This window comes from Bombina bombina, chromosome 3 (assembly GCF_027579735.1).
Source record: "Bombina bombina isolate aBomBom1 chromosome 3, aBomBom1.pri, whole genome shotgun sequence".
In the NCBI taxonomy this organism is placed as follows: domain Eukaryota; kingdom Metazoa; phylum Chordata; class Amphibia; order Anura; family Bombinatoridae; genus Bombina; species Bombina bombina.
In genome coordinates, this window is record NC_069501.1 from 198,708,651 (window position 1) to 198,997,008 (window position 288,358).

The window sequence follows — 288,358 nt, forward strand, 5'->3', positions numbered from 1 at the left end:
AATGCAAACAAAATTTGCGTTCACCAGATTAGCGTGCATGAAACCCCTTGTGAAAAGTGTAACATTGCACCGAACACAACATAAATACATTAAAATAAAGTATTTAACTCATACATACATATATATATATATATATATATATATATATATATATATATATATATATATATATATACTGTCAGATAAAAAATATTTTATATAAATATTAATACAAATGTTTTATATGGGTTAGAAGGGATATGATATATGACAAGGTATTTGACATGGAAGAGCTATTATGTAAACAAAATAAAAAAAATTATATATATATATATATATATATATATATATATACACAAACACACACTTACATATATACAGTCATGGCCAAAAATAGTGGCACCCCTGCATTTATGACAGATAATGCACCACTTCGCCCAGAAAATTGTTGCAATTACAAATGTTTAGGCATTCTCATGTTTATTTATTTTGTTTGTATTGGTATGACGGAAAAAAGTGGAGAAAAAAAAAAGACAAATCTGACACATTCCACGCAAAACTCCAAATATGGACTGGACAAAATTATTGGCACTTTCAATTTAATATTTGGTAGCACACACCTTGGAAAAAATAACTGAAATCAATCACTTCCTGTAACCATCAATGAGTTTCTTACACCTTTCTACTGGAATTTTGGACCACTCTTCTTTTGCCAACTACTCCAGGTCTCTCAGATTGGAAGGGTTCCTTTTCCCAACTGCTGTTTTGAGATCTCTCCACAGGTGCTCTATGGGATTGAGATCTGGACTCATTGCTGACCAGTCCAGTACTCTCCAGTGCTTTGTTTTAAACCATTTCTGGGTACTTTTTGAAGTGTGCTTTGGATCATTGTCCTGCTGTAAGACCCGTGACCTCTGACAGAGACCCAACTTTCTGACACTGGGCCCTACATTGCACCACAGAATTCTTTGGTAGTCTTCAGATTTCATAAAGCCATGCACACAGTCAAGACATCCAGTGCCTGAAGCAGCAAAGCAACCCCAAAACATCAGTGAGCCTCCACCATGTTTGACTGTAGGGACTGTATTCTTTTCTTTAAAAGCCTAAAAAAGGCTTTAATAAAAAGCTGTAATTTTGCTTCATATGTCCACAACACATTCTCCCAAAAAGATTTTGGCTTCCTCAGGTAAATTTTGGCAAACTCCAATCTGGCTTTTTATGCTTCTGTGTCAGCAATGGGGTCCTCTTGTGTCTCCTACCATAGAGTCCCTTTTTATTCAGATGTCGACGTATAGTGCAAGCTGACACATTTGTACCCTGTGCCTGAAGGTCAGCTTGAATTTGTCTGGAAGTTGATTGAGGTTCTTTATCCACTATTCGAACAATCCTTCGTTGCAATCTTTGATACATTTTTCTCTTTCGTCCACGTACAGGGAGATTAGCTACAGTGCTATGGGCTGTAAACTTCTTGACAATGTTGCGCACAGTGGACACAGGAACATAAGGATCTCTGGATATGGACTTGTAACCTTGAGATTGTCCATGCTTTTCCACAATTTTTGTTCTCAAATCCTCAGACAATTCTTTGCTGCTCTTTCTCTTCTCCATGCTCAGTGTGACACACAGAGACACACAACAGAAAGGTTGAGTAAATTTTTCACCATTTTAACGGATTGCCGGTGTGATTTATATATTGTCAGCACCTGTTAAAGGGACATAATACTCATATGCTAAATCACTTGAAACTGATGCAGTATAACTGTAAAAAGCTGACAGGAAAATATCACCTGAGCATCTCTATGAAAAAAGGAAAATATTTTACCTCACAATTTCCTCAGCTCAGCAGAGTAAAAAAACATAAAAAATGAAGAAATGAACAGCAGCCAATCAACATCAACAGTGCTGAGGTCATGGACTCTTTTACTGCGATCTCATGAGATTTGACTTAACTCTCATGAGATTTCATTGTAAACTTCCTTAAGCGGAATAGGGAAATAAGATGAGTGCACGTAAGCATGCTCCTTCCGCTGTCCCGGGACAGACATACTGATTTGTTGCTTAGAAGTCCTTTACAATGGGATGTGGCTACTGAGAAACTTTTGAGGTAAAATATCTTTCTTTTTTACATAGAGATGTTCAGGTGATATTTTCTAGTCAGCTTTTTACAGCTATACTGCATCACTTTCAAGTGTTTAAACATATGGGTATTATGGCCCTTTAATTAATACAGGTAAGTTTAATTACAAATTACAGGAACATCACAAACTTGGGCCTAGATTTGGAGTTTGGCGGTAGCCGTGAAAACCAGCGTTAGAGGCTCCTAACGCTGGTTTTAGGCTACCGCCGGTATTTGGAGTCAGTCAGGAAAGGGTCTAACGCTCACTTTTCAGCCGCGACTTTTCCATACCGCAGATCCCCTTACGTCAATTGCGTATCCTATCTTTTCAATGGGATCTTTCTAACTCCGGTATTTAGAGTCGTGGCTGAAGTGAGCGTTAGAATTCTAACGACAAAACTCCAGCCGCAGAAAAAAGTCAGTAGTTAAGAGCTTTCTGGGCTAACGCCGGTTTATAAAGCTCTTAACTACTGTGCTCTAAAGTACACTAACACCCATAAACTACCTATGCACCCCTAAACCGAGGTCCCCCCACATCGCCGCCACTCGATTAATTTTTTTTAACCCCTAATCTGCCGACCGCCACCTACGTTATACTTATGTACCCCTAATCTGCTGCGCCTAACACCGCCGACCCCTATATTATATTTATTAACCCCTAATCTGCCCCCCACAACGTCGCCGCCAGCTACCTACAATAATTAACCCCTAATCTGCTGTCCGCACGCCGCCGCCAGCTACATTATAGCTATGTACCCCTAATCTGCTGCCCCTAACACCGCCGACCCTTATATTATATTTATTAACCCCTAACCTACCTCCCTCAACGTTGCCTCCACCTGCCTACACTTATTAACCCCTAATCTGCCGAGCGGATCTCACCGCTACTATAATAAAGTTATTAACCCCTAATCCGCCTCACTCCCGCCTCAATAACCCTATAATAAATAGTATTAACCCCTAACATCGCCGACACCTAACTTAAATTATTAACCCCTAATCTGCCGACCGAATCTCGACGCTATTCTAATAAATGTATTAACCCCTAAAGCTAAGTCTAACCCTAACACTAACACCCCCCTAAGTTAAATATAATTTAAATCTAACTAAATAAATTACCTCTTATTAAATAAATTATTCCTATTTAAAATTAAATACTTACCTGTAAAATAAACCCTAATATAGCTACAATATAAATTATAATTATATTATAGCTATTTTAGGATTTATATTTATTTTACAGGTAACTTTGTATTTATTTTAACCAGGTACAATAGCTATTAAATAGTTAAGAACTATTTAATATCTACCTAGTTAAAATAATTACAAAATTACCTGTAAAATAAATCCTAACCTAAGTTACAATTAAACCTAACACTACACTATCAATAAATAAATTAAATAAAATACCTACAATTAAACCTAACACTACACTATCAATAAATTAATTAAATACAATACCTACAAATAACTACAATGAAATAAACTAACTAAAGTACAAAAAATAAAAAAGAACTAAGTTACAAAAAATAAAAAAATATTTACAAACATAAGAAAAATATTACAACAATTTTAAACTAATTACACCTACTCTAAGCCCCCTAATAAAATAACAAAGCCCCCCAAAATAAAAAATGCCCTACCCTATTCTAAATTACAAAAGTTCAAAGCTCTTTTACCTTACCAGCCCTGAACAGGGCCCTTTGCGGGGCATGCCCCAAGAAATTCAGCTCTTTTTCCTGTAAAAAAACACATACAATACCCCCCCCCAACATTACAACCCACCACCCACATACCCCTAATCTAACCCAAACCCCCCTTAAATAAACCTAACACTAAGCCCCTGAAGATCTTCCTACCTTGTCTTCACCTCACCGGGTATCACACCGATCCGTCCTGGCTCCGATATCTTCATCTAAGCCCAAGCGGGGGCTAGACATCCATCATCCGACGGCTGAAGAAGTCCAGAAGAGGCTCCAAACTCTTCATCCTATCCGGGAAGAAGAGTAGATCCGGACCGGCAACCATCTTCTTCCAAGCGGCATCTTCTATCTTCATCCGATGAGGACCGGCTCCATCTTGAAGACCTCCACCGCGGACCCATTTTCTTCCGACGACGACTTCCCAACGAATGAGAGCTCAATCTGATTGGCTGATTGAATCAGCCAATCGGATTGAACTTGATTCTGATTGGCTGATTCCATCAGCCAATCAGAATTTTCCTACCTTAATTCCGATTGGCTGATAGAATCCTATCAGCCAATCGGAATTCGAGGGACGCCATCTTGGATGACGTCCCTTAAAGGAACCGTCATTCGTCGGGAAGTCGTCGTCGGAAGAAAATGGGTCCGCGGTGGAGGTCTTCAAGATGGAGCCGGTCCTCATCGGATGAAGATAGAAGATGCCGCTTGGAAGAAGATGGTTGCCGGTCCGGATCTACTCTTCTTCCCGGATAGGATGAAGAGTTTGGAGCCTCTTCTGGACTTCTTCAGCCGTCGGATGATGGATGTCTAGCCCCCGCTTGGGCTTAGATGAAGATATCGGAGCCAGGACGGATCGGTGTGATACCCGGTGAGGTGAAGACAAGGTAGGAAGATCTTCAGGGGCTTAGTGTTAGGTTTAGTTAAGGGGGGTTTGGGTTAGATTAGGGGTATGTGGGTGGTGGGTTGTAATGTTGGCGGGGGGTATTGTATGTGTTTTTTTTACAGGAAAAAGAGCTGAATTTCTTGGGGCATGCCCCGCAAAGGGCCCTGTTCAGGGCTGGTAAGGTAAAAGAGCTTTGAACTTTTGTAATTTAGAATAGGGTAGGGCATTTTTTATTTTGGGGGGCTTTGTTATTTTATTAGGGGGCTTAGAGTAGGTGTAATTAGTTTAAAATTGTTGTAATATTTTTCTTATGTTTGTAAATATTTTTTTATTTTTTGTAACTTAGTTCTTTTTTATTTTTTGTACTTTAGTTAGTTTATGTAATTGTAGTTATTTGTAGCAATTGTATTTAATTTATTTATTGATAGTGTAGTGTTAGGTTAATTGTAGGTAATTGTAGGTAGTTTATTTAATTAATTTATTGATAGGGTAGTGTTAGGTTTAATTATAACTTAGGTTAGGATTTATTTTACAGGTAAATTTGTTATTATTTTAACTAGGTAACTATTAAATAGTTCTTAACTATTTAATAGCTATTGTACCTGGTTAAAATAAATACAAAGTTACCTGTAAAATAAATATTAATCCTAAAATAGCTATAATATAATTATAATTTATATTGTAACTATATTAGGATTTATTTTACAGGTAAGTATTTAGCTTTAAATAGGAATAATTTATTTAATAAGAGTTAATTAATTTTGTTAGATTTAAATTATATTTAAGTTAGGGGGGTGTTAGTGTTAGGGTTAGACTTAGCTTTAGGGGTTAATACATTTATTAGAATAGCGGTGAGCTCCAGTCGGCAGATTAGGGGTTAATGTTTGAAGTTAGGTGTCGGCGATGTTAGGGAGGGCAGATTAGGGGTTAATACTATTTATTATAGGGTTAGTGAGGCGGATTAGGGGTTAATAACTTTATTATAATAGCAGTGCGGTCTGGTCGGCAGATTAGGGGTTAATAAGTGTAGGCAGGTGGAGGCGACGTTGTGGGCGGCAGATTAGGGGTTAATAAATATAATATAGGGGTCGGCGGTGTTAGGGACAGCAGATTAGGGGTACATAGGGATAATGTAAGTAGCGGCGGTTTACGGAGCGGCAGATTAGGGGTTAATAATAATATGCAGGGGGCAGCGATAGTGGGGGCGGCAGAATAGGGGTTAATAAGTGTAAGGTTAGGGGTGTTTAGACTCGGGGTACATGTTAGAGTGTTAGGTGCAGACGTAGGAAGTATTTCCCCATAGCAAACAATGGGGCTGTGTTAGGAGCTGAACGCGGCTTTTTTGCAGGTGTTAGGTTTTTATTCAGCTCAAACAGCCCCATTGTTTCCTATGGGGGAATCGTGCACGAGCACGTTTTTGAAGCTGGCCGCGTCCGTAAGCAACTCTGGTATTGAGAGTTGCAGTGGCGTTAAATATGCTCTACGCTCCTTTTTTGGAGCCTAACGCAGCCATTCTGTAGACTCTCAATACCAGAATTATTTAAAAGGTGCGGCCAGAAAAAAGCCAGCGTTAGCTACGCGGGTCGTTACCGACAAAACTCTAAATCTAGCCGTTGGAATGCAATTATTTCATACACTTTTGAGAAGGTGCCAATAATTTTGTCCAGACCATTTTTGGAGTTTTGCGTGGAATGTGTCAGATTTGGCTTTTTTTCTCTACTTTTTTTTGTTATACCAATGCAAACAAAAGAAATAAACACGAGAATGCCTAAACATTTGTAATTGCAACAATTTTCTGGGCAAAGTGGTGCATTAGCTAACAGAAATGCAGGGGTGCCAATATTTTTGGCCATGAGTATATATATATATATATATATATATATATATATATATATACACACACACACACATGTCACAATTTTCTCTGTCTGAAGAAGGGGGTGAACCCCTGAAATGTCACATGGAATAAAGGTGACCTGTTTGAAAATCCTGGCGAGAGCATCCTTTGATGAATTATTGCTACTTATTTTAGGAAGCACCCTGGGTGGCTGATTTTGAATCGTGAGTGCTGGCCTCCATCTATTTGTGTGTATATATAAATATATATATATATATATATATATATATATATACACACACACACACACACATATACACATATATACATACACACACATTTTGGAGCCCTTTCCACTCAAATACCTTTAAAGGAACAGTCACGTTAAAATTAAACTTTCATGATTCAGAAAGGACATGCAACCTTAACCAACTTTACAATTTACTTTTATTATCAAATTAGCTTTTTTTCTTTTGGTATTCTTTGTTGAAAGCTAAACCTAGGTAGACTCATATGCTAATTTCTAAGCCCTTGAAGGCCGCCTTTTATCTCAGAGCATTTTGTCAGTTTTTTTTACCAAAAGACAACGCTAGTTCATGAGTGCCATATAGATAACATTGTGCTCACTTCCAATGGAGTTACCTAGGAGTCAGCACTGATTGGCTAAATTGCAAGCTTGCAAAAAGAACTTAAATAAGGGGGCAGTCTTCAGAGGCTTATATATAAGGTAATAACAGAGGTAAAAAGTATATTAATATAAAAACGTGTTGGTTATTCAAAACTGGGGAATAGGTAATAACAGGATTATCTATCTTTTTAAACAATACAAATTCTGGAGTAGACTGTCCCTTTAAACATGAAAAAATATTTTTATATATTCTTACTGTGTTTTTAATAAAAAAAATTAAGATTCCAATGTTCTTCACTTAGAAGAAAATGTTTTTTTTTTAAAGCTATACCTCTATATATTGATATAGATATATATTTTAAAAAAAATATATATATTTATATCTATATAACAGCTTTAGTGTAGTTGGTATAACGCAGTGATAAGTGTTTTTTGAACAGTGCACTCCATTGAACTCTATCAGGAGAACGTGGCCAGGATATCCAAAGCCCTGAAGTTAGTGTGCATCGGGTTTTACGTTCAACTTGTAATAAGTGCTCTAACCCAGTCATATTAAAAGTTTACTTTGAGCGCAGTTAGAGCGTGAGTGAATAAATCTTTTAGCGCTCCACTTGTAATCTGGCCATATGTGTTTAATTCCCATGCAGGGATTAAACACACAGGTAAAGACAGGCATTAGTGTAATAAGAAAGTGATGTAATGCATCATAAATTTTGTCTTTTTGCAGATTTAAGTCCCTTTAAAAGTATACAAAAATATATAGTCTATTGCAAACTCATTATTGTATTATTTAGTTTATTCCATTTATACATTAGCTTTCTAACAAGGCATGCATCAGCGTCACTGCTAAATTAAAGCATTATATTGCCCTTATATTTGTAACTATTAGCTCTTTATCTTTTGAATTCTGGAGTTTTAGACACAGTGCAAACTAAAAAAAGCAGTAAAAACACCAGAGGAAGTTTAATGACTTTTGTGCAGTTTATAATTATTTGTTCCCAATCTTGGACTTCCAAGTGTGAGCTCCTTCAAATCCATTTCTTCCAAAATTGTAATCTGCAATAGTTTGGTTAATTTCCTCTTTTGTGTTCATCACAAAAGGTCCTGAAAAATAAAGAGAAGCTAATTACTGAAATTTTAAATTGCAGTCGGTACAACTTAAAATCAACCATAAATAAAGAGACTGTGTTTTTATTCCCAACATTTGCCACAGCCAGCCCCATGTTAGTCACCACATAGTTAAAAGGGCATTGTACGCTAAAATGTTCTCTCATTTACTGTGTTCCCAATGGTCCATTTTACTTGCTGAAATTTAATTGTTTGCAAACAAATCCTCTACTTTTATTTTGTTATTTGAAATAGCTACCTTTACCCGTAGAAACCACTGCCTATACTGAAAATAGCACAGGTGATGGCTATAATGAGCAAAACCAGCTGAATGCTAATTCATGTGTGATATATATATATATATATATATATAAATAAAAAACATTGTACTCACTCCCGTAGAGTTATTTATGAGTCAGTACTGATTGGCTAAAATGCAAGTCTTTCAAAAGATTTGAAAAAAGGGGGGAAGTCTGCAGAGGCTTAGATACAAGGTAATCACAGGTTAAAAGTATATTAATATAACAGTGTTGGTTATGCAAAACTGGAAATGGGTAATAAAGGGATTATCTATCTTTTTTTTTAAACATTCTGGAGTAGACTGTCCCTTTAAACTGTCACACCTAATAACATAATAACATGATTGTTTATAAATACAATTTGGTACCTATATTTATTCCATAGAAATAGATAATTAGTATGTTGAAATACTGTTAAGTATTAAACAATAAGATAAACACTATTCAGAATAACTATGTGATTGTCTTCTTCACTTTTAGACAATTAAATATAAACCATAATACAGGGTTTAAAGGGACATTAAGCACTAAATACATTTTATCAGTATAGTATTGATGTTATTCTCCACCTCTATCTAGTCATGGTGCCGCCATGTTGAAATCTGTCTTTTACTACATTCCAGTGCTGACCTGTTTGCACATGTGCAGTAAATCTCCTTCAGATACCTGCACTGTAACCTAGGTTCTATAATGGCAGCAGCCATGATTAGAGGGAAGTGCATGAAATGTATTTAGTGTTTAACGTCCCTTTAATACATCCCAGATACCTATTACCACAAGTGTCTGTAGAAAAAATATCATAATAATAAAAATAATAATGTTAATACAGACAAATACAAATATATATGTAAATGTCTATAAAAAAGCAAAGTTTTACCTTAAGTTCCTAATTTCTTTTGATAATTCTGCATATATGCCTGGCTCCTTAAACACTATCTCACTGGCTCATTAATAGACTTGCTGGCTCCTAAATTCAAATCAATTAGGCAACCACCTGCCATACGGTAACAACATTAAAATGAAACTACACCATTAAGGTTAAAACCCCTTCCTGCTGGTGATATAATGTTTCATAAAAATGAAATCACACTATTGTTGATGCGATTGCATGATTTCAAGGCCAGGATGGGATCATGGGGGACTGCCTAGGCTGCTCGGCACGCCCCCCCCCCCCCCCCCCACGTCCAATTCCTATGTTCGTCAAAGGGAGAGGCTGCAGGATAACGTATAAGGTAAGACGTTCAGTGCCGTTATAATGGCGTAGTGCTGTTAGGACTGAATGGAACATCCTAATGACGTGGTTAAAATGAAACTATTTGCAACCAAAAAAAAAGTATTTTTACGTAAATTATGGTATGAATTATTTGTGTTCAGGATATATAAAATGCAGAAATGTATTAAATCATAAACATAATTTTGTAAAGGATTCACCTTCCCTTTATTATATTTAAATAAAGTATAAACTTTAGATCAGGATTTTGTTGTGTCCTTAAGCATAACAGCGTCAGACAGCTGCACAGACTGCTGTTAACCTTGTGCCCTAGATAACAAATAATAAGCCAATAATCACATCTCATGGGAAATGCTTTAGCAAATGCCAGCACTATGACCTTTTAATTGCCTTGTACAGACTTAAGTGTCTTCACATAAAGGAACAGTAAAAGATATTTGTAGGATTTTAATTCAGAGAGCAGAAAAAAATGGAGACAAATGTTTGCTGGAATGAAATATGAAGTAACATTAGTAAACAATGGAGCGAGTAATTTAATTAATCAGTAATTGTCCATTTTTCCATCACATGGACCAAATCCATAGCTACGTCTATGAATGCTGCATCTATGAATTCAGAAATAGGCTGCTTTATGGCACTGATTTGATATAAAGAATATTCCAGGAAATGAGTTTACCCAAATATCAGTTGGCTGCTCTATTCAGTTAGTTGTAAATGTTCTAAGAATATTTAGAATTTGTTTAGTTTAAATTTGTTTTCGTTAAACCAATATAAATGTTCCAAATCTACAGGTAAAAAAAGTTCTCCTGTATCTTTATACTTACATTTAGCGTGTTGGAGAGCCGCGCTATCACGACCCTCTTCCTCACAGCGCCGCGGCCATGCTAATAAGAGGCTTAGAGCGGACGGCTCATAGAGCCTGCACTAAAGGACCTTCTCATTGGGTTAGTGTGGCTCTCCAGTGCAAAAGTATTTTAAACATTTAAAGGAAACTAATACTGACAAATTTCACAAATGCACATGCGTCTAAAAATACTATTTACTGTTTATTTTGTGTGTATAAAAAAAAAATCAGTAACTCATTTTGTTAGCAAATTCTGCAGGTGTTTGCACATCTAAAGCAGTAAAGAATATATTTCTTGAAGGATATGAAGAATTCTAGATGGGATGAAGGGATGTACAAATGAAAAAAGAAAATACTGTAATGAGTTAAAGCATGACGTTATTATTGCACTACTGTTCCTGAGCCTACCTATGTATGCTTTTCAACATAGAATACCAAGAAAACAAAGTATATTTGATAACAATATATAATTTAATTTAATTGTATGCTCGATCTTAACTATGAAAGTCTAATTTTGTCATGAAACACTTAGTTAAAATGTTTAATCTAGGGATGTGTATTTCGGTATCAAACGAATGCTTTATATCAGCTATTTTCGGAGTCAGATTTCTTCTTGTAAAAGTGCAACACACTAAGAGCTGTGCAAATCCAGGTTGTAGTATGTTGTACTTTCAGAAATCCGTCTCTGAAAATAGCCAAATGCTGTTGACGGCCGGCATATTTGGCATTCGTTTGCTACCAAAATAGACAAATGCACACCCCTAGTTTAGTCATAGGCAGTTAAAAACAAGTTTGCAGCATACATTATTTATTTTTATTGCATTTGTTGTAAACTACCTTGTATAAATTTATTTTTTTATAACAGTTGTGATAGCTCCATACTACCTAGAGAGGTCAAAAGCAAATTGTAAAATGTAGGTTTCCTTCAAAATGCTGCTTAAAGGGATGAAATGGCTATGAAACCTCCCCCTCAAACAAATTTGTAATTCAGACAGAATACGCAACTTTTAAAATCTTTCCAAATTACTTCTATTATCAAATTTGCTTTGTTCGCATGGTTTTCTTTGTTGAAGAGATACCCTGGGTAGGCATCTGGAGCACTACCTGCCAGGAAATAGTGCTGCCGTCTAGTGCGCTTGCGAATGGTTAACATTCTTGCAAAACTGTTGCTATATAGTGCTCCAGACATGTGCAAACTCCTGAGCTTACTTCCCTACTTTTGAAAAAAAGATACCAAGAGAATGAAGAAAATTTGATATTACAAAGTTGTTTAAAATTGCATGCTCTGGGGCCGATTTATCAAGCTCAGTGTGGAGCTTGATGCCCCTGTTTCCACGCGAGCCTTCAGCCTCGCCGGAAACAGAAGTTATGAAGCAGCAGTCTAAAGAGACCGCAGACAGAAATCAACCCGATCGAATACAATCGGGATGATTGACACCCCCTGCTAGTGGCCGATTGGGCGCGAATCTGCAGGGGCGGCATTGCACCAGCAGTTCACAAGAACTGCTGGTGCAATGATAAATGCAGACAGTGTATGCTGTCGGCATTTAGCTATGTGCAGCGGACATGATATGCTACATCGTATCATGTCCGCTTGCACTATGATAAATCTACCCCTCTATCTTAACCATGAAAGAAATATTTTGGGTGTCATATTCCTTAAAACCAACTAAATATTAGGCAACAATTGCTTAGAGTAAAACCAATTTACAACAAGCACACAATTTTGGAAGCAAATATAAACCTGCTCACCAGAGTTTTCAAGTAGTTTTTGGAAATCATTAAAAGGACAGTAAGCTCAAAATCTCATCCCTCTTCCAATGTTTAAGCAGGAATAATTTAAAAATCCGGACTTCCGGTGGGCGGCTCCCTAAGATGGCTGCAAGTTTTTATGGCGCAGTGGAAAATCTCCTTGAATAATTATTTTGCAGCTACCATCCTAAGCCATCTACATCTCCCTTGACACAATTGTCCAGCAATCACAGCAGATAGAAGACAAGTTACCACTTCTACCCCGGAAGGCACATTTACGGATTAAACAGGGATTCCCCCTGTAATGGAAAGAGAACAACTACTCCTTGAATTTTAATAGTAGAACGGACCTCACTACAGAACTTTCTAACTCCTAAGAACCACGTATGAGAAAGTTTTGATACTTGCCAGTATAAAACTCTTTTTAATAAAGCTAAGAATGACCTCAATTGTGTCCGAGTTGACAAGAATCTTGATGCCAACGTTTGACTGCCTCCTCCAGCAACTTCAATGCCTGCAGTCAGAGGTGAGGAAGTCAAATCAGCTGCAAAATATAAACTCCCCCGCCGCGTGGGTGGCCGCATATTTATCTTAGACACTGCAGTGTGTCTGCTCTGGGACACAGGAACACAGCGATACTTCACCGCTTCTATACAACCTACAGAGCGAGACAGGAACTCCTGGAAACATCAAGCCACCATATGCGCTTGATTCTGATTATGCTACCCCGGATGCCAAAATTACTTTCTCTAACAAACCGGCAATAGATCTACAGAGGGACTTTGAGATGGCCGTTGTGAATCGCTACTCTCAAAAATGGTATGAATGGCGGGATCCTCAGCTTCTGTGATTCCTAGCACACACATCTCAGATGCAGGGTCTACCCCTGAGAGACAGTACTTGCGTCAGCCAGAGACAATATGCGCGTGTCATTTGGGACCCTGGGTTACAGACCTGGGACCCTTTGTTGAGCAAAGTGGGAATCGAATAAGTCATGGACCTCTTTTGTTTCAGATTTTCAAATCTTGCAGAGTGCAAGATTCCTATATCTGACTATCGTTTAGCTAGTTGTTAGTTATGTTTGTAGTCAGTGTTTATTGCTCTTTACTTAGTTATTATTTTTATTATTATTTTTTGGCACTGGACACCATACCTATTCAGATATGATGTACAAATATTATTCCTCTACCTCTGAAATCCACATTATCTTATGCACTAGGAGACAAGCCTGATACCTCATGCAAGTAATTGTATTATGCTGCAAACTGTACAGGGAGTGCAGAATTATTAGGCAAATGAGTATTTTGACCACATCATCCTCTTTATACATGTTGTCTTACTCCAAGCTGTATAGGCTCGAAAGCCTACTACCAATTAAGCATATTAGGTGATGTGCATCTCTGTAATGAGAAGGGGTGTGGTCTAATGACATCAACACCCTATATCAGGTGTGCATAATTATTAGGCAACTTCCTTTCCTTTGGCAAAATGGGTCAAAAGAAGGACTTGACAGGCTCAGAAAAGTCAAAAATAGTGAGATATCTTGCAGAGGGATGCAGCACTCTTAAAATTGCAAAGCTTCTGAAGCGTGATCATTGAACAATCAAGCGTTTCATTCAAAATAGTCAACAGGGTCGCAAGAAGCGTGTGGAAAAACCAAGGCGCAAAATAACTGCCCATGAACTGAGAAAAGTCAAGCGTGCAGCTGCCAAGATGCCACTTGCCACCAGTTTGGCCATATTTCAGAGCTGCAACATCACTGGAGTGCCCAAAAGCACAAGGTGTGCAATACTCAGAGACATGGCCAAGGTAAGAAAGGCTGAAAGACGACCACCACTGAACAAGACACACAAGCTGAAACGTCAAGACTGGGCCAAGAAATATCTCAAGACTGATTTTTCTAAGGTTTTATGGACTGATGAAATGAGAGTGAGTCTTGATGGGCCAGATGGATGGGCCCGTGGCTGGATTGGTAAAGGGCAGAGAGCTCCAGTCCGACTCAGACGCCAGCAAGGTGGAGGTGGAGTACTGGTTTGGGCTGGTATCATCAAAGATGAGCTTGTGGGGCCTTTTCGGGTTGAGGATGGAGTCAAGCTCAACTCCCAGTCCTACTGCCAGTTTCTGGAAGACACCTTCTTCAAGCAGTGGTACAGGAAGAAGTCTGCATCCTTCAAGAAAAACATGATTTTCATGCAGGACAATGCTCCATCACATGCGTCCAAGTACTCCACAGCGTGGCTGGCAAGAAAGGGTATAAAAGAAGAAAATCTAATGACATGGCCTCCTTGTTCACCTGATCTGAACCCCATTGAGAACCTGTGGTCCATCATCAAATGTGAGATTTACAAGGAGGGAAAACAGTACACCTCTCTGAACAGTGTCTGGGAGGCTGTGGTTGCTGCTGCACGCAATGTTGATGGTGAACAGATCAAAACACTGACAGAATCCATGGATGGCAGGCTTTTGAGTGTCCTTGCAAAGAAAGGTGGCTATATTGGTCACTGATTTGTTTTTGTTTTGTTTTTGAATGTCAGAAATGTATATTTGTGAATGTTGAGATGTTATATTGGTTTCACTGGTAAAAATAAATAATTGAAATGGGTATATATTTGTTTTTTGTTAAGTTGCCTAATAATTATGCACAGTAATAGTCACCTGCACACACAGATATCCCCCTAAAATAGCTAAAACTAAAAACAAACTAAAAACTACTTCCAAAAATATTCAGCTTTTATATTAATGAGTTTTTTGGGTTCATTGAGAACATGGTTGTTGTTCAATAATAAAATTAATCCTCAAAAATACAACTTGCCTAATAATTCTGCACTCCCTGTATATTTCTTTTATGTGTCCCCAATCTTATCAAAGAACAGCTAATGAATTTGAACACCATGTGACTTAGGGTAACTCTCTAATAGGACCCCTGGTTTTATTTTTCGATTTAGGCTATACCTAGCCAGCTATCAGTTTATTCACAAATCTGAACCTAGTACTTATCTTTTATCGTGTATCAGGAGACAGGCGTGATATTTACTGTTTGTATAATTACCACACTGTTATATTTATCTCACATAAGCTGTCCAGAGAATCTTTAATGGGATCCAAGGCCTTACGGCCTCATCCAGACAACGTTAAATCATTCTGTATTCTATATAAACACATCTAGATCATCGACTGGAGTATGGTCATGGGGTTAATGTGAATACACAGCTCTCCTCAGGATTTTACCACTTACATAACAAATAGAAGTATTTGCTCAAGTGCAACTATTTAGATTAGTTTGATTAGTTTAGTAGGAATATTTAATATCTATGTCAGATGAATAGGTATACATATACATATCTAATGTACACAAACCAGTGGAGGCTCCTCCATTTCAGCACTCCCGCACGTGAACACCCAAAAGAAAAAGGGAAAAAAAGAAAGAAAATATTTTTTTGGATGAATAAATATAATTTCTCCTATTGGAAATATTATATTTATTCAGCCAAAAATTTTCTAGTCTAAACTGTCAAGTTGTCAATTTTTATTAAAAAAACCCAACCTCTTTTATATACCTCTATTTCACTTCTCTACCGCACGTGCGGTAGAGCAGTATAGCCTGCCATATAAATTTGCATAATTTTCCTATGTGACTACAGCACAGCCCATAACTGAGCCTATACCTCTCTTAATCGCACAATATTTAGTGTGCGACTAGTGTTTTTTTTATGGGCGGCCAGCAGATGGAGCACTTTTTTTTTGCTGGCTGTTAACAGGCAAATACAGTCTACAATGATATCTGTGTCATACAAGTAATGAGGTGATAGCGTATGCAGAAGGCAAACTACTAGTTTATCAAGTAAGCTTTATAATTAATTGTCTTAATGATTAAGTGTATGAGGTGGATTAGGGAACTGAATATGACTTTTTATTTTTTAATAGCAAAAAAATAATAAGATTTTAGACTGTCTAAAAGTCTCGTTGATTGGGGTTGGGGCCGGGCCGGGCCAGGTCAGGATGCAGCACTGAGCGCGCTCAAGTGAAATTGAGTAGCAAGCGAGTGGAGTCTGGCCCAATGTTCCCTCTAATGTGTGTGGCCGCGCACTTCTTAATTATTCCCAAGCGCCATTGATGTTGTTTAGCCTGGATCCACTCATGTCACGTGGAGTCTGCTGTGGAAACTGAGGTGAAACTGGAACATCCAAATTGTAAGTTTGGGGCATGTTTGGGGTCTGCCTGGCACAGTACTGCATTACAGATATTACTGAATCTGATTACTTATCAGCGGGCTTAATATTTTATAAGTTCTGCTCTGGCGAATAGAGAACTTATAAAAAATATTGAGTCCGCTGATAAGTAATCAGATTCAGTACTGTCTGTAATGCAATTACAGTACTGAATCTGCACAATTTATATTTTCCTCTACTTTTTGCCCTGCTGTGGGCTAGCAGTACACCGGACCATGGGCTAGCAGTACACCGGACCAGCAAGCGAGTGTAACAGACTGAGTTAACAAGGTGCTGAAACGTATTTGTCTTGGGCTGCAGCCTCATTTTATTATTAGTTTAATAATAAAATGAGACTGCAGCCCAAGACATATACGTTTCAACACCTTGTTAACTCTGTAACTTACAGACACCAACGTAATGGCTGCGCTCCACTAAATAAAGCAGAGGGGGCACTGGGCGAGTATATGCATTGCTGAGTCTGACTGACTTCTACGCCGCACGCTGGGAGACTAAAAAAATGTATGTGCAAAATCCACAATTTCTGAAAAATAAGGCAAACAATATAAGTGTCTGTTTATTAGTATGCAATCTTGTTTTCATGAACTGCAGCAATTTTGTTGACTGCTTAATAAAAGATGTGCTTGTAAAACTGTGTTAGTGTTAGGGTCATGTTTTTACAGCCACAAAAAAAAGATATGCAAGGGTTAAACTGCACTTGTGTCTCATACATTTTATGGCCATATACACTCATTACCTGCACACCTTCTACATATCTTTATGTATACTGTGCTGTTGTGTGTGTGCTTCTAGTGCTGTCAGCAACGCTTTGTCTCAGCAGCAGCCATTAAACTTAGTAAAGATTCAACAGAAAAGCTAAGACCGTTTTTTGTGACACGTTGCTTTTCTCTGTGCAGTTTAACCCTTGCATATATTTCTTGTGGCTGTAAAAACATAAACCTATCACTGAGTTTTACAGACATGTTGTGTGCAGCACTCTGACAGCAGACAGCAGTGTGGAGTGTGTGTGTGGGTGAGGGAGAGTGTGTCTGTCTCTGTGTGTGTGTGGGTGAGGGACAGTGTGTCTGTCTCTGTGTGTGTGTGTGAGGGAGAGTGTGTCTGTCTCTGTGTGTGTGTGTGTGTGTGGGTGAGGGAGAGTGTGTCTGTCTCTGTGTGAGGGAGAGTGTGTCTGTCTCTGTGTGTGTGTGTGTGTGTGTGTGTGTGGGTGAGGGAGAGTGTGTCTGTCTCTCTGTGTGTGTGTGGGTGAAGGAGAGTGTGTCTGTGTGTGTGTGGGTGAGGGAGAGTGTGTCTGTCTCTGTGTGTGTGTGTGGGTGAGGGAGAGTGTGTCTGTCTCTGTGTGTGTGTGTGGGTGAGGGAGAGTGTGTCTGTCTCTGTGTGTGTGTGTGGGTGAGGGAGAGTGTGTCTGTCTCTGTGTGTGGGTGAGGGAGAGTGTGTCTGTGTGTGTGGGGGTGAGGGTGAGGGAGAGTGTGTCTGTCTCTGTGTGTGTGTGTGGGTGAGGGAGAGTGTGTCTGTGTGTGTGTGGGTGAGGGAGAGTGTGTCTGTCTGTGTGTGTGGGGGTGAGGGAAAGTGTGTCTGTCTGTGTGTTGGGGCATACTCTGTAAGTACAAGTGATATCACAGTATATGCCAAGGAAAAAGTGTGTCAACGCCACTTACCCTGGTATGCCTACTTCAATAGTTATAGAACACCATATATCACTTCACATTTTTTTTTCTTGCTTTAAAGGGACAAGCTACCCTTGTGGGGCCTATATATATATATATATATATATATATATATGTGTGTGTGTGTATATATATATATATATATATATATATATATATATATATATATATGAGAGAGCAATCTGAGGGGCGTGGCTTTATTTCAAGGGGTGTGGTCAGGGGAGGGGCCAAGTGCACCTCCATCTTCATAATTCACCAGCCGCCACTGACACAAACTGAGGTTGGCTCAGTTTCTTTCATTACAAACAATTCTCACTTTCTTGAGGTTGGTTGGTTTAATCTGTTAAATCTCTATACTGAAAAAGACGAAAAATCAACTACTATTATATGTTTTATGTTAGGTGTAGTGTAGTTTTTGTTGTTGTTGTTGTTTATGTTTGTTTTAAATAGCTAAAAATATGAGAAAATCAATCTAACACTTTACTCACATCTTTACTGAGGATCCAGCAATGTTTTACTGTGTTTACTACATAATTTAATTGGGCCACCCTTAAGCCTTGTCAGGAATGGGAGCTGCTAAGCTACATATTTCTAATACTAGACTCTGGAGTTTATTTGATGATACTACAATAATACAGGTCAATACAATACTGTTTCATTGAAACTATATTCTGTACTTTTCTCCCTGGATTATATAGACAGTACTCACTTGATGTATATAAGCACTCATTCTGTATATTATGCTTTTCTCAATAAAAAAGAATTTATAAAAATAAATCCAAGGCACTATTTTTTTTAATTGACCTGCATTTAATTGTGAAAATTATAGTGTTCCCCCTTCCCCTAGAGCAGGGTTCTTCAAACTTCTTTTTTTTCCAAGACCCAGACCCTAATTTTTAAAGTAACAAGACAGCTGCAATTTTTGGCAAAATGACTAAAATGTGTGCATACTTTATTTCTGATTGTAGTCAAACTTAACCCCTTAATGACCACAGCACTTTTCCATTTTCTGTCTATTTGGGACCAAGGCTATTTTTAAATTTTTGCGGTGTTTGTGTTTAGCTGTAATTTTCCTCTTGCTCATTTACTGTACCCACACATATTATATACCGTTTTTCTCGCCATTAAATGGACTTTCTAAGGATACCATTATTTTCATCATATCTTATAATTTACTATAAAAAAATTATAAAATATGAGGAAAAAATGGAAAAAAACACACTTTTTCTAACTTTGACCCCCAAAATCTGTTACATATCTACAACCACCAAAAAACACCCATGCTAAATAGTTTCTAAATTTTGTCCTGAGTTTAGAAATACCCAATGTTTACATGTTCTTTGTTTTTTTTTCAAGTTATAGGGCCATAAATACAAGTAGCACTTCGCTATTTCCAAACCATTTTATTTCAAAATTAGCGCTAGTTACATTAAAACACTGATATCTTTCAGGAATCCCTGAATATCCCTTGACATGTATATATTTTTTTTAGTAGACATCCCAAAGAATTGATCTAGGCCAATTTTGGTATATTTCATACCACCATTTCACCGCCAAATGCGATCAAATACAAAAAATCGTTCACTTTTTCACAAATTTTTTCACAAATTTTCAGTTTCTCACTGAAATTATTTACAAATAGCTTGTGCAATTATGGCATAAATGGTTGTAAATTCTTCTCTGGGATCCCCTTTGTTCAGAAATAGCAGACATATATGGCTTTGGCGTTGCTTTTTGGTAATTAGAAGGCTGCTAAATGCCACTTCGCACCACACGTGTATTATGCCCAGCAGTTAAGGGGTTAATTAGGGAGCTTGTAGGGTTAATTTTAGCTTTAGTGTAGTGTAGTAGACGACCCCAAGTATTGATCTAGGCCCATTTTGGTATATTTCATGCCACCATTTCACCGCCAAATGCGATCAAATTAAAAAAAAACGTTAAATTTTTCACAATTTTAGGTTTCTCACTGAAATAATTTACAAACAGCTTGTGCAATTATGGCACAAATGGTTGTAAATATATGGCTTTGGCGTTGCTTTCTGGTAATTAGAAGGCCGCTAAATGCTGCTGCGCCTCACACGTGTAATATGGCTAGCAATAAAGGGGTTAATTAGGGAGTTTGTAGGGAGCTTGCAGGGTTAATTTTAGCTTTAGTGTAGAGATCAGCCTCCCACCTGACACATCCCACCCCCTGATCCCTCCCAAAGAGCTCCCTTCCCTCCCCCACCCCACAATTGTCCCCGCCATCTTAAGTACTGGCAGAAAGTCTGCTAGTACTAAAATAAAAGGGTATTTAAAAATAAAAAATTTTTTTAGCATATTTACATATGCTACTGTGTAGGATCCCCCCCTTAGCCCCCAACCTCCCTGATCCCCCCCAAAAGTGCTCTCTAACCCTCCACTCTGCCTTATTGGGGGCCATCTTGGGTACTGGCAGCTGTCTGCCAGTACCCAGTTTGCAAAAAAATATGTTTTTTTTTATTTTTTGCCCAGTTTTTCTGTAGTGTAGCTTCCCCCTCCCCACAGACCAACCCCACCACCTAACTGATTTTTTTTTTTTTTTTTTTATCCGATTTGTTTATTTTTACTATTTTTTTTCCATTTTTCTACACTTTTTTTTCTGTATGTAGCGGTTCCCACCCGCTCTCTCCCCGTGCACGCGCCCACCCCCACGTGCAGGCGCGCGCGTCAGTGCGTGCCCCCTGGCATCCCCGCCCACGATCCCGCCCCCCTCCACATCACGAGGGCCATCAATGGCCGCCACCCGCCTCCCGGTCCGGCTCCCACCCACCAATGCAGTAAGCCACCGATCTCCGGTGCAGAGAGGGCCACAGAGTGGCTCTCTCTGCACCGGATGGCTTAAAAAGGTTATTGCAGGATGCCTCCATATCGAGGCATCACTGCAATAACCGGAAAGCAGCTGGAAGCGAGCAGGATCGCTTCCAGCTGCTTTCCACACCGAGGACGTGCAGGGTACGTCCTCAGGCGTTAACTGCATTTTTTTTGAGGACGTACCCTGCACTTCCTCGGTCGTTAAGGGGTTAAAAGTGTTGTATGAGAGTGTGTGTGGTGTGTGTGTTATATGAGAGTGTGTGTATTGTATAAAAGTGTGTGTGTTATTACCTTTTACAACACACCCACACCACACAGTCTCTCATACAACACTCAGACACACACTTCCATACAAACCACACACAAAATCTCATACAACATACACACTACATACTCTTATGCAATGCACACACACTCATACAATACACACTCTCATACAACACACACAGACACACACACACACCACACAAGCTCTCATACAACCCACACACACCACACACTCTCATACAACACACACACACCACACACAATCTCATACAACACACACTCTTATGCAATGCACACACACTAATACAATACACACTCTCATACACTCTCATGCAACACACACACACTCTAATACAACACACACAGACACACACACACACCACAAACTCTCATACAACCCACACACACCACACACTCTCATACAACACACACACCACACACAAAATCTCATACAACACACACACACACACTACATACTCTTATGCAATGCACACACACTCATGCAACACACACACATTCATACAACACACACACACTCATACAATACACACTCTCATGCAACACACACACACACACACACACTCTAATACAACACACACAGACACACACACACACCACAAAAACTCTCATACAACCCACACACACCACACACTCTCATACAACACACACACCACACACAAAATCTCATACAACACACACACACTACATACTCTTATGCAATGCACACACACTCATACAATACACACTCTCATACAACACACACACATACAGTCATAAACCACACCCACACACTCTCCACCAACACACGCTCACAAGTTGCGACCCAGTAAACGTGGTATTGCGACCCAATAAATGGGTCCCGACCCGTGGTTTGAAGAACCATGCCCTAGAGGGGCTGGAGTACATTCTGCGTAATGCAGAACCCTGACACTCTAAGAAGCTGCACAGTGATTGCTTGATTAGTGCAGGATCTTGTTTATATTGGTCTCTAACTGGCTGCAGCAAAATAAGGAAGATTAACCCCTTCCCGCATTAGGACACTTCATGCCTTCCTAACTGCACTGGGCTTTAGCATGGAACATCCTAGCCGTTTGGCTGTCCTGAGGCCATAGCAGCTTGCTAAATGCGATCGCGGGCTAGAGGGCATGCCTAGCATTAAAGGCACTCCACCCTAACCCAATCTTATTATTTAAATCACGCGATCGCATGAAGGTGAAATTTAAAATTTTTACTTATTTGTTTACATCGGAACTTTGTAGACAAATAAGTCCGGGTGGGAACAAACAATGCATATTTTTCTAACAAAGTGACAGTTCTAAATGCTTTTATTTATTTTGCATTATTCAATGCAGCGAATAATTTATGATGGATGAAAAAACATTCACTTTATTGTTCCTTTAATAAATAAAAACCATATTAGCAAATACCTTTATTAGACACTTTAAGTCAAAATTAAACTTAAATGAATTGGATAGAGCATAGAATTTTAAACAACTTTCCAATTTACTTCAGTTTTGCTTAGTTCTCTCGTATCCTTTGTTAAAAAGTAATCCTAGGTGAGCTCATGAGCATGCACGTGTCTTTAGCCATCTGGCAGCCTTGTTTGCAACAATGTTTATATCAATGTTATACAAATTTACATTCTCTTCTGCCACAGAATGCTACAGACAATCTATGGCAGCAGAGTTTGCAACTATGTATATCATTGCTATAAAGATTGGGCTCAATTACATATGCAGTTTGGTATCCTATATACAGCGCTGCATATAAATGTGGCACGTATATTTCACCCGTCGCCCGCAATTTTTACTCCCATAAGCTAACATGGCACCGCGTCGCAAATCGGAATCCAATATTCAGCCAAGGACTTACGTGGCGAAAATGGAGAAATCTTACTCCATTTTCACCTCGCCATAAAAGGCAGCCGTAGCAAGCCTTGCGCCGAGTATGGGAGCACCGTAACTCCCGAAACTGCCTGCAAAAATAAACTAACACCTAACGCATGCGCAATATCTACCTGTCAACCGCAATCCCCCACCGCAATAACTAATAAAGTATATTAACCCCTATATCCGCCATTAAACCCACACCGCAACTAATAAAAGTATTAACCCCTAAACCGACAACTCCCCCATAACGCAATACGCCTAATTAAACTATTAACCCCTATATCCGCCATCAAATAGTGATGTCCCGAATAGTTTGCCGGCAAATAGTTCCCGGCGAACATAGCTTGTTCGCGTTCGCCGTGGCAGGCGAACATATGCGATGTTCGGTCCGCCCCCTATTCGTCATCATTGAGTAAACTTTGACCCTGTACCTCACAGTCAGCAGACACATTCCAGCCAATCAGCAGCAGACCCTCCCTCCCAGACCCTCCCACCTCCTGGACAGCATCCATTTTAGATTAATTCGGAAGCTGCATTCTTAGTGAAAGGAGGGACAGTGTAGCTGCTGCTGATTTAATAGGGAAATCGATAGCTAGGCTAGTGTATTCAGTGTCCACTACAGTCCTGTAGGACTCATCTGATCTCTGCTGTAAGGACAGCACCCCAAAAAGCCCTTTTTAGGGCTAGAACATCAGTCTGCTTTTTTTTTTTTTTCCTGTGTAATCTAATTGCAGTTGCCTGCCTGCCAGCGTGTGTGTCAGGCTCACAGTGTATACTGTGCCCACTTGCCCAGTGCCACCACTCATATCTGGTGTAACAGTAGTGTACATTTAAAAAAAAAAAACACTTTTTTGACTGTGAAATAATAGCAGTCAGTTTCCTTCACACGTGTGCGTTTCAGGGCCTGCCAGGGCACAGTGTCACACCAGTGCAACTCATATCTGGTGTAACAGTAGTATACATTAAAAAAAAAAAACTAGAAATTTGACTGTGAAATAATAGCAGTCAGTTTCCTTCACGCGTGTGCGTTTCAGGGCCTGCCAGGGCACAGTGTCACACCAGTGCAACTCATATCTGGTGTAACAGTAGTGTACATTTAAAAAAAAAAAAACACTTTTTTGACTGTTAAATAATAGCAGTCAATTTCCTTCACACGTGTGCGTTTCAGGGCCTGCCAGGGCACAGTGTCACACCAGTGCAACTAATATCTGGTGTAACAGTAGTGTACATTTAATCCCTTAACGACCGAGGACGTGCAGGGTACGTCCTCTAAAAAAAGTCCCTTAATGACCAAGGACGTACCCTGCACGTCCTCGGTCTGGAAAGCTGATGGAAGCGATCCTGATCACTTCCAGCTGCTTTCCGGTTATTGCAGGATGCCTCTATATCGAGGCATCCTGCAATAACAAATTGTACCCCTCCGGTGCAGAGAGAGCCACTCTGTGGCCCTCTCTGCACCGGACATCGATGGCAGCATTCATTGGTGGGTGGGAGCTGAAGTGGGAGGCGGGTGGGCGGCCATTGATGAGGTCTAAGTGAGAGAGAGTGCACGGGAGGAGGCGGGCGGGCGCGTGCACGGGGAGGGATCGGGTGGGAACCGTTGCACTACAGAAAAATTGTTTTTGAAAGTGGGAGAAGGGGGGGGGGGGGTAAATATATATATAAAAAATAAATCTAAGGGATCTGGGAGCGGGTGGGAGATTGGTCTTGAGGGGGGGGGGAAGCTACACTACAGAAAAAAGGGAAAAAAATAAATAAAAATAAACATTTTATTTGCAAACTGGGTACTGGCAGACAGCTGCCAGTACCCAAGATGGCCCCCAATAAGGCAGAGGGGGAGGGTTAGAGAGCTGTTTTGGGGGGGATCAGGGAGGTTGGGGGCTAAGGGGGGATCCTAAACAACAGCATATGTAAATATGCTAAAAAAAGATAATAAAAAAAAAAAGATACCTTTTTTTTTTTAGTACTGGCAGACTTTCTGCCAGTACTTAAGATGGCGGGGACAATTGTGGGGTGGGGGAGGGAAGAGAGCTCTTTGGGAGGGATCAGGGGTCTAATGTGTGAGGTGGGAAGCTGATCTCTACACTAAAGCTAAAATTAACCCTGCAAGCTCCCTACAAGCTACCTAATTAACCCCTTCACTGCTGGGCATAATTCACGTGTTGTGCGCAGTGGCATTTAGCAGCCTTCTAATTACCAAAAAGCAACACCAAAGCCATATATGTCTGCTATTTCTGAACAAAGGGGATCCCAGAGAAGCATTTGCAACCATTTGTGCCATAATTGCACAAGCTGTTTGTAAATAATTTCAGTGAGAAACCTAAAGTTTGTGAAAAAGTTGACTATTTTTTTAAATTTGATTGCATTTGGCGGTGAAATGGTGGCATGAAATATACCAAAAAGGGCCAAGATCAATACTTGGGGTTGTCTACTACACTACACTAAAGCTAAAATTAACCCTACAAGCTCCCTACAAGCTCCCTAATTAACCTCTGCACTGCTGAGCATAATACACTTGTGGTGCGCAGCGGCATTTAGCGGCCTTCTAATTACCAAAAAGCAACGCCAAAGCCATATAAGTCTGCTATTTCTGAACAAAGGGGATCCCAGAGAAACATTTACAACCATTTGTGTCATAATTGCACAAGCTGCTTGTAAAAAATTTCAGTGAGAAACCTAAAGTTTGTGAAAAAACTTGTGAAAAAGTGAACAATTTTTTTTATTTGATCGCATTTGGTGGTGAAATGGTGGCATGAAATATACCAAAATGGGCCTAAATCAATACTTTGGGATGTCTTCTAAAAAAATATATATACATGTCAATGGATATTCAGGGATTCCTGACAGATATCAGTGTTCCAATGTAACTAGCGCTAATTTTGAAAAAAAGTGGTTTGGAATTAGCAAAGTGCTATTTGTATTTATGGCCCTATAACTTGCAAAAAAGAGCAAAGAAGATGTAAACATTGGGTATTTCTAAACTCAGGACAAAATTTAGAAACTATTTAGCATGGGTGTTTTTTGGTGGTTGTAGATATGTAACAGATTTTGGGGGTCAAAGTTAGAAAAAGTGTGGTTTTTTTCCACTTTTTCCTCATATTTTATAATTTTTTTTTATAGTAAATTATAAGATATGATGAAAATAATGGTATCTTTAGAAAGTCCATTTAATGGCAAGAAAAACGGTATATAATATGTGTGGGTACAGTAAATGAGTAAGAGGAAAATTACAGCTAAATACAAACACCGCAGAAATGTAAAAATAGCCTTGGTCCCAAACGGACAGAAAATGGAAAAGTGCTGTGGTCATTAAGGGGTTAAAAAAAACAACACTTTTTTGACTGTGAAATAATAGCAGTCAGTTTCCTTCACACGTGTGCGTTTCAGGGCCTGCCAGGGCACAGTGTCACACCAGTGCAACTCATATCTGGTGTAACAGTAGTGTACATTAAAAAAACAACTAGAAATTTGACTGTGAAATAATAGCAGTCAGTTTCCTTCACGCGTGTGCGTTTCAGGGCCTGCCAGGGCACAGTGTCACACCAGTGCAACTCATATCTGGTGTAACAGTAGTGTACATTAAAAAAAAAAATTGAAATTTGACAGTGAAATAATAGCAGTCAGTTTCCTTCACACGTGTGCATTTCAGGGCCTGCCAGGGCACAGTGTCACCCCAGTGCAACTCATATCTGGTGTAACAGTAGTGTACATTAAAAAAACAACTAGAAATTTGACTGTGAAATAATAGCAGTCAGTTTCCTTCACACGTGTGCATTTCAGGGCCTGCCAGGGCACAGTGTCACACCAGTGCAACTCATATCTGGTGTAACAGTAGTGTACATTAAAAAAAAAAATTGAAATTTGACTGTGAAATAATAGCAGTCAGTTTCCTTCACACGTGTGCGTTTCAGGGCCTGCCAGGGCACAGTGTCACACCAGTGCAACTCATATCTGGTGTAACAGTAGTGTACATTAAAAAAAAAGTAGAAACTTGGCTGTGAAATAATAGCAGTCAGTTTCCTTCACACGTGTGCGTTTCAGGGCCTGCCAGGGCACAGTGTCACACCAGTGCAACTCATATCTGGTGTAACAGTAGTGTACATTTAAAAAAAAATACAATTTTGACTGTAATAGATTGAATAGCAGTTAGTTGTCTGCAAGCATGTGTGTCAGGCCTACAGCGTCTACTCTGCCAACTTCTGCCAGTGCACAGTGCCACTCATATCTGTTGTCACAGTAGCTTGCACGCATAGTACCACTAATCGAAAAAAAAATGACAGGGAGAGGCAGGCCACCCCGCAGGGGCCGTCGTGGTCATGGTGCTGTGATTCCCTTTGGCCCTAGAATAATGCCCAGTGTTCAGAGGCCACGTACCCTGAACTCGAAAAGTTCTGAGGACATAGTTGACTGGCTAACACAGGACCCCCAATCTTCTACAGCTTCCGCTTGGAACCTTGACGCACCATTCTCCTCCAGCTTAGCTTCGGGCACCTCTCAAGTTACCACTTGCCCGCCTGCCGCCACCACCAACACTAGCACCACAGCCGCTTCACTTGATCTGTCAGAGGAGTTATTTACACATCAGTTGGAAGAAATGAGTGATGCACAACCATTATTGCCAGAGGATGTAGATAACAGGGATATGTCTCAGTCAGGCAGCATTACACACATGGACGTACGGTGTGAAGATGATGATGTTGTACCCGCTGCTGCTTCCTTTGCTGAGTTGTCAGATACAAGTGAAGCGGTTGATGATGACGATGCGTCCGTGGATGTCACGTGGGTGCCTGCTAGAAGAGAAGAAGAACAGGGAAAGTTCAGATGAGGAGACAGAGAGGAGGAGGAGACGAGTTGGAAGCAGGGGGAGGTCGTCGCAAGGAGCTAGTGGCACAGTCAGACAGCATGCATCGGCACCCGGGGTCAGCCATACAGCACGCCAATCAACGCATGCTGTTGCCACCACCAGAATGCCGTCATTGCAGAGGTCAGCAGTGTGGCATTCTTTTGGTGTGTCTGCCTCTGACAACAGCGATGCCATTTGCAACCTGTACCAAAAGAAACTGAGTCATGGGAAGTCCAACACCCACCTAGGTACAACTGCTTTGCGAAGGCACATGATCGCACATCACAAACGCCTATGGGATCAACACATGAGTACAAGCAGCACACAAACTCAAAGCCGCCATCCTCCTCCTGGTCCAACATCTTCAGCCATGTCAACCACTGCTGTCCTCCTTGCCCCCTCTCAACCATCCACCACTCCGTCTCTCGCCTTGAGCAGTTGCTGCTCATCTGCCCACAGTCAGGTGTCTGTCAAGGACATGTTTGAGTGTAAGAAGCCAATGTCACAAAGTCACCCCCCTTGCCCGGCATCTGACAGCTGGCTTGTCTGAACTCTTAGCCCGCCAGCTTTTACCATACAAGCTGGTGGAGTCTGAGGCATTCCAAAAATTTGTAGCTATTGGGACACCGCAGTGGAAGGTACCCGGCCGAAATTTCTTTGCACAAAAGGCAATCCCCAACCTGTACTCGACTGTGCAAAAGGAAGTAATGGCATGTCTGGCACACAGTGTTGGGGCAAGGGTCCATCTGACCACTGATACCTGGTCTGCAAAGCATGGTCAGGGCAGGTATATCACCTACACTGCGCATTGGGTAAACCTGCTGATGGCTGCTAAGCATGGAATCCGTGGCTCTGCAGAGGAGTTGGTGACACCGCCACGACTTGCAGGCAGGCCTGCTGCCACCTCCTCTACTCCTCCTACTCCATCCTCTTCCATAACCTCCTTGGCTGAGTCCTCTTCTGCTGCTGCGACTTGCTCCACATCAACGGCACCCCCCAGCTCCCCAGGTACTATTCCACATCCCGGATACGGCAGTGTCACGTCGTCTTGGGGTTGACTTGCCTGAAAGCAGAGAGTCACACCGGACCAGCATTCCTGTCCGCCCTGAACGCACAGGTGGATTAGTGGCTGACTCCGCACCAACTGGAGATCGGCAAAGTGGTTTGTGACAACGGAAGAAATTTGTTGGCGGCATAGAATTTTTTGGCGGCATTGGGAGTTTGCAGCTGTGCAAATGGACTGTTTGCGGTTGTTTGCGGTGCGTTAAACGGGGAGTTTGGTCTGTCACTGTGAAGCGGGCGTAACCCTTACACTACCAGATCGATACAACTTCATACCTGATGTTTTAAAGCACGTTATTCCAAACAATTTAGGAATGTTAGGTGATTTATGCCCTTTATGGATTAAAACCAGACTCTGCATCAACTATGTAATTTTCCATGGGAGTTTTGCCTGGATCCCCCTCCGGCATGCCACAGTCCAGGTGTTAGTCCCCTTGAAACAACTTTTCCATCACTATTGTGGCCAGAAAGAGTTCCTGTGGGTTTTAAAATTCGCCTGCCTATTGAAGTCTATGGCGGTTCGCCCGTTCGCGAACATTTGCGGAAATTCGCGTTCGCCGTTCGTGAACGGAAAATTTTATGTTCGCGGCATCACTACCGTCAAACCATTACCGCAAGTAATAACTAAATTATTAACCCCTAAATCCGCCAACCCCAACATCGCAAACTACCTATTAAAACTATTAACCCCTAAACCGCCAAAGACCACAATGCAAGAAACCTATTAAAGTATTAACCCCTAAACCGCCAAAGCCCACAACGCAATAAACCTAACCCCTAACCTAACACCCCCTAAATGAACCCAAATTATCTAATTTACAAAATACTAAAGTTACTATTAAATTAAAAAACCTAACACTACTTTAAATATAAAAATAAACTAAGTATAAATTAATGGGACAGTCTAATCGAAATTCTGGTGTAGATTGTCCCTTTAAGCTACAATTACATAAAATAAAAAAGAAAATTACCAAATTTTAAAAAATTATACCTAATCCCTATGAAAATAAAAAAGCCCCCCCCCCCAAATAAAAACACCCCCTACTCTAATAAACTACCAGTACCCGTTAAAAGGGCTTTTTGCATGGCATTGCCCCAAAATAATCAGCTCTTTTACAACAAAATACACAAAGCCCCCCCTAACAGTAAACCCCCCCACCCACCAAACCCCCACAAATAAAAGAACCTAACACTAAAAACCCTAAACTACCCATTGCCCTTAGAAGGGCATTTAGCTCTTTTACTGCCCACCCTATGTAAATAAAAAAAAACTAAAAAAAATAAATAAAAAAAAAAACATTAAAAAACCCTAAGTCTAACCCCCAGGTTGATACTCACCGTTCCTGAAGTCCGGCGGAGAAGGTCCTGTTCCACGTGGTGAAGTCTTCTTCCAAGCGGCGACCTCTTCTTTTTTCTTCCTGGAACATCCTGTGCAGAGCGGAGCTGAAGACCGGCGACCGTGGAACTGAAGACCGGCGACCGCGGAGCCATGGAGCGTGGAGGATCCTCTCTGTACGATCTTCGCCGCACACTGGATAGAGAATTCAAGGTATGCGATTAAAAATAGCGTCCCTTTAATTCCTATTGGCTGATTTTATTCTTCAAATTCAAATCAGCCAATAGGATGAAAGCTACTCAAATCCTATTGGCTGTTCAAATCAGCCAATAGGATGAGAGCTACTGAAATTCTATCGGCTGATTTGAATAGCCAATAGAATTTCAGTATAAGTAATAATATAATTCAATAATATATGACTCAGAAAGAGAATGCAATTTTAAATTATGACTTTACTCTCCCTTTAATTAATATTAAAGGTATAGTATAGTCAAAATTAAACTTTCATGATTCAGATAGAGCAGGCTATATACTTCAGGAACGGTGAGTATCAACCTGGGGGTTAGACTTAGGGTTTTTAAAGGTTTTTTTGTTTTTTATTTAGATAGGGTGGGCAGTAAAATAGCTAAATGCCCTTTTAAGGGCAATGCCCAACAAATGCTCTTTCAGGGCAATGGGTAGTTTAGGGTTTTTAGTGTTAGGTTCTTTTATTTGGGGGGGGGGTTGGTGGGTTGGGGGTTTTACTGTTAGGGGGGGCTTTGTGTATTTTGTTGTAAAAGAGCTGATTATCTTGGGGCAATGCCCTGCAAAAAGCCCTTTTAAGGGCTGCTGGTAGTTTATTAGAGTAGGGGGTGTTTTTATTTTGGGGGGCTTTTTTATTTGTATAGGGATTAGGTATAATTTTTTAAAATTTGGTAATTTTCTTTTTTATTTTATGTAATCTTAGATATTTTTATTTTCTGTAATTGTAGCTTAAAGGGACAGTCTACGCTGGAATTTTGATTAGACTGTACCTTTAATTTATACTTAGTTTATTTTTATTTTTTAAAGTAATATTAGTTTTTTTTAAATTTAATAGTAACTTTAGTATTTTGTAAATTAGGTAATTTGGGTTCATTTAGGGGGTGTTAGGTTAGTGGTTAGGTTTATTGCATTGTGGGCTTTGGCGGTTTAGGGGTTAATACTTTAATAGGTTTATTGCATTGTGGGCTTTGGCGGATTAGGGGTTAATAGTTTTAATAGGTCGTTTGCGATGTTAGAGTTGGCGGATTTAGGGGTTAATCATTTAGTTATTACTTGAGGTGTGGGTTTAATGACGGATATAGGGGTTAATAGTTTAATTAGGCTTATTGCGTTGTGGGGGGTTGTCGGTTTAGGGGTTAATACATTTATTATTAGTAGTGAGAGGGGGGGGGATTGCAGATATAAGGGTTTTTATGTGTCAGGCTTATTTTTGGGAGGCGTGTTAGACATTTACGGGAGATTTTTTATTTTTTTATTTTCTTAGGCGCCGGCAGTTTCTAAAGTGCCGTAAGTCACTGGTGACTCCAGAAATGTGAATTTACGCTTATTTCTGGACATCGCTAGTTTATCAGACTTATGGCACTTTATGAGCTGCCGGCGTGGTTTATGTAATACCCCGATGTGCGAGGTGAAATTATGGGCGGCGCGGGTTGCAGCACTTGCGCTGAAGCCTGCGCCGTATATGTAATATCGCCCATTATTACTAAAACTGCTGCCAGATGGCTACGGGACACGTGCCTGCGCCGTATATGTAATCTCGCCCATTGTTGCTAAAACTGCTGCCAGATGGCTACGGGACACGTGCACGCTTCTGAACTCACCTAGGATTGTACTTTAACAAAGGATACACCAAGAGAACTAAGCAAAATTTATAATATAAGTAAATTGGAAAGTTGTTAAACATTCCTGACTCAGAAAGAGAATGCAATTTTAAATTATGACTTTACTGACCCTTTAATTAATATTAAAGGTATAGTATAGTCAAAATTAAACTTTCATGATTCAGATAGAGCAGGCTATTTTAAGCAACTTTCTAATTTACTCCTATTATCAATTTTTCTTCATTCTCTTGGTATCTTTATTTTAAAAAGCAGGAATGTAAGCTTAGAAGCTGGCCCATTTTTGGTTCAGCACCTGGGTAGCGCTTGCTCATTGGTGTCTAAATGTAGCCATCCAATCAGCAAGCGCTACCCAGGTGCTGAACCAAAAATGGGCCGGCTTCTAAGCTTACATTCTTGCTTTTTAAAACAAAAATACCAAGAGAATGAAGAAAAATTGATAATAGGAGTAAATTAGAAAGTTGCTTAAATTTGCATGCTCTATCTGAATCATGAAAGTTTATATTTGACTAGACTATCCCTTTAAATAAGGCATTTTCTTTGGATGAAATATAACAAAGAATACTATAGGAACAGAGCACATTTGACAATAGAAGTTAATTGGTCTGTCTGAATCACAAAAGAACATTTTTGGGTTTCAAATCCTTTTAACCATGTTAGAAGCTTTATAATAACCTAACACAAAAAATGCATTGGTTCTGTATTTGGGTTTGATGCCAACGCTTTATACACAGAAGCTCCCCTGAAAATTGTGTATTTCCACTGCTGAAGTAGATCCTACAGACTTCTGACCTCTGACCTCACTACATGCTACACAGTGATTGCATGATTAGTGCAGGAGCTAATTTATATATGTCCCTAAGAGGCTACAACAAAAGAGATAAGATGAAAATACTTGAGACCATACAAGGAGTAGGTTCTTCGATTACAAAACAATGCAAATTTTGCTAACAAAAGTACTGTTTAAAACATCTATTTGTAGGGAGATATTTTGCAATGCAACGGTCCCATTCCAGTCCATAAGAGTTATGCCATTTTAAGCAACTTTCCAATTTACTTCTATTATCTTATTTAATTTTTCTCTTGGTTTTCTTTGTTGAAAGCATACTTAGGTATGCTCATTACTGCATTGCATTACTGGGAGCTAGCTGCTGGTTGGAGGCTGCGCATATATGCCTCTTGTCATTGATTCACCTGACCTGTTCAGCAAGCTCTCAGTATTGCATTGCTTCTCCTTCAACAAAGAATTAAGCAAATTTGATAACAGAAGCAAATAGAAAAACATAATTTATGCTTACCTGATAAATTCCTTTCTTCTGTTGTGTGATCAGTCCACGGGTCATCATTACTTCTGGGATATAACTCCTCCCCAACAGGAAATGCAAGAGGATTCACCCAGCAGAGCTGCATATAGCTCCTCCCCTCTACGTCACTCCCAGTCATTCGACCAAGAATCAACGAGAAAGGAGAAACCAAGGGTGAAGTGGTGACTGGAGTATAATTTAAAAGATATTTACCTGCCTTAAAAAACAGGGCGGGCCGTGGACTGATCACACAACAGAAGAAAGGAATTTATCAGGTAAGCATAAATTATGTTTTCTTCTGTTATGTGTGATCAGTCCACGGGTCATCATTACTTCTGGGATACCAATACCAAAGCAAAAGTACACGGATGACGGGAGGGATAGGCAGGCTCATTATACAGAAGGAACCACTGCCTGAAGAACCTTTCTCCCAAAAATAGCCTCCGAAGAAGCAAAAGTGTCAAATTTGTAAAATTTGGAAAAAGTATGAAGCGAAGACCAAGTTGCAGCCTTGCAAATCTGTTCAACAGAGGCCTCATTCTTAAAGGCCCAAGTGGAAGCCACAGCTCTAGTAGAATGGGCTGTAATTCTTTCAGGAGGCTGCTGTCCAGCAGTCTCATAGGCTAAACGAATTATGCTACGAAGCCAGAAGGAGAGAGAGGTAGCCGAAGCCTTATGACCTCTCCTCTGACCAGAGTACACGACAAACAGGGAAGACGTTTGTCGAAAATCCTTAGTTGCCTGCAAGTAGAACTTGAGGGCACGAACTACATCCAGATTGTGTAGAAGACGTTCCTTCTTTGAAGAAGGATTTGGGCATAAAGAAGGAACAACAATCTCTTGATTGATGTTCCTGTTAGTGACTACCTTAGGTAAGAACCCAGGTTTAGTACGCAGAACTACCTTATCTGAATGAAAAATCAAATAAGGAGAATCACAATGTAAAGCTGATAACTCAGAGACTCTCCGAGCCGAAGAAATAGCCATTAAAAATAACACTTTCCAAGATAACAACTTTATATCAATGGAATGAAGGGGTTCAAACGGAACTCCTTGTAGAACGTTAAGAACAAGGTTTAAACTCCATGGCGGAGCAACAGTTTTAAACACAGGCTTGATTCTAGCTAAAGCCTGACAAAAGGCCTGGACGTCTGGATTTTCTGACAGACGCCTGTGCAACAAGATGGACAGAGCTGAGATCTGTCCCTTTAATGAACTAGCCGATAAACCCTTTTCTAAACCTTCTTGTAGAAAGGACAATATCCTAGGAATCCTAACCTTACTCCAGGAGTAACCTTTGGATTCGCACCAGTATAGGTATTTACGCCATATCTTATGGTAAATCCTTCTGGTAACAGGCTTCCTAGCCTGTATCAGGGTATCAATAACCGACTCAGAAAAACCACGTTTTGATAAAATCAAGCGTTCAATTTCCAAGCAGTCAGCTTCAGAGAAGTTAGATTTTGATGTTTGAATGGACCCTGTATCAGAAGGTCCTGTCTTAGAGGTAGAGACCAAGGCGGACAGGATGACATGTCCACTAGATCTGCATACCAAGTCCTGCGTGGCCATGCAGGCGCTATTAGAATCACTGATGCTCTCTCCTGTTTGATTTTGGCAATCAATCGAGGAAGCAGCGGGAAGGGTGGAAACACATAAGCCATCCCGAAGTTCCAAGGTGCTGTCAAAGCATCTATCAGAACCGCTCCCGGATCCCTGGATCTGGACCCGTAGCGAGGAAGTTTGGCGTTCTGGCGAGACGCCATGAGATCTATCTCTGGTTTGCCCCAACGTCGAAGTATTTGGGCAAAGACCTCCGGATGAAGTTCCCACTCCCCCGGATGAAAAGTCTGGCGACTCAAGAAATCCGCCTCCCAGTTCTCCACTCCCGGGATGTGGATTGCTGACAGGTGGCAAGAGTGAGACTCTGCCCAGCGAATTATCTTTGATACTTCCATCATTGCTAGGGAGCTTCTTGTCCCTCCTTGATGGTTGATGTAAGCTACAGTCGTGATGTTGTCCGACTGAAACCTGATGAACCCCCGAGTTTTTAACTGGGGCCAAGCCAGAAGGGCATTGAGAACTGCTCTCAATTCCAGAATGTTTATTGGCAGGAGACTTTCCTCCTGATTCCATTGTCCCTGAGCCTTCAGAGAATTCCAGACAGCGCCCCAACCTAGTAGGCTGGCGTCTGTTGTTACAATTGTCCAGTCCGGCCTGCTGAATGGCATCCCCCTGGACAGATGTGGCCGAGAAAGCCACCATAGAAGAGAGTTTCTGGTCTCTTGATCCAGATTCAGAGTAGGGGACAAGTCTGAGTAATCCCCATTCCACTGACTCAGCATGCACAATTGCAGCGGTCTGAGATGTAGACGTGCAAAGGGTACTATGTCCATTGCTGCTACCATTAAGCCGATCACCTCCATGCATTGAGCTACTGACGGGAGTTGAATGGAATGAAGGACACGGCATGCATTTAGAAGCTTTGTTAATCTGTCTTCTGTCAGATAAATCTTCATTTCTACAGAATCTATAAGAGTCCCCAAGAATGGAACTCTTGTGAGAGGAAAGAGAGAACTCTTCTTTTCGTTCACTTTCCATCCATGCGACCTTAGAAATGCCAGAACTAACTCTGTATGAGACTTGGCAGTTTGAAAGCTTGAAGCTTGTATCAGAATGTCGTCTAGGTACGGAGCTACCGAAATTCCTCGCGGTCTTAGTACCGCCAGAAGGGCACCCAGAACCTTTGTGAAGATTCTTGGAGCCGTAGCCAATCCGAATGGAAGAGCTACAAACTGGTAATGCCTGTCTAAGAAGGCAAACCTTAGATACCGGTAATGATCTTTGTGAATCGGTATGTGAAGGTAAGCATCCTTTAAATCCACTGTGGTCATGTACTGACCCTTTTGGATCATGGGTAAGATTGTCCGAATAGTTTCCATTTTGAACGATGGAACTCTTAGGAATTTGTTTAGGATCTTTAAATCCAAGATTGGCCTGAAAGTTCCCTCTTTTTTGGGAACCACAAACAGGTTTGAGTAAAACCCTTGTCCTTGTTCCGACCGCGGAACCGGATGGATCACTCCCATTAATAACAGATCTTGTACACAGCGTAGAAACGCTTCTTTCTTTATTTGGTTTGTTGACAACCTTGACAGATGAAATCTCCCTCTTGGGGGAGAGAATTTGAAGTCTAAAAGGTATCCCTGAGATATGATCTCTAGCGCCCAGGGATCCTGAACATCTCTTGCCCAAGCCTGGGCGAAGAGAGAGAGTCTGCCCCCCACTAGATCCGGTCCTGGATCGGGGGCCCTCGATTCATGCTGTCTTAGGGGCAGCAGCAGGTTTCCTGGCCTGCTTGCCCTTGTTCCAGGACTGGTTAGGTTTCCAGCCTTGTCTGTAACGAGCAACAGCTCCTTCCTGTTTTGGTGCAGTGGAAGTTGGTGCTGCTCCTGCTTTGAAATTCCGAAAGGGACGAAAATTAGACTGTCTAGCCTTAGCTTTGGCTTTGTCTTGAGGCAGGGCGTGGCCCTTACCTCCTGTAATGTCAGCGATAATTTCTTTCAAACCGGGCCCAAATAAAGTTTGCCCCTTGAAAGGTATATTAAGTAATTTGGACTTAGAAGTTACATCAGCTGACCAGGATTTTAGCCACAGCGCCCTACGTGCCTGAATGGCGAATCCTGAGTTCTTAGCCGTAAGTTTGGTTAAATGTACTACGGCCTCCGAAATGAATGAATTAGCTAGTTTAAGGACTCTAAGCCTGTCCGTAATGTCGTCCAGCGTAGCTGAACTAAGGTTCTCTTCCAGAGACTCAATCCAAAATGCTGCCGCAGCCGTAATCGGCGCGATGCATGCAAGGGGTTGCAATATAAAACCTTGTTGAACAAACATTTTCTTAAGGTAACCCTCTAATTTTTTATCCATCGGATCTGAAAAAGCACAGCTATCCTCCACCGGGATAGTGGTACGCTTAGCTAAAGTAGAAACTGCTCCCTCCACCTTAGGGACCGTTTGCCATAAGTCCCGTGTGGTGGCGTCTATTGGAAACATCTTTCTAAATATTGGAGGGGGTGAGAACGGCACACCGGGTCTATCCCACTCCTTAGTAACAATTTCAGTTAGTCTCTTAGGTATAGGAAAAACGTCAGTACTCGCCGGTACCGCAAAGTATTTATCCAACCTACACAATTTCTCTGGTATTGCAACAGTGTTACAATCATTAAGAGCCGCTAAAACCTCCCCTAGTAATACACGGAGGTTCTCCAATTTAAATTTAAAATTTGAAATATCTGAATCCAATCTGTTTGGATCAGAACCGTCACCCACAGAATGAAGCTCTCCGTCCTCATGCTCTGCAAGCTGTGACGCAGTATCAGACATGGCTCTAGTATTATCAGCGCACTCTGTTCTCACCCCAGAGTGATCACGCTTGCCTCTTAGTTCTGGTAATTTAGCCAAAACTTCAGTCATAACAGTAGCCATATCTTGTAATGTTATCTGTAATGGCCACCCAGATGTACTAGGCGCCACAATATCACGCACCTCCCGGGCGGGAGATGCAGGTACTGACACGTGAGGCGAGTTAGTCGGCATAACTCTCCCCTCGCTGTTTGGTGAAATTTGTTCAATTTGTACAGATTGGCTTTTATTTAAAGTAGCATCAATACAGTTAGTACATAAATTTCTATTGGGCTCCACCTTGGCATTGGAACAAATGACACAGGTATCTTCCTCTGAATCAGACATGTTTAACACACTAGCAAATAAACTTGCAACTTGGTTACAATCTTATTTAACAAAAACGTACTGTGCCTCAAAGAAGCACTAAACGATTAAATGACAGTTGAAATAATGAACTGAAAAACAGTTATAGCATCAATCCTTGAAAACAACACAACTTTTAGCAAAGGTTTGTTCCCATTAGTAAAGTAACAATAATTAAATTTGAAACGTAAAAATTACAGAGCAACGTTTTTAATCACAGTCAATATATAAGTCTCACAGCTCTGCTGAGAGAATCTACCTCCCTCCAAAGAAGTTTGAAGACCCCTGAGTTCTGTTAGAGATGAACCGGATCATGCAGGAAATACAAGAGTAACTGACTGGAAATTTTTGATGCGTAGCAAAGAGCGCCAAAAACGGCCCCTCCCCCTCACACACAGCAGTGAGAGAGAAACGAAACTGTCACAATTAAAACAAGCAACTGCCAAGTTGAAAAATAATGCCCAAACATTTATTCACTCAGTACCTCAGAAAATGCAAACGATTCTACATTCCAGCAAAAACGTTTAACATAATAAATACCTATTAAAAGGTTTAATGTACTTTTTACAGAGTAATTCCAGTGAAGTACCATCCCCAGAATACTGAAGTGTAGAGTATACATACATGTCATTATAACGGTATGGCAGGATTTTCTCATCAATTCCATTCAGAAAATAAAAACTGCTACATACCTCAATGCAGATTCATCTGCCCGCTGTCCCCTGATCTGAAGCTTTTACCTCCCTCAGATGGCCGAGAAACAGCAATATGATCTTAACTACTCCGGTTAAAATCATAGTAAAAACTCTGGTAGATTCTTCTTCAAACTCTGCCAGAGAGGCAATAACACGCTCCGGTGCTATTGTAAAATAACAAACTTTTGATTGAAGTTATAAAAACTAAGTATAATCACCATAGTCCTCTCACACATCCTATCTAGTCGTTGGGTGCAAGAGAATGACTGGGAGTGACGTAGAGGGGAGGAGCTATATGCAGCTCTGCTGGGTGAATCCTCTTGCATTTCCTGTTGGGGAGGAGTTATATCCCAGAAGTAATGATGACCCGTGGACTGATCACACATAACAGAAGAAATGTGTTTAAAATTGTACACTTTATCATGAAAGAAATGTTTTGGGTTTTATGTCTTTTACTATGCCACTGATGGCTTTTGTGTAAATTATGCATTTTTCGTCCCTTTAGAGGTATATGAAACCTACATTTTTTCTTGTATGGTTCAGATAGAGCATGCATTTTTTAAACAACTTTCTAATTTACTCCAATTATAATTTTTTCTTTGTTCTCTTGGTATGCTTTGTTGAATGAGCAGCAATGCACTACTGGTTGCTGACTGAACACATGGGTGAGCCAATGACAATCAGTATATATATATGCAGCCACCAATCAGCAGCTAGAACCTAGGTTCTTTGCTGCTCCTGAGCTTTCCAATATAAACCTTTCAGCAAAGGATAACAAGAGAAGGAAGCAACAAATAACAGAAGTAAATTGGAAAGTTGTTTAAAATTGTATTCTCTATCTGAATAATGACAGAACATTTCTGGGTTTCATGTAAGTATGACAAACATACTCCAGCCTCTCTAGGTTAGTAGGAAAGCACACTTTAGAAAGGTACATTAAGATAATAGACAAAATAAGTAAATGATCTACATTGCATATTATTTACTGGGGATTTGAGTTTCATGTCACAAGTGTGCAAAATACCTTCTTTGATGCCATAAATTAACAAACAGTGCTACAGATTTGTAAATAGTGACAGATAGACAAAAGGGAACATTTATCAAGAAAGTATAGCTACAATGGGCTACAAATATGAAGTATATGTAAATTAAACATCACTTTAAGCAAAGAGAATAATGTATTAAAGGATGTAAAAGCTCTTACCATGTTGAACAACTGGCTCCTTAATTGGCTCTCCAGCAACCAGAACAAAATGACTTAATTCTTCATCCTGTTTAAGAACAAGTAATTGTTTAATAATTAATACCTGTTCTATTTACTTTACATAGCTGCATTTTGAAATCTTAACATATTAACATTAAAGGGGTATAGTGCACAAAGAGCATGCTTTAAAGGAACAATAATGTCAAAATTACATTTTCATAAATCAGATAGAGCATGCAATTTAAAACATTTTTATTATCTAATTTGTTTAGTTCTCTTGGCATCCACTACTGGGCGCTAGCTTCTGGTAGGCGGCTGCACATACAGCATATTCCTCTTGTCACTGGCTCACTCAATGTGTTAAGTTAGCTCCCAGAAGTGCATTGCTGCTCCTTCAACAAGGGATAACAAAGCACATTTGTTAAAAGATGGAAACTAGAAGATGTTCAAAGCTGTTATACAAGAAAAAAAAAATTGGGTTACATGTCCCTTTAAAGGGACATTAAACACTTTGAGATGGTAATATAAAATGATAAATTGTATATATAAAACAACTCTGCAATATACTTTCATTATTAATTTTGTCCTCTTTGCCTGTAATTCCATTCTGAAATTGTGAGCTTTTCAGTTCCTGTTAGAAATGGAAGTGCAGCACACTGTTAAATCCAGCACAACCATTGGCTGCACACTCTAGTGACCTATTTATAACTGTCCCTTATTGGCCACAGCAGAGAAGGTAACACAAGTTACAACATGGCAGCTCCCAGTGTTTTATAGACACTAACACTTTACACTTATTTTGTCACTTTTTAAACAACTAATGAAACTTTAAAAAATACATCTACATGTTAGTCATGGACTAATCTTTTCTTTGAATGCATCATTCTATCTAGCGTGTATTTAGTGTTTAATGTCCCTTTAATGTGTTAGTATATGAAAGCGATAGTCCAATAATAAAATGATCTATGTGTTTAACTTGTAAAAAGGGGTTAAAGGGACACTGTACAGTAGATTTTTCTTTGAATAAATGTTTTGAAGATGATCCACTTATACAGCCCAGCTGGGAGTGTTTTTGTAACAATGTATAGTTTTGTTTATTTTTTAATAACATTGTGCTGTTTTTTTTAAACTCCTAACCAAGCCCCACAGTATCAGGTGTATACTGATGTCTACAGATTCCTTCTTGCTCTTGTTTGTGTAATAGATCTTTTCATATGCAGGGGAGGGGAAAGGTTCTGCTCTTCCTTCTATCTCAGCCCCTTTCATTGGGTGTCCCAGTCTAACCTCATCAACAGTGCTAAACTGGGAGCTTCTAAGTAAGTTTTAAAAAGGTTTTATACTGGATAGTTAGATCAGTTTTTGTGCGTATTCTTCTTTATAGTTGCAGTTATATGAAAATTGGTGTATAATGTCCCTTTAAAAAACATAGGGCCAGAGTACAAGTGGAGCGGTATTTTGAGTTTCTGCTATAGCGATAACTCCGCTAGAATGAAGCTTTTTGCGCTAGTTTTATTGCGCTGATATTACAAGTTGAAAGTAATACATTGAGTATGCGTTCAAGTATTCCCCCATAGAAGTCAATGGAGAAAAAAAAGTTGAAAAAACCCCCACTCTACTCTCACGCAAACTCTCACATATTCTCATTTATGCTAACCCAATCTGAAAATATGAATAATGTCATAAATAAATAGAACACATTCCGTTACGTAAAGAACATTGGAATATAATTAAATATTTCTATAGAGATATATATATATATACACACACACACACACACACACAGGGGTGGAAAAATATCACTATGGTTTTCTAGTTAGGGGTTAAAAACTACTAGCCCAAGGAAAAAAGTTAATAGCCCTTTCAATGTTAAAGAGGAAAAGTCGTGAAAGTCATACGCTGCAATTTCTAAGTCGTCCAGGACTAGTGGACCACTGGACTTCAAGCTCTGTGTGTGTTTGTATATATATATATATATATATATATATATATATATATATATATATATATATATAAAAAACACACATACAGATACTGTATATATATATATATATATATATATATATATATATATATAGGAATATTATTTATAAATACAAAGACCATATTCCCCTATGTACAGAACATTGGAATGTGAAATATTTAAAGTAAATACATAGTTAAAACCTTTATTAAATATGAATATTGTATAAATGTTTTTACATGTTTTCGTCTACTTTATGGCAAAAGGCTCAATCGCACACACACACACACACATATATATATATATATATATATGGACAAAAACATAATTTATGCTTACCTGATAAATTCCTTTCTTCTGTTGTGTGATCAGTCCACGGGTCATCATTACTTCTGGGATATAACTCCTCCCCAACAGGAAATGCAAGAGGATTCACCCAGCAGAGCTGCATATAGCTCCTCCCCTCTACGTCAGTCCCAGTCATTCGACCAAGAATCAACGAGAAAGGAGTAACCAAGGGTGAAGTGGTGACTGGAGTATAATTTAAAAGATATCTACCTGCCTTAAAACAGGGCGGGCCGTGGACTGATCACACAACAGAAGAAAGGAATTTATCAGGTAAGCATAAATTATGTTTTCTTCTGTTATGTGTGATCAGTCCACGGGTCATCATTACTTCTGGGATACCAATACCAAAGCAAAAGTACACGGATGACGGGAGGGATAGGCAGGCTCATTATATAGAAGGAACCACTGCCTGAAGAACCTTTCTCCCAAAAATAGCCTCCGAAGAAGCAAAAGTGTCAAATTTGTAAAATTTGGAAAAAGTATGAAGCGAAGACCAAGTTGCAGCCTTGCAAATCTGTTCAACAGAGGCCTCATTCTTAAAGGCCCAAGTGGAAGCCACAGCTCTAGTGGAGTGAGCTGTAATTCTTTCAGGAGGCTGCTGTCCAGCAGTCTCATAGGCTAAACGTATTATGCTACGAAGCCAAAAAGAGAGAGAGGTAGCAGAAGCTTTTTGACCTCTCCTCTGTCCAGAGTAAACGACAAACAAGGAAGAAGTTTGGCGAAAATCTTTAGTTGCCTGCAAGTAGAACTTGAGGGCACGAACTACATCCAGATTGTGTAGAAGACGTTCCTTCTTTGAAGAAGGATTTGGACACAAGGATGGTACAACAATCTCTTGATTGATGTTCCTGTTAGTGACTACCTTAGGTAAGAACCCAGGTTTAGTACGCAGAACTACCTTGTCTGAGTGAAAAATCAGATAAGGGGAATCACAATGTAAGGCTGATAACTCAGAGACTCTTCGAGCCGAGGAAATAGCCATTAAAAACAGAACTTTCCAAGATAACATTTTTATATCAATGGAATGAAGGGGTTCAAACGGAACACCCTGTAAAACGTTAAGAACTAAGTTTAAACTCCATGGTGGAGCAACAGCTTTAAATACAGGCTTGATCCTAGCTAAAGCCTGACAAAAGGACTGGACGTCTGGATTTTCTGACAGACGTCTGTGTAACAAGATGGACAGAGCTGAAATCTGTCCCTTTAATGAACTAGCTGATAAACCCTTTTCTAAACCTTCTTGTAGAAAGGACAATATCCTAGCGATCCTAACCTTACTCCAGGAGTAACCTTTGGATTCGCACCAGTATAGGTATTTCCGCCATATTTTATGGTAAATCCTTCTGGTAACAGGCTTCCTAGCCTGAATCAGGGTATCAATAACCGACTCAGAAAAACCACGTTTTGATAAAATCAAGCGTTCAATTTCCAAGCAGTCAGCTTCAGAGAAGTTAGATTTTGATGTTTGAATGGACCCTGTATCAGAAGGTCCTGTCTTAGAGGTAGAGACCAAGGCGGACAGGATGACATGTCCACCAGATCTGCATACCAAGTCCTGCGTGGCCATGCAGGTGCTATTAGAATTACTGATGCTCTCTCCTGTTTGATTTTGGCAATCAATCGAGGAAGCAGCGGGAAGGGTGGAAAAACATAAGCCATCCTGAAGTTCCAAGGTGCTGTCAAAGCATCTATCAGAACTGCTCCCGGATCCCTGGATCTGGACCCGTAGCGAGGAAGTTTGGCGTTCTGGCGAGACGCCATGAGATCTATCTCTGGTTTGCCCCAACGTCGAAGTATTTGGGCAAAGATCTCCGGATGAAGTTCCCACTCCCCCGGATGAAAAGTCTGGCGACTCAAGAAATCCGCCTCCCAGTTCTCCACTCCCGGGATGTGGATTGCTGACAGGTGGCAAGAGTGAGACTCTGCCCAGCGAATTATCTTTGATACTTCCATCATTGCTAGGGAGCTTCTTGTCCCTCCCTGATGGTTGATGTAAGCTACAGTCGTGATGTTGTCCGACTGAAACCTGATGAACCCCCGAGTTGTTAACTGGGGCCAAGCCAGAAGGGCATTGAGAACTGCTCTCAATTCCAGAATGTTTATTGGAAGGAGACTCTCCTCCTGATTCCATAGTCCCTGAGCCTTCAGAGAATTCCAGACAGCGCCCCAACCTAGTAGGCTGGCGTCTGTTGTTACAATTGTCCAGTCTGGCCTGCTGAATGGCATCCCCCTGGACAGGTGTGGCCGATGAAGCCACCATAGAAGAGAATTTCTGGTCTCTTGATTCAGATTCAGAGTAGGGGACAAATCTGAGTAATCCCCATTCCACTGACTTAGCATGCATAATTGCAGCGGTCTGAGGTGTAGACGTGCAAAAGGTACTATGTCCATTGCCGCTACCATTAAGCCGATCACCTCCATGCATTGAGCTACTGACGGGTGTTGAATGGAATGAAGGACGCGGCATGCATTTTGAAGCTTTGTTAACCTGTCTTCTGTCAGGTAAATCTTCATTTCTACAGAATCTATAAGAGTCCCCAAGAATGGAACTCTTGTGAGAGGAAAAAGAGAACTCTTCTTTTCGTTCACCTTCCATCCATGCGATCTTAGAAATGCCAGAACTAACTCTGTATGAGACTTGGCAGTTTGAAAGCTTGAAGCTTGTATTAGAATGTCGTCTAGGTACGGAGCTACCGAAATCCCTCGCGGTCTTAGTACCGCTAGAAGGGCACCCAGAACCTTTGTGAAGATTCTTGGAGCCGTAGCCAGTCCGAATGGAAGAGCTACAAACTGGTAGTGCCTGTCTAAGAAGGCAAACCTTAGGTACCGGTGATGATCTTTGTGGATCGGTATGTGAAGGTAAGCATCCTTTAAATCCACTGTGGTCATGTACTGACCCTCTTGGATCATGGGTAAGATTGTCCGAATAGTTTCCATTTTGAACGATGGAACTCTTAGGAATTTGTTTAGAATCTTTAAATCTAAGATTGGCCTGAAAGTTCCCTCTTTTTTGGGAACCACAAACAGGTTTGAGTAGAACCCTTGTCCTTGTTCCGACCGTGGAACCGGATGGATCACTCCCATTAATAACAGATCTTGTACGCAGCGTAGAAACGCTTCTTTCTTTATCTGGTTTGTTGACAACCTTGACAGATGAAATCTCCCTCTTGGGGGAGATAATTTGAAGTCTAGAAGGTATCCCTGAGATATGATCTCTAGAGCCCAGGGATCCTGAACATCTCTTGCCCAGGCCTGGGCAAAGAGAGAGAGTCTGCCCCCCACTAGATCCGGTCCCGGATCGGGGGCTCTCGGTTCATGCTGTCTTTGGGGCAGCAGCAGGTTTCCTGGCCTGCTTGCTCTTGTTCCAGGACTGGTTAGGCTTCCAGCCTTGCCTGTAACGAGCAACAGCTCCTTCCTGTTTTGGTGCAGTGGAGGTTGATGCTGCTCCTGTTTTGAAATTCCGAAAGGGACGAAAATTAGACTGTCTAGCCTTAGCTTTGGCTTTGTCTTGAGGTAGGGCGTGGCCCTTACCACCTGTAATGTCAGCGATAATTTCTTTCAAACCGGGCCCAAATAAAGACTGCCCCTTGAAAGGTATATTAAGTAATTTGGACTTAGAAGTCACATCAGCTGACCAGGATTTTAGCCACAGCGCCCTACGTGCCTGTATGGCGAATCCTGAGTTCTTAGCCGTGAGTTTAGTTAAATGTACTACGGCCTCCGAAATGAAAGAATTAGCTAGTTTAAGGACTCTAAGCCTGTCCGTAATGTCGTCTAGCGTAGATGAACTAAGGTTCTCTTCCAGCGACTCAATCCAAAATGCTGCCGCAGCCGTAATCGGCGCGATACATGCAAGGGGTTGTAATATAAAACCTTGTTGAACAAACATTTTCTTAAGGTAACCCTCTAACTTTTTATCCATTGGATCTGAAAAAGCACAGCTATCCTCCACCGGGATAGTGGTACGCTTAGCTAAAGTAGAAACTGCTCCCTCCACCTTGGGGACCGTCTGCCATAAGTCCCTAGTGGTGGCGTCTATTGGGAACATCTTTCTAAATATTGGAGGGGGTGAGAACGGCACACCGGGTCTATCCCACTCCTTAGTAACAATTTCAGTTAGTCTCTTAGGTATAGGAAAAACGTCAGTACTCGCCGGTACCGCAAAGTATTTATCCAACCTACACAGTTTCTCTGGTATTGCAACGGTGTTACAATCGTTAAGAGCTGCTAAGACCTCCCCTAGTAATACACGGAGGTTCTCCAATTTAAATTTAAAATTTGAAATATCTGAGTCCAATTTGTTTGGATCAGAACCGTCACCCACAGAATGAAGCTCTCCGTCCTCATGCTCTGCGAGCTGTGACGCAGTATCAGACATGGCCCTAGCATTGTCAGCGCACTCTGTTCTCACCCCAGAGTGATCACGCTTGCCTCTTAGTTCTGGTAATTTAGACAAAACTTCAGTCATAACAGTAGCCATATCTTGTAATGTTATCTGAAATGGCCGCCCAGATGTACTAGGCGCCATAATATCACGCACCTCCCGGGCGGGAGATGCAGGTACTGCCGCGTGAGGCGAGTTAGTCGGCATAACTCTCCCCTCGCTGTTTGGTGAAATTTGTTCACATTGTACAGATTGACTTTTATTTAAAGTAGCATCAATACAGTTAGTACATAAATTTCTATTGGGCTCCACCTTGGCATTGGAACAAATGACACAGATATCTTCCTCTGAGTCAGACATGTTTAACACACTAGCAAAAAACTTACAACTTGGTTATAATCTTTTTTAGCAAAAAAATACTGTGCCTCAAAGAGGTACTAAACGATTAAATAACAGTTGAAATAATGAACTGAAAAACAGTTATAGCATCAAACTTTAAAACAACACAACTCTTAGCAAAGGTTTGTTCCCATTAGTAAAATAACAATAATTAAATTTGACATAAAAAGTACAAAGCAACGTTTTTATGCACAGTCACTATAAGAATTCTCACAGCTCTGCTGAGAGAAGTTACCTCCCTTCAAAGAAGTTTGAAGACCCCTGAGATCTGTCAGAGATGAACCGGATCATGCAGGAAAAATAAAAGTGACTGACTGGAATTTTTTGATGCGTAGTAAAGAGCGCCAAAAACGGCCCCTCCCTCTCCCACACAGCAGTGAAGAGAAACGAAACTGTCACAATTACAAGCAAAAAACTGCCAAGTGGAAAATAATGCCCAAATATCTATTCACACAGTACCTCAGCAATGTAAACGATTTTACATTCCAGCAAAAAACGTTTAACATGATAAATAGTTATTAAAAGTATTAGTGACCTTTAGCAGAGTAGTTCCGGTGAAATACCATCCCCAGAATACTGAAGTGTATACATACATGTCATTTTAACGGTATGGCAGGATTTTCTCATCAATTCCATTCAGAAAATAAAAACTGCTACATACCTCAATGCAGATTCATCTGCCCGCTGTCCCCTGATCTGAAGCCTTTACCTCCCTCAGATGGCCGAGAACAGCAATATGATCTTAACTACTCCGGTTAAAATCATAGTAAAAAACTCTGGCAGATTCTTCCTCAAACTCTGCCAGAGAAGTAATAACACGCTCCGGTGCTATTGTAAAATAACAAACTTTTGATTGAAGTCATAAAAACTAAGTATAATCACCATAGTCCTCTCACACATCCTATCTAGTCGTTGGGTGCAAGAGAATGACTGGGACTGACGTAGAGGGGAGGAGCTATATGCAGCTCTGCTGGGTGAATCCTCTTGCATTTCCTGTTGGGGAGGAGTTATATCCCAGAAGTAATGATGACCCGTGGACTGATCACACATAACAGAAGAAAAGTAGAATACACCAACTCGAGATGAAGGTGTAAGCTATTTAGATATGAAAGCGCAAAACTATATCTGTGTAAGCAAATAATGTAAATAAATAATATAACCAAATAATAAAACTAAATAAGAATAATATTGATATTTCAGGACCTTAAAAATAAAATATGATGCAAATCAAATGATGAAACAAAAAGAATTAGTAATATTACAAACTAATGGAAATCATAAATTATAGAGTATAATGAGTATCAAAGAATAGCTGCCAGGAGGTGATAAGACAGAAATGGTGTTACCTTTTCCAAGTAACTCGAGTGATAAATGAAAAGAAAGGGTTAACTGTCTAAATACCTCAGCGCTATAAAATGACACTACATATAACTAACTTATTTTGAGATAAAAAATAATTAAATATATATGTACTAGTCCTAAAGCCCGTTCACACGGGCCATTTTTTGCAGTACAGCGGTCCCACCCCTTGCTCTCTCCCTCCCCCTCTCTTTTGCTCTCTCCCCCTCTCTTTTGAGCTCTCTCTCTCCCCCCTCTCTTTTGAGCTCTCTCTCTCCCCCCTCTCTTTTGCGCTCTCTCTCTCCCCTCTCTCTTTTGCTCTCTCTCTCTCCCCTCTCTCTTTTGCGCTCTCTCTCTCCCCCTCTCTTTTGCGCTCTCTCTCCCCCTCTCTTTTGCGCTCTCTCTCTCCCCCTCTCTTTTGCGCTCTCTCTCTCCCCCTCTCTTTTGCGCTCTCTCTCCCCCTCTCTTTTGCGCTCTCTCTCTCCCCTCTCTTTTGCGTTCTCTCTCTCCCCTCTCTTTTGCGCTCTCTCTCTCCCCTCTCTTTTGTGCTCTCTCCCCCCATCTCTTTTGCGCTCTCTCCCCCCTCTCTTTTGCGCTCTCCCCCCCCCCTCTCTTTTGCGCTCTCTCCCCCCCTCTCTTTTGCGCTCTTCCCCCTCTCTTTTGTGCTCTCTCCCCCCTCTTTTGCGCTCTCCCCCCTCTTTGCGCTCTCTCTCCCCCTCTCTTTTGCGCTCTCTCTCCCCCTCTCTCTTTTTTTTTTTTTTTAAATATTTTTATTGAGGTATATTTAAAGGCATACATTAACCATAAAAAATAAGGTTTTGCATCATATGTCACATACAGTAAAGCTTCAATGTTACAGGAATGGTGAAATAAACATAAAAGGAACGTAAAGACAACAATTTACATACCACGTAACCATTGTGTATATAGGATGCCAATCATTTAGAAACCTTTTACATGATGCCTTAGGCCACTCTCGGACCATCATAAGTAATAGTAAACACTAAAGTGAAAGAAGATAATTATAAACAAAGGAGACCACTTTCGGATCTCATTAATAAACCTCGATTTTTTGTTATCCAAAGCATAGAATGTAATATAGAATATATGATATAATGTAGTATATAATGTGAGTGTCGTTTAGCAGATGGTATTGTAAATAATAACAAGAGTGAAAATATCATTTTGCTGCATATATAGTTTTTTAAGATATGTAGGCATAGATAGGTAGATGAGATATACTATAATATTTAAGGGAGTGATGGAAAGTGCGGTATAGGTAAGAGAAACCGCTTATTTAGTTCTCCTAAAACTAGGAGACATATTATAGAGGGGGGGGGGAGGTGGTAAAATGAATGCAATGGGTAGAATCTAAATAGCTTTTATAAGAGAAAGATAGCTAGTGCTCTGCCAGTTGTGTGACCCAAGTAGGAGATTTACGACAATCATAATTTCAAAAGGAGGGGGGGGGGGGAGCTGCGTCTGGGTCCCAAAACTGTAGTTGGGGTTACGTATATAAGATAAGGGGTAACCTTGCTAATGAAGAAAGAGAAGGGTATAATTGGTGTCTACTAGGAAACTTTTAGGAATAATGTAGTAGGATATTATTAGTGGCAAGTTAAAGGGACATGAAACCCACATTTTTTCTTTCATGATTTAGAAAGAGAATGCAATTTAAAACATCTTTCTAATTTACTTCTATTATCTCATTTGTTTTATTCTCTTGATATTCTTTGCTGAAAAGCATATCTAGATATGATCAGTAGCTGCTGATTGGTTGCTGCACATAGAAGCCTTGTGTGATTGGCTCACCCATGTGCATTGCTTTTTTTTCAACTAAGGATATCTAAAAAATGAAGCAAAATAAATAATATAAGTAAATTGTAATGTTGTTTAAATTTGTATTCTCTATCTGAATCACGAAAGAAAGATTTTGGGTTTAGTGGCCCTTTAAGCAGGTATTATAGATTAAATCATGACCAGCTATGAAGACAAATAAACGCAAACATGCGCCTTTAAATATTGCCTTGTCTAGGTCAAAATGTTAGCATTAGCAGTTGCATATATGCTAGTGCATTAGTGTGGCCTGATAAAAATGGTTACTTAGATTAAGAGGGAGATGCCCCACCGTCTCGGCCGCGGACAGCAGGACACCATCCCAAATTGATGAGCTGGACCACTAGAAAGATAAATAAATAAATGATATATAGCTAAATAGTTTTGAAATATTTCAGATTTTAGTTGGAGAGACAAATTTATCTACCTACAATTAACATAAATGGGTGGAAAATGGACATAGAAATAGGGAACTATATGGAGCAATGGTTTGACTATACGACAGGGAGCAATAATAGGGTTCCATGCAATAAAGAGGCCTGTAAAACTTAGACCAAACAGTGTATCATAGAGAGTTTAGTTCTAAATAACTACCTAATCTCATAAGGAACATGTAAAAATTGCTATTGGACATTGTGCTAACCCAAGGCAATAAGATAAGTGTTCTACCATTAGCGAGCCTCAGAAATGGGCACTATAATTAATTAAAAGCTGCTAAACTGGAAAAGGTAAGCTTAATTGGGTCAATTGCGGGCTAACAGGTTACATGTACCCCTAAAACCAACACCCCAACATACCCCCTATCATCGGGGCATCAGCACACAGTACCCATCAATAACTCTAACACAGCATATGCACTCTCAAAAAACCTTATATAAAGAATTAGAGCCCTAGTTGAAATGACAAATGCCCAGATGGTGATAGGCTAAAAATACATAGCTGGTGATCAGGTGCTAAATCTAATATAGGCCACGAAACATTAACCTTAGTAGAGAATTAACCATTTGTAAACAGTGTAAAACACTAAATTCCTAAATATCTATAACAGTTACTAGGAGTGGTTACAGTATATTCAGAGTCAGCAAACACACATGCCTGCAATTAAATATGAAAGATTAAGTACAGCAATCACAAAAGTTGGCAGCTAAACATTTTGCCAATGTCATGTTTGGGAGAAAATTAACCATTTGGAAACAGTGTGGAACACTAAAGTCCTATGTATCTATAACGGTTGTGGGGAGTAATTAGAGTATACTCAGGATCGGCAAACACCCGTGCCCGAGAATAAATGCAAAAGACTAAATAAAGCAACCATAAAAGTTAGTGGCTAAATATTAAACTAATGTCATGATCCAGAGTAGACAGTTTATCTCCCAGCCGTATTTTAAGCGGAAATCTTCAAGTTGTCCCCCAAGCTTAACCTCCAGGATCCCATACCAGATACAGCAAACCTGTATAGAAATGAATGACGGGGCACTTGTCGGGACCGGCCACAATCCTATCCTCAAGGATCCCTCTTAGATGTAGCGAGGTTGCATAGGGAAAAATGTCAGACATTGTCACAGATCGCGGGACTGAGCAAGCTCCTTGGGCTGACTGTAAGCTATGTCCATCTCCTCTCGCTGGATGAGGTGCCGTGGACAGTTCTAGGTAAGTGGTCTGAAAAAAGATCATGTCGCTGCTACAGATGTTCCGGGATTCGCACAGAAGCTTCTCTGGAATGCGCAGGTATTGCAGCTGGATGTCGCTCCACAAGTTTAGATCCCAAGACGTTCCCGGACTACAGCATGCGTTTGGTAGGCAAGAATTCTCATAAGCAAGTGAGAGGCAGAGAATCTGTTGATCTGTATCCCTCCAGAATTGGGCCTTACTTCGCCGGCACGGCTCTGTGTCATGGAGCAGGGTCTCCGCCCTGTCATAGCACCTGTCAGTAGTTGTGTTCAACGTATCCTCACCAGCCTTATTTGCCCCTTGCTCTGGTACCTTCAGGGTAGGTGGGATACTATTATAAGTTGTTTCGGCAAAGAGCTTGGTCAGCTGCGCCTCTAGAAATTGATAGGCAGTCTCAATAAGGCCCAAGGCTATTAACTCCCAGTCTTCAGCAGCCGCCATTTTCCTTTGTAGAAAAGTTAGTAGTGCTGCTGATGTCGCTTCTAAAGCTACTCCAATATCTCAGATCAGTATGCTAAGTGCATATATCGAAGGGCCATGCGGGTACTGTGAACTTCCATCCCCGTTACTGCTGATTCTGACTTTCCAGCTACTACGCTCACAGACTGTATCCTCGTGGCTGCGTTGTTAGGTTTAGATTAAGAGTAGATGAAGTAAGCAGATGCCCAAACTCAATTATCAGGGTGTTGTACGAAGGGGTCTCATGAGGGGCTTCAATGATACCGTGTATTTGTACCTGATGCTATGATTTTGCCCCAAATTTTAGGTATTAGATCCGGAGCTCCTGCATTGCACGTCCTGCTGCTTAAATAGTCGGTTCCGCCCCCCCCTCCCCCTCTCTTTTGCGCTCTCACCCCCCTCTTTTGCGCTCTCTCCCCCTCTCTTTTGCGCTCTCTCTATCCTCCCTTTTGCGCTCTCTCCCCCTCTCTTTTGCGCTCTCTCCCCTCTCTTCTGCTCTCTCTCTCTCCTCCTCTCTTTTGCGCTCTCTCTCTCTCCCCCATCTCTTTTGTGCGCTTTCCCCCCCTCTCTTTTGCTCTCTCTCCCCCCTCTTTTGCGCTCTCTCTCTCCTCCTCTCCCCCCCCCTCCTCTCTCCCCCCCTCCTCTCTCCCCCCCTCCTCTCTCCCCCCCTCCTCTCTCCCCCCTCCTCTCTCCCCCCTCCTCTCTCCCCCCCTCCTCTCTCCCCCCTGTCTATCTCTCTCCCCTCTCTATCTCTCTCTCCTCAGTCTCTATTGCGCGACCACATATGACCACGCCCCTTTACGGGCGGCCGCGCCCCATTTATGGCTGGTCACGCCCCCTTCATGGCAATTCACGCACGACCACGCCCCCTTCACGTTGGTCACACACCCCCCGCTCATGCCCGGTCACTGCCCACTTCTGCCGCAGATCAGCTGCTGCTATGGACTCAAAGGCCAGGTGTGTTTGTCCTCGTGCTGTGTCTACTGCACATGACAGCTACAGACAAACACACTTGGCCTTTTATATTATAGGATACTCTGTATTCAAAAATGATAGCGATACAAGGTAACAAAAGTTGTAGATATACACTCTGGATCTGAAGAGGATAGAAATAGCAAAGAAAAAAGCGTGAATACTAAAACCCGAATGGATATGGGTTTCAACTGGAATCGGGAGCAATTTTCTAAGCATTTTAAACAAGCAGGTCTCACTAATTTACACAAGGTAGGATGTATATGTGCGCTACAAAGCTAAGGGGTTATAGAATATCTTTCAGACTAATAAGTATTTATCAGACTAATGAGTATTTTGAATAATACCAATAAATAACCACATTCAAGGACTCCTATATATCAGATTATTAGTACCCAAGGGCTCAGGGGTTATATGCTTATATAATAATCGAATGATCAGAGGGTATATACTAAAAAAATCAATATTTATTTATGTATGCTATGCAAATAGCTAAAAGAAGATAAAAAGTTGGCGACATCTACAAATCTAAATAAAATACAACATACAATTAATATCTAAAACTCCATGTATGACAGGTCATGTATGTATATTTTTTTATCAATATCCACCTTTTATAAGGAAGCAAGATTATCTGTGCATTCCCAGTATTTGCAATTCCTTGTGTATCACAGATATTGCAATTTACAGCGCTTTGGTGTTTATTAAAAAGTCTCTTTCATATAAGGGATATGTAAACAGTCTTTGATGTAACTAAACTATTGATTATCTTTATTGTGTATATATTAGATATACAATAGTCCAAACACTGTCGTGGACAAAAGTCTCAATAGGTTCCTGCTGACTCGTTCCTGCTGGTTCGTTATTCAAAGAATCATTTATACAATTTTCCAGTTACTTCAGTTGTTGTATATAACAGATTTTGTGCAAAAGATAATGGGCGACTTTATGCAAAGTGTAATCCTTAGATTAATACCACACTACAACGGGCTGTACAACTCTGTGTGCCTACCTTAATTTGTGTTGTCATTAGCAGAGCACAGGTGTCTGTGCAGCTCCGTATAGTTTTGAAGGCCAAAGGAATCTGATAGTGATGAGACGTGAATATGGGGGTTGTTATATCCAATCACGATTGTTTAGAGTATTTTTAAAGCCTGGCTTTTGGCTATACCTGTAATATGCCTGATGAAACGGCCAGAGAGCTTAACGGCCGAGAAACGCGTTGTTTGCTCTTAAAATAAATGTTTTATTTTTTATTCCAATACATCTGACTTTGCTGTGAGTGCTTTTAAGCTATCACCCCTCTTTTCACAAACATTGGTGTTTTTTCTAAGTCATACGGACTGTCTGTTGTTAAAACACTGTACCGCGAGGGGGGCGGAGCTAGCCTGGTAGCCGAGCGGTCGCACTTTTCTTCAGCTCCTACAACTCCTATACCTAAAGTATTTTATTCGACTGCTCGGCATACCAGACTACCAACCACTGACACATTTGAGTAACTGGGGCGCACACCGAGTCGGATGAGCTTTTTTGGAACCCCAGGAGAGACCATAAACCTTAAGATTTGCAGGAGGCTTTGGCTAGCAGTAACTTTATAGCGGCCATCTTGGGCATCACATACTACCTGCGCAGTATGAAGATGACGGCGATTATAAGTGCCTTAGAAGCCTTTTCAATTAACATGGATAGACACTTTTGGGATCTCAAGCGAGAATTCACAACCTTACAGTCCCAAAATCTAGTAGCTCTCAGACAACCCGCAGAGGTAAACTTCTACCTAGAGATCCGGACCGGCAATCAGGAGACTCCGGCGGAGGCCCATAGCTCCTTGAGTGCGGTGACTTCTGCGGAGCTTGAGACCTACATGGGAGTTCCCGTGGATTCAGAGGGGAGCCTCTCAGACTCTGTCACACTCAAGCAACAGCCCAGTAACAGGACGGTGCTAATGAAACAAGTAAGCGCACGCTCACAGGGCAACACATGCTGCGACACAGGGAAATCCCAACCCATAGCCGAACCTCTCTCCACTACTCACATAGAGCTACAGCTTAAATCCCAAGTAAAGCCCTTCAGGTCAGAGCCGCACTCTGCTACTAGAATTGCTCCTATCATGGACCGATGCAGCACATCCCCCTCACTAAAAATAGCTCCCGGGCTGGGGATCATATATAGCGTAAAAGACCTCTCCAGTCACGAACGGAATGCCCTCCATCTCTCCCTTTTGCAGTTGTCTCACTTTACTAATGGAATCCACCTAGAGACAGTACTGACGTGGAGGACCTATCTAGATCTACCGCATGTCCCCAGAGTGAATCTACTACTGACCACACTAAAATTGTGTAACGATCTGAGAAGTTCCAAGCTTGAGGCCCCATATGAGATTAGGTGGTTCAGAAAGCTAGGAGTAGGTTAAATTCATCAACTATGTCGGACAGACACTCAGGTGCAGAAGTCCTTTCAGTTACCACAAACTCTGTTCTCACTTCTGGAACTTACTGCTTGACACAATGCCATGCGGAGTCCCCTTCTTTTTTTTTTTTTTTTTGGTTCCAGCCAGCTTGAGTTTATATAACATGTCACCCAGCTAATAACTCTCTAGGATTTGCGGTATCAACCTACATGCTGCTTCCATGACTGGTGTGTGGTTCACAGGTCGCTGATGGTATAGTTTGCTTTACTGGACTCCCTATGGGACTTTTATTGCCTACTCTGTTTTTTTTGTGTGTCCCTTATGTTTGTTCCGTACCAAAGTCCCTACGAGACATTCCCCTGGCCATCTGTTTCAGTTTAGATGAGCTTGCTAATTGTTAGTCATGTCACACCAGGTCACCCTTAATTGGTATAGATAGACAAGAGGACCCATAATTGCGGTCACCCCATAATCCCCAAATTGCATAGAACCAATTCTAGATAACCCTAGAGTATATAAAGGAGCTTGGAGTAGGCGCTCTTTCACTCCTTAAGGAACTGTTAACTCTGTGGCTTGCTATTCTGATATATCCCACTCTATATTAGCCGGTTGGAGTCTACTTGACAGTATAATCCTTAATACCCACTGATGTCTTAGATATCCCACCCCCATTACTAATTAAACTGCCCTACCACATAACTCTAATCCTCCCAGCATAAGAATGTTCTAGTTTGAATATGGTGTCCAACCTTCAAAGCCTGTTATCTACCTATTCCACACACATCTACTTTAGTATCTATTGTATTTCCCACCACTATTATTTTTATTCAGTAAAATGAATCCACTTGTAGCCAGGGTGTTTAAGAAGATGGCTCTCTGTCTATATCCATACAGTAAGCCGTATGATAGAGCCGTATATTGTTATTGACAATACCCCTCTGTGCATACTTTCAGTTTGGTTTTATGCAATGTTATTATATGTACAACCCCTTGACTTCAACTGACATTGAGTTTAGCGTAGGCGTTATATGTTTCTGTTGATATTTCTTGCAAACCTTAAGTTAAGGCCTGTAACATGACACTCGTTCCCACATGTTCTATATGTTGCCCTCAGACAGGTTACATTTGAATGTATATACTCTCAAAAATACTTATGCATACCTAGAAAGTTTACAGATAGCAAACATAACTTATGTTTACTCATTCAAGACCAGTCCTGATGCTGGAGTCAATCCTTCTATAAAATATACGCCGGACTTCTATGGTGTTGTGCTAGTGGGCCAAAGATCATGTCCTTAGAGTATAATTCTTTAATTCCTAGAGCGGTACACTAGATTGTATTAACAGTGAAATAGCCCGGCTGCTGCATATCATATAGAGCCCTACACACGAGTTTTGACTGGACCCTATCACTATAACTCTGACATAAGTAGGATTATATGAGACTATTATACGCTATAGATATACTTTGTATCATACATTAAAGTACCCTGTGTGAACTATGTCCCTATCTATTGACTGAACATACAACAGGCTTTTCTTTTGAAGTATGCCCCTTTGTTTGAGTATGGAATATAACTATTGTATACTCCCCTCACTACATCAGCCCGACAATTAATAAGACTCCGCTCCCCCATTACATCCCCCCTCCCCACTCCACTTCGAGCGGCTCTTGCCCGCTGCACTCCCTTTACCCCCCTGCTAACTTGGTCCAAACGTGGCCAAACAAAATCCAACCCCCAATTGCCCTAACCGTTTTTTCTTTTTCAACCTAAATAACCATATGAACAGCAATTTGGGGACCATGCCTATTATATATAAAAACGAGGTTCCAATACCCTCTATAACTATACAGGTCACATATCTCTCATAATTGTACCCTTGCTCGCTGGATATAGGCTGTAAACATCATTACTTATAACATCTGTAATGTGAAAAACCTAACACAGGTTTATATTATATCATTATAGTTTTGATGTTAATCCAGTGGTTTACTAACTCCATTCTCAGAAAGGTTTTGTATTTACTTTGTTGCTATGTTTTTAGATATATAATTCATGTCTTGCTGTTAAAAAAAAAAAAAAAAAAAAAAAATCAAGGCAAGCATAGGCAAACTTTTAAAAAATATTCAATAAACCATTGAATATAATGACAAAGAACGAATATACTGTATAACAGTTAAAAAGCAAATGTAAAATAATATAATATAAAAGTCCTTATTATACTGCAGTCTTACATAAAACTACTATCTGGCACAATATGGAATGTGATCAGTCAGTGGTCCTTTGAATACAACTGCTAACAATCTATATATATATTTACTCGCTGTGACTCCATTGCCCCAATCACAGCTCTCCATATTCAGTAACTTCATTGACATTGTCACCATGCTGCAGGCTCTGCTGGATTCCAAATCCACCCCTAGTATTCAGCTGGCTACATTAAATTGTGAACTGGCCACATGGTAAGATATTTTCTAATATCATTTCATATTCAAAGTAAGACTGACTAGAATGTACAGATTGTATCTTTGTTAATAAGAATGATTACGCCTTTCTGTAGTTATTTTTGCAATTTTTTAATTTTGTATATTCTTCCAGATTAAAATGAAGTATTCACAAAAAAAAAACAAAAAAAAAAAAAAACACTGTACCGCTTCACACGCGCTGTGTGTTTGGAGATTCCCAACACCTGCTAAGCTAACTAATTGGGACTGCAGACGTATCTACAACACACACATTCTGTGTGCAGAGGAATTCCCTTTACCGCAGCTTTCGATTGGGACCGCTGACGTACCTACAATACACACATCCTGTGTACAAAGAAATCTTTTTTTACTTCAGCATTCACGATACCTATCCGAGGTGGATCTTGTACAGGATAGATCCCCCAGCATACTGACTGCTGCAAAAGGTCAGCCTGCCCATATGCACTACTTGTGAGTGCCAACTCTTTTGTGAGTACTATTCCAATGTTATTGTCATTGTTCTTGTTCCTGATTCGCTAGTACAATATTGCACTATTAGGCGCTCTCTCTTTCCTGTCTCCACAATCAGGAAAAAAGACTAAAACCCCAGGTAAGAAAAAATATTTATTAATATGTTTATTTTCCCCAAATATGAAACTGACAGTCTGCACAAGGAAATACATGAACCTGACTCATGGCAAATATAAGTACAATACATATATTTAGAACTTTATATAAAAGCGTAAAGTGCCAAACCATATCTGAGGTGTCTTAAGTAATAAAAAACATACTTACCAAAAGACACCCATCCACATATAGCAGATAGCTAAACCAGTACTGAAACAGTTATCAGTAGAGGTAATGGTATATGAGAGTATATCGTCAATCTGAAAAGGGAGGTAGGAGATGAATCTCTACGACCGATAACAGAGAACCTATGAAATAGACCCCCGTTAGGGAAATCATTGCATTCAATAGGTGATACTCCCTTCACGTCCCTCTGACATTCGCTGTACTCTGAGAGGGCTTCAACAATGCTGAGAAGCGCATATCAACGTAGAAATCTTAGTTCAAACTTACTTCACCACCATAGGAGGCAAAGTTTGTAAAACTGAATTGTGGGTGTGGTGAGGGGTGTATTTATAGGCATTTTGAGGTTTGGGAAACTTTGCCCCCCCTGGTAGGATTGTATATCCCATACGTCACTAGCTCATGGACTCTTGCCAATTACATGAAAGAAATAAAAGTACACCTTGAATTTTGTACTTTTTTGTATGCTTCATAGTTTTTAAATTACATTTAACATGAAATACAATTGTTATTATGTATACTAAATATATTTTCCCTGCTTACTTTAAATAAATAATTTTACAACATAATATGAATTGTAATATAAATTTTAATTTGTATTTTACATGTGATTGTTTAATGCATATTTTGATACAGTTTCACACTGTATTTTCAATACAGCTAATTTTATTGAGCACTATATTGTTATTTATAAAATGTATTTGTCTTTCCTATACACCCAGAAATGTAGGGAACACCCCTTAGCAAGAAACATAGGGCCCGAAGATCTAAAGGTCGCTGGGCTGGCAAGATTATTAAATAATGCTCACCAGTACTTCTATTTTTCTGGTGGAATGATCTAAAGCCACTTTTACCCTGAAAACAGGGTGTCTCGCTAAGGGGCGTATATTGCATTTTTGTATGGAAAGGAGATGCATATATTACAAAAGTGCACAATAAAATTTGTAGTTTACATGAAGAATTGAGCCATTTACACAAAAATATGCAGGACAAATTGTATTGTTAAGGTGCATCAAAAATTGTAACACAATTCTTCACCAAAAATCGTATTTTATTAAAAACATAAAATTTGTATGTAAACTAAATAGGAATCAATTGTATTAAATATGCACAGTAATTTAAGTACACTGGATGTGCAAAAGTCACTTAATTCATAAAATGGGCTGAACATGGGCGTTCCATGTGCCTATATGAAATTTTCTCTCTAATTCCAGTGTAATTCTGTAAACATTTTCACACTGCAAACCCCAGTTTTTTCTCGCCAACTAAAGGGTGGTGAGCTTTTCTCAAAACACTCAAAATACTTCTTAATAGACAAACACATGCATACAAAAATATAGGCGATTGTAAAATGCTATACGCATAAAGCAGTGTATTGTGATTTTCATTGGCTGCAGGATTTCATTTTTAATGTTTGCCCCACCGCTAACTTCGCTCCATGGCGAGAAGTGTCCTTTTTCAGCAATCTACATTACTTTCAATAAGAGACATCCCACTACTCGCTGGAGCTGCCATTTTCTTATGATAATTCACTAGGGCAGCCCTTGCGAGAGTTGGCAAGAAAACCACATTTGATCTGGCAATTTTAGATTATCAGGCACATAGTTATTTAGTTACATTTTGTCTTTAGAGAATCCAATGAAGGATCTTTTTAGCACTGATTGATCTTTTTTTGAGATAATCTCTCCAGAGTGAAAAGCTTTACACAGCCAGGCCTTAAATGGCAATGTTTTTTTTATTTAAAATGATCTTTTATTAAACTGTAATTGTGCAGGCTATGAAGCTCTAATATATGCAACTCTAAAACACATTGCAGATCCTTGACTCTCAAACTGACAACAGCAATTTGGAATCTAAAATGTGTGTTGAAGATATAATCAAGAGTAACGTGACTGACTGTTTTTCTTTCACTTAACTTATAAAAATAACTGACTTTTTAGAAGCTAATAAAGACATTTCAAGGAAGTTATTGGATGAGCCACACCAAAGAACTGCGAGCAACATGCTCATCTGGAGCTAATAAAAATACTGATGCTCTAAACAGCTGTAATGTTATTAAGCAGTTTGTTTACACCTGGCCTTGTGCCTAAATATTAGCAGTCTGTTGAGGTTTAGCTGAATATCATCAATATAATTCTAAATAAAAAGGAAAATAAAAGCACAAAATCTCTCATGATTAAGTTGAATATACTCAATGAAAACGACAGTTGTACCAGTCATTATCTATATAGTCGTCCCAGATTCCAACTAATGTATCCCCAACCTGCAAGCCCTTATCTCTAATTACTCAAACCAAACTATGTACTTATCTAAAAATAAGGGTGGACTGGTTGTCCCCCACATCATTCAATATAGGCGTAGTGTTACCTTACAAAAAAACTCCTACTGGTGTCAACACAATGATGACAAAGAGTGGATCTAGACACAAGTCAAGTCAAAATTAAACTTTTGTTATTCAGAAATGCACTGCTGGGAGCAAGCTGGTGACTGTTGGCTGATGTCATTGGCTCACCAGACATATTGCACTTACTCCCAGCAGTGTACTGCTGCTCAAGAGCATACACTTCAAAAAAGAAGGCCAAGAGCACAAAGCAAATTTGATAAGAGAACTGCAAAGTTGTTTAAAATTGCATGCTTTATCTGAATGATGAAAAACATAATTTATGCTTACCTGATAAATTCCTTTCTTCTGTAGTGTGATCAGTCCACGGGTCATCATTACTTCTGGGATATTACTCCTCCCCAACAGGAAGTGCAAGAGGATTCACCCAGCAGAGCTGCATATAGCTCCTCCCCTCTACGTCACTCCCAGTCATTCGACCAAGGACCAACGAGAAAGGAGAAACCAAGGGTGTAGTGGTGACTGGAGTATAATTTAAAAAATATTTACCTGCCTTAAAAAACAGGGCGGGCCGTGGACTGATCACACTACAGAAGAAAGGAATTTATCAGGTAAGCATAAATTATGTTTTCTTCTGTTAAGTGTGATCAGTCCACGGGTCATCATTACTTCTGGGATACCAATACCAAAGCAAAAGTACACGGATGACGGGAGGGATAGGCAGGCTCTTTATACAGAAGGAACCACTGCCTGAAGAACCTTTCTCCCAAAAATAGCCTACGAGGAAGCAAAAGTGTCAAATTTGTAAAATTTGGAAAAAGTATGAAGCGAAGACCAAGTTGCAGCCTTGCAAATCTGTTCAACAGAGGCCTCATTCTTGAAGGCCCAAGTGGAAGCCACAGCTCTAGTAGAATGAGCTGTAATTCTTTCAGGAGGCTGCTGTCCAGCAGTCTCATAAGCTAAACGTATTATGCTACGAAGCCAAAAGGAAAGAGAGGTAGCAGAAGCCTTTTGACCTCTCCTCTGACCAGAGTAAACGACAAACAGAGAAGACGTTTGTCGAAATTCCTTAGTTGCCTGTAAGTAAAATTTTAGGGCACGAACTACGTCCAGATTGTGCAGTAGACGTTCCTTCTTCGAAGAAGGATTTGGACACAAAGAAGGAACAACAATCTCTTGATTGATATTCCTGTTAGTGACTACCTTAGGTAAGAACCCAGGTTTAGTACGCAGAACTACCTTATCCGAATGAAAAATCAAATAAGGAGAATCACAATGTAAGGCTGATAACTCAGAGACTCTTCGAGCTGAGGAAATAGCCATTAAAAATAGAACTTTCCAAGATAACAACTTTATATCAATGGAATGGAGGGGTTCAAACGGAACGCCCTGTAAAACGTTAAGAACAAGGTTTAAACTCCATGGCGGAGCCACAGTTTTAAACACAGGCTTAATCCTAGCCAAAGCCTGACAAAAAGCCTGAACGTCTGGGACTTCTGACAGACGTTTGTGTAACAGAATGGACAGAGCTGAGATCTGTCCCTTTAATGAACTAGCAGATAAACCCTTTTCTAAACCTTCTTGTAGAAAAGACAATATCCTAGGAATCCTAACCTTACTCCAAGAGTAACCTTTGGATTCACACCAATATAGGTATTTACGCCATATCTTATGGTAAATCCTTCTGGTAACAGGCTTCCTAGCCTGTATTAAGGTGTCAATAACTGACTCAGAAAACCCACGTCTTGATAAAATCAAACGTTCAATTTCCAAGCAGTCAGCTTCAGAGAAGTTAGATTTTGATGTTTGAAAGGACCCTGTATCAGGAGGTCCTGTTTCAGAGGTAGAGACCAAGGTGGACGGGATGACATGTCCACCAGGTCTGCATACCAAGTCCTGCGTGGCCATGCAGGTGCTATTAGAATCACTGATGCTCTCTCCTGTTTGATTCTGGCAATCAATCGAGGAAGCATCGGGAAGGGTGGAAACACATAAGCCATCCTGAAGTCCCAAGGTGCTGTCAGGGCATCTATCAGGACTGCTCCTGGATCCCTGGATCTGGACCCGTAACGAGGAAGTTTGGCATTCTGCCGAGACGCCATGAGATCTATCTCCGGTTTGCCCCAACGTCGAAGTATTTGGGCAAAGACCTCCGGATGAAGTTCCCACTCCCCCGGATGAAAAGTCTGACGACTTAAGAAATCCGCCTCCCAGTTCTCCACTCCCGGAATGTGGATTGCTGACAGGTGGCAAGAGTGAGACTCTGCCCAGCGAATTATCTTTGATACTTCCATCATTGCTAGGGAGCTTCTTGTCCCTCCCTGATGGTTGATGTAAGCTACCGTCGTGATGTTGTCCGACTGAAACCTGATGAACCCCCGAGTTGTCAACTGGGACCAAGCCAGGAGGGCATTGAGAACTGCTCTCAATTCCAGAATGTTTATTGGCAGGAGACTCTCCTCCTGACTCCATTGTCCCTGAGCTTTCAGAGAATTCCAGACGGCACCCCAACCTAGAAGGCTGGCGTCTGTTGTTACAATTGTCCAGTCTGGTCTGCTGAATGGCATCCCCCTGGACAGATGTGGCCGAGAAAGCCACCATAGAAGAGAATTTCTGGTCTCTTGATCCAGATTCAGAGAAGGGGACAAGTCTGAGTAATCCCCATTCCACTGACTTAGCATGCACAGTTGCAGTGGTCTGAGGTGTAAGCGAGCAAAGGGTACTATGTCCATTGCCGCTACCATTAAGCCGATTACCTCCATGCATTGAGCCACTGACGGGTGTTGAATGGAATGAAGGGTGCGGCAAGCACTTTGAAGTCTTGTTAACCTGTCCTCTGTCAGGTAAATCTTCATTTCTACAGAATCTATAAGAGTCCCCAGGAAGGGAACTCTTGTGAGTGGAACGAGTGAACTTTTCTTTTCGTTCACCTTCCATCCATGTGACCTTAGAAAAGCCAGTACTAACTCTGTATGAGACTTGGCAGTTTGAAAGTTTGAAGCTTGTATCAGAATGTCGTCTAGGTACGGAGCTACCGAGATTCCCCGCGGTCTTAGTACCGCCAGAAGAGCACCCAGAACCTTTGTGAAGATTCTTGGAGCTGTAGCCAATCCGAATGGAAGAGCTACAAACTGGTAATGCTTGTCTAGAAAGGCAAACCTTAGATACCGGTAATGATCTTTGTGAATCGGTATGTGAAGGTAAGCATCCTTTAAATCCACTGTGGTCATGTACTGACCTTCTTGGATCATGGGTAAAATTGTCCGAATAGTCTCCATTTTGAACGATGGAACTCTTAGGAATTTGTTTAGGATCTTTAAATCCAGGATTGGTCTGAAAGTTCCCTCTTTTTTGGGAACCACAAACAGATTTGAGTAAAACCCTTGTCCCTGTTCCGACCGTGGAACTGGATGGATTACTCCCATTAACAAAAGTTCTTGTACGCAGCGTAGAAACGCTTCTTTCTTTGTTTGGTTTGTTGACAACCTTGACAGATGAAATCTCTCTCTTGGAGGAGAGTATTTGAAGTCCAGAAGGTATCCCTGAGATATTATCTCTAGCGCCCAGGGATCCTGGACATCTCTTGCCCAAGCCTGGGCGAAGAGAGAAAGTCTGCCCCCCACTAGATCCGATCCCGGATCGGGGGCCCTCAATTCATGCTGTTTTAGGGGCAGCAGCAGGTTTCCTGGCCTGCTTGCCCTTGTTCCAGGACTGGTTAGGTCTCCAGCCTTGTCTGTAGCGAGCAACAGATCCTTCTTGTTTTGAAGCAGTGGAAGTTGATGCTGCTCCTGCTTTGAAATTCCGAAAGGAACGAAAATTAGACTGTCTAGCCTTAGGTTTGGCTCTGTCTTGAGGCAGGGCGTGGCCCTTACCTCCTGTAATGTCAGCGATAATTTCTTTCAAACCGGGCCCAAATAAGGTCTGCCCTTTGAAAGGTATATTAAGTAATTTGGACTTAGAAGTTACATCAGCTGACCAGGGTTTTAGCCACAGTGCTCTGCGCGCCTGAATGGCGAATCCGGAATTCTTAGCCGTAAGTTTAGTTAAATGTACTACGGCTTCCGAAATGAATGAATTAGCTAGCTTAAGGATTCTAAGCCTGTCCGAAATGTCGTCCAGAGTAGCTGAACTAAGGTTCTCTTCCAGAGACTCAATCCAGAATGCCGCTGCAGCCGTGACCGGCGCAATGCATGCAAGGGGTTGCAATATAAAACCTTGTTGAACAAACATTTTCTTAAGGTAACCCTCTAACTTTTTATCCATTGGATCTGAAAAGGCACAGCTATCCTCTACCGGGATAGTGGTACGCTTAGCTAAAGTAGAAACTGCTCCCTCCACCTTAGGGACCGTTTGCCATAAGTCCCGTGTGGTGGTGTCTATTGGAAACATCTTTCTAAATATCGGAGGGGGTGAGAACGGCACACCGGGTCTATCCCACTCCTTAGTAATAATTTCAGTTAGTCTCTTAGGTATAGGAAAAACGTCAGTACTTGTTGGTACAGCAAAATATTTATCCAACCTACACATTTTCTCTGGTATTGCAACTGTGTTACAATCATTCAGAGCCGCTAACACCTCCCCTAATAATACACGGAGGTTTTCCAGCTTAAATTTAAAATTTGAAATATCTGAATCCAATCTGTTTGGATCAGAACCGTCAGCCGCAGAATGAAGCTCTCCGTCCTCATGTTCTGCAAGTTGTGACGCAGTATCTGACATGGCCCTAGCATTATCAGCGCACTCTGTTCTCACCCCAGAGTGATCACGCTTGCCTCTTAGCTCTGGTAATTTAGCCAAAACCTCAGTCATAACAGTAGCCATATCTTGTAATGTTATTTGAAATGGCCGCCCAGATGTACTGGGCGCCACAATATCGCGCACCTCCTGAGCGGGAGATGTAGGTACTGTCACGTGAGGCGAGTTAGTCGGCATAACTCTCCCCTCGTTGTTTGGTGAAATTTGTTCAATTTGTACAGATTGACTTTTATTTAAAGTAGCATCAATACAGTTAGTACATAAATTTCTATTGGGCTCCACTTTGGCGTTAGTACAAATAGTACAGGTCTCATCCTCTGAATCAGACATGTTTAACACACTAGCAACTAAACTTGCAACTTGGAAATATTATACAAGTAAAATACAATGCAAAACGTACTGTGCCTAAGAAGCACAGAAAGATATATGACAGTTGAAATCAATAAACTGAAAAAGGTTACAGCATCAAACTTTGTAAAACAAAACACAATTTTAGCAAAGGCTTGTTCCCATTAGCAAAGAATAACTAACCCTGATGGCCTAAAAAAATTTAAGAATAAACGTTTTTTATCACAGTCAACTACAATCTCACAGCTCTGTTGTGAAGTTTACTTCCCTCAAACAAGCTTTGAAGACCCCTGAGTTCTGTAGAGATGAACCGGAACATGCAGGAAAACAACAATGACTTTCTGACTGAAATTTTTGATGCGTAGCAAAAGCGCCAAAAAAGGCCCCTCCCCCTCACACACAACAGTGAGAGAGATCAGTAAACTGTCAGAATTAGATCAAGCAACTGCCAAGTGGAAAAATAGTGCCCAAACATTTTATTCACCCAGTACCTCAGAAAATGAAAACGATTTTACATTCCAGCAAAAACGTTTAACATAAATTAGTAAAAAGCCTGTTGCTTGCCAATAGGCTAAAGCTTATATACACAGTGTAATTCCAGTGAAGTACCATTCCCCAGAATACTCAAATGTAAAATATACATACATGATATTGTATCGGTATGGCAGGATTTTCTCATCAATTCCATTGTCAGAAAATAAAAACTGCTACATACCTCTTTGCAGATTAACCTGCCCGCTGTCCCCTGATCTGAAGTTTACCTCTCCTCAGATGGCCGAGAAACAGCAATATGATCTTAACTACTCCGGCTAAAATCATAGTAAAAACTCTGGTAGATTCTTCTTCAAATTCTACCAGAGAAGGAATAACACACTCCGGTGCTATTAAAAAATAACAAACTATTGATTGAAGAAATAAAACTAAATAAAATCACCATAGTCCTCTCACACATCCTATCTAGTCGTTGGGTGCAAGAGAATGACTGGGAGTGACGTAGAGGGGAGGAGTTATATGCAGCTCTGCTGGGTGAATCCTCTTGCACTTCCTGTTGGGGAGGAGTAATATCCCAGAAGTAATGATGACCCGTGGACTGATCACACTTAACAGAAGAAATTAACTTTTGACATTACTGTTCCTTTTAACAATATTTGTTGGCTTCTACTTCAAGGCCAGCTAATATTACACCATTACATTGTTACTTTCAGAATATGCTCAATGCCCCTCATAGAGGATTGTCATCTATCCCTTCCCCTCTAATCCTGCTCTAGAAACCCAATTCCCTGCAGGTTTAAAATTGCAGCTCTCCCAGTTCACTACCATTCATAAGTTAGCCTTGGTTTTACCATATATTAGCTTCAGGTAAACATGGGTAATGGTCTATCCTGCTAGTTACTCTATTATTTACAACTTGCAACAGATTTCAATAAATTTAGTACTCTTTAACTACTCCCCGAATGGTCTACTCTCACACAAAAATACTGATCTAATAAAACCCAGCCAGCTCATAAACATATAAATCTTCTTTATCAGCCAGAATTCTAAAAACTACCTATATTCTCCTCACAAGATGATATCTTACTCCCAACCAAATAAAGAGTATATTGTCATGAGCTTTAAAATAGAAATTGGCATAACATGTGTTCAAACACAGGCTTCCATTTATTATTGTGCAGACAGACAGGTTCACAAGTAGGCAATGCATCTGCCCATGATCACAGGGCTAGCGTGCAGTTATGTGCTGCTTGTATTTATCATTGCACAATGCTGCCCCCTGCTTTCACATGGCCAATCACGTGAGAACATGGGTTGTCAATCACCCTGTTTAAACTAATCTGGTTTTAAACCGCCAGCTCTAAACCTGCACCGAAAGGAGCTCCAAAGCTGCATCCGCAGCTTGATTACTGAAGCCCATAGTGTTCTTGTCCAGTCATAACCCCCTACTGGTCAAATATAATAGGCAATATAAACTATTCTCAACCATACGCTCTACAAATGTTCTTCAATAAACCAGTGTAAAGTAGTGAACAACAAACTGATACAAATATTACTTAATAATACCAGATAATTAATGCCACACTTCTGAGTAACAATCCTTACGATACAGGAAAGGCTCTCGTAACTTTCCTTATAGAGTTACTAATAAAATGGCACTATTTCATGGCATGACATAATTACTAACAATTCAGTAAAACCGTGTATTGCACCTATTCTCTTTCAGAGATTGGACACATAACCTGCTGTGCAAACAAAAGAGTACAATGTCCAGATGATGCTCCTTGTTCCATGTCATGAAATACTCTTGATGATGTCATTCAATGCTTATGTGTTTAAGTTAATATTGTCCTCCATAGAGGTAGATTTTAGAATTTACTACTGTTTTTCATGCTTACATTTTCCTAATTATCTAAAATGCAATATCCTTCAGATTTTAAGATGTGGCTCTTATTTAGTACAATAGCCACAAAAATTGTTTTTGGAAAAATATATATTTTTTAATTATTAATCCTCATCATCAGTAATCTCTACAAGAGAGATGGAAAAGAACCTCTGCAAACCTACCTTGTTCTCAAAGCGTGCATGTTCTCCATCATCCAACACTGCTGTATGATGAGCCTCAATCTTTTGTTGAGCCTCTGGTGGCCCTATTAAGAAATTAATAGATTGTAGTAAAGTCATACTGGCTATTCCTTGAAAAGAACAGAGCAAAAAAAAAAAAAAGAATCTAAAAAGTGCCCTGAATAGAGTATTTAGCTGGGCATTGCCCTTAAAAGGAAATTTAGCTCTTTTGCTGACCATAAAAAAAATATTAAAATAGGGGTCTTATGGCGATTCAGGTTAGCAAACGTGTATGAGTGTTAGTTTTTTCCCCACTTGAAGTCAATGGGAGAGTACGTTAACGCGATCGCAATACTCTAAGTTCTGCTCTTTGCGCAAGTTGGGCTAGTGCTCAAACGATAAACATTTACTTTCAACTTGTAATATAATCGCTACCCGACTCGCACAAAGAGCAGAAGTCGAGCAGTGTTAGTGTGCGAGCCCACTCGTAATCTTGCCCAGTTGCTGGCAAATTTGACAGTGGTCTAAGCATTGCTGTGATTGTTGAATTAGAGATAATAATGTAATTTAGAAAGCTTATGTTAGTATATCTAAATAATAGGATACTTCTAATATATGTTTTAAATAGTCCCATGGAGTTGGTAGTACAAGTATTTAACCTATAAAAGATGATGTTTAAAGAGCTTGGCAAATAGCTGATCTAACTTACCTACATAGACAAAACCAGACAACGTGTAGATGAAAGCAGTCCAACCTTCACAAAGACAAAAATAAATAATAAGACAATGAACTGACATTTCAAAGACAAAAATCTATGCACTTGGAGTGTCCGCTGTAATAAGAGATTCTTTTTTTAAAGAGATATGTCAACAAATATCTTTGCTTAACAGAGGTCATTATAAAAATGTACATTTTTTTAATGCAAGTTCCTGTCTTGTTTAATCCAAAATGTTCTTCTAAGACATTCAAAGAGCACGTCCCTCTTTAACAATAGAGCTGAGAGTTTTCCTAATCAGCCTATAACCATTAATATGAAGTATACAACTAATATAGCTCTAATAGGTTCAAATTAAATGTAAACAACTTTTGGTCAGCATGTTTAAGTGCATGTCTTGCTATAGCATTTTCTAGTATAACGTCCCTTTATATTAAAGGACCAGTAAATACAGTAGAGTTGCATAATCAATGCATGATAACGAGACAATACAATAAAACTTAGTCTGAACTTCAAATAAGTAGTAGATCTTTTTCTGACAAATGTCAAAGTTATGTCTATTTCCACACCTCCTGTATCATGTGACAGCCATCAGCCAATCACAAATGCATGTGCGTGTATTCTATGAATTCTTACATGCTCAGTGGGAGCTGGTAACTTAAAAAGTGTAAATATAAAAATACTGTGCACATTTTGTTAATGGAAGTAAAATTGGAAAGTTGTTTAAAATTGCATGCTCTAGCTAAATCATGAAAGTTTAATTTTACTTGAGTGTCCCTTTAAATCGAATGCACTGATCAATGGCAACTTAAAAGGCAAGAATGTAAGGCCAGTCCCACCTAGGTACAGGCATACCACTAAAACATAATATAAACATGTAATTCACCTATTTGCTCTACCAGAGTTCATCTTATAACATGTCCTATTACTGAGGCATTTAGCCGCCAAACTGCTATTTTTGTCAGTTCAAATCAGTAACTTGTGTTTGAAGGTTTATAATCCATTAACAAAATATGGTAAGAACAATTCCCAACAGTGAACACTTACATTACGTCAACAACAACAAAATATGAGACTAATTTGTATACAAAAGTAGTAGTATTGAAAATTCTTCCCTAAAAAACCATCAAATAACCAAGATGGTCCACTGCAAATTCCACAAAGCCCTGCAAATAATTTTAGGAGCCAAAAATCCTTTTGTGAAAAAATTAAGTTACATTTTCTAGTCTTCAGACTCTTTACTTTCTCTGCCCGCTAGACTGTTGTGTTACTAATACTGGTTTTCTCTTAGCTACTCCTCTTAATAGTCATTTTCATTCATTAATGATTTTGTTGTCTTTATTAGAGAACTAAGTAAAAAATGACAATATCCTTGTTTTAACAAGAAAATTGGCTTAGTTTTATTTAATGATTTACTCTACTCCGTCCCACATTGCATTATATAGTTTATACAAGGGGTATGACTGGATCTAGTTGAACACAGCCAGCCCCCATAGGCACACATTAGTTGAGTGGTCTATAACCTTTACACCCACCAGTGCATGATATACACTGCAAATTTAAGGGACTTTCTAGTGAAATGATCAAATGATACGTTCATTCTTTTACTATGTGTTTAACATTATCAAAAGGCTTAAACATAGTCAAAGCTGCACTTGTGGAACATGCCCATTCTGTTCCAGAGGAGGATATAGCAAATGATTAAACGATACACATGCATGTTTGTTTCTTCACTATATGGTTACTTTAACTACTACCTACCCAGAAACATATCTAGTTATAGAGCGATATTGCTATTTTCAACACAGCTTGGCTCTCATACAGCTAGATTTAGAGTTTGGCGGTAGCCGTGAAAACCAGCGTTAGAGGCTCCTAACGCTGGTTTTAGGCTACCGCCGGTATTTGGAGTCAGTGATTAAAGGGTTTAACGCTCACTTTTCAGCCGCGACTTTTCAATACCGCAGATCCCCTTACGTCAATTGCGTATCCTATCTTTTCAATGGGATCTTTCTAACGCCGGTATTTAGAGTCGTTTCTGAAGTGAGCGTTAGAGCTCTAACGACAAAACTCCAGCCGCCGTAAAAAAGCAGGAGTTAAGAGCTTTCTGGGCTAATGCCGGTTCATAAAGCTCTTAACTACTGTACCCTAAAGTACACTAACACCCATAAACTACCTATGTACCCCTAAACCGAGGTCCCCCCACATTGCCGCCACTCGATTAAAATTTTTTAACCCCTAATCTGCCGACCGCCACCTACGTTATACTTATGTACCCCTAATCTGCTGCCCCTAACCCCGCCGACCCCTGTATTACATTTATTAACCCCTAACCTGCCCCCCACAACGTCGCCGCCAGCTACTTACAATAATTAACCCCTAATCTGCCGACCGCAAAGCGCCGCCACCTACGTTATCCTTATGTACCCCTAATCTGCTGCCCCTAACACTGCCGACCCCTATATTATATTTATTAACCCCTAATCTGCCCCCCTCAACGTCGCCGACACCTGCCTACACTTATTAACCCCTAATCTGCCGAGCGGACCTGAGCGCTACTATAATAAAGTTATTAACCCCTAATCCGCCTCACTAACCCTATCATAAATAGTATTAACCCCTAATCTGCCCTCCCTAACATCGCCGACACCTAACTTCAATTATTAACCCCTAATCTGACGACCGGAGCTCACCGCTACTATAATAAATGGATTAACCCCTAAAGCTAAGTCTAACCCTAACACTAACACCCCCCTAACTTAAATATAATTTAAATCTAACGAAATTAATTAACTCTTATTAAATAAATTATTCCTATTTAAAGCTAAATACTTACCTGTAAAATACATCCTAATATAGCTACAATATAAATTATAATTATATTGTAGCTATTTTAGGATTAATATTTATTTTACAGGCAACTTGGTAATTATTTTAACCAGGTACAATAGCTATTAAATAGTTAAGAACTATTTAATAGTTACCTAGTTAAAATAATTACAAAATTACCTGTAAAATAAGTCCTAACCTAAGTTATAATTAAACCTAACACTACCCTATCAATAAATTAATTAAATAAAATACCTACAATTACCTACAATTAACCTAACACTACACTATCAATAAATAAATTAAATACAATTGCTACAAATAACTACAATTACATAAACTAACTAAAGTACAAAAAATAAAAAAGAACTAAGTTACAAAAAATAAAAAAATATTTACAAACATAAGAAAAATATTACAACAATTTTAAACTAATTACACCTACTCTAAGCCCCCTAATAAAATAACAAAGACCCCCTAAATAAAAAATTCCCTACCCTATTCTAAATTAATAAATGTAAAAGCTCTTTTACCTTACCAGCCCTGAACAGGGCCCTTTGCGGAGCATGCCCCTGGAAAATCAGCTCTTTTGCCTGTAAAAAAAAACATACAATACCCCCCCCAACATTACAACCCACCACCCACATACCCCTAATCTAACCCAAACCCCCCTTAAATAAACCTAACACTAAGCCCCTGAAGATCTTCCTACCTTGTCTTCACCTCAACAGGTATCACCGATCCGTCCTGGCACCCGGTGCTGAAGAGGTCCAGAAGAGGGTCCAAAGTCTTCCTCCTATCCGGCAAGAAGAGGACATCCGGACCGGCAAACATCTTCTCCAAGCGGCATCTTCGATCTTCTTCCATCCGGTGCGGAGCGGGTCCATCTTGAAGCAGCCGACGCGGATCCATCCTCTTCTTCCGGCGTCTCCCGACGAATGACGGTTCCTTTAAGGGACGTCATCCAAGATGGCGTCCCTCGAATTCCGATTGGCTGATAGGATTCTATCAGCCAATCGGAATTAAGGTAGGAATATTCTGATTGGCTGATGGAATCAGCCAATCAGAATCAAGTTCAATCCTATTGGCTGATCCAATCAGCCAATCAGATTGAGCTTGCATTCTATTGGCTGATCGGAGGATGTATCCGCGTCGGCTGCTTCAAGATAGACCCGCTCCGCACCGGATGGAAGAAGATCGAAGATGCCGCTTGGAGAAGATGTTTGCCGGTCCGGATGTCCTCTTCTTGCCGGATAGGAGGAAGACTTTGGACCCTCTTCTGGACCTCTTCAGCACCGGATGCCAGGACGGATCGGTGATACCTGTTGAGGTGAAGACAAGGTAGGAAGATCTTCAGGGGCTTAGTGTAAGGTTTATTTAAGGGGGGTTTGGGTTAGATTAGGGGTATGTGGGTGGTGGGTTGTAATGCTGGGGGGGGTATTGTATGTTTTTTTTTACAGGCAAAAGAGCTGATTTTCTTGGGGCATGCCCCGCAAAGGGCCCTGTTCAGGGCTGGTAAGGTAAAAGAGCTTTTACATTTATTAATTTAGAATAGGGTAGGGAATTTTTTATTTTGGGGGTCTTTGTTATTTTATTAGGGGGCTTAGAGTAGGTGTAATTAGTTTAAAATTGTTGTAATATTTTTCTTATGTTTGTAAATATTTTTTTATTTTTTGTAACTTAGTTCTTTTTTATTTTTTGTACTTTAGTTAGTTTATGTAATTGTAGTTATTTGTAGCAATTGTATTTAATTTATTTATTGATAGTGTAGTGTTAGGTTAATTGTAGGTAATTGTAGGTATTTTATTTAATTAATTTATTGATAGGGTAGTGTTAGGTTTAATTATAACTTAGGTTAGGACTTATTTTACAGGTAATTTTGTAATTATTTTAACTAGGTAACTATTAAATAGTTCTTAACTATTTAATAGCTATTGTACCTGGTTAAAATAATTACCAAGTTGCCTGTAAAATAAATATTAATCCTAAAATAGCTACAATATAATTATAATTTATATTGTAGCTATATTAGGATGTATTTTACAGGTAAGTATTTAGCTTTAAATAGGAATAATTTATTTAATAAGAGTTAATTAATTTCGTTAGATGTAAATTATATTTAACTTAGGGGGGTGTTAGTGTTAGGGTTAGACTTAGCTTTAGGGGTTAATACATTTATTAGAATAGCGATGAGCTCCGGTCGTCAGATTAGGGGTTAATAATTGAAGTTAGGTGTCGGCGATGTTAGGGAGGGCAGATTAGGGGTTAATACTATTTATGATAGGGTTAGTGAGGCGGATTAGGGGTTAATAACTTTATTATAGTAGCGCTCAGGTCCGCTCGGCAGATTAGGGGTTAATTATTGTAAGTAGCTGGCGGCGACGTTGTGGGGGGCAGGTTAGGGGTTAATAAATATAATATAGGGGTCGGCGGTGTTAGGGGCAGCAGATTAGGGGTACATAGGGATAATGTAAGTTGCGGCGGTTTACGGAGCGGAAGATTAGGGGTTAATAATATAATGCAGGGGTCAGCGATAGCGGGGGCGGCAGATTAGGGGTTAATAAGTGTAAGGGTAGGGGTGTTTAGACTCGGGGTACATGTTAGAGTGTTAGGTGCAGACGTAGGAAGTGTTTCCCCATAGGAAACAATGGGGCTGCGTTAGGAGCTGAACGCTGCTTTTTTGCAGGTGTTAGGTTTTTTTTCAGCTCAAACAGCCCCATTGTTTCCTATGGGAGAATCGTGCACGAGCACGTTTTTGAGGCTGGCCGCGTCCGTAAGCAACTCTGGTATCGAGAGTTGCATTTGCGGTAAAAATGCTCTACGCTCCTTTTTTGGAGCCTAACGCAGCATTTTTTTGAACTCTCGATACCAGAGTTAATTTTATGGTGCGGCCAGAAAAAAGCCTGCGGAGCGTTAACAGCCCATCTACCACCAAACTCCAAATCTAGGCCATAGTCAGCTAAGCTACCAGTTAGTTAAAACCCCTAAACAATTGCCTACATTGCTTACTGAAAAATCTACCTTGTGCTTCTAACCCTTTCCTTTCAAAAGTTTTAACCTGTTGCTTTAAATATAATAATAATAATTGCAATGAACTTGCTGAAGTCATTTTATTTGTAACCAATGCATATATTCAAAAATGTGTTATGTGTTGCTAGTTCTGAAATCATTTTCCTCATATTGTACTAATTATGTTAATGTTAGCAAGAATGGCTGCAGCCAATAGAGAAATCCACTGATGAATAAACATCCTTTTAGAGATTTTACAAACGGATATATTATTCTCTGGATAAGATCTGTCATAATGATATTAACCGATTCTCTGGGGGAAATTTGAGAGCATCTGTGTCAAACTGAGCTGGTTGAACAAAAAGACCATACAGCTGTTTGGCACGTCAGCACTTCTGATACTCACTAATGCACATTCCAAATCACATGTAAAACAGTACTGATTAAGGAGCCTAGCAGAAAATGTATGTTAGTGTAGTAGCTGTGGCGGGAACAGGTTTTAGGAGCAACTGCTGAAGCCTGTAAGGCCACTAAATCATAGTTTACATTTATATAATGAATATATATAACTTTGAAGCAAAATTGACAGAAAGATTAGCTGTGGCAGAAGCAGTAGTTAAAGGGACACTGAACCCAATTTTTTTCTTTTGTGATTCAAACAGAGCATGAAATTTTAAGTAACTTCCTAATTTACTCCTATTATCAAATTTTCTTCATTCTCTTGATATCTTTATTTGAAATGCAAGAATGTAAGTTAAGATGCCAGCCCATTTTTGGTGAACAACCTGGGTTGTTCTTGCTGATTGGTGGATACATTCATCCACCAATAAAAAAGTGTTGTCCAGAGTTCTGAATAAAAAAAAAGAAGCTTAGATACATTCTTTTTCAAATAAAGATAGCAAGAGAACAAATAAAAATTTATAATAGTAGTAAAATTAGAAAGTTGCTTAAAATTGCATGCTCTATCTGAATCACAAAAGAAACAAATTTGGGTTCAGTGTCCCTTTAAAGGGACATGAAACCCATTTTTTTTTCTTTTGTGATTCAGATAGAACATGCAATTTAAAGCAACTTTCTAATTTATTATCTTCATTTGAAAAGCAGGAATGCAAGCTTAGGAGCCGTCCCATTTTTGGTTAAGCACCTGGGTCGCGCATGCTGGTAGCCACAAATCAGCAGGCACTATCTAGGGTGCTGAACCAAAAATGGGCTTGCTCCTAAGCTTACATTCTCGCTTTTTCAAATAAAGATACCAAGAGAACAAAGAACAATTGATAATAGGAGTAAATTAGAAAGTTTCTTAAAATTGCATGCTCTATCTGAATCCTGAAAGAAAAAAAATTGGGTTTCATATCCCTTTAACTAATGTTTTGAATGTGAGAGCAAAATACTGCCAGCCATCCGGGCCTTAATTGGACAAACCAGTGCTTACCTTTGGGTATTTCTTGGGTGTGCTTTGCGCCTTTCTTTAGCTTGAAATCAAGGTATAAAGTTGGTGTGCGAGTGTAGACCTTAGACTACAAATTAAAAAAAGAAGTAATTAATAAAATCACACACTAAATCAAACTGGCAAAATAATGTGTAAAAATATGCAGAGTGATCTTTATCGAAATTTAAGACTAATGGCAGATGGAAACACAGTGCATTTGCCAATAAACACATTTATATAAAAAGTCATAGGTCTCAGGATTTTATCATATCGAAGTGTAAACATTTTATTTATTATCAGTTGAACTGTACTGGTGTACAGGCACATCATTTGTGCATGTTTATAGTGCTATATAGTTTAGCTATTAGGTTAATCAATAAAGGTAGTTATTCCAAATGAAACGGAAAATGCTTTACTGATTTTCTTAATGAATACATTTATTTCAATGTAATGTTTTATTATGATATACATTAATATAAAATAATAAATTAAATTAAAATAAAATAAAATGAGTAAGAAATGAAGTAAAATGATAAGCTATTGTGAAAGGAACTTCCTGTATTTCACCCAAGGTTACCCCTTCCCTTACTTTATAAAGGGGGAAGAAAAGATTATCTGACTCAAAATGCTGTCAGACTGTCTGGTATAGTATAATATTTATTTATAAGCAAACATGATAAATAAACAGCGAAAAAAGAACCGGAGAGTCTCCAGGTGCTTGAATCAAAAAGGTCTTTTTTTTTTTTTTTTTAATTTATCTTTATTGACCAATTCGGTATACAATTCATATAACATAGAAAGCACAGGAAAACAAATTAAAGAAAGTCCAGAGGATGCAAGATTCTTATATATACAATACTATAAAACAGATAGAGATAATATCACCACATCTTTATATAGTCAAAATTTTGTACATGTCTTGTAACCAATTATAATCAGCGCAGCGTCTATGTAAATGCACCTCCTAACATTAAACCTTCAGAGAGAGGAAAAAAAGAAAGAAAGACGGAAAAGAAAAAGGAAAAATTTGTAACAGAATTCTATGTTTGAAATTTTCCAAGTAAACTTTTACAGTATCCCTGTATAGTTCCAGTAGCTATATTTCATACCGAATTGGGAGTTTTCTAATAGACATAGTAAACAAAAAAATAAATAAACACACAATAAGGACAGACAATGAGACATAATAAAAAGAAAAAAAAAAAAAAAAAAAAAAAAAGAAAAGGGTCTCCCCTCTCACCCCTCCTTCACCTCAAATTAGATTCTTAAATTTATTTCTACTCATTATAAACCTAGAACTGGCTATTCACTTTCCCCTTCCTTTTCTTTCTAGATTTGAGATATATTCAGTACCATTCGTTTGGGAAGACATTTGAAAGAATCAATGTCTCAAAAAATTCCGATCTACGAAAGTTGCGAACGAGTAGAAACTGAATAGCCAGTGGATAGGACAAAATAACTCTTAGCCATTTCATAAAGAAAGCTTTGACCCTTTTCTCTTCTGAAGGAGCTATATTCAATTGTTCAAAAATTATCTGGGCATGTATCATATTTATAAAACAGCCCATTGTGGGAGCTTTTCTATTCTTCCAGTCTTTTAATATGAGATTACGACCAAGCATAATTGCCGTGTTAATAAGATTAGTGTTAGCTCTATTATGGTCCATATTGTAGAGAAAAAATATATGATTAGCTTGGATTTTTAACCTGACATCTAGTGCCTTGTTAAGCCAAAATTCCACTTTTCTCCAAAACTGGACTATTTTGGGACAGTTCCAGAAACAATGAATGATATCTGCACGAAGATTATTACATCTTGGACATTTTTCTGCCGTGTTCAAATACCACTTAGATAATTTCCAGGGTGTCAAGTAAGAATTATTAAGTAATTTTATATGTGAATCTTTCCAAGTTGACGGAATATTCGCACCTTGTACCCATTTGTAGCTTGCGATTAAAGATTCTGCAGAAAAATCCGTAAAGGAAACATTCCACTTCTGGACTAAGTTATCCCTAAACATTTGGGCCTGCTTATCCAGCATAATTTTATATAAAAGAGCTATGCTATGTTTGCCTAACTTGTAACTTACTATATATTTTTCAACTTCCCCCCAGCCATTCGCGTCTGGATTTGTTTTGTTAATTCCTGTTATATAATGTCTAATCTGAAGATAAGCAAAGAAATTCTTGTTGGATAAAGAAAATTCTCTGGCAATATCCTCAAAAGTTCTTATCTGGGACATATTATTTAGACATTGGTTTACATAGAGCAGACCTTTATGCATCCAAGTCTTATAGACTTCATAGGATAGTCCAGGTATAAATTGTGGGTTACCTTGTATCGGAAGAAATGGGGAAATCTCAAAATTGACTTTGAGCATTATATTAAGTTTTTGCCATGCTTCAATAGTATTAGATAGTGTCTTTAAATGTTTGATATGGTCTGGTAGTTGTTTCATCGGGCAATGTAATAGGGCTTTAAGGGAAAATGGTGCGCTCAGATTTTCCTCTATAGAAAACAGTGAGAGATAGTTAGCTTCTGATAGCCAATCAATTGCAAAACGGGCTAGTATAGCCATGTTATACTTTTTGATATCAGGGAAAGATAGGCCTCCTTCTTCCAGTCTTGGTGTGAGTTTGGCTATAGATAGCATATGTCTTTTGTTATTCCATAGAAATTTGGCGCATTCTGCGTTGAACCTTTTATTGTCGTGAGACAGGATAAACAGCGGAATGTTTTGCATAATATACATCAGTTTAGGGAGTTAGATAGACTTAATAATCATTATTTTGGCTGATAAAGAAATAGGAAAGGCGCTCCATTGTAAAAGTTTCTCTGACGCTTTTTAAAAAAAAAGGATCATAGTTTAATCTGTACCATTGTTTGGGGTCGGCGTGAAAATATATTCCTAAATATTTAATACTAAGGGGTTCTCGAAAGGGATGTTCTTGAAGACTATCTTTGTTTTTATTGATCCATAGAATTTCAGACTTATTAGCATTAATTTTATAGCCCGAGATAGAGCCAAACAGATCGATAATCTTTAAAGCCTGTGGTATATTTTTCTTTGTGTTTTTAATATATAAGAGCAGATTGTCCGCATATAAGGATAGTACAAGTTTTTGTTCCCCGAGCCTAATTCCTTGGAGCTCTTGGCGCATCATTATAGCCAGTGGTTCTATGGCCACATTAAATAATAACGGGGAGAGTGGACAACCTTGCCTCGTCCCCCTACATAGTGTGAGTTTTGCAGTATAGCTACCGTTTATTAATATGTTCGATCTTGGATGGTCATATATAGTTTTAACAAATTTAAGAAATTGACCTGTAAAGCCAAATTGCGCTAACGTGGCGAACAGATGGTCCCATATTATAGCATCAAATGCCTTTTCGGCATCTATTGTTATTAACGCAAAATCCTGATTAATTATTCTTTTTTCCGAGAGTTTATTCCATAGATATTCTAATACTAGTGCTACCTTCAGTGTATTTTTGGTTGGGGATCTTTGGTGCATGAAACCCACCTGATCGGGATGTATAATAGGATCTAAACATATTTTCAGTCTGTTGCCCATAATGTGGGTTAATAACTTATAGTCTAGATTAAGCAGTGAAATAGGTCTATATGACTTAGGATCTAATGCCGATTTGCCCTTTTTCAATATCAGTGAAATTGTAGACTCAGAGAAATATTTTGACATATTTTGGCCCTCAATAAAATAACCGTTGAATAATTGTACTAAGACATCTGTTATCTCCATTTTGAGAATTTTGTACATTTCTGCCGGAATTTGGTCTAGGCCCGGGGCTTTATTAAGTTTAGCATTTTTAATAGCTTCCGCTACTTCTTCTCGAGTTATTGGATTATTTAAATCTTTGGCCATTTCTTGTGCTAATTTAGGAAGGCAGATTTTATGCCAAAAATTAACTTTATTGTTGGCATTTATTTCTTTGGCAGCATATAGGTTTTGGTAAAATTGAAAGAATACATTTTGAATTTTAGTTTGATCTGTTACTCTTTCTATCCCATCATAGATAGCCTCTATTACATTAGATTTTTTCTTTGTTTTATCTAATCTAGATAAAAACTTAGCTGACTTCCCGTATTGGCCTTTATATTTGGCACTTATCTTTAGTTCTTCCCAAGCAACTTTCTGCTTAATGAAAATATCCCTTTCTGTCCTGGCCCCATTATATTTATCTCTTAGTCTCCTAGAAGGATTATTTATGTATTTACGATATGCGTTCTGAACCTGCTTAGAGAGCTGATTTTCCCTCAACTGCAACTTTTTTTTTTTTGAATCATATATGCTTTGATCTCACCTCTTAGATAAGCCTTTGCGGTTTCCCAAAATATTTCAATTTTTTCCCTATATGATCTATTTAGGAAAGCAAATTCTTTCCATTTATGTATTAACCAATTATTGAATTCCAAATTATTTACTAGATATTTTGGAAAGAAAAAAATATTTCTATCATTTCTCTGGGGAAAGTGTAAATGTATATCTAAGAAAATAATTGCATGATCAGATATCAAATATCTTAGTTTGAGTCTCTAATTTAATCATGGAGCTAGATATAAAAAAGAAATCTATTCGAGATAAGGAACCATAGGTCTTCGAGTCACAGGTAAAAGACTTCGTATCAGGAAATTGTAGGCGCCAGATATCATGTAATTTCAAGTTTTTGCATATTTGCTTAAATATTTTAGCCTTCTGGCCAGAGAAAGTAGAGTTCCTAGAACTAAATTTGTCTAAGGATTCTGATGGTATTAAGTTAAAATCACCCGCTAGAACAATATTCTGATCCATAAAATTAGTTAGCATAAAGACTAAACTATTCCAAAAGGTAGGGTCTGCTTTATTAGGTCCATAGACGTTGCAAATCACCATTTTAAAATCCTCGACCTGTAACTCAAGAAGGACCCATCTCTCCTCGGGATCTAGTGATACTTTTATAATGTTATATGTCAGTTTTTTATTTAATAGGATAGCTACTCCTTTTTTCCTTCTAGAACAGGGGGTGGCAATCACCTCCCCAACCCATTTACATTTGAGCTTAATAACTTCCTCTTGTTTTAAATGTGTTTCTTGTATTAAGGCTATATCAGGGTTGTGCTTACCCAATTGTCTGATTATTATTTTTCTCTTGATTGGGGAGGTGATGCCACCCACGTTCCATGATAACAATCTAATATTGCCCTTCATCTAATCAATATATTGTACCAGAATTAAGAAAGATTTAGGGGGAAAACTAGAGCAAACGGGGGGGGGGGGGGGGAAGAGGGGAGGAGGATAAAACAAAATTAACCCAAACAAGACAGAGCAAAAACAAAACACAACAGAACAAGACAAGACAAGACAAGACAAAACAGAAAGAAAAAAAAAAAAAAAAAAAAAAAACACACAGAAGATTCCAAACAAAGATTATTTACAACAGAAACCTTGTCAGGCGAAGCCTGGTACACTTTTGGCCGCAGAAGCAGCCTATGAGTTGACTTAGTAATTAACATTCTTAACTCTAAATATTTAGACACCACTTCCATTTTAAGCAACCGCAGTAGTACCCTAACTAAAAGACACAGATAAACTCTATTTTATAGCTATCCCAGTCCTCATTTAAGTGTTAGCTTGTGGTCTTTAAGATAGCCTTTAGCTTCTTCTATATTGTCTAATCTGACTATGCCTTCCTTTTCTTCTATAATAATTCTTGCAGGGTACACTAATTTTGCTAGGAAACCCTCTTTGATTAACTTGGTACAGAAAGGGGCCTTTTCTTTCCTCCTGAAAGCAGTATCAGCAGAGTAGTCTTGGAACATTAAAATTCTATTATCTTCTATATGAAAATTATCTATTTTCCTATATAGACGAAGCATGCTTATTTTGTCTTGAAAATTTAAGAACTTTATCAGGATTGGTCTATGTATGTTTTTACCATTTGCTCTGCTTCTAGGAGGACCCAATCTGTGGGCCCGTTCTATCGCTATTGGTAATTGGGAGTATTCTACCCCTAGAGCTTGGGGCAGTATTGTCGCAGAAAAATTTAATAGGTCTTTTGAGTGATCTGACTCAGGAACGCCTATGATTTTTAAGTTATTCCGCCTTGAGCGGTCCTCAAGGTCATCTAACCTGGCAGTCAAGCTTATGTTTTTCTTTTCTAATTCTGAGATTTTTTGGGACTGATTATTAGTTATATCTTCCACTTCTGAAATTCTGTCTTCTGCTTCTGAAAGTCTGTTAGCGAATACTTTTAATTCTGATGACAGACCAGAGATATGAATTTTGATGTGTTCAAATTGTGGGAGAAAAATGTCACTGAGTTGGGTAATTAAGGGTTGTAGGTCTGTCTTTGGGCTTAAACCTTCGCTAATATTTTCAGTCATAATGTCAGATGTACGTGGCCTTCTGTCCTTACTTTGGGGGCATGGTCTGAGGTGGTGTGCTGTGCAGGAGGAGAAATCTTTCCATAAATTTCTTGTGTTAGTGAGGGCGGGGCAAAGGAAGGTCAGACAAAAAATTAAAAAAAGTGATAGGGGGCAGTGAGAACAAGGAAAAAACAAATCTTAGTTTTTTTTTTTTTTTTTTTTTTTTTTTTTTTAGGTTTTAGTGTTTGGGGAATGCGTCCCCAGGTGAGAAAATATATAAAATTTTAATGTAGATTAAAAGTAAGAAAAAAGTGAACAATAATCTATGTGAGTTACGTGACCAGGCCCTGAAATAAATGTGTAGTAAAATAGTAACAGGAACAGAAGATCTGAATTTTTCTTATTTAACAAATGCCTTCAAATTCCCGCTTAGATATAATTATGGTTGGATTCTTACAAAAAATAGGAGCAGCTCTTTTACCACCTTATTACATATCCTTATTGTCTAATCTAATCAGAACATACAGCACATAATTACGTTAAGTCAGCATACATTCCCCTTCTTGACTGGCAATATTCTGCTACATATGTAACATTAGCAGTACATTATACTTAACATTGTATACTCAGAGCGCTCACTGTTGCAAAATTCAAAAAGAAACTTATAACAGGAAACTTTGAGACTTAAGTTGCAACACTTAGTAGCAACTGATAATATTCCTACACAGCAGTATAAATTTTGCTTGCTTGCTTTTAAACTCTAGGAAATAGCAGGATATAAATTAGAGCAGTATTTTTCTAGTTTTATATTCTTTGTTCCTGCAAAGAAAAAGAGGTTATAGGCCTTTTGACACAATTGCTTAACACTAAAAGGAGACCTAACAGTGTAATCCTGCAATATTAATATGCGTATAGACATACATACAAAAAGGTCTTTATTATGGAGAATAAAACAAGTTTAAAACCAAGTGTAATAAGGTCTTGGCATAAAACTATGTCTTACGCGTTTCGGCAGCTCACTTGCTTAACCCCTTAGTGACCAGACCACTTTTCAATTTGTTGACCATCTGGGACCAAGGCTATTTTTGCATTTCTGCGATGTTTGTGTTTAACTGTAATTTTCCTCTTACTCATTTACTGTACCCACACATATTATATACTGTTTTTCTCGCCATTAAATGGACTTTCTAAAGATATGATTATTTTCATCATATCTTATAATTTACTATAAAAAAAAATATAAAATATGAGGAAAAAATGAAAAAAAATGCACTTTTTCTAACTTTGAGCCCCAAAATCTCTTACACATCTACAACCACCATAAAATACCAATGCTAAACAGTTTCTAAATTTTGTCCTGAGTTTATAAATACCCAATGTTTACATGTTCTTTGCTTTTTTTGCAAGTTATAGGGCAATAAGTACAAGTAGCACTTTGCTATTTCAAAACCATGTTTTTTCAAAATTGGCGATAGTTACATTGTAACACCAATATCTGTCATGAATCCCTGAATAACCCTTCAAATGTATATATTTTTTAAAAGAAGACAACCTAAGGTATTAAACTTGGGGTATTTTGACTTTTTTCATGCAACCATTTTACCACCAATCTATGGCAAAGTTTGGGGGGGAAAAAAAAATAATTTGATTTTTTGACAAAATAGCAATTTAAGAATACATTTACTGATAATATTAAGGGTTACTGCCAAATAACACCCTCATATGTCTTCAGCAGCATCTCCTGGGTACAGTGATACCACCCATGTATAGGTGTGTCGGGTTCTCAGGGGGCTAAAAGCTCTTATTTTTAGGGAGCGCATTCCAGTTTTTCAACTTGGAATTTTCACATCGGTCATCATGCACCCATGTCCTATTTGGGACATTTCTGAAGCTGGTCAATGGAATTTACCCCCATCAAACCATATATTTTTGAAAAGTAGACACCCTAGGGTATTTCAAATGCTTGTATTTTAACACTTTCCATGCACTAATTCAACCACCAGTTTTTGTCAAACTTTTGGGTAGTCATTATTTTGTGTTATTTTTCACACACATTGTACTTTAGGCATGGATTCTCAGTTCCTGTTATGTGTTACTGCCAAAAAAAACCTCAATATGTGTTTAACAACATCTCCTGAGTACAGTGATACCACCCATGTATAGGTGTGTCGGGTTCTCTGGGGGCTAAAAGGCCTTAATTTTAGGAAGCGCATTCCAGTTTTTCAACTTGGAATTTTCACATCGGTCATCATGCACCCATGTCCTATTTGGGACATTTCTGAAGCTGGCCAATGGAATTTACCCCCATCAAACCATATATTTTTGAAAAGTAGACACCCTAGGGTATTTCAAATGCTGGTATTTTAACACTTTCCATGCACTAATTCAACCACCAGTCTTTGTCAAACTTTTGGGTAGTCATTTTTTTGTGTTATTTTTCACACACATTGTATTTTAGGCATGGATTCTCAGTTCCTGTTATGTGTTACTGCCAAAAAGCACCTCAATATGTGTTCAACAACATCTCCTGAGTACAGTGATACCACCTATGTATAGGTGTGTTGGGTTCTCTGGGGGCTAGAAGGCCTTATTTTTAGGAAGCGCATTCCAGTTTTTCAACTTGGAATTTTCACATCGGTCATCATGCACCCATGTCCTATTTGGGACATTTCTGAAGCTGGTCAATGGAATTTACCCCCATCAAACCATATATTTTTGAAAAGTAGACACCCTAGGGTATTTCAAATGCTTGTATTTTAACACTTTCCATGCACTAATTCAACCACCAGTCTTTGTCAAACTTTTGGGTTGTCATTATTTTGTGTTATTTTTCACACACATTGTACTTTAGGCATGGATTCTCAGTTCCTGTTATGTGTTACTACCAAAAAAAACCTCAATATGTGTTCAACAACATCTCCTGAGTACAGTGATACCACCCATGTATAGGTGTGTCGGGTTCTCTGGGGGCTAAAAGGCCTTAATTTTAGGAAGCGCATTCCAGTTTTTCAACTTGGAATTTTCACATCGGTCATCATGCACCCATGTCCTATTTGGGACATTTCTGAAGCTGGTCAATGGAATTTACCCCCATCAAACCATATATTTTTGAAAAGTAGACACCCTAGGGTATTTCAAATGCTTGTATTTTAACACTTTCCATGCACTAATTCAACCACCAGTCTTTGTCAAACTTTTGGGTAGTCATTATTTTGTGTTATTTTTCACACACATTGTACTTTAGGCATGGATTCTCAGTTCCTGTTATGTGTTACTACCAAAAAAAACCTCAATATGTGTTCAACAACGTCTCCTGAGTACAGTGATACCACCCATGTATAGGTGTGTTGGGTTCTCTGGGGGCTAAAAGGCCTTAATTTTAGGAAGCGCATTCCAGTTTTTCAACTTGGAATTTTCACATCGGTCATCATGCACCCATGTCCTATTTGGGACATTTCTGAAGCTGGTCAATGGAATTTACCCCCATCAAACCATATATTTTTGAAAAGTAGACACCCTAGGGTATTTCAAATGCTTGTATTTTAACACTTTCCATGCACTAATTCAACCACCAGTCTTTGTCAAACTTTTGGGTAGTCATTATTTTGTGTTATTTTTCACACACATTGTACTTTAGGCATGGATTCTCAGTTCCTGTTATGTGTTACTACCAAAAAAAACCTCAATATGTGTTCAACAACATCTCCTGAGTACAGTGATACCACCCATGTATAGGTGTGTCGGGTTCTCTGGGGGCTAAAAGGCCTTAATTTTAGGAAGCGCATTCCAGTTTTTCAACTTGGAATTTTCACATCGGTCATCATGCACCCATGTCCTATTTGGGACATTTCTGAAGCTGGTCAATGGAATTTACCCCCATCAAACCATATATTTTTGAAAAGTAGACACCCTAGGGTATTTCAAATGCTTGTATTTTAACACTTTCCATGCACTAATTCAACCACCAGTCTTTGTCAAACTTTTGGGTAGTCATTATTTTGTGTTATTTTTCACACACATTGTACTTTAGGCATGGATTCTCAGTTCCTGTTATGTGTTACTACCAAAAAAAACCTCAATATGTGTTCAACAACGTCTCCTGAGTACAGTGATACCACCCATGTATAGGTGTGTCGGGTTCTCTGGGGGCTAAAAGGCCTTAATTTTAGGAAGCGCATTCCAGTTTTTCAACTTGGAATTTTCACATCGGTCATCATGCACCCATGTCCTATTTGGGACATTTCTGAAGCTGGTCAATGGAATTTACCCCCATCAAACCATATATTTTTGAAAAGTAGACACCCTAGGGTATTTCAAATGCTTGTATTTTAACACTTTCCATGCACTAATTCAACCACCAGTCTTTGTCAAACTTTTGGGTAGTCATTATTTTGTGTTATTTTTCACACACATTGTACTTTAGGCATGGATTCTCAGTTCCTGTTATGTGTTACTACCAAAAAAAACCTCAATATGTGTTCAACAACATCTCCTGAGTACAGTGATACCACCCATGTATAGGTGTGTCGGGTTCTCTGGGGGCTAAAAGGCCTTAATTTTAGGAAGCGCATTCCAGTTTTTCAACTTGGAATTTTCACATCGGTCATCATGCACCCATGTCCTATTTGGGACATTTCTGAAGCTGGTCAATGGAATTTACCCCCATCAAACCATATATTTTTGAAAAGTAGACACCCTAGGGTATTTCAAATGCTTGTATTTTAACACTTTCCATGCACTAATTCAACCACCAGTCTTTGTCAAACTTTTGGGTAGTCATTATTTTGTGTTATTTTTCACACACATTGTACTTTAGGCATGGATTCTCAGTTCCTGTTATGTGTTACTGCCAAAAAACCCTCAATATGTGTTCAACAACATCTCCTGAGTACAGTGATACCACCCATGTATAGGTGTGTCGGGTTCTCTGGGGGCTAAAAGGCCTTAATTTTAGGAAGCGCATTCCAGTTTTTCAACTTGGAATTTTCACATCGGTCATCATGCACCCATGTCCTATTTGGGACATTTCTGAAGCTGGTCAATGGAATTTACCCCCATCAAACCATATATTTTTGAAAAGTAGACACCCTAGGGTATTTCAAATGCTTGTATTTTAACACTTTCCATGCACTAATTCAACCACCAGTCTTTGTCAAACTTTTGGGTAGTCATTATTTTGTGTTATTTTTCACACACATTGTACTTTAGGCATGGATTCTCAGTTCCTGTTATGTGTTACTACCAAAAAAAACCTCAATATGTGTTCAACAACATCTCCTGAGTACAGTGATACCACCCATGTATAGGTGTGTCGGGTTCTCTGGGGGCTAAAAGGCCTTAATTTTAGGAAGCGCATTCCAGTTTTTCAACTTGGAATTTTCACATCGGTCATCATGCACCCATGTCCTATTTGGGACATTTCTGAAGCTGGTCAATGGAATTTACCCCCATCAAACCATATATTTTTGAAAAGTAGACACCCTAGGGTATTTCAAATGCTTGTATTTTAACACTTTCCATGCACTAATTCAACCACCAGTCTTTGTCAAACTTTTGGGTAGTCATTATTTTGTGTTATTTTTCACACACATTGTACTTTAGGCATGGATTCTCAGTTCCTGTTATGTGTTACTACCAAAAAAAAACTCAATATGTGTTCAACAACATCTCCTGAGTACAGTGATACCACCCATGTATAGGTGTGTCGGGTTCTCTGGGGGCTAAAAGGCCTTAATTTTAGGAAGCGCATTCCAGTTTTTCAACTTGGAATTTTCACATCGGTCATCATGCACCCATGTCCTATTTGGGACATTTCTGAAGCTGGTCAATGGAATTTACCCCCATCAAACCATATATTTTTGAAAAGTAGACACCCTAGGGTATTTCAAATGCTTGTATTTTAACACTTTCCATGCACTAATTCAACCACCAGTCTTTGTCAAACTTTTGGGTAGTCATTATTTTGTGTTATTTTTCACACACATTGTACTTTAGGCATGGATTCTCAGTTCCTGTTATGTGTTACTACCAAAAAAAACCTCAATATGTGTTCAACAACATCTCCTGAGTACAGTGATACCACCCATGTATAGGTGTGTCGGGTTCTCTGGGGGCTAAAAGGCCTTAATTTTAGGAAGCGCATTCCAGTTTTTCAACTTGGAATTTTCACATCGGTCATCATGCACCCATGTCCTATTTGGGACATTTCTGAAGCTGGTCAATGGAATTTACCCCCATCAAACCATATATTTTTGAAAAGTAGACACCCTAGGGTATTTCAAATGCTTGTATTTTAACACTTTCCATGCACTAATTCAACCACCAGTCTTTGTCAAACTTTTGGGTAGTCATTATTTTGTGTTATTTTTCACACACATTGTACTTTAGGCATGGATTCTCAGTTCCTGTTATGTGTTACTGCCAAAAAACCCTCAATATGTGTTCAACAACATCTCCTGAGTACAGTGATACCACCCATGTATAGGTGTGTCGGGTTCTCTGGGGGCTAAAAGGCCTTAATTTTAGGAAGCGCATTCCAGTTTTTCAACTTGGAATTTTCACATCGGTCATCATGCACCCATGTCCTATTTGGGACATTTCTGAAGCTGGTCAATGGAATTTACCCCCATCAAACCATATATTTTTGAAAAGTAGGCACCCTAGGGTATTTCAAATGCTTGTATTTTAACACTTTCCATGCACTAATTCAACCACCAGTCTTTGTCAAACTTTTGGGTAGTCATTATTTTGTGTTATTTTTCACACACATTGTACTTTAGGCATGGATTCTCAGTTCCTGTTATGTGTTACTACCAAAAAAAACCTCAATATGTGTTCAACAACATCTCCTGAGTACAGTGATACCACCCATGTATAGGTGTGTCGGGTTCTCTGGGGGCTAAAAGGCCTTAATTTTAGGAAGCGCATTCCAGTTTTTCAACTTGGAATTTTCACATCGGTCATCATGCACCCATGTCCTATTTGGGACATTTCTGAAGCTGGTCAATGGAATTTACCCCCATCAAACCATATATTTTTGAAAAGTAGACACCCTAGGGTATTTCAAATGCTTGTATTTTAACACTTTCCATGCACTAATTCAACCACCAGTCTTTGTCAAACTTTTGGGTAGTCATTATTTTGTGTTATTTTTCACACACATTGTACTTTAGGCATGGATTCTCAGTTCCTGTTATGTGTTACTGCCAAAAAACCCTCAATATGTGTTCAACAACATCTCCTGAGTACAGTGATACCACCCATGTATAGGTGTGTCGGGTTCTCTGGGGGCTAAAAGGCCTTAATTTTAGGAAGCGCATTCCAGTTTTTCAACTTGGAATTTTCACATCGGTCATCATGCACCCATGTCCTATTTGGGACATTTCTGAAGCTGGCCAATGGAATTTACCCCCATCAAACCATATATTTTTGAAAAGTAGACACCCTAGGGTATTTCAAATGCTGGTATTTTAACACTTTCCATGCACTAATTCAACCACCAGTCTTTGTCAAACTTTTGGGTAGTCATTTTTTTGTGTTATTTTTCACACACATTGTACTTTAGGCATGGATTCTCAGTTCCTGTTATGTGTTACTGCCAAAAAACACCTCAATATGTGTTCAACAACATCTCCTGAGTACAGTGATACCACCCATGTATAGGTGTGTTGGGTTCTCTGGGGGCTAGAAGGCCTTATTTTTAGGAAGCGCATTCCAGTTTTTCAACTTGGAATTTTCACATCGGTCATCATGCACCCATGTCCTATTTGGGACATTTCTGAAGCCGGTCAATGAAATTTACCCCCATAAAACCATATATTTTTGAGAAGTAGACCCCCTAGGGTATTTGAAATGCTGGTATTTTCACACTTTCCATGAACTTATTTAACCACCAGTCTTTGTCAAACTTTTGGGTAGTCATTTTTTTGTGTTATTTTTCACACACATTGTACTTTAGGCATGGATTCTCAGTTCCTGTTATGTGTTTACTGCCAAAAAACACCTCAATATGTGTTCAACAACATCTCCTGAGTACAGTGATGCCACCCATGTATAGGTGTGTTGGGTTCTCTGGGGGCTAGAAGGCCTTATTTTTAGGAAGCGCATTCCATTTTTTACACTTCCCATTTTCACATCCCATGCACCCATGTTCTATTTAAGACATTTCTGAAGCCGGCCAATGTAATTTACCCCCATAAAACCATATATTTTTGAAAAGTAGACATCCTAGGGTATTTCAAATGCAGGTGTTTTAACATTTTCCATACACTAATTCAACCACTAGTCTTTGTCAAACTATTGGGCATTCATTTCTTTGTGTTATTTTTCACATACATTGTACTTTAGACATGGATTCACAGCTCCTGTTATGTGTTACTACCAAAGAAGACACCAATATGTGGTCACCAACATCTCCTGAGTTCAGTGATACCACCTATGCATAGGTTTGGTGGCTTGTTTGGGCGGTGCAATGCCAAATGTCTGACATGTGTTTGTGATTTTTTTTCACATTTAACATATTTTCTTTGCCTATCGTCTTTTTTTGGGGGTCTTTTAACATACCCCAATTTATTTGTTTTCCATAAATGTGATTATATTTAAAAAGTTGACCCCCCAAGGTATTATACATGGAGTGGTTTGATGACTTTGATGCAACCGTTTTAGCCAAAAAAATTGGAGAAAGTATATGGTGGTAATTTTTCAATTTTCATTGTTACAGACACATTGCTTTTTTACTATGATTTAGGAGAGACTGTTGTAAGTTATTGCAAAAGAATACTTCAGGTTGTTTTCTGCAAGGCACCCTGAGTACACCTATGCCCCCCATGCATAGGTTTGCCAGGATTTTGGGAAGGTTATGTTACATGATTTTAGTTATTAAAAATGAGAGTATTTCTTCTGATAGGCCTATCTTTAGTTTGGGGCCTATCACATACCCCACTTTTATTTATTGCATTCAAAGTGTATATTTTTTAAATGTTGACACCCCAAGGTATTGTATATGGTGTGCTTTGATGCCTTTGAAGCAACCGTTTTAGCCCAAAAAATTGGAGAAAGTATATGGTGGTAATTTTTCAATTTTCATTTTTACAGACACATTGCTTTTTGACTATGATTTAGGAGAGATTGTTGTAAGTTATTGCAAAAGAATACTTCAGGTTGTTTTCTGCAAGGCACCCTGAGTACACCTATGCCCCCCATGCATAGGTTTGCCAGGATTTTGGGAAGGTTATGTTACAATTTTATGACTTGTGATTTTAGTTATTAAAAATGAGAGTATTTCTTCTGATAGACCTATCTTTAGTTTGGGGCCTATCACATACCCCACTTTTATTTATTGCATTCAAAGTGTATATTTTTTAAATGTTGACACCCCAAGGTATTGTATATGGTGTGCTTTGATGCCTTTGAAGCAACCGTTTTAGCCCAAAAAATTGGAGAAAGTATATGGTGGTAATTTTTCAATTTTCATTGTTACAGACACATTGCTTTTTTACTATGATTTAGGAGAGACTGTTGTAAGTTATTGCAAAAGAATACTTCAGGTTGTTTTCTGCAAGGCACCCTGAGTACACCTATGCCCCCCATGCATAGGTTTGCCAGGATTTTGGGAAGGTTATGTTACATGATTTTAGTTATTAAAAATGAGAGTATTTCTTCTGATAGGCCTATCTTTAGTTTGGGGCCTATCACATACCCCACTTTTATTTATTGCATTCAAAGTGTATATTTTTTAAATGTTGACACCCCAAGGTATTGTATATGGTGTGCTTTGATGCCTTTGAAGCAACCGTTTTAGCCCAAAAAATTGGAGAAAGTATATGGTGGTAATTTTTCAATTTTCATTTTTACAGACACATTGCTTTTTGACTATGATTTAGGAGAGATTGTTGTAAGTTATTGCAAAAGAATACTTCAGGTTGTTTTCTGCAAGGCACCCTGAGTACACCTATGCCCCCCATGCATAGGTTTGCCAGGATTTTGGGAAGGTTATGTTACAATTTTATGACTTGTGATTTTAGTTATTAAAAATGAGAGTATTTCTTCTGATAGGCCTATCTTTAGTTTGGGGCCTATCGCATACCCCACTTTTATTTATTGCATTCAAAGTGTATATTTTTTAAATGTTGACACCCCAAGGTATTGTATATGGTGTGCTTTGATGCCTTTGAAGCAACCGTTTTAGCCCAAAAAATTGGAGAAAGTGTATGGTGGTAATTTTTCAATTTTCATTTTTACAGACACATTGCTTTTTTACTATAATTTAGGAGAGACTGTTGTAAGTTATTACAAAAACATACTTCAGGTTGTTTTCTGCAAGGCACCCTGAGAACACCTATGTCCCCCATGCATAGGTTTGACAGGGGTTTTGGTTAAAAAAAAAAACAGGCCCAATTTTAGAAAAAAATAGAGTAGTGAAATGTAAAAATCTGGCACAGTAAAAGTAAAAAAAACAAAAAAACATCTAACTGTAAACATAACCAAAAAAAATATATATATATGTAACAGCAAATGTATTTATTTTTTTAAAAATTGACCATTGTATGGTACCGCTTGAAGCAGTCCCCAATGCAGAGTGCAGGCTGTCCAGGGCAATCAGGACAGTAATATATGGTGTCCCTTCTCTTCCCCCTCTTGGTACAGACTCTGCATTTTTTTTGTGGTTTCTGCTTTGTGGCAGTAGGGGGGATTTTAAAAATAAAATGGGTAGCCCCAACTCTGCTCTCTCCCATCACCGCCCGGGGAGCAGGTGCATCATGGTACAAAATCCCCGTAATAATCTGGAGCTGAAACTGTAAAAAAGTCTTTTTAACTCTGGGGTTTGCTTTTTTGAACAACAAAAAAGCGTTGTGGGTTGCAATCTGCATTAGGTAAATTGCAACCTTTTTGTACCAGGCCCTTGTCTTCCGCATAATTAGGTAGGGCTGCAGCAGCTGATCAGCCAGATCAACCCCACCCATATGCCGGTTATAAGACTTGATGCACACTGGCTTCCTTATGATCTCAGCTCTGCCACGTACAGAAACCGCCACCGTCCTCTCTGTGTGGATGGTGGTAAGAAGGTATACATCCTTCTTGTCTCCGTACTTCAGTGCCAACAGCTCCTCTTGGCGCAGAGCTGAGGTCTCCCCCCTTCATAGCCGGGTGCGTACAAGCTGTCCTGGGAAACCTGCGCGGTTCTTTTTAATTGTACCGCAAGCTACTGTATCAAAGCAATACAGTAGCTTGAACAAAAGGACACTTGTATAAAAATTGTCTAAGTACAAGTGATACCCTTTGTTCATTAGGGGTAATATCAGGTCCCAGACAATCTTGCCAGTGGTTCCCATATGTTCTGGGCAACCTGGAGGGTCAAGGTGGCTATCCTTTCCCTCATACACCCGGAAGGCCTGAGTATACCCAGTCTCGCTGTCACAGAGCTTATACACCTTTACCCCATATCTGGAGCGTTTGGAAGGAATATACTGCTTGAATCCCAGCCTTCCCTTATACTTCATTAGGGATTCATCAACGCATATATTCCTTCCAGGTGTATAAGCCTCTGCAAACCTGGCAGAAAAGTGGGTTATCAGGGGGCGGATTTTATACAGCCTGTCAAATTGGGGATGCTCCCTAGGGGGGCACAGGCTGTTGTCGCTAAAGTGCATGAAATGCAGAATCATTTCATACCTCTTCCTCGACATAGTCTGGGAGAAAATGGGGGTAGAGCAGATGGGGCTAGTACTCCAGTAGGAGCGAATGGAGGGATTCTTTATGATGCCCATCAGCATAGTCAATGCCCAGAATTTTTTGAATTCTGGCACATTGATGGGGGCCCATTGCTGCTTTTCCAAATATGTTCCAGGCTTTGCAGCACGGAACTGATGGGCATATAAATTAGTTTGGGCGACAATGTTCCCCAATATATCATCGCCCAGAAACACTTCCAGAAACTGCTGGGGGCTAAAACCTGCCACATCTATATTTATGCCAGCATTTGCTGTGAAGGGTGGGATATCTGGCCTCTGGAGATGAGGCGTTACCCACTCTTCAGCAGCAATGGCAGCAACACGCCTCCTTCTGGCAGGGGGGCTAGCAGGGGGGCTGGCAGGGGGGGTAGCAGGGGGGCTGGCAGGGGGGCTAGCAGCCACAGATACATCACTATCAGTTGAGACTGCATCTAGTGATGTATCTGAGCACATGGCAGGGTCAAAATTGGGGTCTGAGTCAGAAATAGAGGCATCTGACTCTGACGCAAGGATGGCATACGCCTCCTCAGCACTATATCTTTTCTGTGACATTTTTGTATCTGTCACAGAAAACAATTACTAAAAAAAATTAAATTAACTAAATTTATTAACTAAATTAACTAGCAAAAAAGTACAGCTATGCTACTGCCAGTGATTTATAGCGATCACTGGCAAGCTAGGGGTTAATGGCTCTGAAAATTAAATTAAATTAACTAAATGTTTCTGAAAAGAGCCTTTGGGTTTTTAAAAAATTACAACAACAAAATTAACCCTTAAAAAAATGCACAGACAGCAAAAAAGTACAGCTATGTAACTGCCAGTGATTTATAGCGATCACTGGCAAGCTAGGGGTTAATGGCTCTGAAAATTAAATTAAATTAACTAAATTAATTAACTAAATTAACTAGCAAAAAAGTACAGCTATGCTACTGCCAGTGATTTATAGCGATCACTGGCAAGCTAGGGGTTAATGGCTCTGAAAATTAAATTAAATTAACTAAATGTTTCTGAAAAGAGCCTTTGGGTTTTTAAAAAATTACAACAACAAAATTAACCCCTAAAAAAATGCGCAGACAGCAAAAAAGTACAGCTATGCAACTGCCAGTGATTTATAGCGATCACTGGCAAGCTAGGGGTTAATGGCTCTGAAAATTAAATTAAATTAACTAAATGTTTCTGAAAAGAGCCTTTGGGTTTTTAAAAAATTACAACAACAAAATTAACCCCTAAAAAAATGCGCAGACAGCAAAAAAGTACAGCTATGCAACTGCCAGTGATTTATAGCGATCACTGGCAAGCTAGGGGTTAATGGCTCTGAAAATTAAATTAAATGAACTAAATGTTTCTGAAAAGAGCCTTTGGGTTTTTAAAAAATTACAACAACAAAATTAACCCCTAAAAAAATGCGCAGACAGCAAAAAAGTACAGCTATGCAACTGCCAGTGATTTATAGCGATCACTGGCAAGCTAGGGGTTAATGGCTCTGAAAATTAAATTAACTAAATGTTTCTGAAAAGAGCCTTTGGGTTTTTAAAAAATTACAACAACAAAATTAACCCCTAAAAAAATGCACAGACAGCAAAATGCAGCAAAAAAAAAAGTGTACCTATGCTACTGCCAGTGATATATAGTGATCACTGGCAAGCTAGGGGTTAATGGCTCTGAAAATTAAATTAAATTAACTAAATGTTTCTGAAAAGAGCCTTTGGGTTTTTAAAAAATTACAACAACAAAATTAACCCCTAAAAAAATGCACAGACAGCAAAATGCAACAAAAAAAAAGTGCACCTATGTTACTGCCAGTGATATATAGTGATCACTGGCAAGCTAGGGGTTAATGGCTCTGAAAAGAGCCTTTGGTTCTATATTTTTTAACAAATAAAAGAAATAAATCTCTCTCTCTGCTAAATACAGGTCTCTCTCTCTCTCCAACAAAATGGCAAGTGAGGAGAGGGAGGGAGATCCACACTGATCATAGTCAATATTTACAAATATTGACATGATCAGACAAATGGGGTATTTTATTATTATTTTTTTTTTTAGGGTGGGAGGCTCAGATTGGGTGACCCTAGCTTGCCCCTATGATGATGCAGGCTAGGGACACCCCCAGAGGCCCCATGATGCACTGGGCATCGCCATCTTGGATGCCTAGTGAAGGGGGAGGGGGGGGCTATTTAGGGCTTTTTTTATTTAATTCGTTTTTTTTTTTTTATTATTTTTACTTTTATTTTACAACTAACTAAGTGCCTCGACCCACCGAGGCACTTAGCACACAAGCAGAGCATCGGAAGCGTGTCCGATCGCTTCCGATGCTCTGAAACACTGCCGGGCTCCACGTGGAGCGAAACCGGAAGTGATCACTCGTGGGGGAGTGATCAATCCGGTCCCGGCACTCGGGAACAGTATTGCAGGATGCCTAGACCTCAAGGCAAGCCTGCAATACTGTTAGAGCAGCTGGAAGCGATTTCGATCGCTTCCAGTGCTCTGTTAAACCGACGACGTATGCCATACGTCCTCGGTCGTTAAGTGCTTTTTTTTTGAGGACGTATGGCATACGTCGTCGGTCGTTAAGGGGTTAAAGGGACACTGAACCCAAAAATTTTCGTTTGTGATTCAGATGGAGCATGCGATTTTAAGCAACTTTCTAATTTACTCCTATTAGCAAATGTTCTTTATTCTCTTGGTATCTTTATTTGAAAAACAGGAATTTAAGTTTAAATGCTGGCCAATTTTGGTGAACAACCTGGGTTGTTCTTGCTGATTGGTGGATAAATTCATCCACCAATAAACAAGTGCTGTCCAAGGTTCTGGACTTTCTTTTTCAAATAAAGATAGCAAGAGAACGAAGAAAAAATGATAATAGGAGTAAATTAGAAAGTTGCTTAAAATTGAATGCTCTATCTGAATCACAAAAGAAAAAAATTGGGTTCAGTGTCCCTTTAATCATAGACATAATGTGAATAAGAATTACTAGACTTATATACACTTGTGAAAATCAATGTAATTAGAAACTGCTGAGACCTTAAAGGGATATCACCCCTCCTAACTAAGGCACTGAAACCTGTTACAATATGAAAGAGCAACCGAAGTTTTATGTGTAGGTTCATCTATATACACGCTTAGCCTTATCATTAGTACATTTAGCAGCTCATTAGGGATAACACATAAAAAAACATATGGGGATATCTTAAAAAATATGTTCTAAAGACTTATATAAAGGCTAATAGGTAAATAAAGCGTTTGCATATTTTAACAGCCTTGATATATTATACGCAGGCTAATAGCTAAGCCCCAAAGAAAAGGGATGTGATATTTGGACTGTCTTATTATATGGACAGATAATAATGGTAATGACTCAGTATAGTGGCATAATACTAAGTTTTGTAATAAATACTTTGACGTATGTGATCCAGAAGGCAAACATGAATAAACATGTTAAATGGTACGTATTTAAAAACCAAACATCATAACAATTCCTGGAAGGCCAAATTGAAACCATGTTTTCCAAATCAAAAAAGAAAGGTGGGCATATTTATAATCAAGTACAAATTAGAGCTCCTAATAGCGTATACACTAATTGCTCATAGTGTCCCAACAATATATACACAAATAAGATTACTAGAGAGGATAGAAGATTAAATCAGTTGACCTGAGATGATCATCACTGGCGGGACCAATAATTGATGATGTCCCCGTCAATATTGAACCCTACTGACCTTCTGGTCTTTAGCTGTAGGCTTTTCCAGAAAAGAGTTTTGTAGCTCTGTCACCTCCTCTGATAGACATTTTCACATGCTTAATGACTTGCGATTTAAAGGTAGCATCATTCTTCCCGTGGACATAGATGAAGTGTCTCACCAAATCTAAGAATTCAATCCCATTTTAAATTTTTTTGAGGTGAATCTGCTACGTGCCTCCCTGCTGGTGCACCCTATATACTGTTTCTCACATTGGGTGCATTCCACCAGGTAAATAACAAATGAAGTATGGCAATTAGTGTAGATATTAAGATCATAGACCCTCTGAGTTGCTCTGGATTGAAAATGTCTTGACACTTCAGAATGTCCACAGGCTATGCAGTTACCAAAATGGCACTTGATATTCAGCCAACCACTCATGTTTACAGCCAGAGGGAACAACATGCTAGGAGATAAAACATTCTCAAGCGTACAGCCTCTCCTGGATACAAAATTACAACCTGATGAAACAAAATCCTTCAAGCTGTCCTCAGCTGTGAGTATAGGGAGATGTTTTTTTTACTATACCGCATATTTGTGCGAACTGGGCGCTGTATGTGGTTATAAACATGGGTTTCTGGACATCATAATTAGTATTCCGTCCATGGCCCTTTTGATCCAACAACATCAAATCCCTATCAATATGAGAAACTTCCAAAAAAGCTCTATTAACCACCTTTTTAGAGTAGCCTCTAGCCAGAAGTTGTGCCACCAGTATCTTACTTTCCCTTTCGCAGTCACTAGCATTGGTATAATTTCGCTTGCTGCAAATAAATTGTCCCTTCGCCACCCCAAAAAACATAATTTATGCTTACCTGATAAATTTATTTCTCTTGTAGTGTGTTCAGTCCACGGGTCATCCATTACTTATGGGATATATTCTCCTTCCCAACAGGAAGTTGCAAGAGGATCACCCAAGCAGAGCTGCTATATAGCTCCTCCCCTCACATGTCATATCCAGTCATTCGACCGAAACAAGACGAGAAAGGAGAAACTATAGGGTGCAGTGGTGACTGGAGTTATAATTTTAAAATTTAGAACCTGCCTCAAAAAGACAGGGCGGGCCGTGGACTGAACACACTACAAGAGAAATAAATTTATCAGGTAAGCATAAATTATGTTTTCTCTTGTTAAGTGTGTTCAGTCCACGGGTCATCCATTACTTATGGGATACCAATACCAAAACTAAGTACACGGATGATGGGAGGGACAAGGCAGGAACATTAAACAGAAGGAACCACTGCCTGAAGAACCTTTCTCCCAAAACCAGCCTCCGAAGAAGCAAAAGTGTCAAATTTGTAAAATTTTGAAAAAGTATGAAGTGAAGACCAAGTTGCAGCCTTGCAAATCTGTTCAACAGAGGCCTCATTCTTAAAGGCCCAGGTGGAAGCCACAGCTCTAGTGGAATGAGCTGTAATTCTTTCAGGAGGCTGCTGTCCAGCAGTCTCATAGGCTAAACGTATTATGCTACGAAGCCAAAAAGAGAGAGAGGTAGCCGAAGCCTTTTGACCTCTCCTCTGTCCAGAGTAAACGACAAACAGGGAAGAAGTTTGTCGAAAATCTTTAGTTGCCTGTAAGTAGAACTTCAGGGCACGGACCACGTCTAGATTATGCAAAAGACGTTCCTTCTTTGAAGAAGGATTAGGACATAATGATGGAACAACAATCTCTTGATTGATATTCCTGTTAGAAACAACCTTAGGCAAAAACCCAGGTTTAGTACGCAGGACTACCTTGTCTGAATGAAAGATCAGATAAGGAGAATCACAATGTAAGGCAGATAACTCAGAGACTCTTCGAGCCGAGGAAATAGCCATCAAAAACAAAACTTTCCAAGATAAAAGCTTAATATCAATGGAATGAAGGGGTTCAAACGGAACACCCTGAAGAACTTTAAGAACCAAGTTTAAGCTCCACGGAGGAGCAACAGCTTTAAACACAGGCTTAATCCTAGCCAAAGCCTGACAAAAAGCCTGGACGTCTGGATTCTCTGCCAGACGTTTGTGTAAAAGAATAGACAGAGCAGAAATCTGTCCCTTTAGCGAACTAGCGGATAAACCCTTTTCTAAACCCTCTTGTAGAAAAGCCAATATCCTAGGAATCCTAACCTTACTCCATGAGTAACTCTTGGATTCACACCAATATAAATATTTACACCATATCTTATGGTAAATTTTTCTGGTCACAGGTTTCCGAGCCTGTATTAATGTATCAATAACCGAATCCGAAAACCCACGCGTTCAATTTCCAAGCAGTCAGCCTCAGAGAAATTAGGTTTGGATGGTTGAAACGACCCTGAATTAGAAGGTCCTGCCTCAGAGGTAGAGACCATGGTGGACAGGACGACATGTCCACTAGGTCTGCATACCAGGTCCTGCGTGGCCACGCAGGCGCTATCAGAATTACCGATGCCCTCTCCTGTTTGATCCTGGCAATCAGTCGAGGTAGCAACGGAAATGGTGGAAACACATAAGCTATGTTGAAAACCCAAGGGGCTGCTAATGCATCTACCAGCACCGCTCCCGGGTCCCTGGACCTGGATCCGTAACAAGGAAGCTTGGCATTCTGGCGAGATGCCATGAGATCCAGATCCGGTTTGCCCCAACGATGAATCAGTTGAGCAAATACCTCCGGGTGAAGTTCCCACTCTCCCGGATGAAAAGTCTGGCGACTTAGGAAATCCGCCTCCCAGTTCTCCACGCCTGGGATGTAGATCGCTGACAGGTGGCAAGAGTGAGACTCTGCCCAGCGAATTATCTTCGAGACTTCCAACATCGCTAGAGAACTCCTGGTTCCCCCTTGATGATTGATGTAAGCCACAGTCGTGATGTTGTCCGACTGAAATCTGATGAACCTCAGTGCTGCTAACTGAGGCCAAGCTAGAAGAGCATTGAATATTGCTCTTAATTCTAGAATGTTTATTGGGAGGAGTTTCTCCTCCTGAGTCCACGATCCCTGAGCCTTCAGGGAATTCCAGACTGCTCCCCAGCCTAGAAGGCTGGCATCCGTTGTTACAATCGTCCAATCTGGTCTGCGAAAGGTCATTCCTTTGGACAGATGAACCGGTGACAACCACCAGAGAAGAGAATCTCTGGTCTCCTGGTCCAGATTTAGCAAAGGGGACAGATCTGAGTAATCCCCGTTCCATTGACTTAGCATGCATAGTTGCAGCGGTCTGAGATGCAGGCGCGCAAATGGCACTATTACCTCCATGCACTGAGCTACTGATGGGCTTGGAATGTAATGAAGGACATGGCAAGCATTGAGAATCTTTGATAACCTGGACTCCGTCAGGTAAATCTTCATCTCTACAGAATCTATAAGAGTCCCTAGAAAAGGAACCCTTGTGAGTGGTAACAGAGAACTCTTTTCCACATTCACTTTCCACCCATGCGACCTCAGAAATGCTAGAACTATCTCTGTATGAGACTTTGCATTTTGAAAACTTGACGCTTGTATCAGAATGTTGTCTAGGTACGGAGCCACCGCTATGCCTCGTGGTCTTAGTCCTGCCAGAAGTGAGCCCAGAACCTTCGTAAAAATTCTCGGGGCCGTAGCTAACCCGAAGGGAAGAGCTACAAACTGGTAATGCCTGTCTAGAAAGGCAAACCTTAGGTACCGATAATGATCTTTGTGAATCGGTATGTGAAGGTAAGCATCCTTTAAGTCCACTGTGGTCATATATTGTCCCTCTTGGATCATGGGTAGGATGGTTCGAATGGTTTCCATCTTGAACGATGGAACCCTTAGGAATTTGTTTAAGATCTTTAAGTCCAAGATTGGTCTGAAGGTTCCCTCTTTTTTGGGAACCACAAATAGATTTGAGTAAAACCCTTGTCCCTGTTCCGTTCGCGGAACTGAGTGGATCACTCCCATGACTAAGAGGTCTTGTACACATTGTAGAAATGCCTCTTTCTTTACTAGGTTTGTTGATAACCTCGACAGATGGAACCTCCCTTGTGGAGGAGAGGTTTTGAAATCCAGAAGGTATCCCTGCGATATAATCTTCAACGTCCAGGGATCCTGCACATCTCTTGCCCAAGCCTGGGCGAAGAGAGAAAGTCTGCCCCCCACTAGATCCGTCTCCGGATAGGGGGCCCTGTCTTCATGCTGTCTTAGGGGCGGAAGTAGGCTTTCTGGCCTGCTTGCCCTTGTTCCCTGACTGGTTGCCTTTCCAACCCTGTCTGTAACGAGCAGTAGTTCCTTCCTGTTTTGGAGCGGAGGAAGTTGATGCTGCTCCTGCCTTGAAGTTACGAAAGGCACGAAAATTAGACTGTTTGGCCTTTGGTTTGGCCCTGTCCTGAGGAAGGGCGTGGCCCTTACCTCCCGTAATGTCAGCAATAATTTCCTTCAAGCCGGGCCCGAATAAGGTCTGCCCTTTGAAAGGAATGTTAAGTAGTTTAGATTTGGAAGTTACATCCGCTGACCAGGATTTTAGCCAGAGCGCCCTGCGCGCCTGTATGGCGAATCCGGAATTTTTAGCTGTAAGTTTGGTTAAATGCACTACGGCATCTGAAACAAACGCATTAGCCTGTTTAAGGGTTCTAACTTTGCTCAAAGCCTCATCCAATGGTGCTGTGCGAATCGCCTCTTCCAGAGACTCAAACCAGAATGCCGCTGCAGCCGTGACAGGCGCAATGCATGCAAGAGGCTGCAATATAAAACCTTGTTGAACAAACATTTTCTTAAGATAACCCTCTAATTTTTTATCCATTGGATCTGAGAAAGCACAGCTATCCTCCACCGGGATAGTGGTACGCTTGGCTAAAGTAGAAACTGCTCCCTCCACCTTAGGGACCGTCTGCCATAAGTCTCGTGTGGTGGCGTCTATAGGAAACATTTTTCTAAATATCGGAGGAGGGGAAAAAGGCACACCGGGTCTATCCCACTCCTTACTAATAATTTCTGTAAGTCTTTTTGGTATAGGAAAGACGTCAGTACACACCGGTACCGCATAGTATCTATCCAACCTACACATTTTCTCTGGAATTGCCACCGTGTCGCAATCATTCAGAGCCGCTAACACCTCCCCTAGTAACACACGGAGGTTCTCAAGCTTAAATTTAAAATTTGAAATTTCTGAATCCGGTCTCCCCGGATCAGAACCGTCACCGACAGAATGAAGCTCACCGTCCTCATGTTCTGCAAATTGTGACGCAGTATCAGACATGGCTCTCGTGTCATCAGCGCGCTCTGTCCTTAACCCAGAGCTATCGCGCTTGCCTCTTAATTCGGGCATATTATGTAAAGTGATTTGTAAGGGCCTAGATGTACTTGGCGTCTCAATCTTACGCATCTCCCGAGCGGGAGACGCAGGTACTGACATGTGAGGAGAGTTAGACGGCATAACTTCCCCCTCGTTGTCTGGTGATAATTTCTCTATCGGTACAGATTGACTTTTATTCAAAGCAATATCAATACAATTGGTACACATCGTTCTATTGGGCTCCACATTGGCTTTTGAACATGATGAACAAACAGTTTCCTCTGTATCAGACATGTTTAAACAGACTTAGCAATGAAACTAGCAAGCTTGGAAATCACTTTCAATAAGTTTACAAGCAATAGAAAAAACGCTGCAGCGCTTTAAGAAATACAGATATAGTTAAACAATTCTTAACAAGAAGTGTATTAATTAGCAGAGGATTGCACCCATTAGCAAAAGGATGATTAACCCCTCAATACCCAAAACGGATAAAACGGATATCAATTAAGATTTAACGCTTTTAATCACAGTCAAACACACTGTCACAGATCTGCTGTGACTGATTACCTCCCTCAAAAATGAATTTTGCAGACCCCTGAGCTCTCTAGAGACGTCCTGGATCAAGGAGGAAGAAGCTGGAAGACTGTGCTAGAATTTTAACTGTGCAACAAGGCGCTAAAACAAGGTCCCTCCCACTCCTATTACAACAGTGGGAGCCCCGATATAACGGTTTCTATGCAGAAAAAATATGTTAGCCATGTGGAAAAAAATCATGCCCAAAGGGATTTATCACCAAAGTACCTCGCAAAACGAATAACATGCCAGTAAACGTTTTAAAAACAACATTTTCCAATGTCATGCAAAGTTATCACTAAGCCTGCTACCAGTCGCTTCCACTGCAGATAAGGCTTAAGCATTATTTCAGTTTTAACAGAAAATAACTCGACTGCGCATACATTTATCAGCCTGATACCAGTCGCTACTACTGCATTTAAGGCTGTACTTACATCATACGGGTAACAGCAGTGTTTTCTTAGTCAATTCCATTCCCAGAAAATAATGTACTGCACATACCTCATTTGCGGAGGACCCCGCATGCTATTCCCATTTTCTGAAGTTACCCCACTCCTCAGAATGTCGAGAACAGCCAGTGGATCTTAGTTACGCCTGCTAAGATCATAGAAAAAACGCAGGCAGTTTCTTCTTCCAAATACTGCCTGAGATAGAAAAACAGCACACTCCGGTGCCATTTAAAATAACAAACTTTTGATTGAAGAATAGTTAAGTAAAAACTCCAACTCCTCTCGCGACCTCCTTCTTTGTTGAGGGTTGCAAGAGAATGACTGGATATGACATGTGAGGGGAGGAGCTATATAGCAGCTCTGCTTGGGTGATCCTCTTGCAACTTCCTGTTGGGAAGGAGAATATATCCCATAAGTAATGGATGACCCGTGGACTGAACACACTTAACAAGAGAAACAGTATGTTTGGGGTGGTTACTACGAGCATGGAGAATGGCATTGGAGGCTAATAGTTTCCGATACAAGGTTGTCCTCACTGTTTGGGACTCAGTATCTCCAATGAGCAAAATATCTATATAGGTATTAAGACCAAATCATGTGCATAAGTAAACTGTAAATTCACATTATTCTCATTTAAATAGTCAATAAAGCTAGACAGCTCTTGGTGACCTCCTGTCCAAATGAATACCTCTTATACATCCTGATGTTATCCCCATAGGGATTTCTATCTCCAAAGGCGTGGGCCACCTCCCACCAACCCATAAAGAGGTTGGCATAGGCTGGGGCAAATGTAGCCCCCATAGTCGTACCAGGTCTCTGAAGATAGAAATTCCCATCTGTGACGGACCACCTGGTACCCCGAATGAGTACCTCAGTCAGAACACTTCCCTTGTCCTGGACATCCCTTTATCTAGAGCAATAGCTCCTGGTATCTCCCTTTGACCGCAGTCTAAAGTTATGTAGGGGAACAGAACTGAGACAACACTCAGTTTTCTGAATACAAAAATGAACACTTTATTTGAAAGCAGCATACAGATTTATACACCCTGGCATTCCAGATTACAGAGCTTCAGGTTACATAGGGAATTGGTTCAACAGTAAAGCAAACGTGAACAATACATCAAACCTCTAACAATTGTCTATTCACAGGTAAAACAGATTAACATATTAAGTAAATTAACTCGGGAAGAAAGTTTACTCAGACAGACAATCTGATGTTGGGCAGTCTAGTTAACATAATCACACAGGAACACAATCAGTTTACCCAGACAGACTCCTGAGACACAATCAGATTAGAAACATAAATAAAATACATCTTATTACAGAATATAAGAACAGCTCTTATTAACTATTAAGTCCTTTATGCCCACTTGGTTTATAGAGTCACAATTGCTCCTACAAGGGGCACTCACACCCTGTACCCATCCTGTATTTATGGATACAGGGTGACATGGACATAAGACAGATTTATGGGGGGAGTACATGGGGTGTACATGGGATGTCCAGCATATAAAATTCCACATTTCCATGCAGTCTCTGGGTATCCTTAACCCCATGTACCTCCAGCCCAAAGAATGTTCCATAACAGGTCCTCAGATCTTGGTGACTCACATCACATATCTCCAACTTCGGAAGGAGACTAACACAGGAGGAGACCCCAGACGGGTTGACTTCGAAGTTAGTCCGTAGATTCATTCCCCCAAAGCCCGTATCCACACAGTACCCCAAACAAATTGTCCCAAACAGAGCATCACTCACCCGGCCGACCTCTGCCTCTCTCATAGAACATACCCGCTGCTGGGGAGAAGTGCTGACTGTCCCTTCTCCCTGCAGTCCTTTCAGTCGCTGGAGAAGAGACAGGGTGGCTGGGCTCACTCCAACATGCTGTTGCGGATCTGGGCCATATGCCCAGCATCCCTGGAGAATACAGGTGTAGACTGTAGTCCCATCCACTTGTACTGGATAGGAATCTGTCATTGCTTGCAGAGAGAGACCGACATCTCTCGGTCCCAATGCCAGCTCCTCCGCTGGGATTGCTGCATGCTCCTCCGGTCCCTCTGCCAGCGTGAGGCTGTCATTCCTGTTTTCTGGGGTGTCGGTTAGGGGTGGGCAGAGGCCAACAACACTCTGCCCTGTTGCCTGCTCTTCTGTTGGGTAATCTGCATCTGACACCTCAGAGGAAAAGTCAATTAGATCCACAATCTCTGGGTCCAGCTGGGGAGATAACAGGGTTACTAGGGTCCCCATTCCAGGGGGTTGGGGGTCTGGGCCGACTTCCCCGTATCCCTGCACTCAACGTGGGGAGACCACTGTCTCATCCACACCTTCCGGACCAACATCCGTGGATATGAAGTCCACTAGATCCGCTGCCTCTGGAGTAAGTAAAGGACCACTTTCCAGCAGTTCTAGGTAATCCACCTCAAGGTACCATTACTGATAGATAAGCCAGGCTCTAAGGCAAGTGCTTCCGATGGCTGTTAAAGCTCCTGCCTCTTGCTTTGAATGTCCCAGAATTGATATCCCTCGCGATTGCCAAAGTCATCTTTCTCCTCAAATGCTTCCCATAATAAGCCGGGGCCACCAAAGTCATCACCTTCCGGGGAGTAGTGCGTTTCTGCCCTCGACTGCCACCTGTCTGCAAACCAATATAATGCTCTGTACCGATCCTCGAGCTCGACCTCCCTTTGCGCCAGACACTTCAGTTCGGCTATCCCCTCACCTGTAGGTTGTCCTCTCAGTAAGCAGAGCCACAAGTTTACATGGTCCCCGAAGAGTTGTTCTGGGGAGGGCAGGACTTTGCCTCTGCAGCCATACCAATTCTCCAGTGCATCTTCCCACATCTCTAGCTGAATCAGGGCTCTCCATTCCAGGCACAACTCCTCTGGAACTGGCCCTCCTAAAACAGCAAGGGCGACTTTGACTTGCCGCTCAAAGTCCCATATTGGAACTTCCCATTTAGAGGTATCTGATCCCAGCATCTCAGCTGTCCGAATATTCCGATACCTGGTGATCTGCTTCACCACCTCAGCATTCGTTACCCGGACTGCTGCTTCGGATGGGTTGGCTCCGTAGATTGACAACCTTCTCCGCACTCTGATGTGGAATTTTTCCTCTGCATCATCTATAATCATCTGGCTGCGATCCTTCACTGGCTGCTATTGGCGCATCTTTGGAGTGCTGCTTAGGGACTGATAGCTAGATGGCACATCCCTCCAACCCAGCTTGTCCTGTGCAGAAACAGGTTCATCAAGGTGGGTCAGCACTTGCTGCATTTGCCATAGGAGCTCCGTTTCCATAGCTGACAGTGCCGCTCCTCCTCGGTCAGCAGGACAAGAAATCAATCCCAGCGCTTGCCACCAGATGTGACGGACCACCTGGGAACCCCGAATGAGTACCTCCGTCAGAACACTTCCCTTGTCCTGGACATCCCTTTATCCAGAGCAATAGCTCCTGGTATCTCCATTTGACCGCAGTCTAAAGTTATGTAGGGGAACAGAACTGAGACAACACTCAGTTTTCTGAACACAAAAATGAACACTTTATTTGAAAGCAGCACACAGTTTTATACACCTGGCATTCCAGATTACAGAGCTTCAGGTTACATAGGGAATTGGTTAAACAGTAAATCAAACATGTGAACAATACATCAAACCTCTAACAATTGTCTATTCACAGGTAAAACAGATTAACATATCAAGTTAATTAACTGGAAAATAAAGTTTACTCAGACAATCTGATGTTGGGCAGTCTAGTTAACATAATCACACAGGAACACAATCAGTTTACCCAGAATTGGTTAAACAGTAAAGCAAACATGTGAACAATACATCAAACCTCTAACAATTGTCTATTCACAGGTAAAACAGATTAACATATCAAGTTAATTAACTGGGGAAGAAAGTTTACTCAGACAATCTGATGTTGGGCAGTCTAGTTAACATAATCACACAGGAACACAATCAGTTTACCCAGAATTGGTTAAACAGTAAAGCAAACATGTGAACAATACATCAAACCTCTAACAATTGTCTATTCACAGGTAAAACAGATTAACATATCAAGTTAATTAACTGGAAAATAAAGTTTACTCAGACAATCTGATGTTGGGCAGTCTAGTTAACATAATCACACAGGAACACAATCAGTTTACCCAGACAGACTCCTGAGACACAATCAGATTAGAAACGTAAATAAAATACATCTTATTACAGAATATAAGAACAGCTCTTATTAACTATTAAGTCCTTTATGCCCACTTGGTTTATAGAGTCACAATTGCTCCTACAAGGGGCACTCACACCCTGTACCCATCCTGTATTTATGGATACAGGGTGACATGGACATAAGACAGAGTTATGAAAGTACATGGGGTGTCCAGCATATAAAATTCCACATTTCCATGCAGTCTCTGGGTATCCTTAACCCCATGTACCTCCAGCCCAAAGAATATTCCATAACAGGCCCTCAGATCTTGGTGACTCACGTCACACCATCAAATTGAAAAAAATTGTGTGCGAGTAAGAAATTGAGAGATCTAATCAAAAACCTCTTAAGCATGATTGAAGTATTTTAACTCTGCAACATTGGGTTCATATTTTAAAATTATCATTGTATTTATTAAGCAAATACATATATATATATATATATATATATATATATATATATATATATATATATATATATATATATATATATATATATATATATATATATATATATACACACAGTATATACACATACATACATGCATACACACACACACTTTCATGCCTTTTTATATATATATATATATATATGTATATGGCACTTTGTAGTGCTGCTCGGTGCACTACAATATTTATGCTGCTACAATATTCACACCTCAAGGTGAGAAAAATGTAAACATTTTAAATGGAATGTCATCACATCAGAAATTCTTCACAAAAATAACAGCTTCAAGTGCTCCCTAAAGACTACTATTCAGGGATGCATACAACTAACACTAACCTTTCCTAACTCCATCGCTTTTCCCTTGAACCCCTTAGAATGTAAGACTATGAGCCCAGCTGTTTGTAGATCACCTTCATAAGAGCCGACTACAAAAGTGCAACTCTCGGCAGGGCCCTCTATCCATTTGATCCCTATAAATGTTATCCTGTATACCAACTATGTTTATAGCGCTGCGGAATCTGTTGGTGCTCTACAAATACCTATTAATAATAATAATAATAAAATGGAATGTCATCACATCAGAAATTCTTCACAAAAATAAATTAAAATGAGTAGGGCGGAGCCGGCAAACGACCAGCATGGCCGCTTAAACAAAGCGCTCCATACATCGGTAATGTTCCAGGGCAGTTCCTAGCTGTATTAGCAGCGACATTATCAGATAATGTAAAGGGACCAAAGCCTAAACCCACCTACCATTACCCGATGCACTTGAACTGACTAAACTGTATACACAGGGGCCTGGGCGGTGATCACTTACCCCGTGTCACGTTGTGAAGCTGTGGGGAACAAGTGGGGAAAAAAAAAAGCCTTGCTGCACTTTTCTCTCAGCATCCCAGCACCTGTAGTTGGTGCAAAACATGGTGATCGCTGACTCAGGCAAAGCTTGCAGCGAGACTTACAGAGAAGCCACAGATCCGGGTCCTTAAGGCGCCATTTGCAATGCGTCAGAGCCAACAGTTAAATGGCTAACGAATGCTGAACAGAGAGACATAAGCAATCGAGATCACACAGAGGGCGTGAGGCTCTAATGGCAGCACTGGTAAAAGGAGGGCACTTTCTACCACAAACCACTATTCAATAGCCCCATATTCAATAGCTCCATAAAAGTGTTAGGGGTGATCACTGGAATATAAACTTTCAATAAGAAAGTCAGGCCCTTAAAAGGTGTAGTCCCCACTTGTTGAACCCTCATACTGATTGTATCAGAGGCTTATACACGCACATATAGGTTACATTTCTATAAAGGCCGTTTCTAGACGCTGGCTCCCACAGGCCTGGGCCTATATTCATAAAATCTGCAGCAGCCCCCCCTGATAGGCACGTGATTAAGATCCGCCACTGGCGGTTTTGGAATCCCTCAAGTGCATTTATTAAAGTCAAGAACCCACCTGACATTACCTATCCTCTAGAGGCAAGTCTCACCTATAGGACCATTTGTCCGGGCCTTTTCGGAGCCACCTGGATACCCTATTACAATATACTCCTTACAAAATTACCTCAAGAAGACCTCCCAGACAGGAGAAACAGTTCAAAAATACCCAAAACCCTGCTAGAAAGCTAAACAATTTCTTCAAAATAATAGAAACCTCTTCAACGGAGGCAATGGAAGCATCAGATCAGGACCCCGAGACTCTGGATACAAGCCCCCGGTCTCCCACACAGCAAGATAAAGTCCCGCTTACCAAAGCAGACCTTGTAAATCTACCTACCAAAGATGACTTTGCTACATTTCTCACGCAAGTGGGAAAAATGATAAAAAATGGCCTTACAGAGGTAAAAAAAAGATATCTCTGACCTGGGAGGCAGAGTGCTATACCATGAAGATGTCGGACAAGTCAACACAGAAATGGAGTCCCAACAACGCACCATTGAAACGCAAGATAAGATAATACACCAGATGCAGACTCATCTTGAGGATCTAGACAATCGAGGTAGGCGTAGCAACTCTAGAATCAGAGGAGTCCCACAAACAATAACAACTAACCAAATAATTCAAAATCTGCAGAGACTCTTTCACTTTCTCCTACAAACAGAGGACCTCCCAAACCTGCTCCTAGAAAGGGCACACAGAGTATTAAGGCCCAAGCCTCCTTAGGGTAGACCTCCCAGAGACATTCTAAAATTTCAGATCTTAAATGACAAAGAAAAGATAATGGAATTCTCAAGGACAGCAAAACATATCCTATTTGAGAACAATAACATCCAGGTTTGCACGGATCTCAGCCCTATCACTCTGCAAAAACGTAGAGAAGCAAAATTTTTGGCCAACCACCTGCAAAACATAAAAATACAATACAGATGGGGATTCCCTTTCTGTAGAAAAGTTCTTAGGGGCACACAAGTATTCCTTTACAGCTCACCAGAAGATCTTGAAATGTTTTGTAAGCAACTTGGCATTGAGCAACCACAATTACCTCTGCTTCACTCCCCGCCAGGGTCAAGAGACCATTCACCCGTCAACGCACCACAGCCTCAATGATCAAAATGATCCACCATCGCCAGGAAGAGGTCCAAGACAACTTTGACCCCTCCTTCTGCAGACAAAGATCCCCCCTGACTCCCTGGGACTCAGCCCTCTCCTTATAGGGAGGGTGACACATGCAACTAGCAGATTCCCTGCTAGGGGTAGGATACATCCAAAAGTTATTTTGCTTGATCTTTCTTAGTTGTAAGAGGGTCTTGTCCTATTATTGCGAAGAAAATAGTCTGCTAGGGCAACCAATTCATAGCCTAGTTTGTTGGATATGCCGTCTAGTGTGGTATAAGTTCCTCCCACCCACTAGATACCACCCCCCTCATAGGGTAGTTACTAATTGTAGCTATTAATTTTGTTGTTCTTTTTAATGTTATGTATATAACATGTTATTTGCCATTTTGTTATTGTTATTTACAGGTTCATACTTCCGAAGGTTTACGTTCTCAACTCTATATCACCTTACAGGTAATTTGTTGCACCTTTCCGGTGCAACTCATTAGGGGGTATATAATACCCACACAAAACCTCACTACCCTCGACACTCATTCGCTTAACAACCTCTCGGTACTGACAGCACTCTATAGGTACATCCCTACACCTTTGCAACCTTACGAACCATTATGGCCACTCGGACAATTAAAGTAACAACCCAAAATGCAAAGGGTTTGAATTCCCCAGCAAAGAGGTCCATAGCGTTGAATTGGTTCCATAGACAAAAAAGTGAGATTATCTTTTTGCAAAAGACACACTTTCTCCGTAGCTCAGAACCCAAATTTGCCTCAGCCCACTATCCGGTAGGCTTTTTTAGTTCACATAACTCTAAGAAGAAAAGTGGGGTGGGTATTTTATTGCATAGGTCGATTCCCTTTCATTTACTCCAGAATCACTCTGACCCAGAAGGTCGTTATATCATTTTGGTTGGTCTTTTACACAACCAACCAATCACACTAGCGAATATTTATGCACCAAATACAGGCCAGGTGAGATTTTTTAAACGTCTTATTGGGGAACTGTTGGGCGTAGCAAAAGGCATTACTCTATTGGCGGGTGATTTTAACATTGCCTTAAACCCCCTACTTGACTGCTCACAAGCAAGTTCCCTACAAAAACTATCCCAGTTCCTACAATCCGCTACTCTCTTTGATATTTGGAGGCTTCAACACCCTTCACAAAAAACATATACTTTTTTCTCCAACCCTAGACACACATACTCAAGATTAGACTATATATGCGTTAACCAACTGTGACTTACTGTGTCCCGTGACTCCTTTATAGAGTCAACACCATGGTCTGACCATTCTATGGTGTCTCTGTTGTTGGAGTGGCCAGATAGACCGATAACAGATTTTACGTGGAGACTGGATAATACTCTCTTACTTCAGCCTACTACAGTGAACAAAATACAATTAGCTTTAAAAGATTATTTTGCTCATATTATAATGCCACAATCCTCATCTACAATGATATGGGAAGCACATAAAGTCGTCATCAGATGGGAATTTATTAAACAAAAATCTATTTTAAATAAATCCTACAAACTAGAATACACTTGCCTACTAAAAAGACATTACAAACCGCTGAATCCGCACATATGAGCAACCCTGCAGATCCTGACTACGACAAAACGCTTAGAGTAGCTAGACAAGAGTTAAATAATCTATTAAATAAAGAAGCCCATAGAAGAGTATTTTATCTTAAAAAAAACTTTATTTCACTGAAGGAAACAAGTCTGGTACCCTCCTAGCTAGATCTCTCAAAAAGAAAAACCTTGATAATTTAATTCAAACCATTAGAACTCAGGAAGGGGAGACAACCTCAGATTGCACTAACATTAAGATAGATAGATAGATAACACATTCAGCTCTTATTATAACACACTTTATAACATCCCACCCACGGAGCACTCTTCCAACGTGGCCCGGATCGATGGATACTTGGAAAGCTTGCAACTCCCCACATGATCTAAAGAATCTGCAGAAGCTTTAGATGACCCCATAACTACCCAGGAAATTTTGCTAGCAATAAAAGAGATTCCCTCACAAAAAAGCCTAGGGCCAGATTGCTTAATAAACATGTATTATAAACAATTTAAGCAGACCTTGACTCCGCATCTAATAAACCTCTTAAATTACTTTGACAATGAGGGACAACTATCCACATATTTACTCGAAGCTCACATTTCAGTAATCCCTAAACCAGGGAAGCCTCTAACAGAACCAAGCAGTTATCGCCCAATTTCACTGCTTAACAGTGACATAAAAATGTATGCGAAAATACTAGCCAGAAGTATTAATTCAGTGTTCTCCTCTCTTATCCATGTTGACCAGGCAAATTTTGTGCCCCTTAGAGAAGCAAGGGACAACACTATTAGGGTTGCATCTAATGGAATACGCAACAACATATAAAGTCCCATCTGTCTTGGTATCCATTGATGCAGAAAAGGCCTTTGATCGGCTAAATTGGACATTTCTCAAACAAACACTATGTCATTTTGGATTTGGAGAAGCCATGATAAAAATATATATATTTTTTTAATATTTCTTTGTCTCATGGAGAGTTTATGTCACTCAGGGCAATCTGCCCATATAGACCACAAGCAAAAAGTCTTAGATACCTAGGAACATTCTTGTCGCCCTTTATCTCACAGTTATTCAACTTAAATTATAAACCACTACTACACACAACTCAACAAACTCTCCTCACGTGGCGAGATAAACCCCTCTCATGGTGGGGTAGAATTCAGGCTATTAAAATGACAATCTTGCCTAGAATCCTATACATCATTCAGACTATCCCAATTGCCCTTCCTAAGACGTATATCCAACAACTCCAACGCTGTCTTAACTCATTCATTTGGGGCTGTATTCGCCCTAGAATTAATATGGCCACCATATATAGACCTACTAGAGCGGGAGGCCTGGGAGTACCTCAGGTTGAAGCCTATTACAAATCAATAGTAGTTCAGAGAATAATTGACTGGCACACTAAGACAGAAGTAAAAACCTGGGTCTCCTTGGATTCTCAGTTTCTAAGATCCCACTCGCCAGGCTCCCTTTGTTGGACCCCAAAAAAGCACAGGCCAGTAATGTGCCTCAGATCACCCTTGTATAGACACATTTTTAACACTTGGGACCATCTGATAGACAAAACAGAAGGAATTTCTACCAAAACTTCCCATTTGACCCCTATCTCCCCCAGCATGGAATTTATAGGGGGATATGATTCCACATGCAAATTGGGCAACATTCTAGAAACCCCTGACCCAGTTCCCTTCCTCTCTCTCCTAGATCAGGGGAGACTGAAACCCTGAAATAAACTACAGTTGGTTTTGAATGGGGCTTTTACCTCATGGCTTAAATACTCACAGATCCATAACTTCTTAAACAATACTAATCTTAAACCCGACCTAACCAGACCACTTATCCCTTTTGAACAATACTGTACATCAAGTGACCCACAGAGGGGCTCTCTTTCTATTTCGAAGAGAATTATAGATTCGGCATCCTCAACCCCCATCCCTACACATGTTTCACTGTGGCATAAAGAACTTCCTAACACATTAACTAATGAAGATTGGAAACAAATCTACATGAACACTCGCAGATCGTCTACCTCCCTGCGAATACTCAAACTAAATTTTAAACTCCTTCTCCGGTGGTACCTCACCCCAGCTAGATTACATAAACTTTACCCTGCATCATCCGAGATTTGCTGGAGGGGTTGCACTATAATAAAGGTACCAGGTGGACATGTCCTAGATTAACTCCTTTTTTGGACTAAAATAGAAAGTATATTTAAAGAAGTGCTAGGCCCGGATTTCACACTTACACCAGAGATTGCTCTGCTGAACATGAGTCCTAACAGCATATGCAAAATCCGAAATACATTACTCCAGATGGGCCTTAACTGCGCTAGGCTATTTATTGCCCTAAAATGGAAGTCTCAACAGCCACCTACTCTAGCAATGTGGGCCCAAAAAATGAATGAGATTCTACCCCTAGAGAGATACGGTTATTTCAGAACGAATAGACTCTCTTTCTTTGCTGATCTTACTTTTTACTGGGAGTCCCTAATGAATAGTACTACCTTTGCTGTGACCGGAGGTGCTCCCGTTAGTATATATCAAGTATATGACGTTAGTCCTACAAGATGTGAACCTTCCCCAAGTGGTTGTCAACCACAGGTTGACATATTATTATTATTATTATCTCTGTTAAGATAACTGAATCTGTGACTGTCTAACTTGTTTGTTTATTTTCTGTTTTTGTTATGAAAATTTCTTGTTAATCCTCTGATTATCACGACTGTTTTCAACGTTGAATTAAATCTTCAAAGCCAATACTATAGAATGTATGGTGAAGGTACAACAACCAAAGGATATTAATATATATTTCGGTATATATGTATGCAATGTTTCACCATGACACAAGGTCAGCCAATTGCATACTCACATTCTTTCTAAGTACACATATGTACTAGTAGGAGCAAGCTACTAACTTGGGGTGTACCAGCTAACCCACTCCAGATAAGAGCTGATGTAGGAGGCACCTGCTCTGAACCAGGTGTTGTAGATAGTCAGTTGTAGCAAGTAAAGTGCTATAGATGAAGGTCAACTAATGCTAGTATTGAATAAAATTGATTTATTTAAAAACAGATGATAACACAGATTAAAAACAAACACAAGCAAAGGTAAGGATACAACGCGTTTCTCAGCCTCCACATCAGGCATCAAACAGCCCATGTGGAGGCTGAGAAACGCGTTGCATCCTTACCTTTACTTGTGTTTGTTTTTAATCTGTGTTATCATCTGTTTTTAAATAAATCAATTTTATTCAATACAAGCATTGGTTGACCTTCATCTATAGCACTTTACTTGCTACAACTGACTATCTACAACACCTGGTTCAGAGCAGGTGCCTCCTACATCAGCTCATATCTGGAGTGGGTTAGCTGGTACACCCCAAGTTACTAGCTTGCTCCTACTAGTACATATGTGTACTTAGAAGAATGTGAGTATGCAATTGGCTGACCTTGTGCTATTATCCGGTCTTAACATATTGATACACACATTAGGAGCCCCTCTGGTCTTTCATTCTTTATCTAGTTCTGGATTTGTCTGTGAGGAGAAGAGCAGCCGAGTGTTTAAAGTGGAAAAAGGTTAGCCGGTACAGCTTGAGTTACCAGCCTGCATCGATTAGTACATATGTGTACTATACCCGAATGCGAGTACCCATTTGGCTTTTGGCCCTGTTTTTTTGTTTGGGTGACATACTGATACACACATGAGGCGCCCCTCTTGTCTCTTTTTGTTTTTCACCATGACACGCCTTTTACCATGTATTTGAAAAATTTCAAGAGGATGCAACCAAAAAATGTTTAATTTATTTTTCATATTTTTTCAATTCCGTCAATAAACATTGGTAGAAATTTGATTTCTCTCTTGTTATAAAGGTACCTATATAACAATATTGATTTTTCCTCTAAAAAATCTAAAATATTTATTATCTCTCCCTTTACAGAAAAAGTTTTCCATTGTGGGACCACTTGCAGAAAAAGCGGAAAATTGATTAACATGAAAAATATTTATTTGTATAAAAACAAACTTCAAAAGGAGCAAGTTATAATCTTTATTTAACAAAATGTATTGTGTAGCTATATCACCTAGTTGTTTTTTTTACCTAGATTTTTTTAAATGATTTGTAATTTTAACTTTAACCTAGCCCAACTGCTTATACAGCAGCATTTAAGCGGTGTGTGGTGTGACCTCTGACACTGAAAGGGGTAAGCTGATTTTATTTATTTATTATTGTAACCTTATCCAGGCAGTAAGTGGACTGCTTGTCTTGGGGGTGGTTTGTGAAAACATAACATTAACAAAATTCTAAGTGAGTGTGATTAAACCCTTGGTTAACAATATCTATCTATCTATCTACACTATCTATACACTATTTGGTGGATGCTGACCTGTTTGGACTCACATGGTTTGGGAGTGTATAGGTATGTAAAGATCCTTAAAAAAAAAAAAAAAAAAAAAAAAAAAAGATTAAAAAGTAGAAAAGCAGAAAGTATTTGTAGATGAAAATAAAAATATGCAGTATAAGTAGTTGAGTAGGAAAAGCTGGAATAGGAAATATAATGCCAGGAAATAGGTCATTTTTGTGCACAGAAAGCATACACCTAAGAAATAGGGCTGCAACTAACGATTATTTTCATAATCGATTCATCAAACGATAATTTTTTTCGATTAATCGACTAATCGGATAACAAATAAATAAATATTTTTTTTCCTATATTTAAAATTAAAATCCATATACTGAGTGTTATAAATATATACTTTACATTAACACAACTGTTGGTCTAATTTTTTAAGCAGCAGAACAAATTTTTATAATTAAGCAAAACAAAACCACAAACTGTTTGAAAAGAGGTAGAACTAGAAATATGTAAACTATCACTGTTTAGAACATTCTGTTATTCATACTTCCAGAAACTTTGCATTGAAATGCAAAAATGTCAACATGTTCACATGCTCCTGGCTAAGACTAGCTCTCTTCTTTGCAAGCTATTTTGCCTGCAGCAGAGAAGAGGCGCTCAGATGGTGTTGAGGTGCCTGAGATGCATAAGTAGGGTTTTGCCAATTTCACCAAGGTGGGTTATTTATCTTTGTTAGCTCTCCACCAATGCAAGGGGCCTCTTAAAGTAAGCCTGGTCTTCATTCTGACATAAAAATATCTTGAATATCTATATGCAATGGTAAACAACCAGCTATAAGGTTCGGGGAAAAAAGATCTAGTCCACTCTTAAAATAACAGATATATACTTAGAGGGCGAATTTGGTACATATTCCAATTAATTAAAAATATAAAAAAACAAGAAAGGCAAAAGGGCTAAAGACTATATATCAGTAACAGGACAAAGACTTACACATTTATCTTTAGAGTACATATAATCAGCAATAGCAAGCGATCCGCTAAAAATTGTGCAAACAGTTAATAGTGACATAAATTCATAAAACAAATGCCATCAATCTAGGCTAGGTGTAAATAACAAGCTGGGCACTATATCATGCAAAGCACAGTCCCAAATCACCTGATTTAATATAAACACTACAAATTATGACTTCTATTTTATTGGGTTGCACATAAGACAGGAGTAGTTGTAAACTTAAAAAGAAACTTATAGTGTCCTGAAAAAGTGAAAAGTAAAATTTCTGTAGACGTCCTTTAGGCTAAGGGAAAACCATAAAACACAATACCATGTGCAGGAGCTCATCGGAGTGAAGCAGCTGGTGCTGTGCACAGACCAACTAATCGATTATGAGATTCGTTGACAACTATTTTCATAATCAATTATTATCGATTATGCCGATTAGTTGTTGGAGCTCTAAATTAGACATATCAGTGTTAAATGATCTATACTTTGGGCCTATGACTTTGGGTTTGAGAAACTGGTTAGATATGAACTTCAACAGTGAGGGGAAACACACAGAAGAACCAAGATTTTAAATGAACAAGACGACATTTTGACACATTTTGGCTTTAGAAGACCATGTTTAAAAGGGAATGGGCTTTTGCCGCTAGAAAAGTACAATATTTTTATTGATGCCATTTAAGAAGCTGCAACTGTATTTGGTATCTGGATAAATAAATTTACAATTCACTAATTGCCCTTGATGAAGAAAGTTCTCACCTTGATACCCATGGACTCCCCAGAAATCACTGCAACAGTTACTCCGTCTTTGGAGGGTTTAGGAATCTCTGAGCTTTTCAGTTCTTGGTACTGAGGTGGAATCATTTTGTCTGTACTTCTTAAATTAACCCAGAGTTGCAATCCGTGTGCTGGCTCATCTGTACACGGCATTTCTGCATGAACTATGCCTCGTCCAGCTGTCATCCACTATACACAAACAAGATACAAACATCAACACTTAATAATTTTGACTAGATGTTATATATTTGTTATAATGTAACTGAAGATGTGTTATGAGCTTGTATAAACTGTGTTAAAACCATGGCTCCTGATATTGCAAAGAAATGTGTTTTGCTGAAAGTGAGTGATAACTCAGAAAAACAGATCATTATTAAAGTGACGTGATGTGTCCAAATTTTCTGCTATGAATTTTCATCAGATATTTTTAGTTTATTGCAGTGGTTGTCAACATTTTTATGTGACAGTTTCATAGATAACAATATCACCCCAAGGACTGTTCCTGTAAAAAATAAAAAAAATTTAAGAAAGAGATTTAAGTTATATTGCACAATGCATGTCACTTAAAATATTTGGGAGTTTACACTTAAAAAAAGTTTCCAGGAAAGCGGTTGTTCCAAAAAAAACCCTTTTTTGATGACCATAGCTATACCATAGATATCCAAGCAACCTTGGTAAAAGAAACTGGTTAATTTGATCCTGATGTACAGAGATGATACATTTGAAAAGTTATTTTCTTGAACAGACAATCCACCCCTTTCTCAGTTACACAAATAACAATTTATCTGCAGTAACTAATAAAAACAGATACCAAGGTATTCTGTGAATGGCTTTATTGGTATGTACAAGCTGAAAACCCCATTAAAGGATAGAAAACATGATTTCACACACAAATAACTAACACAAGCAGCTGAATTATAAATGCAAATAAAAAAAAACCATAGAGTTTGTTTTCTTGATTTCTATTATTACTGGAGACTAACTCTGCACAACTTGTCTACTGATATAATTTCACAGCATGAGTGTCATCCTCCCTTTTTCAATGCTAATAGGTATAACTTGTGCTCCCCCTTGTGCAAACTCTGAGGACTGAGAAATGCACGGGCGTGCTTGTGCTTTAATCCAACGACTATTTAGTAAACTCAGCAGGCTGCAGATGCCTATAAATATATCAGCTAGGGGACAGCATTTGCTGGGAACTCCATCTTCTAAACTCCCTTTCTAAGTGAAAATCTTTTGAGTGATATCAATAAGAATTATACAAGAACTGAACAAGATTTGAAGACGATTTGAGCGACCACTGAAGCAAGCAAACATATTTCTTGTTATCACAGTTTTCTGCATTCACTGTTTTTATGTTTTCTGGCCTACTTTTCCTTTTTACAACCTCATGGCTACTTTACAGACAAGCTCACTCATCCATACCTTACCCTTCTCCACATACAGTTTTACAGGCCCTTCTCGCCTTTCTTGTCCCAATCTTAGCTCTCATGAACTACTTTTTTATTATAAAATATTTGTCACTAATCTGCACCAGCGCCACCCTCACATAAATACTCGCACTACTACAAATCTCTCTCCATCTTGCTGCTTTTAACATCAGGGGACATCTCTCATTCCTATCCTTACCCAGTCACGCACACCATACACAAAATGTAATAAAATAAATACACCTAACCTCATTCCTATCCCATGCCTCCCAAAGGCACACATTTACTTGTGCACTACAGAACTCTCACTCTATATGCAACAAACTTCTCTATCCATGACCTGTTTATCTCTCACTCCATTAACCTCTTGACCCTCACCGAAACCTGGCTCTCTCCTTCAGGCACAGCCTCCCCTGCTCCTTTTTCTTATGGAGCAATGAGGTGGTGTTGGTATCCTTCCCTCTTAACACCCTTTTCATTGACCACTTCACCTTATGGCTACTTTACTTCCCCTGTGACTCACCTGCCCTCATTCATGGGGACTTTAATATTCCCATTGATAACCTTAGCACCTCTGGAGTTCACTTCATCATTTGGCCTCACAGTGGACTAATTCCACCAATTCACGAAGAAGGCCATTCAATTTACCTAATCTTCTGCCATTATTCTGCCTCTTCGTATACTACCCATTCCCACTCTCTGACCACCATCTCTTAAATTGCAGCATCACTACACTGTACACCCACCACCTAACCTTTCAAATAGACTCCATAGAAATTTACACATCATAAACAGAGAACTACTCACTCACACTCTAAACCCCCTTCTCCCTACAATCTCCTTGCTTTGCGGAGGAATCTATCTCTCTGTATAATTCTATTCTGGTCTCGCTTTTAACAAACTAGCCACTCCTTCCATAGATCGCACCCGATAGAAACACCCCCAACCTTTACACTCACATAAAACGCTACACTGCAGAAATGCACTAGATGTAATCTTGTTCCTTTGCCGATAGGATAGTAATCAAAATATTTATTAAAACTTTAAAGGCTCATATAGAAAAAAAACATATTAAGTGTTGATATTGCTACATGTTTCTTGGCCCTCTGGCCATTTCATCGCGCCTGATACTATCCTATGAGTTTAAGGACTTTTCTTTTAGGGATTGTTGCAATTTACCCCACAGTTAAAATGTCAACAGACTGTGTTCCAAGGAAGATTACCAGGTTTCCAGTTGCCTTGAATCAGTGAGCAGGGGCACTGCAAGATCTCTGCCTGCTTCTATCAGTGCAACGTAGTGCTGCAAACTTTGTGAGCATTCTGTACACACTGGGAATCAAATTGGCTCTTATCACTATCTTTATATCATTGATCTGCATAAGGATGCGCCTTATCCTTATGTTTTAGGCTTTTTGATCCAACTTTGACTGTAAAGGGGGATAAAAGAAGGGTGCAGCTACTTGGTCATATTGAAGGATTCAAGTATTCTCTACTGCTGGGACTGTAATATATTGTTTTTGAAAATTAATTTATGTATGCTATACAGATACATTGATATTTATACTTTATGTAGTATATAGATACATTTTACACTTTCAGAATGGTATATTTGGTTCATATATTATATAATCATTGGTGCTACTTGTGTTACCCCCTAGGCTTGGAAAAAGGTTTTGTTTTTCCCCATTGTGTATACATTGTAAATCCTCTCCTGACTTCTTGAATTACAAATTTATGCTGCGTTCCTACTCCTCCAAATTCTCAAAGCAAAACTACTTTTAACACCCTCCTGTGCCCTTCCTCTCCTCTCATTACCACTTCTCTCACAGCACATGACTTTTCAATACATTTCAAAACTAAAAATGACTCCATCCAACATTTAATAACCTCCTACCACAACAACAATATCCCCTCCTCGCAACTACTCATATCAATCCTCACACACATATTCAACCTCTCCCTTACATCTGGTGTATTTTGATCATCCCTTAGATATGTTCTAATAACACCTATGCTTAACAAAAACACTCTCTCCACTATCCCCTTGCAACTATTGCCCAATCTCTCTTCTTCCCCTTGTCTCTAAACTTCTGAGCTGATTGTTAATAAATGCCTAATCACACTTTCTCTCTTCTAACCATCTTCTCAATCCTTTGCAATCTAGATTTTGCCCCCAACGCTCTATCAAAACTGCCATTACCAAGGTGACAAATTACCTGCTTACTGCCAAGTCTAAAGGTCACTAGTCACTATTAATGCTAATCATTTTAGACCTCCCTGCAGCCTTGACATTGTTGACCATCCACTGTTGCTCCAGACTCTTTAATCCTTGAATATTTGTGACACAGCTCTATCGTTGCTCTCTTCCTATCTTTCTAACCATAGCTTCATTGTATCCTTCCTCTTCCCCTCTACCCCTCTCTGTTGGGGTACCTAAAGGCTCAGTCATAGGTCTCTTTCTTTTCTCAGTATAAACATCATCTCTAGCCTCTTTAATCAAGTCCTGTGGGTTTCAGTATCATCTTCGTCCTGATAACACCCAAATTTACCTTTCTGCTTCAGACATTTCCTCTGCCCTGCTAACTCGTCTCAACAGCTGCCTAGGTAATATCTCATCCTGTATGGTTTCTCACTGCTTAAAGCTGAACCTCACTAAAACTGAACTCTTCCTATTTCCTCCCTCTAACAATCTCTCCATTCCCCAAATGTCACTTACTGTGGATAGATCTGTCATCACCTATACTCCTCAGGACCTTTCCTTTAAGTTCTTAGCTAACGCCTGCCATTTCCACTGTAAAAATATCTCTAAAATGTTTCACTTGCTTACTCAAGAAACATTTTTAAGATTCTTATCCACTCCCTTATCATTTCCTGCCTTGACTACTGTAATTCTGTCTTCTCTGGTCTCCCAAGCTTCTGCCTGTCCCCACTGCAATCCATCATGAATGCCTCTGCCAGGCTCATTTTCCTTAAGCATTGCTGCACATATGCTGCAACTCTTTGCCAACACCTCCACTGGCTTTTCCTAGCTTCATGAATAAAAATAAAAATGTTGACCCTAACAAAGCCCTCGCCAACACTGCATCCTCCTAAATTACTGCCTTTGTCTGAAAATACCCCACAACCCACCCCCTCTGCTCTACCCAATACCTACTTCTCTCCTCATCTCTCATTGCGTCCTCACACTCTTGTCTGCAAGATTTTTCTAGAACTGCACCATAATATGGAACCCCTTGCCTCACTCAGTCTTTTCTCTAGTCTCAAAAACTTCAAGTGTTTTTTTAAAAACATATCTGTTCAAGGATGTGTACAACTTACTTTAAGATGTCTCTACTACTTATGCTTCGCTTAGCAATTTGCTTAGTAAGGGCTTTTTTACATGTCCATTGCTCTATGCAAATAAAGAGGTTGAAGGCAAAAAATTAAAAAGCAAAAATAGGTAGAAGATAAGGTGCACCACTAATAATCCTTGCATCTTGATTTTTAGCTTTGTGGTCAGTTATTTGGACCCATTGTATGGTTTAAAGGAGCAGGTGTGGTAAACATATGGCACGAGTAACCAAGGTTACACTCATAACATATTTGCTCACACTTCATCTCTTGGCTACCATCATACTGATTGGTTTAATTGGCTGCAAATATAGTGCTTAATACATTATTTTTCTTATAACCCAATGCTATATATAATAATATAAGCAATTAAACTTGATACATTTTATGGATTTATGTTTATTTAAATAAATTTAAACATAAAAGTTCCACTTGAGATTTTTTTTTTTTTAGAAATTTTTTTAATTAATATAAAAACAAGACAATATGTAGACAGAATGACAGAGTATGCAGCTATGTGGCTATTTAAGTAGTGTATGGCTGTAATTTACACCAATGCATTAGGGACTATGTCTCCTTTAATGTTTCAGATGCATGGTTCATATGTGGCATGCCATTTATCTATTTACTTCTGCTGTTAAATGTACTTTATTTTCTTTGTATCCTTTGTTGAAAAAGCATACCTAGGTAGCCTCAGACACAGCAATGCACTGCTGGGAGCTAGCTGCTGGTTGGTGATTACACACACACACACACACACACACATATGCCTCGCCAGGTAGTTCAGATAGTTAGAATTGCATATTCTATCTAAACCATGAGTTTTGTTTTAACTTTGTCTCTTTAATAGACAAATTGTGTATGTTATAGTCTTCAAAGCATCTGCACTACAAATCCTAGTTAAACGGAGATGAGAGATTTATTAGGTATAAAAAACAACTTGAATAATAGAAAAAGCATTTGCTATGCAAATAAAAATTGAAACACAAGTTAGTTATTAGCATTTGACAAACAGATAAAGAAAAGATGATTATTTTCTTCTGCACTGCATAGTTTTTCGGAAAATTATTTATAAAGAGCATAAAAGCACGTTATTGCATAACAACAGCCTTCTAATTGTCTATGGGAGACACAAAAACCTATTTGGCACATTTATCTGTCATAAATTGACATCTGTAGGTTATTTGTTATGTGCACAGTAACCGATTCCAAAAGCCATCACAAACATATTTCCTATGAGGAATGAGACCCATGCTAATTAACAATGTGTGTTTGCAGGGGGTCTATGTGTAACAGTCTACATTCCTGACATGGAAATGGTTGGCATATTTGGAATCACTGAAATTCTCTATCTAAATTATCTTGTTTTAGAATGAGACGGCTAGATTTGGAGTTTTGCTGCCAAAGGGGTGCGTTAGCTACACATGTTTTTTTCCCCCCGCACCTTATAAATAACGCTGGTATTTAGAGTTTTCTGAAGGGCTGCGTTAGGCTCCAAAAAGGGAGCGCAGAGCATAATTTACCGCCACTTCAACTCTCAATACCAGCGTTGCTTACGGTAGCGGCTAGCTTGAAAAACGTGCTCGTGCACGATTCCCCCATAGGAAACAATGGGGCAGTTTGAGCTGCAAAAAAACCTAACACCTGCAAAAATGCAGCGTTAAGCTCCTAATGCAGCCCTATTGTTTCCTATGGGGAAACACTTCCTAAGTCTGCACCTAACACTCTAACATGAAACCCGAGTCTAAACACCCCTAACCTTACACTTATTAACCCCTAATCTGCTGCCCCCGCTATCGCTGACACCTGCATTATATTATTAACCCCTAATCTGCCGCTCCGGACACCGCCGCCACCTATGTTATCCCTATGAACCCCTAATCTGCTGCCCCCAACGTCGCCGACACCTACATTATAATTATTAACCCATAATCTGCCCCCCCAACGTCGCCGCTACCTACCTACACTTATTAACCCCTAATCTGCCGACCGGACCTCGCCGCCACTATAATAAATGTATTAACCCCTAAACCGCCGCACTCCCGCCTCGTAAACCCTATAATAAATGGTATTAACCCCTAATCTGCCCTCCCTAACATCGCCGACACCTAACTTCAAGTATTAACCCCTAATCTGCTGACCGGACCTCGCCGCTACTCTAATAAATGTATTAACCCCTAAAGATAATTCTAACCCTAACCCTAACACCCCCCTAAATTAAATATAATTTTAATCTAACGAAATAAATTAAATATTATTAACTGGGGGGGCGTGTCCGGGCTATGGTCCAAGATGGCCGCTAAATTAGGAGCTCTCTAAACCAGGATTGCAATCCACCTGTAATCTGGACTTCAAAAAGTTATCCAGCAAGAATTTGCATCTTAAAACATAGGGGACACTTTGCTGACTGGAACTATATAAAAAATTTTGTCTGAAACCCAAGAGGACTTCCTAAACTGGACCGCTGAGACTCACTGGTGGCCTCTACGGAGAGAGAGCTCAGCACCTCCCCCCGGGAAACCGGGGTAACAGAGAATACAGACATTCTCTGACCAACTTCAATATTGAACATGGGGGATTTTTATGTGTCCTTACAAAAGCTGATGCTCGCCTTTGAAAACACAATGTGCGACAAATTAGACCGGCTTTTGGCCCGTATTGGAGTCCACCCGCCTCGGGGAAATGGCACCCTTTCGGGAAGAAGGATCTATTGCAGAGCCGGATGCTGCGGGTATGGCCATACAGGGGAGTATATCTGCACCGCTTAAGAGGGAAGACCAGGACGACACGCAAGCAGGCAAGTGCGAGAAATCTCTGCCTTCTAATGTGTCCCAGGAGGGAGCGGCTGGCCCACTGGGGTGTGGCGGGGAGAGTGGAGCACACGAGCTGGGCGATAAGGCTGGATGGTCCCCTGCCCCTTTACAGGGGATAATAATCTAGTTGGTGTCCCCCACAACCTCGCCGCATCTGTTGGGTATGATAGAGGCAAGCGGAGTCTACTTTGCCAGAAATGGATCCACGCCGCAGTGCCATGGGTCTGGGGAGCGCTGGGTTACATACGGCATACAGGCCACAGTACTGCTCAGTCTCCTGGTCGGTCTCTCTCATCTGGAGCGAACACAGTGCAGAGTTTGTGAAGAAAATGTGTGCTCTACTGGGATTACCTTTCCAGGGGGTCTGGGCCTCTGCAGATCTTTCAGAGACGGTATTGGTTAGCGAAGGAGGCTTGCCATTCTTGTTGGCGGGCTCCGTGACAGACACACACCTAAGCATACTGTCGCCATTGACTAAGTACTCATTCCCAGCCCATGGCTTGGTCTGTTTTCTTTTTGTGAGCACCTATTTGTATGTATACCTCTGTTGGCACGCATGCCTTATCACTTTTTGTTTTTGCAGTTAAGCTTCGTTCTCTTAGATGTGCTAATAACATATGTCCAAACTATAAGATGCGCTCCTGCCTATGACAAGGACTAGACTCTGCCACAGTTATTAATTTAGTTTGGTGTTATGCAATTAGATAAGCACTCAGTTAACGGCTCAGATAGGTGTTACAACCCTAAAAATGTCTAATGATCTCTGTTATGGATACACCTTAATAATGTGCATATATATCTAATAATTGAGTGCATATGGCCGCATTACTCTTTATTTGTTGGTTTTTTAGGGGACAAGAATGTTTTATCCTAAACTGGTCAGATGCATTTGCCTTGGCATATCAATGTAAGGCAATCCATATCAATTATATAGGTCTGCTCCCTTTATGTATATTCTGGCACACTTGATACCATTATATTGCACCTTAAATATTCCAGAGTCAAGCAGATGGAGTGTTAGACCTACAGCCATATCCCCCCTCCAATATCCAGTGATCCCCTTTTATAAAGAGATTGTTAGTAATAAAATAGGTTGTTTTCCTATCCTTATACCCTACGCTACCTATGTATGTTAATCTGGCGTTTGTACTGTGGATACCTAAAGACCTACCTCTTTCTTCTAAATTTCCTACAAAAAAAGATGGGTCTCATATTTTATTATTATTTAGAAATTTCTAGAAAGTATGTTAGTTATAAAATAGGTTGTTTTCTTATCCTTACACCCTACGCTATCTATGTATGCTAATCTGACGTTTGTACTGTGGATATCTAAAGACCTACCTCTTTCTTCTAAACTTCCTACAAAAAAGATGGGTCTCATATTCTATTATTATTTAGAAATTTCTAGAAAGTATGTTAGTTATAAAATAGGTTGTTTTCTTATCCTTATACCCTGCGCTACCTATGTATGCTAATCTGACGTATGTAATGTGGATACCTAAAGACCTACCTCTTTCTTCCAAATTTACTACAAAAAAGATTGGTCTCATATTTTATTACTAGTTAGAAATTTTTAGAAAGTATGTTAGTTATAAAATAGGTTGTTCTCTTATTCTTATACTCTATGCTACCTATGTATGCTAATCTGACGCTAACTTATCTTCTGGTGTCCAAACCAAATTGTATGTATTACAAGTTCTGTTGAATATACCACGGACAAGTACAAGCCTGCATATGTTACAAATTGGTAATTGAAAATAGGCTTATATTGGGTTGATTGTTTAATCTGTGTTAGTTGTTCTCTTGAAAATGCACCTAGGTAAAATGAGGTCATGTACACGGCTGGAAAGTGTACCTTTGGGTACAGATATACCTAGAATATACAGATGCGAAGACATGCTTGTTTAATCTACCATGTAAACTCTGATGTATGTCAAATGGGCATGTTGCTGTGATGTTTTTCTTTGAAATTGTATATTTGTTTGCTATAGTACCTCAATAAAAAACTATTAAAAAAAAAAAAAAAAATATATATATATATATATATATATATATATTATTAACTAAAGTCTTCCTATTTAAAGCTAAATACTTACCTGTAAAATAAACCCTAATATAGCTACAATATAACGAATAATTATATTGTAGTTATTTTAGCATTTATATTTATTTTACAGGCAACTTTGTATTTATTTTAACTAGGTACAATAGCTATTAAATAGTTATTTACTATTTAATAGCTACCTAGTTAAAATAATTACAAAATTACCTGTAAAATAAATCCTAACCTAAGTTACAATTAAACCTAACACTACACTATCAATAAATTAATTAACTAAACTACCTGCAATTTCCTACAATTAAATCAACTAAACTAAATTACAAAAAAATAAAAAAAAGATTACAAGAATTTTAAACTAATTACACCTACTCTAAGCCCCCTAGAAAAATAACAAAGCCCCCAAAATAGAAAAATGCCCTGCCCTATTCTAAAATAAAAAGTTAACAGCTTTATTACCTTACCATCCCTTAAAATGGCTTTTTGTGGGGCATGCCCCAAAGAAATCAGCTCTTTTTCCTGTAAAAAAAACATACAATACCCCCCCAACATTACAACCCACCACCCACATACCCCTAATCTAACCCAAACCCCCCTTTTTAAAAAACCTAACACTAAGCCCCTGAAGATCTCCCTACCTTGTATTCACCCAGCCGGGTATCACCGATCCGTCCAGAAGAGGGTCCGAAGTCTTCATCCTATCCGGCCAGAAGAGGTCCTCCAGAGGGTCCGAAGTCTTCATCCAGGCGGCATCTTCTATCTTCTTCCATCCGGAGCGGGTCCATCTTGAAGCAGCCGACGCGGAGCCATCCTTTCTCACCGCTGGACTAACGACGAATGAAGGTTCCTTTGAATGACGTAATCCAAGATGGCGTCCCTCGAATTCCGATTGGCTTATAGGATTCTATCAGCCAATCGGAATTAAGGTAGAAAAATCTGATTGGCTGATTGAATCAGGCAATCAGATTCAAGTTCAATCGGATTGGCTGATCCAATCAGTCAATAAGATTGAGCTCACATTCTATTGGCTGATTGGAACAGCCAATAGAATGCGAGATCAATCTGATTGGATGATCCAATCAGCCAATCCGATTGAACTTGAATCTGATTGGCTGATTCAATCAGCCAATCAAATTTTTCCTACCTTAATTCCGATTGGCTGATAGAATTCTATCAGCCAATCGGAATTTGAGGGATTCCATCTTGGATGACGTCATTTAAAGGAACCTTCATTCGTCGTTAGTCCGTCGGTGAGGAAGGATGGCTCTGCGTCGGCTGCTTCAAGATGGACCCGCTCTGCTCCGGATGGAAGAAGATAGAAGATGCCGCCTTGATGAAGACTTCGGACCCTCTGGAGGACCTCTTCTGGCCGGATAGGATGAAGACTTCGGACCCTCTGGAGGACCTCTTCTGGCCGGATAGGATGAAGACTTCGGACCCTCTTCTGGATGGATCGGTGATACCCGGCTGGGTGAATACAAGGTAGGGAGATCTTCAGGGGCTTAGTGTTAGGTTTTTTAAGGGGGGTTTGGGTGGGTTAGAGTAGGGGTATGTGGGTGGTGGGTTGTAATGTTGGGGGGGTATTTATGTTTTTTTTACAGGCAAAAGAGATGATTTCTTTGGGGCATGCCCCGCAAAAAGCCCTTTTAAGGGCTGGTAAGGTAATAGAGCTGTAAACTTTTTATTTTAGAATAGGGAAAGGCATTTTTTTTATTTTGGGGGCTTTTTTATTTTATTAGGGGGCTTAGAGTAGGTGTAATTAGTTTAAAATTCTTGTAATCTTTTTTTATTTTTTGTAATTTAGTGTTTGTTTTTTTTCAATTTAGTTTAGTTGATTTAATTGTATCTAATTGTAGTTAACTTATTTAATTTATTTATTGATAGTGTAGTGTTAGGTTTAATTGTAACTTAGGTTAGGATTTATTTTACAGGTAATTTTGTAATTATTTTAACTAGGTAGCTATTAAATAGTAATAAACTATTTAATAGCTATTGTACCTAGTTAAAATAAATACAAAGTTGCCTGTAAAATACATATAAATCCTAAAATAGCTACAATATAATTATTATTTATATTGTAGCTATATTAGGGTTTATTTTCCAGGTAAGTATTTAGCTTTAAATAGGAATACTTTAGTTAATAAGATTTAATTTATTTCGTTAGAATAAAATTATATTTAACTTAGGGGGGTGTTAGACTTAGCTTTAGGGGTTAATACATTTATTAGAGTAGCGGTGAGGTCCGGTCGGCAGATTAGGGGTTAATACTTGAAGTTAGGTGTTGGCGATGTTAGGGAGGGCAGATTAGGGGTTAATAAGTGTAGGTAAGGTAGCAGCGACGTTGGGGGGGCCGATTAGGGGTTAATAAATATTATGTAGGTGTCGGCGATGTTAGGGGCAGCAGATTAGGGGTACATAGGGATAATTTAGGTGGCGGTGGTGTGCGGTCGGCAGATTAGGGGTTAAAAAATTTTATTAGAGTGGCGGCGATGTGGGGGGCCTCGGTTTAGGGGTACATAGGTAGTTTATGGGTGTTAGTGTACTTTAGAGCACAGTAGCTAAGAGCTATATGAACCGGCGTTAGCCCATAAAGCTCTTAACTCCTGACTTTTTTCTGCGGCTGGAGTCTTGTCGGTAGAGGGTCTACCGCTCACTTCAGCCAAGACTCTAAATACCGGCGTTAGAAAGATCCCATTGAAAAGATAGTATACGCAATTGGCGTAAGGGGATCTGCGGTATGGAAAAGTCGTGGCTGGAAAGTGAGCGGTAGACCCTTTCCTGACTGACTCTAAATACCAGCGGGTGGTAAAAAGCAGCGTTAGGACCCCTTAACGCTGCTTTTGACGGCTAATGCAGAACTTTGAAGTTTGTGTTTTTAATGTAGATTAAAAAATTCTCGCCTAGATTTAAAGGGATACTAAACCCAAATCACATTTTTAAATTATCGATTGTATTGGACATTTAAAGGGATACTAAACTCAATTTTTTTTTTCATGATTCAGATAGAGCATACAATTTAAACAACTTTCTAATTTACTCCTATTATCAATGTTTCTTCTTTCTCTTGGTATCTTTCTTTGAAAAGCAGGAATGTATAAGTTTAGGAGCCAGACCATTTTTGGTTCAGAACCCTGGATAGTGCTTGCTGATTGGTGGCTACATTTAGCCACCAATTAGCAAGCACTAACCAGGTTCTGAACCTAAAATGGGCTGGCTCCCAAGCTTTCATTCCTGCTTTTCAAAAAAAAAATTCCAAGAGAACGAAGAAAAATTGATAAATAGGAGTAAATTATAAAGTTGTTTAAAATTGTATGCTCTATCTGAATCATGAAAAAAAAATTGAGTTTAGTATCCCTTTAAATGTCCAATACAATCGATAATTTAAAAATGTGATGAAAATGAATTGTTAATTTTTCTTACTTTTCTGTAACTTTACTTTTTGCTTTATTCAACCCCACCAGAAAGGCTGGAATATATCCCTGCATACTTGTGCATGCTGTAGCTTGCCTAACCCTGCTACATGCTTTGCAGTGATTGTTTAGAACAACACACAAGATAATTTGCAGATGGCCATTCACTGGCACAGCAAAAAAGAATAGGTAAATACACAAAAGAGTTTTTTTTTTTTTTTACAAGCTGTACCCCTGCAAATGGTGCTATCAAAACAGCAGTTTAAACCTTTTACAATAGTAATGTACCACTCAATTGCTAGAATAAAACAAAAAACAAAATTTATGCTTACCTGATAAATTTCTTTCTTTTGTGATGTACCGAGTCCACGGTTTCATCCTTACTTGTGGGATATTATCCTTCCTAACAGGAAGTGGCAAAGAGAGCACCACAGCAGAGCTGTCTATATATCTCCCCCCTTAACTCCACTCCCCAGTCATTCGACCGAAGGTCAAGGAAGAAAAAGGAGAAACTATAAGGTGCAGAGGTGACTGAAGTTTTCAATAAAAAATACTAACTGTCTTGAATAGACAGGGCGGGCCGTGGTACATCGCAAAAGAAAGAAATTTATCAGGTAACCATAAATTTTGTTTTCTTTTGCAAGATGTACAGAGTCCACGGTTTCTTCCTTACTTGTGGGATGCCAATACCAAAGCTTTAGGACACGGATGAAGGGAGGGACAAGACAGGAGCCTAAACGGAAGGCAAAACCTTTCTCCCAAAAATAGCCTCCGAAGAAGCAAAAGTATAAAATTTGGAAAATTTGGAAAAGGTATGAAGCGAAGACCAAGTCGCAGCCTTACAAATCTGTTCAACAGAAGCATCATTTTTAAAAGCCCATGTGGAAGCCACCGCTCTAGTAGAATGAGCAGTAATTCTTTCAGGAGGCTGCTGTCCAGCAGTCTCATAAGCCAAACGGATGATGCTTTTCAGCCAAAAGGAAAGAGAGGTAGCCGTAGCCTTTGGACCCCTAAATCTTCCAGAATAGACAACAAACAAAGAAGATGTTTGACGAAAATCTTTAGTTGCCTGCAAATAGAACTTCAAAGCACAAACCCCGTCCAAGTTGTGCAATAAACGTTCCTTCTTAGAAGAAGGATTAGGACACAGAGAAGGAACAACAATCTCCTGATTGATATTCCTGTTAGTAACAACCTTAGGGAGGAACCCAGGTTTGGTACGCAAAACCACCTTATCAGCATGGAAAACAAGATAAGGCAAGTCACTTTGTAATGTAGATAGTTCAGAAACTCTTCGAGCTGAAGAGATAGCAACTAGAAACAGAACTTTCCAAGATAGAAGCTTAATATCTATGGAATGCATGGGTTCAAACGGAACCCCCTGAAGAACTTTAAGAACTAAATTTAGACTCCATGGCAGAACAACAGGTTTAAACACAGGCTTGATTCTAACTGAAGCCTGACAAAAAGCCTGAACGTCTGGGACATCTGCCAGACGCTTGTGCAATAGAATAGACAAAGCAGATATGTCCTTTTAAGGAACTAGCTGACAATCCTTTCTCCAATCCCTCTTGAAGAAAGGACAAAATCTAGGAATCCTGATCTTACTCCATGAGTAGCCTTTGGATTCGCCCCAAAAAAGATAGTTACGCAATATCTTATGATAGATTTTCCTGGTGACAGGCTTTCGAGCCTGAATCAAGGTATTAATGACCGACTCAGAGAAACCCCACTTTGATAAAATAAAGCGTTCAATCTCCAAGCAGTCAGTTGCAGAGAAATTAGATTTGGATGCTTGAACGGACCTTGAATCAGAAGGTCCTGTCTCAGTGGCAGGGTCCATGGTGGCAGAGATGACATGTCCACCAGGTCTGCATACCAAATCCTGCGTGGCAACGCAGGTGCTATCAAAATCACTGAAGCTCTCTCCTGTTTGATTCTGGCAATCAGACGGGGAAGGAGAGGGAAAGGTGGAAACACATAAGCTAGGTTGAATGACCAGGGTACTGCTAGAGCATCTATCAGTACTGCCTGAGGATCCCTTGACCTGGATCCGTAACGAGGAAGTTTGACGTTCTGACGAGATGCCATCAGATCCAATTCTGGTGTGCCCCATAGCTGAACCAGTTGAGCAAACACCTCCGGATGGAGCTCCCACTCCCCCAGATGAAAAGTCTGACGACTTTGAAAATCTGCCTCACAGTTCTCTACCCCTGGGATATAGATTGCTGACAGATGGCAAGAGTGAGTCTCTGCCGATCGGATTATCCTGGAAACTTCTATCATCGCTAAGGAACTCCTTGTTCCCCCCCCCCCCGATGATTGATATAAGCTACAGTCGTGATGTTGTCCGACTGAAATCTGATGAATCCGGCCGAAGCCAGCTGAGGCCACGCCTGAAGAGCATTGAATATCGCTCTTAATTCCAGAATATTTATCGGTAGGAGGGCCTCCTCCTGAGTCCACAAACCCTGTGCTTTCAGGGAATTCCAAACTGCACCCCAGCCCAGTAGGCTGGCGTCCGTCGTCACTATAACCCACGCTGGCCTGCGGAAACACATTCCCTGGGACAGGTGATCTTGTCTCTGGTCTCTAGATCCAGATTTATCTGAGGAGATAAATCTGCATAATCCCCATTCCACTGTCTGAGCATGCATAGTTGCAGTGGTCTGAGATGTAAGCGAGCATATGGAACTACGTCCATCGCTGCTACCATTAAACCGATTACCTCCATACACTGAGCCACTGACGGCCAAGGAATGGAATGAAGAGCTCAGCAGGTGGACAAAATATTGTGAAACTCTTGTGAGAGGGGAAAGAGAACTCTTTTTTACGTTCACCTTCCACCCATGAGATCTTAGAAAGGCCAACACTAAGTCCGTGTGAAACTTGGCTAGTTGGAAAGTCGACACTTGAATTAGGATGTCGTCTAGATAAGGCGCCACTGCTATGCCCCGCGGCCTTAGAACCGCCAGAAGGGACCCTAGCACCTTTGTGAAGATTCTTGGCACCGTGGCCAACCAGAAGAGAAGAGCCACAAACTGGTAATGCTTGTCCAGAAAGGCAAACCTGAGGAACTGGTGATGATCTTTGTGGATAGGAATGTGTAGATACGCAATGTGTAGATACGCATCCTTTAAGTCCACGGTGGTCATATATTGACCCTCCTGGATCATTGGTAAAATAGTCCGAATGGTCTCCATCTTGAAGGATGGAACTTTTAGGAATTGGTTTAGAATTTTGAGATCTAGAATAGGTCTGAAGGTTCCCTCTTTTTTGGGAACCACAAACAGATTGGAGTAGAACCCTTGCCCCTGTTCTGCTTTCGGAACTGGGCAGATCACTCCCATGGTAAAAAGGTCTTCTATACAGCGTAAGAACGCCTCTCTTTTTGTCTGGTTTACAGACAATTGAGAAAGATGGAATATCCCCTTTGGAGGAGAATCTTTGAAATCTAGAAGATACCCCTGGGTTACAATCTCTACGGCCCAGGAGTCCTGAACATCTCTTGCCCAGGCCTGATGAAAGAGAGAGAGTCTGCCCCCTACTAGATCCGGTCCCGGATCGGGGGCTACCACTTCATGCTGTCTTAGTGGCAGCAGCAGGCTTCTTGGCCTGTTTACCCTTGTTCCAAGCCTGGTTAGGTCTCCAGACTGGCTTGGATTGAGCAAAGTTTCCCTCTTGCTTTGCAGCAGGGGAAGAGGAAGCGGGACCACCCTTGAAGTTTCGAAAGGAACGAAAATTATTTTGTTTGGTCCTCGTCTTGTTTGACTTATCCTGAGGGAGGGCTTGACCCTTCCCTCCAGTGATGTCTGAAATGATTTCTTTCAGTGCAGGCCCGATAGGGTCTTACCTTAGAAAAGGGATGGTCAAAAGCTTCGATTTTGTTGACACATCAGCCGACCAGGACTTAAGCCATAACGCTCTACGTAATTCTTTCATTACAAACGCCAGATGAAAAGCGGCGTTTGTAATGAAAGAATTAGCTAGCTTAAGAGCCCTAATTCTATCCAGAATATCATCTAGTGGGGTCTCCACCTGAAGTCAGAGCCTCAAACCAAAAGGCAGCTGCAGTGGTTACAGGAACAATGCACGCTATAGGCTGGAGAAGAAAACCCTGATGAACAAAAATTTTCTTTAGGAGACCCTCTAATTTTTTATCCATAGGATCTTTGAAAGCACAACTGTTCTCAATAGGTATAGTTGTATGCTTAGCCAGAGTAGAAATAGCTCCCTCCACCTTAGGGACCGTCTGCCATGAGTCCCACATGGTGTCAGATATGGGAAACATCTTCTTAAAAACAGGAGGGGGAGCGAACGGAATACCTGGTCTATCCCACACCTTAGTAACAATGTCCGAAATCCTCTTAGGGACTGGAAAAACATCAGTGTAAACAGGAAACTCTAAATATTTGTCCATTTTACACAATTTCTCTGGAACTACAATAGGGTCACAATCATCCAGAGTCGCTAAAACCTCCCTGAGCAATAAACGGAGGTGTTCTAGCTTAAATTTAAATGCCGTCATATCTGAATCTGTCTGAGGGAACATTTATCCTGAATCAGAAATCTCTCCCTCAGAGAGCAAATCTCTCATCCCTACCTCTGAACATTGTGAGGGAATATCGGATACGGCTACTAAAGCGTCAGAAGCCTCAGCATTCATTCTTAACCGAGAGCTACTGCGCTTCCCTTGCAACCCAGGCAGTTTAGATAAAACCTCTGTGAGGTTAGTATTCATAACTGAGGCCATATCTTGCAAGGTAAAAGAATTAGACGCACTAGAGGTACTTGGCGTCACTTGTGCGAGCGTTATAGGTTGTGACACTTGGGGAGAACTAGATGGCAAAACCTGATTTCCTTCTATCTGAGAATCATCCAGTGCCAAACTTTTATAAATCAAAATATGCTGTTTGCAATTTATAGACATATCAGTACAAGTGGGACACATTCTAAGAGGGGGTTCCACAATGGCTTCTAAACAAATTGAGCAATGAGTTTCCTCAGTGTCAGACATGTTGAACAGGCTAGCTTGGAAAACACCTTATTTAATGAAAAAACTAAATTTATGCTTACCTGATAAATTTATTTCTCTTGAGGTGTATCCAGTCCACGGATCATCCATTACTTGTGGGATATTCTCCTTCCCAACAGGAAGCTGCAAGAGGATCACCCACAGCAGAGCTGTCTATATAGCTCCTCCCCTAACTGCCACCTCCCAGTCATTCGACCGAAGACAAGCAAGAGAAAGGAGAAACTATAGGGTGCAGTGGTGACTGTAGTTTAAAATTTTAAAAAACACCTGCCTTAAAAAGACAGGGCGGGCCGTGGACTGGATACACCACAAGAGAAATAAATTTATCAGGTAAGCATAAATTTCGTTTTCTCTTGTAAGGTGTATCAAGTCCACGGATCATCCATTACTTGTGGGATACCAATACCAAAGCTTTAGGACACGGATGAAGGGAGGGACAAGGCAGGTGCTTAAATGGAAGGCACCATTGCCTGTAAGACCTTTCTCCCAAAAATAGCCTCCGAAGAAGCAAAAGTATCAAATTTGTAGAATTTTGAAAAAGTATGGAGCGAAGACCAAGTCGCCGCCTTACAAATCTGTTCAACAGAAGCCTCATTTTTAAAAGCCCATGTGGAAGCCACAGCTCTAGTAGAATGAGCTGTAATTCTTACAGGAGGCTGCTGGCCAGCAGTCTCATAAAATAAGCAGATTATACTTCTTAACCAAAAGGAAAGAGAAGTTGCTGAAGCCTTTTGGCCTCTCCTCTGTCCAGAGTAAACAACAAACAATGCCGATGTTTGACGAAAATCCTTATTAGCTTGTAAATAAAACTTTAAAGCACAGTAAAAAAGTTTTTTTTACCTACAAGAGGTAAAATTTAAGAGGGGTGCTTAATGCATAAGCTAATGTCAATAATATATGTGAGGCAACACTTAGGGGTATATTTCCAATATTTAATTTGCAAAATTCAACAGAACATAAAAAATAAATAATCAATATTTAAAAATAAATACAAAAAACACAATATAAACGGATTTGAGTGTACAAATATGGTCACAATTTGATACACAATACTGAATTGCAATTCATAAAAACCTATACACTGATAGAAAAAAATTATTTAAAAATATAGCAATCAATTTCATAAATGATTTCAGTAAAATATGTGCTAATAAGCTTGGTTCTCAATATAGCTGCAGTATGTGACTGAAAAATGTTTTTTGTCCAGTCCACTTTTCTTCTTAAAAATATTTGCACATTATTCACGGTAATAGTAACCATTCAAAAGAAATTCTGCCATAAAGATTTGTATCAATGGGTATATAGTAGATTTATGTATTATTCCCAGGATTGGCAAATTTATACAATGTTGCAATGTTATCCTTGACTGTATTGCAATCTACCTCTAGGGATAGATATTTGTATTCCTTTGTGTTAGTTTAATCTATGAAGCAAAATTGTTGTGATAAAAATGACAAAGTTACCTTTAGTTCTTGTAGATCAAGTATGTCGTTATTGTATATCACATCCTTCAGTAGTGAAACAAAGAAGGAACTTCCGATCTTTACAAATATCCTTTGTCTTTGAAGTACACCCCCTTGGTGTTTGGCTGGCGGTCTTTTGCGGATTGCTCAATAGACAGCTGTTCCGGTCGTTGCAAGAGCCTATCAGGAGGGTTTGTTTTTGTACCACCTGAATACTGGGCTTGCGGGGTTATTTGAAAATAAAACAGCTGATGTCTTTGAAAAAGCAGTTTGTCCGCTGGTTTTAGTTACGATCCTCACTGTAGCCTGTACGGGGTATTTATTTCTTGGCCGATATATGAAAAAAACGGCTTTTAATCCTTGGGATCTATCTCAAGATGACTCCTTTGTTAGATACCTGAATTTTTATATCCTGTCCTCTTTGTTTTTCCGGTTCATTTAACCTCTTAGGGTATTTTGTTGCAAGTGAAATTACTTATTGATTCCGGGTTACATATGTTACTTAAATTTAATTCATTCATATGTTGCTATAATCATTAGTTTGAAAACAAATAGAAAAATAAATCATTCGTTTGAAAACAAATAGAAAAATAAATAGAAATAAAAACATTGTTTTAGTAAACTTTCTTTTTGATATCCTTAGATTGAATATATTGTTCAATTCAATTTTGATTATATTGGAAAATACCCAAATCACTGCCTGTACATATATCTACTAACAAATATATATAATCCTATCAAAAAAGTATATGTATAATCTTATAATTTATAAAATTTCTTTTAATATATATATGGATTTAAAATATATAGTTGGGAGTAAATTAATTATATATAAAAGAGTCAAAATATATACTATAATTCTGTTAAAAGGACTTATAAATTAATATAATTTAAAAGTTCTTTTATATATATATGGATTAAAAATATAGTATGGGAGTATATAAAAATTTAAAAATGCACTATAATTCAGATAAAAGGATTTAGATCCAATTCTGCATTTAACCCATATGGGGTTAAGGAATTAAAATTGACTATTAATTCTGCTTCATTGTATAGAAGATCTGTAGTAATTGTTAATTTGTTGGTACCAAAATTACTTGTTTTCACTTATTTTATACCCCAATATAAAAAGCCCTCTGTTTTCTGATCATGATGATCTTTAAAATGTTTGGACAATAGATGATCTTCATATCCCCATGCTATGTTTAGAAGATGTTGTCTAATTCTATCACGTAGGGGTTGTCCCGTTTGTCCCAAATACTGTTTCTTACACGGACATTGAATTAAATAAATAACATTTCTATCAGTACATTTGATAATATCTTTAATTTTATGTTTAAACTCTGTCTGGCTAGAACTCACTATTTTACATTTATTGCTGAATCTACAAGCTTTACAGGATCTACATGGAAAAAAGCCTTCTAGCTTATTTCCTTCTAGGTCTGTGAAATAGCCTACTTTTTTCTTATTTCTAAATTCGCTTGGTGCAAGTACATTTTTTAGGGTTTTGCTTTTCTATAAATAACTTTCGGTGTATTTTCTACTAATTCTCCTAGAATTTTTTATAAAGTGCCAGTGCTTTTTTACAAATTTTTCCACTAATCTATCTATCAGAATTTTTTGGAGAAGCTTTTCTGGATAATAATTCTGGTCTCTCTTTCACCTCAGCTTCTTTTTTAGCTTCCATTATCAGTTCTTGGTTATATCCTCTCTCAATAAATTTATTCTCAAGAATACTGGCCTGTTCTTGATAATCTTCTATAGAAGAACAATTCTTTCTTAATCTATAAAATTGGCCCTTTGGTATATTTAGCTTCCATTGTTCTAAATGACAACTCGTAGAGTGAATATAATTATTCGAATGCACTTTTTTAAAAAATGTTTTTGTTTTAAGATTCTTTTCTCACTTTTCAAATGTTAAGTCTAAGAAATTTATACTTGTACTATTTGTTTCGTGGGTGAAAGAGATATCCCACGCATTTTTATTTAGGTCTTCCATAAATACTTCAAATAATTCTTGTCCACCCCTCCAAATGATAAAAATATCATCGATAAAACGTTTAAAAAGCACGAGGTTTGCACCCCAGCATGAGTCTATTATATGTTTTTGTTCAAAGAGACCCATAAATAAATTGGCATAGCTGAGTGCAAACCTTGTGCCCATTGCTGTTCCTTTTATTTGCAAGAAAAAGTCTGCATTAAAGCTAAAATAGTTATTCTCTAAAATAAATAAAATACATTCTAATATAAAATCTGCTTGTACTATAGGTAGGTCTTTATCATTATGTAGATAGAATTTTATAGCTTCAATGCCCAATTTATGTTTAATGTTAGAGTACAAAGAATTAACATCGCAGGTTGCAAATATATAATTGTACTTCCACTCAATATTTTGAAGAATATTAATCAGATCTGTTGAGTCTTTTAGAAAGGTGGGTAATATAACTACATATTTTTGAAGAAATGTATCTACATATCTTGACAAGTTGGACGTTAAAGAGTTAATGCCAGATATAATAGGCCTTCCCGGGGTTTTTTCAAGGGATTTGTGAATTTTTGGGAGGTAGTAGAAAATTGGAGTTTTAGGTTCATTGTTGTTTAAAAAGGGATATTCCTTGTCATTAATTATGTGTTAATTTTTAGCAAAACATAATATTTTCTCTAACTTCTTTTTTTGTTCTATAATCAGATTCTTTTTTAATCTTATGTAAGTTGTTTCATCATTTAAAAGTCTATATGCTTCCTCTATATAATCTTCAGTATTTAAAATAACCAATCCTCCGCCCTTATCCGCAGATTTTATGATTATATCTCCATTATTTTTTAAATCTTTCAAAATTTCATTTTCCTTTTTGTGAGATTTTGTGTGTACCTTTTACCTTTTTTCTTTAGATTAAACTGATGTATCTAATTTTTAACTGATTTTTCAAAGATTTCTAAAAATTTTCCTTTTTCCTGAGTTGGAAAGAATTTTGATTTGTTTCTTAGTTCTGTCTGGGAATACTGATTATTTTTAGGATTTGATTGTACTATGGTTCTTTCTAATGGTTTTTTTTGGAAATATCTTTTTAAGGTCAATTTCCTGACAAATTAGTTTACATTAATCATTGTTTGAAATTTATTAATTCTGCAATTTGGAGCAAAGGATAAACCTTTGCTAAGGACATTAATCTGATCTTTATTAAGATCAATTTTACTTAGATTAAAAATTCCCTTTGTTTTGTCTACTTCTGTCTTTTGTTTCCTAATTGTTTTTCCTCTCCCTCTTCCTCCTCTAACCTTCTTTTTCCTTTTCCTAACCAATCTCTGTTTTCATTTGTTTGGTTTGTTTTTCTTACTCCCCAAGATGTGCCTTCCCCTGGGGAGCTCATCTCTAAAAAAGATTGCTCAGTTTTATCTTCTCTAATTCCATCTAGAACTTCAAATCTATTATAATGTGCAATGCCTTCTTGAGTTTTTTTATTTTCACTATGCGAATAATTACTTTTAATTCCTTTATTTCGTGTTTGTTCATAGTGATTATCTGTATACCTATCTCGATGGTCACTGTGATATCTCTCTCTATTTGTGTTATAATGATTTGTTGTGTATCCTTTATTATAGTATCTCTCTCTATTTGTATTTTGATGGTTCGTTATGTATCCCTTAGTTTCATAATTTTGAAAAGGTCTATGATTTTCTTCTCTATAGTAACCGTTCCCTCTATTATAATCTCTATTTTTGGTATTCCATGTGGATTCAGTATAGGAATAATTATCTTTAGGGTCATTATAAGAGTAATCTCTTCCTCTGGTTTGATTGTTCCTATAGCTATATCTAAACGTTTCTATATTTTTATTATTTTTATTCCTCCATTCAGGGGGTTTATTATATATCTGCAAATTCTTTTTTTCTTTTTTGAAAATTTTATTAGCCATATTATTTTTGTTTGTATTTAAAGATACACTTTCTTCATTTTGACTTGGTGGATTTTCTATGTATTTAAGTTCTCTGACTTCCTCCTCATTATATTCTTGTTCATCTCTGTGATATTTTTTCCATTTCATGTCAATAATTTCTTTTTTATTCTTTGTAATACTATCTATCATTTCTTTTTGTCTGTTTTTAAACACAGAATCTTCTGTGTAACTGGATAGTTTATTTTTATAAATATCAATATTTTTCCCCAAATTAATTTACTCCCAACTATATATTTTAAATCCATATATATATTAAAAGAAATTTTATAAATTATAAGATTATACATATACTTTTTTTGATAGGATTATATATATTTTTTAGTAGATATATGTACAGGCAGTGATTTGGGTATTTTACAATATAATCAAAATTGAATTCTAAGGATATCAAAAAGAAAGTTTACTAAAACAATGTTTTTATTTCTATTTATTTTTCTATTTGTTTTCAAACGAATGATTTATTTTTCTATTTGTTTTCAAACTAATGATTATAGCAACATATAAATGAATTAAATTTAAGTAACATATGTAACCCGGAATCAATAAGTAATTTCACTTGCAACAAAATACCCTAAGAGGTTAAATGAACCGGAAAAACAAAGAGGACAAGATATAAAAATTCAGGTATCTAACAAAGGAGTCATCTTGATAAAGGCTCACTACCGAGCCGAAACGCGTAGATTTGGCTCCATAACTGAAGGACACTACTACATCTATCACTGGAGACAGATCCCAAGGCTTAAAAGACGTTTTTTTCATATATCGGCCAAGAAATAAATACCCCGGACAGGCTACAGTGAGGATCGTAACTAAAACCAGCGGACAAACTGCTTTTTCAAAGACATCAGCTGTTTTATTTTCAAATAACCCCGCAAGCCCAGTATTCAGGTGGTACAAAAACAAACCCTCCTGATAGGCTCTTGCAATGACCGGAACAGCTGTCTATTGAGCAATCCGCAAAAGACCGCTAGCCAAACACCAAGGGGATGTACTACAAAGACAAAGGATATTTGTAAAGATCGGAAGTTCCTTCTTTGTTTCACTACTGAAGGATGTGATATACAATAATGACATACTTGATCTACAAGAACTAAAGGTAACTTTGTCATTTTTATCACAACAATTTTGCTTCATAGATTAAACTAACACAAAGGAATACAAATATCTATCCCTAGAGGTAGATTGCAATACAGTCAAGGATAACATTGCAACATTGTATAAATTTGCCAATCCTGGGAATAATACATAAATCTACTATATACCCATTGATACAAATCTTTATGGCAGAATTTCTTTTGAATGGTTACTATTACCGTGAATAATGTGCAAATATTTTTAAGAAGAAAAGTGGACTGGACAAAAAACATTTTTCAGTCACATACTGCAGCTATATTGAGAACCAAGCTTATTAGCACATATTTTACTGAAATCATTTATGAAATTGATTGCTATATTTTTAAATAATTTTAAATAATACATCTTTTTCTATCAGTGTATAGGTTTTTATGAATTGCAATTCAGTATTGTGTATCAAATTGTGGCCACATTTGTACACTCAAATCCGTTTATATTGTGTTTTTTGTATTTATTTTTTATATTGATTTTTTATTTTTTATGTTCTGTTGAATTTTGCAAATTAAATATTGGAAATATACCCCTAAGTGTTGCCTCACATATATTATTGACCTTAGCTTATGCATTAAGCGCCCCTCTTAAATTGTACCTCTTGTAGGTAAAATACCTTTTTTACTGTTCTTTTATAACCGTTTGTTGGGAGAATAACGGGATAAAAAGAGGAGGCTTTTGGAGGTCTTTTTCTTTAGCTCTAGGGTGAGAGTCTTTGTTATATGTAAAACTTTAAAGCACGAACCACGTCAAGATTATGTAATAGACGTTCCTTCTTTGAAGAAGGATTAGGACACTGTGACGGAACAACAATTTCCTGATTGATATTCTTATTAGATACCACCTTAGAAAGAAACCCAGGTTTGGTACGCAAAACTACCTTATCTGCATGGAAGATCAGATAAGGGGAATCACACTGTAAGGCAGATAACTCTGAAACTCTTCAAGCCGAAGAAATAGCTACCAAAAACAGAACTTTCCTAGATAAAAGCTTTATATCTATGGAATGCAGAGGTTCAAACGGAACCCCTTGAAGAACCTTAAGAACTAAATTTAAACTCCATGGCGGAGCAACAGGTTTAAACACAGGCTTGATTCTAACTGAAGCCTGACAAAACGTTAAATATCGCTCTTAATTCCAGAATGTTTATCGGAAGGAGTGTCTCCTCCTGAGTCCACGAGCCCTGAGCCTTCAGGAAGTTCCAGACTGCACCCCAGCCCAGAAAGCTGGCATCTGTCGTTACTATAGTCCAGTCTGGCCTGCGGAAGCTCATCCCCTTGGACAGATGGACCTGAGATAGCCACCAGAAAAGAGAATCCCTGGTTTCTTGATCCAGATTTAGTAGAGGGGACAAATCTGTGTAATCCCCATTCCACTGACTGAGCATGCAAAGTTGCAGCGGTCTGAGATGTAGGCGGGCAAACGGTTCTATGTCCATTGCCGCTACTATTAAACCAATTACTTCCATACACTGAGCCACTGAAGGACGAGAAGTGGAATAAAGAACACGGCAAGAGTCTAGAAGTTTTGACAATCTGGCCTTCGCTAGGTAAATCTTAATTTCTACCGAATCTATCAGAGTCCCTAGGAATGAAACTTTTGTTAGAGGTGATAGAGAGCTCTTTTCTTTGTTCACCTTCCACCCATGGGACCTCAGAAATGCCAGAACAATGTCCGTGTGGGACCTGGCAACTTGAAAAGTCGACGCCTGTATCAGAATGTCGTCTAAGTAAGGGGCTACTGCTATACCCCGCGGCCTTAGGACCGCTAGAAGGGACCCTAGAACCTTTGTAAAGATTCTTGGTGCCGTGGCCAACCCGAAGGGAAGAGCCACAAACTGGTAGTGCCTGTCTAGAAAGGCAAACCTGAGAAAACTATGATGATCTTTGTGTATCGGGATGTGAAGATAAGAATCCTTTAGGTCTACGGTAGTCATATAGTGACCCTCCTGGATCATAGGAAGGATGGTTCAAATAGTCTCCATCTTTAAGGATGGAACTCTGAGAAATTTGTTTAAGATTTTGAGATCTAAGATTGGTCTGAATGTTCCCTCTTTCTTGGGAACTACAAACAGATTTGAATAGAAGCCCTGACCCTGCTCCTCCTGAGGAACTGGGTGGATCACTCCCATAATTAGAAGGTCTTGAACACAATGTAAGAATTCCTCTCTTTTTATCTGGTTTGCAGATAAAAGTGAGAGATGAAATCTCCCTTTTGGGGGAGAGGTTTTGAATTCCAGAAGATAACCCTTGGACACAATTTCCAATGCCCGGGGATCCTGGACATCTCTTGCCCAAGCCTGGGTGAAGAGAGAGAGAGTCTGCCCCCTACTAGATCCTTTTGCGGATCGGGGCTGCTCCTTCATGCTCTCTTAGAGGCAGCAGCAGGCTTTTAGGCCTGTTTCCCCTTGTTCCAAGCCTGGTTAGGTCTCCAGACCGGCTTAGACTGGGCAAAAGTTCCCTCTTGTTTTGTGTTAGAGGAAGTTGAAGCTGCGCCACTCTTGAAGTTTCGAAAGGGCCGAAAACTAGACTGTTTGGTCCTTAATTTGTTGGACCTGTCTTGAGGAAGGGCGTGATGTCAGAAATGATCTCCTTCAGTCCAGGCCCGAATAGGGTCTGTCCTTTGAAGGGAATGTTGAGAAGTTTAGACTTTGAAGTCACGTCAGCTAACCAGGATTTAAGCCATAGCGCCATGCGCGCCTGAATAGCAAAACCTGAATTTTTAGCCGTTAGCTTGGTTAAATGAACAAAGGTATCAGAAACAAATGAATTGGCTAGCTTAAGGGCCCTAAGCTTGTCAATAATATCTTCCAACAGGGTTTCAACCTGTAGAGCCTCCTCTATGGACTCAAACCAGAAAGCCGCAGCAGCAGTGACTGGGGAAATGCATGCAAGAGGCTGAAGAATAAAACCTTGTTGAATAAAAATTTTCTTAAGGTAACCCTCCAATTTTTTATCCATTGGATCTAGAAAAGCACAACTGTCCTTGACAGGGATAGTGGTATGCTTAGCTAGAGTAGAAACTGCTCCCTCCACCTTAGGGACCGTCTGCCATAAGTCCTGTGTAGCGGCGTCTATAGGAAACATCTTTTAAAAACAGAAGGGGGAGAGAACGGTACACCTGGTCTATCCCATTCCTTAGTAATAATTTCAGAAAACCCTTTAGGGATTGAAAAAACATCAGTTTAAGTAGGTACTGCATAGTATTAATCCAATCTACATAATTTCTCTGGGACTACAATAGTGTCACAGTCGTCCAGAGTTGCTAAAACCTCCCTGAGCAATACGCGGAGGTGTTCAAGCTTAAATTTAAATGTAGACATATCAGAATCAGATTGAAGTATCTTCCCTGAATCAGAAAAATCACCCACAGATTGAAGCTCCCCTGCTTCAGCTTCAGTATAATGTGAGGGTGTATCAGACATAGCTACTAAAGCGTCAGAGAGCTCTGTATTTATTCTAGTCCCAGAGCTGTCTCGTTTTCCTTGCAATCCTGGCAGTTTAGATAATACCTCTGTAAGGGTATGATTCATAACTGCCGCCATGTCTTGCAAGGTATACGCAATGGGCGCGCTAGATGTACTTGGCGTCCCCTGAGCGGGATTTATAGGATCTGACACGTGGGGAGAGTTAGACGGCATAACTTCCTCCTTGTCAACTTCTTCTGGTGATAGATTTTTTAAAGCCAGAATATGGTCTTCGTAATCTATAGTAAAATCAGTGCATTTGGTACACATTCTAAGAGGGGGTTCCACAATGGCTTCTAAACATAATAAACAATGAGTTTCCTCTATGTCAGACATGTTTAAACAGACTAGTAATGAGACCAGCAAGCTTGGAAAACACTTTAATAACTGTGAACAAGCATAAAATAAAAACGGTACTGTGCCTTTAAGAGAAAAAAACAATCACAGACACTGCAAAACAGTGAAAAAAATCAGTAAATCTTACGAAATTTTTACAGTGTGTATAATAGGCTAAAAGAGCATTGCACCCACTTGCAAATGGAGGATTAACCCCTTAGTTTCAAAACCGGATCAAAAAAACTATATAAACGTTTTTAAACAGTCACACAAAACTGCCACAGCTCTATTGTGGCCCTACCTGCCCATATAACGACTTTGGAAGGCAAAAAAAAACCTTTAGAGAGGTCCTAAATGTTCAGGGGACTCCTTCAGGGAAGCTGGATGTCTCAAACTGCAAAAACTAATGCACAATTTAGGCCCCTCCCAGCCTGTACTCACAGTGAGAGGGCCTAAAAAAAAAAAATATCCCTAGGCAAAATCTAGTCAGCCATGTGGAAAAACTGGGCCCCAGAATAAAGTTTTATCACCAATATGTAATAAACGTTCATACACCTTCAGCAAACGTTATATCTATTCAGTAATGTGAGTAAATAAAAAAAATATTACCCTTTACAGCAAGCATGATACCAGTCGTTATTAAATCACTGTAATCAGGCTTACCTTAAATAAATCCGGTATTGTCAGCATTTTCTAGCATATCATTTCTCTAGAAAAATGTAAAAACTGCACATACCTCATAGCAGGAGACCCTGCACGCTATTCCCCCAGCTGAAGTTACCTCATCTCTTCAGTTATGTGTGAGAACAGCAATGGATCTTAGTTACAACCTGCTAAGATCATCAAAGACCACAGGCAGACTCTTCTTCAACTTTCTGCCTGAGGCTAAAATAGTACAACTCCGGTACCATTTGAAAATAACAAACTTTTGATTGAAGATAAACTACATTAATGCACCACATCTCTCTAGCTACTTCCTATCTTGTCGAGAGCTGCAAGAGAATGACTGGGAGGTGGCAGTTAGGGGAGGAGCTATATAGACAGCTCTGCTGTGGGTGATCCTCTTGCAGCTTCTTGTTGGGAAGGAGAATATCCCACAAGTAATGGATGATCCGTGGACTGGATACACCTTACAAGAGAAAGCAACAACTTTCAAAAATGGTACTGTGCCTTTAAGTGAAAAAAATGCATACACAAACTGCAAAACTGCTTAAAATTACTTCAAATTTTCAGAAATTTTTGCAGTAGACACACTAAGCTATGGTAAGATTACACCACAAGCAATTTAACATTTAACCCCCAAATAAGCAAACCGGATTTGACAAACTGCCAAAAACTGGTAAAAACCCCTGTCAGCACCTTGCCACAGCTCTGCTGTGGCGCCTACCTGCCTTAGGGATAGACAATGTGGGGATAAAGCTTCGACTAGGCCCAAGAACTCCTCCAGGACCCTCCGGTGTTGTAGCTTGCTGCCTGACTATATAAAACAACTGTGCAACTGAGGCGCGAAATTAGGCCCCGCCCACCGCACTCGATGTTGCTAAGGCCCTTAGAAAAATATACTAAGAGTTTTTCCAATATAGATGTCCCTTCAAATAATAAAAAACGTTACTCCCAGAACACATAAACGTTTGGTTATCTATCATTCAAACTGAGTGCCCATAAGTTAAGCCCTTTATGCAAGCAAGTAAAGCCCCTTCAAAAACTAGGATTACTGCTTACCCTTCCCCTTATGGGGATACTGTCAGCCTTTCTGAGTTATCACAGTCTCTACAGAAAAAATGACTGAACATACCTCATTGCTGTATAGCAAGAAACCGTTCCTCACACTGAAGTTTTCCTGTACTCCTCAGTTTCTGTGGGAACAGCAGTGGACCTTAGTTACAAATGCTAAGATCATCATCCTCTAGGCAGAAATCTTCATCCATCTCCTGCCTGACAGTAAATAGTACACACCGGTACCATTTAAAAATAACAAACTCTTGCTTGAAGATAAAATAAAAACTAACAGTTTATCACCTCTTTCACTTTACCCTTCCTGCTTAGAGCCGGCAAAGAGAATGACTGGGGGGTGGCGTTAAGGGGGGAGCTATATAGACAACTCTGCTGTGGTGTTCTCTTTGCCACTTCTTGTTAGGTAGGATAATATCCAACAAGTAAGGATGAAACCGTGGACTTGGTACATCTTGCAAAAGAAATTACATTTGTGTCCCTTTAATTTCCTTTTAAAAAGTCCTAGATCTGTGACCTATCAGAGTTTATCATGCAGTACTCACAGTCTGTATGGAGTCAACAGGCACAGAATGTAGCTAGTCTTTCTGTTGGGTGATAGACACTACTTTGAAGAGAATCTCACTGCTATATATTTTATTACGGCGCTACATTCATAAGTGTATAGAAGGATCTAATCAACAGTCTTAATGCATTCGGAATCAGAGAGAAGTTTGTATTAAAACAAGATAAAATTGTAAAAGTGAAATGGAAATAAAGGAAAAAAATTAAATGTGCATGGGTAAAAGCATTTTTGTAATATACTTCCAATAGCAAAAATGCTTCTATTAAAAAGGTATTACGGTTTTCCTGCGGCATACACACATATCCTGTGAGGGCCGTGCACCAGTATTCAAACACCTCACCTACTCAAAGAGTCAACAGTAGCTTGTATGACACAAATGATGAATTCAGAAGCAATACACACCACCGCTCGCTCTCAGAGCTATAATTGTGCACGGGCCTTTACAGGATACGTGCATACGTATGTTACAGAAAATTAGTAATAACTTTTAAATTGAAATTCACCCATGTATTTTGTTTATTTTGTGTAAATGATAAAGTAACATATCACCATAGTTACAATAAGTTAACATTAAGTAGAGTGTATTGTGTGCAAATTATACAATGATATTTATTACCATAGTTACAATAGTTTACACTTGTGAAAGATGTTATAGTGATATTCATCATCTTGAGTTTCCATATTTTCCCCCCATTAATTTACCTGCAAATCCCCAGGGTTTAATCTACCAACATGTCCACAAAAGTCCTCATGTGCCATGGATCCTCCCTCCAGTAGATAGGAAACCTGAAATACAACATGGTATTACTTATTGTGAGAAATTTATCAATGCCATTTTGCTGGGACTCCCCATATGTTAATCAATTACATATTTTAAAAAGTATCTCTTGCTGCTCAGGAAATTACATTAATTATCACTGCTAAATGCATATGTACTATTTGGTGTATCATAAAGTGTATTTATATCACATTTAAAGAACATTAAATACAGTATAATTGCATCATCAAGTGCATAATAAAAACACAATGCAAACAGTCTGAATTTCAAATGAGTAGTTCAATTTTCCTTCCCCTTGCATAATGTGATAGACATCAGTCAATCACAAAATTCATATACCTAAATATTATGAATTCTTGCACATCCTCAGTAGGAGCTGGTGACTCGGAAAGTGTGCATATAACAACATCGTACACAAGTTGAAAATGGAAGTAAATTGTAAAGTAAGTAGTGTAAGTTATGGTAAGAAAAGAAAAGATTTTGTGTATTTGTAGAAAGCCTTCATTTGCTCTGAAATATATTGGGATATGCACTCTAAAGCAGAAGGCTGTTTTTAATCTCTAAAGGTTCTGAAAACTCTGTACAAGATGCATTCCAACTAAAAAGGCAAGTTTATAAAAATAAGTGTTCCAAGCAAAGAACAGTGTTCCAAGCTAAATGTGTAAAACGTTTAGTAACAAAACTAAACTACATTTTTTTTTATAAAATAATCTGATTATAAAATATTACGCAGACTTTGAGTAACTATCTAGACATTCCTCAAGACATGCTGTCTCCCTTTGTACATAAAACAAATAAGTTATAACATTACATTTTTCTAATAAGCAAGCAGATGTAAAGAGCTCTCAATTGCCATGATATTTAGTTTGGCTGCACTGGTCTCATTGTTTTGCAGACATATGTTTGTAAATGTTAATATTTGCCATAAATAGGGGGAGGTTACATTTATTAAATAAATCAGCAATTGATATCAAAGATGGTCAACTGGAGGCCTGGGGGCCGTGTGGCCCTCTGCACTAGATGTTGTGACCCCCAGGAAAAAAGTATGAATCTGTGCTCTAGTTTTAGTGACACAGGGAAAATTGGAACTAAAAATATTTGCTTTGAGTGATTACAATTCAAAAGAACACTCTGGAGGGGACTGGATAGTGTTAAGTAAATATATTAAATATATTATATATAAAAAATATAATTATTTGTTTGGATAATTGCCGAAAATATACATGTGGCCCTTAAGGCTTCTAAAATATTAAATCTGCAGCCCCATGTGCTAGGAGGTTAGCTATTACTTACAGGATGCAGTCACAAGACCTGAAATTAAACCATATTGTTTTAAAAAAAGTTAAGCATAGTATGGTTGTATATGGTAAGTCTGTTGCAATTTAAAAGCAATTTCACTCCATATTAAAAACGTATAGAACTGTAACAACAGTACAGGTAGCCCTCAGTTTACGCCGGGGTTAGGTTCCAGAAGGAATGGTTGTAAATCAAAACCATTGTAAATTGAAACCCAGTTTATAATGTAAGTCAATGGGAAGTGAGGGAGTTAGGTTCCAGGCCCCTCTCAAAATTGGCGTAACACCTAATACATTATTTTTAAAGCTTTGAAATGAAGATTTGAAATGCTAAACAGCATTATAAACCTAATAAAATAATCACACAACACAGACTTTACTGCATTTTTCTGCAAACAGTTCTTTCTATGCATTCCAATCTGGACTGATTTATAGACAGGAAGATCTTGTTTATTCTAGGCATGCTCCAAAGTCCAAGTTCCCATTCTGAAAGTGCAGGAGACTGCAGGATGCCAGATTGGTTAGGATGTTCTATGCCGTCCCAATGGCATTAAAGCCCTGCGCTGTTAGCACGGCATGGAACGTCCTAACAACGATAAACATAGCACATACCATTTTAAAACAAAATGCCAATTTACTTCAACCATCAAATTTACTTTGTTCTCTTCCATTTTTTTGGGAAGCGAATACCTGGAAAGGTTTAGGGGAGTGCATGTGTCCTAAGCTCTATATAACTGTAGTTTTTGTAAGTTTTTTTAACAATGTAATACATTGTTGATCACTAGAGGGCAGCAGTGTTTCAAATGCCAAAAAAGTGCTCATGATACGTGCACCCCCTGAGGTATGCTCTCCAATAAACAATATAAATAGAGAGAAGGTAAATTTGATAACAGAAGTAAAGATGTTTAAAACAACATGCTCTATCTGAATCCAATTGGATTTTAAATTTAAAGGGACAGTAAACACCAAAAATGTTATTGTTTAGAAAGATAGATAATCCCTTTATTTACCATTCCCCAGTTCTTCATAACCAACACTGTTATATTAATATACCTTTTACCTCTATGACTACCTTGTATCTAACACTCTGTAGACTGCCTCCTTATCTCAGATCTTTTGACAGACTTTCAATTCAAGCAATTAGCACTGACACTTAAAGGGACATAATTACTCATATGCTAAATCACTTGAAATTGATGCAGCATATCTGTAAAAAGCTGACAAGAAAATATCACCTGACCATCTCTATGTATAAAAGGAAAATATTTTACCTCAAAATTTATTTAGTAAGTGCTCTGGTAACAGGTATTCTTCAGCTACTGTCCAGCTTCAAGTTGGAAAAAAAACACACAAAAGAAAACCCAATACCCAATCAGCATCAGCAGTGATGAGGTAATGCTTTGCCTTTGCTGTAATCTCATGAGATTTCATTGAATTTAGTTAAACTGAATTGGAAAATAACATGACTGTGCCTGCACATACCAGATGCACACTCGCTTGCAAGTTTTGGGACAAGCATCCTGATTGGCTGCTTAACATCTCTTTAGAGTGCGGTGTGAATACTTAGGAAATTTAAGGTAAAATGTCTACCTTTTTTACATACAGATTTTCAGGTGATATTTTCTAGTCAGCTTTTTACAGTTTCAATATTTCAACATTTGGTTATCATGTCCCTTTAAATAACTTCCTGGGAGAGAGAACAATGTTATCTTTATCTTTATGTTATCTTTATGGCACACATGAACAACAGTACATATTGTTAGCTCTTCACAGCAGACAGTGAGATAAGAGGTGGACTGCAATCTTAGAAATCAGCCTGTAAGCCTACCTAGGTTTAGCCTTTAAAGTACCACTAAACACAGTAGAAAAGCATAATCAGTGAATGCATAATGACAAGACAATGCAAAAACAGTTTGAATTTCAAATGAGTAGTAGATTTCTTTCTAGCAAATGCTAAAGTTAGTTCCATTTTTGCTCCCACTGCATCATGTGATAGCTATCAGCCAATCACAAAATGCATATACATATAATCTTGCACATGCTCAGTAGGATCTGGTGCCTCAGAAAGTGTATATATATATATATATATATATATATATATATATATATATATATATATATATATATATATATATATAAAGATTGTGCATATTTAGATAATGGAAGTGAATTGGAAAGTTTTCTTTTTAAATTATGTGTTTTATCTGAATTATAAAAGTTTAATTTTGACTTGAGTATTCCTTTAACAAAAAATACCAAGAGAAAAAAAAGCTAAATTTGATTAACAAAAAATTAAATTGGAAAGTTGTTTAAAATTACATGCCCTATCTGAATCATAAAAGTTTAATTTGGACTTTACTGTCCCTTTAAGAAAACATTGGATTGTTTTCCCACTTTTAAATTGTATTCACCTGCATAGATTCCCATACATTCATTGTATCATTATACAAGGCTACTATAGAAAATTCAAATATTTAGACCAGTGGCAATGCAGCCGTCCAATACCTTTTATCTTCCCGAAACCAAGAAAATACTGTATGTAATTGTACCAGAGCTGTATTTTTATTGCTTGCCTTTACCTATGTGTTTAACACTCACAGAGTTATGAAGTTCATTTATACCAGAGAAAGAAGCTTTCAGTTCCAGCACCAGTTGTCAAGAATATTTATGACAATGTCATAATTAACAGTGGATGCATTCATTTTCAGCTTTGCCATTTTAATACAGACACTAACATAAGTTTATTCATATCTGTTGAAAAAGCTCTTTTAACAGGTTTTTGCCGGGACTACAAATTTCAGTCATTCCAGTCCAGAAGTAAACCTAGTTTGTCATGGTTTATGAATGGTTTAAGACTATGTACTGCAGAAACTCATTGTATATTACAGACGTGCTCACGGAAGGTGGCCCCTCGTCCCGCTCGGCTATTTTCGTTGCAAAATGTATTCTTGTGCAACAGCAAGACACTAAAATCTGTGCAAATCCAGATTTCACAGTGTTGCTTTTGCCCAAGAATGAATTTGCCAATGAAAATAGCTGAGTGACACGAAGGGTCTTCTTCTTCTGCATTCGGAGGTTCATGAATCCTACAAATGCACATCTCTATTGAATATATTACCCTCACTACCAATTAATCAGACAGAACTTTTCACAGGCATTTCTACATGATTTTTGGATTTATATAATTATTACTTTAAAAAGTTAGTAAAAAAAATGAACACAAAATCATATGTGCTACTTCATGTCATTAAATAATATAATTAGTGAAAACCTTCAGTAAAAAGACAGCCATCATCAATAAAGAATAAGGACTAGATTATGAGTGTTGCGCACGAGCGATAAGGGGTATTTAGCAGCTCTTTGCAGGCAATAGAAATAGTGCGCATATTATGAGTTGAAAGGAAACTCGCTCGCTTGAACGCAATCAAATTTAACGCATGTTGGGTTAGCGTGACTTTCCGAGCTCTGGTTAACTGCAACTCAAGAAAAAAAAAGATCAAAAATACCTTTAAAAGTTCAGTTAGTGATACACTGATAAAAATGTTAAAAAAAAAATTGCATTAAAAAGTTATAAGGTCTCAAAGATCTGAGGTCTCAGGTGTAAGAAAAAAGGCTGCAAAGGGCTTTAGCACATATATATGTGTATAAGTATATATACACATACAAATACATGTCTAAATATGCATGTATATATGTGTGTGTGTGTGTGTGTGTGTGTGTGTGTATGTGTATGTGTATGTGTGTGTATATATATATACATACATATTTAAATGTGTGTTTTACTTTAAAATTTACTGTACATATTTTAGATTCCAGTGTTCTTCACTTACAGAAAAATATCCTTTTTATTGTAAATACATATTTCTATATATATCTGTATTTACCTGTACCTTTATATCTCTTCCTATAGATATATAGGTATTGATATGTATTGTACATGACCATTATATATATAAAATAATAAAAAGGTAAACAAATTTTATGTAAAGAACATAGTAAATATGCGTTTTGCGCATCGGGTTTTGTGATTTAGATTTATTGCGGACAGATTGGCGCACAAAAAAACTTAGTAATCTAAAGGAGCGTTATTGAAATATTACATTTAATATATTAAATAAAAAATATTAAACATACAGTAAAACATATAGATATATTATATGGATTATGTAGAATATTTTACAGTATGTTTAAATCAGTATTAATATATATATATTTTTATATTTTATAGTTCAATAAGATTTCTACATTTTCATGTGCGCTAACCCAACTGCGTTTAATCTAAATCGCGAAACCCAATGCACAAAACACATATTTTACATAGAATTTTTTTTTTTTTTTTATTATTATTATTTAGCCACCAAGCGCTACCCAGGTGCCGATTCAAAAATGGGCCGGCTCCTAAGCTTTACATTCCTGCTTTTCAAATAAAGATAGCAAGAGAACAAAGAAAAAGTGATAATAGGAGTAAATTAGAAAGTTGCAAAAAAAATAGTGTTTAGTATCTCTTTAAGTGACACAGATAGAAATACAATTTGAAGGAAAATGTTCCTTTTCACTTCTATTGCCAAACTTGTTTCTGAGGTAGGCCCAGAACTGTTTACATCTCATGAACACTATATGCAGTGTTTGTAACAGCATTATACACAGTGTGCTCAAGAAACATGCACGCTCATGAGCCTACCTAAGTATGCTCTCATGGAAAGAAGCTTTTGTTTTTGAATTATACACAGTATCTGAATCATGTTTAATTTTGACCTCCATTTATGTTTAATATCTTTAGTTTAGTTATAACAGTAATCCTACTTTCACTTACATCAGACAATGTTATATGAATACACTTTTTACCTCTGTAATTACCTTATATCTAAGCCTCTGCAGACTGCCTCCTTATTTCAGTTATTTTGACAGACTTGCATTTTAGCCAATCAGTGCTGACTCAAAAATAACTCCACGGGAGTGAGCACAGTTACCTATATGGCACACATGGACTAGATGTGCCTAACTGTGAAAAACTGAGATAAGAGGTGGTCTTCAACGGCTTAGAAATCAGTATGAGCCTATCTAGGGTTACCTTTCAACAAAGAATACCAAGAGAAGAAAGCAAATTTGATGATTAAAAAGAAATTGGAAATTGTTTTAAAATTGCATACCCTATCTGAATAATGAAAGTTTAATATTGACCGGACTGTCCCTTTAATAACTGACAAATAGATTGTGTAAAAAAAATAAATTGCATCCTTCCGGAGTCTAAGGCTATTGTTAGGACTTGTTTTGACTGAAACACTATCACAACAAGCTGTTTAGCAGGGATACCAGATGTGGGTGGCCTATTCTACCAAGAGGTAAACATAAGAGTGATTAGACATTCCTTGGCTTCGTTATGAATTTTGTTTTGTTTAACTGAACATAACAGTTTCATGTCTTAATTTTCCACAAATTAACATATGTTTCACTCCTCTGCAGAATCATTAACTGTTTTGGGTTTTTTAAACTTAATTAAAATAAATGCATTAACCGTATAGTTTTTATAATACAGCGTAACATGCCATAATGTTTAAAAAAAAAAAAAAAAAAAAAAGGCAGACGATAAAGCAAACTTTTAGCTGGGAAATCTGTCACTTGTGTTTTTAAATAAACAGAGTTTTTATTTGGCCTTTATAGAAGCTGTCTGGCATTTAAAGGTTATGAACAAGCTGCGGAGGGTCATGACTGAGAGAATCTAGCACACTGATACTGTGCCACTGTGGAGCCTTTATGTGTATGGCTATAAACAATTCTTGGTTGTGTATCCTCAACTGCTTGGGTGCAATGCATTGTTGCTAAGACATAATAGACATTTTATGTATCACATATAGTTTCAAAATAAAAAAATAAATAAAAAAGAACTGGAAATTAAAATAGCAAAAAGAAAATGTATCTACTGTCAGAGTTTAAGGTGCTTAAAATATATATTAGCCCTTCAAGTACATTCCATTAGATATTTTTTTGTTTTACATAGCTGCACTATGGGCTTCAATTAAAAAGCTATGAATGTACCTTCAAAAGTTCCTTCAGCTGCAGACTCGCTGTCCTTAACTTGCTTCGCCAACTGTAAAGTGACGTTTCTCCGACCGGGAGACTGGCCATGCGCAAGGAGGGGGGGGGCATTGCACACATGCAGAATTGTGCAAGAGGACAGGGATGATTGCTGTCCGCCACCTCAGAAGTGGTGGACGAGTTAAGGAGCAGCGGTCTTACGAACGCTGCTTCTTAACTTATGTTTCAGGGGAACCTGAAACTACGGGGGGTAAATTGCAGAATCCACTGCTTGATCTACCCCTATATGTGTGCATGAGATAATTGTATTTGCAAAGATAAGCGAAATAACTACTGGGAATACATACGTGTACCCTATTGTGTAACCCATTGTTGTATAAAAAATATTCTTCAATGCATAGTATAAATATTTTTATACTTACACACACACACATATATATATATATATTTGCTGCAATGTTTTTTAATGTTCAAATAATTAGTTGAACAGCGACCTCTGGTGGACTCTATGAATAGTTTGTTTGTGCACTGAGAATATAGTCTTATAGACAGTTTCATGCCACCTTAAAGGGATATTCCAGCCAAAATTTGAAACCCCATGGATGCATTTCAGTATTGAACAGAAGCAATTTTGTAATATACATGCATTAGCAAAAATGCTTCTAAAAAAAGCTATAGCTGTTTCAAAACTGTATTTAAGTATGCACCGTGCACCAGCATTTTAAGCACAGCACTTGCTCAGAGAGTCTAAGGTGCTTGTACCATCTGGTAATGACTCAATTTGTTAATTGCTGACATGATACAAGTATCACTGGTGATCTGAGCAGCTACAGTATTTAAAATGTGGGTGCAGTGACAATATCTAGCTACGCTTCACATGCACAGAAACATGTTAACACTAAAACAGTGATAACTTTACTAGAAGCATTTTTGCTAATATATGTATATTGCAAATATATTTCTATTCAAATATGTAATTCAGCTATGTGTTTTTAAATTTTGACTGGAATTTCCCTTTAATAGAAGTTATTACTTGAAATCTATCCCCAAACCTATGCTACAAAATTAGAGATTTTTTTATTCACCAAAAGAGGTTTGCCCGCAAGTGGCAGGGGAGCTTTCATGTTTTGGATAAACTAAACTAAAAAAACCTTTTTACTTAAAGGGACATTGTAGTGCATTTTTTTTTTTTTTCTAATTCCTTTCATTTTTGTTTAACCTCTGTAAAAGTCAAACTAGTTTTGTTTCACTCCAGGAGAAGATACAATTAAATTGGTGAGCAAATGAGATGTAGTCAGACACGTGTATGCTCCACACAGTCACTGACCAGAGCCTCATTTGCAGCATCTAAAACCTGGTACTTAAAGTGAAGGTAAACTTTGATGAATGAAAGCCCGGTTTTTAAAAATACTATTAAAAACAGGGGAACTTTCATTCATCATAGTTTAGAAAGCAGCCGTTTTGTTTAAAACTTACCTTTCTTTTTCACAGCTTCCCCCACCCGGAGATCCTCTATTCACACATCAACAAGGATGAATCCAGCTTCCTCCAATCACTGGTTTTCCCCCAGAGGAATCATTGCCTGGGGCCATGCCGTGATTGGAGGAAGCTGGATTAGTCATTGCTGACGTGTGAAGAAAGGATCTGCATGCGGGGGAAGCTGCTCCGGCTGTGAAAAGAAGAGAGGTAAGTTTTTAAACAAAACGGCTGCTTTGTAAACTTTGATAAATGAAAGTGCCCCTGTTTTTAATAGTATTTTTAAAAACTGGGCTTTCATTCATCAAAGTTTACCTTCACTTTAAAGGGACAGTCTACCCAATAATTGTATTGTTTAAATAGATATATAATCCCTGTTACAGAAGCATTAGTTATTTTGTTGTGAAGAGCTTATTTCCCAGCAGCAATGCCTGAACCAGCAAGCCAGCGCCTAAGAAGGGCTCCAAGAAAACCGTAACAAGTATCATTTCATAAAGAGTTAACTCTTTTTTTTCAGCTTTTAGAAACTATTGTCTAATCACCTCTGGAGCCAGACTGCTAATTGATAAGATGAACTTGTAAACTTGTTATCTTAAGTACTGTAATCCTATTGTGGCCTGTCAAAGGACAGTGCTCTCTATCTAAATGTGTGATGGGGGATTTTGTGCTTCCCCCCCTCTCCCCCTGGGAGTGCCCTGTGTGCATGTAACCTTAATAAAAAGCAGGCTGGGCATCCCAGTCCTGAGTTCTTGTTTGACCCTCAATCGCAGCGTTGACTCGTTTTTGTGGGCAGAAGGGTATCCTAGCGGTACTGCAGCTAAGGGAGATTATTCTATATTTGCGAGACTCATATAGAATACTATGGAAAGCAGCTTCTCCCCTCTTTAGCAATAGGGATCCAGGCTACTAAGCGGTCCATCTCTCAGCGAGACTAAGGGTAACCGTAACATTTGGCGGCAGCGGCGGGATTTTCCTGGATTTCCTAGGAGAGGTACAGAACGGATGGAGAGCGCTTACGAAAAATTGAAGCGTACAACCCAAAAGGATTTACTTGAAAGCAGAGGGGGGTACGCCAGCAACCGGCCGAGGAGAGAGCTGATCGCAGAATTGACCGAACTGGATCAGAGCTTCACAATGGCGGAAACACCGACCACGATTAGTGACGAAAAAACCAGGATTGTTCGGGAAAGGCTCTCATTATACGGGCCGAACCCCTCCATGGAATTGGTACAGCAGTTGATGGCAGAGGCGGACGAGGATATACGAGAGACTCGAGCCCACGAACTCAACCTAGCGAATGCACACCGCAATGCTGAAGCCCCGCAGGTAATCATCCCTGTCGAAAATGCTGGGAGGCCCAAGATACCCTATGCGGCATTTCGACCCTTCCTAGAGAGCGAGACAGGGATTGATGAATATTTGGCGGACTTCGAAAGGCAATGTGCCCTGCACCAGATTCCCAACAGAGAGTGGCCCACGATATTGTCTGGGAAACTATCCGGGCGAGCCCTGGAAGCCTTTCGTACTCTGGGTGCTGAGGAAGTGACACAGTATGAGCTAGTTAAGGAGACACTGTTGCGACGGTACGCTGTAACTCCGGACACGTATCGCCGACAGTTTCGGGGCACGGAAAAGAAGCCTAACGATACCCATATGGAATGGGCGCACCGAATGCGGAGAGCGGCAAATCACTGGCTGAGCGGAAGTAAAGCGGTGACTGGGGAGGAAATTTTACAATTGTTTCTCTTAGAACATTTTTATAATGGCATGGAACAGCAAGGGAAGGAATGGCTGCGAGACAGGCGGCCTTCTACCTTAGAAGAAGCAGCCAAATTGGCCGATGAACATTATGACTCCCGTCTTCACGAACCCATGAACTACCGAGCTCCAGCACGGGTCGAACCCAGAGAGGTTTACCGTGCACCCCCTCGTACTGAATTCCGAGCCCCGGTGCCCACAAGGCCCGTCCGACACTCAGGACCACCCAATAACAGCTCTGAGCGTCCCAGACCGACTTGCCACCGATGCAAGCAACCAGGGCATTTCATGGCTAGCTGCCCCCTTAATACGCACCAGACACCCAGGAATTACAATTACCCCTCTGGGTCCTATCGTCCGGCCCGGGCCCTCTGTGTTAACCAAGAGGCCCCTATGGAGGGATATGTGGGGCCGCTTCACGAGGCAGACCCTGTATATGCTGCCTCAGATAACCGCCAGCACCATCGGCAGAGGGTATGGCTCGAGGGGCGATCTACCGAGGGATTGCGAGACACAGGGGCTACTATCACGCTGGTACAGAGTCATTTGGTGCCAGAGCACAAGCGATCCGGACAGACTGTGGCCGTTAGAGTGGCGGGGGGGGATGTGTACAAAATTCCAACAGCTAAAGTGCATCTTGATTGGGGAGCGGGAAAGGGGGCTGTGAACGTGGGCCTAATGGATAATTTACCTGCCGAAGTACTACTGGGCAACGATTTGGGCCCCATGACTTCTGCCTATGCTCCAGTATGCAACAACGAGGCGGACCCAGTGACTACACGGGCCCAAGCCCGGACGGAGCGAGAGCTCTCACCAGTGCGGGAGACACAGGTAAGACCTACCCCGACCTTGCCTGACAGGTTAGGCCCCATACCCTGGGACACCCCAGATGCTTTCGAGGCAGAGTCTAAGACTGACCCGACCTTACAAAAGTACCGGGAACGAGCAGAGACCGGAGGGGGCGGGGCAGATAACGAAACATTCTTATGGGAAAAAGGGAAACTATACCGCTGGACAGAGAAAAGGGGACAGCGTAGGCGACAGCTGGTAGTGCCCCACAAATACCGTCAAGAAATCCTCAAAATAGGCCACGACATCCCCTTAGCAGGCCACCTAGCCGTTACCCGTACCCTACACCGCATTACTCACACGTTCTTTTGGCCAGGGGTGCACGCTGACGTTAGAACTTACTGTAACACCTGCGATGTGTGTCAACGAGTAGGAAGGCGAGGCGATCACCCTAAAGCCCAGCTAGTAAATATGCCCATTGTAGAGGAACCCTTCAGCCGGGTTGCTATTGACCTAGTGGGACCACTGGCTACCCCTAGTCCCTCCGGTAAGCGATACATTCTTACCGTAGTGGACTACGCTACCAGGTACCCAGAGGCTGTCGCCCTATCCAACATACAAGCGGATACGGTAGCGAATGCACTAGTACAGGTGTTCTCCCGGGTAGGATTTCCAAAAGAAATCCTATCCGACCGAGGCACCCAATTTACGGCTGAATTGACCCAACAACTCTGGCAGGTTTGCAAAATTAAGTCCCTCCTGAGCTCCCCATACCACCCCCAGACGAACGGGCTGTGTGAGAGGTTCAATGGGACCCTCAAGCAAATGCTCAAGACGTTCACTCAGGAATACCGAGACTGGGAACGCTTCCTGCCGCACCTCCTATTTGCTTATCGGGAGGTGCCCCAGGAAACGACAGGGTTCTCTCCCTTCGAGTTGCTCTACGGAAGAAAGGTACGGGGACCCCTAAACCTGATCCGGGAGCACTGGGAGGGAGAGATGGAGGCTGACGGTGTCCCCATTGTGCCATACGTGCTGGAACTCAGGGACCGAATGGAGCAATTAGCCAAATCCGTGCGGGCTAATCTCCAGTTGGCCCAGAGAAGACAGAAAGTATGGTACGATCGGGGGGCCCGAAAGAGAATCTTCACCATAGGACAAAAGGTGTTAGTACTTAAGCCGGTGAAGACAGACAAATTGCAGGCGTCCTGGCAGGGTCCCTACCAGATCGTAGAGAAAAGGGGAGACACCACTTATGTGATAGCTAGCTGCCACGACAACAATCTTAGAAAGACATTCCATGTAAACATGCTCAAGGAATATTTTGAGCGGCCAGAGAACGTGACGGCCGTATGTTGTTCCCCTCAGGAAGACCCCGACAGTTTACCCATTCCAGACCTATTAGAAAAGAGCCTCCCCACAGGTATAGTGGCGCAGGTTCAGATAGGGGACCGACTTAGCCCCACTGAAAGGGAGCAGCTCAACCAACTCCTCCAGTCTAAACACCTCACCTTCTCCCCGAAGCCAGGGTACACTACTTTAACCACCCACCAGGTAGATACTCCGGGACAAGCTCCCTTGCGCCAGGCTCCGTACCGAATCCCCGAAGCAGTTAGGACAGGAATGAAGAAGGAGATCGATGAGATGCTCCAGCTCAGGGTAATTGAGCCCTCCGATAGTCCCTGGGCCTCCCCAGTTGTCTTGGTGCCCAAGAAAGATGGGACCACCCGGTTCTGCGTAGACTATCGGAGGCTCAATGAAAATACCGTGACGGACGCTTACCCTATGCCCAGGGTAGACGAGCTACTCGATCGTATAGCCAGGGGAAATTACCTGACCACTATTGACCTCTGCAAAGGTTACTGGCAGATTCCCCTGGCCCCGGAGGCTATCCCCAAGTCGGCATTCGTCACCCCATTCGGCTTATATCAGTTTAGGGTAATGCCGTTTGGGATGAAGAATGCCCCAGCTACATTCCAGCGCTTGGTGGATAGGCTCCTGGATGGCTTCCAGAGTTTTGCTTGCGCCTACCTGGACGACATAGCGATCCACAGTGAGTCCTGGGAGGACCACTTAGCTCATGTGGGAATGGTTCTGGATCAGATCCGGGCTGCTGGCCTGACTCTGAAGCCAGAAAAATGCCACTTTGGGATGGCCGAGGTACAGTACCTGGGTCACCGGGTGGGGTGTGGAAAGCAGCGACCAGAGCCGGCCAAAATAGAAGCTGTCGCCAATTGGCCCACCCCCATCACTAAGACTCAGGTCCTAGCCTTCCTGGGCACGGCAGGGTACTATAGACGGTTCGTACCAGACTACAGCACACTTGCCAAACCCCTGACTGACTTGACCAAGAAGAACTTACCTCGACAGGTCCTGTGGTCTCCCCACTGTGAAACGGCTTTCCAGGCTCTCAAAAATGCTCTAATTAACGCTCCTGTCTTGGCGGCCCCAGCCCTTAACAAACGTTTTATCGTCCATACAGATGCTTCCATGTTCGGGCTGGGAGCCGTCCTCAGCCAAGTAGGCGAAGATGGAGGGGAGCATCCAGTTGCCTACATCAGCCGGAAGCTCCTGCCCCGCGAAGTCAGCTATGCAGCGGTCGAAAAGGAGTGTTTGGCTTTGGTGTGGGCATTAAAGAAATTGACTCCCTATTTATATGGTCAGGAGTTCACTCTGGTCACCGACCATAACCCGTTGGTGTGGCTGAACCGGGTCTCTGGAGATAACGGCAGGCTATTACGTTGGAGCTTATCGTTGCAACCCTTCAATTTCACCATTACTTACAGACCTGGGAAACAGAATGGCAACGCCGACGGGTTGTCCAGACAAACCGACCTCAGCCCCGCATAATCAGCGGTCTGGACAGCCTTAGTCTGCCCCGAAAAGGGGTCAGACCGTGTCTGCCAGAGTGTTCCACAGAAAGGGAGCACTGTTACAGAAGCATTAGTTATTTTGTTGTGAAGAGCTTATTTCCCAGCAGCAATGCCTGAACCAGCAAGCCAGCGCCTAAGAAGGGCTCCAAGAAAACCGTAACAAGTATCATTTCATAAAGAGTTAACTCTTTTTTTTCAGCTTTTAGAAACTATTGTCTAATCACCTCTGGAGCCAGACTGCTAATTGATAAGATGAACTTGTAAACTTGTTATCTTAAGTACTGTAATCCTATTGTGGCCTGTCAAAGGACAGTGCTCTCTATCTAAATGTGTGATGGGGGATTTTGTGCTTCCCCCCCTCTCCCCCTGGGAGTGCCCTGTGTGCATGTAACCTTAATAAAAAGCAGGCTGGGCATCCCAGTCCTGAGTTCTTGTTTGACCCTCAATCGCAGCGTTGACTCGTTTTTGTGGGCAGAAGGGTATCCTAGCGGTACTGCAGCTAAGGGAGATTATTCTATATTTGCGAGACTCATATAGAATACTATGGAAAGCAGCTTCTCCCCTCTTTAGCAATAGGGATCCAGGCTACTAAGCGGTCCATCTCTCAGCGAGACTAAGGGTAACCGTAACAATCCCTTTATTACCCATTCCCCAGTTTTACATAACCAACATGTTTATATTAATATACTTTTTACCTCTGTGATTACCTTGTATCTAAACCTCTGCAGACTGCCCTCTTATTTCAGTGCTATTTACAGACTTGCATTTTAGCCAATTAGTGATGACTCATAACTAACTCCACAGGAGTGAGCACAATGTTAAAAATGCACTGAGATTAGAGGCAGCCTTCAAGGGCTTAGAAATAAGCATATGAGCCTACCTAGGTTTAGCTTTCAACAAAGAATACCAAGAGAACAAAGCAAATTTTATTATTAAAGTAAATTGGAAAGTGGTTTCAAATTGCATGCCCTATCTGTATCATGAAAGTTTAATTTTGCCAAGGTAAGTCTTATTTAAAGGTACATGGTATCTAAGCACTATAAATATGCCCGGAAAGAAGTGACATTTATATCATGTATACTATAAAAAGCAAAATAATAGTGATTCAAAGTCTTTGCTGCAGATTTTGTTTCCTTTGCAAGCAAAAACAAGGATTTGTTTATATGCATTTAGGGTTGCCAAGTATCTAGTTTTTAACTGGACAGTACAGTATTTCAGCAGGCTGTCCAATACAAACAATACAAAAATACTGGGCACTTAAATGTCTAGAGCTGCAACAAATAATCGATAAAATTTGATTATGAAAATAGTTGTCAGGGAATCTCATTATCAATTATTTGGTCTGCGATTAGTTGATTTGCACACAACACCAGCTGCTTCACTCCGATTAATTCCTGCACATGGTATTGTGTTTTATGGTTATGCCCTTAGCCTAAAGGACGTCTACAGATGTTTACTTTTCCCTTTTTCAAGACAGTATAAGTTTCTTTTTAAGTTTACAACTACTCCTGGCTTATGTACGAATCATCATTTTTATTGTTTATATTAAATCCGGTGGTTTGGGACTATGCTTTAATAAAGTACCGGGCTTATTATTTACACTTAGCCTTAGATTGATGGGAGTTATTTGAAATGATGTGCACTATTATCTGCACAATTATTAGCTGATTGCTTACTATTGCTGATTATGTGTACTTTATAAATAACTGTGTAAGGCTTTGTTGTGTTAATGATATATAGTCCTTAGCACTTTTTTTCTTCTTTTTTGTTTAATAAATTGTGATTTGTACAAGATTCAACCTCTATAAGTATATATTTGTTATTTTAAGAGGAGACTAGATATTGTTTCCTTAACCTTATAGCTGGTTATTTACCATTGCATATAGATATTCAAGATATTTTTATGTTAGAATGAAGTCCAGGCTTACTTTGTTGAGAGGCTCCTTGCAAAGGAGGAAAACACTTTGCATTGGTGGAACTAACAAAGATAAATACTCCGCCTTGGAAAAATTGGCAAAACCCTACTGCATCTCAGGCACCTCAACACCATCTGAGCGCCTCTTTTCTGCTGCTGGCAAAATAGCTGCAAAAAGAGAGCCAGCCTCAGCCAGGAGCATGTGAACATGTTGACATTTTTTCATTTCAACGCAAAATTTCTGAAAGAGTGAATAACAGAATGTTATAAACAGTGATAGTTTACCTATTACTAGTTCTACCTCTTTTCAAACAGTTTGTGGTTTTGTTTTGCTGAATTATTAAAATGTGCTCTGCTGCTTAAAAATTGGACAAAGAGTTGTGTTAATGTAAAGTTTTATATTTGTAACACTCAGCATGTGGATATTATTTTAAATACAGGGAAAAGAAAATATTGATTTTTTTTTTCCGATTAGTCGATTGATCAATAAAATCTTCCAACTAATCGAATATTAAAATAATATTTAGTTGCAGCCCTATAAATGTCCATTGGAGTCCTCTTAGTAGCAATTCAATTTTAAAGTATATATGCACTATAAATATACTCTACAAAGGGAGGGGATTTAGATGTATCACTCATGTTAACATTTTTTAAAAAAAGCAATATGATCCGTTGTTGGCTCTGAAACCTTATTAATATATTGCTGTCTGCAAGAATAAGGGATAAGCGGGCAATGATGATTTAATAGTGAATCCTTATATTGTGTCTGCAACAATCTGTGGGCTATATACCTGAGATATTTATAAAATGCATTTAGACGCATACCACTGAATCATAGCGGGGAAAGCAATAACAATATGTGAAGCAGCACTGGGGTATATGTAATATTCAAATAATTTATAAGATTGTTATTATAATTCTTTTCATTTCTTACCCCAATGATACAATATAATCATCGCAAACACACTCAGCTTTCGTACTTTAACCCCTTAATGCCTTTAGGACATTCCATGCCGTTGTCAGGGTATTGGTGAGTGATATTTGATACATATATATATATGTATATAAACGTATAATATATGTAAAACTTTAATATTATATGAAATGCTTAGACCATTCCTAAATGCAAATCCATTGTTGTCAAGATTCTGAAGCTAGACTCAGAAATCAAACCACCCCTCTTTCTGACCAAATACACATCTCAGAGTACAAAGGAGCAGACATTTGATTAGATGAAAAGGCAGGCTGTGAGAAGAGCCTGTGTGGATCCTATACACACTGGGACACCTGTGTTTGATGAGAATCGGGCGCGGCGCTGATCTTTCAGTACCTATGTGTAAGTACTGATATTTGTTTGTTGTATAAACTATATACACCAATTTCAAGTGGACGCTTCTGTCTCCCACCTAGACGCTGCTCAGGACCAGCTGGGAGGAATCAGAAGATTTTTCTTGCTTATCATCGTGCATTGTGCTTTTGTGGAAAGCTTGGGAAGGACATCGTTTGGGACTTTCCTTTTGGGACTAATTACAAAGTTTCCATCTGAGTCCTTAAAACTTACACTTTATTTTGTGATCATATTTGTCCTTTTATCAATTTATGTGGTATTAATTTAGATGTGTTATTAATTTAGATGTGTTTTATAAGTTAGGGCCGGTCACTATCAATTGTATTAAATAAATAAATGTTAGATTCATAATTTTGGAAAGAGTATTTTGAAATTGTTCATTTCATGTTTTTAAGCATTATAAAATACAATATATATTTTAATCATATGTGGTTTGTTTCATGTTTGTATTCACCACTAATTTAATTTAATCGAAGTATATGGGAATTAATTTTAACCCTTTGGTGTGAGGACCTATAAAAAACCTCTCTGCATTTGAATATATTAGATTTAAATTTTTGCACATGGTCAAACATTCAGAATTCTGAGTTTATTTTAAAACCCCTTTTTAATTGTTTACTTTAGCATCCACTTTGCGCACTTATATTTTGTATTATATTTAAATTTTTGTCCTTTTGGAAGTAATATTGGGAATCTTCCTTATATATAGGTGTTTGTTTTCAATTCATTTTGCGCTGGTCTCTAATTGTTTTATTTTCTACAATATAATCATCGCAAACACACTCAGCTTTCGTACTTTAACCCCTTAATGCCTTTAGGACATTCCATGCCGTTGTCAGGGTATTGGTGAGTGATATTTGATACATATATATATATGTATATAAACGTATAATATATGTAAAACTTTAATATTATATGAAATGCTTAGACCATTCCTAAATGCAAATCCATTGTTGTCAAGATTCTGAAGCTAGACTCAGAAATCAAACCACCCCTCTTTCTGACCAAATACACATCTCAGAGTACAAAGGAGCAGACATTTGATTAGATGAAAAGGCAGGTCACTTCAAAGGGATCTTTATCACATGGCGCACTCAGGTTTGTACGCCCATATATGGAGTTCCCTGTGTAAAGAGTCAGTTCATCATAGACCTCCTGTAGTTAGAGAGACTGGAAGTCTGCAGTTTGAGATACATTTCCAGGATAGCCAGGAAATGTAAATGTCTATCTAAGTGTTAATTATTCCATACTGAGTTAAATATACAAAACCCTAGACTCTTCGTCTGAGTTATAGGTATCTAAGAAAGTCTATTAAAACCTGTGTATTTTGAAAGCATACAATAATACTCAGATTATATAAATAATATATATATTGGTCTGGGAGATATATCTTTATATATACTATATTATATATGTGTCTGCTGTATTGAGTGGGTAGCTGTATTGATGGATGTAAAATATTTGACTGTATTTCAAATAAAACTAAATTTATTTTTCTTTGTTTCAGGAATCAGGTGTGAAAATGAGGTTCCAACTATGACTAGTAGATACTGGTATATAAATGCCTATGTAATGTGTGCCATGAATTGTATCATATAGTTTTATGCACTAAATATTAAGGGGTGTCCACAGATGTACAATGTATTCCTATTAAATGAAATAATGCGTGTGCATGCACGAAACGCGTCAGATGTTAAGTTTGCCTACTCACCTGTGCATTTGCAACTATGCTGAATAAACTTTCCTTTTGAACCAGGCCTCTGGTTTCGGATTTGCCTCCTTTCCTTTTCCCCTTAGGGATTCACATCAATATATATATATATATATATATATATATATATATATATATATATATAAATAAATAAATAAATAAATAAATAATGGTGTCTAAAGTAACCGCACCACATTGTTAGTTAATGGAGAGATTTAACAAATAGTTGCTACCTTACCGTTTCCTGTAGCAATTACTGGTGCTAGGGGACTATAATGAATAATTATGTATTAATACAAGTTAGAAAAAGAAGAAAGGCAATGCGATTTAGTAAGAATGAGGATAAGGAAGGGAATGGGAAAAGATAGCCCTATCCAGCACTAAATCATTTACCCTTTAATAAACTATAAGGTTCATGAATTGTATCGCAAATGATAGTACACAGAGGATTACTACAAGCTAAACATCAGTTTAATGCTGAATGCAATAATGTTACAACAACCAGCAGCAATAATTGTGTTTAAAAAAGAAACAACAAATTTAGTTATTTTGTTGCAAGGGGCCCATTGTATTGATACCCTCTGAGAATTGAAGCAAATAGTCCCAGAAAAATTAAAGTCCAAAATTAATTGGAATCCAAAATAGAACGGTAATTTTATTGGGGATCCCCTTTCTGTAGCAGTGAACATCGATTTAAATACAGTCCTCTTTAATATGAAATTTATTTGTATATCCTTTTGAAGATGCAAGTTTAATATTGCTTAAAAACCCAGTCACACTAATAATTGTAACATTAGAATTGCTGTGTTTCCTCCATACAGCCACTTTGAAACGGAGCTCAAATATAGTACTCAGGTTGTACATCAAGCAGCTTGATGTAGGGATCAGTGGAGCGCATACAATACGTCCCTTGCTGACTTGGAGCATGCTTCCAATCCACACCTCCTTGAAATACAGCTTCCTTGCTTGTCAATCGCACCTTGCGAGAGTTGCTCCTGTGGCTGCAGAGTTCCTGGGTGCTTGTCTTTTTCTTCTCTGTTCACTGTTGCTTGGTAAGTGCTTAGCGGTTTTAGGATATTGGAATTACTGCTGCACTGAACGCCTAGCTACACGTGTTTCACCCTTTAGGCTTAGGGCTTATATCTCTCATGATATCGGTTCTAACAAAATTCTATTGCAGGTATGTATAGAGTATAGAGATATGCTCAAAATGCAATATAATATCAGGATATTAAATGCTACGATTCTATGAAGAGCAAATAATTAAGAATATAATGACTTATTAATATGGCTATATGATTAATCACATCAGACTGCTAGTTACAGGATATATATATATATATATATATATATACACACACACATATACACACACACACATACATACATACATATATACACACACACACACAGTATCTCACAAAAGTGAGTACACCCCTTACATTTTTGTAAATATTTTATTATAGCTTTTCATGTGACAACACTGAAGACATGACACTTTGCTAAAATGTAAAGTAGTGACTGTACAGCCTGTATAACAGTGTACATTTGCTGTCCCCTCAAAATAGCTCAACACACAGCCATTAATGTCTAAACCGTTCGCAGCAAAGTGAGTACACCTCTAAGAGCAAATGTCCAAATTGGGCCCATTTGCCATTTTCCCTCCCCGGTGTCATGTGACTCGTAAGTGTTACAAGGTCTCAGGTGTGAATGGGGAGCAGGTGTGTTAAATTTGGCGTTATCGCTTTCACACTCTCTTATACTGGTCACGAGAAGTTCAACATGGCACCTCATGGCAAAGAACTCTGAGGATCTGAAAAAAAGAATGGTTACTCTACATAAAGATGGCCTAGGCTATAAGAAGATTGCCAAGACCCTGAAACTGAGCTGCAGCACGTGGGCAAGACCATACAGCGGTTTCACAGGACAGGTTCCACTCAGAACAGGCCTCGCCCTGGTCGACCAAAGAGGTTGAGTGCACGTGCTCAGCGTCATATCCAGAGGTTGTCTTTGGGAAATAGACATAAGTGCTGCCAGCATTGCTGCAGAGGTTTAAGGGGTGTGGGGTCAGCCCGTCAGCGCTCAGACCATACGCCACACACTGCATCAAATTGGTCTGCATGGCTGTCGTCCCAGAAAGAAGCCTCTTCTAAAGATGATGCACAAGAAAGCCCGCAAACAGTTTGCTGATGACAAGCAGACTAAGGACATGGATTACTGGAACCATGTCCTGTGGTCCGATGAGACCAAGATAAACTGATTTGGTTCAAATGGTGTCAAGCGTGTGTGGCGGCAACCAGGTGAGGAGTACAAAGGCAAGTGTGTCTTGCCTACAGTCAAGCATGGTGGTGGGAGTGTCATGGTCTGGGCCTGCATGAGTGCTGTAGGCACTGGGAAACTACAGTTCATTGAGGGAACCATGAATGCCAACATGTACTGTGACATACTGAAGCAGAGCATGATCCCCTCCCTTCAGAGACTGGGCCGCAGGGCAGTATTCAAACATAACGACCCCAAACACACCTCCAAGACGACCACTGCCTTGCTAAAGAAGCTGAGGGTAAAGGTGATGGACTGGCCAAGCATGTCTCCAGACCTAAACCCTATTGAGCATCTGTGGGCATCCTCAAATGGAAGGTGGGGGAGCGCAAGGTCTCTAACATCCACCAGCTCCATGATGTCATCATGTAGGAGTGGAAGATGACTTCAATGGCAACCTGTGAAGCTCTGGTGTACTCCATGCCCATGATGGTTAAGGCAGTGCTGGAAAATAATGGTTGCCACACAAAATATTGACACTTTGGGCCCAATTTGGACATTTCCACTTAGGGGTGTACACAATTTTGTTGCCAACGGTTTAGACATTAATTTCTGCGTGTTGCGTTATTTTGAGGGGACAGCAAATTTACACTGTTATACAGGCTGTACCCTCACAACTTTACATTGTAGCAAAGTGTAATTTCTTCAGTGTTGTCACATGAAAAGATCTAATAAAATATTTACAAACATGTGAGGGGTGTACTCACTTTTGTGAGATACTGTATATATGAAATAGTAGAAGATATATAACATATATATATATATATATATATATATATATGCGAATATCTAAAAAAAACAAGCGCACAGAGACACCTCTCATGGTGCAGATCAATTTAATTTAATACAAACATATAAAAAACAAACATCTTTTAGGGTAATCCCTACTCCCAAGTAAAACCTCAATCAAATGAGGTAAGTTGAAGCAGATGGATATTCAAAGTGTCCCCACTTATAACCGGTATATCACCAAGCTGTGATCCCAGGCTCGAGTATCCAAATCCGTTCGTTGTCCCCGGTTGAATACACAGACTGTCCTGTTCTCCTTATCAGTGCTGTAATACCACTTCAAAATTGAATGAATATCGCTCTATTTGGAGCTGTAAAGAAATGCTGTGGATCTCCGTGAATTACACAGAACTCTACTCCAGCGTGTGTATCGAGATTGACGTAAGGTGGGCGTGGCCTTACGTGTTTCACGGTAAATCAACCGCTTCGTCAGAGGCTTGATGTCTGCCCACCTTACCAGCTGTACTTTTGAAGACAGCGTTTAGGTACACTCCCACCTTACGTCATAGATAAAATTTGTCAGCGCTGGTTCAGCGCCTGTTGCCGTGCCATATATCTGCTCCATTAAAGAAAACATTAAATGCAATGCTTAGTGCGATATCTTCTAATTCCTATTTGACAACACACACCATCAACTGTAATACTAATAGACACATCTTATATGGCCATAATGTTTGTTATTTGTGCGTAACCTGATTAAATATAGTAATGGTGACACTACAAAATGCCCAATGCACTGTTGATAACTGGCTTGTAGGAATCCTATACTGAAAATATTTGTAATTATCCTATATTCTACTAGTGGTCTATTTTTTACAGTTTTGCAAATATAACCTATTTTTAAAATAGGTTTAAAGGGATCCCCAAGTGTTTCTGATCCATTGGGGTCTCTGAAATAATTGCTGAGTGCTCTCCCTATAGGTTGCTTCTGTATCTTTTTAAAAAAAAAATGTATATATATATATATATATATATATATATATATATATATATATATAGAGAGAGAGAGAGAGAGAGAGAGAGAGAGAGAGAGAGAGAGAGAGAGAGAGAATATTTTATTGACTTTAAAATATGACCTAATAGCTGTACTTATTTTCTATCTTAAAATTTTAAAAATAAATATTAAAACGTAAATATTAATAATTTATCCTAACTCATCTTTACCTTTACTCAATAATAATTAATTAATGATTAAAAATATATATTTCTTTAATTAAATGAACTGCTAACCACTTGTTATCTCTCACCTAAATAAGGGTCTTTCTTGATTCTAAAAATAAAAGACTAACTGTAAAAACGTTGCTTGTCTGCATTGAGGTTATTCTAATTTTGTCTTTAATATATATATTATATATTATAAAAAGGACGCTTGTGCAAACTAATCCCAGACTATTTTAACTGTATGAAATTTAAATATCAGTTTATATATACACACTATTACTTAAATTGATTTATTCATTTCTCAATTCCATCAAATTATATTTCATATTATATATAATTTAATATCTAATATTAAAAATTTGATGGACATAAACCTAATTAATTTGAGTCCATTTTAGTTAAGTTGGATCAAATTAAAAAAGCCTGAATGTCAAACTCCCTATTCATTCCATAAGGTTCCATAGTCTGGAGGGAGTGAATCCAGAAGGTCTCTCTTTGTCGTAGGAGTAACATCCTGCCCCCCCTTCTCTCATCTAGTGTGACTTGTTCAATAGCTTTAAATCGGAGACTAGAAGGGTCATTGTTATGTACCCTTCTGAAGTGATCTGTCACTCCATGAGATACGTCACCCTTCTCAATGTTGGCTATGTGTTCAAGGACCCTCTGCTTCACAGTTCTTTTGGTCCTGCCCACATACTGACAATGGCAGGCACATTCCAAAACATACACAACATATTTGGAATGACAATATGCAGACAAGCAACGTTTTTACAGTTAGTCTTTTATTTTTAGAATCAAGAAAGACCCTTATTGAGAGATAACAAGTGGTTAGCAGTTCATTTAATTAAATAAATATATATTTTTAATCATTAATTATTATTGAGTAAAGGTAAAGATGAGTTAGGATAAATTATTAATAATTACGTTTTAATATTTATTTTTAAAGTTTTAAGATAGAAAATAAGTACAGCTAATAGGTCATATTTTAAAGTCAATAAAAGATTCTATATATATATATATATATATATATATATATATATATATATGCATTTTTTTTTTAAAAAGATATAGAAGCAACCTATAGGGAGAACACTCAGCAATTATTTCAGAGACCCCAATGGATCAGAAACACTTGGGGATCCCTTTAAACCTATTTTAAAAATATGTTATATTTGCAAAACTGTAAAAAATAGACCACTAGTAGAATATAGGATAATTACAAATATTTTCAGTATAAGATTCCTACAAGCCAGTTATTAACAGTGCATTGGGCATTTTGTAGTGTCACCATTACTATATTTAATCAGGTTACGCACAAATAACAAACATTATGGCCATATAAGATGTGTTTATTAGTATTACAGTTGATGGTGTGTGTTGTCAAATAGGAATTAGAAGATATCGCACTAAGCATTGCATTTAATGTTTTCTTTAATGGAGCAGATATATGGCACGGCAACAGGCGCTGAACCAGCGCTGACAAATTTTATCTATGACGTAAGGTGGGAGTGTACCTAAACGCTGTCTTCAAAAGTACAGCTGGTAAGGTGGGCGGACATCAAGCCTCTGACGAAGCGGTTGATTAACGTGAAATGCGTAAGGCCACGCCCACCTTACGTCAATCTCGATACACACGCTGGAGTAGAGTTCTGTGTAATTCACAGAGATCCACAGCGTTTCTTTACAGCTCCAAATAGAGCGATATTCATTCAATTTTGAAGTGGTATTACAGCACTGATAAGGAGAACAGGACAGTCTGTGTATTCAACCGGGACAACGAACGGATTTGGATACTCGAGCCTGGGATCACAGCTTGGTGATATACCGGTTATAAGTGGGGACACTTTGAATATCCATCTGCTTCAACTTACCTCATTTGATTGAGGTTTTACTTGTGAGTAGGGATTACCCTAAAAGTTGTTTGTTTTTTATATGTTTGTATTAAATTAAATTGATCTGCACCATGAGAGGTGTCTCTGTGCGCTTGTTTTTTTAGATATTCGCAGCTGTACCTCATCACCCAATCAGAACCCTGAGTGGTTTTTTGACGAGCAGCACTGATTTCATCTCTCCTGGAAATTTTGTCTCTGTAACATCAACTAAAGGATAAGACTTTGCTTTTGTAATTCTAAGTTTATTATTGTGTTACACACAGATTTTATATTTCAGATAAGTAGTCTTAACCTTGCAAGTTATATTTTTGTGACCACACTGCTGTTTATTGTTCATCATTTAATAGCTTGCTACTTACATCCCAATTGTGAAACACTGTATTTTTGTGATCATTTTTTGAAAGTGTGCGCAACTCAGTTTGCATTAGTGTAATTCACCTGGTGAGTCCGCTATTGCAATATTTAGTTTGAAATATATATATATATATATATATATATATATATATATATATTTATATATATATATATATATATATATATATATATATATATATATATATATATTCTCTAAGTGTACCCATGTTTAGTAACAAAAAACACAATTTATGCTTACCTGATAAATTTATTTCTCTTGTGGTGTATCCAGTCCACGGATCATCTATTACTTGTGGGATATTCTCCTTCCCAACAGGAAGTTGCAAGAGGACACCCACAGCAGAGCTGTCTATATAGCTCCTCCCCTAACTGCCATATTCCAGTCATTCGACCGAAACAAACCGAGAAAGGAGAAACCATAGGGTGCAGTGGTAACTGTAGTTTAAATCTAAATTTTGACCTGCCTTAAATGACAGGGCGGGCCATGGACTGGATACACCACAAGAGAAATAAATTTATCAGGTAAGCATAAATTGTGTTTTCTCTTGTAAGGTGTATCCAGTCCAAGGATCATCCATTACTTGTGGGATACCAATACCAAAGCTAAAGTACACGGATTTAGGGAGGGACAAGGCAGGCACTTAAACGGAAGGTACCACTGCCTGTAGAACCTTTCTCCCAAAAACAGCCTCCGAAGAAGCAAAAGTATCAAATTTGTAAAATTTTGAAAAAGTATGAAGCGAAGACCAAGTCGCCGCTTTGCAAATCTGTTCAACAGAAGCCTCGTTTTTAAAGGCCCAGGTGGAAGCCACAGCTCTAGTGGAATGAGCTGTAATCCTTTCAGGGGGCTGCTGTCCAGCAGTCTAATAGGCTAAGCGTATGACGCTTCTTAGCCAGAAAGAAAGAGAGGTTGCCGAAGCCCTTTGAACTCTCCTCTGTCCAGAGTAAACAACAAACAAAGTAGATGTTTGACGAAAATCTTTAGTAGCTTGTAAATAAAACTTTAAAGCACAGACTACGTCCAGATTATGTAAAAGACGTTCCTTCTTTGAAGAAGGATTAGGACACAATGATGGAACAACAATCTCTTGATTGATATTCTTATTAGATACCACCTTAGGTAAAAACCCAGGTTTTGTACGCAGAACTACTTTATCTGTATGGAAAATTAGATAAGGAGAATCACATTGTAAAGCAGATAACTCGGATACTCTACGAGCCGAGGAAATAGCCATCAAAAACAGAACTTTCCAAGATAAAAGTTTGATAGCTATGGAATGAAGAGGTTCAAACGGAACCCCTTGAAGAACATTAAGAACCAAGTTTAAGCTCCATGGAGGAGCAACAGGTTTAAACAAAGGCTTGATTCTAACCAAAGCCTGACAAAATGCCTGAACGTCTGGAACATCTGCCAGACGCTTATGTAAAAGAATAGACAGAGCAGAAATCTGTCCCTTTAAAGAACTAGCTGATAATCCTTTTTCCAAACCCTCTTGGAGAAAAGACAATATCCTAGGAATCCTAACCTTACTCCATGAGTAATTTTTGGATTCACACCAATAAAGATATTTACGCCATATCTTATGGTAGATTTTCCTGGTGACAGGCTTTCGTGCCTGTATTAAGGTATCAATGACTGACTCGGAGAAGCCACGCTTTGATAAAATCAAGCATTCAATCTCCAGGCAGTCAGTCTCAGAGAAATTAGATTTGGATGATTGAAAGGACCTTGTAATAGAAGGTCTTGTCTCAGTGGCAGAGTCCATTTTGCATACCAGGTCCTGCGTGGCCACGCAGGCGCTATCAAGATCACTGATGCTCTCTCCTGTTTGATTTTGGCAATCAGTCAAGTGTCATGTCTGAGGTCTTGTCAGTTTGTCTGCCCCTTTAAATTTGAACCCTTTATAAGGCTCCTCCTAACTAAATCCTGTGCTCTGTGATTTGATCCTTATGCTGAGTATCCTGGCTTGTGCTGAAGCAATCTACATGCTCTCTGGATCTCTACCTGAGCCTACTTACAGGAACTCACCAAAATCTATTTCCTGCAACTTTTTGTTATTTCTTATGCTTGCTACAAATACCTTTTTGTCTCCTCAGCATTTACTTAAGCTTTTAGGCTTACAGCTCACAGATTGTGCTTTTCAGAATTCCTCTGCCGTGCCTGTCAGCAGCTCCTCTGCTATACTCACAGCCTGCACTTCCTGTTTGGCGATACGGGACTCCAGGTAACTGCTGCTTTTCCTCTAGCAGAATCTTTCACCAGACCACAGGATTAAAGGTACTGAATATTCCTTTGGCATTACCATTTTGAAAGTGTTTTCTGGACTCATCAGGTTTTATTGCAAACTTGTATCTTATATGCTGTGAACTGAACTTATCATTGAAATCTGTGCCTATGTACATTCACTCCAGGAAAAGGCTGCATTTCTCATATATGTGACTCTATTTTCCGATACTCCTACAAGTGAACTGACTTATTAGCTTAAGTAGAAGTATAAATATTCTACCTATTCTTCAGTATTATATGCTAGTTTCATTTTTGTCTCACTCTTGCCTGTTAATCCTTATATACAGGCACTAATATCCTTTTCTCCTCTGTTCAGCAAGTATTGGATTCAGCTTTCACTAATTGAGCTAATCCTTTCTGCAGAGTTGAGAATTCCTTTTTATCCTATACTGGGCCCTCAGTCTAGGATCAGAATAGGGGATTGTGACTTAACAGCCCCGATATTTGTGAGACTGAGTGGTAACCTAACCAATTCCCTGTATTGATTCTTACATATTACAGAGCCCAAAAAGAAAAAGAAAAGGGAATTAGTATGGAGTTAGCAGAACTCACTAATAAAGTATCTGCATTAGCTCAGAACATGGATATACTAATCCAAGGCATTAGAGAGATCCAGTCTGAGAATCAGTATCTCAGAACAGTCATTAGAGACAACATTGACAACGGACCCTCCATGCCTGAATCACCCCCTGATCCTCAAGTCTGTCCCCCAGAGAGATTTTCAGGGGATAGAAATCAGTTCAGAGACTTTAAAAATTCTTGTCTCCTTTTCTTCTCATTGAAACCTAAGACTTATCCTACTGAACGTACAAAAGTTCTTACTGTTATTTCATATCTGAAAGGAGAACCCAAAGCTTGGGCTACCAATTTTTTTTGAGAATAATGATCCAATTCTGGATTCTCTACAACAGTTCTTTGAGAAAATGTCTTTCCTCTATGAGGATAAAAATAAACAGAATACAGCTGAAAATGCACTTAAGGCATTAAAACAGAATAGAAGACCTGCTGAGGATTATGTCTCTGATTTCAAAAGGTGGGCACCTGACACCATGTGGAATGAGGCAGCATTGCTATACCAATTCCGTACTGGTCTTTCAGACATTGTTAAGGACGAATTGGCAAGGGGTCCTCTCCCCTCTACTCTCGATGGACTTATGTCACATGCTGTCACTATAGATCGGAGGATTCGTGAACGTAAAAGTGAGAGAGGTTATGCAGAACAGCCATGGAGAAAGTCACCTATACCATCCTATACTCCTCCTGTTGCCCGCACTGCTGATGAACCAATGGAGATTGCTTTTACTAAAGGTCCTTTGACTACAGAAGAAAAGAACAGAAGAAAGGCCAATAATTTGTGCTTATACTGTGCTTCCAAGGCACATACAGTAAAGGACTGTCCTATTCTCCAGAAACAAAAGGGTAAGAGTAGGTCTTCAGTAGTAGTTTGTACTCAACACTTTTCACTTATTACTCATTGTAACCTCTCTATCTCTTTACAGTGGGAGGGACAAAGAATCCAGACACAGGCCATTATTGACTCCGGAACCACGGGCAATTTCATTGATAAAACTTTTCTTGATAAATATCACATTCCATTAATAAAACGTATTGATTCACTAGCCATACGTGTGATTGATGGTTCTTATTTATCTTCAGGTCCTGTCACCCATAAGACTGTACCACTGCTCATGACCACTACTTCTGGTCATAGAGAGTCTATATCCTTTGACATTATAGCATCACCCCTGTTTCCTATAGTTCTAGGTCTACTCTGGTTGCAAACACACGAACCTCAGATATCTTGGAGAAATTCACAAGTTCTCTTCAATTCTACATTTTGTTCTAAATCCTGTTACCTGCCAACACATATACTTAACACATCCATTGAGACTCCTGTTATTCCTAAGACATACTCAGACTTTATGGATGTTTTTGACAAAACTGAAGCAGAAAACTTACCTCCACACAGGTCATGCGACTGCCCCATAGAATTGTTACCTGGTTCTGATATCCCATACGGACATATATACCCTCTTTCTGAGCCAGAATTAGTACACTTGAAACAATATCTCGATGACAACTTACAGAAGGGCTTTATTAGGCCATCCACATCCCCAGCTGGTGCGGGTATGTTCTTCGTCCGTAATAAAGATAACACGTTAAGACCAATTATTGATTACCGAGAGCTCAACAAAAGAACCAAGAAGAACAGATACCCTCTGCCCCTTATTCTAGAAATCATAGAACGATTACAAGGGGCGACTATTTTCACTGAACTCGATCTGAGAGGGGCGTATAATTTAATAAGAATCAAAGAGGGACACGAATGGCTGACGGCGTTTCGAACAAGGTATGGCTTGTTCGAGTACGCTGTCATGACATTCGGTTTATGTAATGCACCAGCAACTTTTCAGTGCTTTATTAATGATTTATTTAGAGATCTACTTGACGTATGTATGATTATTTATCTTGACGACATACTGATTTACTCCAAAACTGAAGAACAACATACTATACATGTACGCACTGTTTTACTCCGACTTAGACAAAATTCACTTTATGCTAAACCTGAAAAATGTATTTTCAATACGGATACTATATCTTTTCTGGGTTATTCAATTTCTCCTTTAGGCATACAGATGGAACAAAAAAAAATAGAAGCTATAACTTCTTGGCCTACGCCAACTAACAAGAAGGACATACAGTGTTTCATTGGTTTTGCTAACTTTTATAGAAGATTTATCAGAAATTTCTCTTCTATTGCTAAACCTATCACTTCTTTAAGTGGTAATTCATCAACATTCCATTGGACCCCTCAAGCAGAACAAGGTTTCTTTTCAAGAGTTATGACATCCCCAGAACTGAACTACTCCATTGGAGAAAAAGAACTCCTGGCCATAAAATCTGCCCTTGAATTTTGGAGGCATCTCCTGGAAGGTACAACCATTCCTTTTTTGATTTACACCGACCATAAAAACTTGGAATACCTTAAAACCAATAAAACATTATCGGCACGTCAAATCAGATGGAGCTTATTTTTCAGTCGTTTTGATTTCCTTATTACATACAGGCCTGGATGCAAAAATGGTAAGGCTGATTCTCTTTCCAGGAAAGTTTTAAGACCTTCATATTCCAACACAACTGGTAGTGTCATTCCCCAAAGTAAATTTATTGGTTTAGCTTTGGATTTCACTACTAACCTCCAGTCCTCTCAAAAACAAGATCCCGACTTACCTCTGCCTTACCTTACCAAAAATAAGGATGGTCTGTATTATCATGATGGAAAGCTCTACATACCCTCAAATCTACGAAAAGAGATCATACATTCTGTCCATGAATCCGTTATATGTGGTCATCCTGGATTCCGTAGAACCAAACATCTCCTACAAAGGGATTTCTGGTGGCCCTCCATGTCATCTGATGTTGATAAACATATCAAAGCTTGCACTATTTGTGCTATGGCGAAACCATCCAAGGCAGCTCCATATGGTTTACTCTTATCTCTACCAGTGGCTGATAGGCCTTGGAAAGACATTGCTATGGATTTCGTGGTAGAACTTCCTAGCTCTAACAACCATAACTGCATCATGGTGGTCGTCGATTTGTTTTCCAAGATGGCTCATTTTGTACCTTGTCATTCCTTGCCTACAGCCTCTGAAACTGCAAAACTTTTTCTTTCTCATATTGTTAGGTTGCATGGACTTCCAGATACCATAACATCAGATAGAGGTTCTCAATTCACCTCAAACTTCTGGACTCAACTATGTATCATTTTAAAAATACAGCGCAGACTCAGCTCTTCATATCACCCCCAAACAAATGGACAAACGGAGAGAACAAACCAGACACTTGAGCAATACTTACGCTGTCATTGTGCTTTCTTACAGAATGATTGGTTGTCTTTACTACCTACTGCTGAATTTGCTTTTAATAATGCAGTTAATGCTTCTACAAAAGTTTCACCATTTTATGCAAATTACGGTTTCCATCCTAGATTTCATTTATATCCCAGAGAAGACACCATCTGTCCCTTGGTCAATGACACAATAAACGAATTATCTCAACACTTTCGGATCATTCAGGACAATCTTAAAACATCTCAACAACAACAGAAGACCTTTTATGATTTACGCAGGAGGCAACCTCCTGCTTATGTAGTTGGTGATATGGTTTGGTTATCGACTAAACATCTGCATCTGAAGGTTCCTACCAAGAAACTGGCTGCCTTATATATTGGTCCGTTTAGGATATCTAGGGTTATTAATCCCAACGCTGTCACTTTGGAATTGCCGGACTCCATTCCAGTGCACCCCACCTTTCCTGTCTCGCTCCTTAAGCCCTCTACAGTTGGGGCTCCTCCCTTCTCTAGTTGTGCTCTCCCGATTTCTGATATTTTGCTTCCAGAATATGAGATTCAGGACATTTTGTATTCCCGTTTTCATCTCAATGAGCTGCAGTATCTCATCCATTGGAAGGGGTTTTCCCATGATGAGGATTCTTGGGAACCCTCCACAAATCTGACGGCTCCTCGCTTGGTCTCTCTCTTTCATCGAAGGAATCCTGATCGTCCTAGGCCCTGAGCCTCGGAGTGGCTCCTTTGGGGGGGGGGGGGTTCTGTCATGTCTGAGGTCTTGTCAGTTTGTCTGCCCCTTTAAATTTGAACCCTTTATAAGGCTCCTGTGCTCTGTAATTTGATCCTTATGCTGAGTATCCTGGCTTGTGCTGAAGCAATCTACATGCTCTCTGGATCTCTACCTGAGCCTACTTACAGGAACTCACCAAAATCTATTTCCTGCAACTTTTTATTTCTTATGCTTGCTACAAATACCTTTTTGTCTCCTCAGGATTTACTTAAGCTTTTAGGTTTACAGCTCACAGATTGTGCTTTTCAGAATTCCTCTGCCGTGCCTGTCAGCAGCTCCTCTGCTATACTCACAGCCTGCACTTCCTGTTTGGCGATACTGGACTCCAGGTAACTGCTGCTTTTCCTCTAGCAGAATCTTTCACCAGACCACAGGATTAAAGGTACTGAATATTCCTTTGGCATTACCATTTTGAAAGTGTTTTCTGGACTCATCAGGTTTTATTGCAAACTTGTATCTTATATGCTGTGAACTGAACTTATCATTGAAATCTGTGCCTATGTACATTCACTCCAGGAAAAGGCTGCATTTCTCATATATGTGACTCTATTTTCTGATACTCCTACAAGTGAACTGACTTATTAGCTTAAGTAGAAGTATAAATATTCTACCTATTCTTCAGTATTATATGCAAGTTTCATTTTTGTCTCACTCTTGCCTGTTAATCCTTATATACAGGCACTAATATCCTTTTCTCCTCTGTTCAGCAAGTATTGGATTCAGCTTTCACTAATTGAGCTAATCCTTTCTGCAGAGTTGAGAATTCCTTTTTAACCCATACTGGGCCCTCAGTCTAGGATCAGAATAGGGGATTGTGACTTAACAGCCCCGATATTTGTGAGACTGAGTGGTAACCTAACCAATTCCCTGTATTGATTCTTACATCAAGGGAGCAGAGGAAACGGTGGAAACACTTAAGCCAGGTTGAAGAACCAAGGCGCTGCTAGAGCATTTATCAGCGTCGCTTCTGGGTCCCTGGACCTGGATCCGTAACAAGGAAGCTTGGCGTTCTGGCGAGACGCCATGAGATCCAGTTCTGGTTTGCCCCAACAATGAATCAATTGAGCAAACACCTCCGGATGGAGTTCCCACTCCCCCGGATGAAAAGTCTGACGACTTAGAAAATCCGCCTCCCAGTTCTCTACACCTGGGATATGGATCGCTGATAGGTGGCAAGAGTGAGTCTCTGCCCAGCGAATTATCTTGGAGACTTCTAACATCGCTAGGGAACTCCTGGTTCCCCCTTGATGGTTGATGTAAGCCACAGTCGTGATGTTGTCCGACTGAAAACTGATGAACCTCAGGGTTGCTAACTGAGGCCAAGCTAGAAGAGCATTGAATATTGCTCTCAATACCAGAATAGTTATTGGAGGGAGTTTCTCCTCCTGAGTCCACGATCCCTGAGCCTTCAGGGAGTTCCAGACTGCACCCCAACCTAGAAGGCTGGCGTCTGTCGTTACAATTGTCCAATCTGGCCTGTGAAAGGTCATACCTTTGGACAGATGGACCCGAGATAGCCACCAGAGAAGAGAATCTCTGGTCTCTTGATCCAGAATTAGCAGAGGGGACAAATCTGTGTAATCCCTGTTCCACTGACTGAGCATCAGTGTTAATTTCGTCGACTAAAACTAGACTAAAATGACTATAAAACTAAAGAAATTCTGATGACTAAAATACGACTAAAACTAAAATGGCATTTTAGTCAAAAGACTATGACTAAAACTAAATCAAAATGACATTTTAGTCAAAAGGCTATGACTAAAACTAAATCAAAATTTGCTGACAAAAACATTTTATGCAAGGTGTTATAATCAATCCATATCTAATTACTGCTCTTTAGTCAAATTTACGAAACTTAATTTTATTAATTTTAAGATAAAGACATGTTATATACCACAACAGTTAAATCTGTATTGCATGTTCAAACCTTAATACCATAAATAAAAACAGGTTAATAAACCTTTACTCCAGGAGTATATAATGAGTTTAGAAGTTCCAGAGCAGTGCTAATATCGTTGCCGAAATTTTTTCGAATCTGTGATCAATTGATTCTTTCTATAGAAATAAGCATAACCCACCAGTATGGGTTTAAGTTATGATGTGCCTGTGCTAGCTGCAGAAACTTTTTGTTGTGTTGAGTTACTTGATTCTTGTTTTAATTATTAACAGAGAACTGTTAAAGTTTTTATATTAGGTAATATGTGCAATACAGCCAATACAGTTTACAGTTTTGTTTTTTATATTTTAAAGTTGCACTTCTGTTTGTTTATGAAACTTGGTTTTATTTAATTTTAAGTTTAAAGTGAAGGTCAATTGTTGCTCTTATCAATACACCATGTTAAAATTTATGTAATAAATATTGAAGTCGCTAACTTTATAAGTCTAAATAACGAATCCATTTCAAATAAAATGTATTTTTAATATGCCTCCGTTACCGCGATTAGCTCCGCCCCAACCACACTTCCTTATTCATATGTTATGACGGTGCTTTTTTTCTTACAAGCGGACTACGCTTGTGCACCCGTGTTTATTTTGAACTGTGCATGCGTATCGTCAACCCAATAGCGCATGCGTTTCTTCAACCCATGTAACTTTGTATTCAATGTATGAACAAAATAGTAACATTCATTGCTACGCAAGTCTATCAGTCACTGAGTCGCAAGATTTGAAAGCTGCTAATTATGTAATATATGTAATTATAATATAAAATTTAAAACATCATTGTAAATCTTCTTTTTCTACTGCCTTTATCTACTATCTGACTAACTTTAGCGATAACAAAAATATATATTGAAATCAACTTTTCTTTTACACATTTATATCTGCTAGCTAATTTTCGAGGATACGAGTCAGCGTTGATGTTTATTCAATGTATCAACAATTGTGAGAGCGGACAACGCATGCGCTAAACATGAACGTGCATGCCGATGATGACACGCAGTTTGTTTAAACGCATGCGCATAAGGTTGCAATGACAAAACCAAAAAGGGGCTGGACGCCACGGGGGTAAACACTAGATTCGAGAGAAAAAATGTCACTCAATATCGGCAGTATCGCGGGCGGATTATACAGGTGAAACGGAGCAGATTGAAAACGATAAAAATAAAACTTTTAATTGTGTTTATATATAATTTGATGAATGAACATCATACTGAATTTAGGTAACATATTTAAAAATTATAACCAAAACACCAGACTTGACCTTCACTTTAATAAAGATGTTATATATCACGACGACTAAATCTGTGTCTGTATTGCATATTTAAACCTTAATACCATAAATAATAACAGGTGTTATGTTTACTCTTGGAGTATATAATCAGTTTGCAAATTATAGAGAAATGCTTAAATAATGCATTACACTTTAACTAAACCCCTTAGATTTTAGTCGACTTAAATCTACTGGAGATTTAGTCGACTAAAATCTACTGGAGATTCAGTCAACTAAAACTAGACTAAAACTAAAACAATTTGGATGACTAAAATACGACTAAAACGAAAATGGCATTTTAGTCAAAAGACTAAAACTAAGACTAAATCGAAATTTCCCGTCAAAATTAACACTGCTGAGCATGCATATTTGCAGCGGTCTGAGATGTAGGCGCGCAAATGGTACTATGTCCATCGTCGCTACCATTAAGCCTATTACTTCCATGCATTGAGCCACCGAAAGGCGCGGAATAAAATGAAGAACACGGCAAGAGTTTAGAAGCTTTGATAACCTGGATTCTGTCAGGTAAATCTTCATTTCTACAGAATCTCCTCGCGGTCTTAGGACCGCCAGAAGCGACCCCAGAACCTTTGTAAAAATTCTTGGGGCTGTAACTAACCCGAAGGGAAGAGCCACAAATTGGTAATGCCTGTCTAGAAAGGCAAACCTTAAGAACCGATGATGATCTTTGTGTATCGGAATGTGAAGGTAAGCATCCTTTAAATCCACTGTGGTCATGTACTGACCCTCCTGGATCATAGATAGGATGGTCCGAATAGTTTCCATTTTGAAAGATGGAACTCTGAGGAATTTGTTTAAGATCTTTAGATCCAAAATTGGTCTGAAGGTTCCCTCTTTTTTGGGAACCACAAACAGATTTGAATAAAATCCCTGTCCCTGATCCTTCTGTGGAACTGGATGGATCACTCCCATAACTAGGAGGTCTTGCACACAACGTAAGAATGCCTCTTTCTTTATCTGGTTTACAGATAAACGTGAAAGGTGAAATCTCCCTTGTGGGGGGGAAGCTTTGAAGTCCAGAAGATATCCCTGAGATATAATCTCCAACGCCCAGGGATCCTGAACATCTCTTGCCCACACCTGGGCAAAGAGAGAAAGTCTGCCCCCTACTAGATCCGTTACCGGTTAGGGGGCCGTTCCTTCATGCTGTCTTAGAGGCAGCCGCAGGTTTTTTGGCCTGCTTGCCTTTGTTCCAGGACGGCTTGGACTGAGCAAAAGTTTCCTCTTGTTTTGTAGCAGAGGAAGTTGATGCTGCACCTGCCTTGAAATTTTGAAAGGCACGAAAATTAGACTGTTTGGCCCTTGATTTGGCCCTGTCTTGAGGAAGGGCATGACCCTTACCTCCAGTAATGTCAGCAATAATTTCCTTCAAACCAGGCCCGAATAGGGTCTGCCCCTTGAAGGGAATGTTAAGTAATTTAGACTTTGAAGTCATGTCAGCTGACCAAGATTTAAGCCATAGCGCCCTACGAGCCTGGATGGCGAATTCAGAATTCTTAGCCGTTAGTTTAGTCAAATGAACAATGGCATCAGAAAAAAAAGAGTTAGCTAGCTTAAGTGCTCTAAGCTTGTCAAGTATTTCAGTCAATGGAGTAGTTGTCTGTAAAGCCTCTTCCAGAGACTCAAACCAGAACGCCGCAGCAGCAGTGACAGGAGCAATGCATGCAAGGGGCTGCAGGATAAAACCTTGTTGAATAAACATTTTCTTAAGGTAACCCTGTAATTTTTTATCCATTGGATCTGAAAAAGCACAACTGTCCTCGACAGGGATAGTAGTACGCTTTGCTAAAGTAGAAACTGCTCCCTCCACCTTAGGGACCGTCTGCCATAAGTCCCGTGTGGTGGCGTCTATTGGAAACATTTTTCTAAAAAAAGGAGGGGGGGAAAACGGCACACCGGGTCTATCCCACTCCTTAGAAATAATTTCTGTAAACCTTTTAGGTATTGGAAAAACATCAGTACACACCGGCACTGCATAGTATTTATCCAGTCTACACAATTTCTCTGGCACTGCAATTGTGTCACAGTCATTCAGAGCAGCTAAAACCTCTCTAAGCAATACACGGAGGTTCTCAAGCTTAAATTTAAAAGTAGAAATATCCGAATCAGGCTTCCCTGAGTCAGAGATATCACCCACAGACTGAAGCTCTCCTTCCTCAGCTTCTGCATATTGTGACGCAGTATCAGACATGGGCCCTAAAGCGTCTGCATGCTCTGTATTACGCCTAATCCCAGAGCTATCTCGCTTTCCTCTGAATTCAGGCAGTCTGGCTAATACCGCTGACAGTGTATTATCCATGACCGCCGCCATGTCCTGTAAAGTAATCGCTATGGGCGTCCTTGATGTACTTGGCGCCATTTTAGCGTGAGTCCCTTGAGCGGGAGTCAAAGGGTCTGACACGTGGGGAGAGTTAGTCGGCATAACTTCCCCCTCGTCAGAATCCTCTGGTGATAAATTTTTTAAAGATAAAAACTGATCTTTATTGTTTAAAGTGAAATAAATACATTTAGTACACATTCTCATATGGGGTTCCACCATGGCTTTTAAACATAATGAACAAGGAGTTTCCTCTATGTCAGACATGTTTGTACAGACTAGCAATGAGACTAGCAAGCTTGGAAAACACTTTAAATCAAGTTAACAAGCAATATAAAAAACGTTACTGTGCCTTTAAGAGAAACAAATTTTGTCAAAATTTGAAAAACAGTGAAAAAAGGCAGTTAAACAAACGAAATTTTTACAGTGTATGTAACAAGTTAGCAGAGCATTGCACCCACTTGCAAATGGATGATTAACCCCTTAATGCAAAAAACGGATTAACAAAACAAAAAAGACGTTTTTAAACAGTCACAACAACTGCCACAGCTCCACTGTGGCTTTACCTTCCTCAATACACGACTTTTGAAGCCTTTAGAGCCCTTCAGAGATGTCCTATAGCATGCAGGGGACTGCTGAGGGAAGCTGAATGTCTCTGTCTATAATTTTAACTGCGCAAAAAAGCGCTAAAATAGGCCCCTCCCACTCATATTACAACAGTGGAAAGCCTCAGGAAACAGATTCTATGCAAAAATCAAGCCAGCCATGTGGAAAAAAACTAGGCCCCAATAAGTTTTATCACCAAAACATGCCAGCAAACGTTTTATATAGTACATTCATAAGAGTATATATCTCTGATAGTAAGCCTGATACTAGTCGCTATTAAATCACTGTATTTAGGCTTAACTTACATTAATCCGGTATCAGCAGCATTTTCTAGCAATTCCATCCCTAGAAAAACTTAAAACTGCAAATACCTTATTGCAGGATAACCTGCACGCCATTCTCCCTCTGAAGTTACCTCACTCCTCAGACATATGTGAGAACAGCAGTGGATCTTAGTTACTTCTGCTAAGATCATAGAAAAACGCAGGCAGATTCTTCTTCTAAATGCTGCCTGAGATAAAATAGTACAACTCTGGTACCATTTAAAAACAATAAACTTTTGATTGAAGAAAAAACTAACTATATTTTACCACTTTCCTCTTACTACCTCCATCTTTGTTAAGAGTTGCAAGAGAATGACTGGAATATGGCAGTTAGGGGAGGAGCTATATAGACAGCTCTGCTGTGGGTGTCCTCTTGCAACTTCCTGTTGGGAAGGAGAATATCCCACAAGTAATGGATGATCCGTGGACTGGATACACCTTACAAGAGAAATACATGCTAATTTATATTAGATAGCCCACATCATATGAACAAATAGTTTATTAAGGCTAGGAAATTATGAGTGCATTAAATAGATATTTTATAACGATATACAGTCGTATGCAAAAGTTTAGGCACCCCTGACAATTTCCATGATTTTCATTTATAAATAATTGGGTGTTTGGATCAGCAATTTCATTTTTATCTATCAAATAACTGATGGACACAGTAATACTTCGGTAGTGAAATGAGGTTTATTGGATAAACAGAAAATGTGCAATATGCATCAAAATGAAATTAGACAGGTGCATAAATTTGGGCACCCCAACACAAATATTGCATCAATATTTAGTAGAGCCTTCTTTAGCAGAAATAACAGCCTCTAGACACTTCCTGTAGCCTGTAATGAGTGTCTAGATTCTGGATGAAGGTATTTTGGACCATTCCTCCTTGCAAAACATCTCCAGTTCAGTTTGGTTTGATGGTTGTTGAGCATGGACAGCCCGCTTAAAATCACCCCACAGATTTTCAATGATATTCAGCTCTGGGGACTGGGATTACCATTCCAGAACATTGTACTTGTTCCTCTGCAAAAATGCCAGGGTAGATTTTGAGCAGTATTTTGGATCATTGTCTTGTTGAAATATCCAGCTCCGGCGTAACTTCAACTTTATGACCGATTCCTCAACATTATTCTCAAGTATCTGCTGATATTGAATAGAATCCATGCAACCCTCAACTTTAACAAGATTCCCAGTACTGGCACTGGCCACACAGCATAATGGAACATCCACCAAATGTTACTGCGGCTAGCAAGTGTTTGTCTTGGAATGATGTGTTCTTTTGCCGCCATGCATAACACCCCTTGTTATGAGCAAATAACAATCTTTGTTTCATCAGTCCACAGCACCTTCTACCAAAATGAAGCTGGCTTGTGTAAATGTGCGTTTGCATACCTTAAGCGACTCTGTGGCGTGTGTGCAGAAAAGGCTTCTTCCACATCACTCTCCCATACGCTGAATTGTTGAACGATGCACAGTAACACCATCTGCAGCAAGATGATGTTGTAGGTCTTTGGAGGTGGTCTGTGGGCTGTTTTTGACCGTTCTCACCATCCTTTGCCTTTGCCTCTCTGAAATTTTACTTCTGGCCTTAACAAGAACTGTGCCTGTGATCTTCCATTTCCTCACTATGTTCCTCACAGTGGACACTGACAGCTTAAATCTCTGGGATAGCTTTTGTAGCCTTCCCCTAAACCATAATGTTGAACAATCTTTGTTTTCAGGTCATTTGAGAGTTGTTTTGAGGCCCCCATGTTGCCACTCTTCAGAGGAGAGTCAAAGAGAACAACTTGCAATTGGCCACCTTAAATACATTTTCTCATGATTGGATGCACCTGTCTATGAAGTTCAAGGCTTAAAGGGACATGAAACACAATTTTTTTCTTTCCTGATTAAGATAGAGCATACAATTTTAAACAACTTTCTAATGTACTTCTATTATCTAATTTGCTTAATTATCTTGATATACTTTGCTGAAAAGCATATCTAGATAGGCTCAGTAACTGCTGATTGGTTGCTGCACATAGATCCCTGGTGTGATCGGCTCACAAATGTACATTGCTATTTCTTCAACAAAGAATATCTAAGGAAAGTAGCAAATGAGATAATACAAGTAGATTGGAATGTTGTTTAAAATTGTATTCTCTACTTGAATCATGAAAGAAAATTTTTGGGTTTAGTGTCCCTTTAATGGGCTCACCAAACCAATTGTGTGTTCCAATTAATCAGTGCTAGGTAGTTACAGGTATTCAAATCAACAAAATGACAAGTGTGCCCAAATTTATGCACCTGTCTAATTTTGTTTGATGCATATTGCACATGTTCTGTTAATCCAATAAACCTCATTTCACTACTGAAATATTATTGTGTCCTTCAGTTATTTGATAGATCAAAATGAAATTGCTGATCCAAACACCCAATTATTTATAAATGAAAATCATGGAAATTGTCAGGGGTGCCTAAACTTTTGCATACGACGGTATGTGTATGTATGTATGTATGTATATATATATATATATATATATATATATATATATATATATATATATATATATATATATATATATATATATATATATAAATATATATAAATATATATATTTATTTATATACATATATACTAAAGAATCAAGTGTTTATTTGTCAATTTACCTGCGAGACTGTGAAACACAGGTTCACGGGCACAAAGTCGAATATGATCGGCGCTAATAAGACTCTATAGATGAGTAGAAAGAAAGAAAGAAAGAAAGAAAGAAGCATCCAACTAGTAGCAGTTACCCATCATATACAAATACAAATTGCTGATCCAAACACCCAATTATTTATAAATGAAAATCATGGAAATTGTCAGGGGTGCCTAAACTTTTGCATACATCTGTATACTATATATATATATATATATATATATATATATATATATATATATATATATATATATATATATACACTAAAGAGTGTTTATTCGTCAATTTACCCGCGAGACTGTGAAACACAGGTTCACAGGCACAGAGTCGAATATGATCGGCGCTAATAAGACTCTATCGGCTAGATTACGAGTTTTGTGTTAGAGGCTATGCGGTGCTAACGAGCAGTTTATGCTCACCGCTCACTTACAGACAGCGCTGGTATTACGGGTTTTTACAAACCAGACAAGAAGTGAGCGTTGAGCAAAATTTTGCTCATTACCGCACTCCAATACCAGCGCTGCTTACGTTAGCGGTGAGCTGGTGTAACGTGCTCGTGCACGATTTCCCCATAGGAATCAACGGGGAGAGCCGGCTATAAAAAAGTCTAACACCTGCAAAAAAGCAGCGTAAAGCTCCTTAATGCAGCCCCATTGATTCCTATGGGGAAATACATTTTATGTCTACACCTAACACCCTAACATGAACCCAGAGTCTAAACACCCCTAAACTTACACTTACTAACCCCTAATCTGCCGCCCCCGACATCGCCGCCACCTACATTATACTTATGAACCCCTAATCTGCTGCCCTCAACATCACCGAACCCTACATTATATTTATTAACCCCTACTCTGCCGCCCCAAATGTCGCTGCCACTATAATAAACATATTAACCCCTAAACCGCCGCACTCCCGCCTCGCAAACATTAGTTAAATATTATTAACCCCTAATCTGCTGGCCCTAAAATTGCGCCACCTACCTACATTTATTAACCCCTAATCTGCCGCCCCCAACGTCGCCGCCACTATACTAAATGTATTAACCCCTAAACCTAAGTCTAACCCTAACCCTAACACCCCCTAACTTAAATAGAATTAAAAGAAATCTAAATAAAAATTCCTATCATTAACTACATTATTCCTATTTAAAACTAAATACTTACCTATAAAATAAACCCTAAGCTAGCTACAATATAACTAATAGTTACATTGTAGCTAGTTTAGGATTTATTTTTATTTTACAGGCAAGTTTGTATTTATTTTAACTAGGTAGAGTAGTTATTAAATAGTTATTAACTATTTAATAACTACCTAGCTAAAATAAATACAAAGTTACCTGTAAAATAAAACCTAACCTAAATTACAATTACACCTAACACTACACTATAATTAAATGAAATACAATTAAATAAAATTATCTAAAGTACAAAAACCCCCACTAAAATTACAGAAAATAAACAAATTACAAGATTTTTAAACTAATTACACCTAATCTAATCCCCCTAACAAAATAAAAAAGCCCCCCCCCCCCCCCCAAATAAAAAAAAAGCCCTACCCTACACTAAATTACAAATAGCCCTGAAAAGGGCCTTTTGCGGGGCATTGCCCCAAAGTAATCAGCTCTTTTACCTGTAAAAAAAAAAATTACAACCCCCCAAACATTAAAACCCACCACCCACACAACCAACCCTACTCTAAAACCCACCCAATACCCCCTTAAAAAAACCTAACACTAACCCCTTGAAGATCACCTTACCGGGCCAAAGTCCTCAACGAAGCTGGGAGAAGTCTTCATCCAAGCCAGGCGAAGTGGTCCTCCAGACGGGCAGAAGTCTTCATCCAGACGGCATCTTCTATCTTCATCCATCCGGCGCGGATCGGGTCCATCTTCAAGACATCCGACGCAGAGCATCCTCTTCATCCAACGGCTAAGACTGAATGAAGGTTCCTTTAAATGACGTCATCCAAGATGGTGTCCCTTCAATTCCGATTGGCTGATAGAATTCTATCAGCCAATCTGAATTAAGGTAGAAAAAATCCTCAGCCAATAGGATTGAAGTTCAATCCTATTGGCTGATGCAATCAGCCAATAGGATTGAGCTGGCATTCTATTGGCTGTTCCAATCATCCAAGCCGGACGAAGTGGTCCTCCAGACGGGCAGAAGTCTTCATCCAGACGGCATCTTCTATCTTCATCCATCCGGCGCGGAGCGGGTCCATCTTCAAGACATCCGACGCGGAGCATCCTCTTCATCCAACAGCTAAGACTGAATGAAGGTTCCTTTAAATGACATCATCCAAGATGGTGTCCCTTCAATTCCGATTGGCTGATAGAATTCTATCAGCCAATCGGAATTAAGGTAGAAAAAATCCTCAGCCAATAGGATTGAAGTTCAATCCTATTGGCTGATGCAATCAGCCAATAGGATTGAGCTGGCATTGTATTGGCTGTTCCAATCAGCCAATAGAATGCAAGCTCAATCCTATTGGCTGATTTTTCTACCTTAATTCCGATTGGCTGATAGAATTCTATCAGTCAATCAGAATTGAAGGGACGCCATCTTGGATGACGTCACTTAAAGGTACCTTCATTCAGTAAGAAGACTCCGGATGAAGAGGATGCTCCGCGTCGGATGTCTTGAAGATGGACCCGCTCCGCGCCGGATGGATGAAGATAGAAGATGCCGTCTGGATGAAGACTTCTGCCCGTCTGGAGGACCACTTCGCCCGGCTTGGATGAAGATTCTCCCGGCTTCATTGAGGATTTCGGCCCGGTTGGATGAAGACTTCTCCCGGTAAGGTGATCTTCAAGGGGTGTTAGATTTTTTTAAGGGGGTATTGGGTGGGTTTTAGAGTACGGTTGGTTGTGTGGGTGGAGGGTTTTAATGTTGGGGGGGGGGGGATTTGTAAATTTTTTACAGGTAAAAGAGCTGATTACTTTGGGGCTATTTGTAATTTAGTGTAGGGTAGGGCTTTTTTTTTATTTTGGGGAGGCTTTTTTATTTTGTTAGGGGGATTAGATTAGGTGTAATTAGTTTAAAAATCTTGTAATTTGTTTATTATTTTCTGTAATTTAGTGTTTTTTTTGTACTTTAGCTAATTTTATTTAAATTGTATTTAATTTAGGGATTAATTTAATTATAGTGTAGTGTTAGGTGTAATTGTAACTTAGGTTAGGTTTTATTTTACAGGTAAATTTGTCTTTATTTTAGCTAGGTAGTTTATTAAATAGTTAATAACTATTTAGTAACTATTCTACCTAGTTAAAATAAATACAAATTTGCCTGTAAAATAAAAATAAACCTAAGCTAGCTACAATGTAACTATTAGTTATATTGTAGCTATCTTAGGCCTAGATTTGGAGTTTGGCGGTAGATGGGTTGTTAACGCTACGCAGGCTTTTTTCTGGCCGCACCATAAAATTAACTCTGGTATCGAGAGTCCAAAAAAATGCTGCGTTAGGCTCCAAAAAAGGAGCGTAGAGCATTTTTACCGCAAATGCAACTCTCGATACCAGAGTTGCTTACGGACGCGGCCAGCCTCAAAAACGTGCTCGTGCACGATTCTCCCATAGGAAACAATGGGGCTGTTTGAGCTGAAAAAAAACCTAACACCTGCAAAAAAGCCGCGTTCAGCTCCTAACGCAGCCCCATTGTTTCCTATGGGGAAACACTTCCTACGTCTGCACCAAACACTCTAACATGTACCCCGAGTCTAAACACCCCTACCCTTACACTTATTAACCCCTAATCTGCCGCCCCCGCTATCGCTGACCCCTGCATTATATTATTAACCCCTAATCTTCCGCTCCGTAAACCGCCGCAACTTACATTATCCCTATGTACCCCTAATCTGCTGCCCCTAACACCGCCGACCCCTGTATTATATTTATTAACCCCTAACCTGCCCCCCACAACGTCGCCGGCATCTTCTTACAATAATTAACCCCTAATCTGCCGACCGCAAAGCGCCGCCACCTACGTTATCCTTATGTACCACTAATCTGCTGCACCTAACACCGCCGACCCCTATATTATATTTATTAACCCCTAATCTGCCCCCCTCAACGTCGCCGACACCTGCCTACACTTATTAACCCCTAATCTGCCGAGCGGACCTGAGCGCTACTATAATAAAGTTATTAACCCCTAATCCGCCTCACTAACCCTATCATAAATAGTATTAACCCCTAATCTGCCCTCCCTAACATCGCCGACACCTAACTTCAATTATTAACCCCTAATCTGACGACCGGAGCTCACCGCTACTATAATAAATGGATTAACCCCTAAAGCTAAGTCTAACCCTAACACTAACACCCCCCTAACTTAAATATAATTTACATCTAACGAAATTAATTAACTCTTATTAAATAAATTATTCCTATTTAAAGCTAAATACTTACCTGTAAAATACATCCTAATATAGCTACAATATAAATTATAATTACATTGTAGATATTTTAGGATTAATATTTATTTTACAGGCAACTTTGTAATTATTTTAACCAGGTACAATAGCTATTAAATAGTTAAGAACTATTTAATAGTTACCTAGTTAAAATAATAACAAAATTACCTGTAAAATAAATCCTAACCTAAGTTATAATTAAACCTAACACTACCCTATCAATAAATTAATTAAATAAAATACCTACAATTACCTACAATAAAACCTAACACTACACTATCAATAAATAAATTAAATACAATTCCTACAAATAACTACAATTACATAAACTAACTAAAGTACAAAAAATAAAAAAGAACTAAGTTACAAAAAATAAAAAAATATTTACAAACATAAGAAAAATATTACAAAAATTTTAAACTAATTACACCTACTCTAAGCCCCCTAATAAAATAACAAAGACCCCCAAAATAACAAAATGCCCTACCCTATTCTAAATTAATAGAGTTAAAAGCTCTTTTACCTTACCAGCCCTGAACAGGGCCCTTTGCGGGGCATGCCCCAAGAAGTTCAGCTCTTTTGCCTGTAAAAAAAAACATACAATACCCAAGCCCCCCAACATTACAACCCACCACCCACATACCCCTAATCTAACCCAAACCCCCCTTAAATAAACCTAACACTAAGCCCCTGAAGATCTTCCTACCTTGTCTTCACCTCAACAGGTATCACCGATCCGTCCTGGCATCCGGTGCTGAAGAGGTCCAGAAGAGGCTCCAAAGTCTTCCTCCTATCCGGCAAGAAGAGGACATCCGGACCGGCAAACATCTTCATCCAAGCGGCATCTTCGATCTTCTTCCATCCGGTGCGGAGCGGGTCTATGTTGAAGCAGCCGACGCGGATCCATCCTCTTCTTTCTGCGTCTCCCGACGAATGACGGTTCCTTTAAGGGACGTCATCCAAGATGGCGTCCCTCGAATTCTGATTGGCTGATAGGATTCTATCAGCCAATCGGAATTAAGGTAGGAATATTCTGATTGGCTGATGGAATCAGCCAATCAGAATCAAGTTCAATCCGATTGGCTGATCCAATCAGATTGAGCTCGCATTCTATTGGCTGATCGGAACAGCCAATAGAATGCAAGCTCAATCTGATTGGCTGATTGGATCATCCAATCGGATTGAACTTGATTCTGATTGGCTGATTCCATCAGCCAATCAGAATATTCCTACCTTAATTCCGATTGGCTGATAGAATCCTATCAGCCAATCGGAATTCGAGGGACGCCATCTTGGATGACGTCCCTTAAAGGAACCGTCATTCGTCGGGAGACGCAGAAAGAAGAGGATGGATCCGCGTCGGCTGCTTCAACATGGACCCGCTCCGCACCGGATGGAAGAAGATCGAAGATGCCGCTTGGATGAAGATGTTTGCCGGTCCGGATGTCCTCTTCTTGCCGGATAGGAGGAAGACTTTGGAGCCTCTTCTGGACCTCTTCAGCACCGGATGCCAGGACGGATCGGTGATACCTGTTGAGGTGAAGACAAGGTAGGAAGATCTTCAGGGGCTTAGTGTTAGGTTTATTTAAGGGGGGTTTGGGTTAGATTAGGGGTATGTGGGTGGTGGGTTGTAATGTTGGGGGGCTTGGGTATTGTATGTTTTTTTTTACAGGCAAAAGAGCTGAACTTCTTGGGGCATGCCCCGCAAAGGGCCCTGTTCAGGGCTGGTAAGGTAAAAGAGCTTTTAACTCTATTAATTTAGAATAGGGTAGGGCATTTTGTTATTTTGGGGGTCTTTGTTATTTTATTAGGGGGCTTAGAGTAGGTGTAATTAGTTTAAAATTGTTGTAATATTTTTCTTATGTTTGTAAATATTTTTTTATTTTTTGTAACTTAGTTCTTTTTTATTTTTTGTACTTTAGTTAGTTTTTTTCATTGTAGTTATTTGTAGGAATTGTATTTAATTTATTTATTGATAGTGTAGTGTTAGGTTTTATTGTAGGTAATTGTAGGTATTTTATTTAATTAATTTATTGATAGGGTAGTGTTAGGTTTAATTATAACTTAGGTTAGGATTTATTTTACAGGTAATTTTGTTATTATTTTAACTAGGTAACTATTAAATAGTTCTTAACTATTTAATAGCTATTGTACCTGGTTAAAATAATTACAAAGTTGCCTGTAAAATAAATATTAATCCTAAAATATCTACAATGTAATTATAATTTATATTGTAGCTATATTAGGATGTATTTTACAGGTAAGTATTTAGCTTTAAATAGGAATAATTTATTTAATAAGAGTTAATTAATTTCGTTAGATGTAAATTATATTTAAGTTAGGGGGGTGTTAGTGTTAGGGTTAGACTTAGCTTTAGGGGTTAATCCATTTATTATAGTAGTGGTGAGCTCCGGTCGTCAGATTAGGGGTTAATAATTGAAGTTAGGTGTCGGCGATGTTAGGGAGGGCAGATTAGGGGTTAATACTATTTATGATAGGGTTAGTGAGGCGGATTAGGGGTTAATAACTTTATTATAGTAGCGCTCAGGTCCGCTCGGCAGATTAGGGGTTAATAAGTGTAGGCAGGTGTCGGCGACGTTGAGGGGGGCAGATTAGGGGTTAATAAATATAATATAGGGGTCGGCGGTGTTAGGGGCAGCAGATTAGGGGTACATAAGGATAACGTAGGTGGCGGCGCTTTGCGGTCGGCAGATTAGGGGTTAATTATTGTAAGTAGCTGGCGGCGACGTTGAGGGGGGCAGGTTAGGGGTTAATAAATATAATACAGGGGTCGGCAGTGTTAGGGGCAGCAGATTAGGGGTACATAAGTATAACGTAGGTGGCGGTCGGCAGATTAGGGGTTAAAAAAAATTTAATCGAGTTGCGTCGATGTGGGGGGACCTCAGTTTAGGGGTACATAGGTAGTTTATGGGTGTTAGTGTACTTTAGGGTACAGTAGTTAAGAGCTTTATGAACCGGCGTTAGCCCAGAAAGCTCTTAACTCCTGCTTTTTTTCTGCGGCTGGAGTTTTGTCGTTAGAGCTCTAACGCTCACTTCAGAAACGACTCTAAATACCGGAGTTAGGAAGATCCCATTGAAAAGATAGGATACGCAATTGACGTAAGGGGATCTGCGGTATGGAAAAGTCGCGGCTGAAAAGTGAGCGTTAGACCCTATTTTGAGTGACTCCAAATACCGGCGATAGCCTAAAACCAGCGTTAGGAGCCTCTAACGCTGGTTTTCACGGCTACCGCCAAACTCTAAATCTAGGCCTTAGGGTTTATTTTATAGGTAAGTATTTAGTTTTAAATAGGAATAATTTAGTTAATGATAGTAATTTTATTTAGATTTCTTTTAATTTTAAGTTAGGGGGTGTTAGGGTTAGACTTAGATTTAGGGGTTAATAACTTTAATATAGTGGCGGCGGCGGCGTTGGGGCGGCAGATTAGGGGTTAATAAATGTAGGTAGGTGGCGGCGAGGTTAGGGACGGCAGATTAGGGGTTAATAATATTTAAAGAACAAAAAATCCAGCAAACCTTCCAGGCGTAATTCAAATATAAATTTATTAGGAAAACCGTGCCAACAATAAAAAGTTTATAAACAAAGTCCCAGCATCCTAGGAAAGTAAATACAAGGACCATGTATTTACTTTCCTAGGATGCTGGGACTTAGTTTATAAACTTTTTATTGTTGGCACGGTTTTCCAATAAATTTATATTTGAATTACGCCTGGAAGGTTTGCTGGATTTTTTGTTCTTTATTCTATGGTCATCCTGCCAGCTTAAACCTCAGCGTTTCCAGGACCAGACGTGTATTCTATCTGAAGTTCGGAGTGGTTGAGGACGTCATCGGTACACGCCTCAGTTTGGTAAGGCTTACCGCACAGGGATCAGAAGATTGAACGGACACCGCCAGCGCTCACCCTATGTAAAGAGCACCTGTGGTGAGACATTGAGGACTGCATCGGCCCGGGGACCCACACGACAGTGAAGACTCGCTGCAAGTTTCAGTGGTGAACGATCCGTTGGCCGTTCTAAGGACCCGACTGCCAGGAGGATAACTGGTGCTGGGGTGAGTGTAACCGCTGCTTCCCTATGATTGCTTGAACTGCCTAAGAGGATAAACGGTGCAGGGGTGCTTATGACTGCTGCTTTTCCCTGCTCTGACTGGTGCTTATGACTGCTCTTTACTTTAAATACAGTTTACCACTAACAAGGTCTTGAGCTGTTTAAAGGGGGACATCCTGCAGAAAGGTTAATAATATTTAACTAGTGTTTGCAATGTGGGAGTGCGGCAGTTTAGGGGTTAATATATTTATTATAGTGGTGGCGATGTCCGGTTCGGCAGATTAGGGGTTAAAATTTTTATTTTAGTGTTTGCGATGTGGGAGGGCCTAGGTTTAGGGGTTAATATGTAGTTTATGGGTGTTAGTGTACTTTTAGCACTTTAGTTAAGAGCTTTATGCTACGGCATTGTAGTGTAAAACTCTTAACTACTGACTTTAAAATGCGGTACCAGTCTGGACAGGAGAGGGTCTACCGCTCACTTTTTGTCAGACTCGTAATACCGGCGCTATACAAGTCCCATTGAAAAAAGAGGATACGTAATTTACGTAAGTGGATTTGCGGTATTTCCAAGTCTGGCCAAAAAAGTGAGCGGTACACCTGTACCTTCAAGACTCTTAATACCAGCGGGCGTTAAAAAGCAGTGTTAGGACCGGCCAACGCTGCTTTTTAAGCCTAACGCAAAACTCATAATCTAGGTGTATAGATGAGAAGAAATAAAGAAATAAGCATCCAATTAGTAGCAGTTACCTATCATATACAAATACAACAAAAATAAGGACAAAAGTTCCAGCACACTAGTAGAGGTAAAACTAAGTATACACTGGTTCAGACCTGAGACATAATATCAGCAATGTCCCACGTAAAAAGTCTATAAATAAAAACTCAATTATATATTGATAGGATATATATATATATATATATATATATATATATATAAAACATGGAAGGGAACTGCACTCCAAGACCGGACCAGGCACACATCCTGTGACTCAGCAACATCCAGCCCTGGGTGCTAAATAGCACTCCAAAAAAGCTGTGATGTCACCAGAGCCACAGGCAGTTAACCCCAGTCCGGAATGGGTGCAAGAAACAAGGGGGGTTACAAACAAAAAGTAATACAACACATAGAAACACAAAGCACTCACCAGCTAGCTCACAGCTAAGATAAAATCACAACTGGAAAGGTTAGTTACCGCATCTGGCCAAATGGGAAAGCTCAGGCACCACGTCAAGGTCCTTTCCATTGCCTGAGTCCCTAACACAGCCACACCATCATGCAAGCTCACAAAGCCAAACAGACTGAGAACAAAGAAGGGGTGCACAGGTGGATGTAATCACCCAGAGAAAATACAAAACATGGAAAGGAACTGCACTCCACACGCGTTTCGCCACTCTTGATAAAGCCACCAAGAGTGGCGAAACGCGTTGATGGTGATACCTAAGAAAGAATAACAGACATTCCCAGTTTCCAATACCAACGGGTACGGAGGATTGCAAAGGATACAAGTGGGACTATTTCCACAAGCTGAGGACTCTGCGCAGAGTTAAGAAGCAAGAAGCAAGGATATCGGACGGATCTACTTCATCTATCCTCAGACGTAGCGTGTGACGTCACCAACTAGCCGCAAGCTGTAGAGACACTAGTGCTACCACAGTAAGTTACCATCCAGGAACAGGTAAGCACTCTAGAGTGTAACAGCCCGGCAGTGTGGTTAGACTAACACGGTCTGAAAATCAGACTTTTTTAATTCAGGAAATCTAACGCTCATCACGATATTGAAAGGACTGGGCACATACAAAGAAAAAAGTCTCACCATAACTTTACGATAAACTTTATCAAACAGGAACGAAAGTTCATTTCCTGCAAAACCCAAGTACTTCTCTCATTTGAACATTTACAGGAATTAGTTTTATAGGTTTTAAAAGGAATTTTTTTCCATATTTTAAGATTACCACCACATTTATTTCATCAAGTGACCGGTCACCATAGAGTTTTATTTATATAACATTAGAGTATATGTGCAATAAATTGTATTTATTTAGTTTTTTGTTATTGTGTATTTTTTTTACCGTTTCAACAGTACTCATAGCAAACACTGCAAAGTATGCACTTTAAGTAGAACAGCCAACAAGTTTATTTTCATACAGAGTAAGATAAACATATATCGATTGGTATAGATATACCTTGTTTGCATATTACACCCAGGCAACAATATATAGTTTTGTCATTTATATTTAGAATCTAGCCTGAACCTAAGTCATAGATAAGCAGGACCTTGCAATTCAACCACACATTTAAGGCCTGATAAAAACGTTTTTTTCACTGCAATTATATTTTGTATTTTTTGTATTTTTTATAGATACCAATATATTGTTTTAGAGAGACCATTCATACCTATATCAATACAAAGTATGTTAATATATTTGTAATCACCCCGTGCTGTTTATGCGCATTTACACATTTTTCTATCAATATATCCTTTCTACACTGTACTTTTTGGGAACAGAGCAGTGTTTATGCAGGGGAAGATTTGCGCACCAAAATACCTTTCTCATAACTTATCAAATACAACGCCTCATTTTCAAAATCTTGATTAGTTTGAACACTGCTGATTTGCATTCTCAATTCCTTGGATATCTTTTTATATCCCTTTCCTGTTTTATACAGTTCCATGTACCTTTTTCCCACAGATCCTTTGACAATTCTTTTTCTTTCCCCATGACTCCAGAAACGTCAGTGCAGCACTGGATGAAAGATGCAAGGGTCTGTCAGGAGTCCAGAAACTCATTGACCTTTTATACACACACACTAATTACAAGCAAACAGATCACAGGTAAGAATGGTTACCTTTAATAGCCCCTTTGCGACAACTTGTGTGCATGTCATCAGCCAAAATCACCAGGGTATGTAAACTTTTGATCAGGGTCATTTGGGTAGTTTCTGTTGTCATTATGATTTAAAAAGAGTAAACACAGTTGATTGATAATAAATGGCTTCAGCCAAACACTAACCATGAGTGAAAGAAAAGTTACTGTGTTGTCATTCATATTCTCTGAAAAATGCCCAAGAAATCATAAAATCTGCCAGGGTATGTAAACGTATGAGCACAACTGTATAATCAACGTGTATATAAAGATTAGCTGATCAGAATTTAGGAATATTTTATATTTAGATTAAATATAAATTTTTAATAATATTGTTGTCAAATTTATAGATATCTCAATAGTGATATTTTGGGGTAAACTACAGAGATTCAACATCTTACTGGAGTGTATTGGCAAAATTATACTATATTAATTGTAGATATCGCTGACAATAATTTTATACTGCTATTAATTATTAATATTCATAATTACTATACGTAATACGTTGGTGGCAATTGCTGCTGATAAATACACCAACATTACTGGAGGACAATGAGACGTATCAACACCGTCCTAACTGTGCTGGGCTTTAGAGCCGTTAGGACGGCATAGAATGCCCTAGCTGTTCTGATGTACTTAAGCAGCTACGGCTTCCTAACTGGGATCATGGACTGGACGGCGTGCCTAGCATGATAGGCACTCCCCCCAGACCGGATCCCATCATTGAAATCTTGCGATCGCTTGTACGATCGTGTAATTTCAATTTTTTACCAATTTGTTCCGATGTAACAAATTAGTACTGACAGGAAGGCGTTAACAACCAAACAGCTTTAAACTGATAATTCCTACATGGTGACTAAATAAACTTCAAACAACCAGGCAAAGTATCACAACAAACCCAATATGCAAATTTGATATGTAACAACATATCAAATAGCAACATTAGACATAATTTTTGCCTTAGAATTTTAAAAGCAACTTAATAGCCTACATAGTCGTTATTTATAAAGAGACAGATAAGTCTGCAACTTCTCTTGTCCTATGTAATGTGATACATCTTGCTATAGATTTACCCACCTAGTATTATTGACAAGTATCAACACAACTGAATTAATTGGAGTACCCAATTAAATGTAATATCAATGCACATGTTGCAATAAAATCATATTTATTCTAATGGTGATGTCAACATATATTACAACATAAGGTTGCAATTTAATGTGTGTCTAATTTATGCAAGAACACAAAGATTCAGCTTTACAAGCAAGGGAACAATCAAATAACTCTAGATACAATAAGGGTTTATAATTATATCAGAATCCACTAGTGATCATATCTGCCCAGCTTTTCTAGTGTTTTAATGGAATAAAAACTAATATTAACATATCCCCCAGGACTTTAATAACCAATATATATTGAGTCCCAAGCAGACATAAAGTGGTTTATAAATTCAACTATTACTGAGCACCACTGAATCATATTAGTGTTTTTAAATTCACACATCATTTTAAAAAGTTCTAATAAAAGTTATATTTTATTTGTAGCTATGTTTCTTTACCCCTTGGAACAGATGATAATTCAAAGGGATACCGAGGTACTACTATAAGTGCATACTTTCTATCAGATTGTTCTGACTTCACTCTGCAAAATTCCCATATGCACAAGCACTTAAGCCCAAATCCAAATATAAATTTAAAGGGACATTATACAGGGAGTGCAGAATTATTAGGCAAGTTGTATTTTTGAGGATTAATTTTATTATTGAACAACAACCATGTTCTCAATTAACCCAAAAAACTCATTAATATCAAAGCTGAATAGTTTTGGAAGTAGTTTTTAGTTATAGCTATTTTAGGGGGATATCTGTGTGTGCAGGTGACTATTACTGTGCATAATTATTAGGCAACTTAACAAAAAACAAATATATACCCATTTCAATTATTTATTTTTACCAGTGAAACCAATATAACATCTCAACATTCACAAATATACATTTCTGACATTCAAAAACAAAATAAAAACAAATCAGTGACCAATATAGCCACCTTTCTTTGCAAGGACACTCAAAAGCCTGCCATCCATGGATTCTGTCAGTGTTTTGATCTGTTCACCATCAACATTGCGTGCAGCAGCAACCACAGCCTCCCAGACACTGTTCAGAGAGGTGTACTGTTTTCCCTCCTTGTAAATCTCACATTTGATGATGGACCACAGGTTCTCAATGGGGTTCAGATCAGGTGAGCAAGGAGGCCATGTCATTAGATTTTCTTCTTTTATACCCTTTCTTGCCAGCCACGCTGTGGAGTACTTGGAGTACTTGGACGCGTGTGATGGAGCATTGTCCTACATGAAAATCATGTTTTTCTTGAAGGATGCAGACTTCTTCCTGTACCACTGCTTGAAGAAGGTGTCTTCCAGAAACTGGCAGTAGGACTGGCTCCATCCTCAACCCGAAAAGGCCCCACAAGCTCATCTTTGATGATACCAGCCCAAACCAGTACTCCACCTCCACCTTGCTGGCGTCTGAGTCGGACTGGAGCTCTCTGCCCTTTACCAATCCAGCCACGGGCCCATCCATCTGGCCTATCAAGACTCACTCTCATTTCATCAGTCCATAAAACCTTAGAAAAATCAGTCTTGAGATATTTCTTGGCCCAGTCTTGACGTTTCAGCTTGTGTGTCTTGTTCAGTGGTGGTCGTCTTTCAGCCTTTCTTACCTTGGCCATGTCTCTGAGTATTGCACACCTTGTGCTTTTGGGCACTCCAGTGATGTTGCAGCTCTGAAATATGGCCAAACTGGTGGCAAGTGGCATCTTGGCAGCTGCACGCTTGACTTTTCTCAGTTCATGGGCAGTTATTTTGCGCCTTGGTTTTTCCACACGCTTCTTGCGACCCTGTTGACTATTTTGATTGTTCGATGATCACGCTTCAGAAGCTTTGCAATTTTAAGAGTGCTGCATCCCTCTGCAAGATATCTCACTATTTTTGACTTTTCTGAGCCTGTCAAGTCCTTCTTTTGACCCATTTTGCCAAAGGAAAGGAAGTTGCCTAATAATTATGCACACCTGATATAGGGTGTTGATGTCATTAGACCACACCCCTTCTCATTACAGAGATGCACATCACCTAATATGCTTAATTGGTAGTAGGCTTTCGAGCCTATACAGCTTGGAGTAAGACAACATGCATAAAGAGGATGATGTGGTCAAAATACTCATTTGCCTAATAATTCTGCACTCCCTGTAAAGGGCATCCCCAATAGTAAAGTTTTTGCTTTTCTTTTTTCTTTTTTTCATTACTGATAATCATGAGGGTGTAAAACTACTTCTCTGTGTGCTACAATCATGGAGAGTCAAATCACTACTATTTGTGTTACTGGCAACCAAAAAGGTAAAATAACTTATTTATGGTAGAGCTTTGAGAAGAAGCCATAGTATGACCCTACCTATCTTCTGTGCCCAGTCACCAACTGGTTGTTCAATACTCTTTTTTTTTTTTTTTTTTTTTTTTTTTTGAAGGATAACTAGACACCCTATATATATGGCCAAACGTATGCGGACACCTGACCATCACATCTACATAAGCTTGTTGGACATCCCATTCCAAAACTTTGGACACTAATAGAGAGCTGACCCTTCTTTGCAGCTATTGCAGCCACAACTCTTGCGGGATAGTTTTTCATAAGAGCTTGGAGTGTGTCTGTGGGAATTTGTGCCCATTCAGCCAAAAGAGAATTTCTGAGGTCAGACACTGAGGTTGAAAGAGAATGTAAGGCTCTCAATCAGTTTTCAACGGGGTTAAGGTCAGGACACACCAAATCATGTCTTCATGGACCTTACTATGTGCACAGTCATGCAGTAACAGGATATGGCCTTCTCCAAACTGTTGCCACAAAGCTGGAAGCACCCAATTGTCTAAAAAGTATCTGCATCATTCACTGGAACTAAGGTGCCTAGCCCAAACACTGAGAAACAGTCCCAGACCATTATCCCTCCTTCTTCATTACAGTAGAGACAGTTCAATCAGTGGGTGGCATTCTCCTGGCATCCACTACATCCAGATTCTTCCATCAGAATGTAAGATAGCAAAGCATGATTCATCACTTCAAACAAAACATTTTTACTGCTCCAGACTCCAGCTTGACATTGAAGTCCATTTCATGAAGCTCCCGAGGCACAGCTTTTGTGCTGATGTTGCTTCCACAGGCAGTTTGGAACTCTGTAGTGAGGGATGCAACAGATGATAGGCATTTTTTTTTTTAAAAAACTATGTGCTCCAGCACTCTGTGAGTTTGCATAGTCTACCACTTTGTGGCTAGGCTGTTGTTGCTCTTGGATGCTTCCACTTCACAGTAATAGCCCTTACAGCTGACCAGGATAGATCTAGTAGAGCAGAAATTTCACAAACTGACTTGTGGCAAAGGTGGCATTCTATGACAGTGCCATATTTAAAGCCAATTAACTCTTCAGTACGACCCATTGTACTGTCAATGTTTGTCTAGGAGATTTCATAGATATGCGCTGGATTTTATGCTCCTCTTACTGAACTCAAGTAATTAGTAGGTCCACATACTTTTGGCCATTCAGTAGACATGCACTTTCTGCAATTCAGCATTCGTTTGTATAAACGAATGTTGAATATGGCTGTGCATAGCTGCGTTCGGTTATTTTCTGAGCCAGAAATATTCGTCTAACAGTGCGAAGCACAAATATCTCAATTCGCACAGATCTTTGAGTGTTGCACTATTAGAAACATTTTTGCGGCTACAAAACTAGCTTATACTAACTCATGCCAAATTGCAGAGTCTACCACTCTGTATATTGTACTTTTTAATTGGAAAAAGACAATGAAAAAATCTTCAATGTTATATTCTGAATATATATGTAAACTAGAGGATCACAGGTCTTAGACATAAGGAACACAAACTATAAACTCCTCTGCTGCTCTAATTCAGCCTAACGTTAGGTACAAATCTTTTACTTACTGTTTCGAATCCCCTGTGAGGATGGTCTGGAAATCCTGCGGGTTTGCCACCTTTAAATTCATCAAACAGCAAAAACGGATCCAAATTTCTTAACTATAAACAAAAAAGTATATAAACATCAAAACATATAATCTGGAGAACAAGAAATAGTGGTATTTACATTACAGTATCAGGTATAAGAGATAACTTGCAAGGGAGAAAGTAATGTGAAATACTTCAAATTGTTAAGAGAATTAAGAGAAGGTTATAAAAATGGTAAAGGAGGTTATGAAAATGGCCAATAGGAGCAAGTAACAAAGCTCTAGAGAATCAATGTATTTTTTGCACAGATGAAACAAACATAATTATCAACACTTTAGAAAAAAAAACACCCTAGGTGTTAGGGGAATAAAAATACAATCTATAATAATATTCTAGTTCACAAAGTTAAGAGTAACAAATTTAAAACTAATCTCCAAATAATTCTTATGAAGAGTTTATCTTTTCCACCAAGGTCGCTCTTCTTTAGGTTAAAATACTCAAATTTTACTCTGAAAGACAGAAATAAACAGATGGCGCCTCGTAGTGCAATACTGTATTATGCCTGATGAAACAGCTGAGAAACACGTTGCAATTTCGTTATATCACAGAGGGCAACTTTGTTGTTCCCTTAATGTGTTTTTAATTGGAGGCACGACTGATTCCTCTGTATCCTGAATTGGTAGCCGCTGTGGGTGATTACCCCTACCTAGGGAGAGCGGGGACAATGACATTTCCAAGACTGTGTGAATCAGCACAATTCAGTGCTGCCGGCTTTGTGAGTACATATGTTTGTGCACTGGGATTGTTTGGAGCTGCATATTACAGTATTGCACTAGGAGGCGCCTTCTGTTTGTTTTTGTAAGTGGATAATTATCAACTACAAAAGCTACTGGTTAAGCTGGTAATTACTGACAACCCTAGCAATAATATTAAATGGAAATTAAAGGCACAGTCTACACCAGAATTTGTATTGTTTAAAAAGATAGCTAACCCCTTTATTACCCTCCCCCAGTTTTGCAAAACCAAAAAAAGTTATATTAATATATGTTTTACCTCTGTAATTACCTTGTATCGAAGCCTCTGCAGACTGCCCCCTTATCTCAGTGCTTTTGACAGACACGCAGTTTAGTCAATCACTGCTGACTCCTAAATAACTCCATGGGAGTGAGCACAATGTTATCTATATGACACACATGAACTAATACTGTCTAACTGTGAAAAACTTTCTAAATGCTCTGAGCTAAGAGGCGTGTTTCAACGGTTTAGAAATCAGTTTGAGCCCACCTAGGTTTAGCTTTTCAAAAATACCACCAAGGGAACAAAGTTAATTTAAAGTGAAAGTAAATCCTAGCGTTTTACAAACGCTAGGATTTACTATTGAAACAAATAAAGGGGACTTTCATTCATGAAGTATAAGATACTTCATGTAGAAAGCTCCTTTATTTGATTCAATCGATCGCCGCTCTTAGCTCCTACAGCAGCCCAAGGCTAAAAAAATGTTTTGGCTAAGAGGTGACATTTTCACCTCTTAGCCAATAGCCATGCAGTAAATCCGGCTCCCATGGGCGCCAAGCCGGATTTACCACACGGCTATTGGCTAAGAGGTGAAAACATCACCTCTTAGCCAAAAAAGTTTTTAGCCGTGGGCTGCTGTAGGAGCTAAGAGTGTCGATCGATTGAATCAAATAAAGGAGCTTTCTACATGAAGTATCTTAGTGCCCTTTATTTGTTTCAATAGTAAATACTAGCGTTTGTAAAACGCTAGGATTTACTTTCACTTTAAGGATAAAAGACAATTGGAAAGTTGTTTAAAATTGCATGCCCTATCTGAATCATTAAAGTTTAATTTTGGACTAGACAGTCCCTTTAATATCAAAAGCAAACTTTCATGGTTTTGATAGAATAAGCAATTTTAAAATTTACTTCCATTATCAAATGTACTTTGTTCTCCTTGTTGAAATGCATACCTAGGTATGCTAAAGCGCAGGGCTGCAGTAAAGGGGCGCTAGCTGGCGACACAGATATGCCTATTGTCATTGGTGCTTCAGATGAGTTGAGTTAGCTCCCAGTAGCATATTGCTGCTCTACAACGGACTTAAAATATGCATTTAACTTCTTTGCATGGGTTAAGCACATAGTTGTATTATTGTACAATTGTTTGAATATAGAACACATTACAGCAGTTTCTTTTTGCAATTTTACGTTCTTTTAATCTTTTTAAAATAACTAGAGAGTTCAGTATACCCTACAGGTAATGTTTTGTTTCATTTATATATACATTTTGATTGTGGTATATCCATGCTATAGATAGTTTTTGTGTTGCCTCTCAATAAAATGAGTGTGATACACTGTGAATAAAATAAAAACACATGCTAATACGTGGTATAAAAATTGTACTTTTGTTTGCAGGAAAATGTAAAAATAGCAGTTACTAAAAATTTAAAAGGGATTGTCTACTCCAGAATTTGTATTGTTTAAAAAAAGATAGTTAGTCCCTTTATTACCCATTTTCCCAATTTTGCATAACCAACCCTCTTATATTAATACACTTTTACCTCTGTGATTACCTTGTATCTAAGCCTCTGCAGACTGCCCCCCTTATCTCAGTTCTTTTGACAGACTTGCATTTTAGCCAATCAGGGCTGATTCATAAGTCGCTCCATGGGAGTGAGCACAATGTTTTCTATATGGCACACATGAACAAGCGCTGTCTAGTTGTGAAAAACTGTCCAAATGTACTGTGAGGGAAATTAGAAATTAGCATATGGGCCTACCTAGGTTTATCTTTCAACAAAGAATGCCAAGAGAACAAAGCAAATTAGATGACAAAAGTAAATTGGAAAGTTGTTTAAAATTACATGCCCTATCTGAATCTTGAAATTTTAATTCTGACTAGACTGTCCCTTTAATTAATGTTGGTGGTACTTATTTCAGATCATGCAGTGCTACTGATTAGTGCTTATGTCGGTGTTCTACTTTTTGTTAAACCGTCCCTTTAAAATAAGCTTTGGGGACTGCAGAAATTAAGTTATTACACACGGTTAAAAGTAAAAAAAAGGATATATATATATTGGCCAAAGTACAATATGTACTAATAACAAAGATATATTACTTTTCCATGCAAGTTTAATATACCATCAAACTCCACTCTCCTACTTGAGATGCAGCAATTTGGTGGGGGTTCAGACTTGCATTTGAGAGTTCTAAGATTTTGAAAAAACAGGGCTTATTGCATGTTCACTGACCAGACATAAGCTAGGTTGCACACCTGAGTAGGTTATTGGGATGCACAAAGGAGACAATATCACAAAATTAGTCTGGCACCCAAATATATATTTTCAAATAATGCATATCTGAGTATTCATACTTATATTGGTAGAATTCTTGCCATGCACAAAAAATATGGAACCTGATTCATAATATACTAGCAGCAAATGATCTGAATAACGCAAGGCTCACTGGTTTTGAAGCAAAACAGGATATACACAAGGCAAACGATCCAAGCTCAGGCATGACTAATGGGAAACAGGCTAGCTACGCCTAACAAAAAAGTGCTTTAATCAAACAAACAGCTTACAGTGTTCTGGAGGTTATGTGAGGAGAGAGGGATGGGCATACAGCATTGACACATAGTTCCCATCCACTGTCCAGCTTAGAAAACCAGTATTAATGAAACATAAGGGGCGAGATTACATATACGGTGCAGGCTTCAGTGCAAGCGCTGAAGCCCGCGCCGCCCGTGATTTCCCCTCGCACATCGGGGTATTACATATACCGTGCCGGCAGTTCATAAAGTGCCGTAAGTCAGATAAACTAGTGATGTCCAGAAATGAGCGTAAATTCAAATTTCTGGAGTCGCCAGTGACTTACAGCACTTTAGAAAACTGCCGGCACTTAAGAAAATTATTTTTAAAAAAAATCTGCCGTAAAAGTCTAACCCGCATCCCAAAAATAAACCCGACACATAAAAACCCCTATATGCGCCATCAAACCCACATCGGAACTAATAATAAATATATTAACCCCTAAACCGACAACCCCCACAACACAATAAGCCTGATTAAACTATTAACCCCTAATCCGCAATTTACCCACATCGTGATCTACCTAATAAAAGTATTAACCCCTAAATCCGCCAACCCCAACATCGCAAATGACCTAATTAAACTATTAACCCCTAATCTGCCATTAACCCACAACGCAATAAACCTAATACAGTATTAACCCCTAACCCGCCAAACCCACACAACGCAATGCTAATAAATCTATTAACCCCTAAACCACCAAAGCCCACAACGCAAATAATTAAACACTAAGCCCCCTAACCTAACACCCCCTAAACTAACCCCATTACAAAAAACTAAATTACAATTAAAATAAAAACTAATATAACTTTAAAAATAAAAAAATATAAGTTTAAATTAAGCTAAAATTACAGAAATAAAAAAATTATACATAATCCCTATCAAAATAAAAAGCCCCCCCAAAATAAAAATACCCCCTAATCTAATGCTTAACTACCAGCAGCCCTTAAATGGGCCTTTTGTAGGGCAGTGCCCTAAAGAAATCAGCTCTTTTCCTTAAAAAAAATACTAAGTCCCCCCTAACAGTAAAACCCCCCACCCACCAAACCCCCCAAAACAAAAGAACCTAACACTAAAAAACCTAAACTACCTGAAAAGGGCAATTGTATGGGCATTGCCCTTAAAAGGGCATTCAGCTCTTTTGCTGCCCTTAAAAGGACATTCAGCTCTTTTAAGAAGTGCCCATCCCTAATATAAATAAAACAAACCCCCCAAAAAATGTAAAAAAAAAACCTAAGTCTAACCTCCAGGTTGGTACTCACGGTTCCTGAAGTTCGGCGGAGAAGGTCCTGTTCCAGGCAGTGAAGTCTTCTTCCAAGCGGCGACCTCTTCTTTCTTCTTCCAGGAACAAGCCGGCGCGGAGCAGAGACCGGAGCTGAAGACCAATGACCGCGGAGCTGAAGACCGGCGACCCTGGAACTGAAGACCGGCGACCGCGGAGCATCCTCTTCGTACGATCACCGCCGTACACTGAATAGTAACTTCAAGGTACGCAATTAAAAATGGCGTCCCTTGAAATCCTATTAGCTAATTTGAATCTTCAAATTAGCCAATAGGATGAGAGCTACTGAAATCCTATTGGCTGATTTAAACACATTTGAAAATAAATCAATACTGCACCACTGGGAAAGATGGTGGGAAATATTATTGTTCATCAGTCCATTTCCATTACAATCGGTATTTTGGGAATAATTAAAGGGACATAAAACCCAAAAATGTTCTTTCATGATACAGATAGAGTATACAATTTTAAACAGTTATATCAATTTTCTTTGTTTACAAGTTATCTTTTGTTGAAAAGCAGGAAGGTAAGCTCAGGTGCATGCACGTGTCTGCAGCACTATATGGCAGCAGTACTGCAACAATGTTATACATAAAGAAAAGCACTATATGGATTTCCTGTCATGTAGTGCTCCAGACATGTGCACGCTACTATAGTTATTTCTTCAACAAAGAACAACACGAGAACAAAGCAAATTTGATAATAGTTGTAAATTGGAAACTTTTTTTTTTAAAACTGTATTCTCTATCTGAATAATGAAAGAAACATTTTGGGTTTCATGTCCCTTTAAAGCAAATCTGGACAGAAAAATGAAAAACATCCATCCCATAATAATTTTTGGATTCTTCTTCCAGAGTTTGCTGAAGCATATTTTGTTTAAATTAAAATACCTTTTTGAGCATCACCATACTAAATGCCAATGAAAAAAGATTGTTTTAACAAAAAATCAGCAGTACACACGACTCATTCAGACAGAGAATACAATTTTAAACAACTTTCCAATTGACTTCTATTATCAAAGTTGCTTCATTCTTCCAAAGTTGAATCGTTCTCTTTGAATTCTTTGGTGAAGGAGCAGCAATGACTACTGGGAACTAGAAAGAAATGTATGCAGGCACCAGTCACCAGCTAGTGTACATATTGTTTCTCAACAACGGATTCCAAGAAAACAAAGTACATTCGAAAATAGAAGTGAATTTAAAAGTGTTTTAAAATGACATATTCTATCTGAATCATGCAGGGTTAATTTTATCTTTCTTATCCCTTTAAAGGGACATAAAAGTGCAAATTAAAATGTTTTAATGTGTTAGAGCATTTTTGTTAATGCACTGTTTAAACCCTGCAAAGGAATTAAACACATAATTAAAGGGATATGAAACTCAATTTTGTTCTCATGATTCACATAGAGCATGCAATTTTAAGCAACTTTCTAATTTACTCCTACTATTACGTTCAGCACCTGGGTTGCGCTTGCTGATTGGTGGGTAAATATAGCCACCAGTTAGCAAGCTCTACCCAGGGTGCTGAACCAAAAATGGTCTGACTCCTAAGCTTATATTCCTGCTTTTTAAATAAAGATGCCAAAAGAACAAAGAAAAAAATGGTAATTGGAGTAAATTAGATAGTTGCTTAAAAATGCATGCTCTATCTGCACTACTGGGAGCTAGCTGAACACATCTTGCTAGCCAAAGACAGCAGATAAATGTGTGAAGCCACCAATCACAAGCTAGCTCCCAGTAGTGCATTGCTGCTTTTGATGATATGTGCTTTTTAGCAAAGGATACTAAAAGAACAAAGTAAATATGATAAAAGATGTAAAACGTTCTTTAAATTACATGCTCAGTATGAAGTTTAACTTTGTCTCTTTAATGACTGGAGGAGTCAAAACGCCACAATACTCGGTATGATGAAAAGTTTAAAAACGTCCTAGCTTCATAAATGCTTACAGAACAATATGAAAGTTTATAGAATTCAACTACATGAGTAAGTAGAATACTGCAACGCATAAACAGTTTAAAATGGTAAAATGCTAAAATAAAAAGCAATGTTCCATCATATATAAATAACCCCAACATGTAGAGAAAGTCAGTTTTATGGTGGAAATACTTTTTTTCTCTAAATGCATTAACATGGAAAACCCATCTGATAACTGTCAAGGTGTCATCTTGCCATCCTATTTGAATTCAATATATCAACATGACATTGTGTGTGGCTTATATGACCTTATTTCCTTCCCATTTACATGTCAGTTAGAAACAGGTGTCATGCAAAACATATAAACACATTCACAAGCATATGAGGACGGATTTTACAAAACTTCAAATCAGCAAAAATAATTATGTTAAATATTTCAAACACAATTCTATCAGGAAAGTGAGGCAACCTAATATATTGGGGTGTAACATATAGCTCTATGACAAAGACCAGGAGAGGTTTTACTGGAAATTCATATTATAATGTAACCCCCCCCCCCCTCTATCACCATACTATACTAGGTTTACAAGGTCCAGACATGTACAAACCTATTCCTCCTTGTGCAGCCAAAAATTTTGAGATAAATTAACTTTTTAAAAAGCATCATTGCATTAGTTAATCTGTTTCTCTGACTAATATAGCAACACCCAACAATTGCTGGCACTTTTAGTAAGCAAAATTTTCCTCAGTAGGATTTTAGAAAGAATTCTATTCAGTGTGGGCACAAAACTTACCTCACATCTACCAATGCTCCTCCGGACACGGGCGCCAACTCCTTCTGACTGTTCAACGCTAAGAACAATTTTCACTACTTTTCTTATATGCATTCTTGCAGGTGTGTCTTGCTCTGGAAAGCATATAAAGTCATTAAAAAGCAATGTATACAAAAATGTATATGAATAAAATGATACAAATGAAAATCTTTTGATAGTTACTATACATGCATTAGCCACAATCAAAATAAAAAATAAAAATGTATAATGTATATATATATATATACACATACACACACACACAATATATATATATATATATATATATATACACATACACACACAGTATATATATATATATATATATATATATATATATACACATACACACACAGTATATATATATATATATATATATACACACACATATACAAACACACAAAATAAATCTGATGCTTATAAACATGCATTTGCCACAAAAAAAAAGACAAAAAATTCATAGCTATGCAGAATATGTGCAGCTCAACTGAATTGTTTTCATAACCAAATGGAAAATTTAGGATGGCACACAGATGAATTGTATATATTGGCCAGAGAACTACCCATATAAAGATAGACTGTCTTCAGCAACAGCTCTTTTAAAAAAAATCAAATTAAATATTATACTGAAGCCATCTAATCCAGATAACATTACCCCAGTATACTTGTTTACTATACCTGTCATTTCTTCTTGCTGGGAAAGCTGTGTTTAAATGACAGTAGTAACTGCCCAGCCTACATTTTTATATTGAGTCTGACTGGCTGAACGTGTTCACCATGATTCAGCAGAAATGAATTGTATACTGAAAGTGTAGCATTGGCAATCGCTACTGCAATATAAACAAATTACATGAAAGTAGCACAGCCACTAGGTGGCAGTAAATATCTGACTTCATTCATTAAAAGGATGTTTTGTAATTTATCGAAGACTACAATAGTATATACTGTATTCAATGTGTTTAAATTCATCTATATTTAAACATCTAAAATATATATTTTACACATATATTTCTATATAAATATTTTTGTGCAGAATAAACTATATTATCAGAGCTGGGGAGGCAGTGCATATTACATGCCATTCGTTTTACAATTTAAACAGCTTTTATATAGTGTTTCTATAGAGAAAAATCAATAAAAAATAACTAAGACAATGTATAATAGTAGCTTCATTAGATCCCCAAGTGCATATGTGCGTAGGGGGCACCATAATAATACGACACACACAGCAGTGTAGGCACAGAGTAACCCCAGCTCCCCCAGCAGTGAAGAAACGCCTGTAATGTAGCAACTTTATAGAAAAGAGTAATTATAGTTATAACTAGGTAAATTGTTTCACTTATAGATCATGTAAACTGCAGCTGCACATTTACAAACCGCTTTTGCACAAATTGTACGTAGTATAAATAGCATGAGCTAGTACAAACGTCATACATCAGTGTAGGAACCAGTTATCCCACCATGAATCACATTATTCTTTTTATTACCGAATTTACTCAGTCATTAGCTGTGCTGACCCCCTGCTTTATTGAACAGCTCGCTTGATGCAAGTTAGAGGTCTTCATACTGGCTATTAATAGCGGCCATCCAGACACTGTCAGTGCTAACTAGTTGCTGTTTTTAGGTGGGGGACACCAATCATGCTGAACAGAGTGACCCTAATTCGCTCAGCAACACTCACCGCTGACGTCACTGGGAGCCTCACGTGTAGCAGAAGTGTAAACACAAACTCTAGGATGGGCTCCTGTCGCTCTTGTCTTACGAGGCTCCGCCTACAGGAAGAGAAACAGGGCTGGGCTTACAGTGAATTGTAAGGGCTGCAGTTCCTGTCCTCCTGACTACATGATATAAGCAGCTGTTGCCATGGGAGTCTGTGCTTGTTGTAGATAGATTGACTTATTGTAGATAGATATAATGTAACTATTTCAGGGGCCTAAACTTGCAAGTGATTGATCAAATATCAAAATGTCACTGTACAATTATCAGAAAGGCAATCTACAAAGATGTTTACTTCCCATTAATATCAATAGCTTTCCACAGTATAAAACATTGTGACACTCTATTCGACACTTGTTCTCCAATATATCGCAACTAAAAATGAAAAATCACATTGTGCAAATCCCTGATCACCCAGGCTCAGAAAATCTGCAACACCTTTACATTTAGTTGTGGTTCTCTAACTTTAGAAACAAAACAAATAACAAAAATGTTAATGAAATCATTACAGGGACATAAAACAAAAAAAAATTGATTCAGATAGAGCATGCAGTTTTAAATAACTTTCTAATTTACTCATATCATTTTCTGCTCTCTTGTTATCTTTTGTTGAAAAGCAGGGACTACTGCTTTGGAGCTGGCCCATTATTGGAGCACTATATAGCAACAGTTTTGCAAGAATGTTATCCATTTGCAAGAGCAGTATTCCCTTCCATTTAATGCTCCAGATGCCTAACTAGGTATCTCTTTGACACAGAATAACACGGGAATAGTGCAAATTAACAGAAGTAAATTGGAAACTTTTTAAAAACGGAATGCTCTGTCTGAAACACAAAATCTTTTTTTGGGTTTCATATCCCTTTAAGTGACATAACACACCAAATTCTTGCAAGAATGCTTTAACAACATTTTCCATTGTGTAAAACTGCTGTCCAAAAGATTTCTTGCAAAACTACTTAATTTCTCCAGATAAGTGCAAGCTACCTACCTAGGGATTCCCTTCAACAAGGAATTTTATACGAAATAAGTCAATTTAGTAATAAAAAAAAAAGTTGTTAACTTAAAGGGACATTCAACACTGCCCACAACATTAATCTATGTTTCAAAACTAAATAAAACGATCAAGCTGCAAGGTACCCCCTTTCTCTTACTTACCACCTTCTCTGTTGAATCGTCATTGTTATCTTCCAAATTGGTGTCCTAATATGTCTTCCTAACTCCCCCCACCGTGACGTCTTCGCCTTCTTTCTCAAACTAGCAGCCAATAAGAGCCCATTCCCCGGACTGCGATCCAAGCGCGTTCACGGCCGTTAGCGCATGCGCAATATACTAGGAACACTAAAAGCGGAACCAAAATAATCAAAGTTGTTTCCGTTACGCTGATATTACTTACAGTAAGATAATCGGAACGGAAACAACTTGGGTTATTATGGTTCCGCTTTTAATGTTCCTATTGCATCGCGCATGCGCTAACGCCCGTGAACGCGCTGGGATTGAAGTAGGAGAAAGGAGATAGAACTGCCGGCTAGTTTGAAGAAGACGAGCTGTACGTCACAGTGGGGGGAGTTAAGCAGCCATATTAGGAGACAAATTTTGAAGTTATCGATGAGGATTGAACAGTGAAGGCAGTAAGTAAGAGAGAGGGGGAACGTTGAAACTTGCTCTTTATACTTAGTTTAGAAACTTAGATTATTGTTGTGGGCAGTGTTGAATGTCCCTTTAAAAGAAAAACTAGAGAGGTTTTAACAATGGCACTATTGTAGACAATCCCCACTCTATTTAGTGTTTATAACGAGATGCGTGGAAAGGAAACCTAATATGGTTCCTCACTTGCATTACTCAGTAATGGTGTTTGTGGGTTGGTGCTTGTGCATACATTTCATATACACTACAAAATTGTGGAACTAGAGTTGTTCCACAGGACAGAATGCACGTTTAGCACTCTGATGCCCAGACTCTAGGGAGGGTGCTTAAAGGGTATGAAATAAAATATAACTTTTATTTATTAGGATTAAAAACTGTGTTCAACAAATATTAACAAACATTAACAAAAATACTCTATTGTTAAAATCAACAATGAGAGGTGGAACCTGGGTGATGAGTATAGCGGTGCTATTAGTACATTTCTCAAGCCTTAATTGTAGGTTTCTTTAGTACCACAAATCTATATTGTCAAATACCCTGTTTGAATTGTCCTCCTAGTTAGAGGAGATGTCGATTATCAGCTTCATATGAAGTATTATAGTCTGGGTAAGTCAAAATAAATAAATGCCAAATATGCTTATTTGGTCCCCCTATAATAGTCTGTGATTTTAAATACAAGGTGTGCTGGTATAGTGTGTGTGTGTGTGTGGGGGGGGGGGGGTCTCGTCTATATCTAGTACTCTGGTTAATCCAAATACAAACTGCTATCTACATTGTTAATAAGGTTACATTGGGCAACAATACTGTTATTCTGAGATTGTTATATTTAACTAATGGTTCAGAAACTGTTATTATGCTACAATTATTTTGTTGGCGTGACGTCTTATCAGTGCTGTTCTATTTCCTACTGTGCAAGTAATATGGTCTTTGTTGGCTACTGCCGCACGTTATGTGAATATAATGCAGATAAAGACTCACTACAGCCACTTATGATAATGTTAGCTTAAAATTTAGGTTCCATGGAGATCTTGCCTCATATTTCAACACTACAGGGGAATTATACTGTTCCAATATATCTTGTATGGTTATCAGATTGGGTCTTCCTGGGTGCTTTATGTGGTGTAACCACAGTGTACGTCAATGTTGTTTTCAGATGGTGATTTTTAGATTGTTGCAGCTAGTTATAATTACTGCTGTGTGCTGGATCGATTTACATATCCCAGTTGTAAGTATTGGTAGAGACCCACTTAGCGGTTGTTTGGCCAAGTTCACCGATGTTATAAAGAGCGGAAGGAGTGCATATGACAGGAGCGGACCTAAGGCTGGGGGCTCCTATAATGGACGTGAATGGGTTAATTAGAGATTTAGGAGAGGGGGAGGAGGCTGGCTTAGGAGATAGGAAGGTAGGGGGAGGTAGGAACAGGGAACAAAGGTAAGGTGGGTCAGGAGAAAGGGGGCGGCACTTAAGGGGCAGGTTTTATAAGGCAGAGTAACAGGAAGTGAAGCACATTAACATTTTTTCTTGTTTTGCAGTAGGATTTTTTTTACGGAACAGAGTGATGTCGACCAGAAATCGCAGGATACCGAAGAAATTCTTAAATGGGGATGACAGAATCTGGCGGACCACGGCAGTCCAGGCCCAGAGGAAGCTGAAGAGGCTAGAGAAAGAGAAGAAGGAAGCGGAGAGGAGAGGGGAACAGTACCTTTGGCTGGGCATTTGGAGCAGGTGATGCCAGCGTTTGGGGACAGAGTCGCTAAGGTAAGTGCAAGGGTGGTTTGCAGGGAGATGGAACCCGTAAGAGAAGAGGTAAGCCACCAATGCGACCTCGGCAGCTACCCTCCATTATTTACTGATTCTGACGAGGGTGCAGACATTCCCGCAATATTTAGGGCAAGTAGGTCCCCCCAAGCCATCCCACCTGGCCAGGTCCCAGGCAACAGCAGGCAGCAGTATATAGTTAAGGAGGGCGTGGGAGGTAGTAGAGGGCCAGGTTCCCCGGATCAGCGAGTCGGGCGCGATATGGCAGGGCGGAGCTGCGCGGGAAATCCTGCGATAACTAGGCGGCCATCTTGGAGTCCTGGCAGTGATAGCGAGGCGGGGCACCACGCCAGAGTTCGGTGGCCATCTGTAAGTCCCCATAGCAAGGGAGACAGAGCGACGCCATATTGGAATATCCGGGAGGGGGGCGGGGGGCATACTCACAGGCAGCAGGAGCTCAGCGTAGCAAGCAATCAGCAGGGATATCAGCCATCGGCAAGTGGCGTTGGGAGGGGGGTTTATGTGGTGGGAAAAGGGGTAACTTATAACAAGGTCACCGAGGCGAGCAATAAGAGCTATGGGAGGCAGAGTAAAGAGGGTAGGTGTGGGGGTCCCGGCGGGCCTAACACAGCGGGCAACAGGAACAAGGAAGTTAGGAAGACAGGCACAGGGGCGAAAAAAGCACATGAGCAGGCAGAGTGCATCAGGGATAGAGAGGCGAGACTTGGGAGTATGTCTGGGAGCGAGGAGGAAGGGGAGCGGAGGTGGGTAGAGATATACAACAGTGGGCAGAACAACCAGAGGCTGCAAAAAAAGATATAGAACAGAAGAAATAGGAAGAGGCAAGCCTAGGACGATAAGGGACATAGAAGGCAATACTTACATCATGGTAGAGGAGGATCAGAGAAGGGAAGGTTTGAGAAGCGGAGACAAGGAGGGGAAAAATGAGAGGCGCAGGGAGCGGGGAGGGGGATCAGGGGAGGAAACAGAAAATACAAAAATAATAATACTAATTTGAATCCATTGCAGAGGGAAATGGAGAGCAGCACAACAAGGTGCTCAACGAGTGGAAGGGGAAGGGATGGAGATCCCAAGGAAATAAACGGCAGAGGAGAGTGGAACACAGAAGGAGGCGGGGACAAGGAGAGTGGACAGAATGAAAAAACAAAGTTCGCAAAAGTGGAGTAAATGATGACCGGCAGAGAGATATGCAGGTAAAATCGTAATTTATTACATATCAAAAGCGTACATATAATTACAGGCACAGCAAACAGACCCCGCTGACGCGTTTCCCGCTTCACAAGCGATTCATCAGAGCCCAGCTCTGATGAACCGCTTGTGAAGCGGGAAACGCGTCAGCGGGGTCTGTTTGCTGTGCCTGTAATTATATGTACGCTTTTGATATGTAATAAATTACGATTTTACCTGCATATCTCTCTGCCGGTCATCATTTACTCCACTGTTGCGAACTTTGTTTTTTCTCTGTGACTTTGCTAAACAGGGGTCTGGAGAGCCCCTAGCAACAGTGGTAGTACTTGCAGCCCAACCAGAATTACACGGATATTCTGTGAGGCCCTGGATTAAAGTCCTGCATGCATACTAATGCCCGGTGGATTCATGATTGCACTGAGATTTGCAACACGATATTAGGAGATCGTACCACACCGAGAGGGCTTAAATTGGGTGAGTCCTCATATGGTAAATTTTACTTGGATTTTTTACTGTTTGTGAGGTGACATCCGCAGTAGTGGGACTCATTGATAGAGTCGGTTTCACCTTTGAATGTTCATATTACACAAAGTATACAGCAAAAATACTGAGCAGTCTTCTTTCTTTGAACGAGTGGACAGAATGCGCAACCGAAACAGGGTAAGAAAATAATGTACTGCAGAGATGTGGGGTTAGACAGTTCGTCCGAATGGGATTCGGATGATGAAAGAATCCAGGGCGAAGGTAATAGGAGAATTTTGAAATTTGTAAAGAAAATATACGCAAAACAAGGTAAAAGGGGGGAGAGCGAAACCACGGCATGTGGGGGGGATAGCGAAGGGGAATTTAACGCAGATGATGAGGTCACAGGGACAAAACTAATGCCGTTGACAACTCATTTAAAAGCTAAAATTGTAATGAAAGCACAAAAAGGAAAATACGTAGATGTGTTTGAAATTACGAGGGAAGCAGTGGCTTTAAAATCTAGAAGTGAGGAGGGCAAGGTGAAGAAATTGAAGCAGTCATTCCCAGAGTGGGTAAAAGGGATGGTAATATACGCAGAATGTTTTCTATCTGGCAATCCGGGGAAGGTAAAGGGAATGTTAAGCTATATACACTTGATAGGGAAATGCTACACGACATACAGGGGGTTTGGATGTGTTGAAGAAAAAATCAGCGTAAGACAACTGGACCAAATTTTAAAAGGTTATAATTGTACAATTAAACAGAATTACATCATAATGACAACAGCTCATTATACATAGTAATACAAAGTGTGGCGCACAGCCTCAGATAGGAACAGTCTCTCTTTTATAGCCCATGTGCTGTGTTTATAAACAGATCAAGAATCTTCACAGTAAGCACCTCGTGGTCCTCTTCTTATCTTGTCCATACAGACTTTGGGTCTTGTTACTATAGCTGAAAAGACATTCGCCTAGATTTAGAGTTCTGCGGTAGCCGTCAAAACCAGCGTTAGGGGGTCCTAACGCTGGTTTTTACCGCCCGCTGGTATTTGGAGTCAGTCATTAAAGGGTCTAACGCTCACTTTGCAGCCGTGACTTTTCCATACCGCAGATCCCCCTACGCCATTTGCGTATGCTATCTTTTCAATGGGATCTTTCTAACGCTGGTATTTAGAGTCTTGGCTGAAGTGAGCGTTAGAAATCTAACGACAAAACTCCAGCCGCAGAAAAAAGTCAGGAGTTAAAAGCTTTATGGGCTAACGCCGGTTTATAAAGCTCCTAACTACTGTGCTCTAATGTACACTAACACCCATAAATTACCTATGTACCCCTAAACCGAGGCCCCCCAACATCGCCGCCACTCTATTAAATTTTTTTAACCCCTAATCTGCCGACCGCACACCGCCGCCACCTACGTTATACTTATGTACCCCTAATCTGCTGCCCCTAACACCGCCGACCCCTATATTATATTTATTAACCCCTAATCTGCCCCCCACAACGTCGCCGCCAGCTACCTACAATAATTAACCCCTAATCTGCCGACCTGACCTCACCGCTACTATAATAGAGTTATTAACCCCTAATCCGCCTCACTCCCGCCTCAATAACCCTATAAGAAATAGTATTAACCCCTAATCTGCCCTCCCTAACATCGCCGACACCTAACTTCAATTATTAACCCCTGATCTGCCGACCGGACCTCACCGCTACTCTAAGAAATGTATTAACCCCTAAAGCTAAGTCTAACCCTAACACTAACACCCCCCTAAGTTAAATATAATTTAAATCTAACAAAATAAATTAACTCTTATTAAATAAATTATTCCTATTTAAAGCTAAATATTTACCTGTAAAATAAACCCTAATATAGCTACAATATAACGAATAATTATATTGTAGCTATTTTAGGATTAATATTTATTTTACAGGCAACTTTGTATTTATTTTAACCAAGTACAATAGCTATTAAATAGTTATTTAATAAGAGTTAATTTATTTTGTTAGATTTAAATTATATTTAACTTAGGGGGGTGTTAGTGTTAGACTTAGCTTTAGGGGTTAATACATTTCTTAGAGTAGCGGTGAGGTCCGGTCGGCAGATCAGGGGTTAATAATTGAAGTTAGGTGTCTGCGATGTTAGGGAGGGCAGATTAGGGGTTAATACTATTTCTTATAGGGTTATTGAGGCGGGAGTGAGGCGGATTAGGGGTTAATAACTTTATTATAGAAGCGGTGTGGTCCGGTCGGCAGATTAGGGGTTAATTATTGTAGGTAGCTGGAGGCGACGTTGTGGGGGGCAGATTAGGGGTTAATAAATATAATATAGGGGTCGGCGGTGTTAGGGGCAGCAGATTAGGGGTACATAGCTATAATGTAGGGTGCGGCGGTGTACGGAGCGGCAGATTAGGGGTTAAAAAAATATGCAGGTGTCAGTGATAGCGGCGGCGGCAGAATAGGGGTTAATAAGTGTAAGGTTAGGGGTGTTTAGACTCGGGGTACATGTTAGGGTGTTAGGTGCAGACATAGGAAGTGTTTTCCCATAGGAAACAATGGGGCCGCGTTAGGAGCTGAACGCTGCTTTTTTGCAGGTGTTAGGTTTTTTTTCTGCTCAAACTGTCCCATTGTTTCCTATGGGGGAATCGTGCACGAGCACATTTTTTAAGCTGGCCGTGTCCGTAAGCACCGCTGGTATTGAGAGTTGCAGTGGCGGTAAATTATGCTATACGCTCCTTTTTTGGAGCCTAACGCAGCCCTTCTGTGAACTCTAAATACCAGCGGTATTTAAAAGGTGCGGGAGAAAAAAAGCACGCGTAGCTAACGCACCCCTTTGGCCGCAGAACTCTAAATCTAGCCGTTATTTTGCATGCACAGCAGAAAATAGCTGAACTGACAAGAAAAATGTAACTGTTTAAAAATATGAGACTTGTCAGCCCCTTATAACTCATAAGAGAAATATATACAGAATTAAAAATATTTTTCCCTAACATTTCTCACCCTTTTGATAATTTTATTATCACATGTATTTATATATTACCTTGCGTTTATTATCACATGTATTTATATATTACCTTGCGTTTATTATCACGCCATTATTACTTTGTGTCTTTTATTTGACTAACTAACAGCCTTCCTACATGGAAATGACCCCTTAGACAGACTGTATATCACTGAGTATACAGATAAGCTGCATAGACAGTGGGATGCTGAGCCTCCATTCCAGATCTGCCTACATAGTTATCATTTCCTCTAAGCATTCACACATCTTTATTGGTAACACACAAACACAAAATATGCAATCTCTATCTAAACAGATAACAACAGCAGCCAGAACTGCATCCCTTCACAGGCCTAGGTCCAAATCCTGTAGTAGGCCCAAAGCTGATGAGGTGCAATTGTGGGACCCCCTCGCAGAGATGAGATCTTTCACCTGTCTCCTAAAATGACTGGAGGGTCTGCAGGGGAGGCAGGTAGCTGAGCTAGGTTATCAGTCGGTCATCTCTGTGGCTGTTGTATCATCACCCTAAACAATCGGTGTCTTCATCTATTTGCTGCAATGAGAAACACAAATCATTAACAATTTCCAAACAATTAGGCACATTAGAATTACTCCTATCACTACCACTATGGGTTTTAAAAGATTTGTAAGCATATTGTTAAACCAGGTTCCAATGGATCCCATCCAAGAGAATGGGTTCCATCCCTCCTTAGCTATATCTCTAGATCTCTGTTGTAACTCTTTTACTTTATTCATGTGTGCTTCTATGGGGTCATGGGAATCCTCCACCCAGGTACAACATTCCGAACCAATAATCTTACATGTCCCCCCTTCAATGGCAAGTAGGTAATCAAGAGCCATCCTATTCTGCAGAGCCACTTTTCTAACTTGGGCTAACTCTTCATTAAGGACATGTATAGAACTTGTAGTCTCATTAATAATCCCATCCATAATACTAGCATATTTGTTAATTATATTGGCTAGCTCAATTCCCCAGCCTGTCCAGGCAGGGAACCACATCCAGGCTTTATCTGCAGATGAGAATAATTCTCGCTTATACCTTGTTTAAGGACCATTGGAATAATCTTACCATCTTTCCCAGCCATAGTTGAAACCATCTCATATTGTTATATAACTGAGTTTGACAGCTCCATTCATCATTGTCTGTCTGTTCAAGACAGGCACATCTAGGGGCACACAAAGCTTTTAACGTTGGACAAAAACATAAACTGTTACAATCAGCATTTCCTGTATCACATCGTGCTTCGTTAGGTTCCATATTAAATGTTAAGGTAGCATTTCTACAATCTGTTTCCCCCACATATACCTTGGGCAAACTAAAAATGCGACCTTTCATGTTTGCTATGTAATTAACATACATTGGCCCTAGACACATTGTTGGTGTTGAAACTATACCAGCAAGTTCTAAGTATGTACCTTGATCTGAGATAGCATTATGAACAGAGTGATCTATATCTATTTGAACATCATAGCTGTAATCTGTCACATTTAAATCATTCATTGATATTGGTAAACCTATTAAAGGGATTCCTTTATGATTGGCAGGAACATGAGAGCATATCCAACAGTTTGTGGCATTCATTTGCTTGGCGGTTTGTTGGTGTAAAAGCCAGATGGAATTTGTCCGTTTGTCACCCTTCACTGGTGTATAGAGGTATAAAACACAAAGAAAGGGAAAAAGAAAAAAACAGGACAGTATATGCATTTTGGCAGTTAGTTAACCCTCTTTATCCCCAGTGGTCTCACTCTTTTGACACAGGTTTTTATCACCGGCCTGGACGTTCACTTTCTTACATTGAGAAGCGTGTATCCAGTTTGGTTTCCCTTCCACTTTGACTGAGGTGGGTGTGGTCAGTAACACCTGGTATGGGCCGTCAAACCGGGGCTCTAAGTGTCTCCTCACGTATCTTCTTATCACCACCCAGTCTCCAGGGTGCAGGTGGTGAGTTTCAGTTATTTGTTCTGAATCTGGTAATGAAGAGAAAACTTTTCCATGCAAATTAGTCAGTTGCTCATGCAGCTGAACAACATAATCAATTAGAGAAGCATACTGCCCATGTAATAGTGGGGGTCTACCAAACAAAATTTCAAAAATGGCGAAAGGCCATGCTTCCCCTTTGGGGTGTGTCTTACTGCAAAGAGGGCTAAAGGTAAGGCTTGTACCCAAGTAAGTTTTGTCTGCTCACAGATTTTAGCTATTTTTTTTTTTTTTTATAAACAGTTTTTATTGAAGTTTCATAAAAGAGTACAACACAAAATGTGCCCATTAATAATTTTGTCATCAAAGTATAACACACCATTTCGTTACATATGAGGTATCCATTCAACTAGGGGGATGGCTGTGAAACTAAGTGTCAAATTGATATGTTAATGTTGGGACTCAAAGATACACAGAGCAATATTAAAACTAAAAGGCCAGCCATAGCAAGTGTGCACATATGTCATGTCTGATGAGGTGTCAAATAGAATTTTAGGCTAACTGTAATAGATCTTCATTTTATATTTTAAGAATTGTAACATGATCTCCACACCTAAAAAGTTAATAGACTCTAATTTCCTGTTCAAATCGTCATGATGTGGAGGATTAGCTTTTGTAATGACCACAAGTGGGTCAGAGGAAGTGGGGGAGGGAAGGTATTGCAGTGGGCAAGAGCCACTCAAGTTATGGGAAAGATGGGGGAGGGAGGGGCGAGGACAGGAGGGTGGAGCTGATCGTAATAATGAGCTTACCTATAGGACTGTATAGGCGGTAAATGCAAACATGGTAATAACTAAAGTAGGGTGCCAGAGGAAACCAGTCACCTCAGGACTAGCCCCTCAGTGAAAGCTGGTTATGGAAGATGTAAAGAATATTGAGGGTTATTGAGATATTTATAATCCTTTTCAATATATACCATATACCGTCCGGCTGTAAAAACCTACATAAGGGGGAATGGTCACCAAAAGGGCATCTAACTTTGCCCTATCGTGTCTATTGAATCTAAGATTTGAGGTCTACATAGAGGGTGCACTTTTGGGTCGTAACTTTAATAAACTACCTCTGTATATCACTCATGCTAGAAGGTCCGATGGGGGCCAGAGGTAATCAGGCATATATCCAGAGAGTTAATGTGTAGGAAATAGATACTATGGTGTATCCGCTTGTTTTAATTCAATTGTGGTGCTTGACTATAATGAGGAAATAATATTAGGACAAGTTGTCATCTATTTGGAGGGAGTGGGTTGAACAAATAACAAGTAGGAGCTAAAGGGCCACTATTGCCAGAGAGGCACCTGATGGGGGTGTAACAATAAGAAAAGAAGTAAGGAGTATGCTATGTAGAGATGGGAAGGGGGGTGAATTATGAATGTATTTGCCAGTTAGTGTAGTATAAATTGTGACATAAGAGGAAGGTGACTCAACATAATCATTCCGCAAGGTGTTATATGGACATTATTGGCGTCTTCTAGGGACCGATATGTCCTGAGAGTCTATATTATATATATGAGGCTAGATCTCTGGGGTATACAGAACCCATAGCTACCACTTATCCTTTGGTGACTAGACCTTAGCTATATAAACTTACATCAGATCTATATGCTACACTAAGGATTTAACTGATGCCTAAACATATTTCAGCTGGTAGCTAACATATACTGGTACAAGATAATACAGCTGCTATTTCAGTTATATACATATTCAAATTGTCCTTAACTTTAGCGGTCTATACAGATGTACCTACGAGGTGGCATTATCAAAATTATAAATAGTCATATACATACAATTTATGAATGACAGTGTGCAGACAATATAGCCCTATCCACATTCTATAATAGTATCCCTTACTATGCATTTGGCAGGCATTTATCATCTAATAGTAGTAATAAGAGTAAAATAATAAGGTTCTCATTCAGCTATCTATACATTTATGCACAATAAATCTCGTGGAAGAGATTTTAGAACATTACACCATGTTGAATTAAATGTGAAATAACCAAAATGTTAAACTATTTGGAACTTAATTAATATAAACTGAGTGAATTAGCGTTACTATGTGAACTTGTAATACTTCTAGGGGTCCTAGAGGGGTTGCTCTTCAGGTATTAGAAGTAACCTTAAGAGAAAAAGAAAAACAAAAACAAAAAAACAAAAAAGGGAGAGTGAGAGATAGATTCATATTCTTAAGTCCACACTTGGGCGATGGAGTATTACTGGGGGAATTACCCGATGCCCAATCTGCGGCAGCACTTTGCCTGAGTGGTTCTGGAAGCTCTCATCTTCAGAGCAAGGAAATGCGCCTGCCTTCTGGGGACCGTAAGCGATCCCATAAGCTGTACAACTGTCAGGAGGCTTGGAGAACACCGCAGCTGCCCCGACAATGACCAATCCTTGTGTGGCGACAGGGCTAGCGTAGGTAGGTTAATGAGCAATAAGTCTAATGATCTGCAGCAAGTTAGGCTCAGTTCTGCGCCTGCAATCCACACACTATCCGAGTAGCGACCAGATAATGCAGAGGCTGTGTCGAGGGGTATGTTAGTAGTAGTATGCGGCTTACTAGTAAACTGAATCTGGTGTCCCCTAGCCGGGAAGCTAGATGACTGTTGCATATTGTTAGGTGAAATGTCCCCTTCAACCCTCGACTCAGACTTGAATGCTGATAAAATCCTCTCCTGGCTCTGCACGATAGGGCTGGTTCGCTGCCGATCTGTGGTAGTGAGTTCCCTTATGTTTTTCGCCGGGAGTTTGTCTCTCGTCAACACCTCTTGTAGTTTGAAGGAGGTCTGCGCCAATAGATACTCCGTGTCTCCTGCCGATGTGTCATTTCGTTCATCATGAAGGATGTGTGTAAGAGACTTATACTGTTTCTCCATCTTATCGGCCAGTAGTCGGAGCACGGCTACCAGGGAGACTGCCATCTTGTGTGATGGAAGTGTGCACTGGTTGCTAGCAGAATGTTGTACCTCCTTGTAAGATTCAAATGTCCAGCTGTTGTAATCACCCGATATGTCTGGGAGCTGGGAAGGAGTGCCGACAAAATGAAATAAAATTGCTGTAGACTTAGATCTCAGTCTATCTGGTTAGAGAACAAAGCTCCATGCGGTCTGCAAAATGGCCTCTCCTCAGACGGGTAGCATGTGAATTGCGTGTGATATAGGAAAGCTCCGTGCGGGCGCTTTAGGTTCTCTCATCTCCTCTAAGTCATATAGAATTGGTTTCCATGTCATTGGAGATCAATTTTGCAAATTCTTGGGCAAAACTGAGCGGTCTAGCTAATAAATAAAGATAACTTGTGAGCAGAGCTCTTTCAATGTACGACTGCTCAGGTGCCCGGCTTGCTCCGCCCCAGCTATTTTATTTTTTAAAACACCATTGGCTCTCTCTACTTTCCCAGGTGATTGTGGATGGTAAGGAGTATGGAGATGATGGTTAATCTGCAACCCTTTCATATTTTCTGCAAACACTTGCCCAGTAAAATGAGTCCCTCGATCAGATTCTACTGTTTCAGTTAAACCATATCTGCACACAAGTTCGGTTATCATTTTTTTCTGTTACACCTGCTGTTGCCTTGGCAACCGGCCAGGCCTCCACCCAAGAGGAAAACATGTCTACACACACCTAACATACTCATACACACCACATTTGGGCAGCTGAATATAGTCTATTTGCAGTCTTTGGAATGGGTAGTCAGGTTTTACAAGGTGTTTCATCTCCACCTTTGTCAATTTACCTGGATTGTATTTAGCACAAATCATGCATTTCTTGCACCATTCAGTTGCAAATTGTGAGAAACCTGGTGCAAACCGTACAAACCAAAAATTCTTAACGCTTGCAATCATTCTTGCAATCATTCCCCCTTTGGAAACATGGAAAGGGAGATGAGATAAACTGGCTAAAACAGGATTTAGCACTGTAGGTGCACATAATCTACCATCCCCATGTTTCCAAACCTAATTTTTCAGTTTGCAACCAGCGTTTTTCCACTTGCACTGAGTTAGGGAACCTGTTTGGTTTTGGAGGGTTTTTAAGACATCCATTGTCAAATTCTCCACAGTTTCAGAGGACTGTTGGAGTATCATGAAAGCTGCCTTCTTGGCTGCTTCATCTACCCTATTATTACCCATAGTGATAGGATCTATTGCTCGCTGATGTGCCTTTAATTTCATAACAGCTATAGCTCTTTTGAAAATGCTGCGGTCTGCTCCAGTGTCCACCAAACACTCCACAAAATGGTATGGCATGTCAGAGAGGGTCAGGCGAACAAAGGCATCACCCCCTCTGCTCTCAGACATGATTGGTAGCACTGGAAGCCCAGTCCATCAATTGTTCTCCCACAGTTATAACATTTAGCTTTTCTGGGTTCACCCTCATTTATCCCTTAAACTGTTTCTATTGGGGTTTCCCAGGGCCACACACTGGCATTACCCTTAGTGTTTTCTTTTTCTATACTTCTATGTTCCTTTGTATTGAGCTCGCTAAGCTCATTAGTGCTGGGACTGATTTATCTCGCCAATCAGAATGGGCAGAAACCAATTTATAATGGATTTCTTTATTCAGTCCGGACACCAATGTGGCAGTGAGCATTTTTCCCATACCTTGGTCTTCAAGACCTCCCCTTGGGGCATATACATCTTGCCATGAGGTGGTATGGGGCACATAAGATACTACAGTCAAAACTGGGGGCACAAATTATTTTCCCCAGCAATACTAAAACCCAACAATTTCCTTTTATTACTTAGAGCATGCAGTTGTAAACAATTTTCCATTTCATGTCTATTAGCAAAATATCATTATTCACTTGATATTCTTTATTAAAGGATCAGCAAGGCACCACTGGGAGTCAGCTGAACACATCAGGTAAACCAAAGAAAAGGGCCATCTATGTGCAGCCTACAATCAACAGCTAGCTCCCAGTAATGCATTCCTCCTCCCAAACCTACCTAGAAAAACATTTGGGTTTCACATACAAATATATATACATACATCTATATATACACAGTATACACATGCATACATACATACATACATCTATACATATATACACACATATACAGCGCATACATACACATAGATATACATACACATACATATATACATATACAGCACACATATACACACTGTGACATAAATATTCACACTCACACGCATGTATTTACTATCAAATACACTTACAAAGATACTCACTGACAAACTGGCACACAGATTCTACACACTCTATGAAAAATGCACACAAACCCCAGGACTAGGGCACATAGTCCACAAGGCCTGCCTTGGCATGTAGTCACAAATGGCAATAGACAGCTAATTGCCAGTGCCCACATACAATCAGACCCACAACCAAATATCTAACCTTATAAATGCAAGGGCTACCATTAGTGACCAAATAACTTTCAGGGGGGTAAGTACTAGTGGTCTTATCAGTTGTGAAAATACTTGAGGGTAGTAAAAGTGAAATTACCAATAAAGTAACTAGCAAATCAGACCTCTTAAAATTGTCTACTAGAATCTTGTGTATATTGTAATTTATATTAATTCTACTGCAGAGATATCACTAGGAGCATAATGTACAAAGGGACAATGTATGGCTATTGCAGTGTCACTTATGCAAGTCACAGTAGTGCTAGCCTTTTAAAACTCCAGTTAGCCCATTTAAATACCAAGCAGAGATGTAAAACCCCTAAATGCCCCCAAGCATAGCATACACTCTTATGTCTTTTCATGGAAGACTTGCATATATGTGTGTGCAAAACATACATAATCTTACATTTAATTCAGTTGAACAAAACTTTTTAGCAGCACATAAAGTCTAGGACAAAAAAGGTTTAAAAAAATAAACAAACATTTTTCCTGCTCTGTGCTGGAGGGAGGGGGGTTTGGAAGCCCCCACCCAGTACAGCAGCTGCAGCACACATCAAAGAGACTGGATTCTAAACATACTTTGTCTTCTATAGTAACAAATACATTGGGCTGTTTCTTATAGGATTCTACAGTTATTTTTATAGAGATTTTCCCAGTGGAATAATTCAAAGGTTCCCCCTTTGGGAATCCCAACATCCATTCCCTTAATCAGCTTGCACCATTCAGGCAGATGCCGGCTGACCCACATACTATATTCTTTATACATTTCCTCCTGTGGGCTATTGAGGAAATTTTGAACGTCCATTGCTTAAGGATGACCTCATGTCACCCTTGCTAAAAATCATTTCTCATAGTCCAACTATGATGGAGGGGACTCTTACCCTTCTCTCTCGACTCTTAGCAATACTGTGGCTGTCAGGGAAAGTCCCACACTAAAAATCCCACACTAAAAATCCCATACTAAAAATCCCCGCTTCTGATCCCTCCAAATTTTCCAACAAACCCAAATAATAAAAGGTAGAGAGACAAACCCAAAAGTACCTGGCCTCTTATATCATCAAAATCAAACCATGCTAGGGTGTTTACATCAACAGTTTTATATATCAGGAGAGACAAGTCTGCTACAGCTCAGGGATGCGCCCTTCAGTATAGGAGCGTGCAAGCTCAAACCAGTGTGTCCAAGGTTTTCAGAAACAAAGCCAAGAGGTGATCAAAGATCAGAATTCGCCCTTGTTCTCTGGGGATAGCACTGTGCCCAATAGCAGCAGTGGACTGAAGCTGAACTTAATCAACGATGTCCAAAGGCCGAGCACAAGGGGTACCCAGAGACTTTGTACTGACAGACCAAGGTAGACTAGTAAGAAATTCTGCACCTACCCACACTTAACCTTCTGTTGTCCCTTTGCTGTGCAGACAATTTTAGTAACAGTTTACTTAACAAACACAGAAAATAGAAAACATTTGTGTCTGAGGATGGCAGGATCCTCTTACTTAACACACTACTGCTCCCACTTGCTTTCTCCGCAGAGGGGCGTCTTGGAGCAGTACATTCATACACCGTAAAGGACCTCTTACACTCACACATTCATAACAAAATATGTTAAAACATAAAACATTAAAAACAGCTGTCTTAGGTTCTTGGGAGTTTGTACTCACGACAGGACAGAGGGTTTAGGAATCAGAGGATAGGAGAGCAAATTGAGAAACAAAGGTTCTCACCTTTTTGGCGCCTGTGGTCTCCTGTCCTCAAGTTTCCAGTCCTGGCTCCGTCCACAATCGCTTTCAAACTCCCAGGTTTCGGCACCAAATTGTTGAAGAAAAAATCAGCGTAAGACAACTGGACCAAATGTTAAAAGGTTATAATTGTACAATTAAACAGAATTACATCATAATGACAACAGGTCATTATACATAGTAATACAAAGTGTGGCGCGCAGCCTCAGATAGGAACAGTTTCTCTTTTATAGCCCATTTGCTGTGTTTATGAACAGATCGAGAATCTTCACAGTAAGCACCTCATGGTCCTCTTCTTATCTTGTCCATACAGACTTTGGGGCATATTTATCAAGCTCCGAATGGAGCTTGATGCCCCGTGTTTCTGGCGAGCCTGCAGGCTCGCCAGAAACAGCAGTTATGAAGCAGCAGGCACAAAGACCGCTGCTCCATAACCTGTCCGCCTGCTCTGAGCAGGCGGACAGACATCGCCACAATTCAACCCGATCGAGTACAATCGGGTTGATTGACACCCCCTGCTGGCGGCCTATTGGCCGCAAGTCTGCAGGGGGCGGTGTTGCACCAGCAGCTCTTGTCAGATCAGGTCCGACAAACCTTGATAAACTGGGGCCTCTGGGTGTTGTTACTGAAAAGACTTATTTTGCATGCACAGCAGAAAATAGCTGAACTGACAAGAAAAATGTAACTGTTTAAAAATATGAGACTTGTCAGCCCCTTATAACACATAAGAAAAATATGTACAGAATTAAAAATATTTTTCCCTAACAGATGGAAAGACTACGATGGTGAATTTAGAAGGGGGAACCTGCAGTTGGGGGACAAGGGAAGGAAAGAGTTTGGAATTAAAATACTAGACATGTGTACGCGTTTGATAAAGCCAGCGGATAGCATGGCGCAGAGGCCAGTAGCATTAACACTAGGCAGATCAGGGAGAACGGAAGGGAAGGAATGCTGGGCATACAATGAGAAGCGATGCGATAGGGGTAATGGGTGTAAATCCAGACACATATGCAGATATTGTGGGGGTTTCCATGCGGGGGCGGATTGTAGAAGGAGTAATGGAGGGGCTAACAAGCAGCTTTTTCGTGGCCAGGGGGGAAACGGTAGCGGGGAGCAATGGGGAATGGCCAGAACACCATTGAGGGTAGATAGGTTACTAAAAGAGTTAGTAGACTACAACAAGGAAGATGATAGGGCACTGCTGACAAAGGGTTTAACAGAGGGATTTGTAGTGCCAGTGAAAACCGAGGTGTGCGGGGTAAAAAAGTTTAGGAATTTAAAATATGCAACAGAGTACCCGGTGGTACTGCAGGAAAAATTAGAAAAGAGGTAAAATTGGGGAGGATGGCAGGACCATTTACGGAAATACCTATACAGGGATTAGGCATATCACCCCTGGGCGTGGTACCTAAGAAAGAAAAAGGAAAATTCCGCATGATACAACACTTGTCGTATCCGAGAGGGAAGTCAGTAAACAATGCAATTGACAGGGCAGACGCGTCAGTGCAGTACCAATCATTCGATTCAGCAGTACGCATGGTAAAAGAAGTAGGGAAGGGTGCATTAATGGCAAAGGTAGACATAGAGTCTGTGTTTTGGCTGTTACCATTAAAACTAATGGGGTGTAGATTTAACAAAAATTTTTACGTAGACAAATGTTTGCTAATGGGCTGCTCGGTATCATGCTCCATATTCGAGAACTTTAGCACATTTCTGCACTGGTTGTTGGCAATGAGAACGGGCTCAGATAGAATCATACATTATTTGGATGATTTCATGGTAGTGGGCGCAGCAAGAGACGGCGCATGTGCAGGGCTGAAGAAGTCGTTACATAAGATGTTAGAGGAGCTAGGAGTCCCAGTAGCAGCTGAAAAATCAGAGGGGCCCAGCCAACGATTGTCATTTTTAGGCATCGATACAGTAAAAGAGCAATGAGAACTGCCAGAAGAAAAAATAGAGAAGGCACGACAGCTGATAAAGGGAATGCTGGGGTGGAAAAAGGTGACATTAAGGGAGATGCAGAAGTTGTTGGGAGTGCTTAATTTTGCATGCAGGGTCATACCAGTAGGGAGAATCTTCAAGAGAAGATTGGAATTGGGAACAGCAGGGGTAAAAAAACCTGAGCACATGGTTAGATCGACAGGAGCGATGAGGGAGGATATGAAGGTGTGGGATACATTTCTAACAGAGTTTAATGGGATCAGAATATGGCCAAGATTAGCAGCAGCAAATGAATTAGAGCTTTACACAGACGCAGCAGGGAGCGCAGGTTTCGGCGCATACTTACAGGGTAGATGGTGCGCGGGCAAGTGTCCAGCAGATTGGGAAAGGAGCGGATGGGTGAGGAACATGGTTTTGCTAGAATTATTCCCCATCATGGTAGTAGTAGAGCTGTGGGGCGATTTATTGGCAAACAAAAGTATTACGTTTTGGTCGGATAATCAGGGAGTAGTGGATGTGATCAACAACCTTTCATCATCTTCAATGCCAGTAATAAAGTATTTGCGATACCTGGTGCTGAAATGCATGCAGTTGAACATCTGTTTTAAAGCAAAACACATTTCAGAATATAAAAATGTAATAGCCAACGCTTTGTCTAGGTTTAATTGGGAGGTATTTAGGAGGGCAGCGCCCGCCGCTAGAAAAGAAGGTGAATGCTGCCCCATCTTTCTTTGGCAGATTGGGAACGCATAGAAGGTATAAGGAAACTGGTTGAAAAATTTTTGGCCCCAAGAACTTGGAGGGCATACGATACCTATTGGAAGCAGTGGTTACGATTTAAGGGTAATGCGATAGGGGGAGAGCGAAGTAGGTTCTTGGAATGGCTATGGTCCTTAAAGACGAAGGGCATGAAAAAAGGTCAGGTCGGCATTGCGTTAGTGGGGGTATCTTTCTTTGCAAATTTAAGAGGCATAGAGGACATGACAAAATCATTTGTAGTCAGAAAGGTGTTACGAGCATGGCAGGCGGGCGAGGTTAAAAAATCAGATGACAGGGAGCCAATCACAGAGGAAAGGTTGGAACGAATGATAACGGTATTGGAAGTGGTGTGCAGAGGTAGGGAGGAAGCTAGGTTGTTTAAGGCAGCATTCAATATGGCATTCTGGGGAGCATTTAGGATAGGGGAATTAGTAGCAACAAGTAAGGCGGACGCCGAAAATGGAGTGGAAAACGCTGATGTAAGGGTATACAGGAATAACATAATGGTGCTGCTAAGGAAATCAAAAAAAGACAGAAAGGGAAAAGGGGTGTGGGTGTCAATGAGGGAGACAGGGAGCAGCACATGTCCAGTGGCAAGAGTAAAAGAGATGTTAAGAACAAAGCGTGAGGAGGGTAGGCTATTTTTAAGACACATGGACGGGTCCAATCTGACAAAGTATCAGTTTAAAAAGGTGTTAGAAATGGTTACAAAAAGGCTGGGATGGGATCACCTACAGTTTTCGCCGCATTCCTTTCGAATAGGGGCCGCGACTAGCGCGGCTGAGAAAGGGTGTTCAGAAGAAAGGATAAAAAATTTTGGGAGGTGGAAATCCCAGGCATTCAGATTGTACATTAGACTAAAAGGGGAATAAACAAGAAAGAAATCGTTTTTTTCAGTATAAAGCTTTGGGATGTTTGTTATGACTGGTTTTGGATTGATTTTTAAGGTTCATTGAATATTTGTTTTTTCATTACAGGCAGAGCATTGCGGGTATGGGTGGTGGGTCATTCGTACATGCATTGGGCTTGTGCAAGGGCAATGGCAGCAGGTTTAGGGTCACACTTAAGTTTCTCACACAGGGAAGCAAGCATAAGATCCCTAGGGAAGAGGGGTATGCACTGGGACGAGTTAGTCGCGACCATACAGCAGGCAAGAAGAAGGTGGGGCCCCCCAGATGCGCTGATAATACACTTGGGAGGCAACGACATAGGCGCAATTCTGTTAAAGGAATTGGAAGATAAGATAAAGGAAGTAATTAGCTGGCTAAAGGTGGCTTGGCCGCAGGTGCGAGTTATATGGTCCAATGTAATATCTAGGATACACTGGCGCAACACTGATACGCAGAGGGCAGGATATAGGTAGTGTAGAAGAATTAACCAGGTGGCGGCAAAAATAGTAAGGGAGACAGGGAGAAGAGTGCTGGAGCATCCTCTGATCGCAGCTAAAAGAGAAGAGCTATTTTGGGCCGACGGAGTACACCTGAATGAGGTCGGGAATGATCAGTTTCTGGAGGACATAAGGATGATGGTGGCGGAACTGGCTAAGGTGAGGAAAGGTCACTAGGTTGGGTGGCGGAAAGGGAGCCTTTTGGTGGCGGTGAAAATGGGCCTGGCACATGGGCGGGGCATCGAGGACACGGGAGGATCCCGCTACACACTCTGCTTTGGGCCGTGATCCGGTGGTCTAACTGCTTTGCAGATTGTGCAACGGGTTCTCTCTGGCAATTCCTCGGGCCTCCCCACGGGGTTTTTTTTGTGGTCATCCCCCCTGGAAAGCGTGGGCCAATGTTCAATTGAAATGCTTGGGCATTATGTTGATTTGTGGTGTTGAAATTGCAGGAATTGATTTATGGCTCTCTTATCTGATTTTGGCTACAATAGCAAAATCAATATGAATAAACATGACCTTTCCATTTTTTATTGGCAAATATTGGTGTTGTGTATTTATTTCAGGTATTTTAGGGGGAGTGAGGATCGGGATAAGTGTGCCCTTATGGTACTGGTATAAGGGTCGGGTCATGGAAGGTAAATGGACCCTCTAAGCCTTAGTATTTATTGTGTTGTGTCACAGTAAAATATTTTTGCATGGTGTGCTGTTTTCTATATATTACTATTTAATAGAGTCTCTTTCTCTCCGATTTGACATAATATAATAAACGGAAATAACGGGCATTTGTTTAACTCAATAGAAATAGATTGACACTTATAATATTTTAAAGTGGTACTAATATGTACCTGTTTGTATAATAGCAGTTAATCTCGCTACAGTATTTACTGCTATGTATTAGATTGTTACAGGTATTGCAAGACTTATGTTTGCCTCCTTTGCAGCCTTTGCTGCATATTTATAAGAAGAATCAGGTGGTACTAGTTGCTTTTTTGTGTCGTACTGGTAAAAATACCAGGTAGTACTAGTAACACATATTGTACTGATAACTGACCGCTTCTAGCGGTAGTCGATTATTTTTTACCCCCTCGAGTGTAGAATACTTTATATATTGAAGCGTTGTTAGCTTAGCATTATCGTGTTTAACATAATATCTTTTTATTGAAGTTTAACATGGCATATTTGATCCATTCAGCTGGTCACTTTTGCTAATAGCTTAATTTTAGGATGTTACCATGACCCGTCACTTATGAATGGGATCTATTACCTTGCGTACATATGATCTTATAATTTAAAGATTGTAGCTGATATGTGCCGCTAATCAGCCAACTTTATCTATAGTGTGCACATATGCCCACACTTCGGTTTAAAGGGACGGTCTACACCAGAATTTTTATTGTTTTAAAAGATAGATAATCCCTTTATTACCCATTTCCCAGTTTTGCATAACCAACACAGTTATAATAATATACTTTTAACCTCTGTGATTATCTTGTATCTAAGCCTCTGCAAACTGCCCCTTTTTTCAGTTCTTTTGACAGACTTGCAGTCTAGCCAATCAGTGCCTGCTCCCAGATAACTTCTCGTGCACGAGCACAGTGTTATCTATATGAAATACGTGAACTAACACCCTCTAGTGGTGAAAAACTGTTAAAATGCAATCTGAAAGAGGTGGGCTTCAAGGTCTAAGAAATTTGCATATGAACCTCCTAGGTTAAGCTTTCAACTAAGAATACCAAGAGAACAAAGCAAAATTGGTGATAAAAGTAAATTGGAAAATTGTTTAAAATTACATGCTCTATCTGAATCATGAAAGTTTATTTTGGCCTAGACTGTCCCTTTAAATAATTGACATGTTCTGAGCGTCTTAGCTTATAAGTTTTTGGATATATCAAATGGTGCTATTCAGCCCACTTGTCATTATTAACTGATTCACATCCCATAGTATGCGCTATATTGCGCTGTATACGAGTTCATTAATTAAGCTAGGTTGTCACAGGGTATAGAAAGGTTCTAGCTCAACATGTAAGATTAAAAAATGGTGTCTAAGACTCTGCTGCCGTAATTTTTTTATTGTACCTGTTTTCTATAAACAGAAATAAAATCAGAAAATTTGAAAATGCAAAACAGATTTAAGTTTTTACACTTTTTTTTAAATTAGTTTCTAAGGTATTGAAACGTATTTAAAGTAAGGATTAATATCTTTTTTTTAAAACATAGGTCGTATTAGCACAAATAGTAAAATTATTTTTATTTAAAATGCTGCCGTATCAACTCATTCTCGAATATATCTAGCAATAAGATAAAAATATGTTGAGAACAATATTCCACAAATTCTCAAGCACATATGCAAATATATCTCAAAGTTTACAGGTCTGTGGTAAGTTGAGTTTATAAATATTCAATTTTTAATAACACGATTTCAATATTTACAATAATAAACTGAGAGAAGTTTCAGATCATTTACATGGTGACTGCAAACAAATTGGTAGGCATAAGATAAACAATTTCTGCCTTTGTGCACCACACCCTTATTATTCCAGCCAACTTTTCAAAAAGCTAAAAAAAGGGTTTGTATGTTTTGGCAGCTAGGTGTATTATTTAATGTTTCTTCATCTGCTGCAAACATTCTGAGTTGTAGTGATTGGTGTAAAGTAACAGATACAATACGCTGACTTTTGCTCTCTTTCTTATGGGCAATGGAGAAACCTCCCCCCAGCATATATGTAAAAATTAAAAGGCAAAAAATTCTCTCTCCAGACTCTTCAGTTTCAACAGTTTTTGTATTATGTGCAGCTCACCCACAAAGTGATGTGTAGCGGAGTGAGCTTTAGTGAATCAGTTGCATGTGATAACAGTAAATGGTAAAACAGGAGAGCCTGTCAGGATATAAAACTGGTAACACATCTTAGTGAATGTTGTCCAGAAGATTGACTTGCACAGGTCAGGGTTAGAGAGGATAGAGAAAAAAAACATTTTTCCTTTGAAAGAGGAAATATGAGGCTAGTTACACAATGACAGATATGCTGAGTCAAGTGCACATGTCCTTGTGCTTACTCACCGGGGTATATGCTCACTCACACTGATCGTTCATTTATATCAAAAGGTAGCCTGACTTACAGTGGCAGCTATACTTGTACACACTTTGGCAAATATGCTCAGTCAGACTAGCTTTATTCATTAAATGGACAGTGTACTATAGCATTGTTTTTCTCTTAACGTGTTTCCAATTACTTGTTATACCAACGTTAACGTATACCCCTATAGACTTAAGTGGAGTGCAAAAACTGACACCTATACTCACATGCTATAGCATTATATATATATATATATTGTATGGAAAGGGTGGTAGAAGGCGCAAAACTAAGTAAAATGAACAAAATATAGATTGTACAGATAGATTGTAAATGTCAGTAATTAAATTAGATGAATTACGAAGCAAATAGCTGTTCAGTCTTATATAAATTGCAGTTGAAACTTTATTAAAAAGTATCTCCAGTTGATTCCGTATTCAAGTGAATAAATATATCCCACTTACTAGATGCAACCCCAATCAATGAGGTAAGTGCTGCACTCTCGATCCTGTGTCTGTCAGTCAGTCTGGAAACTTCGGTATAGCCTGTAAATGGTAGTACTCCTTCCTTCCCCTTATTCTTATTCTCGCCACGTCCCCGGAGGCCGATTATATTGAGGAGGAGACAAAAAACGCCAAACAATAGTGCAATATTGTACTAATAAAAGATAAAACACATTGTATTAAAATCTAAGGTAAAACCTGCTTACATTCATTAACCTCAATTTGTTATGAGGTATCAGACAAGCGTTGTATAATCAAACACTCAAAGTGCACATCAGTTCCACTGTTAGAATATCTTCCAGTAGTCCCGTATATATGTGAGGCGATAAAAACAATATTCCAAATTGTAATATTTTTGCAAATATTTCTAAACGCGTTTCAAAGGTTTCAAAAGTCAGAGGATTGGTTCAGACTAAACTGACTTAGGTGCAGGATTTTAAACAAGTAAGACAAACTTGCAAAAGACTTTGGTCGGCCTGTACAATTTGGAATATTGTTTTTATCGCCTCACATATATACGGGACTGCTGGAAGTGCACAGTGGAATTGATGTGCACTTTGAGTGTTTGATTATACAACGCTTGTCTGATACCTCATAACAAATTGAGGTTAATGAATGTAAGCAGGTTTTACCTTAGATTTTAATACAATGTGTTTTACCTTTTATTAGTACAATATTGCACTATTGTTTGGCGCTTCTTGTCTCCTACTCAATATATTCGGCCTCCGGGGATGTGGAGAGAATAAGAATAAGGGGAAGGAAGGAGTACTACCATTTACAGGCTATACCGAAGTTTCCAGACTGACTGACAGACACAGGATCGAGAGTGCAGCACTTACCTCATTGATTGGGGTTGCATCTAGTAAGTGGGATATATTTATTCACTTGAATACGGAATCAACTAGAGATACTTTTTAACAAAGTTTCAACTGCAATTTATATAAGACTTAACAGCTATTTGTTTTGTAATTAATCTCATTGATTATTATTATTGACATTTACAATATATCTGTCATATTATTTTATTGTGCATTTTATCAGTTTATTCATTTTACTTAGTTTTGCGCCTTCTACCACCCTTTCCATACACTTTCTAGTTTCTGTTGTTGAATAACAGGCTTTCTGGAGTGGGGACTCCAGATTTCCTGTGTTCAGGTTTTAGGCAACATTTCTGAGTTACATATACTATTACATCCTCTCAGATCCTATACTTAGCACTGATTTCATTGACTCCTATTCACACACACATATATAAATATATATGTGTGTGTGTGAAAACATTGGAATGTTAATTATTTACACTACATACACAGTTAAACATATTAATAAATATTAATAGTGAACAAAAATTATTTTTCATTTTTTTCAGGTATTTGACTGCAAAGGGCTCCAATGTGTATATATATATTGAAATCAGGAGACAGCACTCACTGGTCTTGACAATACTGGATTTATTCAGTGATGTTTCGGGGAATACACCCCTTCATCAGACCCAGGGTCTGATGAAGGGGTGTATTCCCCGAAACGTCACTGAATAAATCCAGTATTGTCAAGACCAGTTAGTGCTGTCTCCTGATTTCAATATATTATACCCTAGTCGAGCACCCTGGCATTTGAACTGAACTGTTTGTGAGAGTGCACCTGCTACAACTTGCTGTATATATATATATATATATATATATATATACACATATATACATATTTATGTATTTATGTGTTTTATTGTATATTTACTGAACATACAGTATGTAATGTAACATTACATTGTTCTTCACTTACAGTAAAATGTCCTTTTTATTTTAAATACATATTTCTATGTATTTCTGTATATACCTATATATCTATTCTCATAGATATATAGGTATAGATATGTATTTTACATGAACATTATCATATATATATATATATATATATATACTTTTTTTTTTTTTAATAAATTTTTATTAATGAAAATAATACAAAACCACATAACAACACAGTTTTCTCTTGACATAATTGAGAGCGGAGATACACGCGATCATTCAAAGGGCAAATGACATTCAAAGTAGACTGGTTGGTCCGGCATAGTGGTCAAACCTATCCTGTAGTCATTCTTCAGCTGTGTATTTGCACTTTACAGATGTTATGTATTGGTTTGTCTGAGGAGGGATTTAGGTTTTTGCATTTTAGACACCGTATGGCAATATATGCCATATCCAATGAGCCTGACAATTATGTGAGGCAGAGTAGTAAGCACATATAGTGTATATAAATGAGAGTAATGCTGATAGGTTCGGTCACCCACCCTTCCTAAAGGGGAGAGGGGATATAAGGGGAGGGATATATATATATACTTAATAATAAAAATATTTTTTTTTATATGTGAAGAACATAGGAATGTAAAATAAGCATTTTGCGTTACAGGGTTTCGCGATTTTCAACACGGCCGGGTTAGTGCACATTAAAACTTAGTAATCTTAAGGTGTGTTATTGAAATATTACATATAAAATATTGAAAAAGGCGGGTGTCCAAGATGGCTGCACCACACTAACGCTCCTGTCACAGACACTAATAAAACCTGCTACTTCACTAATAATTCCACCTCAACCAAGTAAAAAAGTGATCTCACTTTGATTGGAGATCCCCTGACTCAGCATCCACCAATATCGTTTGCTAACTCTTCCTTATCTAAGGCTGCAACCGGAGCCTATTACATAGTGCCAACCTCTCTCATAGCGGGAGCACTGAGTAATACTCCTGGAGCAATACTCACCACTCTTTGAAGTTCCACTCTTTAACTTTGGCTCCGCTTTGATTGTGAAGAGTGACAACGATGGTGACAAATTCTGTAATGGTCTCCCTTGATCATTCTAGGGCTTCTTCAGATTGATATCCGTCCACTCCCTATTTTGCTCTATAGAAAAGAGCCGATCCACGCAGAGCCACATCTGGGCACAACATTTTTTTCTGCCTCGCCTCTCGACTACCATCAGCCTGCTAACATAGCTGCAGAGTAAGTGAAGACAGGGGCCCTATACAGCTCTATAAGTGTTATGCCACAGTAGACTGTCTTAAACACTAGAGCCTAGTTATACCTAGACAGTCTAGTGCATGGTTCTTTAAACCACGGTTTGGGTCCATTACTGGGTTGCAACACCATGTTTACTGGGTATGAATGTGTGTGTGTTGTATAATAATGTGTGTTTTGTATGGGAGTGTGTGTGGTGTGTTTGTTGTATGAGAATGTGTGTGTGGTGTGTGTGTTGTATGAGACTGTGTATGGAATGTGTATTGTATGAGAATGTGTGTTTTGTATGAGTGTGTGTGGTGTGTTTGTTGTATCAGAATGTCTGTGTGGTGTGTGTTGTATGAGAGTGTGTGTGGTGTGTTTGTTGTATGAGAATGTGTGTGATGTGTGTGTCGTATGAGAGTGTGTGTAGTGTGTTTGTTGTATGAGAATGTGTGTGGTGTGTGTTATATGAGAGTGTGTGGTGTGTGTGATGTATGAGAGAGTGTGTGTGTTGTATGCGAGTATATGTATTGTAGAAAGTGTGTGGTATAAGAGTGTGTGTTATTACCTGTTACAACATTTCCATGTTTGACTACAATAAGGAATAAAATACGCACACATTTTTTTTTGTCAGAAATGTTCAGACCAAGCATAAACATAGGGTCGTGAATGTATGTGGTATCATAGCACTATGTCTTGGGAAAAAAGTTTGAAGAACCATGATCCAGTGTACATACTTTATATGGACCTGACACCATACAAACTGGCTCTAGATACAGTATACAGAATTGTTTGATGACTCTCTTCTTAATTAAATATCACCTGTGTGGAAAGCTTGTGGACAACAGCAATTATTAACTCACAGCATTAGGTCCTAAATATATATATATATATATATATATATATATATATATGATCACTGCCTGATGAAAGGGTGCCATTAGCACCTTGAAACGCATAGCAGTTTTATTGTATTGATTTTAACTTATCTTTTAATAAAATATATCCCATACTTCGAGATATTTATTTTATATGGTTTGTGAGCTTTATTTGAGGGATTTAATCCTTCTTTGGACTGTGGTTCCTGTGTCCTGGTGTGAGACAGCTGGTGGGCTCTGATATACCAGCTTGTGTTACTTGCACTGCATTATAGTGCGCAGCCTATGTGAGTATCCATTCTCAGCGGGGAACTATTATTGGGAGCATTGAATTTTATAAGTGACCATCTGCACTATTGGAGTATTTTGCCCCCCTCCCCTGTCTTCTTTTCCATCATTACAGGATTAAGGATACATTGAATCCTGTGGGAGCTAGCTGGTGGGCTCTGATCTATCCAGCCTGTTTGAATAGCACTGTACCATAGTGCACTCTCTTTGTGAGTACCTACTTATAGAGAGGGTGTTTTTGGGATTGATTTGAATTTATTTTGTTGTAACATACTGCACCATTGGAGCACCTTCTTCTTTTGTTTTTAAGCTTAGAATATATATTTGCTCTTGGAATCATTCACTACCTACAGTATAACATAGCCTAGATTTTGCAAGGCAGAGACAGCGCTCTGTAGTAATTTAAAGCAGAAACAAATCTAAATCCCCTATTTTTCTAAGACATCCTGATCTTCAGGGCATTTGTCACATACAGAAGTGTATACCCTCTAAACATAAACAAAACTATACAAAACTATACAATAAGTCTGATACGCTGAGCAGTGCAAACACACAGTGATTGATTACTATATAACACTATACAATAAGTCTGACAAACTGAGCTGTGCAACACACACAGTAATTGATTACTATAAAACACTATTCAATAAGTCTGACACGCTGAGCTTTGCACCACACACAGTAATTGATTATTTTACAACACTATACAATAAGTCTGACATGCTGAGGTGTACCCCACACACAGTGATTGATTACTATACAACACTATAAAATAAGTCTGATACATTGAACTGTGCACACACAGTGATTGATTACTATACAACACTAAACAATAAGTCTGACATGCTGAGCTGTGCACATACACACAGTGATTGATTACTGTACAACACTAAACAATAAGTCTGACATGCTAAGATGTGCACCACACACATTGATTGATTACTATACAACACTATACAATAGGTCTGACGTGCTGAGCTGTGTGCATACACATAGTGATTGATTACTATTCAACACTATACAATAAGCCTGACATGCTGAGCTGTGCACATACACACAGTAATTGATTACTATACAACGCTATACAATAAGTCTGATATGCTGAGCTGTGCACATACACACAGTGATTGATTACTGTACAACACTAAACAATAAGTCTGACATGCTGAGCTGTGCACTCTACACAGTGATTGATTACTTTAAAATGCAATACAATAAGTCTGACACAGTGAGTTGTGCAACACACACAGTAATTGATTACTATACAAAACTATACAATAAGTCTGACAAACTGAGTGATGCACATACACATGAGGGAGGGATCAGTAAGTAATTTTGCTTATTTTTGAAAATTCTTTTAAAATACTTGCCAGCAATTTTTCCAATTTACTTCTGTTATTAAATCTGCTTTGTTATCTTGGTATCTTTTATCAAAGAGTAAAACTAGGTAGGATAAAAAGAGCTCAGGAGTGTGCACGTGTCTTTAGTACTCTTTGGCAGCAGTGTTTTGCAACATTGTATAACAGCTACAAATAGGGTTGCCACCTCGGCCATGTTTTCCTGGAAACTTATGAGTTACACATGCTGCAGGGTAAGCAGGGTGGAACATGTATTCTGCCTCTGGACATCACATGAATAGAATTTCAGTAGCTCTCATCCTATTGGCTGATTTTAACAGCCAATAGGATTTGAGTAGCTCTCATCCTATTGGCTGATTTGAATTTGAAGAATCAAATCAGCCAATAGGAATTCAAGGGATGCCATTTTTAATCGCGTACCTTGAATTCACTATTCAGAGTACGGCGAAGATCATATGAAGAGGATCCTCCACGCTCCATGGCTCCGCGGTTGCTGGTCTTCAGTTCCAGGGTCGCCGGTCGGTCTTCAGTTCCAGGGTCACTGGTCTTCAGCTACTCGGTCATCAGTCTTCAGCTCAGCCCTCTGCTTCACGCCGGATTGTTCCTGGAAGAAGAAAGAAGAGGTCACCGCTTGGAAGAAGACTTCACCACATGGGACAGGACCTTCTCCGCCAGACTTCAGGAACGGTGAGTACCAACCTGGGGGTTAGACTTAGGGGTTTTTTTTTTGGGGGGGGGGGGGCTGGGGGGTTTATTTAGATTAGAGTGGGCACTAAAATGCCCAAACAAATGCCCTTTTCAGGGCAATGGGTAGTTCAGTTTTTATGGTGCAGAAAAAACAAAAAGGTTGTGTATAAGACTGATTCAATGGATGACAGAACTGCCTACCTCACTGGTTGCATTTCTCACAATACAAGATACAAAGATGGAGGTGGCGCCTTGCAGCAATCCGTCTCAAGTGGTGAACTATTAAGTGTAAATTACAGTGAATGGGTGAAAAATATTTTTTTCTGAGTAATATTAAATAATAAGTATAGGTGGGTGATACTAAAATAATATAACAAAAGATATAATTGCAAATTCACGTATCTACGTAGTACTGAAAATGACAATACACTATTAAAAGGAAAGTAGATTTTATGTCTCACAAATTTAATCTGGCAGTGTTAATAATAAAAACAATCTAAAACATAAATGATTGGAACACTGAAAAAATGAACTTGACACATTGTGGCTACTAAAAATTGGGGTTTAAGGAAAAAATATGTCGAAAAAAATGTATCGACCAAAAATGTAGCAGCTGCTAATTAAAAATGATAAAACTTGCAAACTGTCAGGCAAATCAAATAGTGTGAAATATACGTGCCACATTTATATGTATAAATATGTATATGTATATATATATATATATATATATATATATATATATACAACACATAGAAACACCCAGCACTCACCAGCTAGCTCACAGCTAAGATAAAATCACAACTGGAAAGGTTAGTTACCGCATCTGGCCAAATGGGAAAGCTCAGGCACCACGTCAAGGTCCTTTCCATTGCCTGAGTCCCTAACACAGCCACACCATCATGCGAGCTCACAAAGCCAAACAAACTGAGAACAAAGAAGGGGTGCACAGGTGGATGTTATCACCCATAGAAAATACAAAACATGGAAGGGAACTGCACTCCAAGACCGGATCAGGTACACATCCTGTGACTCAGCAACATCCAGCCCTGGGTGCTAAATAGCACTCCAAAAAAGCTGTGATGTCACCAGAGCCACAGGCAGTTAACCCCAGTCCGGAATGGGTGCAAGAAACAAGGGGGATTACAAATAAAAAGTAATACAACACATAGAAACACCCAGCACTCAACAGCTAGCTCACAGCTAAGATAAAATCACAACTGGAAAGGTTAGTTACCGCATCTGGCCAAATGGGAAAGCTCAGGCACCACGTCAAGGTCCTTTCCATTGCCTGAGTCCCTAACACAGCCACACCATCATGCGAGCTCACAAAGCCAAACAAACTGAGAACAAAGAAGGGGTGCACAGGTGGATGTAATCACCCATAGAAAATACAAAACATGGAAGGGAACTGCACTCCAAGACCGGATCAGGTACACATCCTGTGACTCAGCAACATCCAGCCCTGGGTGCTAAATAGCACTCCAAAAAAGCTGTGATGTCACCAGAGCCACAGGCAGTTAACCCCAGTCCGGAATGGGTACAAGAAACAAGGGGGATTACAAATAAAAAGTAATACAACACATAGAAACACCCAGCACTCACCAGCTAGCTCACAGCTAAGATAAAATCACAATTGGAAAGGTTAGTTACCGCATCTGGCCAAATGGGAAAGCTCAGGCACCACGTCAAGGTCCTTTCCATTGCCTGAGTCCCTAACACAGCCACACCATCATGCGAGCTCACAAAGCCAAACAAACTGAGAACAAAGAAGGGGTGCACAGGTGGATGTAATCACCCATAGAAAATACAAAACATGGAAGGGAACTGCACTCCAAGACCGGATCAGGTACACATCCTGTGACTCAGCAACATCCAGCCCTGGGTGCTAAATAGCACTCCAAAAAAGCTGTGATGTCACCAGAGCCACAGGCAGTTAACCCCAGTCCGGAATGGGTGCAAGAAACAAGGGGGATTACAAATAAAAAGTAATACAACACATAGAAACACCCAGCACTCACCAGCTAGCTCACAGCTAAGATAAAATCACAACTGGAAAGGTTAGTTACCGCATCTGGCCAAATGGGAAAGCTCAGGCACCACGTCAAGGTCCTTTCCATTGCCTGAGTCCCTAACACAGCCACACCATCATGCGAGCTCACAAAGCCAAACAAACCGAGAACAAAGAAGGGGTGCACAGGTGGATGTAATCACCCATAGAAAATACAAAACATGGAAGGGAACTGCACTCCAAGACCGGATCAGGTACACATCCTGTGAGTCAGCAACATCCAGCCCTGGGTGCTAAATAGCACTATAAAAAAGCTGTGATGTCACCAGAGCCACAGGCAGTTAACCCCAGTCCGGAATGGGTGCAAGAAACAAGGGGGATTACAAATAAAAAGTAATACAACACATAGAAACACCCAGCACTCACCAGCTAGCTCACAGCTAAGATAAAATCACAACTGGAAAGGTTAGTTACCGCATCTGGCCAAATGGGAAAGCTCAGGCACCACGTCAAGGTCCTTTCCATTGCCTGAGTCCCTAACACAGCCACACCATCATGCGAGCTTACAAAGCCAAACAAACTGAGAACAAAGAAGGGGTGCACAGGTGGATGTAATCACCCATAGAAAATACAAAACATGGAAGGGAACTGCACTCCAAGACCGGATCAGGTACACATCCTGTGACTCAGCAACATCCAGCCCTGGGTGCTAAATAGCACTCCAAAAAAGCTGTGATGTCACCAGAGCCACAGGCAGTTAACCCCAGTCCGGAATGGGTGCAAGAAACAAGGGGGATTACAAATAAAAAGTAATACAACACATAGAAACACCCAGCACTCACCAGCTAGCTCACAGCTAAGATAAAATCACAACTGGAAAGGTTAGTTACCGCATCTGGCCAAATGGGAAAGCTCAGGCACCCCGTCAAGGTCCTTTCCATTGCCTGAGTCCCTAACACAGCCACACCATCATGCGAGCTCACAAAGCCAAACAAACTGAGAACAAAGAAGGGGTGCACAGGTGGATGTAATCACCCATAGAAAATACAAAACATGGAAGGGAACTGCACTCCAAGACCGGATCAGGTACACATCCTGTGACTCAGCAACATCCAGCCCTGGGTGCTAAATAGCACTCCAAAAAAGCTGTGATGTCACCAGAACCACAGGCAGTTAACCCCAGTCCGGAATGGGTGCAAGAAACAAGGGGGATTACAAATAAAAAGTAATACAACACATAGAAACACCCAGCACTCAACAGCTAGCTCACAGCTAAGATAAAATCACAACTGGAAAGGTTAGTTACCGCATCTGGCCAAATGGGAAAGCTCAGGCACCACGTCAAGGTCCTTTCCATTGCCTGAGTCCCTAACACAGCCACACCATCATGCGAGCTCACAAAGCCAAACAAACTGAGAACAAAGAAGGGGTGCACAGGTGGATGTAATCACCCATAGAAAATACAAAACATGGAAGGGAACTGCACTCCAAGACCGGATCAGGTACACATCCTGTGACTCAGCAACATCCAGCCCTGGGTGCTAAATAGCACTCCAAAAAAGCTGTGATGTCACCAGAGCCACAGGCAGTTAACCCCAGTCCGGAATGGGTGCAAGAAACAAGGGGGATTACAAATAAAAAGTAATACAACACATAGAAACACCCAGCACTCACCAGCTAGCTCACAGCTAAGATAAAATCACAACTGGAAAGGTTAGTTACCGCATCTGGCCAAATGGGAAAGCTCAGGCACCACGTCAAGGTTCTGTGTATGTATATATATATATATATATATATATATATATATATCTTTACACATACACACATACAGTATATATACACAGGGGTTGAAAAATATCACTATGGTTTACTATTCAAGGGTTGAAAGCTAATATCCCAGAGGGAAAAGTTACTAGTCCACTCAATGTTAAAGATAGGAAAAAAATATAATTTCTAAGTCATCCTTTCCCATTTCTAAGTCGTGTATATATATATATATATATATATATATATATATATATATATATGTGTATGTACATATGTATTTATGTAATTATGTGTTTAACTGTCTTTTTACTGTACATATTTTACATTCCAATGTCCTTCACTTACAGGAAAATGTTATTTTCATTGTAAATATACATATTTCTATATATCTGTAGATACCTATACCTTTATATAGGTATATATAGATATAATTTACATTAAGATTATATATATATATATAATAATAAGTATTTAAAAAAAATTCTATGTGAAGAACATAGGATTGTAAAATATGCATAATATGTGTTTTGCGCTTAGGTCTTTGATTGAAATTTGGAATTTGAATAGATCATGTGGTGAGGATGTGCCATTACACTGGGTGAAAATTTGCCTGATTAGTATTTTTTGAGATATGTTTATTTATTTTACACTAAATACCAAGATGGCGCCTGAAGTATATTTTTGCTCGTCCATGTTGTTTGTTTTTTGAACACTGAATCTGTGTGCAGAGTAAGGTGAGAACAGCTGTGCTCATATCTTTGGATAGAAATGACATAAATGTATACAGATATTATAGGATATTATTACATTATTGATAGCAACCAAACAGTAATGGGTTATATAACCATAGTAACAGTGGACCAATGTAAAAAAAAGATATAGGTGAAACTTACTAATTGTAGCGCTAACATCACAAGAGCGCAATCCATAGTGCTGCTATTTTTACTTCCATATTATAAGTTGAAAATAAAATGTTAGCGTTCAAGTGCAAAATGCAGGCACGAAAACATCCATTAAAAGTTTAGGGTGCTCTAAAACAATATCAACCACTCTAATATTCTCTGATAAATCTTTTTTTCCCATTTACTTATAATATTTGCACTATTTTAGTGCAGGGCTGTAATGTGAATAGTGCACCCTGTGTTATCAATAGCACACCACTTGTAGTAAGTCATTGTGTGGCTTTTTCTGCTCCCTTCCTCTGTTCTGTTTCGGCTTTTTGATGCTGATCACCACGTAACAACCCAATCATTATTCATTATCATTACTATTATTATTGTGTCATTGTAAAGTGCGTCCAGTGTCCATGGAATTGATATTTGTTTCGAAAAATATTTTAAACCTTCCTTAGCAAAAGAAGCCTATATCCTTCTCTGTAGCATAGCAGTATAAATCAGGTACAGGACTGTTATTGTATGTTAAAATAAATACATAAATAGCGAAATAAAAATTGGACCTTCTAATTTGGAAAATATGGTATCAAAACCTCTCTAAAGTAAGGTGAAAACAGCCGTGCATTATAAATTAGATTTTTACTTTGTAGTGGAATGAATGACATATCTAGCTGAAATGATTGTTAAGTGATTTAGTTAAGTTGTTTTCGAGATATTTGAGACTGAAAAAACAGGGTAACTTTAATGATTCAGATAGAGCATGCAATTTAAACAACTTCCCAATTTACTTCTGTTTTCACATTTGCTTTGATCTCTTGCTATCTTTTATAGAAGAGTAAAACTAGGGCCCCCATTACATATATACGGCGTCGCCCGCAAAAGCCGGCGACGCTGGTTTTTATGCGGTTTTGGCATCCAATAAACAGTGCCGCATATAGCCATTTGCAGTCAAACCCCTTGTTATATACCATATATCTTTTAACCCCTAATGCACTACCCTCTACGCAAGATTTTCAGTTGCGGAAACCCGACGAGCGTAAAATGGGATTGAGCTTTCACAATTGCAATTACTTTCAACTTGTAATATGAGCGCTCTTTCTGTCATGCACAAAAAGACAAAATCACTTGTGTGCAGCAGTTAGCGCACCACTTGTAATATACCCCTATATATTTTAATTAAGTTCTTTATTAAAATAAACATGTTTTCTATTTGTTGGAACAATATTTAATGTACGGGATATTAATATCCTGAAAGTGGACACAAGTTTTCTGGTTTACAATAGTATGTTTTTTAAACAAAGCACTATGTAAATTGTGTTTTTACAAGAAGGAGGTTTTTTTTCTTTAACATTCTACTAACTCAGCCCCTGCAATTGCGCAAAACTGTAAGTTCTCACTGTATAGAACGGGTTGACTTCTAATACCGCCATAGCACTGTAACAGATATTGATATTGCAAGTAAACACGTTTGGTACAGAGCAACTGCAATATCTCTGAAATGATGAATCATGTTTCACTATCTGGCAGTCTGATGGAAGAATCAGGAATGTGGCGGATGCCAGTAGAATACCAACAAATGACTGCTTCTTACACTCTCCGTCACTTCTGGGGTAGCGTATTAATTTCAATTATATGGATTGTCTCTCGCAGCAGAACCACATGTGACACGTGCCTGTTACACAATAAACAACTCCTCTTCCAGCCTTCTTCCTCTCTATATTCACCCTCCGTGCTGATTGTGATAATATGTTACAGAGCTGTGCTGTCTGCCACAATGGCTACAGTTAAAGGGACACTAAACCCAAATATTTTCTTTCACGATTCAAGTAGAGAATACAATTTTAAACAACATTCCAATTTACTTCTATTATCTAATTTGCTTCATTCTTTAGATATCCTTTATTGAAGAAATAGCAATGCACATGGGGGAGCCAATCACACAAGGCATCTATGTGCAGCAACTACTGAGCCTATCTAGATATGCTTTTCAGCAAAGTATGTCAAGAGAATTAAGCAAATGAGATAATAGAAGTAAATTACAAAGTTGTTTACAATGGCATACTCTTTTTAAATCACAAAAGAAAAGATTTTGGTTTCATGTCCCTTTAATACAGATAAAACAATTTACATCAGTTTGCAAGCTGATCTGGTTTTATTTTTATTTTTTTAAATAAAGTCTGTTTTTTTATAACTAGTGTTGTTTTCCTTGGGCCTTAATATCATGCTGCTCACGGTGGTATAAGAGACTTTAAGTGATGGTTCTGTAAGGGTTTTTGCACAATATGTCAAATTCACAAGTTTGATTGCTTTTGCACGAGTGCCACACATATAACCACAATATTCTGGCACACAAATACAAAAACAACAGTGACATCATGTGGTAAAAAACAGGAACTATGAAACTGTTGAACATAATTGATGTGTATAATAATGCAGGAGAAAAAAGGGTTCATGCATGAAGCAAAGGATCATAATCATAATAATGAAATAAAGTGCCAACAAAAACATCTTGGGTTATTTTAAATTGTATTTTAGCACAGATATATAGCCACAAAGCTCTCTGTCACTTAAAGGGGCAGTATACACCAATTTTTATTTAACTGCATGTAATAGACACTACTAACCTCTTAAGGACATATGACGGAAATTTTCCGTCATAAAACAATTGAGCAAACTGAAAGCTGTGTCCTTAAAGGGCTAAAGAATAATATGCACAGATGCTGATCTAAAAATCCAGTATAAAACCTTTTTAAAACTTACTTAGAAGTTCCCAATTTAGCAATTATGATGAGATTAGTCTGGGACACCCACTGAAAGGGGCTGAGAGCAGAATATCCCCCCTCCCCTGCATATTTATTTATTTATTTATTTATTTATTTATAAAATATTTTACCAGGAAGGATACATTGAGATTTCTCTCGTTTTCAAGTATGTTTTGTATATGAAAAGACCCATTATACAAACAGAAGCCGTCTGAAGTCTGTAAACAACAGTTTACATCTAAAACTTTGGGGCTTGGCTAGGAGTCTGAAAATCAGCACAATGTTATTTAAAAATAAGCAAAACTATACATTTTTACAAAAACACCCCCAGATGTGCTATATAAATGGATCATCTACAAAACATTTATGCAAAGAAAAATCTAGTGTATAATGTCCCTTTAACAGTTTGTGATTTAGAGAGGTTTTGTTACCATATTTTACCAAATAGAAGGTCTGTTATTTATTTACGGCTAGATTACGAGTCTTGCGTTATGAGTAAAAAAGCAGCGTTAAGCCTCATAACGCTGCTTTTTTACTACCGCTGCTATTACGAGTTTTGCAGATTTAGGGGCACCGCACACTTTTTTGGCCTTACCACAAATCAATTTACGCAAATTGCTTATAGTCTTTTTTCCTATGGGACTTCCATAGCGCCGGTATTACGAGCTTGTCCTGGGAGGCCAAAAAGTGAGCTGTACACCCTATCCCGTCAAGATTCGTAACGCATTCTAAAGTCAGTAGTTATGAGTTTTACACTACAACGCTGTAGCATAAAACTCATAACTATAGTGCTAAAAAGTACACTAACACCCATAAACTACCTATTAACCCCTAAACCAAGGCCCTCCCGCATCGCAAACACTAGTTAAATATTATTAACCCTTAATCTGCTGTCCTTAACATCGCCGCAACCTACCTACATTTATTAACACCTAATCTGCCATCCCCAACGTCGCCGCCACTATAATAAACATATTAACCATTAAAGGGGCATTAAACCCCAAAAATGTATTTCATGATTCAGATCGAGAATACAATTTTAAACAACATTCTCATTTATTTCTATTATCTAATTTGCTTCATTCTTTAGATATCGTTTGTTGAGTAACTAGAAATAGGCATTGGTGACTGAGCCAATCACAAGAGGCATCTACGTGCAGCAACCAATCAGCAGCTACTGAGCCTATCTATATATGCTTTTTAGCAAGAATATCAAGAGAATTAAACAAATTAGATAATAGAAGTAAATTAGGAAGTTGTTTAAAATTGCATGCTCTATCTGAAACATGAAAGAAAATGTTTGGGTTTAATGTCCCTTTAAACCGCTGCACTTCCGCATCGCAAACACTAATTAAATATTATTAACCCCTAATCTGCTGTCCCTAACATTGCTGCCAGCCTGCCACCTACCTACATTTATTAACCCCTAATCTGCCGCCCCTAACGTCGCTGCCACTATATTAAATTTATTAACCCCTAAATCTAAGTCTAACCCTAACACTAACACCCCCTAACTTAAATATAATTAAAATAAATCTAAATAAAACTTACTATCATTACCTAAATAATTCCTATTTAAAACTAAAAACTTACCTATAAAATAAACCCTAAACTAGCTACAATATAACTAATGGTTACATTGTAGCACAATGTAAACAAATTACAAGATATTTAAACTAATTACACCTAATCTAATAGCCCTATCAAAATAAAAAAAGCCCACCAAAAACAAAAAAGCCCTAGCCTAAACTAAACTACCAATAGCCATTAAAAGGGCCTTTTGCGGGGCATTGCCCCAAAGAAATCAGCTCTTTTACCTGTAAAAAAAAATACAAACAACCCCCCACACAACCAACCCCCCAAATAAAACCCTAAAAAAAAAAATGCAAGCTTGATCCTATTGGCTGATTGGATCAGCCAATAGGATTGAAGTTCAGCCAATCGGAATCTAAGAAACGCCGTCTTGGATGACGTCATTTAAAGGAACCTTCATTCAGCAAGAAGACGTCGATTGAAGAGGATGCTCCACGCCGGATGTCTTGAAGATGGAGTCGCTCCGCGTCGGAAGGATGAAGATAGAAGATGCCGTCTGGGTGAAGACTTCTGTCCGTCTGGAGGACCACTTCTGCCCGTCTGGAGGACCACTTCTGCCGGTTAGATGAAGACTTCTCCCGGTAAGTGGATCTTCGGGGGTTAGTGTTAGGATTTTTTAAGGGTGTATTGGCTGGGTTTTATTTTCAGGTTAGGGCTTTGGGCCGCAATAGAGCTAAATGCCCTTTTAAGGGCAATGCCCATTCAAATGCCATTTTTTAGTGTTTGTTTTTGTAATTTAGCTAATTGTTTTGAATTTAGTTAATTGTATTTAATTTAGGGAATTTATTTAATTGTAGGGTTAGGTTAGGTGTTAGTGTAAGACAGGTTAGGTTTTATTTTACAGGTCAATTTGTATTTATTTTAGCTACGTAGTTATTAAATAGTTAATAACTATTTAGTAACTATTCTACCTAGTTAAAATAAATACAAACTTGCCTGTAAAATAAAAATAAACCCTAAGCTAGCTACAATGTAACTATTAGTTATATTGTAGCTATCTTAGGGTTTATTTTATTGGTAAGTATTTAGTTTTAAATAAAAATTATTTAGTTAATGATAGTAATTTTTATTTATATTTATTTTAATTATATTTAAGTTAGGGGGGTTAGGGTTAGGGTTAGACTAGGATTTAGGGGTTAATAAATTTAATATAGTGGCGGCGACGTTGGGGGCGGCAGATTAGGGGTTATAAATGTAGGTAGGTGATGGCAATGTTAAGGACGGCAGATTATGGGTTAATATGTTTATTATAGTGGCGGCGACATTGGGGGCAGGAGATTAGGGGTAATAAATATAATATAGGTGTCGGCGATGTTGAGGACGGCAGATTAGGGGTTAATAAATATAATGTAGGTGTCAGCGATGTCGGGGGCAGCAGATTAGGGTTTAATGAGTGTAAGATTAGGGGTGTTTAGACTCGGGGTTCATGTTAGGGTGTTAGGTGTAAACATAAATTTAGTGTCCCCATAGGAATCAATGGGGCTGCGTTACTGAGCTTTACGCTGCTTTTTTTTTTGCAGGTGTTAGACTTTTTCTCAGCCGGCTCTACCCATTAATGTCTATGGGGAAATCGTGCACGAGCACGTACAACCAGCTCACCGCTGACTTAAGCAGCGCTGGTATTGGAGTGCGGTAAGGAGCACAATTTTGCTCTACGCTCACTTCTTGCCTAATAACGCCGGGTTTATAAAAACCTGTAATACCAGTGCTGTAGGTAAGTGAGCGGTGACAATAACGTGCAAGTTAGCACCGCACCCCTCATAATGCAAAACTCGTAATCTAGCTGTTAGTTATTTATGTATTTATTTTAACATATAATAACAGTCCTGTACCTGACATATAATGCTATGCTACAGAGAAGGATAGATGCTTATTTTGCTAAGGAAGGCTTAAAGGGATACTAAACCCAATTTTTTTCTTTCATGATTCAGATAGAGCATGCGATTTTGAAGCAACTTTCTAATTTACTCCTATTTTCAATGCTCTTTGTTCTCTTGCTATCTTTTTTTTAAAGCAGGAATGTAAAGCTTAGGAGCCAGCCCATTTTAAGTTCAGCACCCTGGATAGCGCTTGATAATTGGTGGCTACATTTAGCCACCAATCAGCAAGCGCTACCCAAGTGCTGAACCAAAAATGGGCTGGCTTCTAAGCTTTACATTCCTGCTTTTCAAATAAAGATAGCAAGAGAACAAATAAAAATTGATAATAGGAGTAAATTAGAAAATTGCATGCTCTATCTGAATCATTAAAGAAAAAATCTGGGTTTAGTATCCCTTTAAAATATTTTTTAAAAAATATCAATGCCATGGACAATAGTAATGAGAATGAATAGTGATTAAAGAATATACGGCTAGATTACGTGTAGATTAAGTGTTGCGGTACGGCTATTACCGCTGAAAAATTGTCCATTGCTCTGGAATGGCTAGTTTAACGCATATTACAAGTCGCGACGGTATAGCTATACCGCAAGAATTTTAGACTGTAATGCAACGTCCATTCCGCAATCAAAAAAATAATGTTTGAGTGCGGGATTTTGCATAGCGTCGTATTACAGGTTGTGCGGTCCAACTAAAATGCTTGCGTTACAGCCTATACCGACACTATCTATTCCGCCATTTGAGAGCAGTAGTTCTGGATTTTGTGAAACAAAAAAAAATCATAACTAAAATGTTACAAAGTACATTAACACCCATAACCTACCTATTAACCCCTAATTCGCCACCCTCTCGCATCACAAACACTATATTAAATTTAACCTCTAATCTGCTGCCCACCCACATTGCGTCTATTAAATAAACCTATTATCCCCTAATTCGCCACCCCCAACATCGCCAACACTAAATAACCTATTAACCCCTAAACCGCCGGCCCCCCACATCGCCAACACTATAATAAAGTAACTGAAACAACAAAAGAGAGACAGGAAGGGTGCCCCCTAGTGTAGCCAATCACGAGATATGTTAGCTCAAATAGAATGGATCAATGATACTCACATATCCCAAAGGCAGAGATATGCCTAGGAAAACAGGCTGAGAGATCTCAGTGTCCCAGTGCACTGTTCTGTGTAGCGGGCTGCTCCTTTCAATAACCAACCAGGCACAAGATAATCTAGAACAAAGATAGAGAAGGGCGCCTCCTAGTGCAGATTAACCAAGGTAATGTGACCCCCAAGTAAACTGGAACCCACCGATGTCCAGGGTACTCACACGTGGGAAAGCACAGACTGGACTATTAGTAGTGGCCCAGCTCACTATATGAGATTGTAGAGATGTTTGTATTAGCAATCAGTTAACATGAACTCCAAACAAAAGACTTCAGAAAAAGGCTAATTGCGTCACAAAAAGATTGCGGCACATGTCTACTTCCCCAAGGTCAGATATGTTCGTACAGCAATGTATTTCAGCAATCCCGTTCTATGCCTGTCACTGTTAGACTGTATAGTCCTTCTATCAAAGTGTTAGCAACACAGTGTTCCCAACCGGCCTTGTAGTGTCAAATGCCCTTTAACTTGATAAGTCCAAAGGATTACCTCTCCCCCCTTGTGTCCTAATTATACTGAGACTAGGATATACGTGTACAGTTATCGGATATAGATACTAGTGTAACAACTGAAAAGAATGTTCATCATTATCAGAATGTTCACTCACATGCTGTCACGCTCCTATCCGTTCATCGCTGTGTCGCCGCGGCTCCCGGATCTCCTCTGTGCTCAAAATCGTCACGTTGCCTAGCTACGTGACGCGGTCCGCCGGACACTCCTCTCTGACATCACGGTTTCTCTCCTCTGCCTTTAAATGCTGGCGGGAGATCTTACTCGGGGCCCGTTTGTAAATCTTCATTCCGGTCTGGTGCTGTGAGTAACTCTTTAATCTGTCTCCTGATTTTGACCTTTGCCTGTCTGACTATGCTTTTGCCTGACTCCCTCAATCCTGTCTCTTGGATATATTGACCCTTGCCTGCCTGACTACGCTTTTGCCTGAGTCCCTCAAACCCGTCTCTTGGATATTTACCCCTTGCCTGCCTGACTACGCTTTTGCCTGAGTCTTTCTAACCTGTCTCTTGGATATTGACCCCTTGCTTGCCTGACTTCGCTTTGCCTCAATCCAAACCTGCTTAAAGGGACATTAATCATTTGTTTGATACAAACCTGCTTAAAGGGACATTTATCATTTGTTGTTGCAAACCTGCTTAAAGGGACATTTATCATTTCACCATCCAACTACCTAAATTTGCTATCCTGCTTAAAGGGTTCACCCGCTATCTCTTGTGTATCACTTCAAACCTCAAGAGACTTTACGGAGATTCTACATCTTTTGTGGGTACATTGGGGGGTAGTTATCAAGCCGCCAACCTCAAATACGCTGGAATTCCACAGCGTATTTGTTGCGAGGCTGATTCGCCTTAGTTATCAAAGGCTAGAGACCGGCAAAAGTAGAATTTAGTGACGTAAGCTTCGATCCGCCGGACTCAGTCCGACACAGATCGATTCTTACGTCACTCCAGATGTTCCGCACACAAGTGTGGTACAATCTGACTACTTTTGCTAGTTATCAAAAAACTAGCAGGTACGCTCAGCACTTTTCCAGCCCAACTGGTTTCCAGGGCGGCGGATCCCATAGGAATCAATGGGAGTCTGACCATAGCGAAAGTTCATGTTCGCTGCTGCCAGAGATCCCATTGATTCCTATGGGAAACGTCTGCACCTAACACCCTAACATGTACCCTGAGTCTAAACACCCCTAATCTGCCCCCCTACACCGCCGAAACTAAATAAAGTTATTACCCCCTAAACCGCCACTCCCGGAGCCCGCCGCCACTCTAATAAAATGATTAACCCCTAAACCGCTGCTTCCGGAGCCCACCGCAAGCTATAATAAATATGTTAACCCCTAAACCGCCGCTCCCTGACCCCGCCGCACCTATAATATATGTATTAACCCCTAAACCGCCGCTCCCTGACCCCGCCGCAACTATAATATATGTATTAACCCCTAAACCTAAGTCTAACCCTAACCCTAACACCCCCCAACTTAAATATTAATTAAATAAATCTAAATAATATTTCTATTATTAACTAAATTAATCCTATTTAAAACTAAATACTTACCTTTAAAATAAACCCTAATATAACTACAATATAAATAATAATTATATTGTAGCTATCTTAGGATTTATATTTATTTTACAGGCAAATTTCAATTTATTTTAACTAGGTACAATAGCTATTAAATAGTTATTAACTATTTAATAGCTACCTAGTTAAAATAAAGAGAAATTTACCTGTAAAATAAAAACTAACCTAAGTTACAATTACACCTAACACTACACTATACTTTAACCCCTTAATGACCGGACCATTTTTCAATTTTCTTACCCTTAATGACAATGGCTATTTTTACATTTCTGCTGTGTTTGTGTTTTGTGTAATTTTCCTCTTACTCATTTACTGTACCCACACATATTATATACTGTTTTTCTCGCCATTAAATGGACTTTCTAAAGATACCATTATTTTCATCATATCTTATAATTTACTATAAAAATAAATATAAAATATGAGGAAAAAATGGAAAAAAACACACTTTTTCTAACTTTGACCCCCAAAATCTGTTACACATCTACAACCACCAAAAAACATCCATTCTAAAAAGTTTCTAAATTTTGTCCCGAGTTTAGAAATACCCAATGTTTACATGTTCTTTGCTTTTTTTTGCAAGTTATAGGGCAAAAAATACAAGTAGCACTTTGCTATTTCCAAACCACTTTTTTTCAAAATTAGCGCTAGTTACATTGGAACACTGATATCTTTCAGGAATCCCTGAATATCCCTTGACATGTATATATATTTTTTTTAGAAGACATCCCAAAGTATTGATCTAGGCCAATTTTGGTATATTTCATGCCACCATTTCACCACCAAATGCGATCAAATAAAAGAAATTGTTGATTTTTTCACAATTTTTTTCACAAACTTTAGGTTTCTCGCTGAATTTATTTACAAACAACTTATGCAATTATGGCATAAATGGTTGTAAATACTTCTCTGGGATCCCCTTTGTTCAGAAATAGCAGACATATATGGCTTTGGCGTTGCTTTTTGGTAATTAGAAGGCCGCTAAATGCCGCTGCACACCACACGTGTATTATGCCCAGCAGTGAAGGGGTTAATTAGGGAGCTTGTAGGGAGCTTTTAGGTTTAATTTTAGCTTTAGTTTAGTGTAGTAGACAACCCCAAGTATTGATCTAGGCCCATTTTGGTATATTTCATGCCACCATTTCACCGCCAAATACGATCAAATAAAAAAAACTGTTAAATTTTTCACAATTTTAGGTTTCTCACTGAAATTATTTACAAACAGCTTGTGCAATTATGGCACAAATGGTTGTAAATGCTTCTCTAGGATCCCCTTTCTTCAGAAATAGCAGACATGTATAGCTTTGGCTTTGCTTTTTGGTAATAATAAGGCCGTTAAATGCTGCTGCGCACCACACTTGTAATATGCCCAGCAGTTAAGGGGTTAATTAGGTAGCTTGCAGGGTTAATTTTTAGCTTTAGTGTAGAGATCAGCCTCCCACCTGACACATCCCACCCCCTGATCCCCCCATGACCCCCCTCAAACAGCTCTCTTCCCTCCCCCACCTCACAATTGCCATCGCCATCTTAAGTACTGGCAGAAAGTCTGCCAGTACTGAAATAAAAAGCATTTATAATTTTTTTTCATACAGTGTGCAGTGATGGATCCCCCTTACCCCACAACCTCCCTGATCCCCCCCATACATTTCCCTAACCATCCCCATCTACCTATTTGCCGCCATCTTGGGTATTGGCAGCTGTCTGCCAGTACCCAATTTGCCCCCAAAAATTGTTTTATTTTACTTTTTTATAATAAAAATGTGTTTTCTGTAGTGTAGCAGGCCCCCCCTGAACAATCTACATAACTCCCCCTCCCAGATCCCTTACTAAACAACTGAGACACCACTCGCCATCAGTTTTTTTTGTACATGAATCCATGTTTTGCGTGCGCACGCACGCGCGCGCACCCACCCCCCGCCCCCCCCCGCCGCCGCCGCCACAACCGAACACAAGGCTATATCCGATCCTGGTAAGACACATCGCAACAAGCTCCAGGAAGCTGCTCCCACCCACCAACGTAATCGAATGTTTTGCAATCAATAGCCGATGCAGAGAGGGCCACAGAGTGGCCCTTTCTGCATCGGTGGGTAAAATAGGGGATTGCAGTGATGCCTCAATATTGAGGCATCACTACAATCCCCTGGAAGCAGCTGGAAGCGATCATGATCGCTTCCAGCACTTCAAACAACAGAGGACGTGCCAGGTACGTCAATTGTCGTTAAGGGGAGTTTTTTCTATGACGTACCTGGTACGTCCTCTGTCATTAAGGGGTTAATAAATTATTTCTATTTAAAACTAAATACTTACCTGTAAAATAAACCCTAAGATAGCTACAATGTAATTAATAATTACATTGTAGCTATTTTAGGATTTATATTTATTTTACAGGTAACTTTGCATTTATTTTAGCTAGTTAGAATAGTTATTAAATAGTTATTAACTATTTAATAACTACCTAGCTAAAAGAAATACAAAATTACCTGTAAAATAAATCCTAACCTAAGTTACAATTAAACCTAACACTACACTATCATTACATTAATTAAATAAATTAAATACAAATAACTACAATTAAATACAATTACATAAACTAACTAAAGTACAAAAAATAAAAAAATCTAAGTTACAAAAAATAAAAAAAATAAGTTACAAACATTTAAAGAATATTACAACAATTTTAAGCTACTTACACCTAATCTAAGCCCCCTAATAAAATAACAAAGCCCCCCAAAATAAAAAATTCCCTACCCTATTCTAAATTGGAACCGAAGAGGAGATCCGGAGCGGCAGAAGTGATCATCCAAGGGGCACTGAAGAAGTCTTTCATCCGGGCGATGTCATCTTCCAAGCGGCGCTGAAGAAGTCTTCCATCCAGGCGATGTCATCTTCCAAGCGGGGTCTTCAATCTTCTTTCTTCAGGATCCATCTTCATCCCGCCGACGCGGAACATCCTTCTTCCCCGACGGACTAACGACGAATGAAGACTCCTTTAAGGGATGTCATCCAAGATGGCGTCCCTTCAATTCCGATTGGCTGATAGGATTCAATCAGCCAATCGGAATTAAGGTAAGAAAAATCTGATTGGCTGATTGAATCAGCCAATCAGATTGAAGTTCAATCCGATTGGCTGATCCAATCAGATTGAACTCGCATTCTATTGGCTGTTCCTATCAGCCAATAGAATGCGAGCTCAATCTGATTGGCTGATTCAATCAGCCAATCAGATTTTTCCTACCTTAATTCCGATTGGCTGATAGAATCCTATCAGCCAATCGGAATTGAAGGGACGCCATCTTGGATGACGTCCCTTAAAGGAGCCTTCATTCGTCGTTAGTCCGTCGTGGAAGAAGGATGTTCCGCGTCGACGGGATGAAGATGGATCCTGAAGAAAGAAGATTGAAGACCCCGCTTGGAAGATGACATCGCCCGGATGGAAGACTTCTTCAGCGCCGCTTGGAAGATGACATCACCCGGATGGAAGACTTCTTCAGCGCCGCCTGGATGATGACTTCATCGGATGGAAGACTTCTTCAGCGCCCCTTGGAGGATCACTTCTGCTGCTCCGGATCTCCTCTTCGGTTCCATCGGTGGGTCGGCTGGCTGAAGAAAACTCAAGGTAGGATGATCTTCAGGGGGGTAGTGTTAGTTTTTTTTAAAGGGGGTTTGGGTTAGATTAGGGGTATGTGGTTGGTGGGTTTTAATGTTGGGGGGGTTGTATTTTTCTTTTACAGGCAAAAGAGCAGTTTTCTTTGGGGCATGCCCCGCAAAAGGCCCTTTTAAGGGCTGGTAAGGTAAAAGAGCTTTGAACCTTTTTAATGTAGAATAGGGTAGGGCATTTTTTTATTTTGGGGGCTTTGTTATTTTATTAGGGGGCTTAGATTAGGTGTAATTAGCTTAAAATTGTTGTAATATTTTTTAAATGTTTGTAACTTAATTTTTTTATATTTTGTAACTTAGCTTTTTTTATTTTTTGTACTTTAGTTAGTTTATGTAATTGTATTTAATTGTAGTTATTTGTATTTAATTTATTTAATTAATGTAATGATAGTGTAGTGTTAGGTTTAATTGTAACTTAGGTTAGGATTTATTTTACAGGTAATTTTGTATTTCTTTTAGCTAGGTAGTTATTAAATAGTTAATAACTATTTAATAACTATTCTAACTAGCTAAAATAAATACAAAGTTATCTGTAAAATAAATATAAATCCTAAAATAGCTACAATGTAATTATTAATTACATTGTAGCTATCTTAGGGTTTATTTTACAGGTAAGTATTTAGTTTTAAATAGGATTAATTTAGTTAATAATAGAAATATTATTTAGATTTATTTAATTAATATTTAAGTTGGGGGGTGTTAGGGTTAGACTTAGGTTTAGGGGTTAATAATTTTATTACAGTGGCGGCGGTGTAAGGGGGCAGGATAGGGGTTAATAAATTTATTATAGGTGGCGACGGTGTAGGGGGGGCAGATTAGGGGTTAATAAGTTTAATATAGGTTGCGGCGGGGTCCGGGAGCGGCGGTTTAGGGGTTAAACTATTTATTTATTTGCAGCGAGGTCCGGGATCAGCAGGATAGGGTTTATTAACTTTATTATAGGTGGCGACGGTATAGGGGGGGCAGGATAGGGGTTACTAGGTATAATGTAGGTGGCGGCTGTGTCCGGGAGCGGCAGTTTAGGGTTTAATACATTTATAAGAGTTGCGGCGGGGTCTAGGAGCGGTGGTTTAGGGGTTAATAACTTTATTGAGTTGCGGGGGGCTCCGGGGGCGCCGGTATAGGGGGTAGAACAGTGTAGTTTAGTGTGGGTGCTTAGTGACAGGCTAGCAATAAAGCTGTCAAAAAGCCGAAGATCGGATGAGTGATAACTCTCACAGTCCGCTGCTCATCGCCCCGTACTTGGTGCGTGGCTTTTTGACAGATTTATTGATAACAGGCGAAATTTTGCAGGTCTGCGGCGGCGATGGTAGGCGAGCTTAGGCGGGCGTATTGGGCCGGTGAAGGCAGGTAAAGTAGACACGTTGATAACTAGGCCTCATTGTATCCTTCTTCAATTTGTTTATTTTGTTTCCTGAGTGGGTCACGTCCTGGTTTATTCTCAGTGTGCTAGCATGTGTTTTACTTTTCACTCTAGCAGTTGGGTTGAATCCTGGGCTGATCATTTACGGCTGACACATGCCCTGGAAGACGAGTATGTGCCGGTCTCTAGGGTGGTAGATAGTGGGCCTCAGCATCCTCCAAGCTCAATAGCCTGCAGCTGCAAGATCCTAATGCTAACAACCCCTCTTTCAGCACACCGTCTGGTAAATCCATCCGCATGTGTGATCCATCCGTACAGCTGTTCGTCCTCAGTAGTGTGCAACGTGTGATGCAAAGGGGGAGTTGTGGAGCTTAAATGTCGTTGCCTCCGGGTACTTTGTTCAGACCTCCTGTGCTGTCATTCGTGGGGCTGGCCTGTGATATGGGAAAACGGGACTCCGTAGCTGCCTGATGTAATCCGTGCTCTCTAAGTAAATCCTCAATGATAGAATACAAAAACACAAAAAAGAGAGCACCGGATGTAGAAAAAGTGCACAGCTTCTTTATTCTTTAAAACATGGAAAAACATGGTTACAACATCTAACCAGTCAGACGATATCTATAGGTGTGGGTAACCACGTACCCTCTGGCTGACGCGTTTCGGCTGTAGCCATATTCGTAGCTTATGGGTACCTGTATCTACACCCTTTAAATACTAAAACTCAACAGTGTTCATTGGTTAAAACAATACACGTGACTTTACCCTTACACCTATGATTTGGATATTCCAAACATGCCTCTTTTCAAGGTGGTCATGAAACATGCATCAGTGAAAAATTACTCAGTATTATCCCTGCTCCAAGATAACTTTATTATGTTAACTAGTGTGACACCCCTATCTGACTGTTAGTCATATTTCTGCTGTTTTAAATCTATGCAGTACCTGCACTGCATGTTAACTTTTCTAATTAGTGTGAGCTAGCTGCTCTAATATAAACATACTTATTCAAGTAACATTTTGCGACAAACTTTTCCCTATACTAAACTGGCCAAAATTATACTTGCCACACTACTAGTATTATATTTTAAAATATATTTATAAAAAGATTACACTGCGTATTAACATTCTAGTTTGTATTTTTGTATTCTTTCAGAAAAAGGCTGCCTGATGAGTATAAAAATGTATGTTAAAAACAAAATAATTGAAATATTAAAAAGTATACAAGCATCAAAACTGCAACGCACTTTTCGGCGACCTCTGCGCCGTTTCTTCAGGTATATGATGCTCAACAGCCTTCGGAGTCTTATTTAAATATACAAACACCAATCAGATACAATTGTAACCAACAAACAATAGGTGTACAATTAAGACCTCGATCAGTCTAACACATACTAACAACTGCTACAAAGGAAGTGAATGAAAATGGCAAACATATTGATACATACAAATCATCAAATAGAACAGTAAACAGTTCCATTTGCGATCTACTTTTGATATCATAAGATCTGTACAGTTCCCCAAAGGATTTGTTAAAATAACGAACCCATAGGTACATATAAATAATCAATACATATCCAACATTATAGTTTGCAATATACTTTAATATCATGTATATGGAACATTACAACACTAGTCCCTAACCGTTTGCGGTCAAAGTTTTACGGCTAGATTTAGAGTTTTGTCGGTAAGGACCCGCGTAGCTAACGCCGGCTTTTTTCTGGCCGCACCATAAAAATAACTCTGGTATTGAGAGTCCACATAAAGGCTGCGTTAAGCTCCAAAAAAGGAGCGTAGAGCATATTTAACGCAGCTTCAACTCTCGATACCAGAGTTGCTTACGGACGCGGCCAGCCTCAAAAACGTGCTCGTGCACGATTCCCCCATAGGAAACAATGGGGCTGTTTGAGCTGAAAAAAAACCTAACACCTGCAAAAAAGCCGCGTTCAGCTCCTAACGCAGCCCCATTGTTTGCTATGGGGAAACACTTCCTACATCTGCACCTAACACCCTAACATGTACCCCGAGTCTAAACACCCCTAGCCTTACACTTATTAACCTGCATATTATTTTTAACCCCTAATCTGCCGCTCTGTAAACCGCCGCTACTTACATTATCCTTATGTACCCCTAATCTGCTGCCCCTAACACCGCTGACCCCTATATTATATTTATTAACCCCTAATCTGCCCCCCACAACGTCGCCTCCACCTGCCTACACTTATTAAACCCTAATCTGCCGAGCGGACCGCACCGCTATCATAATAAAGTTATTAACCCCTAATCCGCCTCACTAACCCTATAATAAATAGTATTAACCCCTAATCTGCCCTCCCTAACATCGCCGACACCTAACTTCAATTATTAACCCCTAATCTGCCGACCGGAGCTCACCGCTATTCTAATAAATGTATTAACCCCTAAAGCTAAGTCTAACCCTAACACTAACACCCCCCTAACTTAAATATAATTTAAATCTAATGAAATTAATTAACTCTTATTAAATAAATTATTCCTATTTAAAGCTAAATACTTACCTGTAAAATAAATCCTAATATAGCTACAATATAAATTATAATTATATTATAGCTATTTTAGGATTAATATTTATTTTACAGGTAACTTTGTATTTATTTTAACCAGGTACAATAGCTATTAAATAGTTAAGAACTATTTAATAGCTAAAATAGTTAAAATAATTACAAAATTACCTGTAAAATAAATCCTAACCTAAGTTACAATTAAACCTAACACTATACTATCATTAAATTAATTAAATAAAATACCTACAATTACCTACAATTAAACCTAACACTACACTATCAATACATTAATTAAATACAAAACCTACAAATAACTACAATGAAATAAACTAACTAAAGTACAAAAAATAAAAAAGAACTAAGTTACAAAAAATAAAAAAATATTTACAAACATAAGAAAAATATTACAGCAATTTTAAACGAATTACACCTACTCTAAGCCCCCTAATAAAATAACAAAGACCCCCAAAATAAAAAATGCCCTACCCTATTCTAAATTACTAAAGTTCAAAGCTCTTTTACCTTACCAGCCCTGAACAGGGCCCTTTGCGGGGCATGCCCCAAGAAGTTCAGCTCTTTTGCCTGTAAAAAAACCCACATACAATACCCCCCCCCAACATTACAACCCACCACCCACATACCCCTAATCTAACCCAAACCCCCCTTAAATAAACCTAACACTAAGCGCCTGAAGATCATCCTACCTTGTCTTCACCTCACCGGGTATCACCGATCGGTCCTGGCTCCAAAATCTTCATCCAACCCAAGCGGGGGCTGGCGATCCATCATCCGGTGGCTGAAGAGGTCCAGAAGAGGCTCCAAAGTCTTCATCCTATCCGGGAAGAAGAGTAGATCCGGACCGGCAACCATCATCTTCCAAGCGGCATCTTCTATCTTCATCCGATGAGGACCGGCTCCATCCTGAAGACCTCCACCGCGGACCCATCTTCATCCGGCGACGTCCAACTGAAGAATGACGGTTCCTTTAAGGGACGTCATCCAAGATGGCGTCCCTCGAATTCCGATTGGCTGATAGGATTCTATCAGCCAATCGGAATTAAGGTAGGAATATTCTGATTGGCTGATGGAATCAGCCAATCAGAATCAAGATCAATCCGATTGCCTGATCCAATCAGCCAATCAGATTGAGCTCGCATTCTATTGGCTGATCGGAATCTGAGTCCGCTCGGCAGATTAGGGGTTAATAAGTGTAGGCAGGTGGAGGCGACGTTGAGGGGGGGGCAGATTAGGGGTTAATAAATATAATATAGGGGTCGGCGGTGTTAGGGGCAGCAGATTAGGGGTACATAAGGATAACTTAAGTAGCGGCGCTTTGCGGTCGGCAGATTAGGGGTTAATTATTGTAGGTAGCTGGCTGCGACGTTGTGGGGGGCAGGTTAGGGGTTAATAAATATAATATAGGGGTCGGCGGTGTTAGGGGCAGCAGATTAGGGGTACATAAGGATAACGTAGGTGGCGGTCGGCAGATTAGGGGTTAAAAAATGTAATCGAGTGGCGGCGATGTGGGGGGGCCTCGGTTTAGGGGTACATAGGTAGTTTATGGGTGTTAGTGTACTTTAGAGCCCAGAAAGCTCTTAACTACTGACTTTTTTCTGCGGCTGGAGTTTTGTCGTTAGAATTCTAACGCTCACTTCAGACACGACTCTAAATACCGGAGTTAGAAAAATCCCATTGAAAAGATAGGATACGCAATTGACGTAAGGGGATCTGCGGTATGGAAAAGTCGCGGCTGAAAAGTGAGCGTTAGACCCTTTTTTGAGTGACTCCAAATACCGGAGGTAGCCTAAAACCAGCGTTAGGAGCCTCTAACGCTGGTTTTCACGGCTACCGCCAAACTCTAAATCTAGGCCTAAGTGTTTTATTATACACAACACCTCTTTAAGAGGTCCATATACAGTATATATATTGTGCATCCCAAACTGTGTGGATAAATATATGTTTATTAGCTAATCAGTTAATATAACCAAGTGAAAATAGTTATGATTTTAGTTTTTTTTTATCCGTGATATCATGGAGCTGTTGCAAAACCACTATGTTTACACTCGAAAAACAGGAAGTAAGAAAAATCTAACGCTATACTTTAAATCATGCCTTCCTCTGTGATGTGCTGGAATAGAACGCCCACTGGGATAGCGTGTAGGGGCTTGGGGAACCACCTATCTACAATCATCTGCAATAGACCTGTCTTATGACAGATCATGCCCTTTGACATGATAAGCTAACAAAAACACAAGCTCCTAAGTAACGTAAGTGTGCTACATTATCAAATAAAATAGCTCTACCATTTAGTCTTTAGAATGATTTTGTATGCGAATGCGGATATATTGTACCCCAACTGCAGTGTCTATATTGTATATTATTAAGAATATATAATAATATTCAAAAACAATAATCAAAAACAAAAAGTGACCCAATTTGTTTAGTATAAGGACTTGTCTTTGGCTACCAATGAGAACATAGCGTTGGCACATTGGTATTGATAAAGTGAATATTTGTAATTTATACGTGTATAGAATAATATTTTTAAGCATATATATATATATATATACTAATAAATGTGGGAAATAATTTAAAGTGACAAGCACTATGCTATAATATCACCTATTGATACCTAAAAGGCATAAGACTAAATAATACAAATTAACCATAAAGAAAACAATACATTTATTCCAATTCTGATTAATCTGCACTAGGAGGCACCCTTTTCTATCTTTGTTCTAGACTATAATAAAGTATTAACGCCTAAACCTCCAGCCCCCACATCGTAACTAGTAAACTAAACCTATTAACCCCTAAACCTCCAGCCCCTCATTGTAACTACAAACTAAACTTAATAAGCCCTAAAATGCCATCCCCACATCGCAAAACACTAAATTAAACTATTACTCCTAAACCTAACACCCCCTATCTTTAAATTAAAATTACAATATAACTATCTTTAAATAAATAAAAAACTTACCTGTGAAATAAAAAAAACTAAGTTTAAACTATAAATTAACCTAACATAACTATTCTAATAAAATAAAATAAAAAATCTACCAATTAAAAATCCTAAATTACATGATTAAAAAAACCTAACACTAGGAAAAAATTACAAATGTAAAAAAACTAATACTACGAACAAATAAAAAAAATCTAAGATTACAAAAAATAATTAAGACTAAAATTACGAAAAATAAAAAACCCTAAGATTACGAAAATAATAAATAAAATTATCAAAAATAAAAACAATTACACCAAATCTAATAGCCCTATAAAAATAAAAAGCCCCCCCTCAAATAAAACCACCCCCTAACCTACAATAAACTACCAATAGCCCTTATAATGGCCTTTTTTAGGGCATTGTCCTAAAATAAACAGCTCTTTTACCTAGAAAAAAAATACAAAGTCCCCCAAAAGTAAAACCCACCACCCAACCAACCCCCCAAAATGAAAAACCTAAGTTTAAATAAAACCTAAGCTACCCAGTGCCCCTAAAGGGGCATTTGTATGGGCATTGCCCTTAAAAGGACATTCAGTTTTTTTACAGTGCCCAAAAAACCCTAATCTAAAAATAAAACCCACCCAAAAAAACACATCAAAAACCTAACACTAACCCCATAAAATCTACTCACGAATCCTGAAGTACGGTCATTTATCCTCATCCAGGCGACGAGAAGTCTTCATCCAGGCGGAGACACCTTCATCCATCTCAGGGACATCTTCTATCTTCACCCCGGCGGAGCGAAGCATAACTATCCTGGATGGCGATGACATCCTCCGCGGAGCGTCCTCTTCATGCGTTCACCGTCGTACACTGAAGTTAAATGCAAGGTACCCGTTTTAAAATGGTGTACCTTGCATTCTTATTGGCTGATTTTATTCTTCATATTCAAATCAGCCAATAGGATTAGAGCTTCTGAAATCCTATTGGCTGTTAAAAGAGCTGAATGCCCTTTTAAGGGCAATGCCCATACAAATGCCCCTTTAGGGGCAATGGGTAGTTTAGGATTTTTTTAGACTTAGGTTTTTTATTTTGGGGGTGGGCTGGTTGGGTGGTGGGTTTTACTGTTGGGGGGACTTTGTATTTTTTTTCTATGTAAAACATAGTAACATAGTAGATAAGGTTGAAAAAAGACCGAAGTCCATCAAGTTGAACCTATACAAATCTAAAATACTTACAAAAAGCTCCAGTTAAGCGTAAATAACCCTACTAAAAGGTGACCCATTTAATACTAGCAATCATATCCATTAATTTTGTTTATATACAGAAATATATCCAGACTATTTTAAAATGTATTTAGAGTATTGCCATTCACTACCTCCTTTGGTAATGAGTTCCACAATTTTATTGCTCTTAGAGTGAAAAAACCTTTCCGTTGCAGGAGATTAAATCTCCTTTCCTCCAACCTTAAATTGTGACCTCTTGTCAGAAACAATTTTCATGGAATAAACAGAGCTTCTGCCATCTCTGTATATGGGCCTTGAATATATTTATGTAATCATGCCACCTCTCAAGTGCCTTTTTTCTAAAGAAAACAGACCCAGTTTGGCTAGCCTCTCCTCATCGGTTAAATTCTCCAATCCCCTTATTAGCTTTGTAGCCCTTCTCTGAACTTTTTCTAGTTCTGCAATATCTTTTTTTTGCGATTGGTCCCCGGAACTGCACTCCATACTCAAGGTGAGGTCTTACTAGGGCTTTATATAGTGACAGAATTATGCTTTCCTCCCTTGAATCAATGCCTCTTTTAATACATGTTAGTATCTTATTAGCCTTTGAAGCCGCTGCCCTGCATTGTGCACCCATCTTTAGCTTGTTATCTATTAGTAATAATAGATGGTACACTGAGCGCCTGCCTTAAGGACCCTAGCTCTGGATATTGGCTCCTAGTAGCCAATAGGGTAACTAAAGTAGAAAAGAGTTGGAACCAAAGCGCCTGAAAGGCCGGGTCTGAACAATAGTGATAAAACAGATTCACTTAAAAATAAAAATTACACTTTAATTCGTTACAAACACGTCGACTGGTGAGTCTTACTCCTTTTACTCTACTTGAGAAATTACGCTCTGCACTATTGTGTGTTTGTTTTATTTTTAGGTGGGGTTTGGGTCAGCCGGGCCCCGGATGAAACTTTGATCCATCATCATTTTCCGGTACTGCTAAGGTTGCAGGATTATATTTACCTATTCACAGGATTGACTTATTTTGTTCATATTTTACTGCTAAGGTTGCAGGATTATATTTTTCTATTCACAGGATTGACTTGTTGCTTATATTTTACAGTGGCCACTGATTTTTTAGCTTTGGTTTTTCATTTTGTGTTTTATTATCAGCACTTTTTGGAGTGAACACCGCAATTTGGATTTAACACTATCATTTGGAGGACTATTTTTGTGTTTTTTGTTTTTGTTTATGTCTTAGCCTATGTCTTTGTTTTCACTTCTGCAACACCTTGCTTATACAAGTTTTGTTTGAATATTTACATTGGAATGTTTATTACCTACATCAATATCTTATTTAAGCTGTAATACCACTGTTACTTCCCAACACCACAATCACATCGTTCATCGTTTTTTATCATTTTTTGTTTATTGCTTATATAGAAGGATTTGGTATCCTCTAGCACATTTTTTGCACTTAAAGCACTACTCACATATTGAGGGAATCTACCGCATTAACAGTAACTAAGACACATAACATCTAGGAGCTACTGGGACACCAGTCTAGATAGGTCTGTACCATTTACCCACAAGAGAATCATCATTGATTATTTTATAATTCTGTTCATAGATTACCTAGAGATACAGGGAAACCATTATAGATAGGTCTGCACTAGTGACCTACAAGAGAATCATCAGTGATTCTTTTATTGTTTGAAGAATTTTTATTGTTTGAAGAATTTTAAGGTGTTTTTATGATGTAACATGGATCCATGTTTGTAACGAATTAAAGTGTAATTTTTATTTTTAAGTGAATCTGTTTTATCACTATTGTTCAGACCCGGCCTTTCAGGCGCTTTGGTTCCAACTCTTTTCTACTTTAGTTACCCTATTGGCTACTAGGAGCCAATATCCAGAGCTAGGGTCCTTAAGGCAGGCGCTCAGTGTACCATCTATTATTACTTGTATAACATTATACCTAGATTCACTAAGCTGCCAGCTTCTATTTCCACTCTTGAATATTGCTATTGCTATTAAACACACACCGTAAATTTTTCCCCCCCTTAAGGATCAATAGTAAGGGATGGAGGGTCTGCGGAATTTAAGGGAGGCAATTGATTTAAAAATAATAAAAGATAAAAATACTATGAATGTAAGCATAGATGATGAGGATGTTATTGACATCCAGCTGATCTTTAGGGAATTGGAGAAACTATTGATCACAGAGGTGAAATATAAGGCCGAAATAAGTTTTTTGCAAAAATGTTTGGAATTAGATATTATACCCAAAGGGTTATTGGTGCACAAAGAATGTGCATTTCCATTGTCAGAAACCATTGCTGATAAATGGAAAAAGGTACTAATTGATACCTCTAGAAAACTAATAGAATTAATTATAGAGTACAGAACAATGTTAACAGTTAATATAGACCATGAAATAAAGGAGGATGAAGAGATCGTCCTAAATTTAGAAAACTCAGGGCCAGAAACTAAAGACATAGCAGAAAGGAAAGAAAACTTATTTAAAAAAGTAAGTAAAATCAAAGAGGATGTAATACAGAAAAAAACCAAAAAGTTGATAAAAGAGTTAAATAATAAAGAGAAAACAAATAACAGGGTATTATGTGACAATGATACAGCAATAGGGAGCTCTACTCAAGGAGAGAATGATATTGAACATGTATCTGGATCTAAAAATCCAAAAAACAATACCATAGACCAAAGTTCAGAACGAAGAGATGTAGTCTTCGACAACCATAGAGATAAAAAACATAGATACGATAGATATGGTAACGATAATTCCTACCATCAATATAATGACTACCAGCATAATAATGGGTACAATACCTATGGATACGAAGGTAGACATCTTGGAAGACAACACTATGACCAAAGATGGGAAAGGGGGCAACGACACAATAATGGAAAAAGAGGATATAACCCCAATCATTATTCCTGGAATCAGGAAAATAGAAACAGAAGAGACCAGTCTAACCACTGGAATAGAGAAAGAAGATATGACGACCAAAGAAGAAGATCTGACTATTATGGGCCTGATTATGATACAAGGAGAAGACTGGAGGAACCAAACTATGGAAGCTACCAATATGGGACAGAAAGAGGATACGAACGGAGAAAAAACAGACATCAATCTGAATATCAACATAACAGAGGTAATAACCACCATAGGGATCACGAGAATTACCAAGAAGGTGAAAGGCAATATGGAACCCCAAGGGGATATAGGAGAAATATCAGACAAAGGAATGAAAATGAAGGAGAAATCGAAAGAGGAGCGAGTAAAGTGGAGGAATGGAAGGAGATCCACAACAAAAAAAGAAGAAACATAGACCCGAAAGTGAAAACTCCAGTTAAAACAACTGCATCACAACCATGCACCTCCGACAATATGCCCGGACCTTTTTTAGAGTTGGGACACCACCACCAAAAAGGAAAAGAAAAGCAGTAACCATCAGAGGTAAGGGCAAGACACATAGAGGAAGAAGAGGAGGTAAAAAGATCAATAAGACAAAACAGAACGATAACAAAGTGGGAAAAAAAGGAACAGATAAAGGGATCTTCAACTTAAGCTCCTATGTATTAAACGATGACGAGAAAGCGGTCCTGAATTTCGGACTTTCATTTGCCCCTCGAGAGATCTAGACAAATTCTGTACCTTCGTGAATACGAAGGAGTTCATTAGAAAACTGACTTTAAAAAGATTCTTTCTTAAAGCCGAACTAGAGACAAGTGGGGCACATCCAAAGAAAGGTGAAGATCTTGGAACAAAGGACAAATTCATACATACAGAACTAAGACCGAGATCAGGGTTTTACCCTGTAAACAGCAAAGGATCGGCAATAGAAGCCTTTGAGACTATTGTCTGTAAGGAGATAAGGGGGATACAACCGAGGAAACCAAAATATAAGAAACAAAACTTGTCAAGGAAACAAAGGGAAACCATTACAAAACTGGAACAGAATCAGAATTTGACGATAAAGCCTGCGGATAAAGGTGGGGGAATTGTCCTGATGGATAGGAAGGACTATGAGGCTGAAAACAAACGAATTCTAAGTGATACGACTACTTATGAGGAACTTAAAAGGAACCCTACAGACCTGTATAAGAAAGAACTCACAGACCTATTAAAGGAGGCCAATGAAGAAGGGATACTGAACGACAAGGAGTTCAACTACCTAAACATCAAACACCCAGTTATACCGATATTATACCATCTACCCAAGATCCACAAAACACTAACCAAACCTCCCGGAAGACCAATAATCTCCGGAATAGGGTCTTTGAGTAGCAACTTATCGGAATATATAGACCAACATCTACAAAAACTGGTTAAAAAACTACCCTCCTATCTAAGGGATTCGACACAGGTCTTGAACCTTATAGAAAATGTATCTTGGGAGGATGGGTATATATTGGCATCATGTGACGTGACGTCATTATATACGAGCATCCCGCATGAGGAAGGAATTGATGCGGTGAAGTTCTTTTTGGATAAAGAACCCGACATACCATCAGAACAAAATGAGTTCATATTGGAAAGCATCCGATACATTCTAACACATAATTTCTTCAGTAATGATGGCAAATTCTATCGTCAAACTTGTGGGACAGCCATGGGGACCAGGTTCGCGCCAAGTTACGCAAATCTCTATATGGGAAAATGGGAGCAAATTTTCTGGGACTCCTGTCCAGCAGGCGCGGACCTGGTCCTATATCGGCGTTATATAGATGACATCATCATAATCTGGAAAGGCACTTTGGAAGATCTGGTATATACCATCGAAATTATGAATAAAAATCATGTAAATCTAAAGTTTACATATGAATGCAGCCAAACAGCCTTGACATTCCTGGACCTAAGAATAGAGGTAATAGGAGGGAGATTAGAAACTTCTACCCACTTTAAGGAAGTGGACAGTAACAATTATGTCCATAAAAAAAGCTGCCACCTAAATAGGTGGAAGAACAACATCCCAAAAGGACAGCTGTTACGGATGAAAAAGAACTGCTCTGATCCTCTTAAGTGGGAAGAACAAGCTTCAACAATCAAGGAAAAGTTTATAGAGAGAGGCTATGATGAGAAAATGCTGGATGAGAAACTGGACGAAGTAAGGAAAATAGAAAGAAAAGAACTCACCAGATATAAAGAAAAGGTGAAGGACAAATACTCTGAAGGCGATTTCAACATAGCAATGATAACAGAATACAGTGAGAATAAACACATCGTAGAGAATATATTTCGAAAACACTGGGCGCTGTTAAAAGACGATGACGTCTTAGGAGATAAACTGCCAGAAAATCCTAGATTCATATATAGGAAAACAAAAAATCTGAAGACTAGACTGGCACCTAGCCTCCAAAAGAAAGTATCTGGAGGAACAATGGACGTGTTTGGAAATGAGGTGAAAGGATTCTACCCTTGCCATACATGCAAAGCCTGCAAGTGTGGGTCCAAAACAACTAAATTCAGCTCCCATAACACCAAGGAGGAGTTTAAAATACAAGATCTGATACGATGCAAATATAAAGGAGTGATCTACCTACTACAATGCCCATGTGGGCTGCAATACGTAGGACAAACGTCCAGGGTCCTAAGGGATAGGATCCGGGAACACCTGCTGATGATCGAAAAACTAAACACAGATACGCCACTTTACCAGCACTTTGCGACCAAACATCATGGAAACATCAACGCATTAAGATATATAGGAATCCAAAAAGTTGCCAAAAATTGGAGAGGCGGTAACTTCGAAAAACTATTACTAACTAATGAATCCAAATGGATATTCCTAATGGATTGTCTATATCCAAAGGGTCTCAATAATAAAGAAGACCTTTCCCATTTACTTAATTAGCTTGTAAATATACAAATATCTGGTAGAAGCAAATGGCATATCGGGGTAATTTATACAAAAAACATGTACCTCCAAGAAAAGCAAGATTCAAATTTTATGAAGAAAAGAAAAACTACCATATCTATCTCTCCCAGTTGAAACACCCACCTCTCTCTATTTCAGTTCACATGAAAAATACCTATCACTCCTAGCTTTCGGAGAACATTTTTATCTAGCCTAGCTCCTTGGAGTAGTCCATAAGAAAAATAAGATAGATGTATACTTATGAACCAATATTGGGACACCCTCCCTCCCTACCTTTTGGCTCCTCTACACCAATTTAAAGAAAATCACTAATTGAACTAATCTATATAGAGCAGTGGAATCTAAAAATATGGATTAGGTTCAGCAAAATATGCTCGCACATTTGAACAAATTATAAGCCAGTAAAGTGTCTGAAGAAATTCATATAGTGATGAAAATATATATTCCTCTCTTTCTCCCTCTTTTGAACTCATATGGACATATATATATTCCCCCATTAGAAAATAGTATAAACCAACACTAGACACCAGCTAAACATCACCTTAATTAGAGAAAGTGAATGTATTATTCACCCGATAAAATATAACTAGGGTGTATGTTCAACGACCTTTAATGATAAATAATGCCACAAACATGCTTAATTTAACACTCATCTAATCCATTGGGCTGTTGCTAAAGTGGTGCCCTCCCTATAGAGATGATATACACAAATATTCTGATACATAGGTATTTGGATACATCCGGGTACATATTGGATTATCTTCCAAACCTCATTTCAAAAGAATCTCCCTGAGAAAACCCCCTATCAGTGATAACAAAATGCCCCCAGCAGCGATACCAGTAATATCACTTCCTGCACTATAGAACACCAAAAAGGAGTCTTGGATGTTAAACTATTCAATTGAGCTTTAACATCTATGTGTAACACAAGAAAATGTTTGCAAATACACGGAACTTGCAACAAACGATATAGTTTGATTGATAACGGGTCTAACAGGAGTTTAATATACTTAATTACGAATCCATATAGTAACAAAGAAGTGAACATATATATGTATACCACCAAGTTGTGAACTAACTCACTCCGCTCCTCCTTTAAATGTATCAAGAAGCTTGCGATATTTTAATTATTGATACATGTATGAAAATGAACCCTCTAAAACCAAAAGGGAAAATTACAATTAAATCTTGTATTACGAGTCAAATAAGACTCAAAGGTATTATATACAGATCAAATAAAGATGGATAGATAAAATTGAATTAAGATCTATCACAAAACCCTATAAAATGGGGGAAATAATGTTGAATGTTTATTGCAAACAAATTGAGCTAATCAGTAATAATGACATTGCATGTCATCTACCATGTATACAAAGTTCAGGCACATACCCCCAGAGGTGACTAATAAGAATAAGGTTTCGGAATACACTGTACGTTACCTATCTACACAGTATCCAGAAACACGCCCCTGGGGAGGAATAATGAATAAATATGACCAATGAGAATAGAGCTCTGAAACAGACCCTCTAAATCCAACCAATAGGAATAGGACATTTGCACACACCCCCTGTCACACACTTTTATATACGATAAGACAAAGCGATACTATGAGATACAGGCAGATAAAGCTCAAATATATAAAAACAGCACTATATAACTCTAATAGATGAGCGAATACCTGGCCGTTACAAAGGACTGTCACTCCTTCTAGAGATAGAACTACATAGAGATTAACTATATAGATAACGGATAAACGACCATGTACAAGAGAATAACCAAAAAGATGAGTCGGAACATTGATTCTGAATTTAGTATCAATAAGTACATTTGTTTTGTTTTTTGGGATAAACGATCATGTATAAGAGAATAACCAAAGAATAATCAAAAACATGAGTCTGAACATTTGGTCTGAATTTAGTATCGATAAGTTTATTTTTTCGGCAAAGTCTACGTGCCGATAATGTGTAAACAAATTCTAAATGCAAACCGGAAGTTGTTAGATGCAACAACTCCTATGCAAACCGGAAGTTGTCAGATACGAAAAATCCGGAAGAACACCGGAGTAAATTATAAGTACATACACCAAAAATTGAGATTGATTGTCATAAAGGCACATTAGAATACATAATATAATATAAAATAAAGGTGACATTTTTTAAAAAACGAACATTTCTATCATCTTAATCACCCTGACGAAACAGGAAGTACTAAGCAATCACTTCCGGGATGCATCTAGAACATAGGTATAAAAGATCACCAAAATCTATATTATCCAGTCTTGATAAAGGTCTAGCACAGACCAAAACACGTCGACTGGTGAGTCTTACTCCTTTTACTCTACTTGAGAAATTACGCTCTGCACTATTGTGTGTTTGTTTTATTTTTAGGTGGGGTTTGGGTCAGCCGGGCCCCGGATGAAACTTTGATCCATCATCATTTTCCGGTACTGCTAAGGTTGCAGGATTATATTTACCTATTCACAGGATTGACTTATTTTGTTCATATTTTACTGCTAAGGTTGCAGGATTATATTTTTCTATTCACAGGATTGACTTGTTGCTTATATTTTACAGTGGCCACTGATTTTTTAGCTTTGGTTTTTCATTTTGTGTTTTATTATCAGCACTTTTTGGAGTGAACACCGCAATTTGGATTTAACACTATCATTTGGAGGACTATTTTTGTGTTTTTTGTTTTTGTTTATGTCTTAGCCTATGTCTTTGTTTTCACTTCTGCAACACCTTGCTTATACAAGTTTTGTTTGAATATTTACATTGGAATGTTTATTACCTACATCAATATCTTATTTAAGCTGTAATACCACTGTTACTTCCCAACACCACAATCACATCGTTCATCGTTTTTTATCATTTTTTGTTTATTGCTTATATAGAAGGATTTGGTATCCTCTAGCACATTTTTTGCACTTAAAGCACTACTCACATATTGAGGGAATCTACCGCATTAACAGTAACTAAGACACATAACATCTAGGAGCTACTGGGACACCAGTCTAGATAGGTCTGTACCATTTACCCACAAGAGAATCATCATTGATTATTTTATAATTCTGTTCATAGATTACCTAGAGATACAGGGAAACCAGTATAGATAGGTCTGCACTAGTGACCTACAAGAGAATCATCAGTGATTCTTTTATTGTTTGAAGAATTTTTATTGTTTGAAGAATTTTAAGGTGTTTTTATGATGTAACATGGATCCATGTTTGTAACGAATTAAAGTGTAATTTTTATTTTTAAGTGAATCTGTTTTATCACTATTGTTCAGACCCGGCCTTTCAGGCACTTTGGTTCCAACTCTTTTCTGCTTGTTATCTATTACTAATCCCAAATCCCTTTCCTCCTCTGTCCCATTAAAAAATTTGTTGCCTGCTTATTTTTACTTCCAAAATTTAGAACCTTGCATTTTCCCGTAATAAATCTAATTTTCCATTTACTTGCCCATACTTCTAATTTTTGCAGATCCCTTTGTAACGAAAGTTCATCCTGCTCTGACCTAATGACCTTACTTAACTTAGTATCATCTGCAAAAATAGAGATGTCACTATTTAATCCTTGCTCCAAGTCATTTATAAAAATATTAAAAAGCACAGGGCCTAGTACTGATCCCTGGGGGACTCCACTGATTACCTTTGTCCAATCTGAGTATGATCCATTTACTACTACTCATTGCTCCCTATCTTTTATCCAGTTATTTATCCATGAGCTAAAATTTTCAGCTATTTCCAGTCCCTTAATTTTGTGCATTAATCTTTAATGTGGCACTGTATCAAATGCCTTTGCAAAATCTAAGTATATCACATCAACTGATTCCCCTTTATCTATATTTTTACTTACTTCCTCGTAGAATCTAATTAGATTAGTTTGAAATGATCTATTTCTCCTAAAACCATGCTGATTAGAACTCATAATCTTGTTTACATGAATATGCTCGTCAATATATCCCTTCAAATATCTTCCCCACTATTGATGTCAGACTAACTGGTCTATAGCTTCCTGGATCATCCCTGCTTCCCTTTTGAATAGTGGCACCACATCAGCTTTACGCCAATCCTGGGGTACCATGCCTGAGGATAATGAGTCTTTAGGCAAATTGAATCATTGTGGCAGATACCTGCAGCTTTCTGTTTTATATACTATCAATTCAAATTTGTTGTCCTAAAGCATTGTGAAGAGGTGGGCAAGGAATGAGTTCAGTCAGCAGACGGTTTACTAATATACAGCTGCACTCTGTAGTCCTTAATTAGATGAGGATTGAAAGTGGATGAAGTTGAACATCGCTGGAACACGGATTAAGCATTTGGTTCCCGAGCCTATCGCTACCACACATCCCTCTGTCAACCTCCCCGAGGATTGGAGTAAAGAGAAGGAAGGTGTGTTTGCTGATCGGATCCCGATTGGCCAGACGAACCACGTGATCGGCTGGGGTTTGCTGCCTGCCATTGTGTGGTCTTCCGGGCGACAGTGAGGTCCCGGTCTGCTTTTACAGGCATGCCATAGTGCCGCTTCGTTTGTAAGTATTGCTCTCTCCACCACAGCACATCGTAGTGTATTGGCGATATCACCCTATTTCGGGGCCTTCTTGTCTCCCGTTGTAGATTGATTTACTGTTCCTGTTCATATCGGAAGAGCTGCCACGACATCGGATTATCACCCATCCTGAGCGCACCTTACTAGGGGGTTGAATCCCTGGATCTGTGGTTTGTCTATAACAGTGCTAAATTCCCTTAACAACTTTAGGTGTATTCCATCTGGGCCTGGAGTTTTATTAACCTTAATATTATCCATTTGTTTCCTGATATACTCTAAACATAACCCAGTTAATGGTATGGACTGGCATGTTCTATTTTGTTCCAAAGTATTATCCAATGGTTCCTCTCTTGTGTATGCTGAAGAAAAAAATTGGTTTAGTACCTCAGCCTTCTCACTGTCATTATTTATCATGCTACCCTCCACGCATTTTAATATACCTATAGTATATTGTCCTTCTTAGATTTTTTTGCTATTTATGTACTTAAAGAACCTTTTAGGGTTCAACTTAGAATCCTTTGAAATTCATTTTTCATTTTCAATTTTGGCTAATTTGATTGCTTTTTTGCATGCTTTGTTACATTCCTTATAAATATGGAATGTCGAGTCTACTATTTTCTTTGAATAATTTAAATGCCCTACGTTTTTTCCTAATTTCTCTTAACACATTTTTATTTAGCCACATTGGCTTTGATTTTTTTTTTTTTTTATAACCATATGGTTGATATGTATATCTATTTATTTTTTATTAGAGAATACATTGTCCCAATTTATATTATTTAATGATTTCCTTAAATCTTTTAATTTTGCTTTCTTAAAATGAAAAGTCTTAGTTAAACCATTAAGACACTGCATATAAAAAGAAATTTCAAATGTGACCTTTTTATGATCACTGTTACCCAAATGTTCTTTGACTTCTATGTTTGATATTATATCTGTATTGTTTGATAGCACTAAATCCAATATAACTTTACTCCTAGTTGGCTCCTCTATTAATTTTGCCCAGAAGTTATCCCTGAGAACATTTAAAAATCTATCCCCCTTAGCTGAATTACTAGTTTCATTGGCCCAGTTTATATTAGAGTAGTTAAAATCTCCCATAATTACAGCACTGTTATTAGCAGCCTTACCTATTTGGATTAGTAGTTGAGTTTCCTCTGGGTCACTAATGTTGGGGGGCTTGTAGCATGTTCCTAGTAATATTTTTTTAGGATTTTCCCCCCACTCTTTATTTCAACCCATGGGGTCTCTACATTGTCACTTGTATCATAAATATCTTCCCTTATTGTAGGTTTAAGGTTAGGTTTAATATACATGCAGATTCATCCACCCCTTTTATTATTCCTGTCCCTCCTAAATAAAGTATACCCCTCTAAGTTAACTGCCCAGTCATGTTAATCATCCCACCAAGTTTCAGTTATACTGATAACATCATAGTCCTCTTATGCAACTAAGAGCTCCATCTCCCCCATTTTACCCGTCATGCTTCTTGCATTTGTTGTCATACATTTAATTTTCATGTGCTTTCTGCTGCTGCTTGGTGTGCTTTCCTCTAAACTTTCTAATGTGACATTTCTTAATTCATCCCTTCCTTGAGATATTAAGGGAGTGACATATTCACAGACTGATCTATCTGTTTTATTGTGTTCTAACTGTCCCTGCCCCCCCTTTGCCTAGTTTAAAAGATTCTCTAAA

The 288,358-nt window shown here is 39.2% G+C and overlaps 2 protein-coding genes and 1 long non-coding RNA gene across 4 annotated transcripts in view; 1 reads left to right on the forward strand and 2 right to left on the reverse strand.

Moving 5' to 3' along the window:
- VEGFD (vascular endothelial growth factor D) overlaps nucleotides 1-432 on the reverse strand; it is a 192,246-nt gene extending 191,814 nt beyond the window's left edge. The window contains 1 exon segment of the mRNA XM_053706076.1: nucleotides 1-432. This exon segment is cut by the window's left edge and continues 1,573 nt beyond it. The gene's annotated coding sequence lies outside the window, so the exon portion shown is untranslated.
- A 7,492-nt stretch (nucleotides 433-7,924) lies between these two features.
- Nucleotides 7,925-219,375, reverse strand: PIR (pirin). 2 transcript variants are annotated; one of them, XM_053706078.1, is made up of 10 exons: nucleotides 219,273-219,375; nucleotides 217,574-217,686; nucleotides 209,979-210,071; nucleotides 151,744-151,827; nucleotides 120,301-120,507; nucleotides 77,370-77,454; nucleotides 70,097-70,141; nucleotides 69,391-69,473; nucleotides 40,334-40,400; nucleotides 7,925-8,250 (listed from the first exon to the last, which is right to left on the reverse strand). In XM_053706078.1, the coding sequence occupies exons 2-10, from the start codon at nucleotides 217,664-217,666 to the stop codon at nucleotides 8,135-8,137; spliced, it is 873 nt and encodes a 290-aa protein (XP_053562053.1). In that variant the 5' UTR covers nucleotides 217,667-217,686; nucleotides 219,273-219,375; the 3' UTR covers nucleotides 7,925-8,134. The 2 variants fall into 2 exon arrangements, with proteins under 2 accessions (XP_053562053.1, XP_053562052.1); XM_053706077.1 differs by lacking the exon at nucleotides 219,273-219,375 and adding an exon at nucleotides 218,270-218,405.
- Nucleotides 181,189-181,464, forward strand: LOC128653034 (uncharacterized). The gene is made up of 2 exons (XR_008401328.1): nucleotides 181,189-181,262; nucleotides 181,343-181,464. It is a non-coding gene; the product is annotated as an uncharacterized LOC128653034 (long non-coding RNA).
- Nucleotides 219,376-288,358: the final 68,983 nt, after the last annotated feature.

Excerpts from the sequence above, each read along its gene's own strand:
- PIR (XM_053706077.1), bottom strand. Across the intron at positions 210,072-217,573 it reads GGAGCATTGGTAGATGTGAG|TTAAGAAATTTGGATCCGTT; the intron begins GTAAGTTTTGTG and ends TTTTGTTTATAG. Across the intron at positions 8,251-40,333 it reads GGAGCCAGTTGTTCAACATG|GACCTTTTGTGATGAACACA; the intron begins GTAAGAGCTTTT and ends TTTATTTTTCAG.